Source organism: Lepisma saccharinum, chromosome 13 (assembly GCF_977018435.1).
Source record: "Lepisma saccharinum chromosome 13, izLepSacc3.1, whole genome shotgun sequence".
NCBI classification, from domain to species: Eukaryota; Metazoa; Arthropoda; class Insecta; order Zygentoma; family Lepismatidae; genus Lepisma; species Lepisma saccharinum.
Window position 1 is genome coordinate 75,175,224 of NC_139241.1, and position 288,358 is coordinate 75,463,581.

The following is a 288,358-nucleotide window of genomic DNA, read 5'->3' on the forward strand; positions in this document are numbered from 1 at the left end:
AAATTTTAAATTAAACAGTAGATTCAGTCGTGATTATCCTTACTGTGAATAAAGTGGGCTTAAACTCAAACTCTTAGTGGGTATTGTCGATGTTAGATACAAGCCTTTTGATCATATAAGCAAATATCAGGAAGTAGTTTGGCCCCAAGCAATATCATTAGCTCAGGAGCTTGACAGTCAACATGTTAAAGGATCCCACATTCAATTTGCAATGGAGATACATTACCCAGTGGTTCAGATCCAAAGAGGCCTGAAAACAAAAATTTGGAGACCTTGTATTATTCTGTAATACTGTTTACCATCAAATCGAACATGGCTTCATCACGAATATTTGTTTTAATTGTTTTTACTAATATGCATTTTAACTTAGTGGGTCCATACACATGGTTTAAATTCATGTAGCAATAAAACTAATATATTGTGCGAGAGATTTGCATCCTTCAAGACTCTTATTCGTTTCTCAGACAGTGTATCCACATAAAGTTATTGTGTTCAAATGTAAACATAGGTTCCCTTGAGTTTGTTCTGAAGAATAATCCACATTTTTGAGAGATCTTAGGGAGAATTCACACCATTTCGTCATTTCGAAGTGACACCAAACTGACAAGTGATGGGAGACACTTGTAACTTGATGATTTCACCAATCAAATGTGGCCTGCAATGAAATCTCCCTCAGTCTCATCTTAATGGACTTAATCACAGTACACCCAATCTGATTAATTTATCCTTGAACAACAACTATTCCCCAAAGTACCAGCCAGTGTTTGCTTCATCTCTACTTGTGGATATTTGCCTTCTGTTATTGAAGGCTTTGTAATTTTTCAAGTGTACGCGAATGTCTATAATCATATACAGGGGCATATCCAGAAATATAATCTTAGGGGTGCCCATTCCCAATGGCATGCCCCCCCCCCACATCAAGTATTTAATGACGACAGCGTATCTATTATTAATAATAATAAAATTTACTACATACGAAGTGAATCATGTTTTGCTTAAAATCATGTTTCACACACTAACAAATAGTGTTTAATAGAACGAAGAAGAAAAAACAGTTTTGCGGATAAAGTGAGTATTAGTTTCTCTGTATTTAAATAGTGTTTCTTACTGCCTGGTAGTAATGCAATATATTGTTTTTAGGAATTCACCACTGCATGTATTATTCTGACGGAAAAAAAACAACATTACTTACTGTACCAAAACAGTTTCTCACGGTGGAGTTCGACATGGCTGAAGATAGGGCTACATTTACAGTATGACTGGCACAGTGTGCACACATGCCTTTTGGGTATTGTTGATTTATTCACGATTGAACACGTCTGCCACTCACATCATAACCTTGACCTGTGATTTTTTTCATGTCAAGACCAAGTTTGTGACATTGTTAAAAAAGAACTGATGTCAGATTTTCAGCTGACATATCACCACCCAGTGTGAAACTTGTAAACTTTTAGTGGATATTATTCTCAGAATCCACAAACCATGCACACAGAAAGAATTCTTCTATACCTGCTACATCGTGTCTCATCGGGAAGTATTATGAATCAACCATAGTATTTTCCAACTTTGGGGGGGATGGAGTTCCAGACCCCCTGGATACGCCCCTGATCACATACACACATGTATGCATGAAACAATATTAACTAATAATAAGCATGGTCATTTGAAATGTTGTGTGTTCATTTATAAGAAAGTGATTAGAGTGGAGGCACCGGGGCATGAGTTTACAATACCGGACCACTCTCCAATTTCTATAAAATTTCGCCTACTTACTAATTTCGGTGTCCTGATTTGGCAGTCACTTGTTAATATTGTACATTTACGTCTAGAAATTGTAAAATAACCTTGCGATTTACCACGGTGATTGTCCCTACACAGCAATTCGGAACTATCTTTCTTTCGCATTTCATTAATGGTGTTCCTTTATGCACAACAATCTTGCTGACGTAAGACGAGGAATACCTAAGAGGTTAGGTTAGGCCTGTTGAGTTAGGTTCCATTAGCATAAATACAAAGAAAAATTATTTTAACTACGAGAACTATACCTTGTCTTGCCTGTTGATTTCTTCATGTTGGGAAAATGGCATCTTCCGTGGAGCTATTGTTCTTATGGTAGGGTTACGTTACGTTAGGAAAACATAGTTTATTTAGTTTTTCCCTCGATTTCCATATTTGACCGCCAATTATTACATGCAGATTCGTGTTTAGGAGTTCACAATTAGTGAGTAGGCGACATTTCATAGAAATTGGAGAGTGGTCCAGTATTGTAAACTCGTTGCGGCAACGGTTATGGTCACCTTAAGACATTTTTGTACTGTAGATGTAATTTTGTATCATAAAAAAATTGATATTGATTTTGGAAGATTTGAAATGTATAGTTTGAAGTTTTGTGAATCTTGTTATATGGTCAAATTTATTCCATACATAATTCCCAAAAGATGAAAACATTTTAAATTTTTGATGACATGTTTTCCCACTTTTGGCCACTCTGTATCTAGTTATGGGCATCACTTTCTCCATCTCTAGATTCTCTAGATTTTAGAAATTTCTTTCATAGGGGAGCTACTTTATCTGTGCCTTCACTGACCCTGTTGCAGCCTCCCGTTTAGACAGAAATCTGTGAATTTGACCTTGATGTCATAATCCACATTCCTTCCACATCTGCATCAAAGGTCTACAGCTCACAGGTTTTGGGAAGGAAGGGCCGGAATACATGGTAGGCACTATGATTGAATATTGTGCATTCATTTTGTATGATGTATATATCTGTATCATCAAAATTATTTTAGTAGTCAAGTGTGTAGTAGAGGATGATGTCAGTAGCAGTCAATTAACACCTCAAGAAATGTTTTAGAAGATACATAGAAAAACTAGTTTTACAACACACACATTTAATACTGTTAAATTTTGTTAATTTTAAATACATTTAAATTTTGACTGATTTTCATCTTTTTTATATATTTTTTCCTTGCTGTAGAGGATATTGCAACGATGAGATGAAATAGAACTGTCTCGCTGCAGTACATGGGCTGCTTTTTTCCTCTAAATAGACCAACAAAATTTATATCCCCTGAAAGTACGTACCTTCTACATCCATTTTCCGGTGGTACTTTTCCGATTACTATTATATTATTGCGCATAAAAAAAGTTTTTCCTGCTACTAAAAGCAATGCATTTCTCCATTTGTTCGCGTCCATATTGTTTACACATAGTTACTGTCATTTGTTTCGGGGTCTTCCTCTCCGCACAAGAGTTTTGCTACCTTGTGTTCCAACGTCAGACGAGGAATGCCTGCAAGGTTAGGTTAGGTTCCATTAGCATAAATACAATGAAAAATTATTCTTTGGGCTAAGAGAACTAACCCTAACTACCTAACAACGTAGGCACTTTTTGCTTTCACTAGATTTGTGCAGAAATGTGTGCCACTTTTTCCTTCCAAGAGCGCCCAACCTGGATACGAATTTCTAGTTTCTTTCAAAGAAAATTTTTAGTCCGCACCTTCAAACTTACTTTTCCCGATTACTAACTACAAAACATTACCAAAAAATTATGAACTACGTTCCTCCTAAGCAGCCCATATTCTGCAGTCTTACCGATCTTCCACTCGTTTATCATATCCTGTGATATTTTCAGTTTTGGAACGGTCTCACTGCAGAACATGGGCTGCTTTTTTCATCTAAATAGACGAACAAAATTTATATCCCCTGAAACATCCATTTCCCGGTGGTACTTTTCTGATTACTATTATATTATTGCGCATAAAAAAAGTTTTTCCTGCTACTAAAAGCAATGCATTTCTCCATTTGTTCGCGTCCATATTGTTTACACACAGTTGCTGTCATTTGTTTCGGGGTCTTCCTCTCCGCACAAGAGTTTTGCTACCTTGTGTTCCAACGTCAGACAAGGAATGCCTGCAAGGTTAGGTTAGGTTCCATTAGCATAAATACAATGAAAAATTATTCTTTGGGCTAAGAGAACTAATCCTAACTACCTAACAACGTAGGCACTTTTTGCTTTCACTAGATTTGTGCAGAAATGTGTGCCACCATGTCACTTTTTCCTTCCAAGAACACCCAACGTGGATACGAATTTCTCATTTCTTTCATAGAAAATTTGGTAAATGTCTGTTATATCGGAGACACATTTCTTCATTTTTACAGAAGAAACTACTTACGGAAATGAGTTTCTGTACCATTTGGAAAGTTCGTGGAGGTATTTTCTCACCGTAGAATGCTGCACAACAAGAAACAAGCACTTTTGATATAATAAACTTATGTGCAAAGCGACAACATTATGCTGTTGTTTCCATTATGTGTACCTGCAATGGCGCGAGCGTCGAAAGTCACGCAGTCTCGCCAGTTTTTCCAAAGGTGCCTTTTTTTATGAGAATTTTTTTTAACTATGCTTACCTAACCTTGCCGGAAATGGTCTGTGGGGCTATCGTGAATGGTTTTTGGGGCTATCCGTCAATGGTTTGGATGACATAATGAACACGAAAGTAGGCATTTTTCGGTTAAGAAGGTTGAAACACTGCATACCCACTCCAAATCGACAAAACACAAGCACGACGCGCGATGATCCACAGCTGTGCGTGGCATATTGTATGTTCCGCAACGGAAGAAAGGAACCAAAAGATTTACTCGTAATCTGAAAAATCGATGTTATTTTTGTGTAAAAAGCATAATGGCACCTTCAACTATGTTCCGCAATACATAATTGATACGTATGAACCATCCGAAACACAAAATATCCGATTTTAATGTGTGTCCGATATAACAGACATTTACCGAAAATTCTTATTCCGCACCTTCAAACTTACTTTACCCGATTACTAACTACAAAACATTACCAAAAAATTATGAACCGCGTTCCTCCTAAGCAGCCCATATTCTGCAGTCTTACCCTAACAACACACACATTTAATACTGTTAAATTTTGGAAAAAATGAACTTTGAGATCAATTCTAGCTACGGGCTTGGTATAGACTTTGAGATTTTGGTACTATTATAGTATAATGGAAACACCTAGAAATCATATATTTTGCACTTTTTTACATTGCTAAAGTACTATTCTGGGGGTATAATTTAACAATACAGGGAATTTCTCCAATTTGTTTGAATTTTCGGTTACTTACTAATTTGGGTCTCCTAATCACGAATCTGCACTTAAAATTTGGCGCTCACGTAAAAATTTGGCGCTTATTTGGGGCAGGTGAATCCGGCCACTTTCTAACATGCCCTTAACAGGGAGTCTATAGATATAGGCGGGAAGCCGGAGCGGAGCGGAGCGGAGCGGAGGCGGGGCCGCGATAGCGGTTGGGGGCGGTAGGTCGATTACCCCAGGGGCGGAGCCCGGAACCGGCGGGAAATTCGGAAATCGAGGGTGTGGAAATAAGAACTTAATTTCGATTATTTTGCTATTTCCACGTGTGAGCGCCAAATTTTGACTGCAGATTCGTGATTAGGGGGCCAAAATTAGTGAGTATGCCGAATTTCAAACAAAATGGAGAAATTCCCTGTATTGTAAAATCGCTCCCATAAATGTACAACAAATTAAGGTAATATTACATGTCAGTGGATTGCTGCAGCTTGAAATGACACCAGTATAAAGTGCTTGGAAATTTGGAGGAAGTTATTCACGTAAGAAAGATTTGGTGAATTCGATTCTTTGGAAGGGAAGTTATTTCATGAAACTCACGATCTTGTTGCCGAAAGTCTGGGCTTCGAACCCTAGCCAAGGCAAGGGCAGTTTACCGTTCTATGCTTAGAGAAACTCATTTCCGTAAGTAGTTTCTTCTGTAAAAAGGAAGAAATGTGTCTCTAATGTATGAAACTGTTACCGGCCTAACCTAGTGGGCATACCTCGTCCCCGTGATGATTCGTGAGGCTATCGTGAATTTTTGGGCTAACATCAATGGTTTTGGGGCCTACCCGTGGATGGTTTGTGGGAAATAAGGAACAACAGTAAGTACTCGTTAATGTAAGAAATAGACATTATTTTCGTTAGAAATTCATTATTTCACCTTAGGAAATGTTCCGCAATGTTACTATACCTGAGACACCTGGGAATCATTTCTTTCACACTTTTTTACATTGCTAACGTACTATTCTGCATTCCGGAACACTTATTTAGGTGAAATAATTGAATTTGTTAGGAAAGTAATGTATATTTCTTACATTTACGAGTACTTACTGTTCTTGTTTATTTCCACACACAACATGGCGATAGCTTACTGTTGATCGTTCCTTGAGCCAGAAAAACCATTGACATTAGCCCAAAAATTCACGATAGCCCCACAAACCATCACGGGGACGAGGTATGCCTACTAGGTTAGGTTAGTTTCCATTAGCACTCCTTTCGTTCAATTTAGCATATACGGACAATACGAGAGCGTATTGTGCTCTCATGCAGGAAGCAAATGGCGGCAGCAGCAATAGCGCGTCGGAAATAGATTTTCGTACAAAACCACATGCATTCGCATTAAAATGAATCAAAATTACATTCCCGAACATCAACAACGCTACAGAAAATGATTTGCGTAAGTACTTTATCCTGTAAATTTGAAGAAATCTGTCTCAGGTATAGTAAAGTGTTACCCATTTATGAGCTCATTTGGCATGTGCATTCAATGGCCCTTTATATTTATTTGTAGGTTTTTGCACAAATGTCGCAGAGAAAAATTTCCAGAAGCAAATGCGACATCTTTGCCATGAAGTTTGTATTTGCGCTTGCTTGTGTCCCTAATCCGCCCTAATTTGTGCTGGTGCCTTTCAGCCGCAATGTTGCTAACTAACAACTCTCATTTTTGTTTAAAGAAGACGGCATATTCGCATACGTTCGTAGCTTCTTTCTAAAGCTATTTATTTTTCTGGGTTGGCTACTCTGATTTTGTGAGGTCCCGGAATGCGAAATTTCTTTTTCCACATAGGACAGGACTAGCACCGGAAGTGATGATGAAATCCTAATTAAGGGGCCTCGCGCAATCGTCATGTAAACAAATGAAGATCAGATACCGAAGCGTGTTATTTGTTGTTGTCTTATTCTGTATATCAATTGAATATATGTTAATTATAAAGAAGTGTGTGAATAATTTGTCGGATTGATATCATTTTCAGGTGAAATCCTTTTACAAACTCCCGAAAGTTAGTAGACAGTTGAATCAATAATGATAATAATGCAATAACTGGAGTATAAAATTATATTGAAAACTGCAGTAGACAAGACAGTTGAATCAATAATGCAATAACTAGAGTATAAAATTATGATACTGAAAAATGGAAGAGGAGCTGTGACGAAAGAAATGTCTGTAAGAGAAACCTTAGCATTGGCGTAATGATCGTTTAGTGCAAGATTCCAGCAATATGCAACATGTTAATATGGGTATGTACTGCGAGGCAGTGATTTATCAGCACAAACCCCACATTTTTTCACAAATGCCCAATTTACAGTTACTTTGGCTGTAAATTTACCCCTACACCACTCTAAATGCAATGTTAGACCTAGCCAGATTAATATTTCTCAATAAACCTCTTCTGTGAGGGGTTGTAATTAATGCAGTTTTTTTTTACATTAAATAGTTAATGATATTTTAGTGCAAGCTTCTTGAAACATGTTGATATGAGTGTGTTATGTGAGGCAGTGATATATCCGTATAACCCCCACATTTTTTCATAAATACCCAATTTATAGTGATTTTGGGGCCCAAGTTCCTTTTGTTTTATTGCGATTTCATCATGCTACGTACGTAATTTTTACATGGTTCGATTTCGATTTACGTCTGTTAACACATACTGTGGAGTTTGGCACCCTTGACCCTGTGTACACCCTCTATAGAATGTGAAAGGTTTTGCATGGTATATGAATATTTTGTTGTTTGTGAACGTTTTCAGTTGATTTTAGCTCGCGAAAATGTGCCACTGTGAAATAAAGTGTTTCTTTACCAATAAGAGCCTGAAAGTTTTGCGCAATTGAATCTAGCACCCAAAACGACATTCTACAACAGCAAGTATAATTTTACATGGTTAGGTTTGGTACCAATAGTTATTATCGACTTGTTCTTTTGCTATTTGAGTGTGCATACAAAGGGTTTTAATAATAACAAGCGGCGGAAGCACTCCAAAATGGCAGGTTTTTGCTTTTGCTGGTCATACTTTATGATCGAATATCTCAGTTATTTGTGTTTTCCGCACGCTGCAACTAATTTTATAATATGCAAAACATCAAAATCTGTCGATTAATATAAATGTCAATGTAATTCAGGAGGGGTATGGTGGGTAAACGGCCCCATGTGCTTGACACCAGTCATTCGTGTATCAAAATGTTTGAAGATTTTGTTCAGTAAGCTTCTACAGGTGCCATGATTGCCAAAATACTGCAATTTAAAGGTGTTGAAAAAATTGCACATTTTGCACTCATACTTTCGTAGTTAGGTGGGTCAGGTTTAGTTCTTTAAGCATTTTCACATGGAATGACCCTGTTTAGAATTTGATGATAAATTACAGAACACAAAGTTAAAATGCCATTACGTCCATGATGAAAAGCACCAAAATATATACTTTAGGAAATGAGTTCATGTTAATACTAGTATAAATTCTGCTTTTGGTAACAGTTAGATATAGTGAAAACAGAATTCTTCAAATTTACAGGAGAAATGATGGGAAAGTACTTACGGAATTGAGTTCCTGTGGACTTTTGGAAGCTGGGAATAGTGTTCTTTCAATTCGTGCAACTTATTCGGCCGGTAAATAATGTCATTTTCGACATTAATGTATCTCCGTTGCACGATAGCTCGTGCCACCATTACCGTCGACTACGTGAATCAAATGTTCCGTGCATTCGAATATGTAATCCCCTGTCAGTGTAGCAACCACGCAGTCGTTTTACAAGATGACGTATGAGCGAGTTTTTTTTTTTCCAATTTAATTTTCTATTTTTGCCTAACCGATCTGAACCTAACCTAACCTTCTGTGAATGGTTTGTGGATCAGTGTTAGCCTAAAAACTATCTTTTTTCGGTTAATAAGTGTTAGTGTAGCAACCACACTGTAGTTTTACAAGATGACGTGTGAGCGGTTTTTTCCCCCAATTTAATTTTCTATTTTTGCCTAACCTAACTGAACCTAACTTAACCTTCCATGAATGGTTTGTGGATCAATTTTCGCTTAAAAACCTTTTGTGAATAGTTTGTGCGGCATTTTTCGGTTCATAAGTTTGGAAACACTGCATATCAGCTGACGATAGACAACGTGAGTCAAGATTTGCCCGCCATATTGTGTGTAACGAAAGCGAATTAGCAACGACCAATAAATACTTGTAATCTGAAAAATTACACTTTTTTCAGTGAAAAAAAACATAATCCCAAGTTGAAAAATGTTCTGCTATGCATATAAGGTAAGTACAAATGTAAATTATTCGGAGTTAAATGTGTTTTCACTATATCTAACTGGTACCCTGCTTTTTATACAGTAACGCACAGGTTTCCGAAAATTTGATCTAGTGTACCAGATATAGGCCTATGTAATAGATGTAATATATGTAATAGAAGAAAAACACTAATGAAGGCATGCAAGTAAATAAAAGAAAATGGAAATCCAACAACTTCAAATTTTCTGCTTTTTTAAAATTTTTCATAAAATTCAATCTTTACCTACAATTGGACATAGGTTTCCCTGTAGCAAGATAAATTTCCCTTCACATAACAACATTGTCTCTGCCAAGCACCCTGAAGCATCATGTTTTTAAATAACCACTCTCCTACTTTCTTTTCGTCTCCCTTACCTACAATCTGGGAGGAAACCTGGTCATCAGAAGGGTGTGATGGAGACCAGTTTTTAAGTTTTTGTAAATAATTTACTTAAATTCTGGTTTAGAAGCTTGTTTTCGTAGCTTGCAGAATATATAATGAGCAATAAACCATACTTTAAATGAAATACAATATGAAAAAAGTTGGTTTACTAGCTGTAATCGTGGTAATTGGAGAATGTGCCACTGTAATTTACATACACAGATATGGACATCCGAAAGGAGCCAAGGAAAATGACTGTCCACTTAAAAACTACATATTTCACACATAATTTCATTTCAGTCACGGTAATTCATGTTATTTATTATAAATTCATTGAAGAAACATGATAATTTCAGACTGAAATAGTGTTTTTTGAGGGGTAAAAATATTCCTGCCCACCCCCCTCGAAAAGATCCTGGAGATGTCCATGTACACAGAAGTAAGACAACTTATAGTAAACTTTATTTATATAAAAAGGCTAGGCAATACCAAATTCAAAAAGTTACATATATTTTCAACCAGATATGATGCATCATATACATAGCTTAAACAGTTTTTAAATATCAGTAAAATGCTCCCCTGTGTTATGCACCATGCCATGATGGCGTATAGGGGGTGTGAGGTTAGGTCCCCACAATTTCTTGATCACAGCCGAAGGTGGAGGTGATGTGATCAGCACCATGCCCCTGGCTGCCTTTACCCCCCCCCCCCCTGAGTTTTCTCTAGGTACCAACTTTATACGATGCTGGGTGGGTACCGTAGCTGCTTGAACAGGTGGAAAAATTCCTGGTTCTCCCCCGCCGGTGATCGAACCCCGATCTCTCACATGGTAGTCAGACGCCTTAATGACTGAGCTACCGCAACTACATTTAAATATCAGTAAAGAAATTATATGGGTCATTCCTTGTCAGACCAATTTCAGAAAGTCTTGGATATTAGGTTTCTCTGAGAAATAGTTCTAAAGCTATAGCCTGTGGAAGAAGGTGGTGCACAACAAAAATTGTGACCCATATTTGATCAATAAGTATTGTAGCTAACTGCAAGGTTCAATAACTTTGGAACTATTGATCAATCACAGCTTGTTTAGCAAATACAAAGTCAAAATATGTGTTAAAAGGTCTTGCATGCCATAACAGGCATATTTTGTGTGCATAAAGTTACAACTGTGATCCACCCAGGAACATGGTATTAATAGTAACACTGATGTCGGCTGAATAGACACACATTAGATTATTTCAATATCTATCACATGTGGCTGAATGTACTAGAAATGGAAGAATCACTGGAAACTGTCGTATTTTCAAAGTTGATGCTCCGATCCCATCAATTTTTCTCGCAGATATCATCCTATTTTTTCAACTTTAAACATTAATTAATATGTACCCTTGAAATTTAACATTAATACATGAATTATGGAATATTCAAAGAGAGTATCAGGCCGTGTCCAAAAGATGCAAGACCATACTTGAAGCGAGTATACTTCGAGAATAATCTTGCAGTGTGGTCTTGAAGGTGTTGACTGGAAGTGTAAATCTTTCAAACTGCACTTCGACTGCAGTGCCAAATACGATCAGTAGATATAACCGAGAACACGTTGCTTTTCCACATTTTAAACACTTGTGTTTCACCACAGAAATCACATAGCAAATGTTCTTATACATACATTTCCACACATTTGAAGAACTGCAACAAACAACTTGCTGGCTTTCTACCTCTGCAATTTCTAACAAATGAACAACAACTCCACTTGTCATGTGACCAAGCCTGTAACTTGGTGTGCTCTTTAAAATCTCTGTGTACGCCACTTGCGGCTCCACCTTGAATAACACACAATAGGTTATAAATGATGGTATTTTCCCTCAGGTTTTTTATCACCCTGTCTCTGAACCGCCCATTCCAATTCTTCCATCAGGCATTAGCACACACTCCGAGCTACCCACATATAAAATTGGTGGGAAATTGAAGGGGGGGGGGGTATTGCACGAAATTCGCTATTGAAGTAAGTAATTTAGTCTTCTAAAAATTACATGGAACTATACATAAAAATACATGGTTATTAATACATTCATCTGAAACCTTATTTGAATGAAAGCTTACACCATTTTTAACAAAAGAAAAGAAACTTGAAGTTTCTACGACAAACCTGAGGGAAGATACCATCATTTATAACCTAATGCGTGTCATTCAAAGTGGATCTGCAAGTGGCGTACACGGAGATTTTAGAAAGTGCATTAACTTCTGAACCCCTAGACCAATCTAAAAAATATTGTTTTTGTAATCAGCATTAAAAATTGTATAAGTATACTGAATTTAGTCAAAATCGGGGATGGTGGGTGACATGACCTGGATGAATTGACATCCAATGACCCCGAAGCAAGTGTCACTTGTTACTTGGCCTGTACTATTTTCTCAGGGAACTTTCAGACCGAAGCAACAAGTGAAATGTGTCAGTCACTTGGAAGCAGACTCTCAGTAAACCATTCAACCTTTTAAAACAAAGTGTGACAACGACCTAAACATGTCACTTGCATGTTGCTCGGACTACACTGTTTTCTCAATGGTATGCACGGTGAATGTTTTGCTTTATACTGAATGAGACTGTGTCGCTCGTCATCTGTGACTTCAGTCTGAAATCTCCTTCAATGGCGCACATCATTTCACCTCGGTCTTGCTTGTGCATGCATGGTGGATGTTTGCTTACAGACTGAAGGGGCCCATATCAGTTGTCATGGCCCCCCACTGTCATGTGTTGCTTTGGTCTGAATATTCTCTAAACTTAACAAGATTGTTAGCTACATCATCAGACATTAAGATTTAATTTAGCCTGTAAATCACAGAGAACAAATTGCTAGTACTATTGTTGTAAAAAGGCCGGCTTTTTGATAGAAGTTTCCTTTTATAATCACGAATGGGCCTCTGGAGTGGAATAAATTATTAATGTTGCCTTGTAACAAGAAGATCGAACCTCAGTGGTCAGAGTGCCTCGGATCTCATTTCAATCTGTAGGTCCAGTCCAGAGTTGTAAAATAGGATTTTTTTGCTTGACATTTGCGACCAGTCTTATTTGCTTCTGCTTCAGTTTTAGTGCCAGTGTTTTTCAACTGCTGGGCCGCAAAAATCCATTGCACCCAGGGATTGACAACAAATTTAAATCTAATTTTATATTTTACAGCAAGTCTATACATAATTGAACCATGATTATGCCAGAGTTGATATATAAATATTAATTAAGGGTGCATATTAATTTCCATATAAACTTTAAAGATCAGAAATGTATTTATCAGTGAAATTGTTGGGATCAGGGCATCGACTTGTAAGAAATAAATTTACTGGGCTGAGGTCTCACAAATATTGAGAATTTTGCAACAAGCAGCGAAAATACACCACTAGTTGCTCTGTGACCAGGTTTAGCAGCCATTTATCCAAATTATGCATGATGTACTGGAAAGCCAGAATACAAATATACATATTTTACTGAACACAAAATTTAATGTAAAGAGATTTGATACTAGACTTTCTAAAGGTAGAGCAGTATTTTCTTTTTTGCTTCATGTACGTGTTCGTATAAGAAATTCAAACATTGTAAATAGTATCTTACTGATCATACTATTAGGTTATATTAAAAAAAAAAACATACAAAACTACTCTAATTACATGAATATGTTTATACTACATAGATTTATTTAATAAGCCAACCAAAATATGAAGATAACACTCGGTAGGAACTGTTTCAACAATGTTTATGTCTATCTACGAATTTCATTTTGTAAATTGTATTTTATATTATGAAATGAGTGTCCACTTTACAGTAGGGAGCTAAACGAAAACAATGAAACAGGAAAAATACTGCCAACTCCTGTATTTTCATTGATTTGACACACTTTTGTGAAAAAAGCTGCAGAAAGCCATTTTTTCCCCGACCATTTCCAATTCTAATTCTGCATGGATTTTTCTCTGTGCACGTGAAAATAGCAACTTTTGTGAATCAAAATTCCATTGAATTTATACATGTCTATAAATTCACTGAGGCACGTTTTTCACAGTTCAGCTTTATTTTTATCAAAGAAGGAAAAGAAAGCTGCGTGGAAAATAGAACAGAATTCTCTCAATCTGTTTACTTTGTTAGTATCCTTTGCAGAACAATCTATCTGACAGATGGAAGATTATTGCAAGATAAAATATCTCGAAGTTGATGTTAAATTGAGTTTGAAATTTTTATACAATTAGCAATCTTTCGTAGATTAGTATATGCCGTAACATTTGCGATTTATGTTTGTAGATGCATTTCGAGTCTTAGTATGTTAAATGGCAAACGTAAACTCTGCACCATAAATTAAATATTTTTTTAAGTATGTACACCATTTAATTGAATTAGAATTTTTGGATCCATTGGAATGACTCAGACCCTTTATATTGTTACTATATCTGTGTGTGGGTGGAGAGAGACGGTACTAATATCTAGGATTGAAAGAGAGAGAACATCTATCTGCATGTACCCTTGAATTTTTGGAAAATTCGCCTTTGAAACTGGGAATTATACTTGAATATTACCATGGTCCTAAAGTTGCCATCCTGCAAGATCACTTAAACAAAAAAACAAATGTATTTTTGTTTAGTATCACTTTTCTGTCACTTTTGTCTATTCATGATGAAGAGAATGAGTGATGATATGGTGAAGAGACAGTCATAAAGAACACTCATATCCAGACTGGGATTCGAAACCTGGGACACCCGCCATCTTAGCACACTGTGGTCACCCGCTGTCACAGAGGTCAACTAAACAAATAATGAATACTATTTAGGAACAACACAGGAATAGAATTATCCAAAGGCACCCAGAAAATTCAATAGTGGTTCTTTGCAAACATTTTTTGTCAGACAACAAAGAACAAGGAAAAGCATGTTATGGTGAATGATGCAATGGCTAAATGTAATGAAGACAACAGTATTGAGCCATGAGAGATAACACAGGTCAATATAAAAGAAGTAAAATAGAGGTTTGTGATAAGGGATGGAGTTCAATCCAAACTTAACAATTGTAATGTGGTACAAAGGTGTCCGCAGGATTTTTTCTCAGGGAGACTCAAAGTAAGATTTCATATCTTGACCTCAGTTACAGAAGTTGTTACCTTTTCTTGTTATTATTATTTTACAAATTATAAAATTGAAATTGAGTGAAAATACCTTGGTGCTGTTGACAAATTCCAACTTGAGTCCACTATTTAAATAGAATTTGGATTCGCCTTGTTTCCTTTCCATAAATATCTATCACTTTGATGATGAACAATTCTTTATCATTTTGAAATTTTTCATGATGCATTGATATCAAGCAGAGAGCACTTAATCTGCTCTCCATCGTGGCACCAATGATCAATGTTTTTGTGCATCAAAGGTTACTGTATAAAAGAAAAGTAATTCAAAGTGACAGCATGTGAATTGCCAACTTGGGGAAATGATTTTCGACTTTTCGAGATCCCGACAAATCAAGAAATTCCAAAGGATTGTGTTGGGAAATGGTTATTTCTTGGTATTTTTTCTGCTAAAAGTGTCTAAATTTTTTGAAATTAATGTTTTTTTATTCCAGAAATGCAAAAACAATCACTTAAGAGGGAGGGGGATAGTGTGTAGAATTCAAGATTTTCACCGTGAGATCTCTTCGTCAAGATGGGGGAGGATTTTCTCTTTATCGTTAATCAAATAGACATGTGTGCCAATTGTAGCGAAAATAGTCGCATACTCACAGCCAATGACTCCAGCTCCTACAGTTCACAAATTTTGTAAGTTTCCCAAAACATGATTGGGGAGGGAAATCCTATCATACGGAACTGATAAAATTTGCCATTTCTGGACCAGTTTCGGGATGGGGAACTTGCAAAATTTGTGAACATGGTGAAAATCTTGAATTTTACACATGTTCTCATCACAAATTTTTATCCTTGGACACCCCTAGTTATGGCAGTCAAATGTTCTTTCCTTACTTTGTTCGACATGGCAGTAATTGCTATAACTTACAGTTTGCAAGTCACAAAAAAATATTACTCCCTCTGTCCCATAATTATTGTCCGGTACAACTTGATTCTTGATTGAGTTGGTGTTTTAAGTCCACTTTATGCATATTAAGGCTAATTGGGACTGGACCTGCAGTTTAAAGTGGGATCCGAACCACTATGTGCCTCCACCGGGTATCGAACCTGGGACCTCTTGATTACAAGGTGACAATGCCATCGGGGAGGCCAGAAATCTGAACAAGAATTCATAAAAACAGTAGGACGGAGCCATGTTGGTATCGATAAGTATCTTTTGAATTTTCTCCACTGTTGTCAATGATCTTGAGTGACTAGACGAGCAGCCATTTTCAAAGGTTCATTCACCTTTGTGACTTGGGGGTCCAACACAAGAAGTTCCACATAGATTTTCGAGAAATGCTGTACCCTTTTGGAAAGCAGATGACAAGAACCAAGGCAGAACTGATGTGCTGCACCCAAATGTGACATCGAAGGCATGTAACTGCCTAGTGGTCAATGCTATGTGGAAAAATGAAACAAATCATCCATTGCCAATTCTTGCTTGCAAACTCTTGGGTAAGAACGTGGACATTTTCAAAACCACCATTATCATCATGCTGGGCCGATTCCAGAGTTCTTAGGAAAGGAATGAATGTCACTGTGTGGAGGGAGGGTTGTGGATTCCTACCCTTCTGTGTAAGTCTTTTGTGGGACTGCTGACTGACTGCAGCGACTTGTTTTTGTTGCATATGACAGAAAAGAATGGGCAGCAGGGGCACAAACAGAGCTGGTCAAATTAGCATTATTATTTTTCCATATTTGTATATATTTCTATGCCATTTTCCTCCCTCTCCAGGTTAACCCAAACAACAAGAATCTTGATTACATCAAATTGAAGTAGGGACGCTCATAATAATCCACTGCAACACTTTAAAAAGGCTTGCAAACTTTCAAAAACTTCTTCTTTTTGCATCCTGTGTGTCTAGAAAGAAGTTCACATAAAATGTCACAAGACATTTTAAAGTGCTATAATGCTACATGAGAACAATTTACGAGTTATTTAATGTGATGTGATGAGTTGTCATAACTCAGTAACTAGACTTTCTTATTTTAAACTGCTGCAATTATATAATCACACAGCCCTCCATTTTGGGGGAAAAATTTGGATGGTTTCAAATCAGTAGGCGATTCTGAAAGTATAATAGTATTTTGAGTGCAGATCACAGAAATGGCATCCATTTTTTTCCCCATCATGTCAGGATTTTTCAAAATTTCACAATTAAAATTCTCACATTCACCATTCCATTACACTTATTACAGACTGCAATAAACTAAATTTAAACATGGGAAATTTCGGTTGTTTACAAACCAATAGGCTATTCTGGAAGTATTTTGAATGCTGATGGAGGATATGACAAATTTCTTCCCATCATGTCAGATTTTTCTCCATGTCATTAGGTTCAATTAAGCGCCACCGTATTATAACATTCTGTTTTCAACACCTTCCCAAACACTCAATGTGTAATGAGAAGAAAGTAACACATGCCAATAATATTTTCTCTTTCGAACAGTTCTTCATGTTATGAATTGGGTATAATATCACATCTTTTTTATTTGGAGTTCTTCATCTTGTTTCATTTATACATACGTGTATACATCTCTCTCTCTCTCTCTGTGTGTGTGTGTGTGGTGAGAGAGAGAGAGAGAGATGAAGGAATTGGGAGCATAAAAATTGAAATCTCCATTTGTTAAAGCATAGCTCTGAAACTCATTGGTTGAAAGCTCATTCACCCCAATTTCTACCGGATGCAGAGTCTAGTAATAAGAAATTTCCACTCGGCTCTGCACAGTCAGCAAGGCAATGGCCCTTACCAGCAGTGATTGCACCTCCACTATAACTTTCCACCAGCATCAAGGGATAACCCTGGTGAATATCTTCAGGTGCAAAGTCCACCACATCTCAAACGAATTCTGAAGTATAAAAATAAACCTGGAGATGGTAAATAGACACCATCGACGCTGATTGACAAGATCACATCATCACGAGGTCGCAACAAGCATGCGGTACGATTGCAGCAGTCTGGACTACAGAGAGCCAGAAGCCAAGAAGCCAGCCCAAGTCCGGAGAAGTAGCGGTCCAGCGATAAGCCACCAAAACTCCTGCCGCCTCCTATCGCTGTCAACATCTAAGCCAGCAGTCTCCAGCATCTCCCGCCATCTCCAGTGCACCCATCTCTGCCCAACTGTCGCCGACGCCAATAGCCGAGGGCCAAATCATCACGCAAGTGGTGAGTATCATTCAACCGACTAAGGCTCCCAACATCTTTAGTCCACACCATTCAGGGTAGAGGTGGTCAAGGGTGACCCAAACTGAAATCTTATGTTTATTTAATTGAGCTACGTCCCGGCATGACTCGATCCCATAATTAACCAGATGCCACACACATGTGTGTGTGTGACACACACACACACTCACACTCTTCAGATTGACCCTGCAAAGAAATAGTCGAATCTCATTAAAGAACGTTACAGGAGGCAAAATATTTTTTGCTATTTTAATGTTTCAAAGGTATTATACTAAAATTCTGTGCAAAGAAGCTGTTTAACAACACCTGGTACGAGTATTTTTTTGGTATACTCAATCTAAAATTTTGTGTCAAGACATTCTTCTGAGGACGACAACTACCATCTTTCTTTAGATGACTCATGCACTGTAAGTAGACTTCTGTCACAATATCTTCTCAACTTTCTAAACCCAATCCTTAGACTTATTTATGCACAACCATAATTCCTATTTTCCATATAAGGAAGGGGGAACACTAAAATTTTGTTGAAATTCTGTTGAAATAGCCATGCTTACGAAGGGTTTGTGGTTCTTTGCATGAACAACATGAGTATGATGATAAAATACAGTTATGTGCCAAGTTTCTTCATTTACTGTGGCTTCAATTCTTGCTGGACAGTTTACACGTTTGATTGCTAGTTGACGAACATACCACTGTTTTATGCATCCATCCTGAAATGTTTTTTGTCCTGATCTGTTGAAATACTTGGTTCTATTCAGTTCCTGTTTCCACTTCAAAAATTCTACAAGAATTGTACATGCTTGCAGTTGTAAGAAATGTAATCAGTGCATTAAAATCTCATGGTAATAGAAGAACCATCACATCAGATAATAAATACTTGCAGTAGTGGAGTGTCAATAGAGATGGGAGACAGTGTCTATCTCAAAATTTTCATTAGTAAATGCAAATAAAATATATATTGATTTCTTTAAATGCTGTATCTGGCAAAAGGATGAGTGTAGCGAGTTCATAATCTGACAGTAAAAACAGAACACTAATCCAAAACAAACCGAACCATACCTCGTCGGAGGCTGCAGCAGGAATGGGATGAGTACTGATGGGTGATGTCTGGTTTCTATTTAGACAGGTTTCTATTTGCTATGCAGAAGTAAACTAGCTGATTGGAAGAATTTATTTAATTACAAGTATCGACACCATCATTCTTGACCGATGCTCTATTGCTTGACCAGAAGTTTTGTGGAATGAACAAATGATGTGATTTATTATTCAGTTTGTGTCCTTGATGTCTTTGTTTTGAGCTTCCTCCATTGTTTGTGAATCCACTAGGTTTGGAAAACAATGTGTATCTTTTCTTGTTAGGCACAGTGCCAATCATTATTGACTTCAGTAGTAAACATGGTATCCCCCAGCTAGCAAAATTTTCCCAAAGCATCCTTCAACAGTCCCATTGTCACCATGTCAAACCATAAGAGCATCTCCCACAGGGTGTTTACCACAATAACATCCAAAATTCTTGACTTTTCCATGACTTTACATTTTCTTGCCCCTCATTTTTTTCTGAACATTTATTTAATTGTCCTCTAATTAGGTGTAGTAAAGAAAATATATATTTTTATTCAATGAAAAACCCCTACCGCAAGGCCAGTTAAGATGAAAATTGAAGCTCTACTTTAAAAAGAGATTTAGACTTGCTTTAATTATTAATACATGTAAAACTTAATGCTTCAGACTTCATCCTGGATGGGGAATGGCCAAATTACTTTAATAGTTTTACAAAACTTCACACATAGAAGAATGTAATTCTTGAGAAACAGAGTGAACAAATCTTTACCACAACTCAATACAATTTATCAAATCCCAGTACAATGTACATTCACTATACTGTAAAAAAAAATTAGCAACAATTCTTGACCACAAGCATAATTTTGTGACTTTTTCTTGACTTTCTTGGCCTACTTGCTTGACTTCCTTCACATTCCTAACTGATAGACACCCTGCCCCAGATACAATTTTCAACTTCAGGTGCTAGTTTAATGCAAATATTACATCAAACTGCAAGTTACACCTGCAGGCTTCATTGCCAACAATTTTTTCTGGCCTTCACTACATGCATATTTATCATATTGGCAGGGCCTCCCTGATGGTGTAGTGGTAACCATCTTGTAATCAAGGTGTCCCAGGTTTGATACCCAGTGGAGGTACATACTGGTTCAAATTTCACATTAAACAGTAGATTCAGTCGCGATTAGCCTTACTGTGAATAAAGTGGGCTTAAACTCAAACTCTTAGTGGGTATTGTCGATGTTAGATACAAGCCTTTTGATCATATAAGCAAATATCAGGAAGTAGTTTGGCCCCAAGCAATATCATTAGCTCAGGAGCTTGACAGTCAACATGTTAAAGGATCCCACATTCAATTTGCAATGGAGATACATTACTCAGTGGTTCAGATCCAAAGAGGCCTGAAAACAAAAATTTGGAGACCTTGTATTATTCTGTAATACTGTTTACCATCAAATCGAACATGGCCTCATCACGAATATTTGTTTTAATTGTTTTTACTAATATGCATTTTAACTTAGTGGGTCCATACACATGGTTTAAATTCATGTAGCAATAAAACTAATACATTGTGCGAGAGATTTGCATCCTTCAAGACTCTTATTCGTTTCTCAGACAGTGTATCCACATAAAGTTATTGTGTTAAAATGATAACATAGGTTCCCTTGAGTTTGTTCTGAATAATAATCCACATTTTTGAGAGATCTTAGGGAGAATTCACATCATTTCGAAGTGACACCAAACTGACAAGTGATGGGAGACACTTGTAACTTGATGATTTCACCAATGAAATGTAGCCTGCAATGGTGCTATGGCTTGGAAATCTCCCTCAGTCTCATCTTAATGGACTTAATCACAGTACACCCAATCTGATTAATTTATCATTGCACAACAACTATTCCCCACAGTACCAGACAGTGTTTGCTTCATCTCTACTTGTGGATATTTACCTTCTGTTATTGAAGGCTTTGTAATTTTTCAAGTGTACGCAAATGTCTATAATCATATACAGGGGCATATCCAGAAATAGAATCTTAGGGGGGATCCAGCCAGGGGTGCCCATTCCCAATGGCATGCCCCCCCACCCTACACCAAGTATTTAATGATGACAGCGTATCTATTATTATTATTAATAATAAAATTTACTACATACAAAGTGAATCATGTTTTGCTTAAAATCATGTTTCACACACTAACAAATAGTGTTTAATAGAACGAAGAAGAAAAAACAGTTTTGCGGATAAAGTGAGTATTAGTTTCTCTGTATTTAAATAGTGTTTCTTACTGCCTGGTAGTAATGCAATATATTGTTTTTAGGAATTCACCACTGCATGTATTATTCTGGCGGAAAAAAAACAACTTTACTTACTGTACCAGAACAGTTACTCACGGTGGAGTTCGACATGGCTGAAGATAGGGATACATTTACAGTATGACTGGCACAGTGGGCACACATGCCTTTTGGGTATTGTTGATTTATTCACGATCGAACACACCTGCCACTCACATCATAACCTTGACCTGTGATTTTTTTCCATGTCAAGACCAAGTTTGTGACATTGTTAAAAAAGAACTGATGTCAGATTTTCAGCTGACATATCACCACCCAGTGTGAAACTTGTAAACTTTTAGTGGATATTATTCTCAGAATCCACAAACCATGCACACAGAAAGAATTCTTCTATACCTGCTACATCGTGTCTCATCGGGAAGTATTATGAATCAACCACAGTATTTTCCAAATTTGGGGGGGTATGGAGTTCCAGACCCCCTGATCACATACACACATGTATGCATGAAACAATATTAACTAATAATAAGCATGGTCATTTGAAATGTTGTGTGTTCATTTAAAAGAAATTTGGCAGTCACTTGTTAATATTGTACATTTATGTCTAGAAATTGTAAAATAACATTGCGATTTACCACGGTGATTGTCCCTACACAGCAATTCGGAACTATCTTTCTTTCGCATTTCATTCATGGTGTTCCTTTATGCACAACAATCTTGCTGACGTAACGAGGAATGCCTATGAGGTTAGGTTAGGTTCCATTAGCATAAATACAAAGAAAAATTAATATTTTAACTACGAGAACTATACCTTGTCTTGCCTGTTCATTTCTTCATGTTGGGAAAATGGCATCTTCCGTGGAGCTATTGTTCTTATGGTAGGGTTACGTTACGTTAAGAAAACATAGTTTATTTAGTTTTTTTCCTCGATTTCCATACTTGACCGCCAATTATTACATGCAGATTCGTGTTTAGGAGTTCACAATTAGTGAGTAGGCAACATTTCATAGAAATTGGAGAGTGGTCCGGTATTGTAAACTCTTTCCGGCAACGGTTATGGTCACCTTAAGACATTTTTGTACTGTAGATGTAATTTTGTATCATGAAAAAATTGATATTGATTTTGGAAGATTTGAAATGTATAGTTTGAAGTTTTGTGAATCTTGTCATATGGTCAAATTTATTCTATACATAATTCCCAAAAGATGAAAACATTTTAAATTTTTGATGACGTTTTCCCACTTTTGGCCACTCTGTATCTAGTTATGGGCATCACTTTCTCCATCTCTAGATTTTAGAAATTTCTTTCATAGGGGAGCTACTTTATCTGTGCCTTCACTGCCCCTGTTGCAGCCTCCCGTTTAGACAGAAATCTGTGAATTTGACCTTGATGTCATAATCCACATTCCTTCCACATCTGCGTCAAAGGTCAACAGCTCACAGGTTTTGGGAAGGAAGGGCTGGAATACATGGTAGGCACTATGATTGAATATTGTGCATTCATTTTGTATGATGTATATATCTGTATCATCAAACTTATTTTAGTAGTCAAGTGTGTAGTAGAGGATGATGTCAGTAGCAGTCAATTAACACCTCAAGAAATGTTTTAGAAGATACATAGAAAAACTAGTTTTACAACACACACATTTAATATTGTTAAATTTTGTTAATTTTAAATACATTTAAATTTTGAATGATTTTCATCTTTTTTATATTTTTTTCCTTGCTGTAGAGGATATTGAAACGATGAGATGAAATAGAACGGTCTCACTGCAGTACATGGGCTGCTTTTTTCCTCTAAATAGACGAACAAAATTTATATCCCCTGAAAGTACGTACCTTCTACATCCATTTTCCGGTGGTACTTTTCCGATTACTATTATATTACTATGCATAAAAAAAGTTTTTCCTACTTCTAAAAGCAATGCATTTCTCCATTTGTTCACGTCCATATTGTTTACACACAGTTGCTGTCATTTGTTTTGGGGTCTTCCTCTCCGCACAAGAGTTTTGCTACCTTGTCTTCCAATGTCAGACGAGGAATGCTTGCAAGGTTAGGTTCCATTAGCATAAATACAATGAAAAATTATTCTTTGGGCTAAGAGAACTAACCCTAACTACCTATCAACGTAGGCACTTTTTGCTTTAACTAGATTTGTGCAGAAATGTGTGCCACCATGTCACTTTTTCCCCCAACCTGGATACGAATTTCTCGTTTCTTTCAAAGAAAATTTGGTAAATGTCTGTTATATCGGAGACACATTTCTTCATTTTTACAGAAGAAACTACTTACGGAAATGAGTTTCTGTACCATTTGGAAAGTTCATGGAGGTATTTTCTCACCATAGAATACTGCACAACAAGAAACAAGCACTTTTGATATAATAAACTTGCATTTTGTGCAAAGCGACAACATTATGCTGTTGTTTCCATTATGTACCTGCAGATGGCGCAAGCGTCGAAAGTCACGCGGTCTCGCCAGTGTTTCCAAAGGTGCCTTTTTTTATGAGAATTTTTTTTAACTATGCTTACCTAACCTAACCTTGCCGGAAATGGTCTGTGGGGCTATCGTGAATGGTTTTTGGGGCTATCCGTCAATGGTTCGTGGGGCTATCATGAACGATTTTTGGGGCTATCCGTCAATGGTTTGGATGACATAATGAACACGAAAGTAGGCATTTTTCGGTTAAGAAGGTTGAAACACTGCATACCCACTCCAAATTGACAAAACACAAGCACGATGCGCAATGATCCACAGCTGTGCGTGGCACATTGTATGTTCCGCAACGGAAGAAAGGAACCAAAAGAATTACTCGTAATGTGAAAAATCTATGTTATTTTTGTGTAAAAAGCATAATGGCACCTTTAACTATGTTCCCCAATACATAATTGGTGAAAAATCTATGTTATTTTTGTGTAAAAATCATAATGGCACCTTTAACTATGTTCCCCAATACATAATTGGTAAGTACGAACCATCCGAAACACAAAATATCCGATTTTAATGTGTCTCCGATATAACATTTACCGAAACACAGTTTCATACATCGGAGACACATTTCTTCATTTTTACAGAAGAAACTACTTACGGAAATGAGTTTCTCTAAGAATAGAACGGTAAAATTGCCCTTGCCTTGGCTAGGGTTCGAAGCCCAGACTTTCGGCAACAAGATCGTGAGTTTCATGAAACAATTTCCCTTCCAAAGAATCGAATTCACCAAATCTTTCTTACGTGAATAACTTCCTCCAAATTTCCAAGCACTTTATACTGGTGTCATTTCAAGCTGCAGCAATCCACTGACATGTAATATTACCTTAATTTGTTGTACATTTATGAGCTCATTTGGCATGTGCATTCAATGACTCTTTATATTTATTTGTAGGGTTTTTGCACAAATGTTGCAGAGAAAAATTTCCAGAAGCAAATGCGACATCTTTTGCCACGAAGTTTGTATTTGTGTTTGCTTGTGCCTTTCAGTCGCAATGTTGCTAACTAACAACTCTCATTTTTGTTTAAAGAAAACGGCATATTCGCATATGTCCGTAGCTTCTTTCTAAAGCTATTTCTTTTTCTGGGTTGGCATCTCTGATTTTGTGAGGCCCCGGAATCTGGATTTCATTATCACTTCCGGTGCGGGTCCTGGGATATGTGGAAAAAGAAATTTCGCTCCCGGAATCTGGATTTCATTATCACTTCCGGTGCGGGTCCTGGGATATGTGGAAAGAGAAATTTCGCGCTCGGAGCGCAAGTTTCGTGATGGTAGAACTTTGTTTGTGATTCGTGTCTTGTGCAGCGATCAGATTTATGCAAGAAGTGCCGGACTGAAATGCAAGAACAATCGAGTTCTTAATTGAGTGAAGATGTAATCATCGGTAAGGTAGGACCCACTTTTGGTCTTTCATGTTTCCTTCTTATAATAATCATTTCTAAAATGTTTTCAACTATATTTTCCTTTGCAAGTAGCAGTGGCAAGTGACAGCAAAATATTAGAAAAAATCAAAGTTGTTGAAACGTTATTTAATGCGTTAACACTGTCGTTGAATAAATATTACAAGCAGACATTTTTTTTATGCAGCCGACACAAGCAAAGAGGTAGGCAGTTTCGTTTACCCTGAAGGGATAACAAGAGAAGAGGGCGTTCAATGAGAGTACAATGCAAGGGAAGACTTTTTTTGGGTTTAGGACAAAGGGTGTTGTGTTATGCAGGCACGTATCCAGAGGGGGGCTTAGGGGGCTCGAGCCCCCCCGAAAGTTTTAGGTTTACACTGGATAAAATGAGGTTTTTGGTTTCTTGTGGTGTGAAATAAAATAATGTGACAATAATTTAAGGAGAGAAATAATTATCGAGGCAAGACGGAGAATGTTCCGTAACCCTGTTATTGATAATAGCACGTATCCAAGGTGGGGCAACGGGGGTTCGACCCTCTCCCCAGGAAATTTTTCAGTTTACGTTAGATAAAATTAGGTTTTTGGCTTCTTGAATAATGTGAATAATGTAAGAAGAGAAATAATTATCGAGGCAAGATGAAGCATGTTTTATACCCCTGTTATTGTTAATAGCACGTATCCAAGGTGGGGATGAGGTGGCTCGAGCCCCCCCCCCCAGGAAATTTTTCAATTTACACTAGGTAAAATTAGATTTTTGGCGTCTGGAATAATGTGAAGATAATAAATTTATAAATCTGAGAGAAATAATTATCGAAACAAAACGGAGAGTGTTCTATAACCTTATTATTGTCAATAGCACGTATCCAAGGTCGGAATCAGGAGGCTCGAGCCCCCCTTCAGGAATTTTTTCTGTTTACACTAGATAAAATTAGGTTTTTGGCTTTTTTAATAATGTGACGTGATTTAAGGAGATAGACAATTATCGAGGCAAGACGGAGAATGTTCTATAACCCTGTTGTTGATAATATTGCACGTAAACTTTTCTTACTTTTTCGGTGTTGTCGCAGCGCACTTGAGCACTATGTAGAGACTTGTCAGCATTTGGAAGCTGCACAACAAAGGTAGCGCCACACGTAGGGCGATTCGTTGTAATTTCTAATCTCTGGAAGGCGGGAGAGGGTACGTTCTTGAATGAGAGAAGGAGTCGATTACTGGCGATATAAACGAATCGTTTTATCTGCGGAACGTTCTACAATATAATGAGGATATAAATACGCCGATTCAATTTTTCGATTGATCTGTACAAAGAATCGGTTAATGAGATTTCAGAGGTAAGTGTGACAATTCATACAGTCGATTGGTGATCAGATCAGTTAACGTCCTCTGGTTGCTTTATAAGATATAGTGATTCGAAAATGAAGACATTGACGACAGCAGAACTTCCGGGGCCTCAGCGCAGTGCTAGTTCGGTTCGAGGGCCGAGGAGATCAAGGCCTCTCTCTCTCTCCCTCTCTCTTTCTTTCTTTCTTTCTCTCTCTCTCTCTCTCTCTCTCTCTCTCTCTCTCTCTCTCTCTCTCGTGTGAATATTTCAGCAGTAGCGGATATTGGAGTGGTTTATTAAAACAGAAATAAGCTGCATAGATCAACTGAAAATCAAAGTTTTGAGTGTTGATTTAGTTTTGCCAGAAATAAATTTCGTATATGCAGTCCGAGAATTTCATGGTATAAAAAAATACTTTTGTTTAAGCCTACTGGGTTCGAAACACATTCAAACACTTAACTACCGTAAAGAGATAGGCGAAAATTTTATGAATGTCGAGAAGAGAAAGTAAGATGTTCCATATGTAGACATTTTAGGTGGAAATTGCAGGCTCTACCAGGACCCAAATCAGGGCTCTACCAACTGAGCCACCTAGCCATCCTTGACTTCAATCGATTATTCGTTAAAATGTCTACATAGTACATGTCCTGTGTATATCAAATCGTAAGGTGTTGCCTGTATAGTGAACAAGCACAGAAAATATAGGAGAGAGAAGAAAACTGAGGAGCATTCCCACCGGTTGAGAAGAATTTTTTTTCTGTGGTCAACAAGAGCTACTACTTCGAGGTGACAATGACAGTGGCCTAATAAGGGAGATTTCACACCATGTCGCCTGAAGATTAAGTTTGTGTCGTTTGTGCGGCCTTTTGTGTCGCTACGGTGTGAAACGTTGCTGTTGATTGGCCCATTCCAATCGACATGTATCGCGTGTCCCTTCGGTCTGAAACCTTCCTAAGTCTTGAAAATCCAAGTCACAAGGATGGAAAATTAGGGCCTTGTTAAGGTTAGGTGTGAAGGCAGGCAGACGACAGCACCCTAAAGGATCATATCCAAACCTGCAGGAAGAACGCATCTTACTTCAATCTCCAATGCGGAATGATAAGAACTTCTGGTGAGTTGATTTTAAAAAATGTGTCCGAGATAGAGAGAAGCGTGCCCAGGATTTTCGGAAGGGAGAGGGGTTACGCATACTACTTTTGGTGGTCAGTTCTGATTTTGCCATTTTTTTCCTGTCTTTGACGTTCCTCTTTTTTTTTTTTAAAAAAAAAAAGAAAGGAATATTGGGTCAAATGGGGTTATGACCTCACCAACCCTCCCTTGGGCACATCACTGGAGGTAAATGAGTAAGCATTTGATCATACTGGGAGACGAAACATTAGATGTGTTGGGAACGGAAGGGTTTTCACTGTGCATTAATTGTTTCGTGATCCACCTGTATTCGAGAAGACTTCTTTTATTTCGTGCTTGTGAGTGCTAAGGCCTGAATCTGAACAATTTGGTGGGTTTCGGCTTTTATAAGAGCTGCAAACATGGGAGGACAAGACACGTTAGTCGTGTTCAGGCTGCGTCCAGTTCGCAGCCCGCAATTTGAATCTCGCGTTGTCGAGTGGATTGTCCATCCCGTGCATGTGTAACAGCTTCGTAAAAACACTCAAAGACACCATAGATGTTTTTATGCCTGATGAGAAGAAATGGACAAACACACATACTGAGATGGTTCCGGCACACAATGATAATGCATGGAAACAGAGAAGTGGAGTGGTAAAAATGTTCCGATTTCACGTTCTGATTAAAATGACAGCCTTACAGTGGCGACGATTTAAGGGATAGTTGCTCCACATTTTTTATTTTCTTGCCTCAACATAATGGCCTCTTAATGTTAAGCCTTGGCTACCAAGAGAAAGTAAACTTTCCTTGCAACGCCCTCCGCCCCCCTCCCCCCCATTTTGGAACCCAATTGCCACCACTGGTCTTGAACATTTGTGAGGTTCTTACTATACCCCTTTAAAAAAATTGTGTTGAGCCCCCCCCCCGAAAGGAATTCCTGGATACGTTCCTGGTGTTATGGGATTATTGCACGGGCCATGTCTGTTTCAGGTCTGGCGGAACAGGCCAGTGTTGTCACATTGGATTGGCAGAAAAGAGCTGAATTGCGCCTAAAAATTGTGATTCTATTATCTCAAGCAACTACATTTATTATAACCTGTTTATATGTTACATCGTAACCTGTCATGTTGCCGGGTCCCAAACAAGGATCCTGTGTTCTATTATCACGTAAAGGTGTCTACTAACACAAGGGGTAGAACAAATTAGGATGCGAAGTATACACACTGAATGAGAGAGGTCACCTTTACTTATGTGTTTTCCTTGAAAGCCCCGTGGTGGTCTTCCTAACACGTTACGAAGCCAGGTGACCTAATTGTGGTCATGCCAATGTTTCCTGATCATCTTTAATTCATTCTCCATATATTCTCGTCGTCACGATTAACATAGAGCAGAACAAATGAGACGAAAGTAGTAGAGGTCTGCGCCAGTGGATGTTTTCTTCGTGGGTGGTCCTTTATTTGCACATACTTATAACTAATTTGCACGGGTTTTAATTAATTTGCATGTACTTAGAATTCATTTGCAAGTATTTAGAGTACTTTACATTTATGTATTTGCATGTTTATAACTTTTTATGAATATATAATTATTTATTTTATGAAAAATATGTATATAGAAGGTAATTAGAGGTACTAAGCGCTATGCATATGGTTTTATATTCATTACTACAAAGTATGTAATGTATCAATCGATAATAATTAATGTTTATAGTATTGAAAATAAGTTTTCTATGGTTTATGAACCGCTATGAACTGAGGTAATGGATGTAGGTACAGGTCCAATTACGATTGGGGACGGTCCCGGTACTCGAACCCGCGATATGTAATATTATTAATTAGTACTATGTAATAATGTATGTTATTATGGTATGAAAGACGATGATCTCAGACGCCAGACAGGAGACTGTGAACTCCGCAGGTAGAGGAGAAAGGAATTTGGGGGAAGAGCGGTCAAGGTCAAATGACGTCAGAACGTCAGAACAAAGGAAGAAGCTGATTCACCAATCAGAGAACGCGTCGGTAGATTTTCAGAACCGGTTTTTTCAAGGTTAACCAGTACGCAAGAACAGGGGAAAGCTATGCAATACTGTAGGGCAGGGGAGGTATTCAACCAGACAACAAAGGATGTCTGAGAATGCGCAGCAAGGGTCAAATCTCTGAAGCTATGCGGTTTCCGCCGCCAATTAATATTCCGCTCAGGTTTGCCTCCAAGGCACAGGACGCTTTAGCGCAGGTTTTTTTTATCTGTACTATGAAGAAGGGAGAGCTATTAGGGACGGGGCCTACAGTTTTCACAATTTTCTTTTATCACAGGGTAACGAACCTAGGACCCTTTGATTATTGATTTAGGTAGTAAATGTATGTTACTGTGTGCTATTTAACTTAATTTTGAGTTTATTTTTTACCAAACTTCGACTTTATGTCAAACATTTTCACAGCTTATCCTTATTTTTACAAAAATAACACTATTTGTACTATTCAGGCAACATTTTTTATTAAATTTTGGACTCGCAAAGATATTTTTACAACTTTTTAACTTATTATTTTACAATTTTATGTTAATTTTTTACCAAAATAACACTATTTGTACTATTCAGGCAACACTTTTATTAAATTTTGGACTCAAAGACATTTTTTCAACTTTTATTTGTTTATTTCACAAATTTATACCTATTTTTACCAAAATAACACTATTTGTACTAATCAGGCAACATTTTTTATTAAATTTTGGACTCACAAAGACATTTTTTCTACGTTTAACTTATTATTTTACAACTTTATGTTAATTTTTTACCAAAATAACACTATTTGTACTATTCAGGCAACATTTTTTATTAAATTTTGTATTTACAAAGATTTTTTTACAACTTTTTAACTTATTATTTACAAGTTTATACCTATTTTTAACCTAAATAACACTATTTATACTATTAAGGAAAGACTTTTAGTTATATTTTCGACACACAAAGTGTGTGTTCTCAACTTCTATCTGTTTATTTCACAAGTTTAGGCTTATTATTACCAAAATAATACAATTCAATCTGTTCAGGAAAGACTTTTAGTCGCATTTTCGACACACAAAGTGTGTGTTCTCAACTTTTATCTGTTTATTAGGCTTATTATTACTCAAATAACATTATTTATACTATTCAGGCAACATTTTTTTATTAAATTTTGGACTCAGAAAGATATTTTTACAACTTTTTAACTTATTATTTTACAAGTTTATACCTATTTTTAACCTAAATAACACTATTTACACTATTCAGGAAAGACTTTTAGTTACATTTTCAGCACACAAAGTGTGTGTTCTCAACTTTTATTTGTTTATTTCTCAAGTTTAGCCTAATATTTACTCAAATAGCACGATTTGATCGTGTCTTTTATTACATTTTGGACACACACACAGAGAGAGAGAGAGAGAGAGAGAGAGAGAGAGAGATTTCCAACTTTACAGGATTATTCTCCAAGTTTACTCAAATAACACAATTTAAATGTGTTGTGAATTAGATTTTGTACACACGACGTGTGTTTTGTCAACTTTAACCCTTTCATTTTTAAGTTTATTTTACCAAAGTAAGACGGCTTAGTCTATTCAAGAAAGTTTTCAATTATATTTTGGATGCAAAAGTATATTTTGTCAACTTCTACCCTTTTATTTTACAAGTTTAGGCTTATTTTTACTCAAATAACACAATTTAATCTATTTAGGCAACATTTTGTTTCTTATATTTTACTCACAAAGACATTTTTTTCAATTTTTAATGTATTATTTCACAAGTTTATGTAATTTTTTATTCTAATAACACAATTTTAACTATTCAGGCAACATTTTTTATTGCGATTTGGATTTACAAAGAGATTTTTTTTAAATTTTTGTATTAAATTTTCTATTTATTGTATTTCACATTCACTAATTTTTAAAGTTTTACTTTTTATTTTTATCTAAAAACTAAAGAAAAAAGTATTTTTAACTAAAAGTTATTTTATAGTTTTCGGTTTTCAGATTTCCACAATGCTATTTTTGGTTCTGTATTTCTATATTAGGATATTACAGTTCTAAGGTGTGTATAATATTTGAAAGTATTTTCAGGGTGTATTTGTTAATGCATTTGGATGATAACTATTAGGTTTTTGGACGAACTAATGTTAAGAATATTTCAACCAATCAGAAAACGCGTCGGTTTTATTTCAACCAATCAGAGAAGGCGTCAGTTTGCTTATGAGGTATAAAAACTGCGTAAAAGCAAGCAGAAGCTATTTTGAGAAGTATTTCTGAAGCATTGCGTCAGAGAAGACATCAAGTTGTGATTATTGTCTGAGATTTGAAGACAAAGAACTCAAAAGAAGCTATAATTAAGGTAAGTGAATTGTTACATATATGTATGGTGCTTTTAAATAATGCGTAAATGCAAATATTGAAACGAAGAAAACGTCAATGCACATGAACGTCCGTAGGATTTTTTCCAGGGAGGGGCAAGGAAGGTATTTTTTTCCAGGGGGGGGGCAAACGAAGGCAAAATTTCCCTCAGAATAGTGTTGTTCCCTAAAAAACATTGCTCAAATTTGAATTTATGGTGTTCATGCAATAATTAACACATATTATTGTGGATAAAATGAAATTATATGTGTGAAATACATATTTTTTGGTTGACTTTCATTTTCCAGGGGGGACCACGACCCCCCCTTGCCCCCCTTCCGGACGCCCATGTCAATGCAAACCAAAAAGAATATGCGTAATGTGAACAAGTACTACAACTATTTTTCTATTTTTCAGGTGCTTCTAATTTTGTATGTGTGACTGAAAGGGACCATTAGTAAAAGATGGCGTCTTCAACCTCCACAAACAAGGCTAACCACACTGCGGTGAGTACCTCGCAAGAGATTTTACCACTGGAATGTATATTTCTCCACTAGTTTTTGAAATAATATATAAATCCAGAAAACAAAGAAACGAAAAAAGTAAATACAGAAATGAATATGCGTAATATAAACAAGTACTACAACTATGTTTCTATTTTTCAGGTGTTCTTATTTGTGTACCTGTGAGTGGAAGGATCTATTACTGGAAATAACGCCAACAAAGTAACCAACAAGGACATGAGTCAAATAATTGCATCATGTCCATGTTTTTCCAATTATATCTATAAGGACTGTGTGTTGGAGACTTTGAAGAGGTATACACCTGGCAAGTATATTATATGCTGGGGATGTTATTCTAATCAAGGCAACCAATTAGCCCACGATTGTGTAGTTAACCATTTCTACGAGTGTGAGTGTGTATGCTGTAAAGATGAAGATTTACTCTCTGAACGTTATTTTATTTGCCAAGGAGAACGCTGTTTGAATAAATGCCAACGATGTTTTAAGTGGATGTGCGAGAGAATCCAGTATTATTTACAGGACTTGGATAACACAAAACATATTTTTGATTTTTATATTACTAACCATGAGGATGTTGCGGATGCTTTGACGGCACACGAGGTACAGACAGAATACAAAGCTTTTTATAGTGTATTATGTGAAATTTCAAACAATATCGAACTAGTGAAAACTCTTATAGATCCTATACGCTCAGCAGAGCTTACTTATGGTAGCACAGGATTTTTGTGAGAGTTGAATAGAGACTGACTAATAACACCGAAAATGGTGCAATACATTATTGATGTACAAGGATTTATTTATAACAGAAAATTTATATTGCGTGAGATTTGTGTGAGTTCTACAAATTTGGACACTGTGTATTATGCGCTTGTGAGTGTTCCCGATTATTTCAAAGAGAACAAAGAATCGCGCTGGGTTAAAGACAATCTCCATGCATTAATGTATGATATTCCTTGTGGATGTGAAATATACTATGTCCGGAGGGCAGTTAGGAACTTGAACTGTCAAGGTGGTACATTTTTCTGCAAAGGAAAATCCCAAATTATCAAAGATTTGTTTAATATTGATAACATTGTTGATTTACAAACTGTAAACTGTCCATCCCTTAAGAATTTGTATATGTTTCAAGGAGGATTGTGCAAGTATCATTCTGATACTTCTCCCCCAGCTGAACAAGGTTGCGCATTCAGAAATGTTCAAAGACTTGTATGTTGGTACAATAATAAAAATATTAATGTGTAATGTATTTAGTGCAAATAATAAAGATTTGTGAAAAAGAAATGTTTTCTATGTTGTTATTTAGTTTTAAAGCCTTTATTCAAGGTATTTTCAAGTATTACTGGTTTTTTGGCTGCATCAACACATGGGTTATTTCTATTTGGTTTATTATACGAGGCTACAATCACTATATGTCTATGAGGACTAAAATCCACTGATTGAACCTTAAAGCTTAGGTTTACTATGTATATTGATTAAACACAGGACAACACGAATCTTACAGAGGATTGTAGGAGGCATAGGCCCACACACCAGCGCCTTATTAGCCTGCAAGAACAACTTGTATGTTGAATTGTGACTGTTTAGCAATAATATTTATAAAGTTTAAATCATTTTCATTAGATTATATATATATTTTGGATTCAAATAAAACACTCAAGTTAAGTTTTTTAAGTTTATTTTTATTTAATATACAAATATAGAATATATCAAATTTACATATATGAAAAGTACTCTACCAAAGAGCAAAAGTCACATAGGGATTACGATTTAGCCGATGCTGAAATTCTTCCATGAGGGATTTGTAGTAAGAGAGAAATTTTTGCCACTGTTTAAAGTTGAGGGTGACTCCACCAGAGATGCTGGTGATTTCCACTTTTATATTTTCTCCACTGCCCTCGAAGGTGAAGTAAGGTTCTCCTATAATGTCTATAGATCTGAATCTGTTTTTTTGTGTGGGGAATCTGTTTTTGTAAGTGTCGAAGATCACATCTGATTTGTAGACGCATGATGGGTACTCTTCTTTATTTAGGACAATGTATTTTTTTCATGTTTCAAAATCAATTCAGTGTCTGCGAAAGTACCTCGAATAATGATATCCATGTTGGCATCGATGATGAATCTGGTTTCTGGTTTTATGTTGTTCATTTGGTGTGTGCCTCTGATAGACCGCATTTTGGTTTGGTATCAATAAAAAGTTTTAAAAATATGCAACTAGTGCTACAAAAGGAACGGAAATTATCGACAATTTCTGGATTATAACTCAAATTCAGTTTGCCTTTTACATATCCAATATTTACATACCAACACTAACTAGACTTCGATTTATATAAATGTAGCAGGAACTATATTTCTGAGAATCAAACTATATTAGGATTATATGTTAAACTTATACAAAACCAGATTATTCTATGTAAGTATATTTATATTGACTGGATTATTTAACAGATCAAACAGAAAGAAGGCAAATTCCACTAAACGTAGGTGATTGCATGAAAATAACTAGGTCAAGGAGTGACCAACAGTGAGCTGAGGTTATATATAGAGGGTCGCTCTTCATAATTCTTACCTTCGCTGAATCGGCGAAGGAACGCACTTGTGGGCGGTAGAACCTGAATGGGCTCCACCAAGACATCGGAGACTCGAAGCAGATGTCTTGGTGGATGAACCCAAGTAGGGTCATAGGCGCTAGGGTCAATTTGGTTATTTCTTCTTGTATGAGGAACCAATTTGGCCAACTCCCCACATTAACTTACATTGCTTATAACTAATTAAATTTGAAGAAAAATTATAATCTCTTAGACTGTAAACATATTTTATATTTAGGCTGCACAAGATCCAATGATAAAATTTAAAAAATGGTAATCACCCAGACAGGGACTCAAACCCTGGACAGATAGGTTAAAACCCATCTGAGCACAAGGTATTCTTTTTTTTGAAAAGTTAGTTATGTTAAGAAATATCGTTTGAGAACTCTTTTGGTCTGGGTCGACAGAGAAGGAGACAGCATTTCCAAAATTTTACAGACTGGATGTATTTTACCATCACTATAGAGGTTTTTACTATATGTAATTCGAAACGCTAGAGTTCAGTTAGCTTTCAAAATTGAAGTTACATAGTACAATATGTTGAAGTTTTTGTGTTTGGCACCCATAACAAGTTACACTATATCTAATTACGGACATATAATACTAAAACTTTGCTAGTAGTTGATGAGATGACAGTAAATTTGAGAGTTTTAGCATTATTTGTCCTGAAATGGATATAAGTGTAACTTGTTAAGTGTGCCAAACACAAAAACTTCAACATATTGTACTATGTAACTTCAATTTTGAAAGCTAACTGAACTCTAGCGTTTCGAATTACATATAGTAAAAACCTCTATAGTGATGGTAAAATACATCCAGTCTGTAAAATTTTGGAAATGCTGTCTCCTTCTCTGTCGACCCAGACCAAAAGAGTTCTCAAACGATATTTCTTAACATAACTAACTTTTCAAAAAAAAGAATACCTTGTGCTCAGATGGGTTTTAACCTATCTGTCCAGGGTTTGAGTCCCTGTCTGGGTGATTACCATTTTTTAAATTTTATCATTGGATCTTGTGCAGCCTAAATATAAAATATGTTTACAGTCTAAGAGATTATAATTTTTCTTCAAATGTAATTAGTTATAAGCAATGTAAGTTAATGTGGGGAGTTGGCCAAATTGGTTCCTCATACAAGAAGAAATAACCAAATTGACCCTAGCGCCTATGACCCTACTTGGGTTCATCCACCAAGACATCTGCTTCGAGTCTCCGATGTCTTGGTGGAGCCCATTCAGGTTCTACCGCCCACAAGTGCGTTCCTTCGCCGATTCAGCGAAGGTAAGAATTATGAAGAGCGACCCTCTATATATAACCTCAGCTCACTGTTGGTCACTCCTTGACCTAGTTATTTTCATGCAATCACCTACGTTTAGTGGAATTTGCCTTCTTTCTGTTTGATCTGTTAAATAATCCAGTCAATATAAATATACTTACATAGAATAATCTGGTTTTGTATAAGTTTAACATATAATCCTAATATAGTTTGATTCTCAGAAATATAGTTCCTGCTACATTTATATAAATCGAAGTCTAGTTAGTGTTGGTATGTAAATATTGGATATGTAAAAGGCAAACTGAATTTGAGTTATAATCCAGAAATTGTCGATAATTTCCGTTCCTTTTGTAGCACTAGTTGCATATTTTTAAAACTTTTTATTGATACCAAACCAAAATGCGGTCTATCAGAGGCACACACCAAATGAACAACATAAAACCAGAAACCAGATTCATCATCGATGCCAACATGGATATCATTATTCGAGGTACTTTCGCAGACACTGAATTGATTTTGAAACATGAAAAAAATACATTGTCCTAAATAAAGAAGAGTACCCATCATGCGTCTACAAATCAGATGTGATCTTCGACACTTACAAAAACAGATTCCCCACACAAAAAAACAGATTCAGATCTATAGACATTATAGGAGAACCTTACTTCACCTTCGAGGGCAGTGGAGAAAATATAAAAGTGGAAATCACCAGCATCTCTGGTGGAGTCACCCTCAACTTTAAACAGTGGCAAAAATTTCTCTCTTACTACAAATCCCTCATGGAAGAATTTCAGCATCGGCTAAATCGTAATCCCTATGTGACTTTTGCTCTTTGGTAGAGTACTTTTCATATATGTAAATTTGATATATTCTATATTTGTATATTAAATAAAAATAAACTTAAAAAACTTAACTTGAGTGTTTTATTTGAATCCAAAATATATATATAATCTAATGAAAATGATTTAAACTTTATAAATATTATTGCTAAACAGTCACAATTCAACATACAAGTTGTTCTTGCAGGCTAATAAGGCGCTGGTGTGTGGGCCTATGCCTCCTACAATCCTCTGTAAGATTCGTGTTGTCCTGTGTTTAATCAATATACATAGTAAACCTAAGCTTTAAGGTTCAATCAGTGGATTTTAGTCCTCATAGACATATAGTGATTGTAGCCTCGTATAATAAACCAAATAGAAATAACCCATGTGTTGATGCAGCCAAAAAACCAGTAATACTTGAAAATACCTTGAATAAAGGCTTTAAAACTAAATAACAACATAGAAAACATTTCTTTTTCACAAATCTTTATTATTTGCACTAAATACATTACACATTAATATTTTTATTATTGTACCAACATACAAGTCTTTGAACATTTCTGAATGCGCAACCTTGTTCAGCTGGGGGAGAAGTATCAGAATGATACTTGCACAATCCTCCTTGAAACATATACAAATTCTTAAGGGATGGACAGTTTACAGTTTGTAAATCAACAATGTTATCAATATTAAACAAATCTTTGATAATTTGGGATTTTCCTTTGCAGAAAAATGTACCACCTTGACAGTTCAAGTTCCTAACTGCCCTCCGGACATAGTATATTTCACATCCACAAGGAATATCATACATTAATGCATGGAGATTGTCTTTAACCCAGCGCGATTCTTTGTTCTCTTTGAAATAATCGGGAACACTCACAAGCGCATAATACACAGTGTCCAAATTTGTAGAACTCACACAAATCTCACGCAATATAAATTTTCTGTTATAAATAAATCCTTGTACATCAATAATGTATTGCACCATTTTCGGTGTTATTAGTCAGTCTCTATTCAACTCTCACAAAAATCCTGTGCTACCATAAGTAAGCTCTGCTGAGCGTATAGGATCTATAAGAGTTTTCACTAGTTCGATATTGTTTGAAATTTCACATAATACACTATAAAAAGCTTTGTATTCTGTCTGTACCTCGTGTGCCGTCAAAGCATCCGCAACATCCTCATGGTTAGTAATATAAAAATCAAAAATATGTTTTGTGTTATCCAAGTCCTGTAAATAATACTGGATTCTCTCGCACATCCACTTAAAACATCGTTGGCATTTATTCAAACAGCGTTCTCCTTGGCAAATAAAATAACGTTCAGAGAGTAAATCTTCATCTTTACAGCATACACACTCACACTCGTAGAAATGGTTAACTACACAATCGTGGGCTAATTGGTTGCCTTGATTAGAATAACATCCCCAGCATATAATATACTTGCCAGGTGTATACCTCTTCAAAGTCTCCAACACACAGTCCTTATAGATATAATTGGAAAAACATGGACATGATGCAATTATTTGACTCATGTCCTTGTTGGTTACTTTGTTGGCGTTATTTCCAGTAATAGATCCTTCCACTCACAGGTACACAAATAAGAACACCTGAAAAATAGAAACATAGTTGTAGTACTTGTTTATATTACGCATATTCATTTCTGTATTTACTTTTTTCGTTTCTTTGTTTTCTGGATTTATATATTATTTCAAAAACTAGTGGAGAAATATACATTCCAGTGGTAAAATCTCTTGCGAGGTACTCACCGCAGTGTGGTTAGCCTTGTTTGTGGAGGTTGAAGACGCCATCTTTTACTAATGGTCCCTTTCAGTCACACATACAAAATTAGAAGCACCTGAAAAATAGAAAAATAGTTGTAGTACTTGTTCACATTACGCATATTCTTTTTGGTTTGCATTGACGTTTTCTTCGTTTCAATATTTGCATTTACGCATTATTTAAAAGCACCATACATATATGTAACAATTCACTTACCTTAATTATAGCTTCTTTTGAGTTCTTTGTCTTCAAATCTCAGACAATAATCACAACTTGATGTCTTCTCTGACGCAATGCTTCAGAAATACTTCTCAAAATAGCTTCTGCTTGCTTTTACGCAGTTTTTATACCTCATAAGCAAACTGACGCCTTCTCTGATTGGTTGAAATAAAACCGACGCGTTTTCTGATTGGTTGAAATATTCTTAACATTAGTTCGTCCAAAAACCTAATAGTTATCATCCAAATGCATTAACAAATACACCCTGAAAATACTTTGAAATATTATACACACCTTAGAACTGTAATATCCTAATATAGAAATACAGAACCAAAAATAGCATTGTGGAAATCTGAAAACCGAAAACTATAAAATAACTTTTAGTTAAAAATACTTTTTTCTTTAGTTTTTAGATAAAAATAAAAAGTAAAACTTTAAAAATTAGTGAATGTGAAATACAATAAATAGAAAATTTAATACAAAAATTTAAAAAAAATCTCTTTGTAAATCCAAATCGCAATAAAAAATGCTGCCTGAATAGTTAAAATTGTGTTATTAGAATAAAAAATTACATAAACTTGTGAAATAATACATTAAAAATTGAAAAAAATGTCTTTGTGAGTAAAATATAAGAAACAAAATGTTGCCTAAATAGATGAAATTGTGTTATTTGAGTAAAAATAAGCCTAAACTTGTAAAATAAAAGGGTAGAAGTTGACAAAATATACTTTTGCATCCAAAATATAATTGAAAACTTTCTTGAATAGACTAAGCCGTCTTACTTTGGTAAAATAAACTTAAAAATGAAAGGGTTAAAGTTGACAAAACACACGTCGTGTGTACAAAATCTAATTCACAACACATTTAAATTGTGTTATTTGAGTAAACTTGGAGAATAATCCTGTAAAGTTGGAAATCTCTCTCTCTCTCTCTCTCTCTCTCTCTCTCTCTGTGTGTGTGTGTGTGTCCAAAATGTAATAAAAGACACGATCAAATCGTGCTATTTGAGTAAATATTAGGCTAAACTTGAGAAATAAACAAATAAAAGTTGAGAACACACACTTTGTGTGCTGAAAATGTAACTAAAAGTCTTTCCTGAATAGTGTAAATAGTGTTATTTAGGTTAAAAATAGGTATAAACTTGTAAAATAATAAGTTAAAAAGTTGTAAAAATATCTTTCTGAGTCCAAAATTTAATAAAAAAATGTTGCCTGAATAGTATAAATAATGTTATTTGAGTAATAATAAGCCTAATAAACAGATAAAAGTTGAGAACACACACTTTGTGTGTCGAAAATGCGACTAAAAGTCTTTCCTGAACAGATTGAATTGTATTATTTTGGTAATAATAAGCCTAAACTTGTGAAATAAACAGATAGAAGTTGAGAACACACACTTTGTGTGTCGAAAATATAACTAAAAGTCTTTCCTTAATAGTATAAATAGTGTTATTTAGGTTAAAAATAGGTATAAACTTGTAAATAATAAGTTAAAAAGTTGTAAAAAAATCTCTTTGTAAATACAAAATTTAATAAAAAATGTTGCCTGAATAGTACAAATAGTGTTATTTTGGTAAAAAATTAACATAAAGTTGTAAAATAATAAGTTAAACGTAGAAAAAATGTCTTTGTGAGTCCAAAATTTAATAAAAAATGTTGCCTGATTAGTACAAATAGTGTTATTTTGGTAAAAATAGGTATAAATTTGTGAAATAAACAAATAAAAGTTGAAAAAATGTCTTTGAGTCCAAAATTTAATAAAAGTGTTGCCTGAATAGTACAAATAGTGTTATTTTGGTAAAAAATTAACATAAAGTTGTAAAATAATAAGTTAAAAGTTGAAAAATGTCTTTGTGAGTGCAAAATTTAATAAAAAATGTTGCCAGAATAGTACAAATAGTGTTATTTTGTTAAAAAATTAACATAAAATTGTGAAATAAACAGATAAAAGTTGAGAACACACACTTTGTGTGTCGAAAATGTAACTAAAAGTCTTTCCTGAACAGATAGAATTGTGTTATTTGAGTAAAAAATAGGCATAAACTTGTAAATAATAAATTAAAAGTTGAAAAAATCTCTTTGTAAATACAAAATTTAATAAAAAATGTTGCCTGAATAGTACAAATAGTGTTATTTTGGTAAAAATTAACATAAAGTTGTAAAATAATAAGTTAAAAGTTGAAAAAATGTCTTTGTGAGTCCGAAATTTAATAAAAAATGTTGCTTGAATAGTACAAATAGTGTTATTTTGGTAAAAATAGGTATAAATTTGTGAAATAAACAAATAAAAGTTGAAAAAATGTCTTTGAGTCCAAAATTTAATAAAAGTGTTGCCTGAATAGTACAAATAGTGTTATTTTGGTAAAAAATTAACATAAAATTGTAAAATAATAAGTTAAAAAGTTGTAAAAATATCTTTGAGAGTCCAAAATTTAATAAAAAATGTTGCCTGAATAGTACAAATAGTGTTATTTTTGTAAAAATAAGGATAAGCTGTGAAAATGTTTGACATAAAGTCAAAGTTTGGTAAAAAATAAACTCAAAATTAAGTTAAATAGCACACAGTAACATACATTTACTACCTAAATCAATAATCAAAGGGTCCTAGGTTCGTTACCCCGTGATAAAAGAAAATGGTGAAAACTGTAGGCCCCGTCCCTAATAGCTCTCCCTTCTTCATAGTACAGATAAAAAAAACCTGCGCTAAAGCGTCCTGTGCCTTGGAGGCAAACCTGAGCGGAATATTAATTGGCGGCGGAAACCGCATAGCTTCAGAGATTTGACCCTTGCTGCGCATTCTCAGACATCCTTTGTTGTCTGGTTGAATACCTCCCCTGCCCTACAGTATTGCATAGCTTTCCCCTGTTCTTGCGTACTGGTTAACCTTGAAAAAACCGGTTCTGAAAATCTACCGACGCGTTCTCTGATTGGTGAATCAGCTTCTTCCTTTGTTCTGACGTTCTGACGTCATTTGACCTTGACCGCTCTTCCCCCAAATTCCTTTCTCCTCTACCTGCGGAGTTCACAGTCTCCTGTCTGGCGTCTGAGATCATCGTCTTTCATACCATAATAACATACATTATTACATAGTACTAATTAATAATATTACATATCGCGGGTTCGAGTACCGGGACCGTCCCCAATCGTAATTGGACCTGTACCTACACCCATTACCTCCGTTCATAGCGGTTCATAAACCATAGAAAACTTATTTTCAATACTATAAACATTAATTATTATCGATTGATACATTACATACTTTGTAGTAATGAATATAAAACCATATGCATAGCGCTTAGTACCTCTAATTACCTTCTATATACATATTTTTCATAAAATAAATAATTATATATTCATAAAAAGTTATAAACATGCAAATACATAAATGTAAAGTACTCTAAATACTTGCAAATGAATTCTAAGTACATGCAAATTAATTAAAACCCGTGCAAATTAGTTATAAGTATGTGCAAATAAAGGACCACCCACGAAGAAAACATCCACTGGCGCAGACCTCTACTACTACTGACGAAAATATTCAAAACTTAAATTATGTTTACTTGCACATACAGGTGTCAGAAATTCATTTATCTAGAAAGCCAAGACCGGAATTAACTACAACCATTCCATTAGTTAGACAACAGATAACAATAGTGTTTTCCTCGGTGCGAGGAAGTCTTGCTAAAAAAAACTAAGTTGGCAGCAGTAGAACGTACCAAACTGACAGTCGCTGAAAGTGCGGAATTCTGTCGTCTGCTCACGGCACAAACGTCAGACTGACCCGAAAATTATGGGGGCGGGGTTTCTACCCCTTTTCACCTCAATTGCAAAATAAATTTAGAAAAAAGTGATGAAGAATTGACAACAGGGCTCGAGCACTATTCGTTGGATTTTCGCGATGTCCCATGATTGGTAGTTCTTTCTGGAGATGTGTGCATAAATCAGGGGTTGAAAAAATACAAACAAATAAAAAAAAACGAAATTAACAAAATCTATCGATGGCATCTGGTGGGCGGGAGGAGAACGTCTAAGACATAATTATCGTATTGATGGCCGGTAACAACACTTTTGAAAACGTGACGCCACTGGCAAGTAAAGAAGCGGCCTGGAGAGACATTGAACCACTCTCCATGACATAGCCCCCTCCCTTTCTTTTTACATATTTAAGCAACTAATGGAAATTATCATACTTTTGTGCCTACCCTGCTAGGAAATCTACGCTTCGCCACTGGTTAAATTACAACAAAGTCTACGTCACAGACTAGACTACGTTATGTGAAGACTTGACGTGCGAATAAATTTCGGAAGTTTTTGTTGGCGAACATTTAGGACAATAAATGATTGTGTTTATAAAAAAAAAAAAAAAAAAAAAAAAAGGCCGCCGGTCATAGTAGTGCGTGTAGAAGAGCTCCTGAAAAAATCGTTAACTAAAAGTTAAAAGGCTGTAAAGAAGCTGTTCGTAAGTGCACAGACATTGCGAAAGCTACAAGACAACTGTATTTGCTTGGAAAATAGGTAAAGTAAGTGAAAAGTCACAAAATGCCGGTTTGTTGTGAGTGCGACAGAACTAAACAAGAGATAGAAAGACTGTATCTTGAGCTCTCATCCAAGAATGAAATCATTAAGGTTCTTGAAGCAGACAAACTAGAACTATTGAACAAGAAAAGAGGACTAAATGATGTGAAAAACTCAAACATGTGGTCGGAGGTTGTAAATCGCAACGTAAATAAGAAATCTGTGATAAATTCGAGTTCCAACACAAACAGAAAAAATCAAAATGCACGATACAAATTTATACACCATAATCGATTCGAGGTGCTAAACAGTGAAGAAGTTAGCCCCATGGCAACAAGGCTTGACTGCTCGACTGGGAGAAATGCGGGAAATTGTGCGAATAGTGACAGCAAAAAGAGGGTTATTAATAAGACAAAAAATCGCCCATACATGAAGAACCAAGGCGATAACGCTGTACAAAACAAAGGGCGCAAAGGGAAGATTTTGATCTTGGGGGATAGCCATAGTCGTGGCTTTGCGACGAGAGTAACAGAGAGACATGCGGATTATGAAGTAACTGGATTTACCAAACCTGGGGCACCATTAAGTGAGGTAGTTAATTCAGTGGCTTTCAAGTGCAAGGACTATGGAAGCGACGACTTCGTCATCATAATGGGTGGATCTAATGACGTAGCAAGGAACGATACAAAATCAGCAATTATAGCCCTCAAAACTTGCCTTGAAACAGTAAAAAACACAAACGTTATTTTTAGTACCATCCCACTACGATACGACCTAATACAATCATCATGTGTAAATGTGGAAGTAAACAAGGCAAACTCCAAATTCTCCAAAGTTTGCAAAGTTTTCCCAAAAGTGCAAATGTTAAGTGCAAATGAAATCGGAAGAGATTGTCATACCACCCACGGCCAACACTTAAATAGAAGAGGGAAAGATTTGCTGTGTGACGAACTCTCCCTATTGGTAAACAGTACACTTCCCCCCCAAAACGGGAAAAATGCCATAGTTCTTCCGGCTCCAAATCCTACTGAGAAGACTAAGAATTTACCCTTGGCACAATCCTTACTTCAAGATATCACAGAAGTAAATCAGGAAGTAGTAAATAGTGGTAACCAAATCAAGCAAAATGCTAAAAACAGTCAAGATGATAGTGAATCAAAGGAAAGTTTGACTAGTGAAATTGCAAATAGAAGTATTGAAGATACCCGTCGGAAATATACAAGGGAAAGGAAAGTCCCGTCAGTGCATGACAGTAATTTTTTATGGGGAATGTAATTGGATCAGTGGGCTGTATGGATAATATGGTAAGTTATAGGAAGTCAGAAACCTTAAATAATTCTCACCAAAACCTTCAAGTTGTAAATTCAAATGTAGATAAGAAAATTATGTGTAAGAGGAATGTTAAGAGAAACTGTAATTCGGTAAGAAATGGTAGAGGATCAATATCCAGGGCCTCCCCCATGGTGCAGTGGTAGCGTCAATACCTTGTAATCGAGCGGTCCCGGGTTCGATACCCGGTGGAGGCACAAGTGGTTCGGATCCCACTTTAAACTGTAGGTCCAGTCCCGATTAGCCTTACTGTGCATAAAGTGGACTTAAAACACCAACTCAAACCAACTCAAACCAAGGATCAATATCCCTGAATATATTCCATCAAAACATCCAAGGACTAAACACTGAAAAAAAACTAATGGTAGAAACACTCCTAGCTGATAAGTTAGCAGATAAAAACATCATCTGTTTCACTGAGCATTGGCTAAAACATGATGAAATATGTTGTGTAAATTTTCCAAACTTCATTTTAACTTCAAATTTTTCAAGAAGTAAATTCAGGAGAGGTGGTGCATGCATATATAGTAAAATTGATATCGCAGTAGAGGAATGCAAAAAGTTTGCTCACCTCAATATTGAAAAACACTTTGAATCATGCATTATCGAATTGCCAGAACTAAAATATATAGTCATATGTGTATACAGAACGCCAGATAGTGATTTGAATATATTTGTCAGTAACATGGAAGTTATTCTAAATCACTTTCAGCAGTCCAACAAAAAGGTAGCAGTGATAGGTGATCTAAATGTTGATTTTCTAAAAAAGTATGTAAATCATGAATTAAACATGCTTCTTAACATGTTCAACCTAGAAGCAATGGTTAAAGTACCTACCAGAGTAACAAAAAATACAAAAAGTGCTCTGGAGCAAATTCTATTGAACACACTAGTCGACCAATGCACAGTAGAGGTTTTTGACACTGGATTTTCAGATCACTTTGCACAGTCTTTCTCACTTTCAACACCATTTTCACAAAGCAATAGCAATGTTAAACAAATAAATGATTATACTACCAAAAGAGTTTTTAATGATGAAAATACAACTTACTTCAATCACTTACTCAGCAATGAAGATTGGAAACATATATATGAGTGTAGCACAGTAAATGATGCTTTCGACAAATTTCATTGCATATTTTCTTACTATTTTGATGTAGCCTTCCCGAAGAAGGAAGTTAAAGGAGCAACACAGAAAGAGAAACCTTGGATCACTAAAGGAATAAAGATAGCTAGTGATAGAATGAGATTCCTAAACAGGGCTAGGAAAAGCACAGCTGTAACAATTGATTTTGAAGAATACTTCAAGAAATACAAGTCAACATATAAACGCGTGTTACAAGCTGCAAAAAAAGGGCATAATGGGAAACTAATTTCAGACTCTTCAAATAAATCCAGAGCAATGTGGGGCATAATAAAAAAAGAACTGCAGGGAAATTGCAAAAAACTAGAGAACATCACACTTAATCAAAATGACACAAACGTAAGCGATCCTTTGGTAGTGGCAAACTTTTTTAATAAATACCTAATCAATGTAAATAAGGATAAAGTCAAAACCAATCAAAACTCTGGTAAGGTTAAAATGAATACACATAGTGCATCAATGTTTCTACGCCCAGTTTCTGTGGAGGAACTGACAGACATCGTCTTAAAAATGAAGAACAAATGGTCAACTGGCTTGGATGAAATTCCATCCTCAATTATAAAGAAATGTCACACGCATATCCTACACCCATTATGTTATCTAGTGAACTTATCCTTTGTTACTGGTGTGTTCCCAGATAAACTAAAACAAGCAAAAATCAAACCTGTGTATAAAAAAGGGGATAAGCGTAGTGTAGATAATTACAGGCCCATAGCTCTGCTTTCACCCTTCTCAAAAATCATGGAAATTGCAATGAACAAACAAATTACAACCTTCTTAAATAAAAACAACATAATATCTAAATCACAACATGGTTTCCGTAAAGGCAAATCAACAACTACAGCAATATTTGAATACATCGAACATGTCAGACAACTCCTGGACAATAGGGAACAGTGTGTAGGTCTCTTTCTTGATTTATCAAAAGCTTTTGACACAGTATCGCATGACCAACTTCTGAAAAAATTAAATCACTATGGAATAAGGGGTATAGTAAACACCTGGTTTAGATCTTACCTGCAAAATCGCAGTCAAGCTGTAGAGATCTTACATGTAGAAGGGACAAATACCAATGCATCTTCCCATATCTCTAGGTTAGAAGAAGTGACATGCGGTGTTCCTCAAGGCTCTATTCTAGGGCCAGTACTATTTACCATATACATAAATGACCTGCCTTCAAACTTACCCTCAGTTAAAACTACCTTATATGCAGATGACACGAGCATTGTGATAACTGGCAAAAATGAACAAATTCTAAATTCAAATATAAAAAACACCTCAAACGAACTCTGCAAATGGTTCCCCACAAATAAGTTGAGGATAAATAAAAACAAAACTTTAGCAATAAAATTCCATCATTCAAGAAATAAGAACAATGAAGAACCAGTAATAAAAATAGAAAATGAACACGTCAAATATACAAATTCCATAAAATTCCTGGGTATTTGGATACAGGAAAATCTGAACTGGGACATACATATAGAGCACCTAGCAGGGAAATTAAGCAAAACCATATATGGTATACGAACCTTAAGAAACATAATAAACAGGGAGACAATAAGAATAACATATTTCAGTCTTTTCCAGTCACAACTAACATACGGAATTGTATTTTGGGGGAATGCTAGAAACAGTGCAAAAAATTTTATTTTGCAGAAGAGAGTAGTACGAATTATGGCAGGAAAGAAAATAAATGAACCATGTAGGAAAATTTTCAGGGATCTTGGCATTCTACCATTACCTTGCCTATATATATTACATTTACTGTGCTATGTAAAACAAGATATGTCTAGTTTCTCCAAACGTATCAAGGAAGCACATCAATACAACACAAGAAAAAATCACAATCTGGTTATACAAACTCATAATACCACTCTCCTTGAAAAAGGTCCTAAATTCGTAGGTATCCACCTGTATAATAAATTACCTGATCACATGAAAACAATGGAATCAACTACCCAATTTAAGAGGGAATTAACAAAATTCTTATTACGACATTGTTTTTATTCAATAAATGAATTTCTAAATTTGTAAATATTAAATTACATAAATTGTCAACAAAGAGGGTTCGGTTGTACAGAAAATGGAATTATACTATTTATATTATCACGTATGAAGTATTCACTATATGCTATTATTGTGCCAAAATCATTAATCGGTTCTGTATAGATATTGCATTCTTCCATGTTGTATAAGTTACATAGTTACTTTTACATCTTATTTTTACACTACAAAAAAAAAAATTCTTTGCTTATTATTGTGCTCGCCTTAAATATTGTATGTAATTTTACTCCAATAGTGTATTCTTCCTCTATTTAGATTTCCTTATGCAGAAGTTCTTCAAATCATTGCTGTAATTCTTGTCTATAATTGTATTAATATTTTTATTAGTGTATTTGGATTTCCTTCATGTAGTAGTTCTTAAAATCATTACTGTAATCCTTGTCTAAAATTGTATTAATATTTTATTACTGTATGTATTGTTATGTGACTATTTCCATACCTATGGACATAGGTCAACGGAAATAAAGAATATGAATATGAATATGAGTATGAAGAGTAAAGAAACATCTTTGAGTCAGAGGCGGATTCAATTAACAATAAAATTCCTCCTTAAATCATGGGAAAATCATCCTCATCCATTTAATAAATTTTTTGGGCTGAAGCCGATGTAATAAATCCTCATACCACCTCATATTTCTTTGTGTACTGTCATTACTTATTTCCAGAACTTGGATCCAACACGTTCACTCTCTTACATCCTTTGATTTATCAACTGGATATTCCATTATATACTCAATGTTCAATTCACTTCAGAGATCTAGGTTTACATGCATTGTACAGAGAAAAATGGCCAATGCATGTAATGATTTACACCGATGGTTCAAAGAATAACAAAGGGGTAGGATGTGCCTAATACATCCCAGAGAAAAACATTTATCAACAATTTAGATTACCTTTAGATTCATCTATTTTCACAGTGGAAAGTTACGCTCTGTACAAAGCCTTACAATGTGGAATAGCCAAAGATTTTTTAAAAATCTTCTCCTTACAGATTCTCTGAGTGTACTTCAAGCATTATCTACATATCCCAAATTATATCATTCATGAATCATATCTTAATATTTTAATTATTCAACAAGTTCAATTTGCTTGCAAAAGGAATGTATACGAATTTATTACCACGAGTGAAAATCAAAATTATGGAACAAATGGTGCAAGGATCAATTTAAGTTTGTGGGCAATACATATACAGTCATGGACATACGTATTCATACAAAGGCATTGTCTGAATGAAACATTTTATTATACAAAGAAGACCGTAAAGGCAAGTCAAGTCTGAAGCACAAATGCTCCATTGGAATGGCAAAAATAGAAACGCAAAGTAATTGTGTGCATACAATTGAAATTGCCAAGAGAAACGTGGGTAATCCTTAGATAAACTGCTTTCTGGATGGTCATAAGTATTCATACACCAGGTTATAAACCCCCCCAAAAAGTTTGTGAAACAACCGTTTCCATCATTCAGTGCCAGATATTTGTTTACTGCACTTGCACCTGTGTAGTGTGGAAGTGGTTGGTTTGGTGTTGGCGTGCTGCAGGAAGTCAAATGGGCCTCAAAGGGAAGGAAACTACGATCGAAGAGAGGAGAATTATGATATCATTATACCACAATAAGAGATCTTATTCTGAAATCGCAGACATACTTGGGAGAAGTCATGCGACTGTGCAAAGTGTCATCAAACGATATAAAGACACAAAAGTGCTGATAAATAGGGAAAGGGTTGGGCATCCTCAGAAACTTACTCTGAGAGAGAAACAAGAACTGTTGAGAATGATCAAGAAAAACCCCAAATTAACATCGTCAGCAGTGTCGGCACATGTTCACGAACACCTGGGAAAACAAGTGTCTTCAAAAAGTATTAGAAGGCTTTTCAACCGAACAGGGTACAGAGCTAGGGCACCTAGAAGGAAGCAATACATCAGTAACAAGAACAAGAAGGCCAGATTAACATTTGCAAAGGAGCATGTGAGTAAAAGTTTGGACTTTTGGGATAAGTGTTGTTTACGGACGAGAGTAAATTTAATATTATCCATAGTGACTGTAGAATTTTGGTGTGCAGAAATCCCAATACTGAGCTTGAGCCTCGAAATCTCTTGGCTACAGTTAAACATGGAGGTGGTGGCGTTATGGTCTGGGGCTGTATGTCAGCCTCAGGTGTTGGAGAACTCATCTTTATTGAGGGAACTATGGATAGATTTGTCTATTTTGCAGCAGAGTATCAATCATTTGGGTTTTGGGAATGATTTTTACTTCCAGCAGAAAATGACCCTAAACATACAGCTGAGATTTTCCGCCTTTGGTTGTTATATAATACTCCCCACACACTCAAAACTCCACCTCAGTCCCCCGACCTTAACCCCATTGAACATCTTTGGAGCCATTTGGAAACCAGACTCCGAAAACATGACATAACAAGCAAGAATAGACTGAAAGAGGTCATTTTGCATGAGTGGCACAATATTACATCTGAAATAACCATACCTCTTGTTCATTCTATGCAAAAGAGACTGACGGCTGTTCTCCATAACAGAGGAATGCATACTAAATTGTGACGACATGGTATTTGTTTCTTTCTTTTCTTCAAAGTGAACTTCTATGTTGGTGTATGAATACTTTTGTCCAGCCAAAGAAGCGGGTATCGAGAATGTATTGTATTTTATTTTTCTACAAGCAGCATCTGATATTTTTTTTTTGTTGTCAATATATCGTTTGGTGCATACATGGTAAAGCATTAACAGTTTTGGCTTCCGTATTGTTTTCCTAGCTGCTGCAATTCGTCCTTTCTTCCTTTCGGTTCCACTGTATGATTACTTTTGTCCATCACTGTAGATGGATTGCAGAATTTAAATCAAAGGACCCTTGGTTCAATTCATACACTCTCCCACGGCAAGTCATAGTTTTTATTAATAGATTAAGAACAGCACATGTGCGTACACCAGCACATTTAGCACATTGTAAATGTGACAATAGTAATCCTGATGCTCAACATTTATTTCTAGAATGTCCAATTCTTTTCAGATCAACAAATCACACTCTACAAAGGTGATATCCAATATCACTATCATCCATTCTAACAGATTTATCCCCTTCATTAATATGGATGCTGTATGCATATGCTCGGAACTGTAGACTCGAAATATAAAGTGATTTTTTAACTAACTAACTCCCTAGCCTTCTTAAACCCGAAGGTTCATGGCTGCAGCAACACAGGCCTTCCATCTTTCCCTATCTTGAGCTAGTTCTATATACTCTTTTCCATCCCTACCGATTTCCCTTAGGTCCATCTCAACGTTGTCCCTCCATCTTCGTCTTAACCTTCCTACAGGTCTCTTACCATCAGGTTTCCCAACAAGACTCCTGTAAACTCCTCTTTCCTCTCCCATTCGTGCCACATGGCCTGCCCACCTAAGTCTTCTTGATTTAATTATTCTAATAATATCTGGACATGAATACAAATTATGTAGTTCTAAATTATGTAACCTTCTCCACTCACCTGTCTCCTCATCCTTTTTAGGTCCAAAGATTTTCCTAAGGATCTTATTTTCAAATACTCTCAATTTATGTTCCTCTTTCAATGTAAGGGACCAAGTTTCACATCCATATAATACTACAGGCAAAATTACTGTTTTGTATATTTTAACTTTTAGTTTCTTAGATATTAAACGAGAAGACAAAAGTTTATGAAGAGAGAAGTAACATGCATTTCCTGAATTAAGCCTACTTTTTATTTCCTCTTTAATATAATTTTCATTTGTTAATATTACTCCTAAGTATTTGAATTTGGAAACTGGTTCAAACGAGTTGTTATCAATAATTAGATTTTGATTATTACCTAACACTTGGTTTCGGCCTGTAAGCATATATTTAGTTTTCTCTTTGTTAACTTCCAAACCTATTTCTTTAGCAGTTTTTGAAAAATATTTTAGCATTATTCTTAATTGTATTCACATCATCCCCCAGTAAGTCTACATCATCTGCATATGCTAACAACTGAGTCACACCATTTAATTTTAGTCCTTCTTTAGTTTCTTTTACCTTCCTAACAGCATATTCTAAGGCAAAATTAAAGAGCAATGGAGATAATGCATCTCCTTGTTTTAACCCATCATGAATTGTAAATTTGTCAGACATATTAATACCCACACGAATTTTACTTTCTGTTTCACTGGTGCATATTTTTATCATACTAACAAGCTTCTTAGGTATTCCAAACTCGACTAATATATTATATGATTTATCTCTTTTGACCGAATCATATGCTTTTTTGAAATCAATGAATAGCTGATGGACATTTTGATTATATTCCCACTTTTTTTCAAGTGTCTGTCTGATGTGAAAAATTTGATCTGTAGTTGATCTGTTACGTTTAAATCCACATTGATAATCACCTATAATTTCATTAGCATATGGGGTTAGTCTTGTTAAAAGAATGTTAGACAAAATTTTATATGTTGTTGAGAGTAGAGAAATTCCACTGTAATTATTGCAGTTCATTTTATCACCTTTTTTAAACACAGGAACAATTATGGATTCTTTCCACTGTTGAGGGATTTCTTCTTTATTCCATATTAAACAAATTAATTTATGAATTTGACATATTAATGAATTTCCACCATATTTAATTAACTCAGCTGGTATTAAATCAATGCCAGGTGCTTTGTTATTCTTTAGCCTTTTAATAGCATCTTTAACTTCAGTCAAATTAGGTTCTGGAACTAAAGGTTCTGCTGTTTGTAGTTCATTTGCTTCTGATTTATCTCCTACATGGACATTTAAAAGGTCATTAAAGTAGTTCTTCCATCTATTTAGAATATCACTTGGGTCAGCTAGAAAATCACCGTCTTTATCTTTTATCAAGTTTACTTTAGGTTGCCACCCCTTTCTAAACTCATTTACACCTTTACATAAATTTCTGATATTTTTATTTTTGCTGTTTGTTTCAATTTCGTTAATTTTGCTTTTCAAGTAATCTCTTTTTTTACTTCTAAACGTGCGGTTAACTTCTCGCTTTATTCTATTATAATTTTTTAGATTTGTATCATCAGAGTTATTTAACCACCTAAGTCTAGCCTGATTTCTTATTTCTATTAGATTATGACATTCATTATTAAACCATGGCTTACTTTCTCTCGGTTTATGGTATCCTATACTTTCTTTAGCTGCTGATTCTATTGCATTACGTATGTGCTCCCAATTCTTATTTACGTCTGTTTCATTTATATTTTCATCATCATTTAAATCCTGCAAAACATCAAATCTATTTGACAGTTTGATTTGGTAATCTTTCTTAATTCTTTCATCATTAAACTTTCCTGTATCAAATTTTAGAACTTTTAGATTTTGTTGCTTATGATTTATCACTGAGAGTCTTTCTCTTAATTTAGCAATTACTAAATAATGGTCACTGGCACAGTCAGCACCTCTATGTGTACGAACGTCAATTATAATAGTATGCCTTCTCTTATCAATGAGAATATGATCTATCTGATTATGAGTTTTACCATCTGGAGAAGACCAGGTATATTTATGGATATCTTTATGTTTAAAAGTGGTACTTTTCACAATTAAATTCTTTGAGGTTGCAAAAGTAATCAATCTTATACCATTATCATTACTTAATTCATGAAGACTTTCTTTACCAATCGTGGGTTTAAATGTCTCTTCTTTGCCAATCTGTGCATTACAGTCACCTAACAGAATTTTCATATCATACTGAGAAAATTTATCAAAGACCTGTTCTAACTCTGTATAAAAATCATCTTTAGTATTATCATCTTTATCTTCCGTTGGTGCATGTATGTTTATTAAAATAATTTTACACCACCTACCCTGTAAAACTGCATATGAAATCCTATCATTAATAAATTCTACTGTTTTAAGAGCCAAGATGATTCTATTATTTATGAAAAAGCCTGTTCCAAAATTATGATTTTCAGTACCACCATAGAAAAAAGTATAATTTTTAGTTTTACAATTCCCTTCTTCTGGCCACCTAACTTCCTGGACAGCTACTACATCTAATTTATACTTAACTATCTCATTAACTGTACACTGAAATGCCCCAGGCTGGTAAAGGCTCAGAACATTGCAGGTGCCTAATTTAATATCCTTATTCCTAACGTAGATCTTATCCTTAGTCCAGGGACCTCCCAAAGTAGTCCCCACCCGGAGATCCGAACGGGGGACTATTTTACCTCCGGAATATTTTACCTTGGGAACATCCATGGCCTTATATTGCTGTTTCTTGACATTTTTTTTTTACAGTGCAGAGTTGTCAGATCTACGCCTAACCCCCAATATGAATGGAGGAACTACTACACAAGACAAACACAAACACATTAGACAGCACAATTACTACACAAGACGAACACAAACACATTAGACAGCACAACTACTACACAAGATGCACACAAACACATGACAACTATAACACAATATAAACACAAACACACCACGTACGTAAGTACTGCAGAAAATTTTCTCTTGCGTTCTTTAGAGGATTTACAAAGAATCAAGGGAAACCAACCCCCTATCTGTCCTTTAGGAGATAGACTGGGGGACCTGAAACCACTGGCTTTCAACCATTGCAGCGGGGGCGAGAGGACAATGGAGGAAGAGGCAGAAATCTTCCCTTTTCCTTCGGGCGACCGTTTCTACCTGGAACTGGTAGGTATAAAGTGACGTTTATATATAAATATATTTTTTAAAAATACGAAACAGCAAAAGGATAAAAAAAGTGAATTATTCATAATAATCATTTTGTTTGTGATTCTGATTAATTTGAGAGACTATCAATCAATCTTGGAAGAAAACATTAAAACAAATACAAAACAATAATGTTGTCCAAAGTCTACGATATAATGCTGACAGGGACAGTTAAAAAGAAAAAGAATTGTTGATGTATGTATAGTCATGGCGGCACCACCTCTGGGATATAACGACACCGTTTGCGTTCAATGGTATAGAACAGGCATGTCCAACGTGTCGATCGCAGTTATCTATTGTAATTATATGAATATAGCTATGTTATTTGAATTCAACTTCTATAATGTATAATGGCTGAGTAGGTACAATTTTTTGCAAAGATTAATGATAGCTCACTGCCACTAACTAACTAACTTCCTAGCCTTCTTAAACCCGAAGGTTCATGGCTGCAGCAACACAGGCCTTCCATCTGTCCCTATCTTGAGCAAGATCTATATCCTCTTTTCCATCCCAACCGATTTCCCTTAGGTCCATCTCAACGTTGTCCCTCCATCTTCGTCTTGGCCTTCCTACAGGTCTCTTACCATCAGGTTTCCCAACAAGAATCCTGTAGCTCACTGCCTGTTGTGACAATAAAAAGTAGATCACTACTTAATTGAAGTTGGACATGCCTGGTATAGAACTACACGTATAAGAAAATAGAAAAAAAGTGTCCGTGACTGTACATCTTATATACGCTCTCTGCAGCCATCGACGGTCAACGCACGTTGAAACTGCAACGTAATTTTTTTACAGCTCTCTTTACTTACTCTACCTCCTCGAGAATAATGTCCATTTTTTTTAAAATCTATAAATTTAGATGTTTTATATAACGTAAAATTTGTTTCATGGCGTATACCTCGAGGTATTTGATCCTAAAGTATAGTTAGTGTGCATAAGTAAAATATTGGCCTCTTCTAGTTCACTGCACTCTTTGACACTAGGTGCGTGGGTGTATCCCAGTGCCACCAAGTAAAGGCTGTATGCAACAAAACTGGCACTAAAGTTCAGAAGTTACAACAAATGCCTGTCTGCTGCTTTATATGTTCATTTAATGGACCATATTAGCATGAAATCACGGAAGAGCGAGTCCGAACAATTTTCTCACGTGGTTTTGCCACATGCGATAACATTGGGTTTTCCATTGCAAGGGGTAACTTTCAAAACTGTGACGGCAGTCATGAAACCAAATCATGATGTGTATTGTACATCAATGTAAAGATGAGATTTTGGAGAATAAGTGTGTATAAATTAAACACTTCTAACAAACTTCGTAAAGATAAATAAATTTTTATTAGCATCACACCCAACATTGTTAACTTAACATCATATAATTATTAACACCAATAAATCTAACATTCCTAACCAATTAAAACCAATTTAGTCAAGGCATATAATACACACCTTACTTCCTGCTTCATGGTCAGAACATGATCTCTTCCACTGAGAATGTAAATGTTCTATGTCCAGTTTCTCATTTTTTCGGGGGAAATCTTTATAGTTTGACATGATATATTTATTGGACCTTTGTCACCATTGTGCTGAAAGTTTGTATCATTGCAAAGGCTGATATATTGAAGCCTCCAAAAAGTAGTAGTTGTTTGGTTAGGTATTTATGCTGTAATAACTGAAACTTGAGATAGAACAATTGTATCAAACATTAACTTTCAATTGAGAGTGCCAGTGCTCTACCAGATAGAACAATAATACATTTTACAAAATTAGATCTATCAGTTGTTTATTTGTAATGGAGATAAAACTATTTCATTAGAAATTTGTCATTTGGTAGGAAAGAGAAATAAATTAAATCGATCAACTACTTTGATTTCACTGTTATTCATTTTTTTTTTGTGTTAACAACAAAAGTAAGAACTGGAGTCCACTACTACTTCTAAGCAACTCCCACAAGTGACGGAGGTTAGAATGCAAGTGGTTTATCTCATACTCAGATGGCGGGTTGCTTTCTTTCTTCTCTCTTTTTTAGAGAGAGAAAACAGGAAGACAGCTAGAGATAAGGAAAAAGAAAAGAGCTCTAAATAGACCACAACCAAAATATCTCAATTTGCTTACAAATTGAAGATAGAATATTTACATTGTCAATGGACGATGTATCACAGCCACAGTCGATGTATCACAGCCACAGTCTTATCCCAGAATATTTTGCTTTTTTTTAAAAAAAAAAATATCGTGCACATACACACAAAGCCAGAAAAGAAATGTCGAAATTCTAACAGCATTAAACCTAGCATACCTAACCCTAAAAAAAACTTAGTATCAAAAAAGCAATCATGCTTGTATTCAAAATTCACTTGCACCACCTACCAGAGTGGATAAAAGTCATGATATGTCATGTCTCAGTACATATAGAATTTATAGATATATGTTTTTTTATGGGAAAGGTGTTTTGTTTTCAACTTTCCTTTTCTGTAGTCTACAGCTAAACTGCAATGCTGTGGCATAGCAAAAGAACTGCTTATGGCAAAATCCCACCTGCATAGTTTCATAAAAGTTCTGGGTTTTCTTGATCGAAAGCCGTCAAAATCTTGTTCCAGCCTTCGATTTAGGGCATGCATTGTTTATTCCATATATTAAGGAATTTTCTAATTTCGCATGTGCTCATCTTTCTGCCTGTCTGTCAAATGGTAACAGAAGAGGCTCAAAATTCTATTTGTGATTGGAAATGTCAAAATATCCATTTTATTAGACATAAGTTGAAGTCTCTCCACGAGGAATATATGGGATCCTGTAAATACTTATCATATTTTTCACACATCATATCTGGCCTAATAATCAACTTGGAAAACCTCTTCCACTGCCAACATGGGGAGAAATCCATGCTCTCTTTTGCCTGTCATTTTTTTAAGTAGCAGCTCACATTTTGGCGTTATAGAAATAAATGTGCACCTGGTGCAAAACTGTCCCTCGCAGCCTTAACCTATGTTGCCACTAGTGATGGGTCGTTCGTGAACGAAACGTTCCTTTTGAACTACTCCCTCTTGGGAACTGTGAAGTGCTCGCTCCTCCAGAGTGAACAAGCAGTTCCTCTGTGGTAGTTCCTCGTTCCAGGAGTCATGAGCTTTGCGTGTATTCTTACTGCTGTGCATGTTCTCTGGTTTTCTTGTGGAAAGTTGAGTAGTACGAGGCACAGTTCCCTCTCCGCTAATCTTTTTCACTGAAGCTAACTCCAGCAAGTCCTCCCCCACCCCCTTCACTTCAGCTGCACGAAACCAACATCGGGAGGAGTTGGTCGTTCGTTCCTTTGAATGGCTGCTTGAGTGAGCGAGCTCCGGTGAGGTGCTTCCCAAAAAGGAACTGCCATGGCCCGTGGTAGTTCCTCAGAAGTCGTGAGCTTTGCTTGTATGTTGCCAACCCTCCCAGTCGATGACTCACTCCTACGAACCATCGAGAGAGAGAGAGCACGCGAGGTCCCGTCTTTTGTTGTTGATTGTTGATGGTGGTGGTTTTCTGCGTAGCTATGCATGCAACTCTGTTTACAGTAATGCTGCAGAAGCTCAACAATGAGGGCGGGATGGGCAAGTAATTCACCTTTAATCCTTTTTGTGCCATGTTTTCGCAACTCGCATTGCAAGGAACTGTAGAAGGAACTTGATAGATATAAGATGATCATATCAAACTTACGACAACGTTCCGTTTCCATGCTCTTCCATTATTTCAAAGTAAAAGTGGGGCCACGAGGCAGAGAGAGCTTGAAAAATATGTATGCTATTCTTCGTAGTCAAAGGTTTAGCGTCCTCTCTTCCATTCTCTTACGGGTGTTTGTTTGATCGTGTATCCATTTAATTGCATGAACGTCTGAAAAAGTGGGGAGGGGCGACAGCCACCCTAGAAAATAAATTTCAACCTAAAATTTGTATATTTTACACATACGTATAATTTCATTTCAATTTGTTAATTATTAGAAGGGCGTTACAGTGCATGCCAACTTGAAACTGAAGTTTTTTTCTTAGGAGATTATACTATTTTGGAAGAAAATATGCCTAAGTTTGACACATTGGAAAAATAGCTTGTTTGCCCTTCCCTGGAAAATATACAGCGGACGTCCATGTTTAAAATATTTACAATTATTTTTCCTCTTGTATCACCAGGCGCTGTAATGCACTGCGACAACAATGGGTAGGAATTCATTTTTGGAAAGGAAGAGGGGTGAATATAACTTGTCCAACTTTTCCATTCCGATGAGGACTTTTTGACCACTAAAGTTCAATTATCCATTAAAATGTATTTTCATTCACCCCCACCCTGAAAGCAGCTCCCGAACCTCGGTCGGTCAGTCGATACATTGTTTCCTATAGCTGTTTAATATGTGCGCGAAGGCAGATTCTTCCCCTCTAATTCTTTTCACCCACTGCAGAAGCAGTCTCTCACATCCCCTCCTCTGCCCAACGAAACCATTATCGAGCTGTGTTGGCATGGTAGCTCCTCCTGTGAACGATTCCTTCAACGAGCAAGTTCCAGTGAACTGCCTTCCTACAAGGAACTGCCTCGTCCGAGAGCATGCTCGGTGAACTGCTTCCCGAAAAGGAACTGCCATGACCCATCACTAGTTGCCACTAGATGGGTTCTAACCCACAGTGGCATTGTCTCTACTCGTCTTTCTACCCACTAAAATAGCTTTATTGGGATTTAAGGTAGAGCTTATATATATAAGAGAATCTCTCTCTCTCTCTCTCTCACACATATACACAGTAGAATATACAGGGTGGCGCACAAAATGTCTTACCATTTGTTTTGTTTATTACACATTTATTTATTATCGAAACATGACAAAATTAATGCATAGTGAATTATCAGAGTATGGAAAGTTTGTTTAGTGCAGAATGTGTCCACCATTATGGTTCACCTCCTCTTGCAAGCGAACCTTTACATTTGTCACAACTCTCCGGCACAAGTCCTCCGAAATTTCACGGCACAACTGCACAATAAAGGCCTTGAGTTGCACAACATCTGCAGGCTTCCTTGCGAAAACTTTATCTTTCAAGAAACCCCACAAAAAAAAGTCACAAGGATTAATATCCGGGCTATGCGGGGGCCACAATCTCCCACCTTCGTGACGTTCAGGAAACCGATTAGACATTACACGCACATTAAACATCTCATACAGGAAATCAAGAACAATGTTTGCAGTATGTGGGCGGGCTCCATCTTGCATGAACCACTGAGTGTGTAAATGGAGACCTGTTGCCAAGAGCTGCGGAATAAATGAGTTCTCCAACATTTCCTTGTATCGTTCTTTGTTTACTGTGTCATCAAAGAAAAACGGTCCAATGATTCCATGAGTTGAAATTGCTGCCCACACACTCACTTTTTCTCCATAATTCTCACGTTCATGCAGTTTGTGAGGCTGTTCACTTGCCCAGAATCGAACATTTTGCTTATTTACCACACCATTTAAATGAAAGTACGCCTCATCTGTAAACCAAGTGTTGTGTAGAACATGATCTTCTTCCACTAACCACGAAGCAAACTGATGCCTTCGTTCCTTGTCCACTGCCGTTAGTTTCTGGACTACTGTCATTTTGTAAGGGAACAAGTGAAGATCAGAGTGGAGAATCCTTTGGATTGACCTACGAGATATTTGTAACTCATTGGATTGACCTACGAGATATTTGTAACTCAGCAGCCGCCCTTCTTGTTGATTTGCTTGGACTTCGTGCCAAAGCCACGCGAACTGCTTCAATGTTCTCAGGTGTTCGGACACTTGACGGGCACCATCGATTATTCTCCAACACAGAGCCAGTGGTTTCTAATTGTTGGCACAATCTGCGAATGGTCTGTTTACAGGGAGCCCATCTTGTACCAAAGTGTGCACGAAAATGCCTTTGTGTTGCTACCAAACTCTTTGTTTCTGCAAAAAACATTACAACTTTCACCTTCTGTTCCGACACTCAACCGGCCATTATCCGCCATCTTGCAAACTGCTGTTTCGCAACAAAATAGAGCCCGATACTGACTTCTCCTGACATCTACCTGATTTTCCATGAACCAACTCACCCGCATACGTGTTTTGAACATTCAATATATGATATGAAAAATTTTATGAGGTGATTGAATGGTATGACATTTCGTGCGCCACCCTGTAGGATACAGAGCGAATGAGAGATGGAAATAAACAGAAACAGATATTAGGAGATAGATAAGCAAAGGAAAAAGAAAGCCCAAGAAGCAAAGGAAGAAGGAGAATGATAAGGGTTGAAAAAGAAAAGGCAGAGAGAGATCAAAAAAAGGCAGACTATTAGTATCCATAACTATAGAAGCACAACTTCTGCTATACATAACTTACAGCAGTGCAAAGAACAAAGGAAATGCAGGGAGGATTCAGAAAACAAAACACAATCATATTGATAGGATTTAATGCTTTCTTTAAATACATCTGTAGCATTGGTACATTCACGATACACAGCCGAGTCCAAATGACATGAAATTTAACATCCTGATAAATGGTTTCTTTACTATGGCTTTCTTCTTCCCTTTTTCCTTGGTCTGAAACCTTTGCTGCAGAGCTTGTCTGATAGCTGTTAAGGAAAACCTAGCTTATGGGTAAAAAAAACACTTACAATAGAACCTCGATTTTATGTTTTTCAGGGGACCGAGATAAAGAAAACAACTTAAAATTGAGGAAAATTTTGTAAGATTATTATATTGGGTCCATCAAGCTTGAACGTGTAATGCAGGAAAAACTGATATCCGGGAATCTAAAATTGGGGTTCCACTGTAAATATTTCGGACTTCTAAAAATACCACATTCCTAGTAAACAAAGCACGTCCTTGAACTTTACACACACACACACATGCATACTTAAATACATACAAAGTAAAAACAAAAAATATTTTTGAATAATTTTTTGTGACAGAATTGTATGCCTCCTCATGGTAGAGATCTGGTACTGAGGAAATTCATACTACTTCAAACATGGAATAAATGAAGGATCCCCCATTTCCAAAACAAAACATCCATGTTGGGATTCCAATCCAGGAACTTCGGTGGCGAGATCAAAAGTCAGCCACATAACCAAAGCAGCATGCAGTGGCATTCTCTCTGGGTGTGTAGGTCATGTGTGAACACCCAAAATAAATTGAAATAAAGAAGATATCTTTCTTTTTATCAACAGACTGTGACATTAGTCTCAATGTTTTGAGCACTCCGAATTATATGAACGCAGGGCAGCTGTCAGGCAAGCAGGACTTGATGTGGGATTCCAATGTCTTTATGGTTTCATCAGACAATGACTGAACATGCTCCCCATGTCTCCAACCAATGTGCTAAGTGAGCCAAGGTGTATTCATTTTCAACAGCTTGGTCTTGATTTTTTTAACCCCAAGTTCCGCATTGTGTCCCACACCAAGGTCATGGCATCAGGCTTTGGTCACGGGCTAAGAAAGGCACACTGGTTTTAGTCTCCTGGGGGAAGTGGAATAATTTTTATCTTCAGATCTTGTCCAGCGCATGTGAGAGTGACACCAGTAGTCTGTAGGTGGGCCTTAGCCTGCAAGGGCTGTTGCACCACAGGTTACAAATGTTCTGCATTGTTCCATTTATGATTGTTAGCAAACTTATATTATGATTATTTTAAGATGTCTAGTGAAAGTGTACTGCAAACATATAGGGAGTTGCTTTTCCTAACTTTCATACATGCTTGAGAAGAAGTGATTGACAATGTTCTGTCATGTCCTCTCTCAATGTTGATATGTGTTAAAGGATAAAGTGGTGACAAAAATGTTTTGAGCCATTTACAAGACATCTACAAGAACGCAATGATTTTCCAGACTGGCAGATGTGATGTGAGGAATAAATTTTTCTCAACAAAAAATAAATGTTTGGAATCATCAAGGGTGTGCGGAGTGAAAAAACAGTGAGTTTATCGCTAGGAGAAAATTTGAAATATTTGTTCACAGAAATAAGTGGGTGGCAATGACACTGGTAACATCTTGGAATTAGTACAGAATTATTTGTACAAATACATTGCAAAGCTTTCCAAATAAAGGATACTCATGTCAACTGCTGGAGGTTCTTGCAGGCCAAATGACCTGGCCACCTTGGCCAAATCCAGTTTTTCAACATCGAATATGCGCTTCTGATAAAAAGCATACGAACGGATATATGACTTGAATGCATCCTGTGCTAACAAGCGGAGCACATACTCCTTTGCTAAGAGTTGCTCAAACTGAAACAAAGAGGACAGAAAATTAATATACCCTCAGAACAATATAATATTAATAACATTTATGGAAATATTGTACAATGAATTAACACTAAAGAAAAAGTCTATTGCAGTTGAGAATTTTTTTTTTTTTGCATGGAATCTATTGATAGTTCCACCTTGTTTGCCTCCACTGCCTTTCTCATAAGCCTCTACATTAAAAATTTATTTATTAAAATTGTCATAACTTTCATTGCATTACACACACATGCATACATATATAGGGTGGCACATATTGTATCTACCAATAACATTTGGCAACACTGTCTGAATGCTGATACGCATGTGCAGAAGTTTCGCATTCTTAGGCAGCTGCATGTCTCGCAATCAGTCTGCCATGGAACGTTGGCTGTTTCAGTCACAAACTGGTGGCACTGGAGGCGTTCATCGTAACGGGTTGCATTCAGTAGAAGCAGCAGACACTGCGACGATGGGCCAATGAGGGTCACAGTCAACCCTTGCCAGAGGGTCACATCATGATACGATGGGCCAGGCAATAGGAAGTCAATGGCAGAGTGCAGAAACAGAAGTCTCCAGGTCGAAGGAGCTGTATTCTCTGGTGTCCTGATGCTTTTCAGTGCAGTCTCTCCTGAATGGAACCCCTTCAGATGAACGAATCCACTGCCACGATTCGTGTCTGAACCGGTCAGCATTCCAGACTAATTGCCAGACTTGCAGCTGCCTAAAAATGGAAAAATTTCTGCGCATGCGCACCTGCATTCCAACAAGGTTGACAAACGATATTGGTAGATACTATATGTGCCACCCTGTATAACACATTGCTCCAATCATTATGACATCTCCAAAATTTTCTATGCTCTTCACACCCCCTATATGCTTTCATGGCATGGTGCAAAGCACAGGGGAGCACTTTACTTTTCTTTTTTCTTTTACTTTGGTTTGTTCAGTAACAATATATGTATTTTTCAATGCCAGAATGCTCCAATTTAAGCCATTTCCAGCAATGTGTCTGGGAATTTTGTAAGGAAGTTATGGTCCAGATTTCAGGGGGCTTAGAGGCTACATAAGAGAAATATCTGAAACAGTTAAAATATTGAAACTAAGTAACGATCTGAGGTAATTTGGACCAACAATTATAAGTAAAATAATATATCCATATATTACATGTAATTGCCTGGTGGGGACTCACTATGTTAGCCCCAAACATCCACGTGTATAAAAACTGGCCTGTTGGTGGACATCTTTTTATGTGGGCCAAAAATTGGACTAATCAACCACCAGCAATTTCCCAAGCACACTCCTAGTCTTATTTGGATGCATCAAATTTGCATGGTATTTAAACACAGACACATAAAATACAGTCAAACCTCGTTAATCCAGACTAATGGGGATAAGTTGACCGGCTTAACGAAAGTCCGGAATAACTGAAATAACCTAAAAGAACAGTAGAAAGTGCATTACAGCAACAAAACATGTTTATTATGGTGTATTTAAAGGGCATAGGCCTAAATACACTATACAGTACAGTATAAAGTCTGCGGGGAAACAGAATTTCATCAGTGGTTGACTGCCTTTTCTTTGGGAAGTTCTCTTGTTGACTTCTAGCCACATTTGAAACCTTGCATTCTGCTTTTTTTTTTTTTTCCTGTCCGGCTTATCGGAGTCCGGATTAACAAGGTTTTACTGTAAATGTTTCCTGACCTTCTACGGTACGCTTTACCTTTTTGTGTGTGTAGGCATGTATGGGTTTGAATGATGATCTTGTAATATTCAAATGAATTGTCTATTGGCTACTTAAAAAAGAACAACTTAAACTTTGGTACAATATTGTTACATTTCACTGCATGACTGACTCTTGAAGAAGAAGGATGTACAGTGTGTCAAAACGTCATGCTCTAAAGAAAAATGTTCATATTTATTAATTATTGGAATATCATAGCATTTGTTTCAAAATGAAAGAGATTTTCAAAAGTGAATTTGCTGCTGCAAGCTAAATGTCCAGCTCAGAGTTAATTTTTTTTGTATATTAAAGAAATCTCCTGAAAAATGTATCATTCCCCCACCTCCTGTGAGATGAAAAAAGCAGTTATCGCTTACCATCACCTGAACATCGAAGATCTTCTTCAATGAGATTTCATACTCATTGAGGGATACCTTGTATTGCTTTAGATGCTCAAGAAATCCGAGTTCCTCAGGTGTAAGAATTAGCAGAGCATGACCCCTTCCACCCTCTCCTCGGGCCGTCCTACCTACTCTATGGATGTATTCCTGCAACAGTATACAAATCACATTTGAGCAAACTAAATTAAAAAGTTCAACGGAGAATTACCATCTACACTTTATTAGCGGAAATTAGTTGATTAAATAGAATTATTGGGTGATCTTATTGAGGGACATGCAGAAAGTAAGTTCCAGTACGCTGTTAAGAATAAACAACAATATATTTATGAACTACTTATATTGTCATTTCATGCACATGCTGTAAAACACTTTTCGACTTAGTTACCACCATTGTTGTGCTTTCCCGATGGCACAGTGGTAGCGTCGTCACTTTGTAATCAATGGGTCCCAGGTTCCATACCCAATGGAGGCATATAGTGGTTTGGATTCCACTTTAAACTGTAGGTCCAGTCCCGATTAGCCTTACTGTGCATAAAGTGGACTTAAAACACCAAATCAATTAATCAACCACCATTGTTGAAGCACTTATTGTAGTAAGGTACTAGTTTTTTGTATCCCTTCATCCTAGAATGATGCAGCCAGTAACAATGCTTTTTGGAACTCATTGTTGTCGTTGAATTACCAGCTAGCAAGGTTGGATTTCAGATGCAGAAACACATGATAATCACTTGTTGCCAAATCTGGACTGTATGAGAGATGTTTGAATTATTCTCTGCCTGTCGTTGTCATGAATCATCACAATGTCCTCAGCCAAACTTACCACCTTGATTATTCTTCATTGCATGATGCAGTTATTTAAGCATGTTGTAACACATTGGAGCCTTGAGGCTCTCAGCCAGTTTTAAGTTCCTCACATTCAAGAAATGGATAGATCAATTTTATGCATAAACATTGTTCTAATGTCTGTGTCTTGACGAAGAATAAAAAAAAACTTGGCACCCATGGTCACATAGCATTGAAGAACAATATTTGCCAATGAAATTTACTTTCTTGATAACCCCAGTACATATATTACTTCAGATGTACTCAAAATACCCACCCATACTGATTACAATGCTTGAATATTGTGGTGGCGAAAGAAATTCAATTTATTTTTCCCATTTTCCCCAGATTTTAGTTGGGTACATAGAAAAAAAAAATAGGTTGAGCTCATATGACTGAATCAATACTAATAATAATGCTTGAAAATTGTAACAATTAAAAATTCTTCAAAATGTTTACTAATATTAGTGGGTGAGTATTCCACTCGAATTATAAGCTTCAATTACATTGGAATATTAAAATACCTGTCATCTACTCAGAAAAATTGTTTTCTTCACATGCTGGTAAAAAAACAAAAAAACAACAGGAAACTTGGAATTTTGCATAACTTTCAGGATAATAAGACTCCGTGAAAGTGTGCGACATTTTTATGGACTCTGGGAACAATCAAAATGCCAAGCAATCAGGAAGGTCCTCTAAGAGGAATGTGGTTGTATAGCTGAAACCTGAGAGTACATTTAGAATAGTCATACCTTAGGATTACCTGGAGGGTCATATTGCACTATCCAGTCCACAGCAGGAATGTCCCAACCTCTAGCAGCCACATCTGTGCATAGTAAAATTCCAGACTCTGCATTGCAAAACTTGAAAAATGCAGATGTCCGCTTGGCCTGCCTTTGTTGACCCTGCAAGAAATAAACAAGTATTGCTTTATGACTTTCAACATTTACTCTTTTTGACTGTTATACAGTGATTCAAAGAAGAATTGTCAGAAAGGCGCATACAAAAAAAGGGGGGAGGGAAGAAATAAAACACACACAAGAGACCGGAGAACTTCAAAATTTTTGTCTGAACAGGTAGCATTTTTAGCCATGGAAACAAAGACAGTATGAACAAAGTAAGTCCACTTTATACTCAGAGGGGCTGCTCTGGACAGATTAACCCTTTCCAATCCAATTTTTCTGCCACCAGCATACTACCCAGCTCTTATTTATTTTGTGGGGGGAAAGAGGTTGGTGGATTACTTGTAATTAACCTACACCTGCTGATTTTATTATCTATTTTCAGTTACATCAAATAATTAAAGTGTTTTATAATTGGGAAAAGAGACACGCGGTAGTATATAAATACGGAGAAACTAGTACTCACTTTATCCATGAAACTGTTTTTTTCTTCTTCGTTCTATTAATTTCAGTGGCTGCTGCCACCATCCTCGTTGGAACTTGCTGTACAGTTGCTTGGTGTGCATCTTTTTTTTTGTAGTTCTCCGGCAGCCGCTAGGTGCGCTGTTGTTAACTGTGTGTCTGGGTCCTTGTCGTGAGTACTAGTTTCTCCGTATTTAAAGTGTTTTTGTTTATAATTTAATTCAATGCCTTCTCTGTGCCATTTTCCTACTAGCTCTACTGCACGAATATCTGTATATCTTTTCATATCAAAACACATGGCCTGCGGAGAAACAGAAAGAGTACAATGTGCACTATCTGTTGGCTAATATCTTTACTGCGTCGGACAGGCTCCTCCGACAGTGGAGCAGATGAAGAAAGAAAGAAGAAGAAGAAAAAGATGTCTTCCAACATAGGATCAGGAAGGGTTAAAGTACAATCTTAATCACAGAAGTGTCTCCACTGGGTATTGAATCCAGAACCCCTTGATTACTATGCAATCAGGGAACATAAGTCCTCCTGCCACCCCCACCAAAATGATGAAAGGAAAATGACGTGTTTAAATTAGGGATGAGCTGATACCGCTTTGAAGAAATATCCAATCAATGTCTATATTCTTACAGATTTCTGCCAGCAGTACTGATACCTATGGTTCAAAAATGTTCAAAATATTTACTAACATAAGCAAGTATTACACTCAAATTATGTGCAACAATTTACCCAGGTTGCTTAAAAACATTCAAGAATTACATCAGAATATTAAAATACATGTTTTGTAATAACAAAATCCAGTTTTTTACATAAAGTGATGCAAAACAGAAAGTATATGACTAATTTTATTTAAAGTTTTCACTAATCAGAGGAATACTTTGGCATTTTTTGTTCGTGAACCTTTCTTCTTCCTGTCCACGTGATTTGTGCAGTTATATTAAGTATCCTGTACCTAGTGTACTTAAAAAATGTTTACTTCCACAAGTTCCTATGTAAAATCCTAGCATCTCTCTGGCACCAAGCCATCCTCTTCTTCAGGTCTTTGTGCTTTGTTAAGAAAACAGCAGCTTTATTTATTATTTATTTACAGTTTATTGCTTTTTATTACAATGCTACATATTAGGAGGAGCCCAACCTAAAAAACAAACAACAAAAAAAGCTTTGCTACACCTCTAGCTATAGCCAGTACTTACACGTATACTCGCAACAGGCACTTCCATGTGATTCAGCAATTCATCGTGATATTTCACCGAGAGGCCAGAACTGAAGAACACCATCACTTTTTTATGCAAGTTCTTCTTCAGGAATGTAAACAAGAAAAGGTATCGCTTCTCAGTGGGACACACAACGTAACCTACAATTAATAAAACAATGCCGTAAATACAACAAAAACTTACATTATATTTCTAGGTGTAAAGTACTTGTGGTGGAGTCATGAAAGTACCATATTTCACCACGTAATCATCGCCACTGCGTAATTGCCACATTCTGTTTTTTCAGTCCAAAAATTGGTTTATATCCTTTCATTGCATAATTGTCACATTGGCGTGTAAGATTATAAAACTGATGACAGCGGCACACAATCTTCAGACACACATGAATAAATTTTGCAAGTCTGAGCTTTGCAACACTGCATTAAATTTTCCCAAGAGTAATATTTCCGACTAAAATGCTCAAATCAATAAAAACTAATGTGTTAACTTTTTTCACATTGGAAAAATTATGTGTTAAATTGTCATGAAGAAGTGTGTTGATGGACTTTTCAATTTTAATGAAGAATATATTTACGAGTATTCTGTACATCCTAATCTTGCACCAAATACATTTTAGTAGAGGCGCATATTTTTAGTAAATTAAAAAGCAAAATTTCGGTGCAAAAACAGAGTCGATTTCGGGTTCAAAAGCGGTAAATAAAATCAAATTTCGGTGTTATAGCGGTGAATAATCACACCAAAAGTGCTACATAAAATGACATTTTGGTTTTAAAATTGTGAATATAATCCTAAATTTGATTTAAAAACTGCACTTATTACACAAAATAAACTTATCCCTTCTAATAGCACATTTATGTAGTTACCAGAGTATTAAATTTATTCCTGTGTAAAGGGGTCCATTTTTGCTTCTCAAATATTTACAGCAGAATTAATCAATTTTCCGTGAATTGCATAACTGACAGGATACTTCAGACTTCAGAAAGTGTCGCGTCGGTATATAAACGGTAAATTTCGTGTTTAAGAGTCAATTTCGCATTTTGCAGTTCATTTCGCATTATTTCGTGACAAAACAGGGTAGAAAAATGCACCTCACACCTTACAGAAACATGAAAAATGAACATTACAGCATGTTATTTCATATTTCGTGTTTTCGTCAAAAACGAAATTTGCATGCCTCTACATTTTAGTAATAAATAATCTTTAAGTACCGGTAATACCAGAACAATTGAATATAAACAAGCTTCACATAATGGTCACACCCATTTTTTTTTTTACATCTGCGACCTTTATCATAGGGTTGAGTTGATACCACTTTGAACCAATGCCCTTGGATGTCAATACAGAAACTTGAAAATTAACAATTCAAAGTAGTTCATAATAGTTATAAATTTTAATGTAGAATTTTTCCACTATCCCAGCCATCCTCGATGGAGTTTCAGGTGATGGAATAATAGCAGTTGTCCCAACAGACCTCTAGAGGTTACATTAGTTTAAAATATTCATCACTCTACTAGAGTTTTGCTTCAAAATATTATTACTTAATCATAAAACTCATTTCTCATCACAATGCTATTACCAAAATATTGAAAATGTTGCATTTTGCATAGCTTCCAGGATAATTAAAGTTTGCCAAAAGTGTCGGGAGTGATTTTTGTGGACCCAGCATGATTACCAGACTCTTGAATATTGGTGATTAAACTGGAACCAATACTTTATGATACTCATAGCACAGCATGCTACGTCAGGGGTCCCAGGTTCGAATCCTGGCCTGGGCATAGGTCTTATTTGTGAGTCCCTTCTTCACTTTCATACCATCACTCATCCCCATCTTCACAATTAGAAAAAGGTGGCAGAAATGTGAAGTAAAATAAACCAAATCATTGATACATCGACCCCTGTATTTTTTCTAATTTAATTAATTAATTAATTTTAATTGAAACCTCACATGACATAATTATAAAATCAATACTGTTGCAAAGTGAATGACAATTAAGCATTTTGCAAAATGGTATTTTCTGGACCCTGTCACATATCCAACACACTGAAAAGTCTCAACCATTCCAACTATTACTCCCAATATCGATACATCAACTCAGCTCTAATAATGAGAAAATCCACATGCACAAGGAATTCAAATGTACTTTGGTCTAGGCCGGAAACCGTTGCTGCGCTATCCTGGTCATGGACACCTACGTACAAAGAATCTTTCTTCAAGGCCAACGTAGTCAGGGCTTGTGTTTTGGCTGTCTGGGTTGCACTGAAGAGCATTGTTTGACGTTGCTCTGCAAAAAGAACACAGAAATTAAAACAAATGGTATTTAATATGCACAAGGTATTTCTATCAATGTAGTCTTTGTAGTTTTTGGTGTATAATACTTTAACTTAATAGGTACATCAAAACAAAGACAATTTTGCCCATCAAGCAATACGGGGATAAACTCGTTAACTAAAACAAAATTGAGGACAGACAATAAAATAACTCTTAAAAACTTCTTTGCACAATTTTTAAAAATGATTCAATCATTCATTGCTTAACAAGAACTTAAATATACTACGTCTGAGGACTAAAATCTCAAGTATCTTTCTCTTTAAAAAGATTATGAAATTCTTACTGAATGCTGAATATGAAGCTTCAATGAAATGAAGAAACGAGTTGTAGCTTGTGTATTCAATAGATATTCAATCTTAAATACATGTTTCTCCACGGGAAATGTGCATCAGTCTTAGGGAGTTCCCACACCAAAGTGATAAGCAAGACACAACAGGCGACAAGTGGCAAATTTCACTGGAAACCAACATTAAGAAATAATTCCGTACTGAAGTGACATGACAAACTGCACATGTCACCTCAATCTGCTGGCCTTGTATGTGCAGTGAATGTTTTTCTATAGACCGGATGAAACCTGTGTCACTTGTCACTTCAGTGTGAAACCCTAAAGCCAAATGTCACTCGTTTTGGTTTCAAAGCTCCCTTGAATACTGACAATTTAAACAGTAGAAATAAATAAAACAAATTTAATGCCTAACCATATATCTGGCATTGTATAATATTTTTTTTGTACACATGTCAAATGTTTAATCTTTCTATAGCAAATTCAAAGCACATTTTGTTCTAATAAAGGATGAAAAATTATTGGTTGACAACTATTACAAGCAACAGTTGTTAACATTAAACACAAGAAGATTAATTATATTTCATAGAAATTTAAGTGGCTCGATAAGGACTTGTACCTGGGTCTTTGGTCTACAAACAGAGCTACTAAGCCAACCCTACATTTGCCATATTTCTCGCATTAACTGTTTTTCTCTCTTAGTGCTACCACAATGGAATCTGCTGTTTGAAACACTGACGACGTTGATGGTGCAAAGGTTGTCCCACATTCGAGCTGCATATTACCTTATGGTTTGGCAGGAAGCAAAATCAAGTGAAATCAGGACTGCTTCGGTATCTCAGCTGGTAGAGCAACAGCACAGTATGACACAGACCTGGGTTCAAGTCCTGGTTAAATCAGCATTATTATTATTATTATTTTTACTTCAATCTCCATGTAGTCCCTCAGAGGACTATTGCGCCAATAGAATTTCAGTAAGAGAAACTTACTAGGAAGCAATTTAATTATCTGATTCATGTCCTCTTCAAATCCTATGTCCAATATTCGATCAGCTTCATCAATCACCAAGCATTGCAAATTCTTGAAAAAGAATTCTGGTGTGTGTTGAATATGATCTAGCAATCGTCCCGGAGTAGCCACAAGGATGTTTATACCTGAAAGTACAATATATAAGTTAATAACATATTGATATTAGGGATGGGCTGATGATGAAATTTTGGTTGATACCAATAAAGTACCGATATAACATTACAAATGGTCCTTAAAGAATCTGAATAGTTCATTGACCTCCTTAATAAATTCATGATGAAAGTTGTGCGAATTACTCACAAATTTAATATATATATATTAATAACTTTGGAGTATTGCAGCACACGCGGACCGTGGCTATTCACAGTTTTAAAGTTTTAACATTCCAAGGAGCAGTTTCTAATCGGGGAAACAGCATGGTAGTCTGACGTGCACCTGTAATGGGTTTTAGATCTTTATGGTTTTTTAACCACACACCTTTTACCAATCCTATATCCTGTACCTATGGAGAGTTCGGCGTGGTTATGATTTATACATAACCTAAAAGTGAGCAGCCTGAAGAAGGGAGCAGTTGTGTCCCGAAACGTCACAGGAGTTACCTAGATACTCGCAAAACGTAAGTGATTAATATATATATATATATATATATATATATCCTTAATAAATGTCTGTTTCTAGGTGACGGCAGTACAAAAGAAGTTGCACATTATATTTAGACTCTTACTTTTTTCAAAAGCAGGGTATGGAAATTATCCATAAATATACAACAAAATGGCAGATTTCTGCACTAAATTATAAGATAATTATTAGGGTTGAGCCGTTACCGATACCTTAACCAATACCGACACTTGTATAATTCCAGCTTAAAATAACAAAGGCTAGTTACTGTCACAAAACTCATCACATCACATTCTATTAATGATATTAAATACTCCAAAATTATTCTCATATACCATTATATCACTTAAAATGTCCTGTGACATTTTATATGACCTTATTTCTACCCCCAGAGGATGGAAAAGAAGTTTTTGAAATGTTGCAAGTATTGTTAGTGTTGCAGATACACAGAAAAAATCGATTGATTATTATAAGTGTCCCTGCTTCATTTCATGATCCCCAATTTTGTTATAAATGTCTTTAAGGGGGGGAGAAAGTTATAGTGTTATAGTGTGTAAAATAAATTTTATGTAGTGCGTACAGCGTACAGATATACATATGCAGATGATGTAGACTTATTAGGGGATGATATAAATGCAATTAAGAATAATGCTAAAATATTTTTCAAAACTGCTAAAGAGATAGGTTTGGAAGTTAACAAAGAGAAAACTAAATATATGCTTACAGGCCGAAACCAAGTGTTAGGTAATAATCAAAATCTAATTATTGATAATAACTCGTTTGAACCAGTTTCCAAATTCAAATACTTAGGAGTAATATTAACAAATGAAAATGATATAAAAGAGGAAATAAAAAGTAGGCTTAATTCAGGAAATGCATGTTACTTCTCTCTTCATAAACTTTTGTCTTCTCGTTTAATATCTAAGACACTAAAAGTTAAAATATACAAAACAGTAATTTTGCCTGTAGTATTATATGGGTGTGAAACTTGGTCCCTTACATTGAAAGAGGAACATAAATTGAGAATATTTGAAAATAAGATCCTTAGGAAAATATTTGGACCTAAAAGGGATGAGGAGACAGGTGAGTGGAGAAGATTACATAATTTAGAACTACATAATTTGTATTCATGTCCAGATATTATTAGAATAATTAAATCAAGAAGACTTAGGTGGGCAGGCCATGTGGCATGAATGGGTGAGGAAAGATGAATTTACAGGATTCTTGTTGGGAAACCTGATGGCAAGAGACCTGTAGGATGGCCTAGACGAAGATTGAGGGACAACGTTGAGATGGACCTAAAGGAAATCTGTAGGGGTGGAAAAGAGTATATAGATCTTGCTCAAGATAGGGACAGATGGAAGGCCTATGTTGCTGCAGCCATGAACCTTCGGGTTTAAGAAGGCTAGAGAGTTAGTTAGTACAGCGTACAGCTTGCACAAGGAATGCAAAATTAATATAAATGTAAACAACATTCTTATCGTTTGGATTAATCTGAAGAGGGAGGAAAACGACGGAAACATATACACAAATACAGATATATATTTAATGCTCATTTGGCAGCTCTGCATATGCCCTGCTGTCCATTATTCTCTGTCATTTGCAATAAGAACAAGTCACTGCAGTGTCGGTATTGGCCAGCAAACACACAGAAGGGTAGATCACAAGAAGAAAATCCACAATCCTCCCTCCCACAGCGACATTCATCCCTTTCCCAGGAACTCCGGAATGAGCCTAGCATTATTATAATGCTGGTTTTGAAAACGTCACGATCTTAAACCACGAGTTTGCGAGCAACAATTGGCAAGGAATGGTTTCTTTCATTTCCACATGGCGTTGACCACCAGGCAGTTACATGCCTTGAATGTCACTTTTGGGCTTTCACTTTAGCCCTGCCTTTGATCTTGTCATCTGCTATCCAGGAAGGTGCATCATTTTCGTAAACATACATCGAATTTTTGTGCGCAACCCCAACCTGTCACAAGGAAGGGTGAGTGAACCTTTGAAAAGGACAAATCTTGACAAATGAGTTGTTTCTCTTGACCGCTCTGGCCACTCAAAATCTTTGGTATCGGCGAAAAAATTCCAACCGAACAAAGACTAACTCAACAATGATCTTTCATTCTCTAACTCAACAATGATCTTTCATTCTCTTAAACTTCTGAACACACAGGGTTGTGCTCCGACGTGGCAACAGCGCAAACTTCTGCCACGTGCCTAATATTATGGCCATGTGTTTAGTCGCTACAAATACAGTTTCTATTAGTCACACTATGTGCATGTACACATGCAACATATTGGTACAACACTTATGAATGCAAGAGCTAAAAATCCTAACACAACACACCATTTTTATTGTTGAATGCAAGAATGTTATAATGTCACACTCCAATGCAATTTATTGAATCATCATGCTGGAATTCCTACAACTTAGACCAAGAACATGAAGAAGTACCTTCTGACAATTTCTTAACCTCTGTTCTTCTGTTTGCTCCTCCTATTACGAGTCCATATGTTTGACTATGACTTGACATAAGCTCCTTCAAAATTCCCACCGTTTGCATCGACAATTCTCTTGTTGGTGATATTATAATACAGCCAGTACCTGTCAGTAAATTAAAAAAAAATAACAATAATGTGTAAAAATTTAGTTTATAAATATTACTAGGGAAGAGATTTACAGGCACTAAAACTTCCTCTCAATATACTTTGGCCACTACAAAATAACAAATAGAGCAATGCATGACTATAAAGAAAATTATTGACAGGAGCATGGGCGTCCGGAAGGGGGGGGGGCAAGGGGGGCCATGGCCCCTCTGGAAAATGAAAGTCAACCAAAAATTATGTATTTCACACACATAATTTCATTTTAGCCACAATAATATGTGTTAATTATTGCATTAACACCATAAATTCAAATTTAAGCAATGTTTTTTTTATGGAACTACACTCTTTTGGGGGAAAATGTGACATCTTTCCCCCCCCCTGGAAAAATCCTCCGGACATCCATGGAAAGGAGTATTATTTCAACTACAGTTCAATCTGTAATAATTTATAATTTTTTGCATGAGAAAGAATGAATAATGACTCCATTCATTTTTATTCTATTAAATGTGGAGATATTCGATCACAACTAGGTTGGCAATTCTCTCCATTCTGATAAACTGGTTGCACTTGCCTCTAATTCAATTATGTGCAAAAAAAAAACAAGAAAAGTCAATAGTGTTGCGGTAGCTCAGTCGTTAGGGCATCTGACTACCATGCGAGACACCGGGTTTTTTTTCCACCTGTTCAAGCAACTCCGGTGCCCACCCAGCATCGTACAAAGTGTGTACATGGAGGAAACTCTGGGGGGTAAAGGCAGCCAGGGGCATGGTGCTGATCACATCACCCCCACCTTCGACTGTAATCAAGAAAGTGTGGGGTCTAAACTCCACACTTGCTATATGCCTTCATGGCGTGGTGCAGAGCACACGGGAGCACCTTACTTTTTTACACAAGAAAAGTCAATTAATACCAGTGGTCAGAAGTAGCGAGCTACTTGTAGCGTCGCTACTGTAGCTAGCTACAAAATTTGTAGCTGTAGCGACGCTACATTTTGAAAATTGTAGTTGTAGCGGTAGCGAAGCTACAAAATTCCTGTAGTTGTAGCGAAAATTTCGCTTTTCGCTACAGCTACATTTTTTCTCAGCATTTTGAAGTGAATTTTGAATGTGGCAACAGCGTCAGAAAAAATCGACAATAACCCTTAATTTTGCAGGAGGTTCATAAAGACAGTCTATTACATGGAGGTACAGATTATCTAGATTGTAGATTAGAGATATCTGCGTAATTTATTTAATTAGTAGCTGAATAATTCAGATATCCAGATAACTAACTGACATATATGAATATATTCCTGCTAACAGCTACGTCCTTTTAGCTGCATCGCTATTTTGGGGAGAAACATGCCTCGTTTGCTGCACCACTGGAAAAAAGTGCCTCGTTTGTGTCACCCCCGGAACAAATCCTGTGTATATTCATGGTGTAAGAGACACCAAAATGTCATTAATTGCTGTGTAAGACACAACTTGTAGTGCAAAAACGAGTGATGGATTTTCCACTGCACTGACAAGGGAATAGTGCCAGCAATAAATGACTCAGTACGGTAAGAGCATTGATCATCGTCAGTATATAGGATCTCACCATCAGGAAATTATTGTTACAAGAATAATAGAGTTTCTGGAATTACAATTATTTTCGTGATAGTATTTGTTCACAAATTTTAAAATTACAATACGTTTAGAACAGTCAGGTTTACACGACAGTTTCCTCAAAAATTTTATCATATTGCAAAAGGTACGAGTTATTGACTTTCCTACAAAAACGACAATTTTCTTTAGTTAATACATATACATAGTTTTCAAATTTATGTATTTCTCCTACTTTTGCGTCACTATTCTGTAACTTTTGCTAATCATGACATCATCAACATCATCCTTCGCTGTTTCCTGCCTCTGGCTGGGTCAACATACAAGTCTAGCCTCTCCATTTTTTCCTGGTCTTCCACCACTCCTCTCTTTCCACGGTGTTCCAATCTTGTCCTCTTCTCTTAACACTCCATTATCTGCTCTTTCCACCGACATCTTTGTCTCCCCCTTGATCTTATTCCCACTCTTTGTGCATTCTAAGCTCTTAATGGTAGTATTTCTGCATCCATCCTCTTCATGTGTCCGAACCATCTCACCTGTGCCACATCTATTCTGTCCTGAAGCTTCACTACACCCACTGTCTGTCGGATCTCCTCATTCCTTATTCTATCCCTTCTAGTCTTCCCCAATAAACTCCTTAAAAATTTTATCTCCACTGCCTGCATCTTTCTTTTGTCTCTCTCTGTCATTCTCAAAGTCTCTGCTCCTTGCGTAATTATTGGCACATAGTATGTGCTATACATTACCTTCTTGCATTTCATAGGTACATCCCTGTTCCATATTAATCTTCGAACGCTTTGATATAGTCCACCACCCATTTGTCCTCTTCTGTTTACTTCCTCATCTATTCTTCCACTTCTCTCAATCATGACAATAAGGATGAATGGTTTATTTAAATATTCTCTTATCTATAGTCGCTTTCTGCCACTTTCGGCTAATTGTGAGAATGAGGAAGAATAATGAATGATGGATGAGCAGTGCGGGGAATGGAGGAGCAGGAGGATCCCATCCTCCCAACTTGGCATCGTTCCTACTTTTTGTTTTGAGTCCATTTTATGCATAGATAAGATGATCGAGACTGGATCCGAACCACTATGTGCCTCTGCTGGGAATTGAACCTGGGCCCGGTTTGTAGTCACAGGCTTCAGGTACTTTTCATTCAAAATGCTGTCTTCATATCAGTCTATAAAAAATTAAATATTTATTCTCAAGAAAAATATGTTGATGTGAACATAAATACGTAATCCTACCAAATTTGATTTGTGTATAGTTGTAATCATTAATTTGGGTAACACCCTAATTGCAATATTCATATATCAAATTTGAATTGATATGCTACTTGCATAGGTATGGTATTCTCAAAAACTTTAGTAAAAATAAGTAACTGAAGTAACACTGCTATCAAAATTATTGAATGACTGGAATCATGATAATAAATAACAGAATCTATTTACCAGTAGTAAGAGATTTTTTAATACCCATATGGTTGTTTTTATTTTTTTATGCAGAAGTAGCGCAAAAAGTAGCGAAGTAGCGAGTAGCGAACAGGAGTAGCGTAGCGAGCTACTTTTTGGTAAATGTAGCTGTAGCTGTAGCAAAGCTACATTTTGGAAGAGTAGCTGTAGCTGTAGCGAAGCTACTTTTAAAATGTAGCGTTCTGATCACTGATTAATACACATGGAATTTAAGGATCATTCTATGTTTTTCAAGTGAACAAGATGTAAAAACTTAAAATGTGTGAAAATGTAAAATCCCAGAATGTATAATGGAGGTTCCTCGGTATTCTGAAATAATTGATAAAATTAAAATTAGTAGCATCGCCAAGATATTGGCAGTGGTATCCACTAGATGCTATTTAAGATGGTTCTCACTTAATCAGAAAAATCAATTTGTTTACACGTTACTGGTGCAAAATAAATGAATGTTTTGAATTTTGCATAATTTTCAGGATAAAGAGGCTCCACAAAAGTGTTGCATGTCACATCTGCAGATACTGCAACTATGAAAAAGTATCAGCAGAGGCACATAATTATGGAAAATAACAAAGCAAAATTTCGGTACAAAAACAGAGTCAATTTTGGTTTCAAAAGCGGTAAATACAATAAAAATTTTGTTATCTTTGGGATGAAGTGGAGCGTCGGTTGCGTGCGAGACTCATTCGACTGGAAACCAAACATGAACTATTCACGAGGCTACAGGACGAATGGGAAAACAATCCACCAGCAATATACCAGAACTTAATGGAAAGCCTGCCCTGAAGAGTAAATGTTGTAATAATAGCAAAGGGAGATCCCCATATTATTAGTTACTTTTAGTTACCTGGCTGGTGTATTTGGAATAAACAGACTAGGTGTCCGGTAACTTTTGGCTATACAGTGCATCATTTCGTGAGAAAATAGGGTAGGAAAATGCACCTCACACCTTTCAGAAACATGAAAAATGAACATTACAACATGGTATTTCACATATCGCGTTTTCATCAAAAATGAAATATTCATGTCTCAAAGTATCAGCAAATTAGATTTGAACTCTCACTTTCTGATATTGATACCAAAAGACTGCCATCGGTATCGAGTCAGCCCTTGTTAATATAGACAACACACAAAAACACCAATACCTTACCATGTCGAGGCTTGAACTCAAGTCTGGAAAGGAGTTCAATGGCTGGAATGAGGAAAGCCAAGGTTTTCCCAGAACCAGTCTTTGCTGCTCCTACGAGGTCCTGTCCCTCGAGAAGGTGTGGAATGGCCTGGGCTTGGATTTGCGTGAGTTTCTCAAATCCCATTTTAGCCACGGCTTTCAACGTGTTCTCGCATATCTTTCCTTTCAGCAAGGAAAATTTAACGTCTGTCAGAATCTTAGGACTGGCACTAGAGCCGTTCACTGAAATAAAAATGAGAAACCAACTTAGTAACATCAAGCTCTTCATATATACAGCATGTTCAAAAATGATTATCGGGATTTCAAAGTCATTTAATTTCCCTTATATGTAAAGACAAAGGCAAAGCTTATATGGGAGCAAACAACAACTCAACAAGTTTACGTAGTGTACCTTATGCATGTTCAATGTGAGCACTTTTTGTCACACAGCACACATTCATTCCCTCGACACACTTGGACGTCCAGAACTCTTCCCTTTGCAGACACATCCAGTTGTTTCAAACTTATTAAAGTATCGACGAATGTTGCTATTGGATGGAGGATCACTTCCAAATCGGTGAACTGAAACAGCAGAACCACACCTTGCATATTGAATGACACAAAACGACTTCCACGTGGGAGTCGCTACTTTGTAATACACCTACGCCACTGTGACTGATGGGAAACAAATGATACACACTCAGGGTAGCAAACTTACACAACCGTTCTTATCATACATGTACAATATAGACATTCACCTTTGTCTGTTGCAATATATACCAACTACTTGAAAGCCCGCGATAATCATTTTGGGACATGGTGTATACATAGAACTTTTTAAAACGACAGACAGAATAACAGAACCATGTGTATTTCTATTTTGTTATGTTTCATTGCTTGTCTGAGACAAGTGGTGAGATCAATAGTTCATCACTTAATGTGCTCAACCAACCAATACAATCAACTGATGAAACAGAAGAACATCAAGTAGAAAAACATATTTTTAAAAGTGCATAAGGAAGTATACAACTTAAAATAAAAGAAATATTGCTATTTTATTTTTTGTTATCAACAATATATAAGCTAGATCAACAGGCAGGAACCATTGCATCCAGGTTGGTGAACTTTCCGACCTTCAAATAAATATTTTCTTCTGAAATGGCATTTAGAAAGACTTTCTCAATGTCTTCTACAGGCAGGTGTAACCCTTTTGGGAAACTAAAATCATGCACAGATAATCATCTGCGTATGTGGAAAAGAAAACGTAACAATTCCCTAGGGGTGTACAGAACGGAAACCCTTTGGTCAGGATGGGAAAATTACATGTTTGATTTGATTTGGTGTTTTAAGTCCACTTTATGCACAGTAAGGCTAATCGGGACTGGACCTACAGTTCAAAGTGGTGTAAAATTGCATGTACTATTCTACTAAGTAATAACTACTAAAAGTTAGTAATTTGCATCTGTTTTTTTTTTTCCTTTATCATACCACCCTGTGCTTCATTCTCCAAAACATGAATATAATGGTCAACTTGAGTATTACACAAATAAGCTTACAATTTGCACCCTGTTCTTTGGATTCTTTCTTTTCATCCAATTCTTCTCTGACTTCATCGTCGTCTTCAGACTCTTCTTTGACTTCTTCATCTCGGGACTCTCTGACTTCTTCTTCATTTGAATCTCCTGTTTGTTGTTCATCAACCTCTTCAATTGTTACATCAACCTTTTCTTGTTCATCTTTTTTATGTTTTTTCTTCTTCTTTCCTATAAATATTGCACAAAATTGTATAAATGTATAAATTAAAAACTAGTATATGTAGCAGTTGCATATATTATAATGGATAATTAATCATGAAAACAAAACCCATTCAGAATTCAAAGTTACAGCAATTTTTTTTTTCAAATTTCAAGTCTGAATATTTATGATGCATCAACATTTTCCCCAATCTATCAAGGTCTCTGGTCTCTAAAAAGTTTGGTTGATTTTTTTTTTTAAAAAATAGTATTTTCTATTCTTGTTACTTTATGTCAAACTTCTGCCACTTAAGCTACTTGCAACAATGACGATGAATAGATGAAACTGATGAAGAGGTCCTAGGTTCGATATCCGGTGAGGGAACATAGTGATTTGGATCCCACTTTAAACTGTAGGTCCAGTTCTGATTAGCCCATCTGTGCATAAAGTGAACTTAAAACAGAAACTCAAAGAAGAAGAAGAAGAAATACACTCATGAAGGGACACTCACAAAGAACATATGCACCCAGGATGGGAACGTTTGGGAAAAATTTAAACAGGTGCATCTTCAGTCGAAGTGAAAAGAGAGATTACAGAAACGAAAGTGAAAGTTCGGCCTCCAAAGTTGCCAGGCCTAGAAAGAAGATATAGTTGGTATAACTTTTGTAAATGATGACAGTGTGTGACCAAAATGAACACACACATATCACTTGCATTTATAAAACCACAATTTTCAATGTATACCTACTTTTTATACGACTACTGTCATCTGGATATGGGCGTTTCCCTTGCAACCTAACAAAGGCACCACCAGTACAGTTGGTACTAGGAGAATCTGTTTCAGATTCTCCATCTTCTCTGTTCAATAAAGTTGCATTATTGTGTGTTTCTGCAAGTAAAAAAAAATCCATGATGATATTGAAAGTCAACCAATTAACATGCTTGGCTACCAATCTGGCATTTTGTTTTAATACTAATTAATAAGTAATAGTATCCTTATGTTGTTTTAGATAAAGCATATGTTATCCTGAAAAATCAATTACTTTAAGACACTTGAGTATTTTGTTCCACAGAAAAAAAGGCACATTTTCACTTCTTACATCAAAATTAGGGATGGACATAAATAAAAAATCGAACAGTATCAACTGATACTTCGCCGCCCACCCAGCATCGTACCAAGTGGGTACTTGGAGGAAACTGAGGGGTAAAGGCAGCCAGGGGCATGGTGCTGATCACATCACCCCCTCCTTTGGTTGTGATCAAGAAAGTTTGGGGCCCTAACTCCACACCCTCTATATGCCTTCATGGCATGGTGAAAAGCACAGGGGAGCACTTTACTTCTTTTTTATTTTTTTTTTACTTTATCAACTGATATAGGCATATCTCTGTATCAGTAAAATTACCAACAATTTTACAGAGATTGGATAAAGCTTCTTTAAATGTTAAATGCTTTCATTAGTTTTACAGGAGCATTTGAAAGTCTTGTAGGAAATTATTTTGAAAGTAAATTTGAAACCTGAAGAAATTAATTTATGCAGTTTAGAGTTTCACAAATTACTATTTATGGGAGAAAATATCACATAAAAAGTAGCTTAAGCACACTTCCCAGAGAACAGCTGTCTATTGGCTTATTCAAAGGAGACTCAAAGAAGTGTCACAATGTGATCAGTTTCTAAAAGCATTTAGGGATGTTATTTTAATCCTAAAATCCCCAAACCTGACCTACCTAATGTAACAATAAAATAATTTAAAGATGTTATCTTGGTGTTAAGAGCAAGAAACTCCCCTTTGCACTGCACGCATGTGAAGTACATAGCAACAGCAGTCCGTATTCAAGATGACAGTATACAAATGGCTGTTCACGAACAGATATGCACATTGGTGTATACAGAAAACAAAAACCACCTCTAGAAAACATGCAGTATGCAAACACTAAGCTCATGAAGTGTGCGTTGACAGGCCTAAACGGAACTCTAAACATGTCGAACTCAGTTCAGCTCCACACAAACCTGCTGCTTTTAACAGATATGTACACAATACCTTTGCCATCTGGTCGCATGGTGAAGCAACGCTGCAGATGTTCCTGGATCATCTCAACAACCAGCACCCGAACATCAAATTCCCCATGGAGACAGAGACCAACAGCAGCCATCCGTTCCTGGACATCCTCGTCACACGCAAACCAGACGGAACCTTAGGACACAGCATATACAGGAAACCTACTCACACACACCTATACCTTAATGCCAAGAAGTTTCAGGATCCAGTGCAGCGATCAACCATACTCTCGACATTGTTTCACCTGGCCATCTTCATCAGCGACATAGAGGACCTTCAAGATGAAATAAGACACCTGTGCATAGCTTTCAGACAGAATGGATACAGTGGAAGCATCATCAACAAGACACTAGAGTGAGTAATGCACAGCAAGAACAACCAACAAACAAACCTGGACCCCCCTGATAACCAAGACAAGAAGATAGCCATCATCCCATACATTGGAAACCTCTCCGCAGTCGTCAGCTGCATTCTTTCAAAGCACAACATTAAGACAATTCACAAACTGCCACCAAGAGTCAGAAGCCAACTTCGAAATCCTAGACTACCTAGAACAGAAGACACCCGGGGTTTACTGTATCATCTGTTCCTGTGGTAAAGCCTACGTTGGACATATGGGGAGGACAATTGAAAAACATTGCAAAGAACATGCAAGCTACATCAAGAATTTTCATCCAGAAAAATTCGGGTTAACAGAACATTCCATCCAGGAGAGCCATAGAGCTGACTTCACAACCACCAAGATCATCAACAAGTCATCCAATTACTGGGACCGAATTATCAAAGAAGTGATAGCCATACACCGTGTTGTATCCTCGGAGAGAAGGGGTGGAGAATACAATCTTTCAAAGTACGTGTTCGTTGGTCCGGTGAAAACTTAGTAGTTAACTTCAAGTAAATAAAGTTCGTACTTGAGGTTTTAAATATATATTTATTGAACGAAATCACTGGAGACACTACAATTACACTTACAGTCAGTCACATGTAGATTTGGGGACATCCCAAATTACACTTACACTCAGTCTCATGTAGATTTTTACAAGTCTTTACCGACACCAAGTTCTACAATTAGTCTTTCAGACTAAACACAAGGAATATTATCCATAGGTATTTAAGACAATAATTACCATGTACCCGGTAGTTTGCCAGGTATAGTTAGGTACCCGGCAGCTCCACAGTAGGCCCGATTGGAGAATAGAAGAACGACTGTGCCCTGGTACTAAAATTTGGTCTTTTTATACCAAAGGTGAGGCTGTATTTGTGGTTTCTTAATTACTTTCTATTTTCCATTTCCTTGGGTCTACGTGAGGAGAGCCTGGTCAATCAACAATATATGAAAAACAACATTTTCCCGACACCTGATGGTTACAGGTCAAGGTGACAAAAACATGTTTTGAAATTAACAGTTCCGTATGGCAAGAGGCCACTGAACCACCATAACAGAGAAACACTTAAATACCTTTTGCCTTAAGTCTAATATATACATTTGACAATCGTTTCTCTATTCCCAAGAAATCGTTTGACTAACAGTTATGAAAGTGATTCACACATTACAGGCAAAAATAGACAAAAAGTAGGTAAAGATGAATCAAGTATAAATATTACTTCAAGAGGAAAGAATGATTCTCACTGCAAGCAACAGAAAACTGCAAAAAGTATATTTGGGAATGAATTGATAAATGACGAGAGCGACGATGTTATTCCCAAAAGAATAACCCAAACGTTGTCACCTACAACAACGGGGAAAATAAAAACCTCAACAGGGTCACAGGACTACAACTGGACCCAGACTGGTTACCGATAGTCGACTGGGAGCGAGGATGTCATAGACACAACTGGATTGGCCCACCACCTACACCGGATCCCTCCCACACCAAATACATATAACCTTACCCTGACATCTCTATACTTCAATCCCTGAAGATGACAGTGATGTTAGCTCTCGGAAACCTATCCAGAAATCACCTGGTTGATATCCCGAGAAAACTTCTTCAAAAACGTATGTGTAGTATGATTACTTGAAAATTAAGTGAGCAGAACTTGGGCCAACATCTGTAATGAAAAAAATTAGGCATGGGCCGATACCAATAAAGTTCTGATATAAAATGTACCAATACTGATAATCGATATTCTACTGATCCAATATAAAATTCCAAATGGTCCTTGAGGGACCTGAATAAATCATTGACCTCCTTAATGAATGCATGTTCTGAGGTGATTGCAGTGATAAAGAAGTGGGATATTTAGGCATTTACTTTTTTTAAAGAAAGTAGGGCATAGAGATTATCCATAAAAATTATAACAAAATGGTAGAATTTTGCACTAAATTCTAAGATATTTAAAGATATATCGGACTGGTAAAATAATTGGTAATTTTACTGATAAACCAATATGCCTATATCGGCTGAAACTGATCAAGCTGTCCCATCCCTAAGTTCTATAGAGTAAATATCAAATAAATGGTTCTTTCTTCACATGCAAAACACATTGGTACATCCATTAAGGAGCTTAATTGGCCATTCATATTCTTCATGGAAAATTTGAAATTTTATATCTGATTGGTAGAATGTATGTGCAAATAAATATAATTGTACAATACTATGTAATATTTTTACTCACTGTTTGTCAAGCGCAAAACAAACAACATTTCATGAATGATGGCAATGGGTGGCCAAAATCAATAGGCAAATAATCTTTAAGCACATGTTTAATCTATTGAACAGATAACCACATTTTTACAGAACCATTACCTTCTGGACATGGGCGTTTCCCCGGCAGCCTAACAAAGGTGCCACCAATGAAGTTTGTACTAGGAGCATCCGCTTCAGATTCGCCATCTTCTGTGTTCAATGAATTTGCATTATCTTGCGTTCCTGTATGTAAAAATATTATACAATTAAATTACAGAGAAAGTATGTGGCACCTCACAATACAGGTCATTATTATTACCTAAGCAAAGTAAAGTGCTCCCCTGTGCTTTGCAGCATGCCATGCAGACGTATAGAGGGTGTGGAGTTAGGGTCCCACATTTTACTGATAACAGCCGAAGGTAGGGGTGATGTGATCAGCACCATGCCCCTGGCTGCCTTTACCCTGCAGAGTTTCCTCCAGGTACCAACTTTATACGGCGTTGGATGGGCATCAGAGCTGCTTGAACAGGTGGAAAAAATTCCAGCTCTCACCCGCCAGGGATCTAACTGGGTCTCTTGCATGGTAGTCAGGCACCCTAATGACTGAGCTACCGAGGCTCATCATCTTTATCTACGAGTGTCACTAATCTACAAGACTCGGACATACACAGAACTATATGCATCCAACTTCCATAAGGTGCCAAACAATATATTAATGTAGTGTTACTCTACACATACAAGATCTCCAAACAAAAAAATCAGTCACCCCTTATAGAAATTAATTAATAGCAGGTGGCACTGAATCTGGCCTGGATAACCATATTAATCTTCCTTGGCAGGGCTCTACGAGGTTGTGGAAGTATGCAACAGGAAGCCCTGAAGTTCCAACACAGAATGTGGATGACTATACATGAGTTTGACATGCTGTTCCAAACAGCCCTATAAATTCTCTAAAGGATACAAATCTCTGGAATTAATGAGCAATTGAAGATGACATAGTCATGGATGTCTGGAAGTGGGGGCCACACCCCCTGGAAAATGAATATCCACCTGAAAATTATAATTTCATTTCAGTCTCTATAAATACATTGAAGGAACATGATAATTTCACTGAAACGGTGTTTTTTAGGGGGAGGTATCACGATTATGGTGGAAAATTAGCTTCCTTTGCCCCTCCTGGAAAAAATTACCTTGCTTGCCCCTCCCTGGAAAAAATCCTGCGGATGTCCATGGACATAGGATTGCGGTATGTTCATCATGCCACACAGTCACAGAGCAAGCCTTGTCACTCTGGAAGAGAGAAGCACCCTGTTGGAGATAATGGCTTAAGAACGATTCTTGGCCATTCTGAACGCCACGGAAACCATGCTGGTTCAAGAACTCAGGTTCTTGTACAAGGGGGACCAGCAGTAGCGTAGCATCCTGGTACGCCCATACGCCCGGCGTTCCCTGATTTAAAATTTTAAAAATGCGTAAATGCTGTAAATATGAAGTAAAACGTGACTAATTATATACATGTTTGAACATTGTGGCATTATAAAAGATAATTTTTCGATCCGTCTCAACGCTCCACTAACAGCTCTCGTTGTAGGATTTCTTTAATGTGTCTGCTTGCCGGACGCCGGCTAGGTTTGGCATACAGGACCATGCCTGCCTGGAGGCAGAGAGAAGGAGGGAAAGCTTGTGGCTTGGATCTCTACAGCAAGGGTGAAATGCTCTCTCCATACGCTGGCGTACGGGGCACCTGATTGGTTCTAGGGGCCATGTGACCTTTCCTGCCTTCCGATGCAGACGACAGAAGTAGAATTCCTACCCGGTTTTTCGCGCTTGTGCCCATAGACAAATCTCGTGCCTCTGCTCGTGATGTGATGCTACAATACGCAATATTGACTAACGTATCTTTAATGAGCATTGTATTGTGTAATTTATCGCAAGAACAGTGAAGTGCATTAAAAACTAAAAGAGCAAAACAGTTTTTGTCAAACAAGTTGATAAAGTCCTCGAAGTAGAAGTTCAGCCTGTGGCTGCTCTACCACCTAACCTGCAAAACTATTTATTTAAAAAATATATTTTTTCGTTAGTATCTTACTGCCTAATATTGTACCAGTGGAAATGTTTAGCATTCGTTTCAAAACTCTTAACATCGTATGATCTCTTGACAAAATTATTTTAAAATGTTTATCAGCATTCTCAAGATGCAATAAACAGTGGTCTGAAACTCTGAATTGCTAATCGGCATTGTTACATCAGTAGAGTGTACAATTGTTGGATCATCCACCCACCTTCGTGTCAGAGTGTTTTGCACAGCACGCTAAGATGCCAGAGGTTTACGGTTTGAATCGTGGCCTATGCATGTTTGTTCTTTGTGAGTGTCTCTTCATCAAAATCATCACTCATATTCATATTTGCGATTAGCCAAAAGTGGTGGAAAGCGAAGTAAAATAAACCAAATCAATCAATAGTTGTATCATCCACAACAATGAAGTCTACTGTTGTTCTAGAGGCGCTTGTGATTACTTGCGTCATGCCGAAAGGTTTCCTTGATTATAAAATACTGTTTTGCTACACATGTGTTACGTGTGGAGCAAAATACTCCGAATGGTGTACGGTGTTTCTGACTTGAGCAATCTAATTAAAAATGGTATAAAACACCAGTGCTCCAAGCATTTGTTGCACACTGAGGCATCTTATTTTCTACATAAAACAAGCATGGATCATGTTTTATCGAAACCCGGCTGACTTCATGTAATAAACACAATGAGATTGTGATTTTAAATAGACAATACATATGTCGGCTAATTCCATAAGTAAACTCTTAAGCAAAAAAAAAGGCCTACCCTTCCTTCAGACTTGGCGTTTCCATCTGAAATGTTCATGCTATGCCACTGGGGACCGGTACAAAAAACACCACCAGAGCATCACAAAATCTTCTGCAACTTAAGAACACTGGCAACTCAGACTGAATGAAAAGCTTCATTGGGTCTACTGTGCACTTGCCGACTCGCACATTTGGAATATAAAGAAAAAACCAAGATTCATTGAATCATATTACATATATCCAGTCTTTCAGAGGGAAGTTGAGGTTCCACCTGGCCCATATAAAGCATCCTGTATTATGAACTCCTATTAGCTGGGGCCTCTTCAGTGGTACTCTACTTCAGATGTCCTTCACATACAGAAAAAATAGATTATCATGCGACAGACCCGGGTTCAATCCCCAATGGGGGAGAACCAGGATCTTTTCCACCTGTTCAAGCGACTCTGGTGCCCACCCAGCATCATATAAAGTGGGTACCTGGAGGAAACTATGGGGGGGTAAAGGTGGCCAGGGGGTGGTGCTGATCACATCACCCCCACCTTCGGCCATGATCAAGAAAGTGCGGGACCCTAAACTCTACACCCCCTATATGCCTTCATGGCGTGGTGCGAAGCACAGGGGAGCAATTTTTTTTTTTATATATATATATTCTCAAGGTTTGTATCTATATTTCTTGACTACGGTTTTCTTTTGTATAACCAGTATAATTTGGTTAGAAGTATTAGTGTCAATGGCGTAAGGAGTGTTTGGTTTGATGCTGAAAGTAAATTTACATTTTTGTCTGGCTAGGTGTGTTAGGTTTGGTGACATTTACTCTTGCATTTTTTTCTTTTACCATTTTGAGTGTGCATACAATCAGTTTTCACAAATAAAAAACTGAGAAATAGTCTGGTATAGGTGGTTTCTTACTTATGCAGACCATAATTTAGGATCAAGTATTTATTACATGTGATTCCCACACCACGAAACAAATTTTAGTGTATAGAACATTTTAAAAAAATTATGCAATTCTCAAAGGGGTACAGTCGGTCAAGGACCCTCTGAAAATAAAATTTGGCAACCACATCCACTAAATATATGCTTACAGGCCAAAACCAAGTGTTAGGTAATAATCAAAATCCAATTATTGATAACAACTCGTTTGAACCAGTCTCCAAATTCAAGTACTTCAACTGAGTTTCTGTAGACTTTTGAAAGGTCGTGGAAGTGTTTTCTATCCTCATTCAATTTATTAGGCCGGTAAAACATGTATTTTTTTACATTAATGTTTCTGCAATGCACAAAAGCTCTTGCCTCCATTACCTTCGATTTGATTGATTGATTGATTTAGTTTATTTTACTTCGCGTTTTGTGCCTCTTGGCTAATTTGCGAAGATGGGGATGAGTGATAAAATGATGAAATTAATGAATGGACATTCACAAACAACCAAGCCCGACCAGGATTCGAACCCGGGACCCTTGGCGTCGCAGCGCGATGTGCTAACCACTCGGCCACAGGGTCGGGCACCATTACCTTCGACTACGTGAAACAAATGTTCCATGCGTTCAATGACGTAAACCCCGGTCAGTGTTTCCAACGATGCTATTGTTTTCCCAGAACATGAAAATTTTAACTATGTTTGCCTAACGTAACAGAACCTTGCCGTGAATGGTTTGTGGGGCTATTTATGAATGGTTTGTGGGGCTATAAGTAACGCAAGTTCGAAAGTCGAAAAGTATATGCATAATTGAACTTAAAACTGCATTTATCCGAAAAAATAATTAATAAATCCTAGCACAATTTACTCGTAGAAGCATTTGGCATAATTTCAGAGCTTAAGCAGCATTTTTTATTATCCTCTATCCACACGACAGGGAGAGGGGACAAAATCGAAATTCCTGCAAAATCAATAGTCAATGCTATTTTCGTAGAGGGACTGCACCTACAAAATGCAATGGATAGTACAAGCAATATGTGTGACTGTAATTGAATGCATTTTTCAAACCTTCCTCGGTTTACCATAATTTCTTCCTACACTCCAAAAATGCCATCTCGAGGAAATGTGTTATTATGAAGTAAAGTAAGCTTGTTACCTTACCGTTAAGTAGAACAGCCTGAAGGCTTCGTACAAGTGAATATAACACCCAACACAACATTCCACAATAGCAGTTATAATTTTAGGCTGCAACTATTTTTACCAGGGGGTGAGAATAGCATGCAGGGCTATTTTCACCAGGTGCTGAGAATAGGACATGTGGCTAGTTTCACCAGCAAAATAATTACTTGAATCTCACCATAACATTCTCATTTATCTTATTTTATTATATTGATTGACAGTGTTGCTGAACTTACTGCTAGCAAGTTATTTTAAACTAAAAATGGGTTCAACTACTATTGTCACCACGTAGTGAGAATAGCAGAAAGTGCTGAAAATCAAGTGTTGGGAAGTGTCTACAGAAATAATTTTGGTAACATTATTGTAGAGGGAAACAGATTCCTTCAAATTTCCAGTAGAAAGTACTTACAGAAATCATTTTCTTTAGCGTTGTGGAAGTTCCTGAATGTAGATTTGATCCATTTTAATGTCAATGCGTGTTGTTTTCTGCAAAAATCGCTGTCCGACATGCTGTTTCTGCTCCCGCCAATTGCTTTCTGCACGAGAGTGCAATGTTCCGTGTGTTAAGATGATGCAACCCCGTAGCCAGTGTTTCAGCCTCGCCGTGTTTTCACTAGAACATGACGTGTCGAGTATTTTTTTTTTTTTTTAACTATGCTTGCCTAACCTAACTTAACCTAACCTTACCTTACGGAAAATGGTTTTAGGGCTAACGTCAATGATTTTTGGGCTAACATCAATGGTTTGTGAGGCTAACGTCAATGGTTTGTGACGTATTAGCATAATTTCAAATCCGGGCACGAAAGTAGATATTTTCCGGTGAACGAGGTTGCAACACTGCATAAATCGACAAAACACACTCAGAATGTCCCCTAAACGAGTATGCTATCACGGCCATAATGTGTTACAGATTCGAAACAACAAGTAACAGTAAGTACTCGTAAATGTAAGAAATAGACATTGATATGCATTATTTCACTTTAGGAAATGTTCCACATTCGAAAATAACACGTTAGCAATGTAAACAAGTCCGAAATATATGATTCGTAGGTGTTTACCTCATACGATAATAGTACCATAATTTTAATGTTATAGCCCTAAACCTGATCTGCGTAACATTTAGGAACGTAATACCGCTTCATATGTGACGTGACATATTAGCAACACCAGTCCATATTGGAATACATTGCGTTATTTTTCAAACTCCATGGCATGTAGAAAAAAAGTACTAGTCTCCTGCACGAAAAGAAATGCACACCGATGTAAGTTTCATGCACATGAAAAACTAAATCCACACATCTGTGTAGCAGGCCAGGCTGTAGATCATGTGTGGTTTAAAATCTGGTGAAAATAGCTCACCACCTGGTGTGAATAGTCACTTCGATAATATTATGTTGTTAGGTTAGGGACTGATAGTTATTTTCGACGTGTTCTTTTGCTATTTGAATGTGTATACAAACAGTGGTAACAGTTCCGTGTATCGGAAACACATGGAAATCGGATATTTTGTGTTTCGCATGGTTCGTACTTACCAATTGTGTATTGTGGAACATAGTACAAGGTGCCATTATGCTTTTTACACGAAAACAAAAACAATTTATTCTCTTTCTGAGTGCTTTTTTTTATTCCTTTCTTCGCTTCCGGAACACACAATATGGCTGGCACATTTTGACTCACGTTGTGGGTATGCAGTGTTTCAACCTTCTTCACCTAAAAATTTCTACCATCGTGTTCGTCACCGGTGGAAATTATACATTATGCACGGGTAGCTGATGGATAGCCCCACGAACCATTTACAGATAGCCCCACAAACCATTCACAGATAGCTCCACGAACCATTTCCATGGCATGAGTTTACAATACCGGACCACTCTATTACTATAAAATTTCGCCTACTTACTAGTTTCGGTAAATGTCCGTTATATCGGAGACACTTTTCTTTAAATTTACAGGAGAAACTACTTACGGAAATGAGTTTCTGTTGCATTTATCAAACTTCGTGGAGGTATTTTGTCACTATTGAATGCTGCACAACATAAAATAAGCACTTTTGATGTAATAAAGTAGCCTTTTGTGCGAAGCGACAACATTATGCCGTTGTTTCCATTATGAACCTGCAGATGGCGCAAGTGTCGAAAGTCACGCGGTCTCGCAAGAGGAAGACGTATTTCCAAAAGTGCCTTTTTTACCAGAATTTTTTTATTTTTATTTTTTTAACCATGCTTACCTAACCTAACCCAACCTAACCTTGCCGGAAATGGTTCGTGGGGCTAACGTGAATGGGTTTTGGGGCTATCGTGAATTGCAACACTGCTTGCCCACTCCAAATCGACAAAACACAAGCATGATGTGTGATGATCCACAGCTGTGCGCGAAATATTTCCGCCACGGAAGAAAGGTCCCAAAGAATTACTTGTAATGTGAAAAATCGAAGTTATTTTCGTGTGAAAGGCATAATGGCACCTTGAAATAGGTTCCGCAACACACAATTGGTAAGTACGAACCATTTGAAACTGAAAATATGCGTTAGAAATGTGTCTCCGATATAACAGACATTTACCCTAATTTCGGTGTCCTGATGACGTATCTGTAGTTCTCATTTGGCGGTCACTTGTTAAAATTGTACATTTACGTGTAGAACTTGTAAAATAACCTTGCGATTTACCACGGTGATTGTCCATACACAGCAATTCGGAACCATATTTCTTTTGCAATTCGTTAATGGTCTTCCTTTATGCACAACAATCTTGGCGACATCAGACGAGGAATGCCTACGAGGTTAGGTTCCATTAGCATAAATACAAGGAAAAATTAAACCAAAAATTCAATCTGCTTTTTTTCAAATTTCCAGACGTGACCCCCGGTTTTTTACAACAGATTCGTCATTTGGAGGCCAAAATTAGTTAGTATACCAAAAATTAACAAAATTGGTGACTTTCTCTATATTGTAAATTCGCTCCTTATCGTACATATTACCTTTTAACTTGTTTCCGGATTCCTTTGCCCGAAGGTATTTACGTTGCTTCTTTGCTCGATTTTTCAACTTTTTTAACAGGCGTTGATCGTCAATGGCCATGGTCAATACAGAAATCATCCACACACAGAGCCGCAGAAAATACTATGAATCGTAGTAAAATCTGTAATAAAAACACATGTCATCGACACACGTGAGAGTTTGGTTTGGTCGGTCAGTTGTCAACAAAAGACTGTCGACTTTGGTCAGCGTTCCTGTTTCTAGTATCACTTCCGGTTCCGGTAGATTATTGTTCAATTACCATTAGTAATCTAAATAAAGCACTGTTTTTTGCCCTCTTACATTGTGTATCCTTTTTATATTTCGAACTGACATTTTCGTGTGTATCCATATTGGAGCCAAGTGACTGGAGGACATAATTCTCAGAAAAAGGAAAGGAATAATGTAGGAAATGGAATTGGTAACAGTATGGTGGAAGCGGCCCCGGCGCCCACCCAGCGTCGAATAACATGGGTACCTGGGGGAAACCCTGGGGGGTAAAGGCGGTCAGGGGCGTGATGCTGATCACATCACCCCCACTCACGACCGGATGAAGAAAGTGTGGGGCGTTACCCCCACACCCCGTATACGCCTTCATGGCGTGGTGCTATGCACAGGGGAACACTTTACCTTTACCTTTTTATGGTATAGTGAAAACAATTTCACTCGTTTATTTCCTAATTATTTACATTTGTATTTACCTGTTATGCATAGCGGAACATTTTTGAACGTGGGATTTTGCTTTTTTCACTGTAAAAATCGTAATTATTTACATTGCAAGTATTCATTGTTCGTTGCTAATTCGCTTTCGTTACACATAATATGGCGGGCAAATCTTGACTCACGTTGTCTATCGTCAGCTGATATGCAGTGTTTCCAAACTTATTAACCGAAAAATGCCGCACGAACTATTCACAGAAGGTTTTTAAGCGATAATTGATCCACAAACCATTCACGGAAGGTTAGGTTAGGCAAACAGAAAATTAAATTGAGAAAAAAAAACTGCTTACACGTCATCTTGTAAAACTACCGCGTGATTGCTACACTAACACTTATTAACTGAAAAATTCCACACAAACTATTCACAGAGGGTTTTTAAGCGAAAATTATTCCACAAACCATTCACGGAAGGTTAGGTCAGGCAAACAGAAAATTAAATTGAAAAAAAAAACAAAAGAACGCTCACACGTCATCTTGTAAAACTACCGCGTGGTTGGGCTAGAGTCTAGTTTACGTCCTTGTTGTCCACTCCTTCTTACCTGTTTACGTCTTTCTTGCGCACTCCTTCTTGCCCGTTTAGAAAACCGTGTTAGCAGACAGCCGGCGTTCCGGCATCCGTAGAGTAAGTAAGTTTTTCTTTTTACACTTTCTGTCACTAACCATTCACGGGAGCGAGGTATGCCTACGAGGTTAGGTTAGGTTCCATTAGCACTCATTTCACCCCTAAATATGTGCTTCATCATCGAAAAATGTCCTCAGTACGTTCAATCACGCATATCCGGACAAATCGGTTTTTCTCGATTTTCTCCTCCAGGAAATTCTTCCTCGCCTTGGGATTTACTTTGTTGAATTCCTTATAAAATAACCTTTCCAACGATATATGACACGTATTCCTTAGGAAAAGGACGTAAACTAGACTCTTACCCGTGGTTGCTACACTAACACTTATTAACCGAAAAATGCCACACGAACTATTCACAGAGGGTTTTTATGCGAAAATTGATCCACAAACCATTCACGGAAGGTTAGGTTAGGCAAACAGAAAATTAAATTTAAAAAAAAAATAGGCTCACACGTCATCTTGTAAAACTGCCGCATGGTTGCTACACTAACAGGGGGTTACATAATCAAACGCACGGAACATTTGATTCCCGTAGTCGATGGTAATGGTGGCAAGAGCTATCGTGCATCGGAGATACATTAATGTCAAAAAATACATGATTTACCGACCAAATAAGTTGAACGAAGGGAGAAAACACTTCCACGAGCTTCCAAAATCTACAGAAACTCAGTTCCGTAAGTAGTTTCTCCTGTAAATTTGAAGAAATGTGTTTTCACTATACCATACTGTTACCATGGAATTTTCAAGCAAAGTTATCTTTGTGTTTCGTTGCGAGAGCTACAAGCATCCAACAATAAATGTTGGACATTGGGGTATTGACGCATTTATGATTTTGGTGTCTTGTAATATGTACTTTTGCTAAGTGTGCTGGCGAGCGTACGTGTCTAGTTCTTAATCTATTAGTAAAAATTATGACCACTCCACTAACTATCCATATGAATGAACGGTACTAATTTACTATCCTTCGGACACATTTATTTATTTTTACAGAAGAAACTACTTACCGTAATAAGTTCCTGTAGCATTGGCATACTTGTCTATCAGTGCATTACCTTATTAATGTGATGTGCCTTGACATATGCAAAATGCATGCGCGTGCACTCCGGTACAGCAAGGTCAGCAGTGGTTGCACACATCATAACTGTTACAAATTAATTCTTTAACTTTTCGTTTCTCATCATTTCTTCCGGGTTGCCTCAACAGAATATCAAGCTGCAAGGGTAAAACTTCGATAGCGTCCCAACACCTCTCACTCATTTATTTCGTCATTTTTAACATTCGTACTTATCTATTCTGCATTGCAAAAGATTCTTCATGGTGCTATTTGCTTTTTTCACGAAAAAAGTTCATTTTTTGACAAAGAGTAATTATTAAACCATTGACGTTAGCCCCAAAAACCATCCACGGGTAGCCCCCCCCCCCAAACCATCCACGGGTAGCCCCCTAAACCATTGACTTTAGCCCCAAAATCCATTATTGACGATAGTCCCACGAACCATCACGTGGACGAGGTATGTCTACGAGGTTAGGTTCCATTAGCACTCATTTCGTTCAATTTACCATATACGGACAACATCGTTTTTTCTCGATGAAAGAAAATACCAACAAGAACTTCTAAATGCTACAGAAACTCATTTCAGAAACTAGTTTCTTGTGTAGGACACTATCGAAGTTTTAGCCCTGCAAGCCTCCAAGGTCCGTTCTTTTCCCTCGTGTGGCATGTTGACAAAACATCTCCATAGTATCACCCTGGAATTTTAAAGAAGTCATAAAACAATCAGAACAGTTTCTCTTTTTGGAACCATCCGTATAATGAGTCTATCACAATGTCTTCATACTGTGCATGATTGCCCTGATCTAAAAGGTGTAGGCTAGAGTGGCCATAGAGGGAGATGTAGGTTGTACAGGGTGCTTCACAATTTTTTCTGGGATTTCGGAAGTCTGCCTCACACACGTGGATGAAAGCATGTCAGTGGAGAGTAAATTTCAAAGTTTTTAACCCACCTTACAAATGTTCGATATGTCCTACCTTGGTCACTCGACGGACATAAAACAAACAGGTAGGTCAGGGCCATCGCCCAGACTGTGGACCTATGAGCAAGATTACAGAATTGATGTCTGTAGAATTACCAAGGGAAGACATATCGAACATTTGTAATGTGGATTAAAACTTGGAAAAAGCTCCCAGTAGGTGAGTTGGCCTCTGAGCAAACGACTTCCGATATCCTGGAGGGAATTATGAAACACCCTCCATATTGGGGGTGAGTAAAAGGTGAAGGTCTGTTTGCAGGCGTAGTGGGTCTATAACATTTTCAAGCACCTGCTGTCTTAGTTTAAAAGAGTGGAGATGATTCTCCCTAGTTTGAAATATTGTTTTCACCTCTATATTTTCCATGTAAACAGTGCTTGGTGTTAAAATATAGCTAGGTACATATCCCATCCCAGGTAATATTTTCCACTTCAGACGCTGATGTAAACACTTCAGTTTGGGCTGGAGTGCATTAATCCTGGTCAGACTGTTAATGCTTTGCGTTGGAGGATATCAAATTTTTTGTAGCCATTTTGGGGATACGGTACTCCGCCATAACTGAATGATGAATAGTCAATCAAGACATAAAAGCAGTTTCTATAAAAGAGTACCGTATTTCACCGGATAATCATCACAGATTTTATGCTAATTTGTTTTTGCAAAAGAGTGGGGTGGACCATTATGTGAAACTTTCATTCTTTTAAAAAAATATGTATATAGCTATATGATAACATTTTAATATAGTTCAAATCTGTGCACATAATTTCTTCGTGACAGTTTAGTGAACATTTTTTCGTCTGAAAAAAGTTAACACATTAGTTTCTATATTATTGATTTGTACATTACAGTCAAAATATTACAGAAGAAACTTTACCAGCGTTGTCAAGTACAGAATTACAAAATTTAATCTTCTGTAACTGAAGATTCTGCTCCACTATCATTGCTCTTATGTCACAACGATTACATGATAGATCGTTATAAACCAATTTTTTGACTGAAAATACAGTGCAACGATTATGTGGTGAAATACGGTAACGTAGGTTGTAGGTGGGCTACCCCATCTTGTGGTTACCAATCTACGAAGGATGTTTAAAATAGATTTTCCTTTATTTATTCAATTCATTGGAGGATCCAATTATTTTTACAATCAAAATGTATGCCTAGATAAGTGGGAGTTTTGAAAAGTTTTGCCTCCTATGCAATAACTCTGGCAACAGTGCTCAGACACATGCAAAATTGGTGTGGGAATAATTGCTGAATCACTGACTGTTGCAACATCTAGCAGTGTTCGCCTGCAACATCATACATGTGTACAATAGTGAGTAAAATAGCAATGTACACGGATGTGTGGTTGAAACAATATGCTGTTATTGAATTCCTCGCAGCAGAGAGTGCGCCCGTTGACATTCATCGACGAATGAGTGCATCTATGGTCATGCCTGTGTGGATGTGAGTACTGTCAGGAGATGGACACGGAATATAAAAGGCGACAATGCAGCCACAATGAGCCTGCATTATCAGGTCCCCAGTGGACAACTCATAACAGCATGCATGGATGAACTGATTCGTGCCAATCAGTGTCAAAATGAAAGACATTGTCGCAATGGTTGGGATTTTGCTTAAGTGAGTGCATCACATTATTCATGATCTGCTTGGCTATAGGAAACTGTGTACACGATTACTGCTTAAGCGTGGCAAGGATACAGTTCTTCAATATGACCATGCTCAACGACACACGAGTTGCCAAACACAGGATGCATTGCAGTGTCTCAAATTTCACGAGATTTTACCCCACCCACCTACAGCCCAGATCTTGCACCATGTGACTTTTTCAGAGGCTGAAAGAGCACCTGAAGGACACTGCGAAGGTGCAAGCAGATGTGCGTTGCTGGTACTGGGAGATGATGCCTGATTTCTTTGCCGACGGGATGTAACAACTTGTATGACATTGGCATTAGTATCTGGACAATGATGGTGACGTGGAAAAGTAGTGACACCCTGGTAGAGGACATTACAAGCTTTAAGAAGACATATAGTTCATGGAAGTATCTTACATATTACTGACGTTATTGCGTAGGAGGCAAAACTTTTCAAAATGCCTTCGTATTTTCATGTATTTACTACCTAGATGTGAAAAATGTGTACAGTATCGTTGGGAAACATATTTTGACTGCTAGTGTTAAAATCATGGTGTGGGATTTGATGGGGTTGAAGTTTAATCCTACTTGATAGAATCGGTCATTTCTAGTAGGGCTTGTTTTGCTTCCAAGTTTGTTCTACAAAAACGGAAACAGTCTTCCAAGTTGTTCATGGGTGTATTGACTGTGTGTATATATTAAATAGTACAAAACATGGCTGCATATAGGGTGAAACTAAATAGGTTTGCAATTATACATTTTGTAAGAGACAAAGCCTGGTCTGTCGTGTATGTATGAGAAATAGACTGAATAGAATATTATAATTATGTTGTGTTAAAATAACTAGTTACTGTGTATACACAGACAATGATGTGTGAAAACACATTCATTTTGCTTCTAGTTCATGTTGGATACGTACTGTGATGCACTGATATAACATGTTGAACCAATAGAAAATTTTATTGGTAATTCAATGAGCAAATACAGTTCAAATATATTTTCTACCCCATTGTCCTGTTCCTTCAAATGGACAAAATATTATTTCACTTTTACCTTCTAGGTGCTACCATCTTTTATCTCCCATTGTCTGGGTTCCAAAAAAATATCGATAAAGAGACACCAGATCAGGCCTTTTACAACACCGCCACACCCACACCATCTCCTCCACATCCAACAGAAACCAGCACAGAACCTAGACAATGGACAGGCACATCAAACTTTGCACCAAGTTCTTCAAAAAAATATACCACAAAAAGAAAAAATGCACTCGACGTCCCTTCAACTCAAAGAATGGGAACCACACCACATCCGAACAACACAAAGCAGAAAACACACACCAGCATCACCCGATGAGAGAAAAGTGCAACTACCACCGCTTGGGAACAAAGAAGTGATGCACTACCATCCCCATTCTAGACACCATGCCCTTAGTGAATGAAGCCAGTGAGCCTTCGAAATTAATGGGAAAAACTATCCAATTCTGCAACGTGAAACTTCACATACCAAACACACTTAGTATTCACAACTATAAGAGGCAAAGTCTACCCATTTGACGACACCACTGCTGCTGAATGTATCTTACGCAGGATGGCCACTCTAGAACCATGATAACATCAAGTATAATTCCCACTTTTCAAGGCGATCTTTCCAAAAATTGAAGGGTACCAGCATTTGTTTTCTCTATTTCAACCTTACATATTATCGGCTCTCACCACCCACACACACAGATATCTTAATAATATAAAGGGTTTGTATGTTTCCAAAGTATCCAAAAATTCCAATTCAATTAAACGGCATATATATTTAATATAATTAATTGAAGGTGCAGAGTTTTCACTTGCAATTTCGCATACTGACTTGAAATACATCTGTAAAAACAAGTCTCAAACGTTTTGGGACCTACCAATCTACGAAAAATTGTTAAGTGTGTGTTTCAAACTCAAATTTCCCAATTCAACTTAAAGTTACCTTATCTTGCAATAATCTTAAGTCTGTCAGTTAGTGTTTGGCAAAGCACACTAACTTAAACTGTGAAAACGTTCCTCAGGGCATTTCTAAATATGTATAAATTCAATGGGATTTGTATTAATAAAAGTTATTTGGTCTAGGAATTAATTCGTGCGGTTGTTACGCACACATTGAAGCTGTAGTTCAAACACAAAATACATAAATACCTTAAGAAAAATATTGTCCATCGCGAGCCACCACTTTCGCCCATCTGTCAGCCAAGTTACGGATTCCATGGCGAAAGAAACCCTCATCCTTTGAAGCTATCCAGTCAGAGACCCATTTTTCGATATCTTCTGAAGAAGTGAACCGCTGTCCAAGCAAATCGTTATTCATGCAATCGAACAAGTAGTAGTCCGAAGGAACAATGTCTGGTGAATACGGCGGGTGGGGTAAAACTTCCCATCCGACATTTTCTAATAGGTTTTTACCGGTTTTGCGACATGTGGGCGAGCGTTATCATGTTGAAAAATAAGTTTATCATGTCTGTTCTCCCAGTCTGGTCGTTTCCTGGCCAGAGCTTGCTTCAAACACATTAATTGTCGTCGATAACGTTCTCCATTAATAGTTTCACCCGGTTGCAGCAGCTCATAGTACACCACACCTTTTATATCCCACCATATGCACAGCATAACCTTTGCACAGTGAATATCTCGTTTCGGTTGTGATGGACCTGGTTCACCTGGCTTCACCCAGGCCTTTTTTCGTTTCGGGTTCTCGTAATGGATCCACTTCTCATTGCCAGTAGCAATGCGATGCAAAAACCCCTTTCTTTTCTGTCTTTGAAGCAGCAATTCGCAAATGGTTTTTCGTCTTTCAACGTCTCTGTCTTTCAATTCATGTGGAACCCAATGTGACATCTTTTGAATCATTCCCATGGCTTTGAGGTGTTTGGAAACTGTTGTTTGATCAACGCCTAATGCTTCTGCAAGTTCTTCCTGCGTTTGACACGAATCCTGATCGAGCAATGCTCTCAATTCTTGGTCTTCAAATTTTTTTTGGCTGTCCAGGTCGCTCTTGGTCTTCGAGGCAGAAATCACCACTTCTAAACCGTGCAAACCACTTCTGACACGTTCGCTCAGCTAGCGCATGGTCACCATACACTTCCACCAAAATACGATGACTTTCGGTAGCACTTTTCTGCATGTTAACCTTTTGCTGCCCAAGCGTCTCGATCGAGATACCCAAAAGTAACTCTCACGGGACCAAGCGTCTCGATCGAGACGCTGTGTCAAGGTCCTAGTTTTTACGTTATAACTTTTCTATTTTTGGCTAGAATTTCGATTTTATTTTTTTATATTGTTCCTAACACATGTATTTAACAGAAATGGTTTTTTTCATTCTTTTTTGTCTTCATGAAAATGGAGGGGGAAAGGCGGGAAAAGGGACTTCTCTTTTTAAGGTGCGAGGACATTTTTTGGGTGAAGTGACAATTTTTTAAAATAATTTTTGGGGGTTTTCTCCCTTCGCCCTCCATATATACACCAAATTTGCATAAATTTTGCATGTTGTGCATTTTGACATTTTTTCGGGGCGGGGGAGGGCAGGGGGAAACACATTTTTTTAAAGAAAAGTATTTGAGGGGATTTCCCCCCTTTCCCCCTCCATATGTACGCCGAATGTGCATGAATTATATATCGTCTGAATCTGTGATTCATTCTGCGTATAACGGTATATCTTTCATATCTCTAGGGCATTTAGTTTCTGAGCTATAGTCATTTCAAGGTACCGCTGCATTTTGAAGCTTGAATCAGTGGCGTCCCGACCATTCCTTTTGGGGGTACAACTCAAGTGACATTGGTCATACGACAATGATGCAAATATTTTTCTGTTTCTTACATGCCAGCGATAATTTCTATGTGCATTTTGAACTTTTCATATCCTTTTTTTGGGGGGCTGGGGGCGAAACCCCATTTTTTTAAAAAAAAAGTATTTTCAGGGGATTTCCCCCCTTTCCCCCTCCATATATACGCCGAATGTCCATAAATTATATATCCTTTAAATCTGTGATTCATTCTGCGTACAACGGTATATCTTTCATATCTCTAGGGCATTTAGTTTCTGAGCTATAGTTATTTCAAGGTACCGCTGCATTTTGTAGCTTGAATCAGTGGTGTCCTGACCATTCCTTTTGGGGATACAACTCAAGTTACATTGGTCATACGACAATGATGCAAATATTTTTCTGTTTCTTACATGCCAGCGATAATTTCTATGTGCATTTTGAACTTTTCATATCCTTTTTTCGGGGGTCGAACCCCCATTTTTTTAAAAAAAAGTATTTTCAGGGGATTTCCCCCTTTCCCCCCTCCATATATACGCCAAATGTGCATCAATTATATATCACCTAAATCTGTGATTCATTCTGCGTACAACGGTATATCTTTCATATCTCTAGAGCATTTAGTTTCTGAGCTATAGTCATTTCAAGGTACCGCTGCATTTTGAAGCTTGAATCAGTGGCGTGCCGACCATTCCTTTTGGGGGTACAACTCAAGTTACATTGGTCATATGATGATAATGCAAATATTTTTGTGTTCCTTACATGTCAGCGATCATTTCCATGTGCATGTCGACACTGTCATGTACTTTTTTCTTGAGGGGACGGTGGGGGAACCAATTTTTTTTCTTTCTGAAATTTTGGAATTTTGAGAGTTAGCCCCCTCCCCCCACCCCATATATGCCGAATATTCAAAAATTTCATATAGTCTGAATCTCTGGTTCATTCCGCGTACAACGGTATATCACTCATCTCTCTAGGGCAATTAGCTTCCGATCTACACTCATTTAATTGAAACTGCATTTTGCTCAAAATCGGCTTGGGCAACCGAGGCTTACTTCTGAAAAAGGGCTTGGGCAGCAAAAGGTTAAAGTAATGAAGCAGAACACCCCACAAAAACAGTTTATCTGGCACGAACTGCGCCATGTTCAGTTGACTACAAAATGTTGTTGTTGACGTGTCAATCAACTGCCCTATACTACGAACGATGCATGCTGACAGGAGTTTTCAACGCATGTGTGGATACACGGAACTGTGGGACGATACGCTTGTTTCGCCATCTCTTGTCCAGGCGCACAAATTAATTCCTAGACCAAATACAATTTTTCACATCTAATGAGAAAAATTCACGCATAATTCTAAGAGCCAATAATTCACGCATAATTCCTGGAATTCTTGGTGAGTAGCCACCTTGTTACAGTAATGCAAAGAACAAGTGTGGGAAGGGTTCACAAAACAAAACACAATCATAATGTTTCAACTTAATGCTTTCATTTGATGCATCCGTTCCATTGGTACTTCACTACACAATTACACAATTTTGTATAATGGACAGTGGAGTCCAATTGACATGAAAGATAACAAACAACATTCAAATTTGATTTCAACATCTCTGTGCCTTCAATCTCTTCTTCAATGGTTCTCTATTCTGCATCTTCTTAAATTGCTGGTATAGTGAGTGCTCCTTCTGCGATGTCTTGTCATTGCACCCTCTGCTTTGGCAAGGTCTGGAACCTTTGCTGCTGTGCACATCTGATCCATGTTAAGGAAAACCTAGTTTACAGGCAAAGATGTCCACGTAAAATATTTACAACTTTAATAATGCCACCACATGTTAAGTAAACATGTCAAAAATTCTAACAAACGTGTACCAAGGGGTTGAATTAAAGATCTTCCTTCTTATGCTCTTGAACCATTCTGATTTCTTTACGAACAAGGGCATTGTCAGAACTTTTTGTAGGGTGGGGCAATTGATGAATCTTAATTAGTAGAACTAATAAATAATCATTTTGATTTCTCTTGTATGTATGCATTGCTTTCATTGTAGAATTATTTCTCTTGTAGTCACAACGAAACTGTTTTTATGCTTGTAACAACCATAGACTACAGGAGAAATTATTGTAACAACCGTAGACTACAGGAGAAATTATTGTAACAACCGTAGACTACAGGAGAAATTATTGTAACAACCGTAGACTACAGGAGAAATTATTGTAACAACCGTAGACTACAGGAGAAATTATAATATTTTTGGTTATTATGATTATTATGCAATATAAACTAACAAAACCAATTTCAGATTTATTATTATTACTTAGGGATGGGACCGATTAATCGGTACTCTATTGGTATCGGCCGATATAGGCATATCGGTGTATAATTACCGATTATTTTACTGATCCGATATATCAATAAATATCTGATAATTTAGTGCAAAATTCTGCCATTTTGTTGTAATTTTTATAGATAATCTCCATGCCCTAATTTCTAAAAAGTAAATGTCTAAATATGCAATTTCTTTTTCACCGCAGACACCTTGAAACACACATTTATTAAGGAGGTTAATGAACCTTTCATGTACTTCAAGGACCATTTCTAATTTTATATCGGATCGATAGAATATCGGTTATCGGTATCGGTAAATTTTATATCATTACTTTATCGGTATCAGCCAAAATTTCATATCGGCCCATCCTACTACAATACCTTTTCTATTCTTGAGGAGAGGCTTCTTCTAGACTCACCAGTTGGGTGAGTATCTGCACAACTGTTATATATTATTTACTCATGTATAATGTGCATTTTTTTTTCAAAATTTTTGCTCCTAAAAACAGTGATGCGTATTATACACAGAATAATTCAGGCAGCCAACATGAAACAGTACTGGGTCATTCCATGATTTTTTGACACTAGCATTGATTTTTCATGTTAGAGTATATATCGTTGTAAAGCTTAAATTATGCAGTTTCTGAATATGAAAACACTATTTCATTCAAAATGGCTACAGTAATGTGCAATGAGATTGAAATAAGCTCATCACAAAGTGAAGGAACGTTCTGATTTTCATTGTACTTTGGATGAAAGAAAAAATAAGGAAAAAGAAAATAATAATTAAAATGTATTACTGGCCAAGTAATATGACATACGTGGAGTGTGTAAATGCCTTAATGGAAAAAATCTTGTGCTGCTAACTGCTAGTTTGAGGGCCCTGAATGTGCCTCATAAATGTTACGTTAGCCATGAAAAATATGTACATTTTGAAGTTTTTTTTAGAAAAGGTGGAGGAAATTAGCAAAAGCATGTATAAAAAATTTAAAGGCTGTGTCGCAATTTTTTTTTTTTACTTTCACAATTACTTTGTAATGTAATGTTCTGGGACACCAAGAAAAGCAGTGCTGTTTTGGCAAAAATTCGAGCATGCACCTCCTGTCACATGGGGATACATATAAGCCGTATTTGTTCGGCGAGAAATAATAGAAAATAATTGTTCAGTATTGCAAATCAATAAGGTAATTTTGATCTTGCTTTCTACTATTACAGAATAAATAAGGTGGTGAAAGAGTGAAATCTTTGGGTTGCTAAACACAGTGGAGCTGGCATGGGTTGGTGGCTTATTGTTCACACAAGAGGATATTCTCCTCTTGGTCCACATAGCAACAGGTGACTCATTGAATAGGTATGATGTCATTCACTCTTGACTGGCATAGCAACAGCTTTACAACCTACAACTAAGAAAGTCATTTGTTGAACCTGGATTGTACTGTGCCTTATATACGAGATATAATTGTTTGTCACTTTTCCCCATCAAAAACCAGGGTGCGCATTATACACGTATACATACGGTATTTCTTTTATTCTGTTACTGTACTGAAATGCATAGTTATTACAGTGGAACCCCAGTTTTATATTTTCCCGCATTATACATTCAATTTTCATGGTCCCAATGAACAAAATGCTATAAAATTTTCATGGATTTTACATTTTCCCACATTTGAAGTTCTTTCAACATGGTCCCCTAAAAATGTAAAATTGAAGTTCTACAGTATATTTTGTGATCTTTTACAAGCCTTGTTAAAGAAAATGGTTTACAAGTTAGGGGGAATTTTACTCATGAAGTTGATGTTGTGCGACTTCTCAAATTTATGGAATTTTGAAATTTGTGAAACAATTTATTCTTTGGTTTAAATGGTAGAATATGACAAATTTACCTGGATCCTGAATGTTACACTCAACGTTTTTCGATCGAACACAGTGTTTACTTTGTTCTAATGTTGGCTAATTGGATTTTATTTCTGTTACCTTTTTTTTACAACTAGAAATGAACAATTTCAATTTCCAGGGGGAGAGGACGGGGTCGACAGAAAGCATGATGAAGACAAAACGTATGAAATTGTTAACATGTTCTCTGCCGCGTCAGTCATAATGACCTAAACATGTGGCTTGCACTTTGTTTTCCTAGTGTGCCGTCGGTCACGAGTAACATAACAATGCTGCATATAAGGCATGCCCGACAAGGCATGGGTAGTCAAGTGCACATAAAAGTATTTTGGCTGCCCTATTTTTTACAGTGAAAAAAGCAAAATTTGAGAAATAAAGTCCAATAACCACTTTGGCACAGGAGGAAGGAATTTGTGAAATCACCCTGGCAGGGAACGTATTAAAAACAAGGGGTTGGGGAGTAGGGATGAACCAGTATGAAACTTTTGGCCGGTACTCACATAAAATTCCATATGGTTCATTGTCCTCCTTAATAAGTGAACCAACTAAGGAAAAAAGATATAGAATTATCAACGGTATGCATATTTCAATTATATTAACAATGCTGAGAATTCATTGCTACGAGAAGATTTGAAATACTTATTCATCGAAAAGAGTGAGGTGGAGTTAACATTCTTCGTCTTTGCCAATGCCTTTAGTTGATGGTCAGAAAATGACCCGGTAACGTGTTGGGATTAGTACAGAAGTACTCTCAGAAAAGTATAAATATATTGCAACATTTTCCAAATAAAGGATACTTATTTCAACTAATGGAGGCACTTCCAGTCCAAATGTCCTTGCCACTTTTGCCAAATCCAGTTTTTCAACATTGAATACATCCTTCCAGGGATGAGAAGCATATGCAAGGATATATGACCTGTATGCATCCCTAGCAGACATGTGAATGGAATAGTTCTTTCTTACGACTTTTTCCACCTGAAATGAAGAGATCAGAAAATTAATATACCCTCAGAACAATATATTAAGAACATGTATGAAAGATATTGTATAATGAATTAACATCTAAACAAAAAGGCTATTCCACTTGAGTATTTTTTTGCAAGGAATTGGAGTGTACACTGACAGTTCTACCCAGATTTGACTGTACTATTTTTCTCATGATCCTCTACACTAGCAATTTATTTACTAAAATTCCCATCACTTTCACTGCATTACACACACACACACACTGCTTAAATCTTTTGTTAATTATGTCCAGGCCCAGATTTGGAATGGATTTAAGAGCAGTGACGTTCCTCACTGAGATTTCAATCTACGAAAGTGTATAGATGATTTTAGGTGCTGCGGAGGCAAATTTAGCTTCAAATTAGGCATTTGTGAACACTTTTTGGGTGCATGTCACAAAAGCTTTAATGTTTATTTGCGGTGCATAAATCTTGTACTATGTATTTAATTTATTTCCTTTTTATTAGGCATTAAATTTACAAAATTTGCTTTACCTTGAGTCTTCACCGTTAACTGAAAGTATAACTTGCAAATGTGGGTCAGCAAAAACAATTGTATAGTGCATTAATGTTATGACATCAAATTTCCCTGTTTCTTGCGCATTTTTGGATTTTTCTCCATTTTCCATTTCCTAGTGCTATTTAAACTCTACTTGCAGGGTGATTGAAAATTCTCTTGACATCTTCCTTATATCACTAATGAGTCGTTTTCAGGATGGGATAAAAATACACTGTTGTTTTCCAGCAAGATGCTGCACCACCTCATTTCGCCAGAATTGTTCAGGACTACCTCGCTGACATCTTCCCCGATAGGTGGATCGGCCGTGGCTCACCAAGTCTTTGGGCAGCTCAGTCTCCAGACCTGATTCCCCTAGACTTTTTTGTCTGCAATTTCATTAAGTCTAGTGTGCACCAAGTAAAGATAAACACCATAGAGAAACTGACACAGCGAATATCTGCAGCAACAGAGGAGATTACACCAGCTATGTTGGTGCATGTGTTCCGGTCTACGCAAGAGAGGTGGGTGCTATACCTAGACCTACAGGGCCACAACATTAAAATGTACGAGTTTGTCTTCTGTTCCAGAGTGCTTTTCATCTGTACTGTCAATTTTGTCAATAAGATGCTTTTTCATTAGAATGTCAAGAGACTTTTGAATCATCCTGTATTCTAACATTAAGTTTTGAGGGAGCACCTCTTCTCCAGTCTTCGGCGAACACATTTCTGGTGGGGTTTGAACCTGTGATGCTTCTGTGATTTTACTACCAATCTTGTGCTCTAACCAATAACTCAATGGTGCCAGTCCACTCCATCTACTCCCCCGTGTTGAAAAAAACATTTGTCGCTTACCTGCATTTGAATATCCAACAGCTTGTTCCATGAGCATTTATACTCACTGAAGCATAACTTATTTTCTTCTAGGTACTGTAGAAGTTCCAGCTCCTCGGGAGTCACAATTAGCAGACCAACACCCTTCCTACTCTCTCCTTGGGGTAACCTCCCTAATCTATGGATGTATTCCTGCAACAATATAACAATCACGTAACAAAACATAAATTAACGTTTAGTGGACATCATAGCATCAATTAATGCACTATTTCATTAAAACTGCACACATATTTCAAATGGGTACCTGGGGGCGTAAAGGCAGTCAAGAATGGTGCTGATCTCCACCTCCAAAATGGCTGAGATTGAAGAATGAGGCCCTACCCCCACGTCCCCCTATATATAGTGGAACTCTGATTTTACATTTTCCCACGGTATACATTCAATCTTGATTGTCCCAACATAGCAAAATGCTATAAAATTTCACCAGATTTTATGTTTTCCCGCATTTTGTTTTTCCAGCTTGATCCCCTGAAAAACGTAAAATCAAGGTTTCATGGTATGCCTCACAGCCTGGTGCACAGGGAACTTTAGCTTTACCTTTTTTACACATCATATTTCAATTTGGTCTTTTTTATTAATTTATAATAGGGATGGGACCGATTAATTGGTACTCTATCGGCAGTGCTCGAAAAATTTTCTTCAAAGCTAGGTGCCAGCTCTGAAAATCAGGTGCCAGGAAACCACCTACTACCAACTGTGCATACTACAGTATGTTTCAAAAGTCACGCAATCCAAACTTTGAAAATGTATATCATGAAAATTGTAAGATATATTTACACTGGGTTTTATGCACTAAACTAATCCTGTAGGCTATCACTGGGTTCATAAATTTATGTTAGCATCTATCTAAATAAGAGCAATTACATTATTTTCAAATACATTGTTAATTTGCTGAAAACATCTGAGAACTGATTTTCAACAATAAATACCAAGTCTTAAACAATTTGTGGGATAATTTGTTTGTGTTTGACTGGTTGTAAAACCGTTGCTTTGTGAGGTACAGCAGAAGCAGGGCATTTTTATTGGAAAAACTCTTGCACATGAGTGTAAGAATGAGTAGTATAATACTCTTCAGCAATGCACACGCATTGCTCCAATGAATACGCCATGCTGAATGAATTTAAAAAAACAGACACAGTAGTGGTAAAATTGAGGAAAGAGAACAATGTAACCAGGGGCAACCTAGGATTCTCTCAAGAGTCCAATTTCTGCACAAAATCTTGATTTTTCACGTAAATGTATAGCCAATACTTAGACACATGTTGCATGCGACTGTTGGCAATATTTCGATCTGCTAGTGTTGCCTCATATGGAAATATGTCCCAAAAATGGCACTTTTCACTCAACCCATAAAATCGCCAGTCAAAAATTCATCAAATGTTGCACATGACCAATATTGGTCGCAAATGGCAGACTGACATGGCATCAGTCATCAAATGTCTAACTATGACCCTTCGATAATCTCTTACATATTTTCCTCACTTAGAAGTTCATTTCTGGAAAAAATTGAATGCTGCTTTCCGTCAGTTATTAATTTATATAATTTTCTGTACGGAGTGAACTGATAATTTTAAGCATTGAAAAATATCTCAATGGATGAGGCTTTATAATGCAGAAAACCCGGTGTAAATATCTCTTACAGTTTTCATGATATACATTTCCAAAGTTTGTGTTGTGCGACTTTTGTAACACTCTGTATAAGATGTTGAGCATCACGGTATTCAAAACATCGCTAAATTATTTGAGAAAGCATGAAATGGGGTGTTGGGGGACAAAGGGTAAGAAATTGTTACTAACTCTATGGAATGTTCACAACGTTGATAAAAAAAAATTGCTAACTTACGCTGTACTGCAATTTGAACTTAGAATCATCAAAATTTCGTACATATTACAGCATAAGTAGAGGCACATATTTTTGGCAAATAAAAAAGCAAAATTTCGGTACAAAAACTCAGTCAATTTCGGGTTCAAAAGCGGTAAATAAAATGAAATATCGGTGTTATAGCGGTGAAAAATTGGATGAAAAGTGGTATATAAAAAGACATTTTGGTTTTAAAATTGTGAATATAATCCTAAATTTGATTTAAAAACTACACTTATTCCACAGAATTAACATTTCACTTCCAATAGCACATTTATGTAGTTATAAGAGTATTAAGTTTATTTCTGTGTAAAGGAGTCCATTTTTGCTTCTCCAATATTAACAGCAGAATTAATCAATTTTCCGGGAATTGCATAACTCACAGGATACTTCAGACTTCAGAAAGTGTCGCGTCGGTATATAAATGGTAAATTTCGTGTTTAAGAGTTAATTTCGCTTTTTGAAGTTCATTTCGCACTATTTCGTGACAAAACATGGTCACAAAATGCATCTCACACCTTTCAAAAACATGAAAAATTAACACTACAATGTGTTTTTTCAAATTTCGTTTTTTCGTCAAAAACGAAATATGCATGCCCCTAAGCATAAGATCACTGTCGCCAGGCTGAAATTTTTAGTCGCCATGGCGACCAGGATTTTTCGAGCCCTGTCTATCGGTATCGGCCGATATAGGCATATTGGTTTATCGGTAAAATTACCAATTATTTTACCGATCTGATATATCAATATATATCTGATAATTTTGTGCAAAATTCTGCCATTGTGTTGTATTTTTTTTGGATAATCTCCATACCCTACTCTCTAAAAAAGTAAATGTCTAAATATTCAACTTCTTTTGCACTGCAGTCACCTCGAAACACATTTATTAAAGAGGTCAATGAACCTTTCAGGTTCTTCAAGGACAATTTCTAATTTGATATCGGATCAGTAGAATATCGGTTATCAGTATCTGTAAATTTTATATCGGTACTTTATCGGTATCGGCCAAAATTTCATATCGGCACATCTCTAATTTATAAACATATGAAGGTATGACATACTGGAATAACAAAGGCATACATTTATTGCTACTATTAATAACAAACACAATTTTTAACTACCAATATTATTGGATAGAACTTATAAAATGGAGTATTACTCTTCAACCACTGCTTTTTGCTCATATTTTTTTTACTTTTACAGTGGAACCTCGATTTTACGTTTTCAGGGGACCAAGATGTAAGGAGTTTAAATGCAGGAAAATGTAAAATCTGGGAAAATTTTATAGCATTTTACTCTTTTGGGATTATGAACATTGCATGTATAATGCAGGAAAATACAAAACCGGGATATACAACCAGGGATCCACTGTATATGTAATAATATAAACAAACTAACATGTTCACAAAGTTTGACATTTCTTTATATTTCTCTTTCTTTATTTTTTCTATCTTCTCTTCTTTTCTCTCTCTCTCTATCTCTCTCTCTCTCTCTCTCTCTCTCTTCTATCACTGCTTTTCTTATACATATAATAATTTTTTCCCCAGGAAATACCACTGCTATATATTACCACTTTCATCTATTGTGGTTGGCACACGGGCATGACAAATATGACCTTTTGTGTAAAATGTGAATTTGTCATCTTCCTTTAATTGTTATTATTGAGAGGTAAAATGTAGTAATTTCACCTCCGGTAATAGTCATGTTCTTTTGTGGAGAAAAAAAAAGAAGTCATACCTCTACAATTATGTAGTTCTCTTGCTACAATTTCATATGTACATCATGGCAGCAGTTTGAAAAGCACACAAGTGAAAAATTCCCATCTGCAAAAAGTTAAAGTGGGATCAGAATCATTATGCAATGCACTAGAACCGAGACTCATTGAATGCACATGCCAGGAAGGCTCTTTAAGAGGAAAGTGTACGTGTAGTTGAAACTTAAGGGCAACAATGCATACCTTAGGATCATCTGGAGGGTCATATTGCACCATCCAGTCCACAGCAGGAATGTCCCAACGTCTACTGGTCACTTCTGTGCACAGTAAAATTCCAGACACTGCATTGCAAAACTGGGAAAATGCAGTCGTTTGCTCATTCTGCTTCTGTTGAGCCTGCAAGAAATTAACAAGCACTGTTAATTTGCTGATTACTCTTATTGTCTATTACATGACACAGTGAATAAAAGAAAGAATTGTATTTAGAACATGAGAAGGTAACGGAATAAACTAAGTCAATTTTAAAGAAAGTCTTCAAGCTTTCCTGGCAATGAACGATGAAAAGATTCTCTCCGGCTATTGACCAGGTGAGTTGTGGAAAGATTCCAAGCTTTCGACCACACCAATATTGATCAATTCTTTAACACAAATTTTAATTATTGCAATTTTCAGGTATCAGTAGAGGCATGCAAATTTCATTTTTGACGAAAACATGAAATGAGAAACAACACATTGTAATGTTAATTTTTCATGTTTCTGAAAGGTGTGAGGTGCATTTTCCTACCCTGTTGTGTCACGAAATAATGAGAAATAGACTCAAAAACAAAATTTAGAGTTTATTTAGAGAAGCGACACTTTCTGAAGTCACAATTATCCTGCAAGTTATGCAATTCACGGAAAAATGATTAATTCTGCTGTAAATATTTGAGAAGTAAAAATGGACCCCTTTATACAGGAATAAACTTAATATTCTGGTAACGACATAAATGTGCTATTAAAAGGGATATGTTTATCTTGTGTAGTAAGTGCAGTTTTTAAATCAAATTTGGGATTATATTCACATTTTTTAAAACCAAAATGTCATTTTATATACCGGTTTTTCACCGCTAAAACAGCGATATCTTTACTTACTGCTTTTGTACTCGAAATTGACTGTTTTTGCACTGAATTTTGATTTTTTATTTACCAAAAATATGTGCCTCTAGGTATCAGTATCGGTGGGAATCAGTAAAAGTATTGTTATCGGCTCAGCTCGTTATCATTATGTGTGAATGCCCTCCCTTTTTTTCTATCAGCTCCCATAAATTGAAACTTTTGAGAAAATCTATTACCCACATGGAAGACATGCAAAAAATTGAAATTTACACCATGGTAAAGTGTCAAGAGTTAGTTGAAGTGGTACAGAATGACCCTACTACCATTAATAAATGGGTTTTGTCTCCCATATATTTCATATAGAGAACGAGGAAACATACAGAGCAGTGGTTCAGCACTTTTCGTAAACCTCCAGTTATTGAACATTTCTTCACTTTGTTCAGTTACATTAACCCTAGATTACCCAAGGGGGGATGAGGGACTGTCAGGCCCCAAATCTCTAGTTTTTCCATTTCTCTACTGTTAATTTTTTTCATAAAAAAATGGAAGTGAATTATATTCTACCCTACGTTGTTCCCAATATTTCTATATTACTTTTGATCATAAAAACATACATGCAGTGCACATAGGAGGTAAAATTCTTCGTGCTTCGTAAAGGAAACTGCACCTCTCATTCTTAAAGAAAATGTTTGCAGCATGAAATAATTTTGCTTTTAGTTACAATGTTAAAATATTAATTATAACACCATTAAGCCTTGTTTCCATGATATGAAAAACTCAATATGCTGACCAAGGCAGAAATTTATTTTATTATAAAACAAACTAAACGTAACGTTTCAACCTTTTCTTCTTCATACTCTGCACCAAGTACAAATGTAACAAGGTACAAAACAGGATAAATTTCTGCCTTGGTCAGCATATTGAGTTGTTCATAAAATATTAAGTGGAGACCAATCTCGCACCAAAACGGAAGTATTTTGGGGAGATTTCACACCCAAGCGACATACGTTGCTTGGAAGTGAACCCTTAGTAATCAATACAAGCTTTCAAACTGAAGAGGCATGGCAAGCTGCACTTGTCGCTTGCATGTTGCTTGAGTTGAACAGTTTTCTCACTACCGTGTATCGTGTCACCTCGTGCTGTTGTTAGACTGAATGGGCTCTTGTTGCTTCGGTGTGAAATCTCCCTAACACCTCCTGCCATAGCCAGTACTTACATGTACACACATAACAGGCAGGCCAATGTAATTCAGCAATTCATCGTGGAACTTCACCGAGAGGGTGGAACTGAAGAACACCATCACTTTTTTATCCCTGTTCTTCTTCAAGAATGTGTACAGAAACAGGAATCGCTTCTCTGTGCGACACATGATGCAACCTACAACTATAAATCAAACCAATACAAAAAAAATGTATTTCAAGTTGTACAGAACTGATGATGCAGCCATGAAAGTCATTACCTACTTCTGTCACCTTTACGATAAGCCTGAGTCGATAACCACTTTGAACTGAAACCAATAATTGCAAATTTTAACAATTCAAAGTAATTCACAATATTTATAAATTCAAATATATAATTTATTACTGCAGTTATACTGTGTGAATGTACCATACATGTAAAATATCCATATGCTGTATGACATACAGTTTCCTCTAAAAAAGGGGGGGGAGGGACAACATGCTGTACACATGTAGCATAAAATATTTTGGTAGCAGAATATACGGTCAAGTCATATTATGGATAATAAAAAACAATTCAAGCTAACATTATTATTTCAGAAAAACTTCAGACATTAAAAAGGCAGTTCTGGAATGTCAATGGTTTTGCTGTTTGGAAACTGCGAACGTTTTCTTAATGAATTTGACATGGGAAATCCAAAAATGAAATTCTGCCACAAGGATTGTTGTATACAGATCCTCCACTTAGTAGCAGGCAAAGCAATAACATGGAATGACGAATAGAAGAGGGAACTGAACCCATGATCCATTTCCTGCATTCATATTTAGAGTTTTCCTGCTAACGTGGGTGAACTAAGTGACGAAAACGATACAAAGTTTCGTGTGGATATCAGTGACACGGAACGCCGGTTTCAGGGACGTTGGATACAACAGTAATAACCTGCAGCGCAACAGCCCGTGAGGGCCTTGGCTTACCTACCGACTGCTGGTCTCCCTCCCACATTGTTCCTCCGTCACCTGTTGTAGCGTGGAGATCTTAGAACAGTATTGGGGTGACGGGTGGTCAGCCCGACGAACCCCCAGCCGTTGTAGGTCTTCTCGACCGGATTACCGCTCACTCACTCGGAGCTCCCCAATTTCCTCACGATGGTGGGTTGCCACCGGCCCTATACGTAGGCCGAATAAATTCCGACCAGAGCCGGATTCGAACCTACGCCGTCCTGCAGCGAACGATCTCAAGACGAGTGAACGCCTTAACCCGCTCGGCTACGGAGGAGGACTGGATACAACAGTAATGGCGGGTTACTGTTGGACATTGGTAAGTGAGAACTCACGAGGTGCAGAGAAGAGGGAATCTGTTTTTTGGAGCTTCCAGGAGAAAAGGTAGAAACAGACATGACTTAAGCACGTTTCACCAAAGACATTTTGAATTTATTATGAAAATTCACGTTACTTTGGAAGATAAATCTAGCTGCTAGCATACGCAAAAAGCATATTTAAATATCAATATTTGGAATATATTTTTACAATCTGTGAAAAAATCTGAGATGATGGGAAAAAATGGATTGCATATTCATCCTTGAATTATGTTAAATCATCTCTCATTTGCAAAAGAGCTCTCAACAAGTTTCATTTTTGTAGAGCAGTGTAATTATAGTAAAATTGAGCAATATATGTATTACTTCTAGTATCTACCAAACACAACCCAAAAATTGCAACAAGAAAGTTGTAAATTTCAAAAAATCACTGCCTGTAATATTTAAATAGTACAAAACATGACCCCTTTTCCTACAGTATTGAAGATACAATTTTCAATGTTAACTGCTTGTAATACTCGATATATGAAACTGCAGTATTGAAGATACAATTTTCAATGTTAACTGCTTGTAATACTCGATATATGAAACTGAAGTATAGTTTGAACACAACAAATTTAAAACGTCTTACTTGACCTTTTCCTCTTTGTTCAAAAACCTACTTTTAGTTTGCATTAGTATGAAAATGTTCATTTTTCCAGAAACAGTAAATTTCCCTGAAATTTCCAGAAAAAGTAAAGTCCTTGACTGTTTCATGATTTCCAGGTTTTCCAAACTGGTAGACACCCTGTAGTACTGGTGGGAATCAGTCGGGCCCATAGGCAGGATGTATTTAAACTCATACAATAGTGATTCTGAATACTTATGTCTCATAAAACCAGTTGAAATATGTACAACACACATCACATACAGCCATCGATTATTAAAACAAAATAACATACAGTAAACCCTGATACATGAGGTATTTTCATACCTGGACTCCTGAAAAGTTATCAGCTGGTTTCATTCAATGTGTACTATGTGGAAGGAAGGTTGATATTTGGGTGTATTTCTTACACGTCAATTCTACATATACAGGGTGTCTCAAAAGTAATAGCGCAAACTGACACAGGTGAAAGTGCACGATAATAGAAGCAAAAAAATCTCAGTAAAAATGGGTCTGCAAACGAGCCGTTTTCGAGATAATCGCGAATGTGTGATTACAAGCCGCCACTGACTTCAGTGTTTGTAAATGTTGTCCTAGTTGGTAAAATACCAATAATTAGAGGCACATATTTTTGGTAAATAAAAAAGCAAAATTTCAGTACAAAAACTGAGTCAATTTCGGGTTCAAAAGCGGTAAATAAAATTAAATATCGGTGTTACAGCGGTGAAAAATTGGATGAAACGTGGTATATAAAAAGACATTTTGGTTTTAAAATTATGAATATAATCCTAAATTTGATTTAAAAACTGCACTTATTCCACAGAATTAACATTTCACTTCTAATAGCACATTTATGTAGTTATAAGAGTATTAAGTTTATTTCTGTGTAAAGGAGTCCATTTTTGCTTCTCCAATATTAACAGCAGAATTAATCAATTTTCCGGGAATTGCATAACTCACAGGATACTTCAAACTTCAGAAAGTGTCGCGTCGGTATATAAATGGTAAATTTCGTGTTTAAGAGTTAATTTCGCTTTTTGCAGTTCATTTCGCATTATTTCGTGACAAAACATGGTCACAAAATGAATCTCACACCTTTCAAAAATATGAAAAATTAACACTACAATGTGTTTTTTCAAATTTAGTTTTTTCGTCAAAAACAAAATATGCATGCCCCTACCAATAATACGGAAATGTTCTGTTTTGTAAACAAAGAGCAAACCTCAAACCGCGCAAGGCGTAAAGCACTCTGTGTTTACAAAATGAAATCAATGACAGCTTGTAACCACACATTCCCACACATTATTAGCATTTTACCAACTAGGATGATGTTTACAAAATGAAGTCAGTGGTGGCTTGTAACCACACATTCGCGATTATCTCGTAAACGGCTCCTTTGCAGACCCATATTTACTGAGACTTTTTTGCTTCTATTATCATGTACTTTCACCTGTGTCAATTTGCAAAATTATTTATGAGACACCCTGTAGTCTACCAGTTTAGTTTTATTTTTTTATAATTTCACATGAGATAATTAGAAAATGAAAGTGGATGTCAATCACAAAATCCACTTTTCAACACATTACAGTTCCATAATTAAAAAAAATATATGAAATATGTTGAGATTCTAAAAAATCATAATGCGGTATTTTTGCAACAAAATACTGTTGCAAAATCAATGACAATAATGCATATTGCTTTGACATTAAAGTTACTATTCTGCTAACAGTTTAGCAACATTTTTCTTACAGTTTCTGTGCAGTGAATTACGAAACTAAACACTGGTGATTAACCATAACTTCCCTTAGGATACTTTCCCAGATTCATGGCTATTGGTTAACACTTTTTCTTTTGTCATGGGTGGGACAGGTAAAATACTTCCTCTTTACATAATAAGAACTTTACCTTAATTTCTGTGAATTTTCAAATCATGAAAAATCAGTTATTTAAGACAAAGAGACGAAATAATTGACCTTTGAATATTCTAGTGAGGTTGAAGGGGAAATGTAAGTTAAAGGAGAAATTAATTGTTTCTTGTTGTCACGAGTGGGACACAATACATAAGTAAATCCAATTGATTGAATTCAAAGTTTTGGGTGTGTTGGCACTTAAGGTCATTTTGCACCCTTCTATGTATCTGGGTAAAATATTCCCTTATCTAAAATTCTGACTGTAAATGTTAAAATAGAGGGTTTAAAAAGTCCCTTGGGAAAAATTGAAAGTGCAAGGTTGTAAAAAGACCTGCACAAAACAAGCACAACACATTAAAAAGTCAGAATGTATAAAAGTTTCCTCACAGATGGTGGAAGAGAACAGCTGTTTGCAAAAGTCTAAAAACATTTGAAGGGCTCGGTTGTAAAACATGGTAAGTGACATTTTTGTTATTATTGAGTTACAAAGTAAAATGTGCCATCCTTCAATTTTCCTTGTTCCCCGTTTCCGCATCCCACTTATCCAGCCAAGGGTCAAGAAGGCAACAACAAAACACATTCTGCAGGTTGCTAAATCCAAAAGTTAAAGTAAATAATATATAAAATAAAACACCTTATGCATTTTGGGAAATGACAGATGCAGTAGTAAATAATTAGAGAAACTTAGAAAGCTGTCTTTAGTTTGCAATAAGTTAAAATGGCAGTGGCCACCAAAATTAATAGAGCAAATTAAAAACAGCTTGCAGAAAACGAGAGTTCTAAGTTTCTCTGTAATTAAAATACCTTGTACGGTTATGGACACTTCTGGGTTGTAACGATTCTATTTAAAGTGAATGGAATTGTTAAAACCCAGAAGTGTCCGTGACTGTACAACTAACTAAATTATATATAATGCTTGAATTCAATTGACTCAAAAGATTTGCATTGCATTTAATTTTAAAAATAGAGAATCACAGGCACATTGTCATGGAATGCCCCTCAGATTCCACAAAATCGTCATGTGTGATCCCTGACAGATACCCAGAGTATTGAAAAGTATCCCCTAGTATTTGTGATTAAATTCCAACCAATACTCCCAATACCGATCCATCATATCAACTCTAACAAGGATCTAATCCATGCACAAAGACTTCAAATGTACCTGCTGCGCTATTTAGGCTGGAAAGTGCTGATGTGCTACGATGGTCATGGACACCTACATGAAGTGCATCTCTCTTCAAGGCCAACTTAGTTAGAGCTTGTGTTTTGTCTGTCTGGGTTGCACTGAAGAGCACTGTTTGACGTTGCTCTGCAAAAAGAACAAAGAAATTTAAACCTAAACACTAGACTTTGAAGAGTTGCTTGACAAAGTTGGAGAGAAGAAGAAGAAAACTGTGGGAAGATGTGGCTGGAGTTGACAAGAAAGGAGGAAGAAAACTTAAGGAAATGAAAGAAGAATACCCTCATGTAGGAAAACATTTTACAGAAAAATGGTTGCAAAAAAATAGTTCAAGCTTTCACCACCAGGTGGAAATATGGAGCTGAAATCTAGGAAACTATTCATGTGACCATTAATCATGCTGTCTTAAGCTTCCAAGTCATTCACACTAATAGTGTGCATGTTGAACACTGCTGTACTGACATAAATTAAAAATAAAGTTTTACATGTCCAACTTCTGGTTGTTGTTATTTCAGAACCATATTCCACCTGGCAGTGAAAATTTCAGGGTGTTTTTTCTTCTTCTTCTCTCCATAATATGCCAGAGGCCTAGCTTTGGTTCCTGGCCCTGTCAACATTTTTTTGCTGCAATTTCCATGTAGTACATCACGTGTGTGCTCATTCAAAAAGATGAAATACACTGCATTGAACTTGGTTGACAGGCTTTGGACCTGAAAGAACTATTACACCAATAGAATTCAGTAACAGAAACTTACTAGGAAGTAAGTGGATGATCCGATTCAACTCCTCCTCAAATCCTATATCCAGTATTCGATCAGCTCCGTCAATCACCAAGTACTTCAGATTTTCGAACAAGAAATCCCGTGTGTGCTGAAGATGATCCAACAATTGTCCTGGAGTGGCAACAAGGATGTTGATACCTGAAAGTACAATATATGAGATAATAAGATATAGAGGGTGGATTGAAAAGTTCGTGGCCTGACCTAGAAAATGAGAAGATATTTGGATAAGTTATGTTTTATTTTTCCACGTAATCCCCCTCGAGGGAGATACATTTACACCACCTCTCCGGTAACGCTGCTATACCACTTTTAAAAAATGATTCCTCAAGGTCTGCAAAATACCCCAGTACAGCACTTTTCACCTCTTCATCCGAAGAAAATCGCTGACCACCCAAAAACTTTTTCAGGTTTCCAAACAGGTGAAAGTCCAAGGGGGCCAGATCAGGTGAATAGGATGGCTGCGGCAATAGCTCGAACCCACACGAATGAATTTCTGCCATGGATGCAAGGGACGTGTGAACGCGCGCATTATCCTGGTGAAACAACACCTTTCTTCGCACCATTCCTGGCCTCTTAATTTTAATTTCCTCGCGTAAACGTCGCAGCAGGGTGCAGTAGTATTCAGAATTGATAGTCTTTCCTTTTTCCAAGAAATCGATTAAGATAACGCCCCTAGCATCCCAGAATATTGATCCCATAACCTTGTTTGCCGACAAAACCTGTTTGGCTTTCTTTGGGGTAGGAGATCCTTGTCGTTTCCGTTGCTTTGATTGTTGTTTTGATTCCGGTGTATGATGGTGCACCCATGTCTCGTCCATAGTCACAAATATGCCAATAAACTCCTCCGGATCACTTTCAAACAGTTCCAAACAATCACGGGAAAGGGTGAGTCGAGTGCGTTTGTGTTCAACTGAAAGCAACTTGGGTACCCATCTCGCAGACACCTTAGAAAACCCTAAATCGTTCACGATAATGTTTTGTGCTCGCTCATAGGAAATACCCACAGTCTCAGCTATCTCACGGATTTTGATTCTGCGGTCACTCAAAATCAGGTCACAAATTTTATTGACATTTTCTGTTGTCGACGTTGCAGGCCTGCCACTGCGGGGGTCATCTTCAATGCTGTTTCTTCCACGCTTAAATTCAGCCACCCACTTTTTGACCATGGAATACGAGGGCGCGGATTCTCCAAGCGTCTCTACCATGTCCGTATGAATTTGCTGTGGTGTTAAGCCTTTTTTATGCAGGTACTTAATGCCAGCGCGATGCTCTATTTTCTCCATGTCACAAATTTCCGTCACTTCTGCCCACTAAAAGTCCTCACCTGAAACAATAGAGCAATGAAATGAAATGAAATTTTACACAGCGACTACCAAAGGATATAGCTATGCAACTAATGTATGAAACTTAAAATTAAAAGCTTCCTTCCTACTCAGGCCACGAACTTTTCAATCTGCCCTCGTATTACAATAATATAGAAATGCTCACTCTGCATTTTGTAGCAATGAGGCTGGAGTTAAAAAAATTTACAAATTTTTGGCCTTTCTTTCCATTTGTGATAAACCTTTATTGAGTTGCTGCCACAGTTTTGAGGCAGTTCCCAATACCATATTTTGCTAGTCAAATAATCTATTTTTTGTGTGTGTGATGGGGGAGGTGGATGTTTACAGGATGCTCCATAGCATGTAAACATGAATCAAACATTCTTATGCGAAATATAGAAAAAGTATTTTAAGTTAGTGCCGTGGCCGTATTGTTTAAGGGACAGGCTCTGGGCTCCTGGTACAGGATGTGCACAGGTTCAAGTCTCCTGCGGGAAACCTAACAACTTTTCTTTTCTCTTGAGATTTTGGCCTGCATATGGAGCCGGTGGCCACGCACCACTGTAAGGATTGATTGATTGATTTGCTTTATTTTACCTCGCTTTTTGTGCTGCTTTTGGCTAATTTGGGAAGATGGGGATGAAATTGATGAATGGACACTCACAAATATCCATGACCAGACCAGGATTCAAACCCAGGACCGTAGCACGATGTGCTAGCCACTCCGCCACAGGGGCCAGCCACCATTGTAAGGAAATTGGGGGAGCTACGAATGAGTGTTGTAACCAGATCATAGAAAACACGGGGGTTGTCACCCCCGTAACTGGATGATCTCCAAACTCTGGTGGTAGAAAGGTCAGCAGTCGGTATGTAGGCAATTACTCTCACAGGCTGTATTGCCACGGGTTGTCGTTATTATTTGAAATAAGTTTTAAAGCTTTTGTGCTGATGAATGATGAACACATTTTCACTCGAGATAAGGAGCATTGGAAAGGACTCCGAGCTTTGGAGCTAATGTCACACCCATCTCTCTAATGGCCACGGTGGCTCAGTCAGTAACGTGTCTGACTACCATGCTAAAGGTCCCGGGTTCGATCCCCGGCCGGTTCAAATCCGGGAACTTTTCTAACGTTGGAAGCGGCCCCGGTGCCCACCCAGTGTCGAATAACATGAGTACCTGGGGGAAACCCTTGGGGGGGGGGGTAAAGGCAGTCAGGGGCGTGATGCTGATCACATCATCCCCACTCACGACCGGATCAAGAAAGTGTGGGGCGTTAGCCCCACACCCCCTATATGCCTTCATAGCATGGTGCTAAGCACAGTGGAACACTTGACTTTTTTTTTTACTTTTACATCTCTCTAATGTCACACCCATCTTCAGGGTAGAAGACGAGACTAAGATAGGGCATGTTACCAACATGACAACCATCCTGGAGTAAGTTGCAGCTGAAAGGACTTATTGAATAACACACTAAAATTCCTACAACTTAGACCATGCTCTGGTAAAAAAAAACTTCTATTTTCTTCATTTTTACCATTCTTTGGATTCTTTGGAAAAAGAAGTATACATATTACAAGAATTTTCATGTGTGTTTTAATGACAGCAGCAGGCAATTTTCTAAAAATGATATGCAAATTGACTGAAAACAAGTACCTTTTGACAATCTCTTAAGCTCTGTTTTTCTGTTCGCTCCTTCCAATATGAGTCCACGTGAGAAACGATGATGTGCCATAACTTCATTCAGAACTCCGAAGGTCTGCATCGACATTTCTCTAGTTGGGGATATTATAATACAGCCAGTACCTGTCAGTAAATAAGAATAAAAAAGTATGTGTAAAAATGTCATTTATGATTATTGCTAGGCAGTAGATTTACAGGCACAAAAACTTGTACCAAAATGATTTTAAAAAGGCATTATGTAAGTTTTACAAATATGACAAAAATAGGCAGTGAATATGAACTTATTATTATTTTTTGTCATCAGTTGCACAGTCCCTCCTCTGTTATTGTTGACTAACTGTGACAATGATGATGAATGATGGTTAGGAGTGTTCACAAAATAAGACATTACCGTCTACAGTACAGCAGTAGGAGCCAAAGTAACAAAGGAAAGCTGGAATAGACAAGAAACATCCAAAAAGTTGTTCTTAGGCAATATTGTGTAAAGTAGAAATTTTTACATGCCTCATCAGTAGGGGCACATATTTTTGGTAAATAAAAAAATCAAAATTTCGGTACAAAAACAGTCGATTTCTGGTTCAAAAGCGGTAAATAAAATAAAATTTCGGTGTTATAGCGGTGACTAATCAACTCAAAAGTGCTATATAAAATGACATTTTGGTTTTAAAATTGGTGAATATAATCCTAAATTTGATTTAAAAACTGCACTTATTACACAAAATAAACTTACCCCTTCTAATAGCACATTTATGTCGTTACCAGAATATTAAGTTTATTCCTGTATAAAGGGGTCCATTTTTGCTTCTCAAATATTTACAGCAGAATTAATCAATTTTTCGTGAATTGCATAACTCAGAGGATACTTCAGAAGGTGTTGCGTCGGTATATAAACGGTAAATTTCGTGTTTAAGAGTATATTTTGAGTTTTGCAGTTCATTTATCATTATTTCGTGAGAAAACTGGGTAGAAAAATGCACCTCACACCTTTCAGAAACATGAAAAATGAACATTACAGCATGTTATTTCATATTTCGTGTTTTCGTCAAAATCGAAATTTGCATGCCTCTACTCATCAGTAGAGGTATACATATTACGTTTTTGAAGAAAATGCAAAATGTGAAATAACACACAGACTGCAATGTTCATTTTTCATGTTTTGAAAGATTTGAGATGCATTCTTCTAACATGTTTTGTCATGAAATAATGAGAAATGAACTGCAAACTGCTAAATAAACTCTTAAACATGAAATTTAGACTTTAGTTACAAATGCGACACTTTCTGAAGTAGAATTATCCTGTGTGTAATGCAATTCACAGAAAACTGATCAATTCTGCTGTAAATATTGGAGAAGAAAAATAGACTTCTTCACACAGATCAAAGTTTTTAATCTCTTAAGTACATACATGTGCTGTTAGAAGGGAAATAATTACTTTATGTAATAAGTGCAGATTTTAAATCAAATTTATTGTTTCATTCATAATTTTAAAACCGGCATGCCATTTTATATACCACATTTGATCCCAAAGTGCACCTACTTCTTGTACCAAATTCTTGAACTTTTATTCATCAAAAATATATGTTCATAATTGGGAGAAGAGACATGCGGTAGTAGATAAATACGTAGAAACTAGTACTCACTTTATCCACAAAACTGTCTTTTTCCTTAACAAAGAAGAAAAAAAACAGTTTCGTGGATAAAGGGAGTACTAGTTTCTCCGAATTTATAAATATGTTGTCGATATGAACACATTGACACTGAAACCAGCTTGGCCCTAGTTAATATTCTGTGATTTGATTGTTATGGTGAGTTCCGCTGTATTCTGGAATACTATGACTACCAAAATGTCCCAATACAGTGGAACCTCTATTTTACGTTTTTCAGGGGACCAAGCTGAAAAAAACTTGCAGGGAAAACGTAAAATCGAGAAAATTGTTTACAACATTGTGGTATGTTAGGACCATCAAGATTGCATGTATAATGCGGGAAAACGTAAACTCAGGGTTCCACTGTATCATCATCAAGAATATTGGCAGTGGCATCGACTAAGCCAAACTTAAAAAATGATTCTCATTTTATCAGAAAATATATTTCATACATTCTGGTTCAGATTAAATGAATATTTTGAATTTTGCCTAATTTCCAGGATAATTAGACTCCATGAAATTGTTGCATGTCATTTTTGCAGTCTCCTAAGAGATACTGCAACTCTGCAAAAGTATCGGTGATTACATTTGAACTGCTGATATTAGTACCAATAGACTGATATTGGTACCAATAGTTAAGATGGAAAACATGCACACACATAAACATTATCACGGCACCAATGCCTTACCGTATCGAGGCTTGAACTCGAGTTTGTAAAGGAGTTCAATGATTGGAATAAGGAAGGCCACTGTTTTCCCAGAACCAATCCTTGCTGTTCCTACAAGGTCCCGCCCCTCGAGAAGCAGTGGAATGGCCTGCGCTTGGATTTGCGTGAGTTTCTCAAACCCCATTTCAGCCACAGCTTTCAGCGTGTTCTCGCACACCTCTCCTTTCAGCGACGAAAATTTCATGTCAGTGAGAAACTTATTACTGACACTGGAGCTAGGCACTGAAATAAAATAAGAGACAAACTTAGCAACACTTATTTTTTAAAAGGCGAGATAGAAAAACAGAATCATCTGCATATCTATTTTGTTACTTGCACTGCTTGTCTGACACTTTTGGCAATTGTTTCTTTGTAAACATGCGACTAGACTTCAAAATATAGTAATAACTTATTTGTGGTAAGTGTTTACTGTCTCCTAGAGTGGCTGAAAGTAATCCCAGTCTGGGAACAAGTCATTAAAAAGTTATAAACCAAAACTTGTTTGGGGTTTATATTTCTTATTGAAAACGATTTGTGTTCTCCAAAGCCTATAAGGCAAAATGTCAAATAAACCTCATATTAAAATAGCCCTTCTGTATATTTTGTAAAATCTACAATTAGTTGTAATCCATTAAGAAAATGCTTCTATAATTAAATAACCATAAACATCTTACAATAAGATGGTCATAACACCTACCCTTAAAACCCCTCCTCTGTCTCAGTTTCATCGATGACACTTTCATGCACCGGACACATGGAGCACCATTCCTATCCATGTTCTTAGACCAACTCAACCACTTCAGTTCCATTAAGTTCACTTGGACCCATTCCACCAAGAAAATAACCTTCTATGATGTGGATGTGCACACTGAGTACACATTTCAATACATCCATCCATTTCGAACTCGCCAATCACATGCAGTAATTACGTTTCTCCAGTTCTCATTGGAGAGTAATCAAGCAGTGAAACAACAAGTTCCCATATGGATGGTGGTAAGGACCACGAAAATTAATAGAAACATTATAAGTAAGTTATGTGGAGAAATGTTAACTTGCTCCTGTGTATTTACTACAGTGTCCCCAAAACATTATTATAATGGTCAAGTTTTAACTAAAAGCAAAACTTACAGTTTGCGGTCTGATCCTTTGAGTCTTCGTCTTCTGACTCTTCTTTGACTTCTTCGTCTTCTAACTCTTCTTTGACTTCTTCATCTTCTGACTCTTCCTTGGCTTCTTCATCTTCTGACTCATCCTTGACTTCTTCATCTTCTGACTCTTCCTTTACTTCATCTTCTGACTCTTCTTTTATTTCTTCAAAATTTGAAAGTCCTATTTGTTGTTCATCAGCCTCTTCATTTGTCACATCGACCTGCTCTTGTTTATCGTCTTTTTTATGTTTCTTCTTTTCTATAAATAATGCACATACATTATAAATCAATAACTAAGCACCTACAGCACTACCAACAAAAAGTATACATTATGATGAACAATTAGTAATGAAAACAAAATCCATTAATAATTCTAAATTCCAGTTTTTTTTCCCCAAATTCCAAGCATAACATTTCATGATGCATCAACATTTTTCTCCAAGATATCAAGGCTACTTGGTCTGTGACAGGTCTCACTATTTATTAATTTTCTTAAAAGTAGTAACAATGAGCCAATTTCTTGCTTACTCTTGCCCTAAACACGAACTACTTCCATATTTCAATGAGATGCTCAAAGGGGTGGTGTGTGGCCAGAAATGTTTTACCGCAACAGATGAATTCAGATATGTACAATATAGAATATTCTCATTGAAAGAACAAAATGGTTTGTAAGGGGGAAAAAAATTCATGTAGCAGCAATACATTATTTCTTAACCCGAGAATTCCCATTTCTTTATGAACCATAATTTTTTTCGACTTTAGTTTTTTAATCTATATAATAATGATAATATTTGATGGACATGGATTTTTTTGTAATTGATACAATAGTTCCGATAAAATTTACGTGTCACATACAAGTGACACTGGGCATTATTGCTAAAATTTTTCAAACTTCTCAGTACTTTATTGATATTGTGGCACCAATATAAAAAGTTCCTCGTGCACACAGCACCATGCCATGAAGGCACATTTATGGGATGTGATGGGTAGGGCTACACACGTTCTCGATCTTGGCTATGTTGAAAGTGATGTGATCAACACCACTCTCCGGCTGCAATTCTCCCCAGGGTTGCTCCCAGATACACATGGATAATGGTCAGTATGGTTGCCTTACAATATAAAATATTTATTGTCAATTACATACCTCTTTTTATATAGACGACAATAAATAAATTATAGCTTCATATCTTTGTTTTCATGATAATAAATAAACTAAGTAATTATATGCCAACACGAAATCAAATCTTCCATGTTATATTGTTCAGGTGTGTAACTTGTACCAACTTGTTATAGTTATAACTTGTATTTTTAATGATATTTTGAAATTAATGCACCTTTTGGTGACAGTGGGAAATGACAGGTTAAAATAATTAAAAAGTGCTTCAACTTCAGTGCATATCAATGTGATGCACAGTGAACCACTAAATGCAGTTTGAGATATTTTTTATTTTCGGAGAAATCAAAGGTTGGTAGTCCCACAAATATAGCTTCTTACTCAATGAAAGACTAGAAATATGGCCTAAATACCACATTTTATGTAAAAATATGTAATAAACCTCAAAATATGTAACATAAAATTCACACATGTGGTTCGTAAAATTGTAATTCAAAGAAATTTGTAATTCTTGCTTGACTACACACAAAGGAAAAGAATAAGTAATTACATAAAATTCTGGGTCCTATGTATCACTCACATTTATAACACCATGATTTTCAATGTATACCCACTTTTTACAGAATCCCCGACATCTGCACATGGGCGCTTGCCTTGTAACCTAACAAAGGCACCACCAGTGGAGTTGGAACTAGGAGAATCTGTTTCAGATTCCCCACTTTCTTCTATATTGAATGTAGTTGCATTATCCTGAGTTTCTGCAAGTAAAAATATTAAAAATATAAATTAAGGGCAGAGGTACAATGAGATGCAGTGGGATGTACAAGTAGTGCTCAGAAAATTGTCCACAACTAATTTAATTAATTTTACTCTTTAACACGTTGACTGCCAAGGCCAGATTGTCTGAATGACACTGTGGGGCCAAGTAAAAGCAATTTGTGAAAATGGATCAAGTTGGTGTCATTAGATATGTGAAACTCAAGAAATTTCAAAACAATCCAAAAACCGTTGAAAATTCAATATAAATTTCAGACTCAGTTTTGGGTATCGTGGCCTGGAGAAGAGAATTTTGATCAGAGGGCCACTTTTTCTTTGTAAATGACTTTGTTTGTTCAAATAACGAACTTCACTCACTTGAACTATCAAGCACTTCCAGTATTGGATGAATATTTTCTGTTTCTTGTTCATACATCGTCAACAGAACATAACACAACAGAAGTGCTTCTTCCATAAAATATTGCATGAAATGCAATCTACACGTTCAATCACACTGAATATAGTCTTAATTTCTTCTTCTCCTTCTTTGTTTAATTCTTGCCTGAAATACACCAAATGTCAAACAAGGATGCATTAAAAAATGCATCGATTGTTGTATTGAAAACCAACAAAATAAAGTCATCATAAATAATCACAGAACACTAGGTTTATTACTACAATGTTACGGACATTTGTACACCATTGTTGTAATCGCCGATTGCTTTATACACGAGTATAGTGTAACATTCTGGAGCCAAAACAATATCTTTGATAATGTAAGCAAATGACACGTGAAACCCATATAGGGGTATCGCGGCCTGAAACAATTGCTGAGGTGAGACACAAGTGGGTATCACAGCTTCATGAATGACGATACTTGAGACCCACTTCTGGGTCTCATGGCAGTCAATGTGCTAATCCTAAGTGTTGACTAGGATGGAAGATATCGGAAATTTGATATCACAATATATCGTCACACAATACGATATGATATTCTTTTCGTATCACGATATTGGCAATATATCGTCTCCACGATTGTATCACCAAATATCATGACGATAGATCACCGACACGATATATATCACCAAAATATTGTGATGATATATTGTCTAGTTGATATTGGCCGGACGATATTTTTTTTTAAAATATCACGATATACTTATCATCTGGACGACATATTGCCCAACACTAGTGTCGAAAAGGAATAGATTTTAAGTATGGTGTAGAGGCTGTACCTCATACTGTAGGTCATGGGATCCCGAACTTTTTCCTTTCACGGCACCAGTACCGGTTCTACAAACTGCAAAACCCCGCAGTGGGAGGGGGAGGGGGGGGGTAGAGACAAGTAAGCTTTTAGGTGGGCCTCAGTCATCAACATAGTAGAGGGTTTGCTTCTCATGATGAATGATTTAACATTTTGAGTCACTGCTCACACAATACTGTATGCAGATGATACTACCTTCTTTAATGCCAGCTCTGACTTTAACACTCTTAAAGCCATTACTGATAATACCCTGTAACAATCTTCTTCATGTTTTTTTGATGAATGAAAGTAAAACCCATCATATGTTTTTCAGTCTTAGAGACATCCCGATCGATAATAGCTCAGACAAAGTGAACTTTCTAGGTATTGTCATTGATAATAAATTATCATGGGAGCCACATACTAAATACACAACTGCCAAGCTCTCCAGGGTTATATATTTGTTAAGGAATCTAAACAGTCATGTACCTGAAGATTACGTAAGATCAGCTTACTTTGCTTTCTTTCAAAGCATTATTTCATATGGAATTTTACTTCGGGAGAACTGCAGTTATGTACAAGAAATTTTAATACTGCAGAAAAAGCTGTGAGAATAATTACAAACTCACACAAATTAGTTCATTGTAAGCCACTGTTCATTAAGTTAAAATTTTTGACTGTGACAAATCTATATATTTACACTGTGCTTTTGTATCTAAAGAAAAATTTGCCACAACTACAAAGTAGACCAGATGTACATTCCTATACTACAAGAAACAGCAGGCGTATAAATATACCCTATCATAAACTCTCAAAATCCCAGAATAGTTATGAAGCTCTAGGATTAAGACTATTTAATAAGCTACCTCTTGATGTGACAAATATGCCTATGAATGTATTTAAACATAAACTGTATGCCTGGTTAGTTGCTACACCATTGTACTCAACTCAAGAATTTCTTGAAATTAAAAGTATTGTATTTTAGTGCAACTTAAACATAAAAGGGGTTATAAATTTATATTATTTTATAATATATTTCACATGGATTTTGTTCTTGACATTGTCTACTGCTGTACAAGCTTAATGACAATAAAATATTATTATTATTATTTCACCCTGTAACTACAAAGCAGAAAATGCATATTTTTCAAAGGGTTGGAAGTTAACATTCGAATGTGTTCCTTGTTAGCTTCTGGGGTGTACAAACGAACTTCTTAATTTCTTTTTTACTAAACTGTGAAAGAGTTTGGGATATGAGACTCTTTACTTACGCGGGCCATACTTTGGAATCTCATATCTTGGTTATTTGTGGTTTTTGCACTCTCAAATTTTGTTATATAAAATAGCGAAGCGAATGAAGAATATAGAGAATGTTTCCAATTTTGAAAATTGTAGGTATACTAACTAAATTTGGCCTTCTAATCATGAATCTGTTGTTAAAATGCAGGAGTCACGTGTGGAAATAGGGAAGAAAGCCGATATAAGTGGATTTCTTTTTTACAGCTGTATCACATTGTTTTAGGGACAAAATTTTAACTAAGCTTGCCTAACCTAACCTAACCGTAAATGGTTCGTGGGGCTATCCATGAATGGCTTGTGGAGCACTAGCTTCTCACTGCGCAAGATGCCATTTTTGTAGAAGAATGCTCAAACACCGTTGACAAACTTACCTCTAATCGAAGTCCGCATTCCACATGCTCTTCTACCTCATTCAAGTAACGAAGCAACAATTAATGATCTGCAAGTAACGAAGGAACAGTGTAGCAACACTGTACACAGCGCAACGAATGCCCAACGTCACTTGTTCATATCATCAAACATGGTTCCTATGTTTCTGTATGGAGAATGATCGCGGTAATGAAGAATGTCATTTTCAACATATATAGACGTAAGTGTACAATTTTTTCACATGCCCCCCAAATCTCAACTCCAGATACGTTACCAGGACTGTATGCATATTTAGTGAGTATAAGAAGTAGGAAAGAAATTGGAGACATTCTCTGTATTCTTCATTCTTACCAAAATATCTAAGTACACAGATTAAATATAGACATAATTCTCAAGAGAGTACAGTGGGATACACAAGTATTGCTCGGTACATTGTCCATGACTATTTTCATTAAATTTTCGGTAAAAGTTGTCAATCGGAATAAAGGATTTCTTCATTTTTACACAAGAACGTACTTACTGAAATGAGTTTTTCTAGCATTTGGATACTTCGTTGAGATATTTTCTGTCATTGTAGAACCTGCTGGAGCGGTAAATCATGTGTTTTTCACGAAAAATATCTCTCCGGCGGACAATTGCCGTTGCTGTTCCTTCTTGGTGTACGTGAACCGGATGATGATGACATAATCTCCTGTCAGTGTTTCCAACAACGTGGTTGTTTTGCAAGAAGATGAAAAAACGAAAAATACATTCTCGATATTACTATGACCCAAAATTTTAACTATGTTTGCCTAACCTAACCGAACTTTATCATGAATGGTTTGTGGGGCTATCCGGGAATGTTTTTTGGGGCTATGCGTGAATGGTCCATGGGGCATTTTTCGGTTAAGAAAGTTGGAAACACTGTATACCCACTGATACTACTGAAGCTATACCCGCCATATTGTGTCTTAAGGAAGCGAGAAAAGGACGAACAATAATTACTGTTATTGACATTATTTTGCTCAGAAAAAAATCAGAAAAGCAAAATGTTACCTTAAAGTATGTTTCGCAATGCACAATAGGTAAGTATGAATATAAAAAGTGACGAAATAAACGAGTGAGAGGTGCTCAGCCGATCGACAACATTTAATAAATTTTTTTACATCTAATGTGTCTTTAAGGTCTGGTGCTTTTAACATTCGCTGGTGCAGAGGTTGTCAGTACCTTGTTGGGCCTTTTTGTTTCAATTCTTAAAGCTCTCATAGCATAAAAGAACAGTATGGTATATGGAAAACACATTTCTTCAAATTTACAGGAGAAACTACTTACGGAACTGAGTTTCTGTAGACTTTTGAGAGCTCGTGGAAGTGTTTTCTCCCTTCGTTCAACTTATTCGGCTGGTAAATCATGTATTTTTCGACATTAATGTCTCTCCGATGCACAAACGCTCTTGCCTCCATTACATTCGACTACGTGAACCAAATGTTCCGTTAGTTCTATGACGTAAACGCGTGTCAGTGTTTCCAAACTCGCCATTGTTTTGCCAGAATATGACAATTTTAACTGTGTTTGCCTAATCTAACCTTGCGTGCATGGTTTGTGGGGCTATTAGAATGGTTTGTGGGGCTATCTGTGAATGGCTTGTGGGGATATCCGTGAATGGTGTGTGGGTCTATTTATGAATTGTTTGTGTATTTATGATTGGTTTGTGGGGCTACATGTGCATGCTTCGTGGGGTTTTCGAACCCAGAAAAAATACAAAATTAGTAACATGAAAGTAGGTATTTTTCGGTGAAGAAGGTTGCAACACTGCAAACCCACTGATGATCAACAACGCTAATCAAGATTTCTCCGCCATATTGTGTGAGAGAGGAACGAACAATAATTACTCGATATGTGGAAAACTGAAGCTATTTTCGTGAAAGAAGCGAAATCCTACCTTAAACAATGTTTCGCAATGCATAATAGGCAAGTACGAATGTAAAAAATGACGAAATGAACGGTAACAGTTTCATAGATCGGAGACACATTAAAATCTGATATTTTGTGTTTCACATGGTTTGTACTCACCAATTGTGTATTGCGTAACATAGTTCAAGGTGCCATTATGCTTTTTACACGAAAACAAACGCAATTTTTCACATTCCGAGTGCTTTTTTCTTATTCCTTTCTTCACTTCCGGAACACACAATATGGAGGGCACATCTTGACTCACGTTGTGGGTATGCAGGGTTTCAACCTTCTGCACTGAAAAATACCTACTATCGTGTTTGTCACCAATGGAAATTACACATTATGCACAGGTAGCTGACGTATAGCCCGGGTAGCTGATGGATAGCCCCACGAACCATTATGCATGGTAGCTGACCGATAGCCCCACGAACCATTTCCGATAAGGTTAGGTTATGTTAGGCAAGCATAGTAAAAAAAAGGGGGGTTGAAACACTGACAGGGGCTTATGTCATCAAACGTACGCAGCATCCGGTTGTCGTAGGGCAAGCAAATGAAAGCAATGGCAATTGCGAGTCGGTGAGATATTTCTCTTGAAAAATACATGATTTCCCGGTCAAATATATTCCACGATGAAAGAAAATACCTCGACGGACGTTGTAAACCTTGAAGAAACTCATTTCCGTAAGTAGTTTCTTGTGTAAAATTGAAGAAATGGGTCTCCGATGTATGAGACTGTTACCAAATGAACTAGTGAAATGTGTTTTCCTTATACCATACTGTTATACTTATACCAAACATGGTGATGGGACAATTTCCTTGGCAATATCTGTGCACCCCACTGTACAGTGTCCCAATGTTGCTCATGTACAGAGCGTAGTGGACGTTCTTACCTTTCAACTTATCTTCGGTTTCTTTCGTTCGAAGTAATTTACGTTGCTGCTTTGGCCGATGTTTCAGTTTTTTTAACACGCGTTGATCGTCAATGACCATGGTTAATACAACACTGATATGTACATATGTAAGAAAAACTTCCAAAATTTATTCACAGGGCAAGACTTCACATAACGTAGATTCTGTTGCAATTACACCAATATGATACCGAAAAAAAAAAACACAAACACGTGTACACACTAAACTACAGAGTACAATTACAGTACAGTCCAGTACAGCGCCGTGCTAAAGTTACAAAAACCTCGTGGAAAAACAGAAGACGACCCACAGATTAGAGACGATCAGTGTGCAAAACAAAAAACAAATCACTAGCGAGATGCGTTACGAAGTATACCATGGTATAACCATAGACATACTACCATGGTATAACCATAGAATCGTTCGCTCTCCGCCACTTCTAACATTCTCCATGTATATGAATATAGGCAAACGAAAATACTACTCTCTTGTTATTAGAATATTATCAAATGAATAATTGATATCTTTAGACGTAGAGAAGAATTGGGCAAAAAGGGGAAATTTTGCACATGCTACAGGGAAATTATATCCCAGATTGTGGCAATACTGCTCAGAATGAACAACAAAACACTAACAACACGTGTACTTGTACAGCATAGTCTGTTTCTGTGACTTGTGTGACTAATAAGTGTGTTTTGTGTATATGTATTTTCGTTTAATATTTGTGAAATTACAACAAGATATACGTTATGTAAAGACTTGACTCAGAACAAGTTTGGGAAGTTTTTATGCACGTATTTACGGGACTGTCAAGACAGTGCTGTTTTAACCATGGCCATTGACGATCAACGCCTGTTAAAAAAGTTGAAAAATCGAGCAAAGCATCAACGTAAATTCCTTAGGGCGAAGGAAGCCAAAAATAAGTTAAAAGGTAAAGACGTCCAATGTACCATGTATGCAAGGGAGCGAATTTACAATACCGGGTAACATTATCGTATGAGGGAAACGGATTCCTTCAAATTTACAGGAGAAAGTACTTACGGAAATCATTTTCATTTTCTTTAGCGTAGTGGAAGTTCCGGTACTACTTTACTATACCGGAGACACCTATCAATGATTTATTTCGCAATTTTTTACATTGCTAACGTACTATTCTGCATTGCGGAACATTTCTTTAGGTGAAATAGTGAATTTCTAACGAAACTAATGTATATTTCTTACATTAACGGGTACTACTTTACTATACCTGAGACACCTGGGAATAATTTCTTTCGCACTTTTTTACATTGCTAATGTACTATTCTGCATTCCGGAACACTTATTTAGGTGAAATAATTGAATTTGTTAGGAAAGTAATGTATATTTCTTACATTTACGAGTACTTACTGTTCTTGTTTATTTCCACACACAACATGGCGATAGCTTACTGTTGATCGATCGTTCCTTGAGCCAGAAAAACCATTGACGTCAACCATCACAGGGACGAGGTATGCCTACTAGGTTAGGTTAGGCCTGTTAGGTTTTGTTCCATTAGCACTCCTTTCGTTCAATTTAGCATATACGGACAATACGAGAGCGTATTGTGCTCTCATGCAGGAAGCAAATGGCGGCAGCTGTAATAGCGCGTCGGAAATAGATTTTCGTACAAAACCACATGCATTCGCATTAAAATGAATCAAAATTACATTCCCGAACATCAACAACGCTACAGAAAATGATTTGAGTAAGTACTTTCTCCTGTAAATTTGAAGAAATCTGTCTCAGGTATAGTAAAGTGTTACCCATTAACGAGTACTTACTGTTGTTCCTTATTTCCCACAAACCATCCACGGGTAGCCCCGAAAACCATTGACGTTAGCCCAAAAATTCACGATAGCCTCACGAACCATCACGGGGACGAGGTATGCCTACTAGGTTAGGTTCGGTTCCATTAGCACTCCTTTCGTTAGCATATACGGACAACATCGGCTTGTAGCAGCTGCAATAGCGCTTATTGTGCTCTCGTGCAGAAAGCAAATGGCGGCAGCAGCAATAGCGCATCGGAAATAGATTTTCGTAGAAAACCACATGCATTCGCATTAAAATGGATGAAAACTACATTCCCGAACATCAACAACGCTACAGAAAATGATTTGGCATGAGTTTACAATACCGGACCACTCTCCAATTTCTATAAACTTTCGCCTACTTACTAATTTCGGTATCCCGATAATGTATCTGTAGTTCATATTTGGCGGTCACATGTTAAAATTGTACATTTACGTGTAGAACTTGTAAAATAACCTTGTGATTTACCACATTGATTGTCCAAACACAGCAATTCTGAACCATCTTTCTTTCGAAATTCGTTAATGCTCTTCCTTTATGCACAACAATCTTGCAACCTTGAATATTGACGTCAGACGAGGAATGCCTACGAGGTTAGGTTAGGCCTGTTAGGTTAGGTTCCATTAGCATAAATACAAAGAAAAATTAATATTTTCGCTAAGAGACGCGTTACCTTGTCTTGCCTAACATGAAAAAGCTCTCTCCCATGACGTCAGAACACAATGTTGCTACAATGTAGTGCGATAAGTGACACCCATTCGGGAAAAATGGCGTGTTCCATGGAGCTGCTGTTCTTATGGTAGGGTTACGTTAAGAAAACATAGTTTATTTCGTTTTTTTCTCTATTTCCATACTTGACCGCCAATTATTACATGCAGATTCGTGATTAGGAGGTCTCAATTAGTGAGTGGGCGAAATTTCATAGGAATTGGAGAGTGGTCCGGTAATGTAAACTCGTTCCAATGATTTGCATAAGTACTTTCTCCTGTAAATTTGATCCATTTTAATGTGAATACGTGTTGTTTTCTGCGAAAATCTCTGTCCGACACGCTGTTTCTGCTCCCGCCATTTGCTTTCATTTGCTTTCTGCACGAGAGTGCAATGTTCAGTGTGTTAAGATGATGCAACCCCGTAGCCAGTGTTTCAGCCTCGCCGTGTTTTCACTAGAACATGACGTGTCGAGTATTTTTAATTTTTTTTTAACTATGCTTGCCTTGCCTAACCTTACGGAAAATGGTTTTTGGAGCTAACGTCAATGGTTTGTGGGGCTAACGTCGATGGTTTGTGAGGCTAACGTCAATGGTTTGCAACGTATTAGCATAATTTCAAATCCGGGCACGAAAGTAGATATTTTCCGGTGAACGAGGTTACAACACTGCATAAACGACAAAACACTCTCAGAAGGCCCCCTAAACCAGTACGCTATCACAGCCATAATGTGTTACAGATACGAAACAACAAGTAACAGTAAGTACTCGTAAATAGAAGAAATAGACATTGATATGCATTATTTCACTTTAGGAAATGTTCCACATTCGAAAATAACACGTTAGCAATGTAAAGAAGTCCGAAATATATGATTCGTAGGTGTTTCCCTCATACGATAATAGTACCCAATACCGGGCCCCTCCCCGATGTGTGTAATATTTCGCATACTCGCTAATTGAGGCCTCCTAATCACGAATTTGGAGGTCACGTGTAGAAATTGCAAATAAGGGGGTCCGTGAACGCAACCAACAATGCATGATTGCTCATTATTTACCGTAAGATTTTGCGTTTCGAATAGTTAAGGAACGAAATATATATTCCTGACATTACTAAATCCCAAAATTTTAACTATGCTTGCCTAACCTTACCGTGAATGGTTCGTGGGGCATCCGTCAATGGTTTGTGGGGCTACCCATGCATGGTTTTACGAACCCAAATTTTAACTATGTTTGCCTAACCTAACCTGACCAAGATTGGTCTGTGGGGCTATCCGTGAATGGTTTTGAGCTAATTGTGATAACAAACCGATAAAAAATCTTATTTTCGTAGCACTTTAACGGCAAACGTTCTTCATCGAAGACGCCATTTTCGTAACCTGCAATTCTACGATAGACGTACTGTTGCCAAACTTATCTGTAATGATCAGTCCACATTCCACATGCTCTTCTACATCGTGATTTTCACTGTCACTGTCATCTTTTGGTCAAAATACCGAAATACATAAGTTTGTTTATTAGCCCACGGCCATCCTCCTGCACACTCCACCTAACAATCTGTACAACATTAACAACTTTTTTATTGTTCTCTTCCGCCAATCTTACACGATCCATGCTCTCCAGGTATGAAATCAACAGTTTGGCAATGCTGTAGACAGCGTAACTAATTGCTATTTTCAATTGTTCATATCAACAAATATGGTTCCCATACTTGTATACGGAGTATCATTGCGAGAATAGAAAAGCTTAGTTTACAACTTCTACACGTTAAGAGCATGCGGGACAGTCTCCGCCCGGCTGTTCCCTCAGTCAGTGTTGCCAACTTAGCTCTCTTGGAACCAGATCTGACTCTTTCGTGTACTTGTTTGCCTGTGAACTGGGGCGCCTGCCCCCGTGCCACACTATGATACCATCACGGCCCACATTGACCAACTATTGCCATGATTATACATTTTGCACATGACGTGATATTGTTATATTGGCTGCGTCGCCCCATCCCCTCTTATATCCCCAGCTACTTTTTTTTTTATAGCGCCGTGTTAACTTTTTTATGCGCACCAGGTTTGGCAACTGCCATGAGGCGAGGAGAAATGCATTGGCCATATGGGAGTATTTTTGATTTGTTATCTTGGGAATATCAAACTTCCGATGGAATAGAAAATGATATCAACGGGAAGAGGGCAGTTTGAAGAAGTGATTGCCCAGCAGAAAAGTCGAAATTCCCATTTGATTAGCCGTAACTTGATGTTCAAGTTGATTCCCCATAAGGAATACATGGGATACCGAAAATTCTTATTCGTCATATTCTTTACAGGTCGAATCTAGCTTAATAATCAACTTTGAAAAACGCTTCGACCTGCCACATGTGGAGAAATTCATACTCTCCTGTACCCCCACGTTTTTCTTCAGTAGCATTGCCCATTCTGATGATATTCAAATAAAAGAACACATGGTGCGTAACTGTATCTCCTCACCTTAATGAACAATTTCTACACCTCACCCGAACATGTTAACCTCAGATAAATCATCACGACTAATTATTTCGTGAGTATAAGCAGTAGCATAGAAATTACAGAACGGTCTGGTATTGTAAATTCTTGCCTATGCAAGTAGCCTATAATATGGTTGTTGAAGACAAAAAGAGACTGTTGCTCCATTGTACCCCCCCTCGAGAATTTTTCTTTAATCGGCAGATTTCGATGTATTACGTAATATAAAATTGGTTCCATCGCATGGAAAACACATATAACAGAGATATTTGATCCTAAAGTATAACCCGCTTAAGTAAAAACCTGCCATCTCTTGAGTATCTTCGCCGCTTTTTTAAAAAAAGCGGTTGTAAGAGCCGTGATTCCGGCAAATGTTTCGCAGCACAGATGGAGTGTGTTGAAAACACGTTTGATAAGCATTGCGCTCACAGCTTTTGTGGCAGTGATTCAAGGTACAAATGTAACGATTATAAACCAAATGCAGACTTTCACATTAGATTATATACCAAACGTAGACGTCAACAATGACCAGAGTATCTAAAAAGCTGCTATTTTCCACAAAACAACCTTGTATAAAGCTATGTAACATACAAATAAAATACGGGACTATGGAGCCTGTTTCTATCAGACCTATCCGATAGTGTAGTGGCTAATGCTTGTAATCGAACGATCCGAAATTCCATTCCCGCTGGAGGGAATTTTAAAGAAATTTAAAATATATTTTTTTAAAAAATGAATCAAAAAACTTTGTCCGTGAAAATGGTAATTTATAGAAATGTTCCGAAGGACAAAATTGTGTACTATATTTTTTTAAGACCGTAACGTATCACTCACTTTTCGTATGAGTATTGAGACAGGCATAGAAGATATGCTTAAAAGTATATTCAAATATACACATAGAAATTTTACAATATACGCATACTTCGAATGCACCCGCTGATTAATAAGCAGAATTTCAAATTTTCTGTGAACATTATTAGAGATCGTACAACAACCACACGCATTGCAAAGCATGTGGATGTAAAGAGTAACACAAAAGTCATGTAACACTAGCCATAAACACAGTATTTGCCTTTAAAATAAGATTCATATTTCACCCTGGATTGGAAAAATCACGCTATCTTAACCACCGACGAAACTGTATAAAGGTTTGATGTTCTCTCACAATTAATACATAAACAATGGCACACACACACATACACAACACATTAATTCACCAAAAGGAAACTTCATTTGAAAATATACAATAATAGTAATACAATTAAAAATGTTAAACATTGGGTCATTTTCATGCATGCAGCATTTGCTTCGCTTCACGCTTGCTATGGCTTGCTGGAGCACGTGCGGTTTGGCCAGATTTTCCATCATGCAAATGATCACTCCATGAAACTTGGCATTCCTAACTTAACAAAAACGTCAAAATTGCTATCGGCACCGTATATAACGCTTCTACCGATAATGTCACTTCTATTTTGATTTCATAAGTTTTCAGTACTAGTACTTGCCAGGATCCTTGATTTTTAAAGTAAATAGTTCTGTACTCCCTCCAAAATTACATCGAATCTGATTTTAATATACAGGTTTCGATGTTTTAGCATGCGGAAACCACAAATAATAAAAATGAAATAATTCTTGAATCTTTAAAGGTTTTCTCGGGATATTAACCAGGTGATCCAATATCTGGAGAAAACCTCAATGAAACTGTCAACTACGTAAGTGAAGAATCTCCTATTCCTGACTAGTTTCACTTTTTTTGGTCAAAATTTTGTTTGTTAGACACCCATGAAGCGAGAGAAGATAGTAACTTGCCATTAGCATCAAAACAAACTCATAAGAAAAGTGCCACTAGTAATGTAAACGTCAAATTACTAACACTCCTAACCTGACAAAAATTTCAAATGACACCAAAAATATGCAAATTAGGAAACTACATTCCTTTAAAATATGCATGTTTTGCTACAAAATGTGTTCCATGGCAAACAAATCACATGCTACTAACACTAAACTATGTACCATGCACCAAAGCATTGTCTGCAGTAGTTTTCTCACCCACTGACATCACACCGGGAATTCCAACTTTCAATACCCGATATTTCCGATACAGCTGTAGCATATAAAATACAAACATAATATATAATGTCATCATTTCAAGTCTAAGGAAGACCCTGATAGGGGGTTGAAACATAATGTTATTAAGTGGGTTTTTTTTTTTTTTTTTGCTATGAACTATTCAATGATTACCAACACAATATCATATGATTGTAGGACCAAAACCTTACTGCAGTGCAGAAGTTTTGTATTCACTTTGATTTATTGCAAGGAAATAGTTTTTCTAAGAAAGCATTTCCATGTAGAGTGGAACCTTGATAACTCGAACTTGAGGGGAAAAATAAAAAATCGAGGTATCATGAATTTTGACTTACCAAGGTTCGAGTTATTGAGGGCCAAAATCGCCGACTTCGAGTTAATAGAGGTCTAAAGTTTACTACACTTTGACTTATTGAGGTCCGTGCGAGTAAAACTTTGAGTTATAGAGGTGATTAGAATTTAACTTCGACTCATAGAGGTTTTCCATAGTCTACCTTCGAGTTATTGAGTTCGAACGGCATCCCATAAACAGTACAAAAATTCATCTTAACAAGGTTTTATTCGAGTTGTTGAGGAAAAATTAGTATTGAGTGTTATGGACAATTCAATTAATTTTAAAAAAATAATGTTTTCAAATTACAATTTCTGTTGAGGGACAAGAAGGGAAATATTCAAATAAATCATTTAGAATATACTATTTTCAAATGGTAGATATTTAAGACTCAATCTTGGGAACAGCCTCATGACCCCAACTAACACTAAATTTGTTTGGACAGGGCCCTCGTCTTATAAGAAGTTTATTTACCTGGCAGCGGTCTCGCAAAGGTTGAGAACCACTGCCATAGATAATGTGTGCTGCTGTGAGTTTCATGTACAGTCATCCACGTTCTCTGATGGAAATTCATGGCCTCCTTGTGTGCAAGTGGTTGTTGCATAATCCCACAAACTGGTGGAGCCCTGCCAGTGAAAATGCATGTGGTTATCCAGGCCAGAGGCAGTGTTATTAAATTCTGTTAGGGATGACTATTTTTTTTTTTTTTTTTGTCCAGAGATCTTCAATATGTTGAGCAAAACTATATCTTAGGTGAAAATCTAATACATACCATATTTACGCATGTATGTTGTGCATCCTGATTTTTGATGTGGAAAAGAACAATTATATTACAAGAGTCAAATGGAATCCTTTAAAGTCCAATAAAAGTTGTAGGGCAGACTGTATACAGAATACGGCTGAAATTTACATGAGGTATCAATATACAAAATGACCTCAAGGCTGCAACACTAATCAAGTGAGCTTCAAAATGCCATTTTTGTTTTTTTAAAAATGAGGCCTCCTATACACACTTGCACCAGTGAAGAGGAAGGGTTTTTTGCCCTCTGTCAGCTTAAAACTTACAGAAATTTCTCGGCAAATGAAAATTCAATATCTCTGTGGATGCTTACCATAGCAGCAACTTTACTAATGTAGGAGAAAGTTCGACAATGGCCTTAGTTCACAGGCAGATGGGTAGAAAGGCCTTTGCAGTGTCTCAAAAGTGACTGCATGTGGACCCAAAATACTTATTCTTCTTAAGGTATACAGGCACCAACTCAAAGTTGAAAATATATGTAGATCACCGATACTTGACTTAATTCCTTTTGTTCCATCAGGAGCATAGGGCTTCAGTGAAATGCCTCCATTTGGCTCTGTGACGTGCCAACTCCTTGACCTCTCTCCGTATTTTTCCTTTCTCGGCTGCTTCTTCTTCTATTGTGCTCTTCCAAGTTTTCTTTAGACGTCCTATTTTCCGGGTTCCTTGGGGGTTCCAGTCTAAGACTCTATTGCTCCAGTTGGTTTTCGTAAGGTGTGTCCTAACCAACTCCATTTTATTATTTTTATTTGGGTTGCAATTGACTGTTGTTTAGTTTCTCTCCATAGTTTTTCATTTGAAATTATTTCTGGCCATTTTATATTGACACGCATGAGACAGCGATTAATAAAGGTTTGTATCATTTTTGTGTTAGCTTGTGAGGTTTTCCATGTTTCGCAAGCATACAGTAAAACTGATTTCACATTTGTATTGAAAATCCTTATTTTTGTCTTTCTAGAAACATTGCAGGTTTTCCAAATGGGATACAGTTGTATAAATGCCACATTGGCTTTCTTGATTCTATTTTGTATGTCTTCATCTGAACCTCCTTCTTTTGTTATGACATTTCCTAAGTATGTAAATGACTCTACTTGTTCAACCAGCTCATGACAAACATTCAATTTTTCTTTTCCTCTTGCATTGACTCTCATTTCTTTAGTCTTGTTCACATTAATAGTGAGTACTTCTATCTTCGCTTCCTCCTGTAGTCTTTTTAGTTTCTCCTTCATGTCGCTACGTCTGTGAGCTAATAAGCAGATGTCATCCGCAAAATCTAAATCTTCTAGTCCATCTTTGAGTCCTCATTGTATTCCTCTTTTCCTGCAACCCATCGTTTTCTTCATAACTGCATCTAGTACTAGCAGAAATATTGTCGGAGATAGAATGCATCCCTGTCTCACTCCATTTGTAACATCTATGTATTCTGTAAGCTGTCCTTCATGTAGGATTTTGCATCTGAAACCTTCGTACATATGTATCTTTCATTAGGTTTAATATCTTCATTGGAATACCATATTCTGCTAGTGTCTACCACATGACTCTTTTATTTAGTGAGTCAAAAGCCTTTTCAAAATCGATGAATGTAAGATATAAAGTGGTTTGCCATTCACTGTTTTGTTCCAGAATTATTCTTAGAGTATTTATTAAATTGACACAACTATGTTGTCTGCGGAAACCAGCTTGTTCAAAGTAATTCCCCTCCAGTTTTTACAGTTAGTTGTATCTCCCTTTTTTGGCAGTTTTACTATTAAACCTTCTCTCCATTGTAATGGAACTTTTTCTTCATTCCATATTTTCTCTAACATCAGATGTAATAGGTCAATGGAAGTTTCCACATTAGCTTTAATTAGTTCAGGATTGATGTTATCCATTCCAGGAGCCTTGCCATTCTTAATTTTCTTTATTGCTAGTCTAACTTCTGCCCTAGTTGGGGGCCCTAATTTAATTTTGGGATCTTTTCTATTTCCTTCTGTTCTTGTTCGGTTACAAGTTTCTTCTTCTCTCTTCCCATCTCTATTCAATATGTCGGAAAAATATCCTCTCCATCTTTCCATTTGTTGTTCTTGGGTTAGCAATAGATTACCATTTCTATCTCTCACTGGTTCACTCTTCCTGAATGTTTTTCTGGATAATTTCTTAGTTATGTCATATAACTGTTTTAAGTCACCTCTCTTTTCTGCCTCTTCTGCATTTTGTGCTCTACCCATTTCCTCTTATCTCTCCTCACACATCTCTTCCTCTTTTTATATATTTCCCCGAGTACTCTGTTTGGGCTGCTGCTTTCTGTAATCTTCTTCTGCTTTGGTTTATTTTTTGTTTTGCTTGTTTCCTATTTCTTATTACTTCCCAAGTGTCTTCCAGTCTTTTTGTAGTTGATTTCTAATTCCAAGTACTTTGTCTCCAGTTTCTAAGTAGATTCTCTTCACATTTTCCCAATTTGTTTCAATATCTGGTTCATGCTGTGTACTTTCCGAGAGAGCTTGGAATGTATTATTTATTTGTAATTTAAATTCCTGTTGTTTTTCTTTCTCTCTCAATCTTTGAACATTAATTTTCTTTTTTCTTCCTTCAAACTTGGATGTTGACATTATTTTTAGCTTAAATTTGGCTACCACGATGATGGTCACTGGCTACATCTGCTCCTCTTTTATTCTTTACATCCATTAGTGATCTCCTAAACTTCCTGCTTATTGTTATATGATCTATTTGGTTTTCTGTAATGCTATCTGGGTGAAACCCAAGTTATTTTGTGACAGTTTTTATGAGGGAAGATTGTTCCTCCAATGACCAATTCGTGATATGCACATAGGTTTACCAATCTTTGTCCATTATTGTTTGTCTCGCAAACCATGTTTCCCCAGTATATGCTCCAATCCTTCATTTTGCGAGCCTACCTTGGCATTCATGTCACTCATGAGGATCGACATATCTCTCTTCTTCACATTTTTTATTGTGTCATTTAGTTGTTGGTAAAATTTATCTTTCCTCTCAATTTCTGTCGTCTCTGTGGGAGCATAACATTGTATTATAGTTATATTTCTAAAGCGGGTTCTAAACCTAGCTGTAATAATTCTGTCGGAAATAGGTTTCCATTCTATTAGGCTCTTCTTTGTCAGTCTGTTTAGGAGTATCCCTACGCCATTCCTGTGTTCTGTATTATCTCCTATTCCTCCTGAATACAAAATTGTATTTCCTTCTTGTGTTGTTATTTCACCAAAGTCTATCCATCTCACGTCACTCAACCCAAGAATTTCTTATTTTTTCATTTCTCTTTCCACTTGTTTTAGTTTTGAATTTTCTTTCAGAGTTTTGATATTCCAACATCCTATATTCTTTTTTCTTTTAACATCAAAGGTTGTCATCAAAGCATCTGTTCGGTTTCGTTTCACTTTAGTTTCGTTAATAAAGCAATTTAAGATGTGCAGGTTATTGGCCTACAGCACCCGAGCTTGGTGGTGGGGCTGCCACCTGAAGCATCCAAGCATGCTGTTTTCTGTCAGGGTTGTCTCCCTTAGCCTTCGAAGATCCCTCTTCACCACAAGGCAGTGGTTCCCTTTTTATTGAACCCCAGAATGGAGGGTTGCTCCTTTCGCCTTCTGCGCCGTACCAAAGGACTCCTTCTTCGCCGCATCAGCCGTTGAGGTCTTCGCCGTAACCTTGCAAGGTGCTACCATCCAGAGCCAGATGGACCAAGGTTTTTTAAAGAGGTATCACTCCTCTTGGTTTTCCGCCTATGAGATGGTCATTCATCTTCTTCCGCCTTTGGAGCCGTTAGGTTGCTTCTTAGTCTGGCTCTTCCTTGCCAGCCTTCTCGGCATGGGTGACCCTACCAGTAGCAATGCTACCGCTGGTTTAGCCTGACAAATCATTAGAGCATGCAAGCCCCACCACCAAGTACAAGGTCATGCAACCACTAGTTGGGGAGATCAGCGATAGGTAGAGGCATGCATATTTCATTTTTGACGAAAACACGAAATGTGAAATAACACATTCTAATGTTAATTTTCCATGTTTCTGAAAGATTTGAGATGCATTTTCCTACCGTGTTTTGTCACGAAATGATGCGAAATAGACTCTTAAACACGAAATTTACCGTTTATGTACCGACGCGACACTTTCTGAAGTCTGAAGTATCCTGTGAGTTATGCAATTCACGGAAAATTGATTAATTCTGCTGTAAATATTTGAGAAGCAAAAATGGACACCTTTATACAGGATAAATTTAATATTCTGGTAATGATTTAATGTGCTATTAGAAGGGATATGTTTATTTTGTGTAATAGTGCAGTTTTTAAATCAAATTTGGGATTATATTCAAATTTTTTAAAACCAAAATGTCATTTTATATGGCGCTTTTTCACTGCTATAACAGCGAAATTTCATTTTATTTACCACTTTTGAACCTGAAATTGACTATGTTTTTGTACCAATTTTTTTGTATTTATTTACCAAAAATATGTGCCTCTAGCGATAGGTCTATGCTAAAATGCATCAAACTTGTTCAACCCTACACACAGAAATAGACTGCATAAGAAACAAAAACAAATGAAGGTTTTCAATTGACTCTCCCTTGTATCTGGTATATAATGTGCAATACAATTCAAGTTCAAGAAATGGATTTATTAGTTGCAGGTCATAAAGCTGTTGCTATGTGGACCAATGCATACCAATGCCACCTTTCCCTTTCCCTCCATTGTGTTTAGCACCCTAAAGCTTTCACTTCTGTAACCACCTCGTTTATTCTGCGAGATCAAAAGTATGTTGTGGATTTCCAGCACTCAGGAAGTTATTTAGTTTTATTTCTCACCCAACAAATACCACTAATACACATCCTTTGTGTTGGGAGGTGCATGCTCGAATTCTAACAGAACCGCACAGCCCGCTTTTCTTGGTATCGTAGAACATTCCGTTAGAAAGTGAAAGTTCATGGGAAATGACCATTTCACTGTTGTAGTGATTTTTTAAAAAAATATTATTGTGAAAGATATCCAACCTGGTAATTTGTATTTGTGCCTGTTGATATATACGTGTTATTTGCAGTGACAGTGTGACACATGCATGGTTTCACGTTGGCTGTCCAAATTATTCCATGCATAATAAGCACCACAGTTTTTGGGAGCAATAATATTGGAATACAGTCAGTATTGAGTAAATACAGAAGTTCGGCAGCTTACGGAAGTCGGATTCATCTAGTTCTATGTTCAATGAGTCTTATAAAGAGGTGCCATGTGACACTTCTATGTGCAACATCTTTTCTCTCTAAACTGACATGTATAATATTTACTCTTTCAGAAACTCAGGATAATGCAACTTCCTTGAACGCAGAAGAAAGTGGGGAATCTGAAACAGATTCTCCTAGTACCAGCTCCACCTGTGGCACCTTTGTAAGGTTGCAAGGGAAACGCCCATTTCCAGATGACAGTGGCCCTGCAAGAAGTAGGTATACATTGATAATCGCGGTTTTATAAATGTGAGTGATGTATGCTATTCATTTTGGTCATCCATTGATAATAATTCACGAATGATTCATATATCACAGTTTGTTGACTGACAATCAGTAGGTGAATAAATTACACAATATTGTACATTCATATTTCTTTGAATTTATATTCTACTAGGGCTTATTTTATATTATAGTTCAACCCCGTAAGTGTGGATGGCGTTTGTGCAAATGCCAAATGCTGTGTGTTATTGTATTTTTGGATTGTATTATTGTATTATTTATGTTTGTCGTGGAATATGAAAGCAATTCTATAAAGAAAACAGAAGGCAGGCAAATTCTGTTCTTTTTATTTCAGTTAATTTTGTTCAACGGAATTCTGCTTAAACATCCTACAGTTTCCAGTAGCAACTTGAGGGGTCAAGGAATGCCTTATCTAAATCAAGATAAGGATGAGAATATTTATTATTTTTAAAACAAAATGCTAGATTGGCAGCCAAACGCGTTAAGTAGTCGATTTTCAATCTCACTTTGAAAGTTTTTTTTGTTTGCAGAAACTGAGGATAATGCAACTTCATTGAACACGGAAGAAAGTGAGGAATCCGAAACAGATTCTCCTAGTACCAGCTCCACTGGTGGTACCTTCGTTAGGTTCCGAGGCAAACGCCCATATCCAGATGACAGTGATCATGTAAAAAGTAGGTATACATTGAAAATCATGGTTTTATAAATATGAATGAAATATGTCTAAGGTGGGTAAACTCATGATTTTTGTTTTAAGAAATACTTTTTGATGATTTTTTAAACTTATATCAGACTTTTATTTACATCACAGTTTTCAAAAACACTCATAAAATTTCTTGTATGTTTTTCAGTTCATTACATATTTCAGTATCTTTTCTTCCAGTAAAAATAAACCATTTTTAATGTACTACTATAATTGTAACTTAAAATATATTTTACAGTCTTTGTGACAGAATTTTGGTTATTTTTTAAAATGATTATTTGCAAAGATTATCATTCTCCATGTTTATTTAGAGCTTAATCGTAATGGCATTATTTACAGTTTAACATGATTCTTATATATAAGACGTAAGCGAGTTACTAAAGATATGTCCGTGAAACTTACTTGTAAACTGGAACCGGAAGTCCACCCAGCAGTAAAGCATCGAGTTCCTAAGTGGATGGTGACAAGGGGCCACTGAAATTAATAGAACATTTACAAGTAAGTTTCACGGATATATCTTTAGTAACTCGCGTATGTCTTATATTATCAACCACGTTGTTTATTCCCCTTAACATGAATGATTGGTATTGTATATACAGTCAACTCTCGATTCAACGACCTTTCACAGTTCCCGGGAAAAGGGTCGTTATTTCGAAGGGGTCGTTATTGGAATTTGCACCAATTTTCAGGTTAAAGGGAGCTCAAACGGACACAAAGATGCCTTGGAGATGGTAACACCATTTATCCTGGTAGTTATACAACCTGTTATGCACAGGTGAGATGTTGTGAGATGAAAATAGAACATGAAAAAGTTTTCACAAAAGAGAATTTAAAATAATGTTACTGTGTTTCAATTGTGCACAGTCGTTGCTTTTCCAGGAAATTCTTACAATTCTAGTTCATGAGAAACCCGTTTGAACTGAGACCTATGGAAAGGAAAACAATCTCTCGCTTATTGCAAGCGAAACTCGATTCTTGGCTAATTTGCAAAGATGGGGATGAGTGATGAAATTGATGAATGGACATTCACAAACAACCAAACCCGAGCGGGATTCGAACCTGGGACCCTTGGCATCGCAGATGTGCTAACCACTCGGCCACAGGGTCCGTAATAAGCACATTGAATGATTATAAGATTAGTGTACTTTCACCAAATATGATTCTGATATTTACAAATTACTTACGTACATTATTCTATAAATTACTTTCATTTTTAAAGTAATTTGAAACTCTGATTTGCGATGGCGGGGTCCCAGGTTCGAATCCCAGCCTGGGCATTGATGTTTGAGAGTGTCTATTCATCAATTTCATCATGTCATCACTCATCCCCATCTTCGCAAATTAGCGAAAAGTGGCAGAAAAGGCAAAATAAAATATAGCAAATCAAGCAAATGAATCAAAACACTGATTAAAAAAAAAATCACAGTTTAAATCGACCTGATTTAAATGAAACAACCTTGTGTTTGCCTATTTGTTTTGGTCACCCACCATCATCATTCATGAAAGATTGTTTGGTTTTTGACATTTTTCTGGATGAAATATATCTTTGATCTGTACCTGGCAACTTTGCAGGCTGAGCTTGCATTTATGTATCTGCCATCTCTCTTTCCTCTGTGAAGATGCAGCCTGCAGATATAAAAATTAAAAATTTTCCCACATGCACCTACTCTGAGTGCATGTGTTCATTGTGAGTGTCCCTTCATCAGTTGCTTTTAAGTTAAGTCCACTTTATGTACAGATATGCTGATCAGGACTACACCTACAGTTGAATGTGGGATTCAAACCACTATGTTCTTCCTCGGGCATCAATTTGAGATGAAATAGCAAATTATTATGTCTACTACAAAAATAACAAGTATGTTCTGTATCTCATAAACAGTTATAATTTGAATACCGTGAGATAGATAGTGTTGTTAAAACAATTTTCAACTTCATATATAAGGATAATTATTTAAGAACTCTTTTATAGTTCTATAGTTGAAATGTAACAATTGTATATTTTTAATGCATTTTTAAAATTCTTGTAGTTTTAGGTTATGTTTGCTAAATATTTTGGAATGTTCTCTTGTCCAATACTGTAGTTTAGGATACCTTGTAACATGTAAAATGTAATACTGGTGTATTAAGGCTGAAAAGCTGTTCTCGGCAGTTTAAAAACACTTTTAAATAATAAATAAATAATAATAAAACCTGAGGACCTTTGATCTATTTCATCTAATCGTCAGAAATGCAACACAAAGTAACAAGAATATAAAATACTAATTTTCAAAAATTATTTGTTAGTCAAACAACCTTTTAGAGACCAAGTAATCTTGATTTATGGGGGGAAATGTTGCTTCATCATAAAATTTTAGACTTTTTAAAAAAAATTAAGTATCCTTTATCTTAGAATTGTGAGTGGATTTTTTCATGACTGTTTGTTCAGCCTAATACATACTTTTTTATGGTATGATTTATTAATTTATAAATTATGTGCATTGTTTATAGAAAAGAAGAAGAAACATAAAAGAGGTGATGAACAAGAGCAGGTTGATGTAACAAATGAAGATCCTGATGAACATGAAACACAAGATTCAAGTGGTGATGAAGTCAAACAAGAGTCAGAAGATGAAGATGAGTCAGAAGACAATGAAGAAGTCAAAGAAGAGTCAGAAAATGTTGAAGAAGTCAGAGAAGACTCAGAAGATGATGGTGAAGTCAGAGAAAAGTCAGAAGAGCAGACTGCGAGCTGTAAGTTTATTTACGAATTCGTTAACTTCATTGTTATATTCATTGGTAACACTATTAAGCCTTGTTTCCATGTTTAATAAAACACTAAAGTGCTGACAAAGGCAAAATTTATTGTAAAATAACACACTGTAAACATAACGTTTCCACCATGTAACAGATTTTAGTGTGAATCTTTGCCTGAAGTCCATGGTAGAGGGTGGAAACATTGCGTTTATAGTGTGTTATTAGACAGTAAATTTTTCCTTGGTCAGCATTTTAGTGTTTTATTATATTCATTTCACAATAAATTTTGCCTTTGTCAGCATTTTAGTGTTTTATAACATTCATGTTTTGGGGTATGATATATGTGGCAGTATAATAAATGGACAGAAGCAAATTATTAAACTTTTTCCATGCATTAGTAATTAATATGTGAAGATGATGATATTGCTAAATTGCTTTCTTATTTTTATTACAGTGCCTGGCTCCAGTGTTGGTCTTGAGATTCTGACTGACATGAAATTTTCTTCGCTGAAAGGAAAGGTATGCGAGAAAACCCTGAAAGCAGTGGATGATATGGGATTCAAAACACTCACACAAATCCAAGCGAAAGCCATTCCACATCTTCTCGAAGGACGTGACCTCGTAGGAGCTGCAAAAACTGGTTCCGGAAAAACTTTGGCTTTCCTCATTCCAGTCATTGAGCTCATAAACAAACTTCAGTTCAAGCCTCGAAATGGTAAGGCATGGTTGTCATAATGTTTATATGTGTGTGTTTTCTATCTTAACTAGGGCTGAATCGATATATATATCAGTCTTTTGGTATCAGTTCAAATGTAATCGCTGATACTTTTGCACAATTGCTGTACCTCTCATGGGTCTGCACAAATGACATACCGTGCTCTCATAGTGTCTAATTATTCTGAAAATTATGCTACAGACCCTGGCACTCTCACATTGTGTCATGAGTCCATTTGTCCCTACAATGTTGTTGCAAAGTGAATGGAAATTATGTATTTTGTATCACATGACATTTTTTTCTGGACTCCGGACAAGTATCTGTTAGTTTCGGTGATTAAACCCCAACAGTACTTACCAACACTGTGCAACCAGTGATGAAAATTAATAAGAAGTTTATATTTCCTGTCTATTTCTCCTTTTTTTAAATTTATTTTATTTTATTTTATTTTATTTTTTTTTATTAAAAAAGAGAAGCATGCATATGTAGTTTTTGGCGGAAGTGTGAAATAACACACTGTTATATTCATTTTTCGTGTGTTTGAAAGGTGTGGGTTACATTTTTCTACCATATTTTGTGACTAAATGAACTGCAAAATTGAACATAAGCTCTTAAATACGAAATGTAGATTTTATTGATGTAACACTGTTTGAAGTCGGGATTATCCTGTGAATTGTGCATTTCACGGATATATGGATAGAGCCTTTTCAAATCATTTTTGGTGCCTATTTGTCTGCCTAGTTTACAAGTTTTTGGGCCTCTAAATCTGCTCTGTAGCAATAATTATAAATGAAATTTTTCCTCATAATTGTTTATTATTCTTATTTACTTACAGGTACTGGCTGTATTATAATATCACCAACAAGGGAATTGTCGATGCAGACGTTTGGAGTTCTGAAGGAGCTTATGGCACATCATAATCACACGTATGGGCTCATAATGGGTGGAGCAAACAGACAAACCGAGGTTCAGAAATTGGCAAAAGGTACTTCTTTATGTTTAACTTGCAAAGCATTTGTAGAAAATTGCTGTTGTTCAGGAATCATGAAAACTCACACCAAAATTATTATAATATATTAGGGATGGGACCGATTAATCGGTACTCTATCGGTATCGGCCGATATAGGCATATCAGTTTATCGGTAAAATTACCGATTATTTTACCGATCTGATATATCGATTATTATCTGATAATTTAGTGCAAAATTCTGCCATTTTGTTGTAATTTTTATGGATAATATCCATGCCCTACTTTCTAAAAAAGTAAATGCCTAAATATGCAATTTATCTTGCACTGCAGTCACCTTGAAACACACATTTATTAAAGAGGTCAGTGAACCTTTCAGGTTCTTCAAGGACCTTTTCTAATTTTATATCGGATCGGTAGAATATCAGTTATCTTCTTCTTCTTTTCTGGCACTACAGCCCATCACAGGCCTTGGCCTCCTTCAGAATCTTCCGCCATCCATCTCTATCCAGCGCCTTCCTTCTCCAACTCCTAACTCCCAGCATACTTAGGTCCTCTTCTACCGAATCAACCCACCTTAAAGGTGGTCTTCCTACTTTTCTCCTGCCCTCCATATGCATAAACGTTATCTTTTTGCACATCGAGTTATCTGGCATTCGGTATATATGTCCTAGCCACCTTAACCGTATTAGTTTAATTTCCTTCACAATATCTATATCTTGGTAGAGTTGATATAGTTCATTATTGTATCTTCTTCTCCAAAATCCGTTTTCACATATAGGACCATAGATCCTGCGCAGGATCTTCCTTTCAAAACTTCCGATCATTGTCTCAGCATTCTTAGTTATAATCCATGATTCACATCCATACATTAAAATAGGTCTTATTAACGTTTTGTATAGCTTAACTTTTGTTTTCCTTCTGATATACCGGGACTTCATATGTTTTCCAAGTCCAAAGTAACTTCTATTTGCCATACTTATTCTGTGTTGAATCTCTGTCAGAGAATCTCCTTTTTCTGTTATATACACACCAAGATATTTAAATTCCTGTACTCTCTCGAAGGAGAGCCCGTTAACTTCAAGATGTGTAGTACTAGTATGCACCTTGGTTATTTCCATATATTTTGTTTTAGCAGCATTTACTGCAAGCCCCATTTTTTGTGCTGCTGTAAGGAGATTAGCTACAGCTTCACGCAATGCTCTTGTTGTTCTAGCTATTATAACCACATCATCTGCATATGCCATCATTTGCACTGACTTGTTTATTATAGTTCCTCTAGTGTCTATGCCTGATTCTCTGACAGCCTTTTCTAGTGCAATATTGAATAGCATACATGACAGGGCATCTCCTTGACACAATCCTTGTTTTGTTTCGAATTCTTGAGATAGCTGATTTCTTATTTGTACTCTACATCGCACTTTTTTTAGAGTCTCTTCTACTAGATTTGCTAATTTCTGTGGGATGTTAAATTCCCTCATGGCTTCAATCAGCTCGTTCCTTCGTATGGTATCATACGCAGATTTAAAATCTATATAGAGGTGATATGTATTTATTCCAAATTCTTTTGTCTTTGCGCATATCTGTCTAATTGTATGTATGTGGTCTGAGGTCGATTTTCCCTCTCTAAAGCCACATTGGTAGTCACCTATTATTTTGTTTACATACGGGGAGAGCCTTCGGAAAAGTATATTAGAGAGAATTTTGTATCCGGTGTTAAGTTTGCTGATGCCTCTATAGTTTTCTGTTTGTAGGCGATCCCCCTTCTTATATATGGGGTATATTATACCTTCTTCCCATTGTGATGGGATTTCTTCATCCTTCCATATTTTATCTAGTAGATTTTGAATGCTTCTCAAGAAATCCCTTCCGTGAAGTTTCATCATCTCTGCTGTTATTTTGTCAGATCCTGGCGCTCTATTGTTTTTCAGCTTCTCAATGGCACTCTTAACTTCTTCAAGGCTAGGTCCCTGCTTTTCCTGTTCATTAAGCTGGGGATTTGTTACATTCTGATCTTCTTCCGTATGCTGATTCTGTTCTTGCTCCATTCCACTTCCATTCTGGTTTTGTTCATTCAAAAGTTCATTAAAATGTTCCTGCCATCTAATTAAAATATCCTGGTCATTACTTAACAGTCGTCCGTCTTTATCCTTACATATATATGCTCCAGTTTGGAATCCTCGCATTTCATTGACAGTTCTATAGAATCTTCTACTCTCTCGTTTTCCATTAAATGATTCCACTTGTCTCATTTTACTTTCCACACTCTCTTTTTTCTTTCTCTTATGTATTTTCTTTTCCTTCCTTCTCAGTTCTCTATATACTTCTAGCTTTGCTCTTGTAAAATAACTTTGTATCATATTTCTGTGTGCTTCATTTTTCTGCTTGGTTATCTCCTTACACTCCTCGTCAAACCATTCATTACGGTTTTGTTTCTTCATTTCCCCTATTTCCTCATCTGCTACTTTTATTATTACATCTCGTATTTTGCACCACTCTTCATTGGGATTGGTGTTGTTCACGCCATCTTCCAGGTTTTTCAGTCTGTCAGTAATCTTTTGCTGATATGTTTTCTTTCTGTCTCTTTCCTTCAATTTATATATATCATATTTTGTGATTTTACTTTCTTGCCTTTTGTGTATACATGATATTCTGTTCTTGATCTTAGCAATCACCAGGTAGTGATCTGTGTCCACATTTGCTCCCCTAAAACTACGTATATCTAAAATGCTTGATTTGTGTTTACTATCTAAAATTACATGGTCTATCTGGTTACTTGATCTCCCATCTGGAGTTCTCCATGTTGCTTTATGTATATCTTTGTGAGGATAAAAGGTGCCTGCTATGATCATTTGATGCCTATTTGCAAAATCAATCAGTTTTATTCCATTATTGTTACTCTCATGGTGCAGGCTATGAGATCCTATCACAGGTTTAGCCCAGATTTCCCTGCCTACCTTTGCATTAAAATCTCCAAGCATTATTTTGATATCATATTGGGGGCATGAATCGTAAACCCTCTCCAATTTATCATAGAAAGCATCCTTTTCTTCCTCAGATTTATCCTCTGTTGGTGCGTGGGTTGTTATCAAGCTGTAGTTATGGAACTTTCCCCTAACTCTTAAAATGCAGGTTCTATCATCTATTGCCTTAAAATCCATTACAAGATTTTTCATCTTTTTCTTTATTAAAAAACCTGTTCCAAACTCATGTTTTTCTCCACAGCTATAATATATTACTGTGTCTTTCTGCTCCAACACATCCTTCCCAGTCCACCTAATTTCCTGTAATGCAAGAATATCAAGCTTGTATTTATTAAACTCTTCGGTAAGGTTTCTTAGGGCTCCAGTTCTGTATAGAGATAATACGTTCCATGTTCCTACTCTCATATCCTTATTCTTGCCAGTTCGTCTTACATATTCCAGTCCGGCTCTCTGATTTGAAGGCTTCTCAACAATAGGTGCTTTTACTGGGTAGAATGGTCAGTCCCACGCCAAACCCCCAAGCTTGGGGGACCAGGATTTTTTTGGGGTTTACTCCCCTAGGGAGGCTGGCTTCACCATGCCTGAAGAGTCCTCCCTACCCTTGGTTTTCTGTTAGGGTTTCCTTCCCTTAGCCTTTGGGGATCCCTCCCCTCCCTGCAAGGCAGCAGGGGCAGTGCTTATTTAATGGCGGCACTTTCTCGCCATGACACAGTGCTATCAAAAGGGCTTTTCTGGGTTTTTATTGAGGATGGTCCTGCCAAAAACCAACCTCTCCCAGACCCTGATAGCACTGCCACCTCGGTCCGGGACTGCTTATTCGGCACTGCCTTATTCGCAGCTAACCATCATATCTGATGGCCGTTCGCTATCCGCCACCTGCGACCCGCCCAGTTGCTGAGGCTCGCCTCGGAAAAAAACTCATCTGAGCTCCTACCGCTGGGAGAATATCGGTTATCGGTATCGGTAAATTTTATATCGGTACTTTATCGGTATCAGCCAAAATTTCATATCGACCCACCCCTATAATATATAATTCTTATTTGCAGAGAATCCAAAGTGTGGCCGCGGTGGCTCAGTCGGTAACGCGTCTCACTACCATGCTAAAGGTCCCGGGTTCGATCCCCGGCCGGCTTAAATCCGGGAACTTTTCTAACGTTGGAAGTGGCCCCGGCACCCACCCAGCATCGAATAACATGGGTACCTGGGGGAAACCCTGGGGGGTAAAGGCAGTCAGGGGTGTGGTGCTGATCACATCACCCCCACTTACGACCAGATCAAGAAAGTGTGGGGTATTACCCCCGCACCCCCTATACGCCTTCATGGCATGGTGCTAAACACAGGGGAACACTTTACCTTTTTTAGAGAATCCAAAATATGGTGTAAGTTGTAGCACTTTGTGCATGTTTTTCACTAAGCTCCTTACAACACAAATTTAATTCTGTTGAACTGTGTACTGTGCATTAAAGTTTTCTGAAATGTATATTCCTTGATCTCTGTAAGTGTTAAGCCAGCTCCCTTGGCAGAGTGGTTAGCACATGGTGCTACGACGTCAGGGGTCCCAGGTTCGAATCCCGACCTGTGTGTGGATGTTTGTGAGTGTCCATTCATCAATTTCATCATCTCGTCACTCATCCCCATTTTCGCAATTAGGCAAAAGTGGCACAAAAAGTGAAATAAAATAAACCAAACCCATCAATCTGAAAGTGTTAATTGAACTAGTGCATTGTAGGAATGGATCGATATAAAATTTTGCCCGATACTGGTAAAGTATCAATATAAAATTTACCGATACTAATAACTGATATTCTACCTATCTGATGTAAAATTACAAATGGTGCTTGAAGAATGTGAATGGTTCATTGACCTACTTGATAAATGCGTGTTTCAAGGTGATTGCGGTGCAAGAGAAGCTGCACATTCAGACATTTGCTTTTGAGAAGAAGTGAATGGAGAGTATGTGTTTGTAATATCCATAGGAATTATAACAAGAAGGTAGAATATTGCACTAAATATAAGATATTTATAGATATATCGGATTGGTAAAATTGATCAATACCGATAAGAGTACCGATTAATCTGTCCCATCCCTAATACATTGCATTCTTCTACAGAACTGAGAATCATGCATTAGCTCATTTATGCTACAGGGTGTCTACCGCTCTGAGAAACTTCAAATCCTGGAGAAGTCAGGGAAATTACTTTTCTGAAAATGTCAGGGAAATCTACTGTGTTCCTAGAAAAATCAACATTTTTTGTGTAGTGGTTTTTGAACTAAGAAAGAAAGGCCAGGCAGGGAGATTTAAATTTATTGTGAACAAACTATAATTCCATTTGATGTACTGATTATTTCGAGTGTTTACAGTAGAAAGTGTGTATTTAATACTCTAGGAACAGGCTACGTTTGGAACTATTTTCATCTAGAAATCTAGTACGTGAAGTGGCTGTTGGAATTTTGCACTAACAAGAATTACGACAGATTTTATTATTGATTTTACTGTAGTTATGTATTATTTATACTGTAATTGTTGTGATTTTTCAATAAAGAAGAATCCTTTGTTAACTATAAGACAATCCTGTCATTATCGCTTTTACATTTGATGTGAATATTCTAAAAACGTGGGATTGTGGTGTCAGCTCACATATAGTGACCTTCTTAAACATATTTTTAAATATATGAATTGCCCTAATGGCTTTGGTGTGGAAAACCTGGAAAAGTCATGGAATTTGTTTTTACAAAATTGTAAAGTGACAGTACTAGATTTCTTTGTTTTAGTACAGTGCCTCCTCGATGACGCAGTGGTAGCATCGTCACCTTGTAATCAAGGTATCCTGGCTTTGATACCCGGTGGAGGCACATAGTAGTTTGGATCCCACTTTAAACTGTAGGTGCAGTCCCGATTAGCCTTATTGTGCATAAAGTGGACTTAAAACAACAAATCAATCAATCATTTGCTTTAGTACAATGTAGGGATGGGCCGATATGAAATTTTGGCCGATACCGATAAAGTACTGATATAAAATTTACCGATACCGATAACCGATATTCTACCGATCCGATATAAAATTAAAAATGGTCCTTCAAGAACCTGAAAGGTTCATTGACGTCCTTAATAAATGTGTGTTTCAAGGTGAATGCGGTGCGAAAGAAATTGCACATTTAAACATTTACTTTTTTAGAAAGTAGGGCATGTAGATTTTCTATTAAAATTACAACAAAATGGCAGAATTTTGCACTAAATTATCAGATATTTATTGATATATTGGATCGGTAAAATAATCGGTAATTTTACCGATACACCGATATGCCTATATCGGCTGATACCGATAGAGTACCGATTAATCGGTCCCATCCCTAGTACAATGTAAACGTTTGTGCAAGTTTTCATACTGTGGGTTCAAGCAAAATAAGGGTAAAGCCACTTCATAAAGATAGATACCAATGTGTTTGTTGTGAGATTCTAGCCCATTCTAACATGTCACATGACTACCTTTTCTGTTTTAAGAAATGAAGACTCCCGTCATGTTGTTAACATGCACTAACATCACTCTCGTCTTCTCGTTGCCCCCTCGAAAGCTCAGAAACCTTTCCGGAACTAATCTGTCGATGTCCTGAGACAGTCTGTGCATCATACGTCTCCAGGAAAGCTTATAGACTTACTTCAAATACCCTTCCTATATTATGTACAGGAATGTTTGATTCATGTTTCCATTTTATGGAACACCCTGTACACAAACACACAAGGCAAAACAAATTGATTATTGGATTATATTTAACAAGTTACAAAATATGGTATTAGAAATCGGCTCAAAACTGTGGCTGCAACTGAAAAGGGTTTCCCACAAATGTAGAGGGGAAAGATCCAAAATTTCTTAACTTTTTTCAAACTTCTGTCTCATCCGTACAAAGTACAGAGTGAGCAAATTTCTTGCCAGTTGTATATTATTGTAATGTATGTTATATTAAATCATATATTGTACTTTCAGGTATAAACATCCTTGTGGCCACTCCGGGACGATTGCTAGATCATATTCAACACACTTCGGATTTCTTGTTCAAGAATATGCAGTGCTTGGTGATTGATGAAGCTGATCGAATATTAGATATAGGATTTGCGGAGGAGATGAAGCAGATCATCAACTTACTTCCCAGTAAGTTTCTGTTACTGAAATTAAATTTGTGTAATAGGTCTTTGAGGGCCAAAGTCTACCAAGCAAGTTCAGTGCAGTGTATTTCATTTTCATGGGTTGGAGCACGCAATGTACTGCATGGAAATTTAAGCAAAGGAATGCTGACTTGACCAGGACTCGAAACTAGGTCTTTGGCATACTGTGCCATTGCCGTAACATCTAAGCTACGTGGTTGCTTTCTGCCAAATCATAAGGTAACATTTGATTCCACGCTGGTAGAACCTATGCATCATTGACCTCGTCAGTGTTTCAAATACAGCAGATTCCATTGTGGTAGCACTGACCGAGAATTCCACGTGGGTAAACAGCTAAAGTAAAAAATGAGGTGAGAATAGACTCGGTAGCTCAGTTTGTAGACCAAAGACCCGGGTTGAAGTCCTGCTGAAGCTTGCATGTCTCCACTTAAATTTGTATGAAATGTAATTAATCTTTTTGTATTTTGTGAAGTTTTATTAATCTAACAGAGACTCTTCCTTGTAATGCAAAGGCTGTCGCAGAGAAGGTGAGACAGATTTTTTCCTGGCTTGGCAACACTGCCTATGGTTTCGGCACTAGTCGCGTTGTGTAGGATGACTCATTCTGTTTCCGTAGCAAGTTGTCACATGTTGCGAAACCACGTTAGTGAGCAGCTGTGTTGATTTACGTGGAACGTGTTTCGTTTACCCCTCCAAGTTTTTGTGTATAACATTGCTTTTCGCGATGAGTATTCAAGATGAACAGCGACATGCCATAAAATTTTGTTGGTGTTTATGGAAAAGTGCTGCGGAAACATATGCAGTGTTCCAACAGGCATATGCCGATCAAGACAGACTGAGTAGAGCCACGGTATTACCAAGAAGACATTGAGACTCTGTGCCAGCACGTAAGAGGCCGCATTTGAAGAACTCCTTCATATTGCACCACGATAACGCACGCCCGCATATCGCGCGGGCTTTTCAGGTTTACGCGACGAAGAGAAAAATATAAATATTCCAGCATACAGCCCGGACCTTGCACCCTGCAACTTTTGGCTATTTCCACCTTTAAAGGCCGCTTTACGTAGTTGTCATTTCATGACAAACAAAGAAGTGATCACCGCAGTGCAAGTTTTCTTCAGTTCGCTACCTGACGACGAATTTTCAACAGGAGCGTATGGACGCTTGCTTAGCTGTCAATGGTGCCTATTTTGATTCTGATTCTGAATAAAAATTTTGTGGTTTGTAATTTTTTTTGTTTCATTTTAATGATTCTTGGATGGGTCCATGTACATGCTTGTCTTTTAACTGCTATGCAATCACGACCTTTTGACCTATTGCGCTCATTTTGGTCTCAATCGGCAGCTAATGAACCAAATTTTCACCCTAGTACATTTGCTAGCCAATGGAGGTCGTTGTTTTCCTATGCAGGAATTACTCTCACCTTCTCTGCGACAGCCTTTGTATTTTTTAAACAGTAATTTTTCATCCTTTATTAGAAGTAAACTTGCTTCGAATTTGCATTATAGGGTTTAAAAATTCAACCACATGGGCTGCAAGGATTGACCCTTTCTCAAGACACCCACATGTCAACCACCCTGCCACTAGTACAGCCTGGAAAGCATTTTATGCATTAACGAGAATCTGGCATGTGGACCCATGACCAGTATAATTGCCTTCTGGATTTGTTTTGTTGCTGCCCATGTGTGTTCGTGATTGTACCTTCATCTATATCATCTTCTCGCCATTCATCCTCATCTTTGCAACTAGCCAAAAGTAGCAGAAACACGAAGTAAAATAAACTAAATCAATCAGTCCAGCCACAACTCTTTTCGTCTCATCTTCAACTACGTCTAACCACTCTTCGAACCTTGTGCAGCCTCGTATGATCTCACATTTATTTTAAAAGTATTATACACAAAAAATTACGAAGAGACTATTAAAGGAAATCTTTTGTGCATATTGCGTGTCAATTTAAATATTAAATTTTGTTTGTTGTTATTTTTGTGTTCTTTTTGCAGAGCAGCGTCAAACAATGCTCTTCAGTGCAACCCAGACACCCAAAACAGAAGCCCTGACCAAGTTAGCCCTGAAGAAAGATCCTCTGTATGTAGGCGTGGATGACCGTGACAGCGTAGCAACAGTTTCAGGCCTAGAGCAAGGTACATTTTCAGTTCTTTGTAAATGGATTAGATCCTTGTTAGAGCTTAAGTGATGTCTCGGTAGAGCCACAAATTTATGATGAATAAGAGATCAAGATTTTAGTGCATAAACTGGTCACATTTCAGGATCAAAGGCAGCATTTTGGTGTTAAAATGGTTAATAAATACCTAAATTTGCTTTAAAAGTTATACTTATTACTAGAGTTGTAAAAAACGCTGGCTTTTTTGAAGGGAGGTTTTTTTCTGATAAAAAGCTAGCTTTTTGGCAGAGAAAATCCTGAAATTTTGGCTTTTTACCAATTACAGTAAACTATTTCACTCGGAAGTTACTGTTATGAGTTTACAGGTTTGTAGTGACATATTTTACAACTAGCTAAAATAAATTTACATGATGTAGCAGTAAAGAGGCAGATATTGGTCAATCCCAGTGGACACATATTACATAGTGGTTCAGATACAATTTTAACCCTAGCTTACCGGGGAGGGCCTTGCAGGCACAAAACCTCTATTATTTATGTTTTACAACTGTTTGAAAATAAATTACATTCGCTTCCTAGGATGTTCAGAAATTTTTTCTTTATTACTTTTGTTTAAAAAAACATAAATGTACTTAATGTAATTAAGAGGCAAAATGCACTTGGTGGGTATAGCAGGCCCCATCTTTGAATGTGTGTCATTCGAGACACTAATACCAGTGACAGTGTACAATTGGTTGGTTATGATGGTAATTATCATGTTTAATAAACAACTGCACTTCTGCAAACTAAAAGACATTAATATAAATTATTATGGATAGTCTTGAGTTTTAGTGAATGATAAAATATATGTGAGAGACTCATGAAATAATTGGTTATTATTTTTTATTAATGATAGTAATTTTAGTAATTATTATAATTAATAAATAACTGCACATATATAATCAGGAAAGGAAACAGCGATTCAATTATAAAATGGTTTCTTGAAATTTAGTAATAATGCTAAAATACTTTTCAAAGCAGCTAAAGAGATAGGTTTGGAAGTTAGCAAAGAGAAAACTAAATATATGCTTACAGGCTGAAACCAAGTGTTAGGTAATAATCAAAATATAATTATTGATAACAACTCATTTGAACCAGTTTCCAAACTCAAGTACTTAGGACTAAAACTAACAAATGAAAATGATATTAAAGAGTCAATAAAAAGCAGGCTTAATTCAGGAAATGCATGTTACTTTTCTCTTCATAAACTTTTGTCTTCTCGTTTAATATCTAAGAAACTAAAAGTTAAAATATACAAAACAGTGATTTTGCCTGTATTATTATATGGATGTGAAACTTGGTCCCTTACATTGAAAGAGTAACATAAATTGAGAGTATTTGAAAATAAGATCCTTAGGAAAATATTTGGACCTAAAAGGGATGAGAAGACAGGTGAGTGGAGAAGGTTACATAATTTAGAAGTACATAATTTGTATTCATGTCCAGATATTATTAGAATGAATAAATGAAGAAGACTTAGGTGGGCACGTCATGTGGCACGAATGGGTGAGGAAAGAAGAGTTTACAGGATTCTTGTTGGGAAACCTGATGGTAAGAGACCTGTAGGAAGGCCAAGACAAAGATGGAGGGATAATGTTGAGATGGACCTAAAGGAAATTGGTAGGGATGGAAAAGAGTATGTAGATCTTGCTCAGGATAGGGACAGATGGAAGGCCTTTGTTGCTGTAGTCATGAACCTTCGGGTTTGAGAAGGCGAGAGAGTTAGTTAGTTTTTCTTGAAATTTAGTGATAAAATAAAGTGTGGTCTGTGAGGCACCCCCCTGGTATGTAAGTTTCTCCTACAGCACGGGTAAGCTAATAGGGATAAAATTAAATGTCAAGTCCTAATGAGCAAATCGTCCTCCTCTCTTGCCATGCAGTCTAAGGCACTTTGCTTTGGACGGTGGCTGCGGGATGGCATGGGTTCGATCCCAGGTTCAGTCTCCGGGAATTTTCGGCCTGTGTATAGGGCCGGTGGCAACCCACCATCGTGAGGAAATTGGGGAGCTTCGAATGAGTAAGCTTAATCCGGTCGCGTAGACCTACTGCAACGGCTGGGAATACGTTGGGTTGACCCCCCGACTATTCCAATCCTGGTTGAAGATCTCCACGCTTAGAGGTGACGAAGGAAAGCGTGGAAGGGACACTGGCAGCCGCTAGGTAAGCCAAGACCCTTCATGGGCTGTTACACACAGGGTTTTTTAAACCCTGACCATGAAATTGACTTAAAACAGGCTTTTACATGTTTGTGTCTCAATTTAATTGTTGATATCATAAAATATGAAACAACAAAATATTTGATGTTTCGGGACAATTAGAAACCTTTACTGTTCACAACATATATGAAGAAGTATACGTATTACGTGAATGTGTGTATATATCCTGTTTAACGGAGCTTTGAGATGGAAGCAACAAGTTGCTCTTGCAAACCAACCCGTAGGAGTAAATGCAACCTTTCGAACCGATGGAACATAAGCTGCAAATGTCGCTTGTCACTTGGTCTGTACTGTTTTCTCAGGGAACTTTCAGACCGAAATTACAATTGACATGTGTCACTTTGAAGCAGTAATCCATTGAATTGAAATGCAACAGTGAGCTAATCATGTCACTTGCATGCTGCTCGGACTATACTGTTTTCTCAATGGCATGCATCATGCACGGTGAATGTTTTGCTTTATACCGAACAGTCTGCGTCGCTTGTCATCTGTGACTTCAGTCTGAAAGCTCCTTCAATGGCACGCATCATGTTGCCTTGGTCTTGTTTGTGCATGCATGGTGGATGCTTGCTTACAGACTGAAGGTGCCCATGTCACTTGTCACTTCAATGTGACCCCTTCACTGTCATGTGTTGCTTCCATCTGAATATTCTCTATACTTAACAAAATTGTTAGCTACTTCATCAGAGATTAAGATTTCATTTAGCCTGTAGATCACAGGGAACAATTGCAAGTACTATTGATGGAAAAGGCCTGCTTTTTGATAGAATGTTCCTTTTATAATCATGAATGGGCATCTGGTGGAATAAAGTAATGCTGTTGCATTGTAATAAGAAGGGGTCTGAGGTTCAATCCTCAGTGGAGGCAAGAGTGCTCCGGATCTCATTTCAAACTATAGGCCCACTCCAAATTTATTTTATAGATTTTTTCCCCCCATTTGCAGCCAGTCTTATTTGCTTCTACTTCAGTTTTAGTGCCAGTGTTTTTCAACCGGCGGGCTGCAAAAGTTCCGTTGCACCCACGGGTTGACGACACATTTAAAACTAATTTTATATTTAACAGCAAGTCTACATATTTGAACTCTGATTATGCCATATTTTATATATATTAATATTAATTAAGGTTGCATATTAATTTCCATATAAACTTTAAAGTTCAGAAATGTATTTGAGTGAAATTGTTGGGATCAGGGCATCAACTTCTTAGAAATAAATTTACTCAGCTGTGGTCTCACAAAGGTCAAGAACCACTGCAACAAACAGCCAAAATACATCACTAGTTGCTCCGTGACCAGGTTTAGCGGCCATTTAACCAAATTATACATGATGTACTGGAAAGCCTAGTTCGTCTATTTTATGCATTTACACAAAGAATTTGGAAACTTTATTTTGTCTGGAGTGTCTAATACAACTTGTATATGTACATTTCCTGTTCTCTCCGTACAAACATGTGTTTTATGTGCTGAAGGTCAAATAATGCATTTTTATGTGAAATGAGACTTCCCAGTTTACATTGCAGCTAATTGTCGACACTCCTTCCAAGTATGGATGTCTTCTGAATCAAGGTAAAACATATGTTTTTACCTAAAAATCTGCTCGTTATTCATGATTGCACTGCCAGTACTGTACACCTTGAAATATTATTGAAGTTTTTATTGTATTAATGGCATTGTTTCATTAATTGTAGGTTACGTCGTGTGTCCCACCGAGAAGAGATTCCTTGTTTTGTTTACATTCCTGAAGAAGAACAGGAATAAAAAGGTGATGGTGTTCTTCAGTTCTGGCCTCTCGGTAAAGTTCCACCATGAATTGCTGAATTACATTGACCTACCTGTTAGCAGTATACATGTAAGTATATATCTGGAGGTGTAAGATACTTTATTTTTGTATCAAATTACAAACTTTTTTTTGTTTGTTTGTTTAGATTGGTTTCCACCTGATATTTTAAAATTGTAATAAAAATCATTGACTGCATTGGCCCATAAATAAGGTGCACTTTTTATCCTTGTTCGGGAATGAAAGCATTCTGCATGCGCGCGCAGCGAATAGACTGACCGACTTGCTTATGTGAGCTCAGCCGTGCAACATACTACGCGCGTGTCTCCTACTATCTACGATGTATTATACAGTTGTAATTACAGTTCTACATACCATTATGTATTATTTAGTATTATAAATATTCTAAAATCTAAATCGATGTACCGTGTTATTCTTCTGGTAGAACTGCGCCTAAGGTAAAACAGTTCTCTTGAATTACCAGAGTCTCAACGCATCATAAGTCGGTCATTACAGCAACATTTTTTTAAATATTTTTTTAGAATATTTATAATACTAAATAATACATAATGGTATGTAGAACATTAATTACAACTGTCTAATACATTGTAGATAGTAGGAGACACGCGTTGTCTATGTTGCACGGCCGAGCTCACATGAACAAGTCAGTCAGTCGATTCGCTGCACGCGCATGCGCTGCAGGCGGGCCGCAGCAGAATGCTTTCATTCCCAGACAATCCCAATTTCAACAGTGGAAAGTTAGGATGTAGCTTATATTTGCAACCTTGGTTTTTATGACATTTCGTCATGTCATATGCTGTTTACAAATGGTGCTTATTTCCATTTTTTAAATAATGCAAGTGTATTAGATACCAAACAACACTGTGCTGGTATACTCTATGTTAAGAAAAATGTTTACGTGTTTCTACTGAAGTTAATAATGATTGATACTGTGCCTAACAAGAAAAGAAAATGTGCTGAAAGGAAATTATATTGTTTTCCAAATAATAAATACATAGAATAAAATTGCGACTGATAATTTTTTTTCCCTCAATCTCTCTGATCAAAGTGGATAGATTTAAATCAGGTTGACTTAAATTGCAATTTAAATAAATAATTTTAGGCTCGAAGAGAGGAAAAAAACAAAATATATGTACTGGTGTGGTGAATATTATAGGAAAGGAAATATAATATGTAAACACACTTAAATCCTCTTGAATTAAAATTCAATAATTTTTATAGGCAAAAATAGCAAATATGTATTTTGTGTAGAAAAATATACAAAATACTATTCTTCTTAAACCGTAAATAGTGTCATTATCATTAAACTGTAAATAAAATGGCACCTAATATTTTGCATACTATCATTTAAAAAATTGCCAAAATTCAGCTTCAAAGACTTTAAAAATATATTTTAAGTTACAATTATAGAGTATATCCAGAATGTTTTATTTTCACTGGAAGAAAAGTTAACTGAAATTACATATTATAGTTTCATTAACACATTCAACAAGCATTTCAATTGTAGGTTCATATATACAGTATCAGAAACAGAAAAATGTATATTTACATACAATTTTTTATTTGCTTTAATCAAACTGTTCAAATATTTTACAGAGCCGTTTAATAGAAAAAGCGTTTCTCTATTTAAAAAAATGAATATGTAAGGTGCCAAAGACCACACCAGCAATTTTAAGCGTGTTTTTAAAATAATTGATTTAAGTAAAAAAAAATTATATTTAAATTAAAGGATCATTCATCAAAAATGATTTTTTAAATAAAAGATCATGATTTTTATCCACCCGGGCTCTTATTATTATCTTTTTTTTTTTTCTTATCTCCCTCAAACTTTAAGGGTGCAGCTTATTTTCGGGCCAATTCAGTAAGTGCTCTAGGAACAAGAAATTTAATATAACTGCACAAAGCACATGGAAAGGGAGAAGAAAAGTTCAAGAACTTGCTGTTACGAAAATGCCAAACCATTGCTCTGAGTAGTGAATACTTTGAAGTTGAAGAACAAGCTTCCTTATTCTCTATAAGAAATGCATGAGTGTTGAAACATGCATTGCATCCGTAGTTCTTTCCTCTGCAAATAATGAAGAGATTGACACGCAATCTAACAATATTGTGTCTGTTGCTTTGTAATTATGTAGTCCTGGCTTCAATACCCAGTGGTGTCACTTCTTAAGTAGTTAAGATTGTACAGAGTGGCCACAAAGTGAGCGTACCCTCTTTTATTTTTGACACTACAGAGGCTAGGGTTCAGTGCTTGATATGGACACACATCTGATAGTTTAAGAATCCAGAACATCAGTATGGAGACCGTTATTTTTGTAGCATCCGAATTCTGCTCCATGTTCTGGCACACGTCTCGTTGAAAGTGTGTCATTACCTGAATAAGACCTTTCCCGGGCAGTGGATTGGAGGAGGTTCTGAAGATTACTCAGCTCTCTTAGCCTGAAGTCCAATAAGTCTAGACCTTACCTCTGGAGGTTCATCAATGACAGTCAGAAATAATCAGTATCGCACAACGCCAGAGTTAGGAGCAAACATACGTGACCCTGTGTCTGCCAGAACATAGTGCAGAATTCAGGCATGTGTCGATATCAAGCGTTCAACCATAACCATCATAGTGTCGAAAAAAAGGGGGAGTGCATCCACTTTGTGACACCTCTGTCCTTTAAACTGTCCATAGTAGTGTGTCTGAGTATAAAGGCAACTTAGTTTGTACATACTATATTTTTTTATAACTATGTCTTGAGTATGCAGCCTGCCCAGACAACGATTTTGAAGTTCTCCAGTGTCTTTTGGGTTTAATTTTTCTTCTCATTTTTATGCAAGCTCTTCCGGCATTTCCTCTTTTTATTTACTCCCATCAGTATAACAGAGCTGTCGCGGTAGCTCAGCTGTTAGGGCATCTCATTACCATGCGAGAGACCCAGGTTTGATCCCTGCAGGGGAGGACTGGGATTTTTTCCACATTTACAAGTGGCTCCGGCACCAACCCAGCATTGTATAAAGTGGATACCTAGAGGAAAAATGGCAGCAGGGGAGGGGGGTAAAGATGGCCAGGAGCATGGTGCTGATCACATTACCCCCACCTTCGGCCGTGATGAAGAAAGTGTGGGGCCCTAACTCCACACCCCCTATATGCCTTCATGGCATGGTGCAAAGCACAGGGGTGCTCTTCTTTTCTTTTATTAGCATAACAGACAATAACGATAATTGACAAATGTCATAATACAATGCTTGTTTATTTCTTGTAGGGTAAACAAAAGCAAGCCAAACGAACAGCTGCATTTTTCCAGTTTTGCAATGCAGAGTCTGGAATTTTACTGTGCACAGATGTGGCTGCTAGAGGTTGGGACATTCCTGCTGTGGACTGGATAGTGCAATACGACCCTCCAGATGATCCCAAGGTAAGCATTGTTGCTCTCAGGTTTCAACTCTACACATGTTTCCCTCTTAACGGCCCTTCCTGATTGCAACACCTTGTAATCAGAGGGTCGTGGGTTTAGCGCATTGCATAATGGTTCTGATCCAACTTTAAAATGTAGGTCTAGTCCCGATTACTCTCTATGTGATCATAAATTGGACTTAACTTTGACCTTTCGTGTAACCCATGTAACTTAGGGATGAACCAATCAAAGCACTGTTTCTGACTGTGGTTGCATTACAGGCCATGCAAGACTGAATTTGATTAGTGAAATCCTCAAATGCTGTTTTCCGAAAGCTGCCCACTGGCATGCTTTGACACAAGTACACATTATGAACGAGAGGCATACAAAAACTTGGTTAGTTTTTGAATAGATTGGCATGGCAATTTTATTTTTTGAATATTATAGTATGATAGGTCTCGCGTCACAACTTGAGCTCTGGGGAGAAAGTATTCGAGTTGACCGCGGAGGCAGTGACTAACCTCATAGTGAGTTCTCTGCCCTTCAAAAACAGTGTTTGCAACTGCACTAATTTATTGCTATTCTCAGTATATGTTACCAGAATGCCTGTGATAACCAAGAGTGTTTCTTAGCAAAACTGTATACACACTACGTTCCTTTAATTGGGAAAAAAAAATACATTCCTTTAATTGAAAAAAAAAAAAAAGGTATATCGACCTTCTAACCTATTATGGCCATATTTGCTTTGTACGCAATGCCGCGAGCTCCCCTTCCCCCCCATTTCCTTCTCCTTTTCGTAATGAAAGTTATTGGGTTAAAACGTCTGTCCAACCCTCTGACATCATCAATGTGTATATATGTCTCTTCTCGATATATATATATATTCACTGAGGGCCCCAAATATTTTACTTGCAAACTGTGCTGTGTCGATGGTTGCCATTAGAAGCCTCTCCTTCCTTTTCCACTTGGTGGTAGAGGCCTTACAACGTCTTTGTCACACTGCCACATTTTGGCACCGTATGATGTTTGTTTATGTACGTTTCGTCTAAAAAGTACACGGCAGTGTTTAGGCAGTCATGAATATCTCTAAAGAAATCAGCGAACACAACAATAATATCTGGTTTCTCCATCAAAACCTCCTATTGGATTCAGTTCTTTAATAAGGAAAACAAAGATCAAGTAAAAATTTCCTTAATGTGACCCCAAATCGCAAATTGATTTTTTCTCGCAACTTCTTTGATAGGTGTAGGTACAGTATTGCCACAACAAAAGAATCTCTTACAAGCCTTGTAATAACCCCTTTTTACGGTTTTTGGCAGAGTGGTTAGCACAGTGTGCTTCGACGCCATAGGTCCTCGGTTCGAATCCCGGCGTGGGCATGGGTGTTCTTTGTGATTGTTCCTTCATCAGTTTCGTCTTATCATCAGTCATTCTGATCTTTGCGATTAGCCAGAAGTGGCAGAAAAGCGAAGTAAAATAAATAAAATCAATCAATGAATTAATAACCCTTTATCCAAATTGTATTCATTGATCTGGTTTATTTTATTTTGCTTTTCTGCCACTTCTGGCTATTCGCAAAGATGACGATGAGTGATGATACTGATGAAGGGACAGGCACAAAAACAGTACCATCTACAAGCCTTAATTCAAATCCTGGGCTCCTCGTGTCGTAGCATGCTGTGCTAACCACTTCACCATGGATATCGGTGAGTATCTTGGGAAACGAGGCTTCTCCCACATTTCTTACCTGGCTTCGTAATGCAGAACCCTTTTTATTTCCGATTTATGCAAATCTACATCTAAACTGAGTGACCAGTTAATTGTTTACATCTGTAGATGACAACATTGGAATTTTGCTCCACCAGCCTGCCTTTTTCTTGACAAAACCCAAATTCCTCCCTCGGATTTCCACTTTCCCCAGAGCTCAAGTTGTCATGCGAGACCTATAGTAATAACTTCATGAAACCGTGACAATCATTTTGGAAATCCCTGTACTGTGTTTATTCCCATACTGTTTCTCTTCTTTTTCCACACCATTACTGCTACATCTTATTATTTGTGTGACTTTTTCATGTAACTATTTTTAATGTATAACACTTTTAAAAAAATCACTTCCTATTATGGCATATCTACACAGTGGTAAAATTAAGCCTAACACACCTTAAAGATCACGAATCAATACAAACATGAATGTCTAGAAAATGAATTGAGCCATGGAATTGTCCCAAAATTATATGTATATGATAATTGTATTGGCTGTCACAATCTGTCCTTGGCCGAAATAAAGATTGTCCTGATAAACCAGTTTAGAGTAAAAAATGCCTGGGAAATGTGAAAAGTCATTGAAATTGTTTTGTCAAATTGAGAAAGAACTCCAGAATGTTGAAGCATTGTAATTGGTATTGGTAGCTATTTTGAATTACTTCTGAAATAATATGTCCAATGTAAGTAATCCAATCAAGAAACCACATTCTGTTTGCATATGGTCAAGTTGGTGACCATGTGTGCCTAATTGGTTGATTCTTCGGCAAGACACGGACACCATTTGCAGACACTCGAACAGCGTTTATGCACAAATGAAGTCTGTAATCAATTCCTTGAATGTGAGGAATTTGAAACTGGCTGAAGTTCTCAAGGCTCCAACGCAGGTGTCTGTTGCAACATGCTCAAGGTGAGGTGTGACAATTTCGCATCAGGCATGCATTTATTTAAATATCGTCTGAATTGGCACTGCTACTAAAGAAAATCCACCCATAATTTGAGAGTATGAATTTCTCCAAGTGATTCAATATGATTTACTTTAATAATAAATTGCTTCAAGTGATTCAATATGATTTACTTTAATAATAAATTGCTTATTTAGAAATTTACTTCAGAAAACCATGACATACAAATTGTATTTTTGTATTCATAAAACTGATAAAAAATGAGTAAAATTATCAGTTGATATGACTGATATGAGGGTCACTATTTATATTTTGAGCCTTGGCAACACTGATTGAAGTTAGGTGCGATTTGACGTTTGCACGGAATCGTCTGGCATTATCGACCATAACGTACTTCAAAATGTTTTGTCAATAGCTTGATTTGTGTTGTTTATGTTGCCTTGGAGATTGCACGACAATAATAAAATGGAATTAACTCGTGAACATTTTCGTGCGATGATTTTTTACGATTTTCGACGTGGATTATCAAGACAAGAGTGCATCGATCAACTTACTTCCACATTTGGCGATGAAGCCCCATCCTTTGCCACTGCGAAACGCTGGTATAACGAACTTAATCGTGGCTGCCATTCGCTCACCGACGAGATTCGCGAAGGTTGTCCAAAATCAGTTGTTGTTCAAGAAAACATTGATGCTGTGCAAAACCTAATACTGCAAGATTGTCATGTGACATAACAGTTGGGCTGAAAAGTTCGTAGGCTGACTCATAGATGGCGTTACTAGAATCAAATCCATGTGATTTTTACTTAGTACTAACCTTCAAAAGATACGTGTATAAATTTCACAGCTGCCGGATAATTAGTTCGTGAGATATAGCATTGTGAGTGAAGCAGCTTTTGTTATTGTGAAAAAATGGATAAAAAAGAATTTCGTGTGTTAATAAAGCATTGCTTTTTGGCGAAAAAAAATACTGTTGAAGCCAAGGCTTGGCTTGATAAACATTATTCGGACTCTGCACCAGGAAAATCAACCGTTGAGAAGTGGTTTGCTAAATTTAAACGAGGCGAAATGAGCATCGAAGACGATGCACGCAGTGGATGCCCCAAAGAGGCTGTTACCGACGAAAACATCAAAAAAGTCCACAAAATAATTTTAAATGATCGTAAAGTGAAGTTGATCGAGATAGCTGAGACTTTAAAATATCAAAGGAACGTGTTGGACATATTGTGCATGAATATTTGAACATGCGAAAGCTGTGTGCAAAATGGGTGCCGCTCGTGCTCACAATCGATCAAAAGTGCTGTTTCATCAAGACACTGCACCGTGTCACAAATCAATGAAAACGATGGCAAAATTATATGAATTAGACTACGAATTGCTTCCCCATCCACCATATTCTCCAGATCTGGCCCCCAGTGTCTTTTTCCTGTTTGCAGACCTTAAAAGAATGCTCGCTGGAAAGAAATTTAGCACTGATGAAGAGGTAATCGCCGAAACTGAAGGCTATTTTGAGGCTAAAGAGAAATCGTACTATAAAAATGGCATCGAAAAATTGTATGACCGCTATAATCGTTGTATCGCCCTCGAAGGCAACTATATTGAATAATAAAATCGAATTTTGTCAAAAAAATATTTTTTACTATGTTAGCCTACGAACTTTTCAGCCCAACTGTTACTGTGAGATTGAGGCAACCATAGGCATCAGTTCCACCAGCATATATAAAATATTACATGATCATTTAGCTGTGAGAAAGGTATGTTCTCGTTGGATCCCACACAATTTGAGAAAAACTCAAAAAGATGCTCGCGTCAATTGGTGCAAACAAATGCTCAATAAATACAATCGTGGTGCTTCAAAAGACGTATATAACATTGTAACAAGTGACGAATCATGGATATATGCATATGAGCTGAAATGTAAACAGCAGTCGACTGTATGGGTGTTTCAACATGAACCCAATCCAACAAAAGTTGTTCGCGCTCGAAGCACATCGAAACAAATGGTCGCCTGTTTTTTTGTGAAAACTGGTCATGTGGCAACTGTGCCTTTAGAGGAATGTAGAATGGTCAACTCTGAATGGTACACAACAATTTGTTTGCCAGAGGTGTTCGGTCAAATACGGAAAACAAACAAACGCCGTCGGATCATTCTTCATCAAGACAATGCCAGCTGTCACACATCTCGTCTATCAATCTACTTTATGAACAGTCAAAAAATCGAATTGATGGGTCATCTGCTGTACAGTCCTGATTTGGCACCCAATGACTTCTTCTTGTTCCCGAATGTCAAGAATAAATTACGTGGACAACGATTTTCGTCGGCGGAAGACGCCGTTAATGCGTTCAAAAACTATATTATGGAGGTGTCTCAAGAAGATTGGAAAAACTGTTTTGACAAATGGTTCGAACGAATGCAAAAGTGTATTGACCATAAAGGAGAATACTTCGAAAAACAATAAAGCAGTTTTCAATGCCAAATTCCTGTTTTTTCATTGTTAGGCTCAAAATATAAATAGTGACCCTCGTACACAGATATGCCCATACCGATAGAGTAACAATTAGTTTGCTTCTGCTGGGTCCTCAGTCAAGTAGGCATCAAGGAAAATGAAGCTGATGCTCCCGCCATGTCTGCTGATGCAGATGGCGACCTTCTCGTCCACCTTGTTCTCGTTCTCTCTCTCGCAGAGAATAAGCATATCTTAACTCTGCTTTGAATCTAACACAGCCGTCTCACACATTGCCATTTGCTGCAAGGGCTGGAACCTCCGCTGTGCCGTACGTGTATCATTGCATTAAGTGTTCGGCACATTCTTCTCGCATGTTCTGATTTTAATTTCCTCAGAGTTTTAACCTTCCCAACGATTTATCATCCATCCATGTTGGGAGATGATGACAATGTTTTACCAAATGTTTTTATCGTTTTTTGAGAGAAGCGGTCCTTTTACACTGTTTCTGAGGAAGTTTTGAGACTATCCTCGCCTTTTTTAAATTGTGTGTTAGAGAGAGAGATAGAGAGAGTGAGAGAAAGAGATAGAGAGAGTGAGAGATAGAGATGTCCTGTGGAAGTCCCTTTACAAGTTGCATTATTAACCTTTCTCGAAGGTCTCCTTACCCCTTTTTTAATTTTAAAATAATGTACAGGGTGGTGCATATTGTATCTACCAATAGAAGTTGTCAACCCTGTCGGAACGCAGGTGTGCATGCGCAGAAGTTTCCCATGCTTAGGCAGCTGCAAGTATCGCAATTAGTCTGCCATGGAACGTTGGCCGGTTCAGACATGAATCGTGGCAGTAGAGCCGTTCATCCGAATGGATCCCATTCAGGAGAGACAGTAGGTACTGCACTGGGAAGCATCAGGGTGCCAGAGAATCCGCCTCCTTCGACCTGAAGACTTCTGTTTCTGCATGCTGGCACTGGTTGATGGCGACCCCCATTGGGTCTTCATCGCAGTGTCTCCTGCATCTCCTGAATGGGACAAGTTCGGATGAATGCCTCTACTGCCACGATTTGTGTCTGAACCGGCCAACGTTCCATGGCAGACTAATTGCGAGACTTGCAGCTGCCTAAGTATGGGAAACTTCTGTGCATGCACACCTGTGTTCCGACAGGGTTGCCAACTTCTATTGGTAGATACAATATGCGTCACCCTATATTTTAGATAAGGGGATTTTCCCCATATACATAGAAGGGAGAAAAATGGCCACAAAGGCTGAAGCACCCAAAGAAATTTAATCAATCAATCAGCTAGTCCATGTCATCTGGTGATTTTATGCCTATGAGGGGAAATGGAGGCTACTGTAAAAAACATAAACAATACTGCACTGTGTATTGACTACTCTGGAAAAGAATTGAAGATTCTGGAAAACTCGGGGAAATCTCAGGGAAAATACATTTCAAGTTCACATGGGAACCCTGCGAAAGAGCCAGATCTGGCCCCAAAAGAGCTAAGTTGGCAACAGTGCTCCCAGCTGTCTGAGAGAGAAGGAACTCGGGGAAATTGTCACTCTTCCCCTTAAATAATTGCATCATGCAATCCAGAGTAAGCAAGTAGCACGTTGGACCGAGGCAATGTGATGACTGATTACATTTGGCTGGGAACAATTTATTCATCTCTCATTCAGTACAGACTTAGCACCAAGTGACTGAAATCCTTCCTTGCTGACTGATGATTCCAGAACAACGATGTCATGAAAAAACATCGCAGGTGGCATCATTCTAGATAAAGGCATACAATGAATAAAATGAGTGGCACCCTGCTGTGACAAGTGTCTCTTCTACATGAGTCTCCCGATGGCACAGTGGTAACGTCATCACCTTATAATGAAGGGATCCTGAGTTCGATTCATGGTGGTTCAGATCCCACTTTAAACTGTAGCTCCAGTCTTGATTAGCTTTTCTGTGCATAAAGAGGACTTAAAGTAAAAACTCAAACATAATGTTTGGACCTTGTATCAAAACTAAATAAAGACTGCCTTTGTCAACCTCTTCAGTGTTTTTCTAGTATACAGGGTGGGCCAGACCCAATTAAGCAGTTTTCCAACATTAGTAACCAATCAATCCAACAGCACATGGAAAAATGGGAAAGTACATTTTGTTGTTGATAGATGGCAGCATCATACGGTATGCTGTGAACGAGGTCAATACTCTGCCTACTTCGTGCGCAGTGAGGAAACATCATGGCCGGAAGATGGTTGTCTATCTAGCAGCCTGTAAAATGTGTGTGCCTGTTCTCAGTTACTAACAATGTATCAGTAGTCCAGCACAGGATGTTGGAAGAGTTTGGACCACCAGCAGTCCACAGGGACACAATTGCCCGAATAAACAAGCAGTTTGATGAAACTGCCAGTACTTTGAATCCCAAGCACCCTGGTCAGCCGAGAACTGTCCGAACTGCTGACACACAAGCACGTGTTGGTGCAGAACTGGCATCGTCTCCTCAGAAATCGAAGTCTACCCGCCTGTGTTGACTTAGATGGTGCCAAGGTCGACCACTATCTTGAAAATCAATGACTTATGTGTGTGTGATTCCATTTTTGTAACCATTTTGTAACATTTGTCACAAAAAATAAAAATAACATCTAATCAAAAACTGCCTAATTGACTCTGGCCCACCCAGTATTGTTGTTTCTTCTTAATTGCCCATGGAAACTTACTTTCTGGATAACCCTTGTAGATAGTAATTCTCCATTGAACTCTTAATTTACTTTGCTCACATGTGATGTTTTTACGGTTGCAGGAGTACATCCATAGGGTAGGTAGGACGGCCCGAGGAGAGGGTGGAAGGGGTCATGCTCTGCTGATTCTGGCTCCTGAGGAACTGGGATTTCTTCAGTTCTTAAAGAAATCCAAGGTACCCCTCAACGAGTATGAATTCTCATGGAACAAGATCTCTGATATTCAGGTGCAGGTGAGTGAGAAATGCTTTTTTCTTATTATTTATCACAATTTACCTGGAGATAGAAAAGATCCTTAAAATAAGAAAAATTTAACTACATAATCTGCAATAACATTAGTGTAAAATCTCTTCGACAAGGTATAAGTTTTCTGTCACGAAGCAGTCTCATGAGACGTCACAACAAAAAACTGTCTTTTTGTGCATGTAATAACGATAGACTACAAGAGAAATAATTCTACAATGCAAGCAATGTGTACATACAAGAAGAGTTGGTATGCTAAGTACATATAGAAACTTTAATATTCATATTTTTTTTTTCAGTATGACGAGAGTTCGTCATAATGTCTTTCTGAAATCATAAAACGATGTTCACGTAAATTGTACTCCCTCTGTCCCATAATTATAGTCCGGTATGCCAAAATGGTAGTACAGGAATGACAGACGAAGAGGCAGATGGAAAGCACAATTTGTACTGATCCTTGGGTAATAAAGTTGTATGACTCATACCCGTGTTTCATGTTCTTCTTCTGTATACACCACTGTCACAGTTTGAATATCGGACAATTATTATGACACAAGAAACAAAAATGTACCGGACAATAATTATGGGACAGATGGAGTATGTGTTATATGTATCTCATTGTACGGACTTTTGACGAGCTTTCATGTCCAAGCAGTTTGCGTGACAGCCGGTAGATGTCTTTAGCATATAGACTGCGACCTGTAAAGACTGAAAGTTTCGTGTAAACAGATGGCAGACGAGAGTGGCAGCTGGGTAGGGGGAAGAATGGAACGGGAGCGGTTGTAAGTAGGTCAGTGGAGGCCTGACGCGAGTGAAATGTGCAGATGCAAGTTTTTTGCACAATTAAAGGAACTTTGCTTCGTCCGATGAACTACAAATTTGAGCCTGACGGATACTTCCAGTGAGAAGTATCGGTTGCCGAGAATCAAGGAAACAGGACTTCATCGCCGAGTACTGGTATGAAAGGTGAACCTGGGTTTCTGACAGTCATGTTTGGTGTCCTACCTTTGAGGTAAGCATTTTCTGTGTGGGAGAAGGTTGCCGCAAAGCCCCTTGGAATATTGCGGAGAGTTGCAAGTTCAGTACCGCCACTCGTTACTGATCTTTCGAGTGATTTTGAGCAAGTTTCGTAGTGGCCAGCAGAAGTAAAGCTGTAGAAAAGGCTCGTGAAAATACAAAATGGGTGACACCGCCATATTGGTAATAAAGTGAATTTCTGGTGTTCTGATAGAAATAACGATACTTCCCGAGTGTCACAAATGTGCTTATTGTGATAAGCGAGTTTTAAAATATGTATGGATTGTTTTAAAGTACCAATAATTAATACAAGAAACAAAAGGGTTGCTTCTGTACGATCATATGTTCACGTAACACAGATTTGAAGGTACTTGATTTCTGGGTTTGGATTGGGGTTTCTTGTAACTTCTGGGGGTCTTGGGCCTTATCTTGCCTCCTGGGTGTCGTATCACCAGAGTACTGTTTGTCCAGCGATTCGAGAGCTCCAGTTGGCAAAGTACCAAGAAAAAGGGGAAGTTGGCGATAGGAAGGCAGGCGGGAGAACGCCACTCGCGGTTGCACGTTGAACAGTGTTACCAATCTGCGAGGATGCTTATCCACCAGAACATAAGTAACGAAAACCAAGGGACATGCACAACCATGCCGTTTGTCCTTCTTACAATTTAAATAGAAGGATAGTAGGGTCAAGAATTGCAGTTTCACTTATAGGGGCATCGTTAGAATGGTGATTGGGGGAGGCGCCCTCTCCAAGATTTTGGCAAAAAGTAAAACAAAAAGAAAATTTCATTTCAACAAAATAAACACATGACGCAAGTGAAATGTTCGTAAAGATGATGTGCAACACATAAGCATACAGAAAAACAGAAACATTTGAATAACGTTGTGCAGAAAATTATGTGAAAAAATGTGAAATAGCATACCTTTTGTGAAAGTTGTTCAATCGTCCAAGTCATCCAAATCAGAAGCTGACTCATCACTGTCATTTAAATTGACCACCAGAGGCTCGCAGACTTCTTCGATTATTCCGTCTCTGTCCCAATAGATATTTTCCAATGAAGACACATGAGAGCAGTGTTTCTTCCACTTTTTGACTGTGACACTGTTAATCGCCTGTTCAGAGTATATCAACATATATATATTGACATATTTGTGTCACCAGTTACGTTGCGATCGCGAATAAATCTTTTCACATCTGCCCACACATATTCAATTGCATTAATATCGCAATGATAAGGAGGTAACCTTAAAGCAACGTAACCATGTTCTTGGAGTATCGTGTCGAATTTGAATATTTTCCTTGCAGGCGCGTTTCTTCTCACCAGATCTAATAGCTCAACTTTGCGCATTTGGGGACAATGCACGATCTTATTTGCAACGAGCCAATCTAAAATTGCTTGCTTAGTATTGGAAGCTGTTGGAACCTTGTTCACTACGATAGAGTGGTAAGGGGCATTGTCTATAACAACAACAACATTAGGGGGAAGGTTTGGAATTAGTTTTTCCTTTGCCCACTTTTCGAAGATCGTCGAGTTCATCTGACCATGATAATCCCCACTTGTTGTATTGGCTTTGTACAATAAATTTGAATTTGGTATGAAACCCATTTCTCCCCCCGCACACAAAACAATTATGCGCCGTGAGGCATTACCGGTTTGAACCACTCCACATTCATCTTTACTTTGCCAGCATTTTCCAAATGTAAGGTTGCTGTCTATCCACGTTTCGTCCACAAACACAAGAGGCCTATTTTCTTCCCTGTAACGTCGTACTGTTCTCAAATACAGGGTTCTAGCTAAAACTATATTGTTTCGTTCCATGATGAACTTTCTTTTGTTCTGTGACCTTTTGAAACAAAAACCGATCTCGTGGAGAATTTTCCTTAAGGTTTCACGTTTCCTACAAAACCCAATGCATTCGTTCAACACAGGAAGCAATTTACGAATGGTTGGCACAGTTTTCTCGACCACGTAAAATTCATGTATAGCTCTTCTTATTACAGCAGTATCAAAATCGTCTAAAGCGACATTCTCAATAATGCTTTTTCTCTGGCGTTTTCGGGGTGATCGAAATTGCGGGTTATCTTCACCCTTTGCTTCACTGCGAATTCTCTTCACAGTCGCCTCTGATACGCCCGCGATTGCACTCGCACGTTTTGTAGCCTGAGAAATTGGAATGAGAGGGTGGCATTCTAATGCTTCTTTGTCGCAGAATGCAAGCACATTGTGCACCATCTGTTTGCACGCGCTGCGTAGAGGTTTAACACCAGAACGTTGTGACGGTCCTGCCTCCATCATTACAAAAGCAGATACAGAACTTCGCACGAACACACTTCAAACACACACACGAACAAACTTCATCTTTCCGCGTTTTGTTTATACTCCTCGTCCGGATTCCAACCTCACTTTACACCAAAGAAAGTTCCGAAAGATCAGTTTTCCCCCTAACAACCAAAGACTACTAGAAGGAAATGCTGGGGCCAGACACGCCTCTTTTCGCGACTGCCGCGGGTGTGACTTCATCAGCGGACAAAACCCAGCTGAGACTTTACCCCATACGGAAAGAAACGTGGAAAGTCTGATCTGTTTGTTCTCTTCGCTCCTTTTTTTCTTGTATTTCTGGATTGTTGGGTTCAGGGTGCGAAATCTTGGGGAGTGGGGACGAAGGGGATTTCCCCCCACCAACAATCTTGGCCTCAAAAATCCTCTCACCAAAAAATTTTCCGGGGGGCTAGAGTTTTTGTTATAACAAAGAAAAGATAAGCAATTACTTTCAATTTCAAATATACTTTACTAAGAATAATATCGAAAACACACACAAATTAGTGTGGTTGTGAGTGTTGAATGCTTTCTCTCTCAAGAGATCATTAACACATCTACATCAATATGCACAATAAAAGAAAAACAAGAATGCAAAACAATAGTAACTATGAAATCTAATTGATTTATATTAACATAGTGCATAAACTAAACAAAAACTTACACATAATAAAACCACTTCAAATATGTTATAATTTATTAGTGTCTTTAACCGGTTAGTAAAGGAATTAGTTAGCTGCTTTACACTATCTGATATGTACGAAAGTAACAAATTAATTTCTAATTAATAATCATCATAATTATTTTAATTTAGTAATTTATTTTTACGTTTAATAACATTAGAAATATGTACATCGCATAATTCACATATGTTTGTGGAGAGGGGGGTTTTAGGTTAAGAACTTTCTCCCCCTAACCAGTTTTCAATGATTTCGCACCCTGGTGGGTTGTGAGGTGTTGCAGTTTACAATGCCTTCAGTGAGGTGTTGCGACGTGTCGTGATCTCCGATGAAAAAATAAAAGCAGCGGGTGACAATATATACCTGAACACATCGCATCTAATGAGACTTGTTAGTGGCTTGTGATACCAGTAGTCTAATTACACATTAGTCTACCATACACTTCAATTGGGTTACAATTATTAGAATAAAAAAATAATAATATTTTAATTTATAATAAAGGCTCTCACGAGTATAGTAAGATAAAAACTGCAAGCATACCCCCCAATTTAATATCCAGTCCCCCCACTAAAATTCCTATGTCAATTTTAGGTTCACTGTTGGTATTGAAGAGTTGAATTTCGATTAGTGTTATTGTGCTGTGCTATTTTTTTTATATTTAATATAAAGACCATGGGAGTAAAACGTCGTAGTGAATGAATGGATGTCTAAACACTGCAGGCAAAAGTGACAACAGCGCTTTACGGAAAAACAGGTGGTGGCCATGGACGTCTGCAGGATTATTTCCAGGGAGGGGCAAGGAAGGTATTTTTTTCAGGGGGGGCAAACAAGGCACATTTTCTCCAAAAATAGTGCTGTTCCCTAAAAACACATTGCTTAAATTTGAATTTATGGTGATCATGCAATAATTAACACATATTATTGTGGCTAAAATGAAACTATATGTGTGAAATACATAATTTTTGGTTTACTTTCATTTTTCAGGGGGGCGTCCCCCCCTTGCCCCCCCCCCCTTCCTGACGCCCATAGGGGTGGCTCGAAACCCGATACGGGTCCAGTCGGCTTCCTCTGGGGTTGGGTCAAAGATGCCGAACTGGCGTTACGTTCAAGATTTCAGCTTTTGCAAAGACGCCTCTCCACGGCCAGAGCATTTCCAATATCTTGTGTCAATATTCTCCGGTTGGCAACATTGCTCTCTTTCCCCACGTGACACTCGCGCTGCTCGCGTTTCAGAGAAGCGGTTCCGCAAACTCCCCCAATTTATGACTGAACTCTTCTACTTCGGGCATGCGCAGAAAACTCGAGAGCTCTCGGATCGCTGGTCAAACAGTAATTGAAATAAAAGTAAAGAACCAAAATAAGTTTGTAAACAAACTGTCGAGCATAATTTTGGAGTTTTTATTGTAAATCCCTCTTGAGTTTCTAGTGAGAAGGATGTGTCTGCATATCCTGACACAGTTTCGTGATGTCTGGTTGTGCACTTGAAACTTACAAGCAGAGATTCGGCTACAAATTTAGTCTATTTCGGTACTTGTTTTTTAGGTACACCATAGATGAAAAACCACTCTCACAAGTAAGTAGTAGAGAAAAGGGTCAAAAACTTTATTGCACCGTGAGCGATATGAGGAAAATCATTCACTCTCTGCAACCAAAAGTCTGTCAAAGATGTTCTCTTCAAACTGAATTTTAGTTTCATCACAGGACAGTTCAATAACTTCTTCCTTCTCCTTCATTGAAAAGAAGCCTGGTAGACTTCTCCACTGCAAAAAAAGAGTCTCATATCCAGAAATCACTGTCTAAAATACAAGAAAAATATTCACCAAAGTTTTTAATCAAGCGTTGGCAATGCTTCTTTATATCTCTTGACTACAGACTCATGAAGTTGAAGTTCATTTTCATGTACGAAACTTTCCAATAGTGGAAAGAATGGCAGTTGTCCATTCACAATTACTTTCATTGCAAATTGAAGTTTCTTCTTTAAAGCTTTTATTTTGTCATGAACCATGAAGGGTGTTGTGTTTTTACCCTGCAGACCTTTATTCAGCTGAAAGATATCAGCCAAGAAAGCAAGCCTGCACAGCCACTGTTCATCTGAAAATCTATCTCTAAACTCACACTTGTTGTCTCCATTCGTGCAAACAAACAAGACAATTTCCTTCGCTAAGCCACCTTACCTCAGTGTGGAAGAGAATATGTTTATGCTCGCTATCCATTTCTTCACATCAGATTGGAAATAGCAAATAATTTGGAATTTCCTGTTTTGGGTTTTATGAAATGAACTGCCTTCACTGCTTCCGTTAATACAGTTTTCACATCATTTGGACATTTTCTGGCAACTGGAGCCTTCCTATGAAGACTACAGTAGACAAATTGTGCCTGTAGAGCAACCTTCTTGATGTGGGAGAAAACACCAGTATTCTTTCTTGTCATAGATCTTGCACCGTCAGAGCAAAATCCAATGCACTTATTTCAGTCTACACCAAGGATGTTTTTAGGGGGTGGGGTCCAGACTGCCTTGTTTAAGGGTTAAATTTCACGACAATTCCTGTTCTTTATTTTCTACTGCAAACATTGAACTTACTTGTTAACAATGGCGAAGGAGACAGGTAAGTGGAGAAGGTTATATAATTTAGAAGTACATAATTTGTATTCATGTCCAGATATTATTAGAATGATTAAATCAAGAAGACTTAGGTGGGCAGGCCATGTGGCACGAATGGGAGAAGAAAGAAGAGTTTACAGGATTCTTGTTGGGAAACCTGATGGTAAGAGACATGTAGGAAGGCCAAGATGAAGATGGAAGGATAATGTTGAGATGGACCTAAAGGAAATCGGTAGGGATGGAAAGGAGTATATGGATCTTGCTCAGGATAGGGACAGATGGAACGCCTGTGTTGCTGCAGCCATGAACCTTCGGGTTTAAGAAGGCTAGAGTTGGTTAGTTCGTTGGTAACAATGGGGATGTAGTGGCAACAGACCAACTAATAAAAACTTTGAGGATACTATTGGAAGGGTGTTTAAAGGTGCTCGAGAAGCAATTACCTTATTTCAAGAAACACATGTTCATTAATAGAAAACAGAGTGAAACATATGCTAATTGTAATAAAGAAACAGCCGTAATAGGTGGACTTTGCTGAAAACTTCACAATTATCAACCAGGACTAAATTCAGTCCATGCATTGGAACCAACAACAATTTGCCCTATTTACAGCATGTTTTTGGGCCATAGATTATTTTGTAATAGTTTCAGACGAACTGATTCATGACAAATTTGCTGTGAATGAATTTTGGAAATTGCTATTTCAGGATGTATTTCCTGCAATCAATAGTGTTAAATTCTTCTCATGTTTGGCAACATTATTTGGCTTGACTTACATAGAGTGGAATTGGCCAAGAAGTAAAAAAGGCAGGGACGTCTTGCAGTTTTGTCTGGTACAGTGAAAACAGGTTCTTCTCAGTCACTGAGTATTTTAATGGCAAAAATCATAGGATTAATGTAAGATACCTGGCAAGTAAAGATATTTGTGCAACAGAAAAGAAAATGAAGTTAGATGAGACTACCTTTCTGCCAGCATTTCAGGCACTAGAGAAACGCGAAACTTCATTGTTCTTCAGATGAATATTATCGTGATGAAACCATACGGCCTGTGCACTGTGTCATGTTGTTGTTGTTTTTTTAACACAGGATATCTACCAGTCTGTAAAACCTGGAAATATTGGAAAAGTTAGGAAATTGACCTTTTCTGGAAAAGTCATGGAAATGACAGAGAAATTTATTGTGTTTCTGGAAAAATCAACCTTTTTGTAATAGTGCATAGAAAGTAGGTTCTTGAACAAAGGGGGGGAAAAGCACAAGCGAGAAATTTTAAATTTGTTGTGAAAAAATTATATTTCAGTTTCATTTATACCTTTAGTTACAGTATAAATTGCATATTAAATACTCCAGGAAAAGGTCATGTTTTGAACTACGATGTTTCATTAAAGAGAATTCTTTGTTAACCATACGTTAATCTTGCTGTTATCACTTTTACATGTGATGTGAATATTCTAAAAACTTTGATAACCTGGAAAGCTAGAAAAGTCGTAGAATTTTGTTTTGTGTGTTAACTGTGTTTTGCCTCGCATGTAATAGTAATTTTCTGCATGTTGTAAACTTAAAGCAATCATGCTGTATACATTTGAAAAATCTGCTAGTAATATATGTGAATAGTGCAAGAATGTGATGCAAAAAGTGATTTTCCCTAATTTGTAATCTTAAAGCAAACAAATTGTATAAATTTGGAAAGAAAATGTTTTCTTCGTAGAAGCGAGTAGGGTTATGGAAGAATGGGTAGTTAGAAGATAATTTTCTGAAGTTTGTTCAGTTGGAACAGCGATGTGGTGTTATCTCTGTACCCTCCTTTGTGGAATGGTGCAGTGCACTGGAGAAAGCTTTGCCTTTAAGATCTTTTGTTTGAGGTTAGTCGACCTAAGTGGCAGATTGGTTAGCACTTTGTGTTTTCATGCCAGGGATTCCAGGTTTGAATCCCAGCCTGGGGTAAGGGTGTTCTTTGTGAGTATCCCTTCACAAATTTCATCATATCATCACTCATATTCATCTTTGCTGTTAGCCAAAAGTGATGAAAATATGAAATGAACCAAATCAATCATCTGCTATTGCTGAGTCTATTTTGATATGTACAAGGTAACCAAAAAAGTTCTTGCCGTTCTAGAGCAGTGATAAACAAAGAGCAATACAGTGGACGGTATGTACCTTTAGGTTTCCAAGTAATCTCCATCAGCATCCAACAACTTTTGCTAACGTTCCTGCAGCTGCACAATACCCTGGTGATAAAACTCGGCGGGCTTTGATGCAAAGAAGTCCGTGAGTGCGTTCCGCAGGTCTCCCTCATTTGCGAAGAATCTACCACGGAGGTGGTTGTCGAGGTAATGAAACAGGTGGTAATCTGTTGGTGCAAGGTCTGGTGAATATGGTGGATGGCACAATGTCCCAGCCAAGTTGCTGAAGGGTCTCCCAGGTCCTCTTTGCCACATGTGGCTTGGCATTGCCATTCAGGAACAGCACACCCTTGCAATTCACCAATGCCAGCTACTTGTGCCGCAATGCACGATGCACCCTTTGCAACTGCTGAGAGGAGAGGTCAGCAGCGATGGTCTGACCAGGTGGAAGGAGCTCGTAATGCACCACTTGCCGACAATTCCACCATACAGAGAGCATAACCTTTCGTGGGTGCAGAAGTGGTCTTGAGGTGTGAGGAACAGGGTCACGTGGCGACAACCAATGTCTGGTATGCTTATAACGTGCTGATGAGGCCGGCCTCGCGGTGTTACCCACTAGGACGAACAAAATACCAGCAACACTGCATTTCCGCCAGGGTTGGAAATTTGTGGTGTACCAGCATTTTATATAAACATTAGCCTGTGTTCCTGCAGATATATTTCTATTTCATTGTACATTCTCCATATTTTGTATGAAACTTAGGTTTTCCTTCCTTTCATCGACAAGTGTAAGTGAGATTGAATATTACAAATTACTGAGTACTGTTGTTCTGACTTCGTTTTCTGGTCAGAGTGGTGATGTTCTTGTCGGTTCACCCAACACCATAGCGTAAACAGAAAGTCTAAAGAACTTATATTTGTAAAGTAAGTCTTCATACCAAATTATGTAAATTAAAATGCTAGTTACGCCCTATATTTAGAAAGTAGTTTTACTTTCACTGGAAATAGAATTATTTATTTTTATCGTGAACAGGGATTCCCTCGCTTATTCCCTGTCTGTGAAAACTTGCCTCCTGCTCAGGATGCTACAAGGGAGCGTGGCTCGGAGCGCGAGGTTCGTGGTAGTAGAGCTTTGTTGGTGATTCGTGTCATGTGCAGCGATCAGATTTATGCAAGAAAGTGCTGGACAGCTGGACTGAAATGAAATGCAAGAACAATTGGGTTCTTAATTGAGTGAAGATGTAATCATCGGTAAGGCCCACTTTTGGCCTTTCATGTTTCCTTCTTGTAACAATCATTTCTAAAATGTTTTCAACTCTATTTTCCTTTGCAAGTAGCAGTGGCAAGTGACAGCAAAATTTTTAAAAAAAATTAAAAGTTGTTGAAACGTTGTTTAATGCGTTAACACTGTCTTCGAATAGATATTACAAGCAGACATTTTTTTATGTAGCCGACACAAGGGAAGAGGTAGGCAGTTTCGTTTACCCTGAAGGAATAACAACAGAAGAGGGTGGGCAATGAGAATACGATACAAGGGAAGACTTTTTTGGGTTTAGGACAAAGTGTGTTATGGGGTTATTGCGCGGGCATGTCTGTTTCAGGTCTGGTGGAACAGGCCAGTGTTGTCACATTGGATTGGCAGAAAAGAGCTAAATTGTGTCTAAAAATTGGGATTCTATTCTCTCAAGCAACTACATTTATTATAACCTGTTTACATGTTACATAGTAACTTGTCGTGTTGCCAGGTTCCAAACAAGGATCCTATGTTCTATTATCACGTAAAGGTGTCTACTCACACGAGTATGAATTATGTTTACTTGCACATACAGGTGTCGTAAATTCATTTATGTAGATAGCCAAGACTGGAATTAACTACAACCATTCCTTTAGTTAGACAACAGATAACAATGGTGTTTTCCTCGGTGTGATGAAGTCTTGCTAAGGAAAACTAAGTTGGCAGCAATAGAACGTACCAAACTGACGGTCGCTGAAAGTGCAGAATTCTGTTGTCTGCTCACGGCACAAACGTCATGCTGACCCGAAAATTATGGGGTTCTTCTAGCCCTTTTCACCTCAATTGCAAAATAAATAAATAAATTTAGAAGGAAAGTGATGAAGAATTGACAACAGGGCTCGAGCACTATTCGTTGGATTTTCGCGATGTGTCATGACTGGTAGTTCATTCTGGAGGTGCGTACATAAATGAGGGGTTGAAAAAAAGCAACCCGAAATGTACAAAAATCTAGATCGATGACATCTGTTGGGCAGGATAAGGACATCTAAGACATAATTATTGTACTGATGGCTGGTAACAACACTTTTGAAAACGTCACTCCACTGGCAAGTAAAGAAGCGACCTGGAGAGACATTGAACCACCACTTTTGTTCCTACCCTGCTAGCCACTCTATGCTTCGCCACTGAAAACACCAACAGTGAAACATTAGGCAAAACCAGGTCAGGCTCAGTAGGTCAGCTGGTAGAGCAATTGCACGGTGTGCCAGACATTCGTTGGAGTCCTGGTTCAGCCTGCATTTTTTTGCTGAATTTCTACATGTACTAATTAGTCTGAAGACTGGTGTACGTAAGTTTGTTAAAGCTTTGTTTCAGAAGTTGGGATCTGAGAAGAAACAGACTTTACAAATACTAGCTAACTAACTCTCTAGCCTTCTTAAACTCGAAGGTTTATGGCTGCAGCAACACAAGCCTTCCATCTGTCCATATCCTTGGTAAGATCAATCCAATCTTTTCCATCCTTACTGATTTTCTTTAGGTCCATCGCAACGTTATCCTTTCATATTTGTCTTGGCTTTCTTACAGGTCTCTTACCATCAGGTTTCCCAACAAGATTACTGTAAACTCGTTCTTTCGTCTCCCATTTGTTCCACATGACCTGCCCACCTAAGTCCTCTTGCTTAAATCATTCTAATAATATCTGGACATGAATACAAATTATGCAGTTCTAAATTATGTAACCTTCTCTACTCACCTGTCTCCTCATCCTTTTTAGGTCCAAATATTTTTCAAAGGATTTAATTTCAAATACTCTTAATTTATGTGCCTCTTTTAAATCAAATGGACCAAATTTCACATACATATACAAGGTGCATTCAATAAATAACCTAAAAAGTAGTATAAAAAGTCTAAAATACGATCGTGATTGTTATACGTTCGTTATATTGTGAAGGCATCTTGCCTCGTGCACGGGACTCTGGGAAACATTTACACAAGATGGCGGCACCCTTACAGGAGTGCTCCAAGCTGCAGCAGTGAAGTGTCTTGAGATTTTTGTTGAGTGAAGGTGTGAAACCGACAGAAATTCATCGCTGCATGACAGTTCAGTACGGTGACAACTGTATGAGTCGATCACAAGTGTACAAGTGCGCTGAAAAGACAACAATGGAATGGCAACATCCTTCGTCTCCCAGACCGAAGAAGGTGCATGCTCGACGGAGTTCCGGAAAGGTCATGTTAACTTTGTTTTGGGACCACAAGGGGCCAATTATTGAACATTACATGCCCAGAGGTCATAATTGATTGAGTTGGTGTTTTAAGTCCACTTTGTGTACATTAAGGCTAATCGGGACTGAACCTACAGTTTAAAATGGGATACAAACCACTATGTGCCTCCACCGGGAATCAAACCCAGGATCCCTTGATTGCAAGGCGAGGACGCTACCACTGCGCCATCGGGGAGGCCCAGCAGAGGTCATATGTAAACTGTACCACCTACTCTAACCTTTCGCGTGAAAAACTGAAACCAGCCATTGTGCAGAGACGACGTGGTCTGGTTTCCACTGGTGTGCTTTTGCTCCATGACAATGCACTGCCAATGTCACATTGTTTACCATCGAGGACCTAAAGTTTTAGTACTTAGCCCCCCTCCATATTTGCCCGATCTCACACCTTTGGCCCACTGAAAGATGCACTAAGTGGATCAAGGTTCCAGAATGACTTCGAAGTCCAGTCATCGGTGCATGAGTGGTTAACGTATGTGCTCTTTCTGGTTATATATTGAATGAGCCTTGTAATACTACAGGCAAAATTATTGTTTTGTATATATTAACTTTTACTTTCTTAGATATGGGAGAACATAAAAGTTTATCAAGAGAAAAGTAACTTGCATTTCCTGAATTACGTCTCCTTTTTATTTCCTCTTTAATGTCAGTTTCATTTAGAAATCTTTGTCCTTGGAAATGTGGAATGACCACCGTAAGAAAGCTTGGATCCATATTAAGCGTAACTGTGTCAGATTAAGAAAATCGCTCATTAAAAAGTTGGAAGCATTTCTGCTGTGATTTCTCGTGCCAAGAAACTAATGAAGTTGTGCTCCGTACTTGATGAGTTCCTTAATGATCGATCCACAAGTTTATTAACCTGCCGTGTATTTTGGATTTGCAACAGACACACAGTAATGTGGATGTTCTCCCAGCAAAGATGTGTTTTCAAGACAATAACTTTCAGAGTTCATTTTAAGAAGGTACCCTCTCTCACTCTCTGACTTGGGGTAAACCCTGGATCCCACATTCTTGGAAAAAATTAGGCTCTGTCGCCTAGATCCACATCGAGTATACTCCTCTATGGGGTTATGTGTTGTCCCTCTGTGTACTGGGTACCCCTATGCAGGCTACACTTCCCTCAAGGGTATAATAATTTTAATTTGTATTGTAATGTATTTTACACTATTCTTTACAAGTTCGTCTCCATAATATTGCTTATGGGGAAGACATTTATTTTAATTTCCAGTAATTCAAATTAACAGCTCTCTCAGTGGCCAATCACATTTAATGGTCGATTCTCATTCTCGTTCATAAATATTCTGGCTTTTTTGATGGATTGATTGATTTTGATATGGCTTATTTTACTTCTGCCACTTTTGGCTAATTGTGAAGATGATTGATGAAATGATGAAACTGACGAAGGGACACACAAAGAACATCCATCATGCCCAGGCCAAGATTCGAACTCGGGACCTCTGGTGTCGTAGCATGCTGTGCTAACCACTCTGCCATGGAGCGGCTTTTTTGAGACCCGTTCTGGGCAAGGGTGTTCATTTCATCTTCATCATCCCAATTAGCTAAAGGTGTTCCACTGTAAAGTTCCTCCTTTCCAAAGATGAAATGTAGGAGGTCACCCATTCATCATGTAAGGTAAGTGGTGAAAGGGTCAGTTACCATGTAGAATGTTGTTGTGTACTCAAGAGAAGGTGGTACTTCTTGTTTTTCTGCTGTGCTCTTGAGGTTGATGCAACTGAATCCAATACTGAAGACAACCAGTTTGTAAAGTCTAAGACGACAATGGAGCAACACAGCTTCAGTCCATATAATTCCTCCATCTCCTAGTCAAAAGTTATGGGGTGCACATGCTTCCCAAATTGTTATGTGCCCCTCCCCATCAAATCATGTCATAATCCACATAAAGTATTTAATTACGACAGCTGTCTACTGAAAGTAACTTTTTTAGCTTTACTTAACACTATACTAGATCTGCACTGCCCCCTAACACGGATGTCCATCACACCCAAGACCATGGATTCATTACCCCCCCAAAATCATTTATCATAATCCCTCTCCACTAAATAGTTTGAATGAATACATAATAATTAATTTTTATTTTAATACAATAGCCTGTTATAGGCTAAGGCCGGGGCTAGAATATAATAAGGTGCCTCTTTCAAAGAACTTGACCCCCTCTGCTTGGGGGAAATATAATTATTTTAAGTAATCGTTAGCAATAATAAGTGCAATTTTCCCTTGCTAAAGTAAAATTGTCCTGCAACAATAAGTTAGAATTACGAATTTGACATTATTTATTTTTCTGTTTTATCGACTAATGTGCAAAGTGTTACTGTAAAGTACACTTAGTACACCTATTACAGCATACAGAGAATCAATAATACTGCTAATAAAACTACATCATCAAAATGATGCACCTGCTTTAAATTAAGTGGTTTACCAACACTAAGCATTATATTTTAGGAAGTGTATTATTAATCAATAATAATTCAGAAATTTAAAGTATTGCGAATAAATAAGTCCAAAGGGGGGATTTTGGTTTCAAGATGTCTAGAATGCCCAGATAACTTTGTAGGACACTGGCAGTGGCGTGGCGTGACTTTTTCAAAAGTGTTAACGGTTGCGGTCGTCTGACGTTATCATCTCCACCCTACCTCCCCCCCCCCCCCCAACGCCTTTGATCTAGATTTTTGTTCATTTCATTCTTTTTTTTGCAATCCACTCAGTGATTTATTTAGCGAAAATCCAGTGAATAGTAGTTGAGCCTTGTCAACCATCTCTGTTTCTTTGCAAAGAGGTGGAAAGGGGAAGAAGAACCACACATTCGGGTCAGTTTGACATTTCTGCGGTGAGCAGATGACAGAATTCCCCTCCTCCAGAGGTGGAAGGGAAGTCCAGATGTACGTTCTACTGTTGCCAACTTAGTTTTTTGGAGCAAGGTTTGTCCAAACTTAGTTTTTTGGAGCAAGGTTTGTCCAAATCACGGATCGCATCAAGTATTTATCTTTTTGTCTATTACGTAAACGGTTTCAGTTGTAGTGAAATCCAGCTTTGGCTTTGCAGTCTAGCTCTTGTTGCTTCAGAGAAATAGTATCCCCTTTTTAGGTGGGATTTAGCTCTTTTCTGGAAATCCAATGTGACAACACTTGCTGATCCGGTAGGCTGCAGCAGCAACGGGGCCCCTAAACAGGCATGTGAATAACCCCATAGCACACTTGCCTCCTCAAGTCTTTCCTCGCTATTCCCTTGCATTGGCGCCCTTTCCTCCTGTTGCCTCTTGAGGGTAGTGGAACGGCCCGTCTCTTCGCTTTTGTCGGCTGCAGAAAAAATGTCCTCTGCAATATACACTCAACTCGGTTAACTTATTTAACAATGTTGTTATTTTCTTAAGAAAAAACTTTTTAATTTCTTTACATTTTTCTGTTACCTGCGGTAACACCGGTTACATGCCTCTGGGCACTGGTGAGACACATAGAAGTGAAGAATGCAAATGGGCTCGGTTTTGTTGTACCCCATTTTAATTTCTAATAACTGGTCAATCATACATGTAAATGCCTTTAATCTATGCATGGATATTTATTTAGCATCTCACCTTCTGGTTAAATTTTGTGAGAGCACTGATCTATGGTACGGTTCAGAAACACAAGAAAGTTATTTCGCGACTGTTCGATGCAAGGTATACAGTTTTGGCGATACCTACCTTAGTTCAACTCATGGTTTTGCCTTTCTCAGGATAGTAGCTATTTTTTCCTGGCCATGCACACATCTTGGGTTTCTGACCTACACTCAAGCTTGATACTAGTGATTTATCCACACACCCAGGGGCACCATCGTGGGGCATTTCCTTTGATCAGTTCCAAAACCTTATTTCTGATTATGTAAGCGTGGCAGGCGCGGCTCGTGCATTATTTACCTGGGGTTTCACTGAAGTGATGTGACATATATTCACTTTCCGCAAAATATACTTCCTTCGCCCAACAAAAGGATGGGGGAGGGTTTAAAAGCTTTGTCAAGAATTCTTTTTATCTGGGAGTATAAGGTTTTGTTGTAGGGGTGTGCGAATAAATTTAGGGCTGAAACTACAATAAATTGTGCCTTTATGAAAAAAGTTGAGTTTTGTTGGAATATCATGGACGTCCTCAAGTAGGGGCAAGTAATATATTTTTTCCCCACGAGGAGCAAAAAACACTCCTTCAGTCTGAAGTTACTGCAACGCTTTTATAATAATTACCAAAAATTACTGTGACTGAAATTAAATTATATGCGTGTAATATATAATTTTTGGTTTACATTCAATTTCCATGGGGGGCGGCCCCCTTTTCCCCTTCCGGACGTCCATGCTGACTAATCAGAACTGGTCCTACATTTGTTAAAGGGAAATGGCAACTAATGGCATGCGCATACTAGAAATCGAACCTGAGACCCTTTCATTTATACGCGACAGCTTTGTTCAAATTTGGGGCTGGTCGACCAGCACACGCTTTTTTTCAGTGGACAAGGAGGTTTGTTTACGTTAATTATGTGCATTTCTATCGGTCATTTCTTACCTGCGCGGACAGCAACGCCTACATTGCATCAAATGACATAACCTAGGTAAAGTCCATCCCTCGTTTCACTCGCAGCATCACTTAATACTTTCCAACAAGTATCCAAGCACTTCAAAAACTAAAAAACTTGAGACTTTGACACCGAGCGACAGCGAGTCACGTCTTCGCGCCATTCTTTCTCTTTCGCGAACCCGAAGTGTTTCCACCTTTAAGGAAAAACCTCTGAATGCATGCACAAGGTATTTTGGTAATGTATCTCCTTTATTTTAATTCATCGCATCTAATTCCAGCTTCTATTTGTTTCCACTCATCCATCTCTGACACAATCTTGCATTTATTCCAAGAAGTTCGGTGCAAAAATGATACAAGAGAAGATTGAATATGTAATGTGTGCGCTTGAAACTTGAACTGCACACAGCAACACTGGAAGGGAGGAAGCAGCGAGAAAGGAGCCTTGTCCCGCGCCTTCTGCGAGAGAACGAACTGCGCATGACCGTTGGGTAGAGACATAGGTTCTGGAATCTCATCTCCCATGTATTTTGTCCTATACCCTCCTCGCGCTTCTGCTCCCGCACGAAGCTTTCACAATGGCACGAGCTGTCCTGTGTATGCGAATTTTGTTTTTTATATTGCACGGGCATCGGGGTCGTAGTGAGGCGCGCATGTTGTTTTCTTATTTTGCGAATTTTGTTTTTTATATTGCACGGGCATCGAGGTCGTAGTGGGGCGAGCATGTTGTTTTCTTATTTTGCGAATTTTGTTTTTTATATTGCACGGGCATCGGGGTCGTAGTGAGGCGCGCATCAGGGGGTCTGTATCAGGGCGGCCGATTAGCGGTTTCTTCTTCTCAGCAAGAGAGTTCGCCGTGTTACGGGCACAAATACATGACTTATTGTGTAGAATTTTTAGCGAAATAACGTGAAAATTTAAAGACATTGTTCATTCTCGAGGTGATTATCGTATATTACTGGGTGTTCACTGATCCTGTGCGCTATAGGGCCAACCGCGCCTGAAGCGTGGCTAGTTGTTTGGTCGTTAAGTCCTTTTATGCACAGAAAGGTTAATCGGGACTGAACCTACACTTTAAAGTAGGATCCGAACCACTATGTGTGGCTACATTGGATATACTGTTGACAAGAATTTATTGAAGTTACTGCTGCATATCATAATAAGTATATTGCAAGATTATGTAGCAATTTAAGCTGAGAGATTACTGTTTACTTTGATACCATTATGTAGGTATTAAATAAACACATACCTACAATAAACGTGTTCTTGACCAGTAACACTTGAAATATTTTTTAAAAAAGACTATTATTTCTCATCATGAAACTTTTAAATATATAATATGGCCAGGTTTTATTTTATTGGAAGATGGAGGGAAAACTGGGGGGACACGCCCTGGTGAAAATTTTGTCTTCATTGTCCCTGTCGACACCCCCCCTCACCCCATTCCAAAGTTGCTCAATGTGATTTTTTTATTTTTGGCCAAAAAATTACCCTTATCATCTCCCTTACATACGCCATCGTTCAATACTGTGATATAACATTTTTTTTTACCAAAAATAAGTTATATTTTTCACCCCTTCCGGGGGAAATGTTTATGTGGAGTTGAAAACTTGACGTATGTGTAAAAGGAGAGGAGGAGGTGTTTTATGAAGAAATAAAACAGTTACGAACCCATTTTCTTTTAGACGAAAGGCTGTATTAATAGCTGCTTGCAATTCGCTCGATATTTTCACAGCAGACCCTCCGTTTTAGTGGAATACCCCAAGAAGGGCGTGAAATTGCACTGTCATGGTTTCTGACGCGTGCTGCCTCTGGTGGCAGTGAGCGGAAGCCTGGTTATCTAATTCCGTCGACAGTTGCAACATGTAGGGGTGAGCTGGGCCTATATATAGTTAGTGGTAAGACATTTACGTAAAGACATTAAAAATCCCTTTTAAAAAATGGAGAGACGTTGGTACTTAATTTCCCGCGAACAATCCATCCGTTCCTGCATACTGTTAATTGCCATTACTTGCTCGGACTCCAAATATAATTCCCGAGGTTACAAATCATGCTATTTTCGTCGATTTATTTTAGTAGGTAAAGGGAAGAAGTAAGGTCCACTGTGCTTAAAGCAGTTGTGTATATTTATTACACGCCATCTACATTATTTAGATGTATTAGAAATAAAACACCAATGCACGCATGCAAGTAAAACAAAAATAGAAGTCCGACAACTTCAAATTTTCAGGTAATTTCTATATTTTTCATGAAATCTCCCTTTATATAAAATTGGACCTAGATTTTCCTTTCATGTAGCAACACTATATTTGCCAAGCGCGGCACAGAAAGCAGGAAGGAAGAAGCCGTTTTCTCCTGCCAACGCTGCTTTGGCACCCTTGCCTTCCCCGCGTACAGTGGGATGCATAAGTCAGGCACGTATCCAAGGGTGGCTTAGGGGCTCGAGCCACCCCGAAAGTTTTCAGTTTACACTAGATAAAATTAGGATTTTGGCTTCTTGAATGATGTGACAATTATTTAAGGAGAGAAATAATTATCGAGGCAAGACGGGGAATGTTCTATAACCCTGTTATTGTTAATAGCACGTATCCAAGGTGGGGATCAAGGCTCGAGCCCCCCCCCCCTCCCCAGGAAATTTTTCAGTTTACACGAGATAAAATTAGGCTATTGGCTTCTTGAATAATGTGACGATAATTTAAGGAGATAAATAATTATAGAGGCAAGACGGAGAATGTTCTATAACCTTGTTATTGTTAATAGCACGTATCCGAGATGGGGATCAGGGGGCTCGAGCCCCCTTCAGGAATTTTTTCAGATTACGTTAGATAAAATTAGGTTATTGGTGCTTGAATAATATGATGATAATTTGAGAGTAATAATTATAGAGGCAAGACGGAGAATGTTCTATAACCTTATTATTGTTAATAGTATGTATCCAAGGTGGCGATCGGGGCTCGAACCGCCCCTTCAGGCAATTTTTCAGTTTACACTGCATAAAATTATGTTTTTGTCTTCTTGAATACTGTGACGATAATTTAAGGAAATTCGTAATTATAAAGACGGAGAATGTTCTATATAACCCTGTTGTTGATAATATTGCACCTAAACTTTTATTGCACTTTCGGTGTTGTCGCAGCGAACTTTTTGGAAGCTGCACAACAAAGATAGCGCCACAAGTAGGACGATTCGTTGTAATTTTTAATCTCTGGAAAGCGTGAGAGGGAACGTTCTTGAATAAGAGAAGGAGTCGAACTACTGGCAATATTAAGGAATCGTTTTATCTGCGGAACGTTCTAGAATATAACGAGGATATAAATATACGGCTTCAATTTACTGGTTGATCTGTACAACAGAATCGGTTAATGAGACTTCAGAATTTTCAGAGTATGGCAATTCATACAGTCGATTAGTGATCTGTGTGTCCATTGCTTGCTTTGTAAGATCTAGTGATTCGAAAATAAAAAGGACTGAATATCGTAAAGTAACGAAGTCTACTCTTTCGGGTCCAAAGCTAAAGACTTTGACGACAGCGGAACTTCCAGAGCCTCAGTGTAGTGCAGCTATTATAGTTCAGATCGAGGGCGGAAGAGATCGAAGGTGTGTGTGTGTGTGTGTGTGTGTCTCTCTCTCTCTCTCTCTCTCTCTCTCTCTCTCTCTCTCTCTCTCTCTCTCTCTCTCTCTCTCTCTCTCTCTCTCTCTCTCTCTCTCTCTCTCTCTCTCTCTCTCTCTCTCTGTGTGTCAAGTGAATATTTCAGCGGTTTATTAAAACAGAAATAAGCTTCACAGATTAACTGTAAACCAAAGTTTTCAGTGATGATTTACTTGTATTTCATGTATGCGGTTCGAGAATTTCATGGCATAAAAGAAATAATTTTCTTTAAGCCTACTGGGTTCGCACACACACAAATACTTAACTACCATGAAGGGACACCCGAAAATTTTATGAATGTCGAGAAGAGAAAGGAAGAAGATGTTGCATATGTAGTTATTTTAACGGAAATTACAGTCTCTACGAGGACCCGTATCAGCTCTGACGTACCATGCCATTGCTCTAACAAGCTGAGCCACCGAGCCACCCTTGACTTCGACTGAGTTTGCGCTAAAATGTATAGGCTACATAGTACATGTTCTGTGTATGTACCTGTTTTATTAACAAGCACAGAAAGTAAAAGAGAAAGAAGAAAACTGACGGACATTCCCACCAGTTGAGGAGACATGTTTCTTCGGTGGTCAACACGAGGTGACGATGACAGTGGCCTACTAACGGAGATTTCACACTGTGTTGCCTGAGGATTTCACAAGTCGAACGTTGGTTTGTGAGGCCTTTTGTGTCGCTACGGTGTGAAACGTTTTTGTTGATTGGCTCATTCCATACGTCATGTATCGCGTATCCCTTCGGTCTGAAATTTGCTGAAGTCTTGAAGATCCAAGTCACGAGGATGGAAAATTAGGACTTTGTTAAGGTTAGGTGCGAAGACAGCCGAAAGCACCCTAAAGCAGTGGTGTGCAACCTTTTTTCTCCGCGTACCCCTAAATAAACTTTTCCACTCAAGTGTGTACCCCCCCCTTCCCCGAGTTATCCTTAATTCAGATTATACATAACTACATCTATAATAAATTATGCATATCATTACCTATTAAATAATACAGTTTTACTATAAAAAGGAGAATTATAAAATAAATAAAGGAAAATTACGGGTATAGCAAAAATATATTATAAACTTTAATATTTCTTACCTGTTAATGAGATGGCTGAGCTTGTTTTCTGCACACCAGCTCCTCGATTCGTGGCTGAATCTTCGTTAGTGCAAGTATCAGTGGTGATTCTGGATTCAGGCGATTTCTGTGTTTCGTTTTGATGGCTGTCAATGCAGAAAAACCGTGCTCACACAAGTAAGTGGAGGGGAAGGGAAGAAGGCGTGTAATGGCAGTGTCACTAAATTCAATATACTCTTTGCGTGCGTAACACAAGAACTTGCAAAGAGACACGTTTTCGAATTTTATTTCAAATGATCTATCAGTGGACATTTCCAGCAGACTTTCTTTTAATTTTACAGGAAAACGGATTTGTAATCCAATCTTGTGTGTTCTCGTCTTTCTCAATTTCTGGGAAGTATTTCAAAAACTGTAACCTGAGATTTTCTAGGTGGAATTTGATTATTTCCAGAAGTTCACCAGCAATACTAACATCATTTTGTCCACAATATTCCAACCAGTTGGAAAAACTGCAGTATTTCCTTCATTAACGCAATCAATCCAAAGTAATACTTTCTTATAAAATCCCTTCACTTCCTCACGGGCTTTAAAAATATTTTTGTCGAAGCCTTGGAGTTGAAGATCGAGATCGTTAAATTTGTTGAATATATCCGTCAAGTAAGCTAGTTGGCAAAGCCACTGTTCATTCTCAAAATACGTCACCAGATCGGATTTTAATTTTGAAAGGAAACATCTTACCTCATTTTTCAGTTCAAAAAGTCGAGTCAATACGCGTCCTCGCGATAACCACCGCACCTCGGTGTGCATAAACTGTTGAGTGTGTGCGGATCCCATCTCCCCGCACATTTTTTTTAAAAATACGGGAGTTCAGTGCACGCGACTTGATTAAGTTGACTACTTTTACAGCAATGTTCAGCGTTTCATGTAAATCAGGAGTTTTTATTTTTTAGCGAACAAATTTTCTCTGTGTGTAATGCAATGTTCCCAAATTATTTGAGAGTTCATTTGGCGAATACGAGCAACAAGACCGGTTTTCTGACCTGTCAGTGAAGCAGCACCATCTGTTAACAAACTTACACACCAGTCCCACGACAAATTTAATTCTAATGTTATGAAATTATTAAGAATTTAAAAAATATTCTCTCCCTTTGTACGTTCTGGTAATTGTTTACATCCCAGAATTTCATCACTAATAGCACATTTCTTAACGAAAAGCGATTCTTGGAAATAGAGGATAATACAAGTTCTGAGCATAATAATAACTCAGAGTTAGAATCTTTTAGTCTGGTGGTCGGTGACGGGAGTAACATGAAATCCTCAATCGATCCCTTTTATATTTACCTTGAGGAAAATGTTGACAAAGAAATGTCTATTTTCTTTGCTTCCCTTTATTACATTTTCAAGTTATCTCTGTCAGAAACAGTTTTCATTATTTATAATTATTTTAAATTGTGCGTACCCCCTAAAAAGTCTTCGCGTACCCCCAGGGGTACGAATACCCCAGGTTGAATACCACTGCCCTAAAGGATAATATCCAAACCTGCAGGAAGAACGCATTTTTACCTAAGTCTCGAATACGAAATGATAAAAACTTGTGGTGAGTTGTGTCCGAGATAAAGAATGGCGTGCCCAGGATTATCTGTAGGGAGACGGGTTACGAATACTATTTTTGGTAGTCAGTCCTCATTTTGCCATCTTTTCCTGTCTTTGACGTTCCTTTTTTTAAGGAATACTGGATCAAATGGGGTTATGACCCCACCAATCCTCCCTTGGGCACGTCACTAGAAATAAATAAGTAAGCATTTGATCATATTGGAAGACGAAACATTAGATGTGTTGGGAACGGAAGGGATTTCAGAGGACTGAATATGAACAATTTAGTGGGTTTCCGCATTTATAAGAGCTGCAAACATGGGAGGACAAGACACAGTAGTGGTGTTCAGGATCAAACCAGAGAAATATTCGAGAACTTTCTGCGTCCACCTCGCAGCCCACAGTTTGAATCTCGCGTTGTCGAGTGGATTTTCCATCCCGTGCATGTGTAACGTCTTCGTAAAAATACTCAGACACCGCAGAAGTGTTGATGCCTGATGAGAAGAAATGGACAAATACACACACTCAGATGGTTCTGGCACACAATGTTAATGCATGAAAACAGGGGAGTCTAGTGGTAAAAAAGTTCCGATTTCACGTTCTGATTAAAATGGCAGCCTTAAACATTGGCAACGATTTAGGGGATAGTTGCTCCCCATTTTTTTGCCTTTTAATCGTAGGCCATGTCTACCAAGAGAAAGTAAACTTTCCTTGCACCCCCATTCCCCTTTTGGAACCCAATCGCCACCACACGCCTTAAACATACAATTGTGAGGTTCTATCTATACCCCTTAAAAAAGATTATGTTCACCCCCCCCCCCCGAAAGGAATTCCTGGATACGTGCCTGTCATAAGTATTGCCAATCAAATTGTCCACCACTAGACTTATTCGCCTTGATGTGTACAGTCACGGACACTGCCGGGTTGTAACGATTCCATTGAAAGTCAGTGTATTCATTACAACCCAGCAGTGTCCGTGACTGTACAATGAGAGCTTCATGGTTGCTGACGACCGCTGCATCTGTATACGTAAAAATCCAGTCCTTAGAAACACGTATGATGGATGCAAGAGAAATATTATAGTCGTGGGCAATTTGACGAGCAATATTTGTGCATCCCACTGTACGATCGGCGAGGGAAGCTTGTTCTAATGATTTGCATAATATATAATGAGCAATTAATTACCCATATATTAAAGCTATGTATAAAAATATATGAAAAATTTGGTTTCCCAGCTGTACGGAAAATACGCCATGTTGTGTGTTTTGTAGCATGTGCAAAAATCTTAGGTTTTTAGTTTGTTTTCGGCTTTCGGGTGTGTTTATTACATCACCATGTCGTAGTTTCGAGATTTTCCTTCGAGAACGAGACGGGACTTGACCAAATCTCGTCTCATGTCGCTCCGACAACATCCCTAATTGATAGATTTTTTGCTGTTGGAAGTTCAGTACTCTGACAATTAAGTTGTCGTTTGGCGCGGAGCATATGTTGGCCCTTGCAATTCTTATTGTGCCTTGTACTGATTCTTGGCCTTTCGTACAGAATGAAAGGAAAGGAAACTAGGAAGGAATCTCGAACATTCAGGCTGTGCGCCAAGTGTTCTTATGCTCGTTCCTCGCGTTCTTATCGGACATTGAATCTTGGTTGTAGTCAATGAGGTAGGTGATCGTAGAGTGGCTGAAGTGGTGTCTTGGGTGAAGCAAATTGAATGCGATGTCTTGCCTAACTATTTCATGGTGGCACTTTTGTAACTGACATTTCATCTCAACTGTACAGTGGGTTGGCGCATAAATATTACTCGACAAATTGACCATGATTATTTTAATTAATTTTTCCTTTGCAATCCAGAACGACTTGATTTTTACGTATGTTGGTGATGAAGTTGTCGGTAGCTTGTTTGGCGTTTTGTTTCAATTCTTGAAGCTCTCATTGCGACTGCGTAAAGAAAAGAGAATCTACTTGGTGATAGACAATTCGCTTGGTAATACTTATGCATCCCATTGTATTATTGGCTCTTGAAAAAAATATATATGTACAGTGGGATCCATAAGTATTGCTCAGCAAATTGTCCATGACTATTTTCGTTGGTTTTTAAGGACTGTATTTTTACGTATACTGGTTCAGAGCTTGTAAGTGGATTGGTGTTTTGTGTCAGTTCTTGAATCTCTCATTGCACAAAACAAAGGGAGTAAACTTGGTAATGGACAATTTGTTGGTAATACTTATGGATCCACTGTACAGTACGTCGAAATATTGAGTATATGTAAAGATTTTCAGCCATTGAGGAAAGAAAGGTTATTATTAAAATTGATCAAATATCAATCTGGCTACATTGATCATTTGCAGAGATTTAAACGCAGTATTCTGCTTGAAGCAATTTGAATTCAAAGCCCTAAGTGTTTTATGGCGGCAAGAGGGGGTCCAACGAGATAGAAGACTATATAGGAGGGCTGAGCCGATACAGTATCGGCCTATACTTTTCCGGCGTTTTGATAGATCGCGGGGTTCGCAAAAATTCTGTGCGCCATTTTCGCGGAGTCGAATTATCCTGAGATTATGCAAATGTCAAAGTTTCCATTGATTTGGTATGTACCAATGTTATGTGAAGAAAACTGTATTTTGTGATTACATAGCAGGTATTTTTACATTGTGATGTATTTTTTTTAAGCAAACCGTTGGTAAATTGATGCTTATAATTGGACTACAATACTCACAGAGGCGCCGATTAAAGCGGTCTTACAAGTGAAGCAAATTGAATGTGGAGTATTGCCTGTTTCATGGCGGCATACACAAAATGAACGAGTTTTACCCCCTCCCCCCCCCCCTTGGTTTCTTCCAGATGTATGTAAGGTTGCACTGGTTACTTCGCTTCCAGTTTTCTACCCGCTGCCATGTTTTATGAAGACGAGTCTTGACATTCAATTTGCCTCAACAAAAGACGATCGATTGCACGCTCTTCGCCGCTCTACTCTTCTACCTCGTTGGCATCAGTACTTGATTAATGTTGGACTGAGGCCCAACTTGTCGTCACCGTTTGCGGTTCTTCTCTCTTGGCTATGTCATACTTTCACTTCACATGAACGCGCAGGAGCAATGAAAGTGGAGACGGGGGGGGGGGGGGGGCGTAGAGGCTATCACCCACATGAAACTTGTGAATTTGAAATAAATCGTCAGCATCAGAATAGCGGTTACCGTCTGTCATATTTTATAAAAATATTACATTTTGAAAAATCAACAGCCATCGAATTTCACTGCCTTGTCCGAAGATATCAGACTGGGCTTGTATGTGTTTCTTCATGAGTTCTCCTTTGCCAATTCCATCCACCTATCATTAATTCTCATCGTTGCGATTAGCCAAGAGTGGCAGAAAACTCTAAATAAGAGAAGTGTAATTAAAAATAAAGAGGAGCATTCAAAATATTAAGAATTTCTTAATAATAACCCCATACTCTACCATCAGTTCCACAGAAGTCGGATGTGTTAACGATTTCACCGATCACGTTTTGAACGCTGTAGCCGTTTGCACGCCATAACAGATACAAAATGAAATCACTTGTTTCCAGGATAAATGAGAGAGGGCGTCCTGGTAGTGTACGATAGGAGTGATGTCACAGAACTTGCAGTATGAGAGGTATCTAGCTGTTCCTGGCACCTCTCATTTGTCTTATTTTTGTCGAATTTCTTCCCCTTTATGCCAATCGCGACGGAAACATTTGTTTTCTAAGCGATGCTATCATATATTTTTTATAGGGTTAAAATATCGCGGATACTGACGAAAATTTATTTCTGTTGCCCTACACCACATGTTGTTACATTGCAACGAACATGCGAATGTTGATGAAAGCAATGAGAAGAAATGCAAAGGAGAAAGGGAAAATCCTGCGCCAATTTATAACGACGGATGAAATAGTAGTAGCTGCTCGCGGGCTGGCTTGGAGGGGCGCAAGGGGGAGGGGGTGCTTGAATGGGTCCAAAAATAGCCTTGCTGCGAGTATCGCTTACAGGATGGAAATAACTTCCCCCAGATCCAAAATTCCCGTGTCAACACTTCCTCTTATTGTGATGTTTCTGAAGCCGTAATCCAGGTTTTCAGAACGAAAATTGGTCTGTACTCTCTCGTTGCGTTTGTCTTCTTGTTTCATTTGCCAGGATGTCATTCTTATGCCTTAGTGATTTCGTAGATCAGTGTGAATGGTAAACTCCCTATCTATTATCCTGTTATTTTAGCTCATGATGTTTGTACATTAATGATGGAAGAAAGCAGAAGAAAAGAATCTGATGTAAAGTTTTTTATTCTTTCTCCAGTATTTTCTTTCAATATTTTGACGCTGTCGCTTTCGCTGTTCTACCGTATATCGCAGGATGCATCTCAGTTTCTATTATAAAATTCCCTATATCCAATTTCTATATGTACTCAATTCTTTTTTTAAATAAGAAAACAAAAAAACACCTATCTTCACACGAGATCATCCAGAAACTCCACCTGTGACCTTTCCGCTGTGCAGTTCCAAGATTTTCCATAGACTAGTGGCGCCATTCGCCCTAGGTGGAAGGAGTGAACCCATTTGATGTGTACTGTGAATCGACCGTGGGGCTTATCCTTCTATAGAATCTAGTTTCGGGTTTTAAATGTACAACAGTATTTGTAAGGTTACTTTATTCTAGACATCAAGGGGTCCCGGGTTCGATACCCGGTGGAGGCACATAGTGGTTCGGTTCCCACTTTAAACTGCAGGTCCAGACCCTATTAGCCTGTCTGTGCATAAAGTTAATTAAAAAAACAACTTTATTGTAGATAAAAAAAATAACTTATGATGTTTCGTGCATGAATTGTAAATGAGCTATCTTTTTCATTGGTAACGTCAACATTTTTTCATGATTTTTTATTTCTTAGAATTAATCCAGGGTTATCATACGTGCCATGCACTCGTTTTAGATAATAAATATAAGGTCCTGGTGGATTTTATTTTGAGAGTAAAAATGTCGGGGATTTCTTTTCTGTAAATCCTTAACAAAAATGTAAAACGTTAAAAATAAGCATGGCAAGCCAGGAAATGCTCGTTAGGTGTCATTTTGAATGTGAATACGATTTTCACTAAAGTCGATACTGAAACACCGTTGTTAGCGATCGATAGGTCGATATCAGAAATCTACACAAACAAAATCGTATCGAATCGCATAATCTCGTACGATTGTAACTAGCTTAGATAAGGAAATGTAACGGAATATCCCGACTGTTAACTGTTTTCAGAAGTGGCACCACGTGGCATAAGTTAAGCATCAGTTGAGAGATATTTCGGGATGCGTCCTGTACGAACCAATGTTTTTTCCCCTCGCCAGTCAGGGCGACGATGTTTCTCCCGGAAGATGGCGCTCTTCACTCTGCGGCACGTGTCAGTGATAATTCTGACGTGTTTACCCCGTGACGTCGCCCGCGTCTCAAGTTAATATTCCGCCGCTGTCGTGGTAATTAGAATTCGGAAGGGGCATAATTTATGGTTGACTTTATGACAGCTTCCGCTTCGTTGAGTTGGCGCTAGTGTTCCTACCTCTTTTTGCCTAGTGTATCGGACTCCCCTCGAACAAGTGAGATGTAAACGTTGCTTGGAGTTTGTATATATAGACCACTGTTGTTAATAGAGACAGTGGCGGCTCGTGGTCTGGCTCTATGGGTGTGCACTCGCGTCCAGAAGTGTTATACCACCCCTGTGAAATACTTGCACCCGTTTTTGCGTACATAATGATGCTTAATATATTGGCAACCCAAGTTTTGATCACCTTTCCCTGAAAATGAGGCTATGACAGAGTTATATTTCATAATTTTTTTTTAACACGGATTTTTTTTTACAAATTTAAAAAATTTCGGAAATTATCCAGCCAATCACGAGAAGAGCGATGTTATTGTGCAATATGTAATTCAGCATTCGATAACCTGATAAAATCACTCAAAACATAGAAATACCGATCTACAATATCAATAATATTGTCGATTTGCAAAATATTTCGTAAAAACTTCCTCCCCTGCTCCGCTGATATTATGAACAAGGAGAATTAGCGTACACCAAAGAAGCCAATCCAACTACCACATGGAGGAAATCAGTTGTGATCTATCTAGCCGTTGTTTATTTCTAATGACAGACTGATCGAACCAAGCAAATCAAGAGAATAATAAATCTTAAAAGAAAATTACAGTACTCACTCAGCCCACACTGCTCTGCTTCGTACTTCAGAATTTTTCCTTCCCTTCCGCCGTATCCATATACGGTATTACTTCAGTTGCTACAGGTTTTGAAGCTAACGCCCCTCCAAAAATTGGACAACGTTAAATATCAAGTCTGCTTTCGCTATGTACAGTTTCCCTATTCATCATGAAATCAAGCAGTTTGCACTGAAACAGGTACGACCTTTTGATAGCGCTAAACAATTTTGCAACGCAGTAACAAACGACATACAATGCAAACCAGCTGACTGATGCACGCTCCCTCCGCGCCATTTTGGCCAAGATGCACTAAGCAAAGGCAATATCAGGCATGTTTAAAACACCCGTCTCGCTTTCAATTGCCCTCCTCCACTTCCCTCTTTTCTTCCCCTGTCATGCTCGGGACAGAATCGGAGGGACAATATACCATCGAAATTTCCCTTTTCTATATTAAAAAAAAAAAAAAAAAAACTCAATTTGCAATGATGTATGGGTTGCCTCGACTCCGTCACACGATATCCAATGGAATTGGTTTGCAACACTACATTTGCTATTGGTTGTCCAGCGAAAAGAATAGACTGTTGGGTATATGAGAACAGCGTTGCCGCTTGCCGCAGGGGCGAGTAACGGACCTGCTGGCAGTGAAAGTACAAGACCAAACAAACGTGCGTGGCGCTTGAATCGCGGGTACGTACAAATTGAAGAAATAAGTTCACGGTGAGCTATTATTAAAAACAAGAAACAAATTCACAAAATTACATAAACTGAAAGAATAATTCTTAATGAACTTACTTTTCTCTCACATGTCACTCCAGGGGGTTAATTCCTTCCATTGCAGAATCATCACCAGAATCATTTTCTTCTGTCAGATCATCACTCTCGCTGGAATCTTCACCCAAGTGGATTATTATCTGATCAACGTCATCCTGCAATTCATCTGCATTCCACATTTCCTTCTCTATGTCCATGACATGTTATACGAAATTTTGCCAGTTTTCAACTGTTACTGTCTTAAATTATTCAGTGATTAAATTTTCAATGTATTTAGTTTTGAATGTAGTGTTGTTACACCGCACATAATGCTTAACCTGTGACCACACAAGTTCAATCGGGTTCAGTTCGCAATGATATGGGGGCAAACGAAGCACCGTATGCCCCATCTGTTTTGCCATCTCATCGATCTTATACTTATCGTACTTAATTTTATGAATATTTGTAAGTTCCAGAAGATCTCTCCGTAACATGTCGTCATCATAACGTATGCCATGAGATTTCAACCATTCTCTTAAATCATTCTTCTTCCACGAGGTTGTCTGCATTGGCTCTTGCTTGCGGCTATGATAAGAGGCATTGTCAACAACAATAACAGATCCCGGAGGGAGATTGACGAGCAACTGTTTCCGAAAATACATCTCATACGTTTCTCCATCCATTTCATCATGGACATCTGCTGTATTATTTTTGCACTGAAACACAAGTCGGGCGTTTTGCAGAAAACCGCGTTCGTTACCCGCATGCACTAAAGCGTATCGCGCTCCGCGAGATGTTGGATTTTTTAAACCTGTGGAAAGACCTGCCAGAAACGCTTGTTTTGCAGTTGTAATTGTCTTGTCTTTCCATTCATAATTGACTGAGGTTCCGGTGTTCACCCAGGATTCATCAGTGTAAACAATATTTCTATTTTCACGCCTATAATTCCTAATCTCTCTTAAATATTTATGGCGAAGAGAAATTAAATCTTCTCTTTCCATTAACATGGATTTGTTGCCCCTTTTCTCATACGAAAAGCCAAGTTCTTTGAGAAAGACATGAAACGTTGATCTTTTAAAATTCGGTAATGTGGAGTCAGAATTAACAGCAACAAGAACAGAATTAAGTGTTGGGGGTTTGTTTTTAAAAAAGAATTCGTAAACTTTACGTCGCACAGCACTTCTGACAAAATCATTATATTTTACATTTCTACTTGTAATTGGCGATCTTTTCCTGGGTCGTTTCTTACCTGGTGTGTCAAAAGGACCTTGAGAAACCTCGCCCCGAATTTTATACACAGTAGCCCGAGAAACTCCAGTTGCTTTCGCCATCTCGCTGGCTAACCAACTTACACTGCGATCCGGATTTTTCTGTTTTAAATAAACAAAAATATTCATTACTATTTGCCTTTCTTTACTTTTGAGAACCTCACCACGCCTTCTCTTCTTTACACTACTTCCGCTCATATTTCAGTATTAAAACCAACGGTTTTTTACAGCACAACACAACACAACCCAAAGCACAGATCCGCCACAGTCATTCCTCGTCGAAACAAACGGTCAGTCACCCTCTCCTTCCGTGAAATTTTGTCTACCGCGGTACTGGCTGAGGGGGTGGGGTGGAAAGCAGTCGACAACGCTGGGCTCGCCGTTCCCCTCCGTTCACGTGCCCCTGCACAAACAAAATTTAAAACACGCGCTGCTGGAAGGAACTTTTGCTGGTCTGAAAGCTTAACCAGTTCCAGAATAGCGTTTTGCATTCGAAAGAAAAGCAAGTGTGTTCACCTTTGCGCTTAGTAGTGAAAACAATATTTAAAAAGAGGGAGGATGTAGGGAAAGTTAAAAGCCCATTTGAAGCAACAGTCTATTCTTTTCGCTGGACAATCTATAGCACACCGATCGCTACGTTTTCACGGCTTTCCTAAATGATGCAACCTCCCCTCACACGGCGCTCAAGCCAAAATACCCAACCAGCGTCCTCTACGTGACTGCTTCAACAGCGTCATAGGGAGCGAAACTAATTTTGTGTTCAAAGCCCAAGTGCAGCTCGGTCTACGCGGGTTGATATCAGTGATCACAGGCTTCTCCACCATCTCTCTTGGTGGAGCGGCGTGGGAACACTTGATGTTTCGAAGGAGATAAGTTCAATAAATAAGTATAATAATAATTATTTACATTACAGATTTATTTGCGTGTGCATGAGCAGGACATAATTTATGCATGTAGAGATTTGGGGTTACGTAGTGAGCGCCCCCTCCCGGTATATGTAATTATGAGATCAACTTGTCAGATTTGATTATTTTTACCATGTTTCAGATATTCCTGTTTTTCATTTTGTGATACTTTTCAAAGCATCTTTCTTCCAACATTTTTCATTTCTGTATTGAAAATTATATCGTTTCTGAACAAACGAAAGAGCATGTACAATTTTGAAGACTTCAAAATGATTGAAGCAATGTGTTATACATGTTTGTGTAATGCAGTGAAGGCGATGATAATTTTAAAGAATAAATAGTCCATGAGCTAGGGCTCAAAATTTCACGTATTGGTACCACCTGAGGTGGCAAGTTCTAGTAATGATTTTTGTAATTCTCCATGTGTGAGGGAAATTTTGTGATGTCATAACCTGAGCAGAGTGGTAGCCTATGGGTAATTTTAACCACTTTTGTCTATATCCGTAAAAGCCTTTTCAGAATGATAAAAATTACAATTTTCAGAAAGAACTTAATTCTATGCAATATAAGCTACAAAATTATTTACATTAAGTACTTTCTTTTAGCAAAAGTTGATTACACATGATAATATGGAATGCAATAATAGCAATTAAACTCTTGTAGTTATTAGTTTTAGGCCTAGTAGACTGCTTTAAACAGGTCGGGGTTCGGTAAGTGTAATGACTAACAGAAATGTATAAATTATTTTATTGTTAATGGTTAACCTCAACAGTATTGGTACTTATTATTACAAATTAAATTAGGATCCGCACCACCTTAAAACTTTACAACAATCAATCATCATACTGCTCACATATATCATCGTCTGAGTCCTCAAGTTGAAAATCAGATTTTTCATTTTTTTGCTGTTTCTGGTTGTTACAGGTTTGTAACTTGCACATGTATGTGCATGTGTAAGCATCAGAGGCGAAGATATAGTACAAGCAATGCAAGCACTGCTTGCATTATTCGAATATCATTTAATGTACTTAATGTTTTAGCCTTATTTCGTTTCCATCGCACTCGATTTCGCGAAAAATTACGGCCGCAAACTCCCTCAGCAGCTCTGTAGCAAGCACCAGCCTCAATGCTTGCGGCTGCTCTGCGGGAAAATAACGCACCCGAAGGAGTCACATGGCGAAGCGTGAAATTCGAGTGGAACCCGTCCACAACGCTTATACAAAAAGCTCTGCTTGCTGAGCTTGCGTGATTCCCGAAAATAGCCGAGCTCAACCGAAAGCAGAAGAATATATTACCACCAAAAACTACGAGTAAAGAATTTGTGTCTTCATGAACACGTAAACAAGATCGCGAATATAAAAATAATTCTTAGTCATAAAATAACTAAAATAAGTTATTATCATTGTTCTAAATTCCATATACAGGGTGTTGCAAAATACCTGTTACAACGCTTGGGAGGTGATTCGACAAGTAAAAACAAGGAAAAAATGCCATGTGAAAAAATGTCGAAATCGGCACCGTTTTCGAGTGACAGGCGTGCGAAAATCGCCTCACTCCATGTTTATGGCACAATAACTCAAGAAGGAAGAAAGATATCAATGTCGGAATAAAATAATACAAACAAAATCGTACCTGGCGAATACAATGGTGCATCAATTGAGGCCCAGTGTAAATTGCGCAAGGGTACTCTCAAAGAAAGTGGAGAATCCCCTGATGGAAAATACAAGAAATTTACTACTATCTTCAACATAATGTTGAGATCGGAATGTAGCCAGTAAAAAATGGCGACGTATGTCCACATTGCGGTACGAAGGAGAAAAGAAACCAATTTGTCGCATGTCTCACTACTGCTGGGACACCATCCCAAATGGAAAAAAATACGGGAAAATCATAAAAAAACGTTTTCAATCCCTTAATGTTGACACACTACTTTGCAGTACGAAAAACAAAAGCAGGCTGTACATACGTATACTACAAGAGAGCTCCCCAAAGAAAGTGGGTAATCCTCGAAGGAATGAAGACGGAGAATGGCGAGAAAACGCACACAATGGCATGTAACATTTCCAGGCACAGCATCTGGAAGGGATTACATTGAGAAGCGCACAACCTCCGCACATGCAGATCAAGGGTATGACGTACAGCGATATCCAGCATCTTCACTCGCACGTTTCACTAAAGGACACTATGCGGTGCTAATAGGGGCTCACAAACACCGGTATACTCAGAGACTTTGTTGAAAATGTCCGCCATTGACTTCAAGACAAAGATGACATCGGCGAAGCACTGATTGTCTGGTACGCGCAAATTCCTCTTTCATGTCAACAATTGTCCCAGCAGCGGCACTAACACGAGCGACGAGATCCTCAGCACTTTCCAAGGGGGTTTCATACACGAGCCTTTTCATTTCTCCCCACACTAAGAAATCCAGTGGTGTGGGGTCGGGGGAACGAGGTGGCCACTGTAAAGGTCCACCCCTGCCAGTCCAACGATCGCCGAAAATATCGTTGAGTAAGGCCCTGGCTCCCCGGTCGAAATGTGCGGGGGCGCCGTCGTGTTGAAACCAGTTATGTTGTCTACCTGCCAGTGGCACGTTTTCCAAAAGTTCAGGCAATACGTCATGTAGAAACACCCGATAATTCCCACCACACAAAGTAAAGGGCAAAATGTACGGGCCTATCAAGTGGTCACCTACTATGCCACACCACACATTCACTGCGAACCTATGTTGATGATGGCGCACAATGATTGCATGCGGATTGTCCATATCCCAGACGTGGCTGTTGTGGCTATTGAACATGCCGTCCCTGGTGAATATTGCCTCAACGGTCCACAAAACTCTTGTTGGGAAATCTGGAATGGCAAGAGTTTGTTGCACGTACCATTGGCAGAAATCCAAGCGTAGGGGAAAGTCCGTGGGCAGTATGTGGTGCACCTTATGCAATTTGTATGGGTGCAATCCCTCCGCCTGAAGAACGCGGAACACGTTGCTATGGTGGGTTTGTTGAGTACGAGCAATGACACGTGTGCTGGTGTCAGGACGGTCTCGTATCGCGTCCAACACGTCCTCTTCAAATTGCACAGTGCGGGGTCTTCCACAATCCCACCTATGGGGTACAGTTTCACGCAGTCGAGCATCAAGTCTTTGAAAGAGTGCATGTGCTGGTAACCGCCTATTGGAAAAACGTTCGTGATACGAACGCCGTGCTTCACGGCTGTTTCGGTTTGCCTCTCCATAAACGAGATGCATATCAGCAAGCTCGTGGGTAGAGTACTCCACCATTGTCCTGTTCGAGAATTGCCCAGCAACAGGGTCACTTTCCCCCCGAGTGACGGATCACAACTACCGTGATTAGCACCCACGTAATGTCACACAGGTATCCACGCAGTTGTTGCAAACAGACAAAGAACACGGGAATACGTACTCTACGTACAATATTCCTTGGCGCAATTCAACCATACACACACGCCAGACTAAACTCCACGCTGCGAGACGCAGAACAAGACAGGAAAAACAACGGTCGACTACACTCTCTACGTAGTATCCACCAACACTAATACATAACAGGTGACCTACACTCACAGCGCCTCTAGTGGGGCTTTCTGTATCAATTAGCTGAAATCAATCTGAGCGAAATTTGATGGCATAGCGTCATTTTCGAGTAAATTTCCTATTTCCCGAGTGTGGGACGGTGTCCCAGCAGTAGTGGGACATGTGGACATACGTCGGCATTTTTTACTGTCTACATTTCGATCTCAACATTATGTAGAAAATAGTAGTAAATTTCTTGTATTTCCATCAGGGGATTCCCCACTTTCTTTGAGAGTCCCCTTGCGCAATTTACACTGGGCCTCAATTGATGCACCATTGTATTCGTCAGGCACGACTTTCTTTGTATTCTTTTAATCCGACATTGATATATTTCTTCCTTCTTGAGTTATTGTACTTTACACATGGTGTGAGGCGATTTTCGCACGCCTGTCACTCGCAAACGGTGCCGATTTCGACATTTTTTCACATGGCATTTTTTCCTTGTTTTTACTTGTCGAATCACCTCCCAAGCGTTGTAACAGGTATTTTGCAACACCCTGTATATATCATTTTATATTACAATTTATTTTAGATTTCGCGAATTGTAAAACGCGTAAAAAAAATGGATATTGGGAGTTCGGGCGAGATGGTAAAGGGCGGGGGGTTTGTGTTTCAGGAAGTAAAATGTCTGCACCCCCATGAAGAGTTTCCCCAGGGAGGGAGGGAAGATTCGACGGACCTTGGTCTGCACCCTGTGTCCATCTCGGTCCAGCTCAAATTACGTCAAAAGTGTTGACCGCACCAGTGTTTGCAACTGCCAAATTATTTACACCTAATTCAAGTGAGCTGTTTCACAAATTTTACAACCACATTCAATAAATTGACTGCTTTTGAATAAAACTTGGGGTGAAAATAAAGCTATCTAAAAAGAACTCTCTACTGATATTTACACAGCACAATTAAATCGTATACATTGTACACATTATGAACACAGGAACATGTTTTAAGTTTTATTATTATGACACAATTGGTGCTCCCGGGATTTTTTGTAGTAGTCTCCTCATTTTGTCATCTTTTCCTGCCTTTGACTTTCCTTTTTTTGGAATACTGGGCCAAAGGGGGGGCTAACCCTCCCCCGGCCCTGGCCCCGGCCCCGCCTCTGTATGACACTTTATAACTTAAATATTAATATTATGTATATACTCTTTCTGCTGTAATGATTCTGATTCCACCGCTTAATTTCTATCTCCATACTGATATATCTTTCCTTCCCATGAGGGATAAAATTAAGGAAATAGGTTGGTATCACTTTCGGTCCTTTCAGAGATTTCCAAAGTGATCTTGCGTGGATGCTTTCCAGTTGTGGAAAGAGCATGGGAGTGTCTTCACGTTTTGAGAACCTTGAGGCCCTAAGATTTGTTGAATTGCGAACTGCGAATTGTCTGCGAACCCCCCCCCCCCCAAATTCACTGAACTAGCATGGTTCCTAAGTATGGAATTGCCGATAGCAAATTAGTAATTACTGTAGCTCCTCAGAATGACATTTGACCTCATGGTAATACATATCCAACAAATGCTGTTGCTATTGTTGTTAATATAATTATAATTCCAATAGATCATGTGTGAATATATAAGTAGGATCCATAATATATTCCTCGTCCAACATGTATATATATATACAAATATAGCGGGAAATTTCCTATATATGCAAAGGAGTTTGGAATTTATTGTGGTGAGTACATCGTCTATGCATGTGTTTCTTTGGTTTGAAATGAAATTTTTAAAGTTTGTGTTTAACTTTTTATTTTAATGTTTGACTCCGAATGCGATTTTTAGGGTGTCCACAAATCCTAAATTACAATCACGCAGTGTAAATTAAATAAATGAGTTATTTTACCTAAATCCGTTTGGTCACCGTTTGCCCACATTAAAAAATTATGAACAAATAAAGGTACTAATAAATAAATACGAAATTACGTACCCCTTTAGTCGTATGCGGAAAGTTCGCATATGTAAGACGTTTACTACCATACGAATAACGTTATCTGGAATTTCGAAAGTAAATGTGACGTTTGAGGATCATATGGTTTATTTTTAGAACTGTCACTTTATTATGATATTTTGACAAATCCAGCGACCGGGCCAATGAGGCTATAAACCTTTAATCCCCCTCTTGGCGTGCCATTGTACTACATGTTTTGTTGTACTGAAACATTGCTTGCCTCCTTCGTAAGACTACGCTGCGCTACTGGTAAGCATGTATGTGCACTTGAGTCAATTGGACAGACAAGTGCAGTTTGGCAGTTTGCAGGAATGCACACAATTACATGCTAACAGTTCCAAAACCACATAAGGTGCAGATGGAGAACGCAACCACTGAATGACAAGGTTGCCAACTTCACCATTGGTCAATCCGTATTCAGTAGGGTTTGCCTGCAAGCAACACTTCCATATTGCTGCCTGGTAGTTGGCTCGTAGAACGTGCATGAAGAGAAAGTGTTTGCATGGTGGTAGGTGACTGATTCAACCTCTCCCCCCCCTCTCTTGGTACAGAATAGTTGATAGCGAAGTTCATTTACCTTGTCCGCCTTGGTAGTGGCAACATACATGCAGCACATAAACTTCTCGATTTTATGGAAGTCTTCATCACTGACGTTCCATGACTGACCAAGCTAAATAAAGATTTCTTGGTAAGAACGGTCTTTTTCTAACCAGCTTCAGAGCTATGAGCTTCCCACGACCCGCAAAGGCACTGACAGTGTCACAATCTGTGAAGGCATGTAAGACCAATCACACTGTCTCATATGGTTTGTCCGATTGAACTTGCTAGCTTTCTGATGTCCTATTCTGAGTCCCATGCTTCTCGTAAATGAGACAGATAATCTTATTTTGTAACCCGAGACAAAGAACCATGACATCGGTATCTTCAGCTGTAATCACGATTGCCTTTGATCCAGCATTTGCAGCATGCAAGGCTGTAGGAACAGACGAGTGTCAGCTTCCTCTTGTGTGGACTGCAACTCTTACACATCTTCCCACTTACTCTCCATTATATTGTAGCAGGTTTCCTCGCAGGTCACGTACAGGACTTTGGCATTCAACATTTTTCTACGTCACTGGGATTTTCACTCTTCTACTAGGAACTTAATAAGGCTGGTCTTATTGAGAGAACTACACAAGAATTTTCTCCACTGCTGGTTGTGATGTCCTCCTGCAATGCTACTATATGGAAGAGTTGTGGATGGACCCCTGTTCAACCTTTCAGCACCTTTGATTGAACCCTGGTTGTAGATATCAAAAGACAACATCTCTTGTAATCAAGAGGTCCCGGGTTCGATACCCGGTGGAGGCACATAGTGGTTTGGATCCCACTTTAAACTGTAGGTCCAGTCTCGATTAGCCTTACTGTGCATAAAGTGGACTTAAAACACCAACTCAAACCAAAGCCAACACTGCCAGCTGTGCGAAGGTTTTGTTGTTCATCCCATCAATAATGGTGCTTGATGCTCCTGGAATATCTTCAGCAAAGGCACTGATCAACAATTATCGAGTCCCGTGTCCTAAAGCTCACCTTCTGTTCTTTCTCAGAAAATTCGAGGGTAAGTGTGAGTTCATGTTAAACAACCGAAAACTACACAGCATCATCGTAAACAAAGTTGAAATATCCCACCCGCCCGCTTGAATTCCGTATGTTTACAAGAACCGGCCTCAATCATGGCTGCTTGATCCCACAATGCAACAGTTGTGACGTAGGTGAAACACAGCTATATGTAGATTACTATTCCTTGAAAAAAGTGGAATAGATTTATTCTTTACAAAAATATTTTTATAGAATGTTTTCATGTATGTTATTGATGTTATATTCTGAAGGTATATTAATTTCTGTCCTCTTCATTTCAGTTGGAGAAACTCATAGGAAAGAACTATTTTCTCAACTTGTCCGCTCGGAATGCATACAAGTCATATATCCGTGCATACGCATCTCATCACTTAAAGAGCATATTTAATGTTGAAAAACTGGATTTGACCAAAGTGGCCAAGTCATTTGGCCTGCAAGTGCCTCCAACAGTTGATATGAGTATCCTTTATTTGGTAAAATTGAAATATATTTGTGCAAATGTATCATTGTACATTTGTCAGAATAATTCTACACTAATTCCAACATGTTACCAGTGTTTCATGATCATGAACGTCCAGTTGCTATCAATCATGAAAATTGTTTACTAAGAGCTCTAAACCTGGCCCTCCTAACCTAACCATACATGCATTATTAGTGTGCAGCATCCTCCAGTTTGACCAGTCATCACAAAGTTAGTCTGCTACTCCTTGTGTCAGGAACATGAGACTCTATTTAATTCTGTAAGGCTTGCTCTGTTTAAAGTTCTCAAAGTTAGACAAGGTTTTATATTCACACATGCATATCAATTTATATATATGTAAGTTTACTAACCACACACAGATAGATAATCTGTTAGCTCAGACTAGCCTCTTGAAGCCCGGAAAGATGAAAATATCACTCACAAGTAAAGCGCAAGAACATTCAAAATTAACGTTGTGCAATTTGCTCCATGTCATGAAAGTTTAATGATATAATTAGTCTTTCATGCATCGGAAAGAAGGAAAGTGCAAAAACAAAAAAAAAGAAGCTATTCTTACATTATCTTCAGCATTACCATGTTCTTGTTGATTCTCCACCTTCTCTTGTTTTCTGACTCAGTCTGCCATTAGGTAGCAATATCCAGGCAGATCCATTCACTTTCTCTGGCGAGTTGGAAATGTGATGTCAACAATGGCAGATTATGATGCATTTCAGAATGTTTCAGGGTCAATTAATGGCTTTACAGTCTAATCATATTTGTCTGTGATATAATTAATATTATTTGAAATAGCAAACATTTTAAAAAAAATCTTAACATCTCAACAAATATCAAACCTTAAACATTACAAGTGTATTTTACGTCTACTTTATGTACCGATAGGCTAATCGGGAATGGGCCTGCAGTTTAAAGTGGGATCCGAACCACTATGTTCACCCACTGGGTATCAAACCTGGGGCAGGGCACCTTTTACACAAGGCAACAATGTTATCATTACACCACTGGGGAGGCTAGGCAGGATTGTAATTGTAATAAATGCACATGTGGTTAAGTTAGGAGCACCAAGTTTAGAGTTCTTAGCAATTTTTCCCATGAACTTAGATGTTGGCAAAGAAGGAAAGTGTTAACTTGCACTCATGGATGTTCCTTTGAGAGGTGTCACTTCATCAATTTCATGTAATCATCACTTATCCTCATCATTGTAACCCAAAAATAGCAGAAGAGAAATGTCATACACAATAATAGCTGGGGATGGGCCCATATGAAATTTTGGCCAATATCGATATAATATTTACCATTACCGGTCAGATATAAAAATCCAAATGGTCGAATGACGTCCTTAATAACTGTACATTACCAGATGAAGCAAATTTTTGCAATGGAAAAAAGCTGCATATTTAGACATTTACTTTGGAAAAGTATGGAATGGAGATTATCTGTTTATGTCCATAAAAATTATAACAAAATGGCAGTGAAGTTGTTAAAAATAGTAACTAATATTTGTATGCAAGTATACCACTCTAATTATAATGTGCATTAGTTTAATTGTCAGAATGTGAAATTACATGTTATCACAAAATTTTGTTCACACAAAACTGGTGTAAAATAAAAAGAAACTTCAATTTTTCCAGGATAAGTAGGATCGGCGAAAATGTAATGTGGAATTTTTGCAGAACCCATGAAAGACAAAATAAATGCCGGAAAATTATTGGCCGGTATTGATAAATAAATTTCAACCAATACTTTCTGATACCGATGCATTGGTATCGGCTTAGCCCTTATTTATTATTATTATTATTGCTACTATTTGAGTTTTATCGATAGCTTGACCACTCTTCAAATATTCAGCCCCATGTCTGGAAAGCATTAGAAGGAAGATCTTTAATTCAACCCCTTGGTGTACATTTTTCAGGTTTATGTTCTTGTTTTGCTTACTTGGAATGTATTGATATTATTGAAGTCTTGAATATTTTAAGTAAACATTTTTGCCCATAAACTACGTTTTCCTTAACACGTGTCAGAGGTGTACAGCAAAAAAGGTTCCGGACGAAGGAAACTTGGAAGGTACGGCTACGACAAGAAAGAGCCACCACAGAAGAGAGACTCAATATACAAACAATTCAAGAAGATGCGGACACTAAGAAGATAGAAATTTCGATGATGAAATTTCATTGTTGTTATCTTTCATGTAATTTGGATTCTACTGTGTATTATGCAAATGGTGTAATTGTGTGTCAGTTACCGAATGTGCCAATGGTATGGATGCATTTAAGGAAGCATTAAATCGAAACAATATGATTGTGTTTTGTTTTCTGAATCCTTCCCACACTTCCTTTGTTCTTTGCCCTGGTGTAAGATACACATAGCAGCAATGGTGTCGTCTATAGTAGTTGTGGATACTAAGAGTCTATCTGTTTGTTATCTCTCCTATTCTTTCTTTCTCCCCCTCTATACATTCTTCAGTTCCTTTCTTTATATTTCATAATTTAATGTGGCGTTCATTACAAGTTAATAAGAATTTATGAAAGTTTAGTGTCATCAGCAAAATAAAGGCCAGTTCACATGCTCTTCATACTTGCAATATAATATTATGGCTTATCTATCATAAAAATAACCCATGGTGCAACTGACTACAAGTGCCAAAGCCTACCTACCGACTGCTGGCCTCATTCCTGTGCCTCAGCAGAGGTGGCCAATCATCCAACCAGTTACAGGGTGACGTGTGGTCAACATGACAAACCCTCAAGTTTGCCGAGACCGGGCTATGCTACTCATTCGTAGCTCCCCAATTTACTCATGATGGTGGGTGGCCACTGGTCTCATACACAGGCCGAGATCTCAGGAGAAAAGTTGTTATGCTTCTCCCAGGAGAGCACGCAGCCATTGTGCGAGACTATCTATAACATACACACTTTAAACGTTACAACTAAATGAGATAATATGTAAAACAAGTATGAAACTTCAGTTTGGGAAATGAAAGCTAACGGCTAAGTCTTTTACAAACTCTGTATTGGTGCATACAAAACAGGGTGGGTACAAACTCCCCGAAAGTCATTTTCTGTCTACATGTATAGATAGTAATTTTAGGTAAAATATCATGCCATAACTCTGATACGAAAATGGAACTCATGTTTACTCCCAAGCAAAGGCAAGCGGAATCTGAATAAAATTCATGGCTCCTCTTTAACCAAAACTAACCATATACACTTGCAAAACGAATGCACATGTATGTTTACAAATAGTGTATAGCATATGATACACTCTTAGTCCAACATTAGAGTGAACTTCTGCAGTCTTGTGAAAATATTATATTCCACAATGTTATTCCACATGCTTATGAGCTGCAACTGTAACTTGAAGTAAATTTAAAAGTAGTGAGGAGATCATATACAATAACTGCTTTTGATCAATAAATGTAACCTTGATGTGATGTGTACAGAAACTGTTGCATTGCAAACAAGTTCGCAAGAAATTTCTTCAATCTACGTCTTTGCAAACTGATGATAACTCAAAAGGATTCTTTCGTGTGGCTCCTAGACTCTATAATATTTACTATTTTCCAACTTTTTTTCTCTTAATGCTTGTTGGATGTCATTTTACCTTGGTGATGATAAATATTCGACAAATGAAACGTAATTCTGCTAATAATATTCTGTAATTTATCTTAACACTAGAATGGCGAAGGATCTGATACCCCCTACAACAGCAGAAACTGGTCATTTTGACCCCTTATAAGAAATGAATTTAAAATTCTAATTATTTTAGAATAGGATCATATTTTTATCTGGGGTTTATGTATTGTAAATTGTTTAGGTGGTATGCGATACATTTTTATTACAAATACAAATTAAAATAATAAACAACTGAACACTCCAGAATACGCAACATTTCCTCACAAGACGAGAAACTTCTACTTGTTTGGAGACGTCCTTCCCGGTACAAGAACACTACCTACATGAGGACATGTAATCTATGCCAAGTGTGAACATGCTAAAGGCAGGATGACACAGGAACCGCAACCTAACCCTGATATTGCAGCATGCATAAATGGAACCCCGCTGTTCTAGGGGTATAACATGAAATTTCACAGAAAGAAGTTATATTTTGTAGTTTTCAATATACCATCTTAAATAGGACAAATAATTATGAAAAGTCACAAAATTTCGAGTCAAAAATAAGAAAAACTGGAATGTTACGAAAGAAACAGTGAAGGTAGGGGTCACCATTAATTTCCTATGGTGATTGCTTTGTTAACTGATTGTGGTGCAATGTCTCCCCTGTAAAGAAGTATCAGTGATGTCAATCAAATAGACAAGAAAGTCTTCTGAGAATGTGAAAGAAAAATTGAATCTTCGAATTAATGGAAATTTAATCACCACCAGCAGCACTGAGGTCCACACCACAGGATATGTAATACCAGAACTCAAGCTATTAGGAACAATTAGGAATATTGTTTCTGTTGTATATTACAAATAGTGATATGGTAGAAGGCATTGCAAGCACAACAGTGAACATATAACAAATTCAGAACTGTTACGATTTTATCTAAAAAGCCTGAAGGATTATTGGTTAATGAACTCATCTAAATTCCGCTCCTTACTTTATGATGGGCATGGACACTTTGCTTGTAGTAGCTTTTCAATTCCTGCATCAAGTCTAGTAGCCAATGCATTCCACTTCGTAAAAATTTAAGCAGAAAATGTTTTGGCCAGGACTCGAACCTAGGTCTCTGAAATGCTATGCCATGCCATTGCTATACAAACTGAGCTGCCAAGCCAGCCCTGGCTTCACCTATTTTTTTTTCTTGCAGGAGCTACTGGAAACTCCTAATTGGATCAAGTCCTTGTCGCGCTTGCATTATTTGCTTAAATTTCTACGAAGTACATCTCCAGTGTGTGCCAATTTCAGTTTGTCTTGAAAAACGAATTTGCAGGAACATTTTCTATTTTTTGCACAAAATATTTCATTTCCAAAGATGTGATTTTTTGTTTGTTTATTCAGTTATAGAGAAATTAAACGATTGGCAACACTGGTAACAAGTAATGTGTGTCTATCCATGAAATAACTTGTTTTTCAGTCTTCATTATTAATATAAATCTAGTGTTCCTACAAGATGAACTGAACTTTACATGAGCACAACAAATAGCTACAAAAGTCGTCCTGAAGTGTTATAATAAGTTTGTTATCATTGAATGTGTGTTAACATTCCTAAGAGCGCCTGTGATGTTCCTTCCAAGCAACCAAATTATACACAAATTTGGTGTATGAAGGTCGGTGAAAGTCCCAAGGTAAGTTTAAAGTAATTGTGTGCAATGTGTTCAATGATACCAATAGTGTTATGAACTTATGAATGACATGACAGTATATAGGTGACCTCATATTGCTTCAGTTGTATAACGTCATCATATTACCTAGTCTTACCATAAATACTGTCCCAAAGTTGTAAGTAAATAGACACAAAATGGTGAGAGATATTGTAATATCAGAATAACATGAGGTGCATGGATGCATTATGAACCAAAATCACAAATAATTATTCGAAATGGCCACCTTTAGCACTGACACACTTCTGAAGTCTTCGTGGCCACGCATCAATTGAATTACGCAACACATCGACTGGAAAATGAGCAACTGCCTTCAGAAGAGATCGACCACTTTAAACTTTCAATATTGGGATGTCTCTTCTTCCAAGCCATCTCCTGAAGCTTGGACCACAATTTGTAGTCCAAAGGGTATAGCTCCGGACTTGTAGAAGGCCAATCTGAAGTGGAAATGAAGTCTGGAAGATTTGCTATGAGGGCACGCTCCATTTCTGTGAAAAAGGGATCATCAGCCAAAGTGTACCAGCAGGCAGACACCATCTTCCATGGAGAGAACTGGAGCTTCCAGCAGGACTCAGCCCCAGCACACAAAGCACGCACCACCCAGCAGTGGTTGGAGGCAAATGTTCCTGACTTCATATCCACGTCAGATTGGCCCTCTACCAGTCCAGACTTAAACCCTTTGGACTACAAATCGTGGTCCAAGCTTCAGGAGATGGCTTGCAAGAAGAGACATCCCAATATTGACAGTTTAAAGCGGTCTCTTCAGAAGGCAGCTGCGGAGTTTCCACTTGATGTGTTGCGTAATTCCATTGATGCGTGGCCAGGAAGACTTCAGAAGTTTGTCAGTGCTAAAGGTGGCCATTTCGAATAATTATTTGTGATTTTGGTTCATAATGCATCCATGCAGCTCATGTAATTCTGATATTACAATATCTCTCACCATTTTGTGTCTATTTACTTACAACTTTGGGACAGTATTTATGGTAAGACTAGGTATATCGACTTGTAAGTACCGAAAACGATACAATTTCATGAAATTTCTGTTCGAGGTAATCTATGCAAACATGAATGAACGTAAACCTGCTGTTGCTCCATCATTGAATACAAATACAACTTTGCAACCATTAAAAATTGATTCGGATTAAAGTTGTTGATGTACGAGTATAATGCAAATCTTCGTCAGGATCACGTCTTAAGATTTGTGTCTAGAGAAAAAAGTTAAATTCGAATTTGCATTCAGCGATAGGGGGACACTTTAGGCACAAACATATGAAATGTATGAGTCATATACTTACCCAATATCTTTTCTTTTAGCCCGAAATGAAAGTTTTGGAACGTGATTCTGTTATCCACAGTGCACGCAAATAGACAAGCATTTCGCGAGTTTCTTCGATGTTATAGGATATTGTATGTGCTGAACTTAAGTGTTTAAATTAGATTATTAAATGTAATTCTTTTTAGTATTTTAAGATTGAAAGATCAAGATTCAATATCGATAACAATCGTAATTGTGAAGTTAAATACTGTCGTGCAAAGTGCATGCTATTTATTTACATTTGCACAAATGTGTTCGTGTACATTATGTTCGCTTCGATGAATATGTTCCGTGTGAATTTTGCCATTTGCACATTCGACGAGATTCCACAACAATGAGCAGTACTATGATTTTCTCAGTGGGTTACAAACTTTCTCGGCTTGTGGTGTTCTGATCATATGAGAATATATTCCGCGGCACCCAGAATCATAATTTGCACATATATTTTGGAGAAATATATAATGTTGAATTTTATAGTATTTAAAAGGGAAAAATCCCCCCTTCCAAATCTCGATGTCGCAACCTGCGCCATAATCCCCACTGTGGGCACCTCTGATACCATGGATTAATTTGGCTGTGGTGTGGAAATAAGGCACACTTATTCAAACTTGTGAGCATCTACGAGGAGGATCTGGAATCCTCGCTAGAGAATGAGCTGATACAGTTTGCACACCTAGTAAGCAGTAGCAATGTCAAACATCAGGAAGACATCCCAATGGAACGGTCTATGTATAATATTGTACGTAAGGACCCGTTCCGCAGTACATTTCCCAATGTCGAAATTCTCTTTAGAATGTATTTGGTCAGTTCTCTGTTTCCGTCTGAACCCCCTTAGTATTTACTATATATTGTAGTTACGGTGTTCACTCTTCATAATATTCTGTAGACATTTAGACGCAGAATTTTACTGCTGCTATAGCGCTACAATTTTCGTCCTATAATATTATTTTACTGCGCTATTCTCCCAGCAAACCTATCTGCGATATGTTCGATTGTGAATGACTACTGATTCTAAAATCAGGTCTACCATTTCAACTGCTGAAAATTGGTGGTTAACATATTGAGCTAATAAAGCTCCTAGTAAAAAAAAAAAAAAAAAAAAAATGGGGGGGAGGCCACCAAACATTTTGCCCAGGGGCCTCCACAAACCTTGATACGGCCCTGGGAACAATGAGTACAATTAAATACGTTGTGCCGTTTGGAAGTAGCGCTACTACCGTACGTTCATTTCGATCTTCGGCCGAGAGATCGGGAGAAGCGTGGCGGGCGGCGCTGACGGAGATGCCGACATTTGCGGCCTGTAATACCCGCTTAACGTGAACCTTGCGGCTGGCATTCCAATCGTCTCACTGACACAACACACATACACACTGCAATAACACAAACAAGCAACGGCAAGTAACCAAGAATAACACTCTTGCGCACAGTACGGAATTAACACGCTCTTTGTTTACATCTGCTCGCCACTATATTCACAGCTCTGTCTTCATCTAGTCGCGAAGTTCACGAAAATCATTGACTTTTAACGGTTTCGTCTGCAGCGTAATCTTGATACAGTGTTGCGCATTCGAAACCTCCAAACGATCCCCATCGACACAAAACTCTTTCAAGGATATAAACTTAAGCAGGACGTTACTGGTCAAAACTATGATTAAAGTGTTTCATTATCTGTGGCACTTAACATCGTTTCTAAAGCGTATTTATTTGTGTATATAAGGGCAGAACTTGGATGAATTACAGATGATGAATTATAACACAGGTTAGTGCTCGTTTTGCAATATTTATATAAATGTCTGCATATGTCCGTAAAAATAAGTGGGCATTACAGACCGTAAATGTCGGCATCTCCGTCAGCGCCGCCCGCCACGCTTCTCCCGATCTCTCGGCTGAAGATCGAAATGAACGCACGGTACTTCTTCATATGTACACTCACCGGCAATAAAAAGGGAAAACGTAGATCCTGAAATGCTCGCTTCCCTGCAAGGTATTTATTATGTGTGGTGCCTAACTCAACAGCCACAAGGGGGCTTTTAATAGCAAATTTGCAATGGCAACTTCTACCACCGCCGTGGAGGTAGGCAACACACACAGCGCCTTGCAGGGAAGCGAACATTTCATGATTTACGTGTCCTATTTTTATTGTGCACAGTAGTTTGGGTTCCACACTGAAGGTCCACTCCCGATTAGTTTTCCTGACCACAAATTGGACCTAAAACGAATTCTTGTAGTTGTCTTGTTAATACATAGTGTGTGTCTGTTTTTTATATCTAGAAAAATCTGCACGTTATATTTCAAACGTTATATGCTTACTGTACATTCTGCAACCCTTCTAGGAAAAAAATCTATATCCGCCTATGAGTCGGACTGTTAAGTTTTAACGGCTGAATATTGTACATTTGATGATAGCATCTAACTGTGACAGTGTTTTAACAAATGGTTTTAAATTTTTGAGAAGACCGGGTTTCTTATACCGTTTCTGAGGAAGTTTTTAGTGTCTCCTTTCATGGGCGGAGTTTGAGCTTTTGCTTTGGGGGGGGGGGCAGACTCTGTGAGAAGCATATGAAGTACCTGGAGGTTATTGAATATTCCCTAGTTTGTAAGGGGTCCGGAGGCTTTCCTCCGGATTTTTTTTTTTAAAAAATGAAAATGTTAAATTTCCTCGCTTAAGTAAACAAATATTAATTAGTATATTGGTTGTCAGTTTTAAAAGAAGCAAAACAGTACGATTATTGCATTTTGCATTTCATTAATTTTTTATTGATACAATACTCGCATTACTTTTAAAAAGTTACGGTACAATAGTAAGCTTCAGAAATTAAATTGAAAAGTTATTTTGATGCCCAAGCAATAACTGTTGACTCAACACAAAGTCATTTTACGTTTTTCTTTCTGCAAACTGTACACATCAATCAAATCGTCTAAGACCCGCTATTGCGGCGCAATTACCGCACATGACATCATGCCAAACGTCTAGATTTGCGGTATGGCTTCATAACAAAAATGTAGTAACTGAAGTTAATCATGTGTTCTTTTTTAAGTTGGGGGCAGGGCCCCCTGGCCCCTCCAGAACTCCGCCTATGCTCCTTATCTCTTTAATGTTTTGTATTTGTCTGTGCAGGTATCTTTACAACCTTGCCTGTTAACTTTTCTCGAGTAAAATTAGAGTATTTTTCCTCGTATACTTTGAAGGTTGGAAAATGGACGTGCCGACACCGCAAATTTTTGTTTCGTTCATTCTACACCTCGAGATTGGTGTAAAGACGTGACCCGAGATTCTAGCACAACGGCGTGCGCAAACCCTCTGATTAGGGGGTGCAAAAGCATTAATGAAACTTGAATCGGCGAAAGAAGAAACTTCATTCCGTCTCACTGTTTTATTGTATTTATCGGTGTAGTGTGTTCGGATTCATCGAAAATAACTCTATTAGAAGAATTCCAACTTTTTAGTACCAATGTTCTCTGTTCTCTCTTTATTTTCCCTGTCTGTGGTTCTGAGAGTAATGTACAAATAAACATGGTTTCATAGTGCAGATTCAAATCAACTACACATTTATTTATTTCCAATGTTCAGCAGATAGCATAGATATAATAAAACTAACGAATAAAGTACGAGGCGTATTCGTAAAGTAAGTACCGTTTGCAAATATTGCCACTGTAGCGCTGCAGTCGCGACCGTGTGAGTTCTCGCTGACGTCCTTCATCCGTTAGTAAGCCAGAAACAGTCGTGGGAGCAGGTCATGCTTTTTCTTCGTAATTTTCTGAAGGTTTGAAATGTTCAAGAAAATCAATCGGCCCGCCGACTGTGAAGTCCGGTCTGTGATTTGTTTTCTCAATGCAAGAATGGTTGAATTCTTGCCTAGAGGACAGACTCTCAACAAAGATGCCTGTTGTGACACATTAATCCGGCTGCGTCGTGCAATTCAAAACAAAAGACGCGGAATGCTTAGCGATGGCATTTTGTTGCTTCACGACAATGCTCGTCCGCATACGGCCCAACAAACTCAAAATGTCATCACGTCATTCGGCTGGGAACAATTTGTTCATCCGCCAACAGCCCTGACTTGGCACCAAGTGACTACCGTCTCTTTCTTCATCTGAAGAAGAAGTATCTTGCTGGTCAGCGTTTCGACGAGGATGACGACGTCGAAGCAGCAGTGCATGGATGGCTTTTGTCACAGGCGGGAACATTCTACAGATGGGATACAAAAACTAGTGCCACGCTACGACAAATGCTTGAACAATGGTGGGAACTACGTAGAAAAGTAGTTTAAGGTCTGTAGAATGCAATGCAAATAAAAAAAGGTACGAAATTATTTTACTTTATTTTTTACACCCTTTCGGTACTTACTTTCCGAATACGCCTCGCATGTGGGAGTGTTAATAACAAGACATTTACTAGAGAATGAAGTGTGATACTTCAATTATGTAGGAAATAACGCACTCCTCCCCCTCCGTACTTGCTTGGAACTTTCGTCGACTTGAAAATATTTAATTTTTCTTTAATAGCATAATATTGTTTAATATCTGTGATAAGATTCCTCTACTCTAATTTCAAAGTGAGAGTATTAGAGGGGGAGCAACTGCCCCTCTTGATCCTCCGTGCGCACGCCTATGTTCCAGCACACAGTGAACAGTGGAATCCATGAGTATTACCGTGCAAATTGTCCATGACTATTTTCATTAAAATTTCTCTTACATCCTATATGTTTTTAAGCGATGGATTTTTATGTATGCTGGTGCAGAAGTTGCCAACAGCTTGTTTTGAGTTTCCTTTTAATTCTTGAAGCTCTTATTAGGTCAAATAAAGTGCGTGAACATGGTGATGGACAATTTGGAGGGTAATACTCATGGATCCCACTGTACAACATGAAATAAATAGACAAGAGATTATAGTAAATATTTGTACCTGCAGCGCAAGTGCAAAGTAATTGATAACGACACTACACTTTTATTTATATAAGGCACGTGTTCGAGTGTTCACCTGTCAGCAAGCGGGCTATGGGGATCCAACCCTTCCCTTGTCAGGCGAAGGTAAAAAATAACCCGTTATTAAATCTACACAAAGGATTTTTGACTTGTCACGTTGATGGTGTGACATAGCGTGGCAGCTGGCTGACAAAAGCTTTTGGCAAGTCGAAGAAGGGAAAGAGGTGGGATTCAGCCGAAATCTAAAATTACCGCATTCTATTCAGAGCTAATTCGAGTATTATAATAAGTCAAGGCGAGATATTAAATGTCAGGTTACAAAGTCCTTGGAGTCCTGTTTAGTATTTTATGCGCTTAACGTCTATTTACGAGGACCGGTAGAATGAAACTGTGACGAGGAAAGTATAAGCGTTTTCACAGGCTAATATGTCTTTACCTTTAAGCTCACAGCAATGCTAATGTTGAGCCAGAGGGGCCCAAGCTACCCAACAATGTGACTGCCCTCCAAGGTCGCACGCAGGGGGAGTCCATGGGGCACTTGCCCCTTATGGGATATCTGAAGAGAAAAATGTAATTCGAATGTTGAACTTGCATTGATATTTTATTACAAATCATATTGTTTTCAGTGATTTACAGGTTGTATGTTACAGCAAATCACTCAGTGGCGACTCGTGACTTTTTCGGAGTGTAGGAAGAAGAAATGATGGTAAACCGAGGAAGGTTTGAAAAATGCGTTCAATTACATTCACACTATCCCTTACATTTAGAATGTTAGCTGCAGACCTATGCACAAGGTATGGCAAGGTGCCCTTGCTCCTCACTTTGAACTATGAGATATTTAAATGTGAACCTATAAAAACCGACGAAAATAATGTTAACGATATTTCAGATTTTTCAAGAATTTCGATTTTCTTCTCCCTCCCTGTCGTCGAGTGGATTCACGATAACAGAAAGTGCTGCTAGAACTTCGAAATTATGCTAAATGTTTCTAAATTGTGCTAGGATTTATTATTAATTACTATTTTTTTGGATAATTGTAATTCTGCATCTACTTTTCTAGAGTTTTGAACTTGCGTTACTTATTCTTAACAGTTATGTAATAGTATAAATTTCCCCCCAAAATTATTTAAAATTGTGCAACAAAAAATTTCCACCGATTTCCTACCACAAAATCTCCTGACGAACTAAATCGGGCAGGATGAAGAAAATATAGAAGATGGATATTGGCATGGTTGTAAAATAGCTTGCCGCTGGATGGGCATACTCCCTTTCGTTTGAAACATGTCCGCTGGTGAAGTAGAAATAAGATTTTGACATAATATTATTTCTATTTCCTGAAAACATATTCCATTGAATTCGATTTTTCCTCTCCCAGGGACTGGCGTTTGGACTGTGCTTGGTTTAGTACCATTTTGCTGGGATTGGCAACGCTGATTGAGGAACAACTTGCTGGTTCCTCAGTCCTCGCCGATCTTCGCAACCTCGCCGCCCCTCCCTTCACTGCCCCTTCCACCCCTCACCCATCTGTCTGTAGGATGACCGCCGCGGTTCTTCAGTGAGCGGCAGAAAGCCTGTGGCCATCGTATTTCGGTTACTGCTGGTGCTTGCGAAAGCAGTCAACTCTTGACATTAGCTAATCTAGTCAATTGTAGGAGGGGTGACTGAAAAGTTCTCGGCCTACCCATGATGCATTTATCGTAGCTGAATGTTACTTTAGCTAATCATAATATATGCCTTTGCAAAGCCCCATGCCAAACTTCATAGTACTATCTTTTTTATTGTTTTTCAGATTTTGATGTTTGAAGTGAAGACGGTGAGCATTTTCTGAAAAATGGATAAAGTGAGCATTCGTGCGGTTATCCAATACCTCCTGAAAAAAGGCATGAGTGGACAGGACATCCGCAAGGACATGATGAAAACATTGGGGGAGGATGCCCCATCGTATTCTGCTGTGAAAAAGTGGGTGGCGGAATTCAAGAGGGGGAGCACCTCTGTCCAAGATGCACCTCGCAGTGGAAGGCCGGCAACGGCCTGTACTGAAGAAAACATCACAGCAATACAGGATCTTGTTATGGCAGACCGGCGAGTGACAGAACGTTACATCGCAGAGAAAGTGGGGATGTCCCAGGAACTCGTTGGACACATACTAACAGTTGTGCTGGACATGCACAAGGTGTCATGTTGGTGGGTCCCGAAAATGTTGAGTGCTGAGAACAAACGTCAGAGACACCTCTTGTCTGCAGCAAACTTGACCCTCCTTCAGGCTGATCCTGAGACATTTCTCCAACGTTTTGTAACCATTGACGAAGCATGGGTCCACCACTTTCAGCCAGAGTCCAAGGTGCAATCAAACCAGTGGAAACACCCCTCCTCCCCCACCCCCAAAAAGTTCAAGTCAATGAAATCAGCTGGCAAGGTGATGGTCTCTGTTCTTTTGGGATGCGAGGGGTGTCATCCTGGCTGAGTATCTAAAAGAAGGTGAAACGGTGAACGGTGCGTATTATGCTGCTCAACTGAATCGTTTGAGGGAGGCCATCAAGGTGAAACGTCGTGGAATGTTGAAGAAGCGCGTCCTTTTCCACCAAGACAATGAACCCGCACACACGTCCACCATTGCAATGTCCGCCATCGAGTCCTGCGGCTTCGAACTGCTTCGACACCCTCCCTATTCGCCAGACTTGGCTCCCTCAGACTTTCATCTGTTCCCTAAACTCAAGCAACACCTTGGTGGAATCCATTTTCCATAAGATGATGACGTCATGGCTGCGGTGGAGGACTTTTTTGCAGTGCAGGATGAAACGTTCTACAAGGAAGGTATCATGGGCCTGCAGCACCGGTGGCAAAAGTGTGTGGCGCTGAAAGGGGACTATGTTGTAAAATAGCCATGAACGATTGAGCTCCTGGCAACCCTTCATGGGTAGGCCGAGAACTTTTCAGTCACCCCTCGTACGTACCTTGCGCTCACAATGTTATAACACGCATTAAACTCCTAAAAAGTAGAGAACTCGAAATAAGTACAAATGAACTGTAGGAAGTTCCTCACTTCCTACATGGAGGAATCGCCCCTTTAATCACTATTATGTCCAACTAAACAAGGAGAGATCGTTTTCATCAGAGACATTAGAATCGTCTTAAATCCAATAAATAGCCGTGTGCGGGAAGGAAAGGTTTTATCACGATGTTCCGGATAGAAAAAAAATTGTGATTCCGGAAGACGTCGGGAAATTTCGAAAATTCGCGGTAAAAAAATCGAATTCTACACGCTATTATCTCCTGAGGTGACTGTTCTGAAATAAAAACTGCCAATTTCAAAAAATTTCGAACACTTATGGAGTAGAAAATACCAAGAATAAGCCAATTAAAGGTGGGAAATCATTTTCAGAAGTCGGGATCCGACCTTGACAATTCACGCGCCGTCCTTTTGAATAAATTACTTTTCAGTGTCCTTCGGCGCGTAAAAACATGGATCTGTAAACGCCCTCCCTTGGCCGGGAAAACAAAAACTACCACTACTTAGATAGAGGCGGCTAAATCTCCCTCGGGCAAGTGAAAGTGCTTAACGGTCCAGGTTGAGTTCGTGTATAGGGACGGTGACCAACAGTGCATAGCGATTAGCCATATCAAAAAAACACATATACTTTCAATTACCACACTTTTACCTGTAGCCAGGAAGCGGATAGCTGCATACCTGAAAATCACGGGTAGCGACATACGTATGAAATGATATTGCCCAAATTAACATAAAAATAAAAAGTATATTCTATTCATAACAAAAAATCAATTCAATACAGCTCCCCCTCTTGCATTCTCTCATTCACTCACACATCTAGACTCACGGGGAACATCAACAAAAATAATACATAAAATGCACAGGTTTTTTACATTGACTTTTGTTTAATCAGGTCATTTATGAATTGCTCCAGTGCTACTTCAAATCACTAGCCAGCCCTTACTTAAGTTTACCTTTAAAAATAGGTCGGTGCGGTGACAATACATTATTTGTCCAGAGTAAACGAACCGTCTCAACAGCAATTACGCTCACGTGGGCGGACGTTTTTTACTCGACCTGACGTGGTCCTAAACATAACAATAACCTCCGTTGAGTGACGCAAACCTATACTCTCAAGCGGGCCGGACTTCAACACTTCGCCGCGACGAGCAATTAATATTACCAGGCAAATACTTTAACAATAAACACATACGCGACCTGACGTAGCTAGCTGCGACACAGCGCTGACACATACTAAAATGAACAAACCTCAATATGATTAAACAATTAAGCGGGCGGCGCTTTTATTCTAGTAGTACGCACTTCAATCAATACAAAAGGAGCACAAACAACAGTGAACTTAAGAACATCAATAATCACAAGAAATTAGTAAAATTGACCTGAGACAATTAAATACAAATATTAAGCGCAACGGGAGTCTGATACGAAGTTTCGAGTTGTGTGGGCGTTTTCAAAACATCGACGAATTTCTAGGGCATTCTCTAAATATCGATCGAGCCGGTACGTGTTGACATTCATACAGATGAATAAGTTACCATCTCTCTGGTTCAACGGCGCATCCTGGCGTCTTCGCGGGCGTTTGAAATCACTTAGTATGCACACGACAGGTTTTCCTATTCTCCCACGATCGCAACGACGAGAAGATGAAGAGCATTCATGCATCTGGTTCCTCGGCGGATCAGTGACGGTGGGTCGTCGGCGTCGCTCGGGAAATGTCAGGGGCCTCGGTATCTCTTCCTCTCGGGGTCGGTGAGCATCTCTGTGGTCGGGCATTCGTCGGGCGTCTCGTCTGGCATCGGGGCGGACCGAAGGTGGCCCTCCTCCTCTCTTCTAGTACGATCAGCCGGCCATCCTTATGCGCGTTTCACTTCACAAAAAAACACAAAATCTCGCTTACAGCCACTTCACACAAACTCGCTCTGAAGACTACAGTAGGCTGGCGCACTTCCGCTCGTCCTCACTCCAAAAAGTAACAACACACGACGAGTCGGCACAATGGCAGTCTCAACGTTCGGAGCGCGTGGATGTGTTCTCCTTTGAGCTCGCGGTAAAACTGTGTGTCGAAATGGCAGGTCCCTTCGTTTTATGCGGATTTCGAAAAAGAACGCTCGACAGTCGTTGAGGGTACGCTTCCCACGAGGTCATTCCTCTTCGCTCCATTCCCTCCCAGCCTGGACAGAGCGTTCTTCTGCTAGGGTAGTACGTTAGGATTAGGTGGGAGTCAGCCTGGCGCCGACGGCTCAACTGCAATCTGTGTCCATAATCTGATCGATTATATCCAATTCGATCTGGCATCCGTAATTCTTGCTTGATTACGACGAATCTCCACACATCCGTCCTTGCATACATGTTGCTGTGCTGGTAAAAATTTCATTTTAGTCCGGCTGCTGGAACCCGAGATATTTGAATGGCTGTCGTTAAGGTCGAATTTCCAAAGTTTCAGATGCAAAACGTGACCTTTCTGGTGCTCGCCCGTCAGACTCGCGACTTCCTCCCTTACTCCCGTTGGCTTGGCTGATCAAATATATATACAAATAAAAACACTCAACACCTTGATAAAACACATTTTGCACGGCTAAGGATTAGAATAATAATAACGAGGCAGGTCGACGATAAATCTGACTGTGACAGATCGAAGGCAGACCCGTACCCAGGGTGGCCATGAAATATTTTAATGCAAACCTACAAAATTAACATGGATAATTTTTAAGATTTTGCAAGAATTTTGATTTTCTTGTATAAATGAATGGGTTGTCTTTGGAGAGAGGCAGACTCCAGAAGTCTGCAGTTTTTAGTTTTTAACGATTTATGGGAAGCTACTAAATGTTCCAATTTGGTCGGGACAGTTCATCATATAACTCCCTGATTTGACTTTTTTCGAAGTGCAGCCTTGATGAGGAAATTATCCTCTTTTTGTGGTTAATTTACATCCAGGCATGTTCTTCATTATAAGGATAATTCCATAGCGTTGGTGGTCACATTCAGGGTACGAATTTCCATGGCGGAAGGGGGATCTCCCACCTTCCCACCAATGGTCTTGTTCTATTAAAATGTTTCCCCCATTAAAATTTTCCGATGGTAAGAGTTTGTGTTATAACAACAAAGATAAGCAATTAGTTTGGACCTCGAACATACTTTACTAAGAATAACATCATAAACACATACAAAGAAGGAATAACAAAGAATGATGTCTTCCTGTGTGTGAATGCTGCATAGGCTACATCTTTTGTTTCTCTCTCTCTCTCTCTCTCTCTCTCTCTCTTTAGGGCTGGTAACAGCATCGGGTAAAAACGTACTTCTACAGTCATAGATAAGATTTTTAAATTATATCAACTAGTAAGAAATGGCGCCGTAGCTGCGAAGGTGGTTGTCATTGCCACCCTAGGTCCCCGAAACATAGAAATTAGAACGACCTGTTATTTCTCCTCCATTTCTCACTTCCTTTCGTCGGGAATAAAACATAGCACTTACATGTTAATAGATAACTAATGTCTTCTTAAAGTTTCTCATTTTTGTCCCTCCGCCTAGTTATCTTTAATTTGCAATCGATTTTGCAGATGTGAACAATAACACACGTTGCTTCAATGAAGGTGGTGTAGGATGCACAACCGACTGTCCTTTTATTAGCCTCATATCTTGAATGCTGAGTTTTCTTTTCATCGGATTCAACGGAAAAGAGTATGTACATAAAATTTCTACAATGTCTAAGTATGTCAGCTACATCTAGGTGTGGGGTGCAAATTCGGTGCAGGGGGTACGGAAATCATTCTCATCCTCGGCGCTGAAATCTCTAGCTACAACTCTGATAAGGAAATATTTTCTTTCGAGAGACCATTAGTAGATTTACACCATTATAGAAACATAACACAATAAAAGTATGAACATTTAATTATCATGTTTAATAAAAAAAACAATAATTAAATAATATCTAACACTTGTTAAAAACATTTCACCTATCTTCTAATTTCTTGACATTTTGAACCAGTCGTTAAAGGAATTAATTTGCTAGTTTATATTGTAGCAAATTATTTTGTTTATATATGTTTATAAATATATATAAATCAATTAATTAATTAATTTAATTAATAATTGACATATATTTCTTGACAATTATATATATAACAAGGGATTCGGGCTTGAACCCCCTCAAAAAAATCCTGGGTACGGGCCTGATCCAAGGTGCCATAAAGGAGAGCAGATTAAGTGGTCTCTGCTTTAAAAAAAGTACAGAAAGACATAGAACTGTTCATCAATAAACTAGATGTTTATGGAATGGAAGCAAGGCGAATCTATACTACGTCCCAGCTAACTGTAGAGCAGGCAAACGAAAAGAAGTCTCTGCGCAAGTAGTGACGCGAGACGGCTCCACCAATGAAGACGTGAGAGAAACGGAATTGCGTGGAGTGGTGGAAAGCGACTGCCTTTCCAACGGCGTGTACTAAATGTACTACCCACTCGATTTCCCTCGCTTCTCTGAATCTATGTGCGGCCATGCTCCACAGTTAGCTGGGAGAGGGTATAGTTTCTATTTAAGTATTGGACTCAGGGCAAGGTATGCTCGGAAGAAATCCTGCGAGCAGCGTTGTGTATGAAACTTAACGTTTAACTCTAAAACAAAAACGTTCCCTACGGCACTGCTACGTATACGTAGTGTCACTGCAGTAACAACCTAGGAACGCGCGCTTCAAAGGCACGGTGCCAAGTTTCCACTTGTCCCAGACGAGAGAGCCTTCCAGGTAGGCATGAGTCATTCCCATCTGTCCATCACTAAGTTACGTCACGTGATACGTCTCTGGGGGAACATCGTCTGAGGCAGTAGCAACGCCAGGATATTCTTTTCGCTCCATGCACTTCGGTTGTTTTACGTTGCTTTTCATAGGAGGGGGTGGAAAGGGAACTAAGGTCTAAATCACCAACCCTGAGACCATCTGTAAACAAACGGTCTCACCGATTCGATGTATCACTCCGCGTCAGCTGATACATGACCGCAATCATCTGCTGTTACACTCATAGTTCGCCGCACCTATTCATTTTATATAAGAGCCTCTGAATGTGAGAAACCCGTTCTCAAAACATCAGACGAATATGCAGCCGCATACATTGTTACTCTCCCGGTCATTCTCTCTTTCATAACCCTTAAAACTTCAGACACTGACACACCACTGCACTGGGATACCAACTTAACCACTTCATTTACTGGTTTCTCAGGATACTACTGACAGAACGTTACATAAATATTGAGTAGAATCTGTTTCTCACCCCTTTTCAAAGGCTGTCCTTGCTGGTGTTTTGAAAACAAGCTCGGAGTAAACGGAGACTTTCCCTCACGCATAGAACTCGGCATGTTATTTTTCTAAGGCTAAGTCAGGCAATATTACTAAGTTGCACTACTTCCTTGCTGTTCACATGATTATTTTTAGAAAATAACCAATGTTATAAAATATCATTATGTACACAAATCTCTAAGCTCATTGAAAGTTACAATGCATATTACTACAAAATGTTCACACTTATCTTGCCTTGCCATGTCACCAAGTTATTTTACGAAGTGCACTATATTTGGCGGAACAAAAATCGATATTAGGATGCTTGTCAAAGTTTCCAACCGCAATAAGTTTACGAACTATCTTTATCTTGTTTTGATCATCATCATCAATATATTTATTGGACTTACAGCAATGCATATGGCTGTTTATGCCCATTATATATTTTATTTACATAAGATACAATTTACATAAAATCTACAAACAAATTTCAAATACACTCCTATCTATATCATCCTTAGAAATATACATTACCATGTTATATCATTTTGTCTAAAGAAATGCAAGTAAAATATATTCAATTCGCATGCAAAGAAAGAAGCCAAATTTATGGGAACTGATTACTGGTGCAAAGAGTTAATCATAAAGGTGAAGCAATAAGTACAAAAGAAAGAGCATTGGGTTTAAAGTGAGATGTCATTTGCGGCAGCGTATCCCATACTACAAATTTGCCATTGTTTTACCTTACGTAATGAATCCTGTAATAACGCTGGATTTTCGTGTGGATTATTTTACTTCTATGAGTTTGCAATGCTTTCTGCATGCAGGTGGTTTTGTTTACAGAAGGTGTCAGGGTTTGTGATTTGATATATACATAAAAAGAATCTATGGTTAGGAATTATTCAAGATCATTTATTGAGTTTTACATATTAATATATAATATATATATATATATGTGTGTGTGTGTGTGTGTGTGTGTGTGTGCTCGCGGGGAGGGGGTAAGAAGCACTATGCCTTTTTTGTTGTTTTTGGTTACTTCCTTATTTTATCTGCACTTTACGTTTTTTTTTCGGAACAATGACCCAAAAAAGGGTTCTGATCCTACCAACCTCTCTTGGACACGCCACTGTATACAGGGTGTCGTCGTACAGCGGGATGCACAAGTATTTGTCGGCAATTTGTCTACGACTATTTGCGTTAATTTTCCTCTTGCATCCTGTGTGTTTTAACACGTTTTCTGGGGGTGTAAGGGGTGCTCCTTCCACGTAGTGCACCCAATAGTCAACCTCATTTCCACGTAGTACACCCTGGACTTCACACTAACGAGGCTCTGGCGACTGGCTCCATGGCCAGTATAATTTTGTTTGTGTTGTCCTGTGTTTTGTCCTTATTTGTGCTGATTGCTCCTTTACAGCCTCAGCTTTTAACGAAAGTCAGAATATTTTATGATTTTAGTTATGCAACGTTAGAGTTGTTATGTGTAACGATAAGGGGCTGGACCCCGTATAATGTGACGTGTGCAAAATAGCTTTAGTGCTGACGCACCCAAAATATTAAATTCAAATTCAAATTGAATACGTTTTCTGCCATGTTGGTCATTATGGCCGAAACATGTGGCTTGCACTTTGTTTTCCTAGAGCGCCGTCTGTCACGAGTATAACAATGATGCGCATAAGGCATGACCCACAAGCCGTGGGGAGTCGAGTGCACGTAAAAGTGTTTTGGCTGTTCGGGGGGAAAAAAAGCGAAATTTGCGAATTTTCTAACTAAAGCCCAATAACCACTTTGGCGCGGGAGGAAAGAATTGGTTAGTCCATCCTGGCGCAACGGACTCTTTACGTCCTCTGGTGTAGAAGTTGTCAGTTGATTGGCGTTTTTTCCCAATAGCAATTCTTGAAGCTCTCATTGGCTAGAATGAAGAGAAAAAATCTGGTGATGGACAATTTGCATGCTAATTCTTATGCATCATACTGCACAATAGCTATCAACGAACTTCCACAGCGTGTAGAGGACCTCGTTTCGACGTCAGGGATCTCCCAAAAAACTACATTTCTGTCCTGTATTTATGCAGCCACGCAGCACATATTCACTGTTGCCACATACGGTCAAATATTCTGCCGGGAACCTGTTTTTTTTTCTTGTACCCTACATACAGCCCATGTAGCCAATGAGCCTTTCAGAAGGTCACGACTGCTTACAACCCGCCAGAAATTGTTGTAGGGGCTATTAATATATAATAGAGTAATAGAAATAATCAATTGACAATTATATTTGTTATTGTAAACTAATAATAATATACTGGTATTTATTGACATTTTTTGCTCTTGGCATATTCTTCTCCACTAGATCCAGCAAAACCGTTTTTAACCCTTTTTTTTCAAATTTTATATCGCCGAGTGGTTAGCACATCGCGCTGCAACGCCAAGGGTCCCGGGTTCGAATCCCGGTCGGGCTTGGTTGTTTGTGAATGTCCATTCATCAATTTCATCATTTCATCACTCATCCCCATCTTCGCAAATTAGCCAAGAGGCACAAAACGCGAAGTAAAATAAACTAAATCAATCAATCAATCAAATTTTATATCGTTGACATACGAGTATGAACAGGAACAAATAGTTTTTCTGTTTTGTTATTAAGTTTTACTCATCTTATTTGAAAGTTAGAGAGAAGTTTGTATTCATTACGTGTACAGTCATGGAAAAAAGTTCTTCCCCATAAGGCTTTAATAGGAGCAAGTAATGCAGCAGGGTAGGCAACACATATTGCACCCTTCGATGATCGGGTGATTTTGCCTGTCTTAACACCGACAAATGTGTTCCACGCGAAGGTCAACATGACAGGAAAGCAAAGAGGGTCACGTGACTATTGGTTATGTGGAGTGTTGTGCTTCTCCACGTCCCCAGTTCTTGATCCACATTGCAGAAAAAGTAGAACTGCATGCAATATATGAAAATAGGTTGTTTTCAACTACACGCTTAATTATGATTTTCCCAATTGTAAATCTATCAGACGTGTCTCCCGATTTAGTCGGGACAGTCTTTTACTTTGAATTCCTGTTTGTCATAGGCGTAACTTGACGGGAGCAGAAAGGGCATTTGTAACCCCCCCCCCAAAAATCAGGTTTCTTAAAGCTGCTAAAACAGGAATTAAATACTATGATTTGACGCGTCCAAAAAAAGTATTATATTGAAAGATTTTTCCCAAATACGTAGATAGAAATTTAATACTTTGAAAGTGTCTCAGATTTGTTTATTGTCACAACTTAGTGTGGCACAGGTCTACTACAAAAGTGGAATTTCGTAACAGAAATATGAACCCACTCCTTTTATTTCGTAGCCGATTTCATCTTGAAACTGAAATTAAGAATGTTAGTTAATAATGTCATTGGTAAACAATAAAAAAAAGTGTTAGACCCAATTCTTTAATACCTTATCATAATCTTTATCGCAAGTTGAAATTTTGTTGTAAGTCCACTGTATGCAAAAAAAAAAAAAGGTAAAGTTCTCACCTGTGCTTGGCGCTACGCCATGAAGGCGTATAGGGGGTGTGGGGGTAACGCCCCACACTTTCTTGATTCGTTCGTGAGTGGGGGTGATGTGATCAGCATCACGCCGCCCCACACTTTCTTGATTCGTTCGTGAGTGGGGGTGATGTGATCAGCATCACGCCCCTGACCGCCTTTACCACCAGGGTTTCCCCCAGGTACCCATGTCATTCGACGCTGGGTGGGCGCTGGGGCCGCTTCCAACGTTAGAAAAGTTCCCGGGCTTGAACCGGCCGGGAATCGAACCCGGGACCTATAGCATGGTAGTGAGACGCGTTACCGACTGAGTCACCGGCAGAGATAGACTAATCTGAAGTGCATACAGTTTAAAGTGGGATCCGAACCACTATGTGCGATCACCTGGTATCGTACACCAGACCCCTTGATTACAAGGCCTTACCACTACGCCATCAGTGAGGCGCACACAATCTTTGTATTTTGACCTTTTTAAACCTATATGTATCATATAAGAGGTTGTTTAACGTTGCTATGCCTCTATGGATTATATTTAGCCAGTATTCGAGCACATAGCGTCAGGTTTCATTGAATATAAGCTTCTCTTCCATGTTTGTGGTTTCCTGTCTGCAGTAGAAAAACTGGCAGGTTCCCATAGCTTTTCTTTCAATAGTTTTCCAATGGTTGCATATCATATCACTCAAATTTGATTCATTCGTTTCGAACACAATCCCCGATGGCGCAGTGGGATCGTTGGCGCCTTGTAATTAAGGGATCCCGGGTTCGATACTCGGTGGAGGAACATAGTGGTTCGGATCCCCCTTTAAATTATAGGTCCATTCACGATTAGCCTAACAGGACATAAAGTGGACTTAAGACACCAAATCAAGCAACTAACACAATCCCGTTATTGTCCAGATTATTGAATCCAGAACCTTCGTCGCGAATAACATAAGCAGGAAGACAACGTGAAATAACCGAACAGAAACAGAACCTAAAACCTACATCGGATAGATTGGATTAAGTCGACGATACAGCACGGGTTCTGAAATGAAAAAGAATACGAAAGTTGAAGGACCTCTATACGCACCCACTTTTCCTCCACTCAATGGGGAAGATATCCTTCTAGCTGAGAAGCCTTTACGTAGGAGTGCCCTGAGGGAACTTCAAGGCCACGATGATAAAGTGTTCTACGTGCAATGACGGGACCAAAACATACGTCAGATAGCTGTGTTCCTCCTTATTTCGTACGCCATTGATAACTGGAACACGTGACCTCGTCTTTGGTAGAGCAGAAGCCTGCTTGCCTTTAGTTCAGTGACCTTCGCCCGTAGTCAGCAAGAGTGAATGACTCACCATATACTTGTCTGTGAGCCTACACAAGAATAGATATTTCGTTAGTGGCTGTAAGTATTGTTTCATCTGCAGTTATATCAGTTACCATTTCAATAGTTTCCTTCCTAATGGTTACTTTAGTGATAAACATGTAAATTAGTTCTCGAGAGTGAACGTTTTATCTATTTGAACGGGGGATTTTTATACAGCCTGCATGTATTATTTTTTCCTGAAACAAGAAGAAATTCGAAGACGCAAAAAGAGTTGTATAAGAGTAGTTAACAAAAGGAAAAAATAAGAAGAAATCGAAAATGTAAATGCTGAAATAAATTATGGTAGAGATCGAGTGAATAACATTTTGTCATGGGGCCTCCTCGATGGCGTAGTGATAACGTCGTCGCCTTGTAATCAGTGGATCCCGGGTTTGATACACGGTGGATGCACGTAGTGGTTAGTATCCCACTTTAAACTGAAGGTCGAGTCCAGATTAGCATATCTGTGCACCAAACCAAAACTAAGAAAGAAATTGTCACAGTGTAAGAAAATTTCATGTTCAACCACATACGAAACACAAGGGAATAATATATTGCAGTTTGGAGTTCACATCTGTAGCATCTAACCAGCACAATTATGAATCGCAACATATCGTATCAGATCCATTTTTATTATACATGTATGATAATATAAGAGAAGTAGAGGAAAGAGAAAACCAAGCGAAACACGGACGCCTTCTCCAGAATTTCAAATCTCGTTACATAAGGTTCTGGGTTGGAGTCCCGAACAGGCATGACTTTCTTGTTCTTGCCCTTTTATCTGCTTCATTTCATCATAATTCATCGTTATGGTTTACCTGCAGGGGAAGAATACTGGCAATAATTGCCAATACAAAGCCAATGACAAACAGAACAACTCGATTACGGAGGTGCCAAGAAGAAACGAGACTTGACAGTTTCTCCGTCTCTCGGTTTGTCGAATTGAAAATTGCTCTCCCGTTCTCGGTCTCGATTAGTTAAATATAGAAATCGAAAATGTATGTGAATGAATATACATGTATTTTATATATTCCGGTTTTGTAGGAGATTTCGTGAGAGATGAAATAAGTACTCTTCCATCGTATTTATTTTTATAATTTTTATTCCCTGTTCGATGATCGCGACGATAAGGACGAGTGACCATTACATGAAATTGATGACGAAATAGTCAAACACCCGCGACAAGGACGGTACTCAAACCCGGGAACTTTGGCGACGATATCGAATGTCAATCACTTAATGAGCTTGACCACCGAGCCTGCTTAATGTTGTTTCTGTCAGGTAATTCGTAATAATATCCCACATTCACTATCATTTGCTTCATAATTTATCTTATTGTTGTGATTAACCTGAATTCAAAGAATTAGTTGAAAGGCAAAAATGCAAGATTGAATGTCTCTGATGTTACTTCGTGCCGAATAATATGACGTGGTATTATGATATGAATTTATTAATCATATAATATGCCTATTCATTCCATTGATTGATCCCAATTGCGCACACAAAATATGCTATAATGTCCACTCCATGGAGGAGTGGTTAGCACAGCGCGCTACGATGCCATGGGTCCCTGGTTAGAATCTCGACTTGGGCGTGGGTGTCCTTGGTAAGTGTCCCTTCATCAATTTCATCATAGCATCACTCATCTTCATCGTCGCTATTTGCCAAAAGTGAAAGAATAGCAAATCTAAATAACAAACATCCAATCAAATCGAACATCTCTACCGATTTAATTCTATACGGTACCGAATTCCCACTTTATTACTGCATCTTATGTCATTTTACAGCATCTCAATTGTTTTCCGATTCGAAAACATTTGGAATGTTGTTTTGTGCAGTTGATTGTGCATTGTTTCGTTGTTTGGATTGTTTAATTAACGTCGCATTAATTAGTTTTAGACCAATCGTGACGGGGGAAGCAAGAGCATAAAGAAGATAGCATCCCGTGAATACAACTCAAGTGACTGCAGAATATTATGAATAAAATTTATTTCGCTTTTTCCTTTTATTTTTGTTTCAGTTATTTTACTTCGTTTTTCTTCTACCACTCGCGTTACTCGTGTCGGTGAGGAAGAATTATAAACTCGTGAAATGGACGATGGTACAAAAAATTATATGCCTCTCCCACGGTTCGAAACTGTCAGTACAAAATATTGTCTTATTTTTAAAATTTACGGGCAAATATGGTTTGTCACGTAGCAATTTTCGCTTATCTCTTTCTCAAGGGGTTCCATTGCCTCTCTGATGTCGTAGTGGTAACGTCTTCGCCATGTAATGAAAGGCTTCCGAATTCAATACCAAATAGAGAGGCATTTGGTTCGGATCCCATTTTAATCTGTAGGTCCAGTGCATGAACTGGACTTAAACAATTAACGTGTGGCATGTGGTCTGTGATGGGAACCATCATTTCAGCGAACCTCTTGACAATGACTCTAATATCACTTGAAAGAATAGTATTTCTTTACGAGTAGGTCTTGTCAAGAAACCAGTTCCTGAAATTTTCGTAGCACCCAGCTGTTTGTTGTGGCTGGGGCACGAGTCATGTGACTCATGCTATCAAAGCTCAATCCTTCCCGAGAACTCAGAATCACCAGGCAAACTTAAGCGAATATTTTGTTATTTGGGTTGCATAAACAACAGGCTTTAAGACGTTACGAAATTCTACGTCCCGTGGCCCAGGTATTTTTTTCTAAGACTGTACGTTATGCAACATTTCACACAAAAATATCATTTTTTGGAATTTTGACAAAATCACAGAACATTTTTTTTCAATTTTCTTTCTCGAGTCGATTTATACCCCCCCCCCCTTTCTAATTAATCTGCTGGGAAAATCTCATCAACTGAAATTCATTTGCTTTCGACTGTCAAAATAAGTTTTTGAATTTTCTCATTTGACATAAACGATGTCAGTTTCCGGTTTAGCGACGCATCCGTAAATCAGTTGCTGTTAATAATAAACTTTAAAAAAAGTTTAGTAATCAATAAGTGCTCACTTTTACTCATACGAACCATTGCCATTTTATGTAAATTCCGACCGGCTGACTCGGAAATCCATGACGTTCCTCGCATGAATGGTTGAACGCTTCCAATGATCGATTGATTTAGTCTATGGTAGTTGGCTGTTCAGTTTAATGTTTGTGTGTTCAGGCTTTATGGCCCACTGGGTTTGACGGCCTCGTTGGCTGATTTGTTCGTTCATTTGTTCCTTCCTTGATTCTTACGTTCGCCAAGTTCGTAAAAGTCAAGTTATAGGGAACACATGATATACGTTCATGGAAAGAGGAAGTTGATGGGGACAAAAAATAATACAACACAGAAATAGCTCGGTGCTTCGATTTTTTCTTTTCGGAGGGAGGGCGCGATTCTTTTTCAACAGCTGCGGGGTGAAGTGGAGTGACATTCCTTAGCGATTGTGGCGACATGCAGCGGAAAGTGTGAAATTAGATCCCTTTGGTCGAAACGAAGGGATTTTTCAGTTTCGATTTGACTGTATTGGTGGAAGGCTAAATTTGGTGCAGAGTTGTCCGGTTGTAATTCAATATGTCATCGGTAGACGGGTCTGGTGTTCAAGTTATGTATGGTTAGTATTGCTGCTACAACAATGTTCGTCTTCTTCTAAGGAAACCAAACCCTAACCCAACCACCACAGATTATTTACTACCCCAAAAAAGCTACCAGCGAATGGGAATGCTTGAAAGGGTTGTAGCAGCAATCACAACCGTTATGTATTTCCCAGTCGGTTAGGTTGGAAGGATCACACTGGCAGAGATTTTAGCATAGCAACTATAGTTTCAAATTTAAAATTATTGTCTTCTCTGTGCTTGAGATACTGGAAAAAGTAGTTTGCTACAGATTAACACGCACAAACAGAGATATGTAATGTGTGTCTCTGTGTGTGTCCATCATGCCCGTAGCCAGAATTGATCTCCAGGGGGTGGCTCACCTCACGGGTTATCAAGGGAGGTGGGGGGGATGGGCTTTGTAAATCAAGTCCATTTTTCAAAAATTTAACAGTGTTAAATGAAGGTAAATAATGTGTGGGGGGAAGGGGGGTCATTAAGTTACATAAAGTTTAGAAATATTTATATTACACAATTTTTTTTTATATCTTTTAAAATATCGCTTGAAGTGTTAATTGGCTGCTACTGAAATCATCCCTTACTACACACTCCATACTACGTTTGATGATACAGATATTTATATCACCCAAGAAAAGATGGATAATGTTAAATCACAGTGCCTAGCGTACATTGTTCCACTTCCCGGCCGAAACAATAATACTCCCCTTCGTTCCCAAAACTTGGGAGCTGTTAACCTTTGACGCAGATGCGAAGGAAATTTGCATAATGACATCAAAGTCACAGATTTCTGTATAAATGGGAGGTTGCAACAGGGGCAACGAAGGTACAAATAAAGAAGCTCCCCTGTGAAGAAACTTTCTAAAGTCTAGAGAGAAGAAATCTCCTAAATACTTGCCGCTACTTAAGAATTCTTCTTATAAATAAGATGAGCAAATGTAATAGCTGCTGTTCATGCTCCCTGAATTTAACCTTCACCAAAGTTGTGAGCAAAATAATTTCTGCTGTCTACATTTTCACTCTTAACTGCAAACAAATTACACGAAATAGTTTTACCTAATATCAAGGGCGCTGACGGTAGTTCCAGGTGAGGCTCAGCTCCCCTGGCCCCTGCCTGGCTACGGGCCTGGTGTCCAGGGCCAGCAAAGAGAAAGAGAGAGAGAGAGGCATCGCCAGAGAATTTTGTTTGAGTAGGCTCCAGGCTGCATGAAATATTTTAAGAATTTCTCTATTTCTCTCTCTCTCTCTCTCTCTCTCTCTCTCTCTCTCTCTAAAGCTTTCTCTTTTTTTCCTATTTCTCCTTTCTTTTTAACTTTCTTCCTGTTTCTTTTTTCTAAAACTCTAAATCTTTATTTTGTTTTTACATATATTTTCATTTTTCATTTTAACTCTCTTTCTAAACATATTTTTTTTCTTTTTCCTATTTCTCTCCTCCTTTTAACTTTCTTCCTCTTTCTCTATTTCTTTGTTTGTTTCTTTTTTTCTTCATCTACCTGTTTCTATCAATTTCTCATCTCCCTCAATCTCACTATCATTTTTTTGTCTTTCTTCCCTGAGTATGTGTGTGTGTGGGGAGGGGGGTGACTGTCGCATGAACGATCCTGAAATTTCTTATGTAGGCTGTTTTCGTATGCAGAAGAGCGTGGGGGTAATATATTTCACGGTGGGCTAGAGCCCCTCTCACACTTTCTCTCCTCTCCAATCCATCCTTGCAACAAGAAAGAAACCGACTTCCGTTGAGAACCGATCAGCGTCAGAGCAGAGGTCCCAGATTCGAATCCTGCTCAAGGCATGGGCTTGTTTGTCTCGTTGTCAATTCCATCCTCGTCGTTGCGATTAAACCAAAGATAGTTAAGCGACGGAAAATAGCTAAAATACAAGTCGAACAAAGCGGGAGAAATTCTTGGTAACTGGCCATTCTATGAAAAGTGAAGCTGTGCATATTGTCTGCTGTTGCATTGTTTCGAAATTCAAGAAATTACGTTGGCCTCAGGCTCTCACGTTTTATGGCATGCAATATAAAAGAATCTTATTGGGATGTGGTAAAATTTTCGCCATTTTCTTTGTAGCCGTCGTTTCTTTTTACATGTTGTTGCAACACTGTTCACACAGGGTTGTCACACTTATCTCTTCACCATTTCATTAGTTCATCATTCATCCTTATCGCCACGATTAACCCAGAGATAGCAGGTAGAAATAAGTGTATAGTAAAGGTGTGTGGAATCACGGAAAGTCTGAACTGGAAATCGCGATTTCGAAAAATAACTTCCCGACTTTTCGGGATTGCGAGTAGTCTGGAAATTCCGAACGATCGCTTTTAAGGGTGGTTAATTCTAGATGTTTTCTGCACAAAGAGTGTCTAAAACTTATTGAAAGTAGCAGTTTTTATTCCAGAAATGCAGAAACAATCACTTGAGACGGGAAATAGTTTTGGGAAATCGAGAATTTCAGTGTCGCGAAATTTCGAGCCGAAAATTTCCCGACTTAGTCTTGAAATGGCAACTTTTTTCCCGTCTCGAACAGGGGTGTCCATTTCCCCGAGGCCAATGATGCACCCCTCCCCCAGATTACGTCATAATCCCCATAGATTATTTAATTACGATTAATTGTCTACTAAAATCCTATATTGTTTGCCCCTCCCCTTCCTCCTCCACATCGCACGTGTTGCAGAATGCTGCCAAGATGTAAAGATTTCTTACACACATTTTAGAAAAATTAAAATATATGCATGTTGAAGTTTATATTATTTTTTAAAAAAAGTCTCCTGTCCCCCAAAATTTTGATGGCACGGTCTGCGCTTGTGGCCACCCCCTGGTCCCCAATGTATGAATAATAATAATAAAAAATCCGCCACCTACCAAAAAAAATCGATCCCGCACTCCCTTAGTAAATAGCTCACTCGATTTTCATTTGTTATTAACGTCAAAGGTTGAACTTCTATTTTCAAAACTTATCTCCATCCACGATCAGTTATTCTGCGCATAAAATGAGCAAACTAACTTTTGAGTCGTCCTGCTTCAAATGGCCATCGAGGAGTCTACTTTTCGCTATCATGAATAACAATCACGATGTCCTAAGAATAGCAATCGGTGCTGTAAAAAAAAAGAAAACGAGACCTCTCCTTTTGGTATCACATAGGATTGGCCATCACGTTTCCTCCATTAACACCACACGATGCCCTGCAATAATTCAGATTATCTGACCTGTGCTGCCACCTACCACCCGGGTTTTACTGTGCGTAAATGACGTCATTTGCTCAATAGCCTGTTATAAAGCGCAGGAGTTGCGAGGTCGACCAATACTTCTGTTATGGATCGACAGAGATTAAATATGTGTTTTTTTTTCTTTAAATCCACTTTTTATGTTTGTAAGAGTGTTAAACCAGAGTGAAGCTACACCAGGATCTATTGAATATGAGTTGAATGCTAACTACAGGTTTGCCGGGGGTGCTTTGCATCCTCCAAAAATAAAAAAATATATGTAGAATCTACAATGCCGACCACCGTGACGAAGTGGTTAGCACAGCGCGCTACTACGCCAGAGGTCCCTGGTTCGAATCCCGCCTTGGGCAGGGGTGTTCTTTGTGAGTGTCTCTTCATCATATCGTCACTCATATCGCGATTAGCCAAGAGTGGCAGTTTTTTTTATTATTTCTTGATAAAATATATTTGAAGTGAAAACTAATCGTTTATGTTCGTTCTTATAAAAAAGACTCTCCCCACCGGAAATTTTTCAAGGGGGGATTTTTAGGACTAGACTGTTGGTGTGGTGAATTCCCCCCCCCCCCTTGTCCAGGCAGGATTTCGCACCCTACCTGCATGGAATAGATGAAGGAACAAACGCAAGGGCCGTGATTCGAACGAACGCTGGCAATGACAGAGAGTGTCTATATTGTACGTAGAAACAAACACTAATTCCGGACAGGCATGTATCTATAACCCGCGACAGGTTAAGTTCGCAGCAGGTTTTATGTATTAATCCGCGCGAGAACGGCGCTCAGCATCTCCCGTGCGAGTCTTGCCTCAACCGCCGAGCTGTTCATATCACAGGCATTGAGAAAATCGGCAGTATTGCAGCGGGACTATATTCTGCGCGCACGTTTGGGTCTACATGGGCGAAAAGTTGCTACAAACTTAACTTGTCGCGGGGCTTAGAAATATGTTTTGGGGGGGGGGTCCGAACCAAGTGTCTCAATAATAATAATAATAATGTTTATATTAAAGTAATTATAAACCAAACTAATACTAATTACAATACATAAATTAATATTATATTATTATTACACGATTAGGAAATAAGACTGTATAAGAATAGAGATATAACAGGGCATATTCATTACGTAGCTTACCTGTAGTTAAGATCGGAATAATTTACTTAAAAACAAGTGCCCTGGCAAGTGAAATTAATGTCAAATAGATGAATAATCGAATATTTATCGAATAATAAAAATGATGCTACAAGAAGTTTCTGATTAAAATTTTATGCATATTATTTTGAGTTGCAGTGTACATATATCTTCTTTGTAATACCATTCAAAGCCATATGATCTCAATATAATGCTTGCCTTCTAAAAGTTCAGAGGGAATAAATAACCATCGATTATGCAAGAAATACTACTATTTTCATTACTTAAGTTTAGTGCTTGGTGAGTCTTTCGGGGGGGGTCCGAATCCCTGGAACCCCCCTTCCTGTCCTTCAAAGCTGTATAAATCCCAATATAATCCTTGTCTTCCAATAAGTTCAGAGGAAATTATACAACAAATGCTAAACGAGTATATTTTCATTACTTAATTTTCGTACTTAATAAGTCTTTCGGGTAGGGTGGGGGGAGGGGGTCCAGACGCCCTAAATACGTCCTTCGTGTCCTTCAAAACCCTACGATTCTAATATAATCCTTGTGTTCCAATAAGTTCAGAGGAAATTATACAACAACGGCTAAACGATTATATTTTTCATTATTTAGTTTTTGTACTTGACAAAACTTTCGGGGGGGGGGGGGGTTCGGACCTTGATTCCGGAGCCTTCTCGTTCTAAGGACATGGAAACACTGCACGCACAATACACTAACCATCTTCCCATTCCCACACACACCTTTGCACGAAGTGCATGACATAACCGCCGGAGGAGTGGCCAACAGAAGCTGGCGCCGCCCGGCGGTAATCAAGCGAACTATCGATAAGGAAGGACTGCTGAAATATCGTGATTCCGTCAAGTTTTAACGCGTCAAGTGGGGCAACTGACTCCATTCTCACACTCTTTGCGATAATGCGAAGCTAACAATAATAAGTAACTTGATTGTCTTGTAGCTTTGAATCCGTGCTTTTACAGGTGCAACGCTGCTCGGAGAAAGGCTGGAAGATATTTATCGAGGAGTGCTCACGTAAATTGCTTACACGCCCTGTAATAAACTTCAGTTTTATGGTTGCAGTGTGCACTCCTCATATTTTTTCCCGTAAATTACATGATTCCAGGGCCCCTAGCCGATGAAATCGCTATGAAATTTTCCTCCTGTGGAGTCTGTGAAAAATGTGAATGAAATGCTTTTATTTGGGTCCTGTTTCGGAAGTTGTGACTGTTGTTCTCCTCTTCTTTACTTCTATCTCTGTTTCGCTCACTCTCCCGCTGCCTCTCCACTTTTCTATCTCTCTTGTTCGCTAACCCCCTTTTTCTTTCTCTCCATGTCCCTCTTACTTCTCTCTCTCTCTCTCTCTGGTTCTGGTTCTGGTTTCCGGAATTAACACTAATATGCTTCGGTTTTCCAGCCGTCGCAGATACAAACTGAACAAATGACAAACGACGTTACTAACGTTGTTTTCGACCCCAGAATAGCGAGATCAACCACAATTAATTATGTAAAAGGACTAACAATGTTTGTATTATTCTTTATATAACTTTTACTATGTATTGTATTATATTATACCGGGTGTCCCAGAAGTCTTTCCCTGATTATAAACTTTAATCATATCCGCTACATGCAATGTAGAGATGTGATGTGGTGCCAAAATGTCGGAAAACTAACCAAGTTTATTTGGTGCAGGTTTCAGTAATGTGGCTGCAGTGTAGCAGTGTCAGTGCCAAGGAATCCGGAATTAATGCTCTTGACATCGTGTGGCATCTTTCCATACAATGTTTCTTGGACTTGACAGGATTTGGGAATGAAGATAAATTCCATTTTTTAAATACCAACTTATTGATGGCAGATATTCTAGACGAAAGAATTCTGTACATTTGAAAGTTCCGAGTCTCGTGATACCAGAGGACATGCTGAGCTTTCTCCTGATTTGCGAACATTTCCGGTTTTCTGGGCACTGACACTGCTACACTACAGCCACGTTACTCAAACCTGCAACAAAAATACTTGGTTAGTTTTCCAACATTTTGGCACCACTTTCACATCTCTACCTTGCATATAGCGGATATGAATAAAGTTTGTAATCAGGGAAAGACTTCTGGGGCACCCGGTATAATATAATACAATACATACGCATATAATTACTCGTATATATTGTAAAATTGAACCAATATATAAGAAATGTAAAGGCGAACCGTAAAAAATTCACGCAACTGACGTCCTGGTACATTTTAAGGAACCAGGACATACTTCGGGAGTTCCCCCTTTTCTCTCTCTTACTCTCTGTCTCTCTCTCTCTCTCTCTCCCTCTCTCTCTCTCTCTCTCTCTTCCTAACTATTCTCTCTTTTTCGCTAACGTTTCGATTGATTTTCGCTCATTCTTTCGCTTACACTTTTCCTGTTTCTCTCTCTCGCTCGCTCACCCATTTTCTCTACCCTTTGCTTTCTTTGCACTCTCTCATTCACTCGTTCTCGCCTGTTTCTATTTGTGCCTCCCACAAACATTTTTCTTCTCTTTCTTTCTTTCTTTTTATCTCCCTTCTCTTTCTTCATCTCTCTGTTTCCACCCCCTTTCCGTTTCTCTCTCTGTCGTTTCGTCTTTCTCTCTCTCCTTCTCTGTCCTTTAAGTCGTACACGTGCATAGGGGTCGATACATTACAAGGGCCTCCTGTCTGACCTGCCGGGCAACTGTTCGGAATATTCATGCAGTGAGATCTCCCAAATATCGTGACCACTTGCCCCGTCGTGACATCTTAAGCGCATGTGAGTGACGTCATGCAATTGGAGAGTGACAACGTGACACCTCTTCGAAAGCGCAGGGCGAGGAAGGGGCTGATCTTGTCGATCTTGTAGCGAACGGTTCTGCTGAGACCATAAGCCAGTCCGAGTTATAAAACATGACGTACTGGTCATGCCTTCATCTTCTAGTGTAATATGGCCCACGATGTTGTTATTGACGTCTTAGTATGTTGGTTCAGCTGTTGTTGACACGTATTTGATTCAGTGGCGCCTTACTGGTTTCCGGCAAAGCCAACTTGATGGTCAAGCGTACATGGCTTATCACCCAGAACTAGAAATGCATAGCATCAGGGTTGATGAACATTTGGCGCAACAATGGACGCAGTTAAACGAGTAATGTTGGTTTATCGTGTCTCGTCTTCTCAAATGATGAATTTTAGTGCATCCATGGACGTCGGGAGGTAGTCGAACCGGCCTGTCGACCCCCCCCCCCACCACCACCACCACCACCACTACCCATTTCAGGGTGCGAAATCATTAAAGACTGGTGGGAGAATATCTTAATTTGCACACACAGACAGATATGCAGCATATGATATACATATTTATCATCTAATTACATGTACAGCCCACCACTCACGAGAAGATCCCTGACGGAAGTGAAGTGACGTAGCGGCAGGCGACTCCACTATTAGGGTCGGGGGTGTGCACCCTGAGTGAAAAGCACTTGTGGGCTCGCTGTAACCGGTGCAGCGACGCAAGTAGTTTAGGGTTATCTGTTTTTCGGGTACTAAAAATGCTCCGGCGGGTTTTTAGGAAAATTTGGAAATATCCGATTTTTTGGGGTGTAGACAAATGCTTAACTTCAAGATTAGTAACAAAATGTTATTTGTAAAGAATTGTTAATATTGTTTCCGTTTTGAATTTCAAAGTAAAGAAATATTTGTTGTTTGACACGGATTTTCATGCAACAGGTGGTTCAATCGCTCTTCATCGAACTCAACTGGATGGCCAGAACGAGATGCGTCTTTGAGGTCAAAATTTCCTTTTTTGAACTTCGCATACCAATCACGGGCGGTTCTTTCAGCTATAGCACCCACTCCATACACAGCACAAATGTTGCGAGCAGCTTCTGCGGCCTTAGAACCTTGATTAAAGGCAAAAAGGAGGAGGTGTCGAAAATGCTCATTCTTCTCAACTTGACATTCCATTTTAATGATCTGTAACTAACAAGAAAATGTGTCTTAGTAACAAAGAAACATAAATTTAGGTAGAACAATATATTCTCTTTCGCATGATGTACACCTTCGTGCCAAACGTATTTAATGTCATAGAGATTTTTCCAATTAAAAAAAACGGCGGGAACTTAGTTGCCAACCCAATACAACACTCTCAGTTGCAAGCGCAAAGAAAATGAACTTTTCTTGCAACAAAGAAAAGTTGTTGGACCTTTGCGTCTCTTCTGTTGGCACCGCCGCGCCGAGTGAGGTTTTCATTTGAAAGCATTTGTGAAATCTACCACGGCTCTTGGTGAGCAGAAAGTTTTGACAATAGCTACGTAAGAATATGCAATTAGCCGCGGCTTACTTTGATTTGAGTTTCATGAGAGAATTCAGAAATGAACAGTATTTTTTAACTGCCGTACTCTTAGTTGTTACATGGCAGTGGAGAAGTGAAGTTCTGTCGATCAGCGATCTGAACCATGCCAAAATGCAAATGTGTTTTTAGTGACAACTTACAAAAACTGTTTCCTAACTTTAGGTCTGGAAGAAAAAAACTCCGAGGCAGAATGTCAGTTTATGTTATTCTTTTAACCCTCTCGCACACAGTGACCTCATATTAGGCACCAATCACTTCTTTTTCTGGAGCGTGTAACTACTAAATGTATTGTTCAATCGAGTTGGTTTGACTTCCATATTGTAGAGGAGACTCAAATGAGTCTTGTAGTTCATTCAAAAAAAATCCCGGCAGATGTCGTTGGTGTATACGACGGTTGGTGGTGAATTGGAAGCAGTATTTGGAGGGAAAGTGGCCATTCCTGCTAGTATGGAAAGATATATATATTTTTGTGAAGGAGAAATTTAAAAATTTAGGTAAGTTTTATGATATTTATATTTCTTATACTCTAAACTTATAGCACATGAATTTATTTCACCAAATGTCTCAAAATAATTGTAAAATATCAGTTTCAATGGCAGTTCTCATGTGAGGCTTATCTGCATTAGGGGAAACAAACGCAAAAGTGAAGCAATGTTTCAAAGACCCCAGATGAGGTCTATTCTATTCAATAGAGTAAAACATCTCTTCAAACTAGTGTACCATTGATATGTTGTAGTGAATCACTTGTATTTAATCTCTCATCAATACATTCAAATTATGTTTCAAATGGTATTTCAGTTGGATATTCATTCTCTAATTATTTTAGATGTTTACGTATTCCTTTTATATTCTAGATCATTACCACGTTGAAAAGTCCATGGATAACTCAGCTCCTAGCACAAGCAGTGCACCTGCATCAGGCAAACCATGTAGACCAGAGAGAGATGGAAAAGACTCAATTGGAAAAGTGAGTGAAATAATTTCATAAACTTTTAAATAACAAGACTCATTATTTCCGTAGTATCACAAGTATTTTTTATAAATTCTGTACTTCTCAGTAGGTCATTACACTGAACTTTTATATATTTCCTCACTGGCAGAATATAGATAATGCTTATCTCAGAACTGAATGGATTTTCACGAAAATCAATTCCATTTCCAATCAGCTGTAGGCAGTCTAATAACAGAATGCATATTTATGATCACATTTCCTTCCATATTTTTCCATACAATGAAGAAACTATTATCGGGAATTTCTGATTAAGTTATGTCATATATGTATATTTTTTCTTACTTCAATGTAATGAGCCTATATATATTGTTTTATATACTTGCAGGTAATTCAAAGTTCGATACTTTCTGCTTATGAAGTGGAAGATTACCTCCTAACTCTACCTTCCGATTCTGAATGTGACTTGTCAGGGTCAGAAGATGAATTGTGGGTTCCAGATGCTGAGCACAAAGAAAATATGGATCCAGTTCAAGATATATCTTCAGATACGGATGAGGTTCAGTCCACCTCTACTACAGGTGATCATCCTTCATCAGAACTTCCTTCAAAAAAGACAGGTAAGAAGAGAAGTGTAATTTGGTTTCAAGGAAAGGATAACACCCATGCAGTGAACCCTCCTCACTTTTCTGGGAATCATCAATCTACCCTCTCTGGGAATATGCCTGTTGATTTCTTTACTCACCTTTTCCCAGATGACTTGATGTCAGACATTGTGTTTCAATCCAATTTGTATGCAATACAATGTGGTAAAGAAAATTTTGGACTAACCGTACCGGAGCTAAAAGTGTTTCTAGGCATAAATTTTGCTACAACATACTTGCATTATAGTAGACTTAATCAGTACTGGAGCACTGAATATGGTATGAGACTTCCACTAATTGCTGACCACATGACTTTGAACAGGTTTCGTGAAATTCGCAGATATCTTCACTTCGTTGACAATCCAACGACGTGTCCATCAGATAAATTGTATAAAATTAGGCCAATACTGAAACATTTCGCCAGTGTATTTAAATCATCCTGTCTAGCAGAAGAACACTTAACCATTGATGAAATGATGGTGCCGTTCAAAGGGCGCTCCTCACTGAAACAATACATAAGAGGAAAACCTCATCCTTGGGGCTTCAAAATTTGGGTACTAGCAGGTGTAAGTGGCTATGTGTACGATTTTGAGGTTTATGAAGGAGCAAAAGGTAATCGCTCTGAAGTTTCAAAAGAATTTGGAGCTGTTGGTGATGTAGTCCTCAGACTTTCTAAAACATACAGGGAAAAATCACAAGTTGTTTATGGACAATTTATTTACGTCAATTCCTTTATTCATAAAACTTTTGGACATGAATATTTATAGCATTGGCACAATACGTACAAATAGGCTTCTTGGGGCACAGTCCAAATCGAAACAAATTTCTGATTTACAAAAATCTGGACGGGGTTCCTATTCAGTTTGTACATCTCAAGAAGAAATTACAGTAATTAGATGGTATGACAACTCAGCTGTTCATGTTGCCTCTTCATATGCAGGTATTGAACCTATTGGTGAAGCTAAAAGATGGAGTAAGAAAGAGAATCAAAAGGTATCCATTCCACGTCCACATGCAATCCAACTGTACAATATGTATATGGGAGGTGTGGACAAAATGGATTCTCTTGTGGGACTTTATCCACACACTCTCAGGCATAAGATATGGTACCTACATCTATTCCACCACCTACTAAATTTTCCATAGAATCCATGAATTCACAATTGCAACATTTAGTAAAGGTAAAGGTAAAGTGCTCCCCCATGGTGGAATGACAAACAGGTGGATGCACGCGCATGGCTCTCAGCCATACGTCACAGCTCTGACGTCAACATAGTGGCCACAGCCAGGAGAGGGGGTGCTTTTCAGAGGGTAACAAGTGGAGTTTCCGGGTTTCTTCTTTTCTGTAGACCATTGACCTGAGTGTTTCTTTTTTTGTTGTCTTCGTTTCACTTCTAGTGAGAAGAATCTAAGTGCATTGCGAAAGAAAATATGCCTAACTGTGCTATTTACGGCTGTAGCAATCATTACAAAAAGACGAAAGGAACGAATATCAAGTATTTTGGGTTTCCTGTTAAAGAAGAAGAATTTTGTTACGAATGGGTATTGGCTTGCAGGCGAAAGGACAAAATAAACAATTTTATACAGGGTGTTTCTAAAGGTCGTTTACAACGCTTGGGAGGTGATTCCTCACACGAAAACAAGCAAAAATTCTAAGTTCCATTTTTACGACTGAGGCTTCGTTTCCGAGATAGGAGCCTCGCAAAAGGTGACAAAGTGAACGTCACACCTGACTGGGACGAATACTATAACAGATAGAGAGGCGGTTCCAAGGGAATCATAAAGGAATCGTATGTACTCAGTCCGGAAGTCACTATGAAAAGTTCACTGCACGCATGCGCAATGGAGTCCTCAAAGGAATTGGGGATTTCCAGCAAGAACAATACATGGAAAGGGTATGTAACGCAGCAAGAAAGACCGTGACAATGAGAAATGCGTTAAAGACAACACATCCCGACCTCAAACATCAAAACATGAGCACGGAACACAAAATCCGAAAAGTTGAGCACGGTTGCATACCCCAGTTACACGCGAGGAATGAACGAATCATGTCATGTGACATACGAGAGACACACTACTCCACCAGGAGGAGGGAAAGAAAAACACAATATCAGATGATTGCGACAACGTGTTTTTTTACACGCGACAACTACGTAATATCCCCCCCCACACACACACACACAACAAACAACAAATGCTCGAAGGGTTGGTTCTCTCCGGCAGTCGTTCCAGTCGTGTTGCAGGTGCTGGGATATGATCAGCAGTTGTGTTCGTACGGTGATACGGCCAATTTGTGCAGTGGGCCAGTGTTAAACAAAAACAATACTTTGCAGTTCCAGCTCCCTATTACACAGATGGCTGCGTATACGACCCAGCAGCTAGCAGCCATGCATCTCATGCATGGGGAGGCACGTGGTAATAGCCGTGAGGCAAGGCGTCTTATGGAGAACGCTTTCCACATAGACGTTTACCGTCTCACACCTTCTTTCAGGTAGTGGACAGTCGACTGCGTGAAACAGGGTCAGTGTTACCACCGCGGCAAGAAGTTGGAAGACCCCGAAGTGTACGCACACATCAGTTTGCAGAAGATGTGTTAACAGCGGTCGCAGAACATCCTGGCACCAGTACGCGAGTGCTCGCTCGGGCACGAAACACGTCTCATGTGAATTTGTGGCGAGTGTTGTCAGAGGAAGGAATGCACCCTTTTAAACTGCAGAAAGTACAAGAACGGTTACCTCGTGACTTTCGCCCTCGTATGGAGTTTTGCCAATGGATGTTGCATCAGCTGGACACAAACCCTCACTTCGGGGCAAACGTATTGTGGACAGATGAAGCCATTTTCACCAGGATGGATGTCTTCAATAGTAGAAACAGTCATGTATGGGACTTTGACAACCCACATGCACTTTTTGTGGCCCATCACCAGCACAGGTTTTCAGTGAATGTGTGGTGCGGGATAGTACATGATCATTTAATTGGACCATACATTCTCCCTGTTCGCCTGAATGGTCGCACGTATCATGCATTTCTTAGTGAGGTTCTGCCTGAACTGTTGGAGACCGTACCTTTGGCAAGAAATGTGGTACCAACACGATGGTGCACCAGCTCATTTCGATTGTAATGTACGACATTTCCTGCATGACGTGTTTCGCAATACGTTCATTGGTAGGGATGAGCCTGTGCCTTGGCCACCGAGGTCGCCAGATCTCAACCCTCTCGATTTTTTCTTCTGGGGAGAAATGAAAACCCTCGTATACGACACACCTGTCACATCAGCTGAGGACCTCGTTGCTCGCATCAACGTCGCCGCCGCGACGGTAGCAGATACACCTGGCTTGTTTGCTCGTACTCGACAATCCTTGATTCGTCGCTGTCATCTCTGCGTAGAAGTAAACGGCAGACATTTTGAAAACCGTCTGTGATTATTATCCTCGGCAATCTCAGTGAGAACACTCTTGGTATTGCTCCCCACCCCCTTTGTGTGGTGAAAGTGACATCTTCAGTTGGTGTACAGTGACAGGACTGTCTGTGCGTAAGATATTGTAGCATTTGTTGTTTGTTGTGTGTGGGGGGATATTACGTAGTTGTCGCGTGTAAAAAAACACGTTGTCGCAATCATCTGATATTGTGTTTTTCTTTCCCTCCTCCTGGTGGAGTAGTGTGTCTCTCGTATGTCACATGACATGATTCGTTCATTCCTCGCGTGTAACTGGGGTATGCAACCGTGCTCAACTTTTCGGATTTTGTGTTCCGTGCTCATGTTTTGATGTTTGAGGTCGGGATGTGTTGTCTTTAACGCATTTCTCATTGTCACGGTCTTTCTTGCTGCGTTACATACCCTTTCCATGTATTGTTCTTGCTGGAAATCCCCAATTCCTTTGAGGACTCCATTGCGCATGCGTGCAGTGAACTTTTCATAGTGACTTCCGGACTGAGTACATACGATTCCTTTATGATTCCCTTGGAACCGCCTCTCTATCTGTTATAGTATTCGTCCCAGTCAGGTGTGACGTTCACTTTGTCACCTTTTGCGAGGCTCCTATCTCGGAAACGAAGCCTCAGTCGTAAAAATGGAACTTAGAATTTTTGCTTGTTTTCGTGTGAGGAATCACCTCCCAAGCGTTGTAAACGACCTTTAGAAACACCCTGTATATCTCTCTCTTTATATATATATATATATATATATATATATATATATATATATACACACACATACATATAATATATATGTGCATGTATTGTGTGCTTTCACGTATCACATTTTACATTGCTTTTCTGCCTACTTGGGCTGATTTCCCAACACAAATACTCTTACCCAGTTCAGGATTCGAACCCGGTAACTTCCGTGGCAATATCGCGAGTCAAGAACCCGGCTCCCTCTATCACCGAAGCGACTCACGTATATGTATATATGCAGTTTTAGTTGTGTGTATATTTACGTATATGTATGTATACGTACTATATATATGTGTGTATATATAGGGTTATTAATGCAGTCTGTGTTATATGCTCTTTTGTGCCTCAAATTTATTTCTAAGTTCCCCGTGCATATAGTACCGTACCATGAAGGCACATTTTAGAGGTTTTAGGTGTAGGGACCCACATATTCTAGATCTAGGCCATTTAGGAGGTGATGTAATCCGTACCACGCTCCGGCCGCCTCCCCCCCCCCCCCCCGTGGAAGGAAGTCTTCTATAGAATACAGCTGGATCGCGAAACAATTATTGCACAGTGAAAACCTTTCCGTTCCCAACACATCTAATGTTTCTTCTCCCAATATGATCAAATGCTTGCTAATTTAGGTATCTCCAGTGACGTGACCAAGGGAGGGTTGGTGGGGTCATTACCCCATTTGACACAGTCCTTAAAAAAAAAGAACGTCAAAAACAGAAAAATATGGCCAAATGAGGACTGACCACCAAAAATAGTATGCGTAACCCCTCTCCCTGCCGAAAATCGTTGGCACGCCACTCTTTGTCTCCGACACATTTTTAAAAACAACTCACCAGAAATTTTTATAATTTCGTATTACAGACTGAAGTAAAGCACCTTTAACACGATCAAATGAATCATGAACAAGTCCTTGAATTGAACGCTTAGAAGGAAATTATATCAGAGACAACGCCATTTTTCTCTTGGATCCAAGGTTCGGTCAAAGAATTTCTATTTAGGAATGGTTCTAATTAACGCGCATTTATATCCTCAGTATATTCTAGAACGTTGCGCAGATAAATGATTTATAAATATTGCCAGTAGTTCGACTCCACTTATTCAAGAACATTCCCTCTCGCGCCTTCCAGAGATTAAAAATTACAACGAATCGCTCTAAGTGTGGCGATACCTTTGCTGTGCAGCTTCCAAATGCTGACAAGTCTCTACATAGTGCTCAAGTTTGCTGCAACAATACTGAAAGCTCAAGAAAAGTTTACGTGCAATATCATCAACAACAGGGTTATAGAACATTCTCCGTCTTGCCTTGATAAGTATTTCTCCCCTTAAATTATCGTCACATTATTCAAAAACCAAATATTCTAGTTTTATCTAATGTAAACAGAAATATTTCCTGAAGGTGTGTGTGGGGGGGGGGGCTCGAGCCCCCTGATTCCCATCTTGGATAGGCGCTATTAACAATAACAGGTTATAGAACATTCTTCGTCTTGCCTCGATAATTGTATCTCTTTAAATTATCATCACATTATTCAAGAAGACAAGAACCTAATTTTATCTAGTGTAAACTGAAAAATTTCCTTTCCTGGGGAGGGGGGCTCGAGCCACCTGATTCCCACCTTGGAGACGTGCTAGTAACAATAACAGGGTTATAGAACATTCTCCGTCTTTTCTTGATAATTATTTCTCTCAAATTATCATCACAAAATCCTAATTTTATTTAATGTAAACAGAAAAAAATCCTGAAGGTGGGGGGGGGCCTCGAGCCCTCTGATTCCCACCTTGGATACGCGCTATTAATAATAACAGGGTTATAGAACATTCCTCGTCTTGCCTCGACAATAATTTCTCCTTAAATTATCATCATATTATTCAAGAAGACAAATACCTAATTTTATCTAGTGTAAACTGAAACATTTCCTGGGGGGGGGGGGTCGAACAACCTGATCCCAACCTTGGATACGCGCTAGTAACAATAACAGGGTTATAGAACATTCTCAGTCTTTTCTCGATAATTATTTCTTTCAAATTATCATCACATTATTCAAGAAGCCTAAATCCTATTTTTATGTAGTATAAACAGAAAAAAATCCTAAAGGGGGGGCTTGAGCCCCTTGATTTCCACCTTGGATACGCACTATTAACAATAACAAGGATACACAACATTCTCCGTATTGCCTCTATAATTATTTCTCTCCTTAAATTATCGTCACATTATCTTATTTCACACCACAAGAAACCAAAAACCTCATTTTATCTAGTGTAAACCGAAAACTTTCGGGGGGGCTCGAGCCCACTAAGCCCCTCCTTGGATACGTGCCTGGCTCAGTACACCATGGTTATGGTTATTCCGCGTGTTTTGAAGTTATATTGAGTCTGTAGTTGAAATTTGTTTCACGAAGAACGCTTCACTGTAAAGCGAACGGACTCCCTGTAGTACTCTTCTGCAACGATGATGACGTCATGCGCCGGAAGGGAGAGTTTTCAGGATCGGCTTGCATCCACCTCTTTAGTCTTTACACCATGGTGCTCCCCTATACGCCTTCATGGCGTAGTGCTATGCACAGGGGAGCACTTTACCTTTACCTTTACTAAATGTTGCAATTGTGAATTCATGGATTCTATGGAAAATGGATCCTGAGAACAAGAAGATAGACTTGCTCGAATTCAAGAGTTCGGTTGCTTGTTCTTTGATATTCAGTGGAGTTGGGAAACAAAAAAGAGGCCGCCCTTCAGGAGAAATACAGCCTGCAGTTAAGAGAAGGGTGAAAGTTAAGGCACCAAATGAACTGCGGAAAGATGAAGGGCCACATTTTCCATGTAAAACTAATGGAAAATATGCTGCAAAATGCCACCTACATGGTTGTAAAAGAAAAACAAAGTATTTGTGTATGCGATGTAAGGAAGCACTTTGTCCTGGATGTTTTAATGCTTTCCACACAAGATAAAATGTAATTTGTGATTTCAACTCCAAGTGGAAATTAAGCTATCATAAGTAGGCACTGACATTTCTTACATTCCCGACATGCAAATTTAATTACGATGTAGTAACATTATTGAGAATCCTTTAAATTTTAATTAATATTATAATAAATGTTGCATAAAAACTTTAAAGAGTGGTTGTGAAGATAGAAATATTTCTTACATTTTCTTGTACCAAAACATACAAATATATTATTTGTGTAAACTGTAACAATTGTGTAATGTGTGCTAAAAACAAGGAAAACAAGGAAAATGTCCAGAGTTATTGCAAAAATTATGTGAGAAACAAAACGAAATAAAACTAATTTAAACCCACATTTTGATTTACTTATTTCATGTAAGCCTCATATGAGACCTTTTCATTTTTCACACATGGATACTGAAATGGAATGAAATTTTAAAATATTTCTTCTATTTGTACCTATATAGAACAGACAAAGAAAGGAAAAAAAAATTAAACAATTTTTCATTATTCGTGTTTAAAAGGGTTAAAGTAAGAGACCAAGCTTCACAACCGTATAATATTAGGAGCATAGTGAATAAATATTAGAATATTCAGACATTTGTCTATAATGAGGCCTACAATGTTATAAAGAAACGGTGTAAAATTATTCCACAGGGGTGTGTGATCTATATGCCCACCAAAACACCAGTAAGCACAAAACGTGTGTCTTAACAACATTTTGCAATCTAAAAATGCCTTCTTTTTTAAAGTTTGTCATCTGGTAACCTAAAGTCGTTGCCGTATATTCTTTTCAAAATTCTTTGAAATACAGTCTAAATAATGCACAGGATAAGCAATAAAAAAGTATTCTGGCCCCTGAAAGAAAAGCAGCAAACTGTTGCGGCGGATACACGCTCTGCGTGATTGACGCAAATCAACTCCCACGCACTTCGAAAAGCCGCAGCGGAAGGCTTTCTGCTACCCCTAAAATCTGCAAATGGACCGGTCCTTCCCTTCACACCCGCTCCCCGTCACCCCTCGTTTGGGGATCTTCTCGTGAGCGGTGAGCTGTACATCTTTAGTAAAGTGTATTTCAAGTCAAAACTAATTGCTTATTTTTGTTGTTATGTTTTTGGTGGGATGGATTTTTAGGTCAAGGTTGTTAGTCCCCCAGAATTTCACATCCTACCCCTCTTTTGGAAATTGTCACCGACCATTTCAAGTTACAAAAAGCAGAAAACTTGTTATTTTGTTAGTAACAAAAATGAAGTTCAGTTAGTATTTGAACAGAATATCCCAAGTAAAAACTATGTCAAATCGAAAACAATGAGTGTAAATTACAGAAAAGATTTTTTTTTTCATATTCTACCATTTAATTCCAAAAGAATAAATGGTTACACAATTTTCAAAATTCCAAATATTGGAGTTTTATGTGAGAGGTCAAACTTTATGAATAACATTTCCTCCTAATTATTAAACCATTTTCTTGAACGAGTTATTGAAGGGTTAATAGCAAAATAGAATAACTATGCAGTAAAGTTCATCTGAAATTTTTCGTCCAACCTTGAACCCACGCAAATTGCCTTTCGCCTGAACTGTCCTAAAAAATAATAATAATAACAATGAAAGCTAAATACTCAAAAATATAACCAAAACAACAATCCCTGACACCAGTGTCCAAACCCAATGAGCTCATTAGATATACCAATGCATTGAAACGAAAAGAATATAGTTTATTAATGCTTCTGCCAACAGATGGCAGAGGTTGTAGTGATCGGAACGTATTTGCTCTCGTGTTTCGGATTTCTACGCACCTCACGTCTTTACCATGCACCAGCGTTGCGAACCCTACAAATATAATCATCACTGCACATTTGTCGAGATTACAGCATCGCATAGACAAAACTGTTGCTTTTCCTGAAGCGATGGGTCATTGTATGTATTTTACAGCATCGCATAGAGATAGACATTAACCGTGGCTTTTTTTCTCAAGCGATAAAGTCATTATATTTGTAAGCATGGGCGTCCGGAAGGGGGGGCAAGGGGGGGCCGTGCCCCCCCCCCTGGAAAATGAAAGTCAACTAAAAAATATGTATTTCACACATATAATTTCATTTTAGCCACAATAATATGTGTTAATTATTCCATGAACACCATAAATTCAAATTAAAGCAATGTTTTTTATGGAACAACACTATTTTTGGTGAAAATTTGCCTTCGTTTGCCCCCCTGGAAAAATACCTTCCTTGCCCCTCCCTGGAAAAAATCCTGCGGACGTCCATGTTTGTAAGGTATAGCACCACATTAATAGCTTCATTGGCAGAGATTCTCGTATTTCTACGGCAGGTTTGCCAGAAATTGAAAGCAATGGGGCTGCTCAGGTAAAGCCAATTGTAGATGGCAGCACGATAGTTTTGTCCTTGCGCTTTAGACATGTAACTGCTCATCCATTTCAATACATTATATTAAATTGCACATTTGATTTGATTTTCTAATCTGAGAAATTATGTCAGAATCAGTGCTTTAAAACTAGGATTAAAATAAAAATATCATCAACAACAGATAAGATATCGAAACTAAGAAAAAACGTTAAAATTTGTGTTTACGTCACTTTCAATTTTCACAGTTTTCTTGCTTTATTGTTATAAGTTGTTGCTATAAAGAATAATACATAATAATTCCGTGCGGCTGTACCTTTTCATAGTTGTTTTGTTTTGTTCCATTTTGTTGCGTTCTGACTGAAAAAATAAATGTTAGTGGCAACCATGAATCTTTCGCCGCTTAACTGCCTACATACAGGGTAGAAATGTCTTACATCGAGGTACTGTAGCATTGCGATTGTGTTTTCATAATTTTTATGTAATCATCATTCATCTTCAGTTTATAGAGTAAGAAAAAGCGACGTAATGCAAGAAATTTGCAAATATAGATTTCAAATGCATTATAGTACGAGGCGATTTATTTTTTAAACCAGAAATGGGAAAGAAACCATGCCGGAGGTTGGCAACACTGTGTAACAGACTTGTCCAGACACTCCCCTCCCCTCACCTCTGTCACCTTCCCCCTCCTTAAAGCTATCAACACCGAGAGAAGCATCCAATAATGAGGAGATCGTATCTTATCCTGCCGCCGCTTTGCTTTGGTCCCAATAAAGTATCCCCTCCCCCCACACACACACTTTCGTCTGCTACGTAAAGCTGTTATCCGGACCTGTGGCTAGTGCAGTGACAGTGTCCGTGTGGCGTAAATATAATGTGATATATTTCATTTTATGTTACCCTCACGGGCTCCCACAGGGAAAATATTCCGCTACAAATTGTGCCATATGTCATGTTTACGTACCATCAGAAGGAAGAAACGTTTACAGGGTGAGAGAGAATAGGAATAACGAAAGAAGGAGTGGAGAATAAGGGAAGAGATTGAGATTGAAGGGAAACAAAAGAATCGAGAAATAGGGGAAAGATAAGATAGAAGATAGACAGGGGAGAGAGATAAATTAGGAAGACACGAAAAGAGAGACGACAAGAAAGTGTGTAGGTGAGAGACAGAAAAAAATGGAAGAGTTACATAGAAGCAAGACAGATGAAAGAGCAACAGAAACAGAAAATGAAAAAGTGATAGAAAGAGAGACAGACAGTGGCGCAGCAAAATATTCCCGAGGCCCTCATCCGTTTTTAAATTTGAAATCTCAATGTAAATCTATAGAAAATCTTCAGAGATACGTCAGCAAATTATCATATTTAAATAAAAATAAATTAATGAAGACAATGATGTTTAATAATTTCACTCACCCTAAAAATGTCTTTCTTTGTTTACTGGGAGCTGAAATATGAAGCTGTAGGAAAGAAGTAAGAATAAGGACTACTTATATTATCCATTGCCTTCTTGAGTTGCAAACAGCATTTAAATGCCTTGCACTTGCTTCGTGGCAGTTGGAGGACAGTGCAAGGTCGAGAGAAAGAAGAAAATACAAGACAAATTGCTTTTTATTCGAGAGATGAATAAATGGGTAAAAATGTCCACGCAAGTTATCGTGAATTTTTGCGAAAATGTTTCACATGAGAAGTATGACAATCATTTTTACTTTTTCCGGGCCCCCTTAGGCTTAGAGTCCGCCCGCCTGTATGTTACGCCCCTGATTTGACGTATTATAACGTTTAACTAAAATTTAAAGCCAGATAAAAACAGAATGTTTTGATTTTATGCCTACAAAAATTAGCCTTTTCCATCTTTTTCCCCTAACTTCTATTTAATACATTTTTGTACCAACCCCATGAGATGCGAGGCCCCGGGCGCACGTTCACTTCTCCCACCCCTTTCTACGCCAATGAAGAGAGGAATATGGAAGTGAGACAGACAGAGAGAAACAAACAATCGGGAAAGAAATAAAATGCATATTTTACATTTAATGAACACTTAAGTGAATATTTCCATGAACATTTTGTCATTTTCTAATTCGCGTGAATCCAGTGATCACACGATTTCCAAACAACAATGCACCGTACTCTGTTCCAGGAGTCTGTGCAGCAAGCGAACGAAAGCGAATCCTCTGCGCAAGTAGTGACTCGAGTGGGTTCGACCAATGAACGCACGAGAGGAAGAGGGATTGAATGGAGGGGAAACGCAGGTGCAGCTACCAGCTCCCCATCTCTGCCGTTATGCGCAGCAGTGCTCGACAGGCTCCAGGCTTGTTTTTTTGTTTTGTTTTTATTCGACTGAATCTACAAACTCGACAAAGAGAAATTTCACAAATATCCCTCCATTATTGATAACGACTCGTTTGAATGTTTCCACATTCAAGTACTTAAGAGTAATACTAACAAATGAAAATATTAAAAAGGAAATAAAAAACAGATTTAATTGAGGAAATTCGTGTTACTTTTCTTTTCATAATCTTTTATCTTCTCGTATAATATCTAACAAACTAAAAGTTAAAATATACAAAACAGTAATTTTGCCTGTATTAGTATTGTATGGAAGCGAAACTTGGTCCCTTTCCCTTACATTGAAAGAGGAACATGAATTAAGAGTATTTGAAAATGAAATCCTTAGAAATATATTTAGAGCTAAAAGGGATGAGGCAGGTGAGTGGAGAAGGTTACACAATTTAGAACTACACAATTTGTATTCGTGTCCAGATATTATTAGAATAATTAAATTAAGAAGACTTAGGTGGACAGGCCATATAGCACGAATGGGAGAGGAAAGAAGAGTTTACAGGATTCTTGTTGGGAAACCTGATGGCAAGAGACCTGTAGACGAAGATGGAGGGATAACGTTGAAATGGACCTAAAGGAAATCGGTAAGGATTCAAAGGATTGGATTGCCCAGGATAGGGACAGATGGTAGGCTTGTGTTGCTGCAGTCATAAACCTTCGGGTTTAAGAAGACTAGAGAATTATTCTTTTGTCTTCTTAAACGCAACAAACCATTGTTACATGGCGAAGGAATTCAACTGGAACTTGAACAATTCAGCCAAAAATCTTTCCTTTAATTCTCCGTCCCCTAGGTCCATCCATCTTGGAAGAAGTCCTTGGGAGATTTCCAAGTTTCATCAAATGCCAATCGATTACGTCATAATGACGCGTACGCTTCATCCGGTAAAAAAATGTGCGCTACACCCGTGGAAGAATAAAGCTGTGTGGTGTGTGGTTAGGATACCTGTCTGTAATGCGGACGGTTCTTGGTTCGAATTCTTTAATCAAGATGATTCAAGAGAAGACCAACGGGGGAGGGGTAAGGAATAAATTTAGTTTAATTTACAATGGAAGAGTTGAGGTAAAAGCCCGTAAAGGAAAGGTAAAGTTATCCCCTGTATCGTCACCGGCAATAAAGAGGGTATACCTATATCCTGAAATACTAGCTTTCATGTAAGGCGTTATGTGTGTTGCATAACCCTACGGCGGTGGTAGAAGTTGCCATTGAAAACTTGCTATTAAAAATCCTATTATCGCCGTCGAGTTAGGCAACCAACACACACAACATCTTGCAGGGAAGCTAGTAAGGTATACCATTTTTATTGTCGGTGAGTGTACATTGCAACATGCCATGGAGGAATATGAATGATGTGATCACCACCAGGCTCAGTCCATCTTTACCCATTTATTAGAGACTGGGTAAATCTTAAACCGCTCCATTGGGGGAAGTGTCTCGATGATATTACTACTACTTCTACTACTTCTACTTGTGAGACACGTGATTCGAACCCCTCCATAAATATAGTTCTACATACGTACCGGTTCGGATATCTCTTTAAACTGTAGGTCCAGTCCCAATTAGCCTAAAGTGGGCTTGACAGAAAATTGATTAACTTTGATTTTTGCTTGAGTTTGCGTTCTTGTTGGAAGTCCACCTTATGCACAGATAGGCTAATCGGGACTGGACCTACAGTTTAAAGTGGGATTCGAACCACCACGAGCCTCCAGCGGGTATCGAACCCGGGACCCTTTGATTTCAAGGCGACGATGTTACCACAACTCCATCGGAGAGTTGATTTGATCTTTGTTATTTAGCAGCGTCGCTTTTCTTCCGATTTTGGCTAATCGCGACGGGACGTTGAGGATGATATAAAATGTGATGAAATTGACGAAAGGACACTCACATAGAACACCCATGCATAGACCGGGATTCGAACTCGGTACCCCTGGCGTCGTAGCTAGGGATGGCCAGCTCGGGATCTTCAAATACCCGAGTCCCGGGTAATAATGCATCCGAGTACTCGAAATCTCCCGATCCGGGTACCCCGCTGCGCTGCGCTAACCACTCTGCCACGGAGGTCGGCAACTTGGAAGTAAAATTCAAAGTTATCCATAATATATTTGACGTCACACGTGATTTCAGACCCACAGCGTCTGGCTTCGCGCATAAATTGCCCCTCGCCCCCTTCCCCCACGTGGGGATCCGGATTGCGCCGGGTGGGGCGATGCCTCAAGTGGAGACCCGAAAGGGTGCGGCCTTCTGTCCGTGTGTGGTAAGGCTGTAACTTCACTTGTCTTCCTCAGATGCAGTGACGATACCCTTGCTCCCTTCAGGGCATCTCTGGGAGCTTCGCTGCACTTGCGCCATCTGACGCTGTCCCACCCAGTTCTTAGCTGTACTATTCTACGTCCACTGCTAAAACGAAGTCAACATAAACAAAACCACGTGACTTCTAGCATGTAGCTTCTTTCGTGTGTTGGTTCTGTTGGTTGGTTTTAATTAAGGATGACCAAATCTGGATAAAATTTTATGGGATTGCGTATTTACATGTAATACATGCAATATCTCTATCTTTCTCTCTCTCTCTCTCTCTCTTTCTCTCTCCCACTCTCCCTCCCTCCCTCTCTCTCTCCCTCCCTCTATCTCCCTCTCTCTCTCTCCATCTCCCTCTCTCCCCCTCTCTCTCTTTCCCTCTCTCTCTCTTTCCCTCTCCCTCTCTCTCTTTCTCTCTCTCCCTCCCTCCCTCTCTCTCTCCCTCTGTGTGTGTGTGTGAGTTGGCATGGACATCCGCAGGATTTTTTCCAGGGAGGGGCAAGGAAATTATTTTCTTCCAGGGGGGGCAAACAAGGTACATTTTCCCCCAAAATAGAGTCGTTCCCTAAGAAAAACATTGCTTAAATTTTAATTTATCGTGTTCATGCAATAACTAACACATATTATTGTGGCTAAAATGAAATTATATGTGTGAAATACATAATTTTTGGTTGACTTTCATTTTCCAGGGGGGGCCACGGCCCCCCTTTCACCCCCTTCCGAACGCCCATGTGTGTTGGGGGTGGTATTTGAATTTTTTACTTCTAAATCAAAAACGTTTCTGCACCATTCTGTTGTCAGAATACTATAACCAACATTCGTACTATTATTAATTTAAAATAGTAAACTATTATTATTATGTCTTTTAAGAGAAATTTCAAATAAGTAAATATCTGGCGCAACTATTTTTTTTTTAAAGCAATTAATACGCTTTAAATTCTTCTTCGAGTTCCGTTTTTTGAGAATTTGAAATCAAGGGAGGGCCATTTCCCCTGTTTTCCCCTTTCCTGGACACGCAGTTGCATTCATAGTGGCAGTGCCTTCAAGAGATAAGAGTTTCCTCAACGTGAAGTCTTGAAATGTACAAACAATGGCGTTCGAAAAGAAAAAATGCAAAGAACTAGCTAAGTCACTTTCGTTTCTTATCACAGCTACACAAACAAACGACTGGGCGTGTCGCATATAATTAGTTGTTTGTGCTGGAGGAACGTGTGTCTAGTCTCTCGCTGACACGTGACCTTGGGAGGTGATGAATATAAGAAATCATTGCTCGAAATACGAAGAGTTGAAACAAGCCTGTCTCTTCCGAGAGACCATCACTTTGGAGTTGGTTTGTTAGTTTAAGATTTAGTTCCAGATAAGCCCTGCAGATGGGAGCAGTTGCAAGGTTTTTCAGACTGTCATGTTTAAAAACAAAACCTGACGTTATGTTAAAATATCACGTTGTTTACTCCTGAGTGGGTTCGAACTCAACACGTAGACTTTTTCTTGATTATATACCCTATCGTAAATTAGCTGGTAACCAGAACGAACGTGACGTCACGGATTCTCATGTTGCCAGTTTTATTGTACGTTTCTTCTGTAGCCCTTCCTCAACTATTTCTTCTGCCTTCTGCAGTTTCTTTCTTAGAGTATTTACCTATTCCTTGGTATGTCTTTACCATTGCTACCTTTCTGTTCTCCTCAACATTAACGGACTTTCTCGTACTTCTCTGTCATTCCTTCAACTGATCCACTCTTGGACTTTTCTGCTTCTGCCAGGCCTTACTTCAATCCACTCTTTTCTTTCATTCTTCACATCTTTTTTCACCAATTTCCACTTGGTCTTTCTCTTATCTTCCTACCTTCTTGTCTTCCCCTTCAACCAATAATTTCTTCATTTTCTCTCCCTCTGACCTTTCTTTAACAAATTATCTATTGGTCTTTCTGTTATCTTTATTCTTCCTGGTCTTCCTTCAGCCAATTACCTCTTGGTCTTTATCTTATCTTCCTACCTTCTTGTCTTCCCCTTCAACCAATAATTTCTTCATTTTCTCTCATCTTTGTTCCCTCTGACCTTTCTTTAACAAATTATCTATTGATGTTTCTGTTATCTTTATTCTTCCTGGTCTTCCTTCAGCCAATTACCTCTTGGTCTTTATCTTATCTTCCTACCTTCTTGTCTTCCCCTTCAACCAATAATTTCTACATTTTCTCTCCCTCTGACCTTTCTTTAACAAATTATCTATTGGTCTTTCTGTTATCTTTATTCTTCCTGGTCTTCCTTCAGCCAATTACCTCTTGGTCTTTATCTTATCTTTATACCTTCTTGTCTTCCCCTTCAACCAATAATTTCTTCATTTTCTCTCATCTTTGTTCCCTCTGACCTTTCTTTAACAAATTATCTATTGATGTTTCTGTTATCTTTATTCTTCCTGGTCTTCCTTCAGCCAATTACCTCTTGGTCTTTATCTTATCTTCCTACCTTCTTGTCTTCCCCTTCAACCAATAATTTCTACATTTTCTCTCCCTCTGACCTTTCCTTAACAACTTATCTATTGGTCTTTCTGTTATCTTTGTTCTTCCTGGTCTTCCTTCAGCCAATTACCTCTTGGTCTTTATCTTATCTTTATACCTTCTTGTCTTCCCCTTCAACCAATAATTTCTTCATTTTCTCTCATCTTTGTTCCCTCTGACCTTTCTTTAACAAATTATCTATTGGTCTTTCTGTTATCTTTATTCTTTCTGGTCTTCCTTCAGCCAATTACCTCTTGGTCTTTCTCTTATCTTTCTTCCCTCTCACCCTTCTTTAACCAATTATCTCTTGGTGTTTCTCTTATCTTTCTTCCCCCTGGCCTTCCTTCAATCAATTATCTCTTTGTCTTTCTCCAATCTTTCTTCCCTCTGGCCTGCCCTCAGCCAATTATCTCTTGGTTCTTTTCTTATCTTTCTTTCCTTTTGCCTTCCTCCAACCAATTACATAATATCCCTGTCTTTTGATCAATGCATTCATAGAATCACATTTTCGAGTATCACTTGCAGAACTATCCAACCCGTAGCTTTAAATTTTGTACTGAGTTAAATACGTGAGCGGGCGAGGTAGAAGTGAGGCCCTAGACAAGTCATAAAATCTAGTTTTCAGGCACCCCTTTCTTAACTATCCAATCCAAGGCATTAGAGTAGGTTTCAAGAAATATAAACCTGTGAGTAGGTTAGGCAACACCGAGGACCCGGAGTAGGCATAAAATCAAGTTTTCAGACATAGCTTGCAGATCTGTACAGAATCGACCCCATGCATGGTGTAACTAATTATGCTTCATTTTCAACAAATATTGGACGTGGGGTAAGGATTACAACGCATTTTGGCGGAAGGATATTAGAGGCATCTTTGACGGGTGTTTGACCACAGTAGCAATTACTGATTGACCTCTCTACCTGAGTATACCAAAGCGTTTACACTACTGTTACGTGAATTATAGAGGTGGAAAAGAAGCGGTTTCGTCATTTGCGCGCGTAATAGCAGCTTTGATTCGCGGACAGGAATTAATGATTCGGTAGAAAACGCGGAAGGTCGGCCACCAGAGGGCTCTGAGGCTATTCTTCATGCGACAAACGAGACCAACCTTGCGGCAAATTATAGGTAATGTACCCTGCATTTTTCCATCTTGGGATAAAGCGAAGGATGCGAGATCGTGAAAAAGAGATTGAAGGTTATTACATGGGGGGAATGGCCGTGTTTTCTCCTGGAGTTTGCTCCGGTCGGAACCTTTCCAGTAGAGTAGATATCTACGTTGGATAACGCCATTGCAATTTCTGGTTTTTGGACCTGGTACGGTTTGTCAACAATGTTAATTTTTGATCATTGGATCTTCCATTGTAGAGACGTACTAGGACTTGATACCTGATACTTTGTACTGAGACTTGATACTTGGTACTGAGACTTGATACTTGGTACTGAGACTTGATACTTTGTACTGAGGCTTGATAGTTGGTACTGAGATCTGGTACTTGGTACTGAGACTTGGTGCTTTGTTCTGAGATTTAATACTTGATGCTGAGACTTTGTACTTGGTACTGAAACTTGATATTTGGTACTGACACTTGGTACTGAGACTTGGCGCATTGTTCTGAGATTTAATACTTAGTGCTGAGACTTTATACTTGGTACTGAGACTTGGTACCTTGTACTGAGACTTGATACTTGGTACTGAGTCTTATTGGTTTGTACTGATATTTGATACTTGGTACTGAGACTTGATATTTGGCACTGAGACTTGGCACTTAGTACTCAGATTTAGTACTTGATACTGAAACTTGATACTTGGAATTGAGACTACTGCCCTCATCCCCCCACGCCCTCATAATTGCCAGCACTGCACTTATCACGTGTAACTAGCAGAAGTCGCTCCAGCAACAAATAGGTTCACAGTGAAATGGGCCAACTTACGTGGCGGGGTGATTACTACAGGGGTCACGGATTCGAATCCCTTCCTCGGGATTCTTGCTCTTTGGGAGTGTTCATCATATCGTCACTCATCCTCATCGTAGCAAAAAGGTGCAATACATATTAGTTGTTACTAGTTTATTATTATTGTTCCTGTTGATAATAATACTACTACTTACTATTCCTATTTATATTAACGGCCTGGACTCCTCTACAAAAAATTCTGAATGTTGTTCGACTAAATGGAAAGATACGCATTGCTGCTGAGTTGCAGTTTTAAGTCCACTTTATGCACATTAAGGCTAATCGGCACTGGACCTACAGTTTAAAATAGATTTATTGATTGATTTGGTGTTTTAAGTCCACTTTATGCACAGTAAGGCTAATTGGGACTGGACCTACAGTTTAACATAGATTTATTGATTGATTTCTTGTTTTAAGTCCACTTTATGCACAGTAAGGCTAATTGGGACTGGACCTACAGTTTAAAATAGATTGATTGATTGATTGATTTGGTGTTTTAAGTCCACTTTATGGACAGTGAGGCTAATCGGGACTGGACATACAGCTTAAAATAGATTGATTGATTGATTTCTTGTTTTAAGTCCACTTTATGCACAGTAACGCTAATCGGGACTGGACCTACAATTTAAAATAGATTGATTGATTGATTTGTTGTTTTAAGTACACTTTATGCACAGTAAGACTAATCGGGACAGGACCTACAGTTTAAATTGGGATCCAAACCACTATGGGCCTCCATCGGGTATCAAACCAGAGACCCCTTGAGTTTAAAATAGAATCCGAACCACTGTGTGCCTCTGGGCACAAATAGGAAGATACGCATTGATTGATTTGGCTTATTTTACTTAGCTTTTCTGCCACTTTTGTCTAATCGCGAGGACGCGGATGAGTGATGCCATGATGAAATTGATGAAGGAACACTCAGAAAGGAAGCCCATGCCCAGGCCTGGATTCGAACCCAAGACCCCTGTCTTCGTAGCGCGCTGTGCTAACCACTCCGCCACCGAGGTAGGCTGTTAAGATAAGCAACCTGCATAAAAGCACGAAGATGAGTTTCGCATGGTACATTCAGAATACGGGCAACATCGTTTCGTTTCCTGATTGAATACAAGCTTAATACCGAGAAGTGCATAGCTCTTAAATTGAAGCGTGACTCCCGTTAAAGCTGAAAACAGGGGCAGCGTTTGCATGTAGGTGTCGTCCCTCGAAACACATATTCCAGGAAGCATGTAATGAATCGTGCACACAGAGTAGGAGACCAAGAAACCAATGGAAAGTGGAACGTGATTTTCCTGCAGGTTGAGAAAAGCTAGTCCCAAATCATAACCTCAAAGATTTCAGAAAAATCTCAATTATTATGCAAATTGACAATTTCCACATGAGTTATAATATTAAAGCGAATTGGGAGTAATTGCATATGCCAGGAGGGAAGAGAAATGCATTAATTAGTAAGAAAAAGAGTCTATATGTTTTGCAGTTTCGACACGACTTTGTAAAATGTGTTTGCGAATTTTGAAAAACATGATAACAAAAACTATAACTATACTGTCTGCGAGGACTAAAACCTCCTTACCTAGGTTAAAAGCTGAGGCTGTAAATTGGCACTTAGCACATCTATATATATAAAAATGGATGTAGTATGTGTGTGGGTGTGTATATTTGTTTGTTCCGGCATAACTCTCGAACGCCTGGAGCAATTTCAACAAAACTTGGTACACGTATCACTTGCAATCTGGAAATAAATACTGTGGGGACAAGACACCCCTGGCACCCCTATGGGTGGGTTGGGAAGGGGTGACATGTAACAATAATCGAGAACCACCGATATTAAATTCCGCACAAACAGACATCCGTGACTCTATGCAATCCGCACAACGATAGTGTTTCTCGGGTTGTCTAACATTCAGGCTGTGTTGCGAATGGAATCCATAGTTTTGGTGACACTCCCAATGCGGTTCAACTCCAAGTTCATCACTTATCGGCATCGGGGGGGGGGGAGAGGGGGTGAAGAATAAAATGCCACAAATGACCTAGATTAGTGTCGAACCCATAGTTTTCGGAGTCGCTAACCTAATTGGTGACATTCACGATCACATTTAAAATTACTTACATTTTACACTATAGTTAGAATTCATTATTTTCCTGTCTAATACAAGATTGGAATAAATAAATACCCGGGCAACGCCGAGGGATAAACACGACCCCACAAACGGACCGTGGGTCCAGGCACCAGGGCCTCGTTGGCCTGCAAGAAACAGTTTCCAGGATGTACCTGGTGGAAGTGAAGTTGAGCTTTGATGCCTTACCAGAAGGTTACCCTCCCTTCACAGTGTAAGTTGTGGCTTTTGTGGCACATATCTTGTATTTTCTCAATGTTTTCGCATCGCACCATGAGTATTTAAAAAGGCAAATGCACAATTTGGGAACATGTTGCTATAGAGCGACCAGAAGGAAAAGAACCTTCAACGAAAAGTATCCCGTGCAGCTTTCCCTTCTTCCGTTCAGCTCTGGCCATAAGGAAGCATGGTCCACTCTACCCCTCCCCTCCACGCGGGAGTACGGTGCACAGGAGTCGAGTGTCTGCGCAGGTCTTTTTAGTTGTGGTTCCGCTATACCTTTTAGTTTGAGGTAATGGGAGAGTGGAGGGGACATGATGCGTAATATTGTAAGGGCATATCTTACCTTACCTTTCAAACGCGCTCTGTAGCACATGGTATCGACGTATTGTTTTAAGTCCACTTTTTGCACAGATGCTAATCGGCTACTGGGACTACAGTTTAGTGTGCGTTCTAAACCAATGTGTACTTCCACCGGGTAAGGAACCCGGGACCCCTTGATTACAAAGCGATGGCGTTTCCACTAGTGGTGATGAACGTAAAGACCAACATATTCGGAACTCATGAACAGAAATTAAAATATGAAGTCTGTATACCAACCTCCGTGGAGGAGAGGTTAGCACAGCACGTTACGACGCCAGAAGTCCCGAGTTCGAATCCTAGCATGGGGCGTGGGTGTTCCTTGTGAGTGTCCCTTCCTCAATTTCATCATAATCATCCCTAATCCTCACCTTCGCGATTAGCCAAAAGTAGCAGAAAGCGATGTAAAATAAATCAAATCAATATACAGAAAGTGATCCATTTACAAAATGATACAATAAATACATAACCCAAGGACGTATTTAGTGGGGTCCGGATTCCCCCCCCCCCCCGAAAGATTGATCAAAGACTAAAATTAAATGAAAATATACTCGTTTAGCATTTGTTGTATAATTTCCTCTGAACCTATTGGATCATACGGCTTTGAAGGACAGGAAGGACGTATTTAGGTGATCCGGACCCCTCCCCCACACGAAAGATTCATCAAGTACGAAAATTAAATGAAAATATACTCCTTTAGCATTTGTTGTATAACTAATAACAAATGTGCGCAAATCAATATAAATGCATAAAATATTAATCAGGAACTTACTTTTCTCCAACTACATGTAATATCAATTTTGTTATTCGATAAATATTGAATTAGTATTCATCTACTTGACATTACTTTCATTGCCAGGGCACTTATTCTTATGTAAATTATTCCGATCTTAACTACAGGTAAGCTACGTAATGAATATGCGCTGTCATATCTCTTTTCTTATACAGTCTTTTTAACTATTCGTGTAATGATAATATGATATTAATTTATGTATTGCATTTAGTAGCCTATTAATTTTATATAATAAAATTGTTTTAATTTAAACATTATCATTATTATTATTATTATTATTATTCCTGAGACACTTGGATCGGAAACTCCCGAAACATATTTCAAGATATGTGCCCGACATAACCGTAATATATAATAGCCAATATCCTTTAAACTATAGGTTGAGTTCCGATTAGCCTTACTGTGCATAAAGTGGACTTAAAAAACAAACCCAATCAAACCTTACGCTAGGTTAGGTTTAGTCATATTTTAACCTTAGGCGTCGAACCACGAGACACATGTTGGGTCATTGGTTTCTAATAAAACAAAACGAATTACACTTAATTCTTAATGGAAGATTAAGACTCTATACACAAAACCTGCAGCTAGGGAACATAACAGCATTGCAAATTTTCCTCATTTTAAATATATCCTCAACTTGATTAGGTGAAAAGGAAATTCCTGTTCAGCCTAAAATGGCGGGCAGGTGCCAGATTAGCAATTGGTCTGATTTTGAATTTGAGCTAAATCTGTCCAACTTTTTTCAAGATGGTGGACTTAACTTTAGTCGCAACTGCAACAAGACTTTTGATTGTATCTACACTTGGTGCTCTTTCCGTTGTTCATGCATAGTTTCCAAAACAAAAGTACCGATTTCACGCTCTGAAAATATGGTAGCCTTAGTTCTTCCTCATGGCCATGCACCCACCCAGAGCCGGATCTGGCCATTATTTATATTACGCCCTATATAATCAATTAGAAACGTTAGGGGCTTTATTCAATCGACGATTACAAGGCCGTAAAATAAAAAAAGGATCTGACGTCCATTTATGGCTAGTCTGTACACTCATCATGTACTTTCACCAAGGACGTAACGTCTTCAGGACGCCCAGCAATTATTCGCCTCGCCTTGCATCGCATCGCATCGCGCCGCGCCGCGCTTCAACCAAAGTCCATCCTAACAAGGCGCCACAGTTTGGGACCTACCCGCGAAAGGGAAGATTTTTTTTTTTTTTAGGCTTTTTTTCTCGGAGCGTCTGGCAACACCGCCACCCTTAGTTGAAGAGGTAGTCGCCAGAGGGCAAGCCTGTGCTCCACTCCTACATTAGAACCAGTTGACTCGGGGTGGAACCGGGTTTCTAGGGGCCTCGCCCTTCAACCTGCTTGCCCACGCCCCCTAGCACGAGCGTTGGCAAAAAAAATTACAAGAATCTATCTTTTCTCTGGACGGATCACATGGCCACTCGTTTATCATGCGCAATGTTGCCAGTGGATGACATAAATACCTAAGCTGTAGGATTGTAAATTGTGCAAAATTATAATAATGATTTGTGAACAACTTGATACTTCATTCCTTTAGTTGAGATAGCTCCGAACAGTTGTATATCCAGAATTCTCTAACACACTTCCAACAACCCCAAATTTTCGTGATACTTTCACATTTTGTTTTCGCAAATGCTCCACTTATGGTTATTTTGACACTATTATCGTACAATCCCATTCCCATAAAATCGTCCTTACGGATTGCAAATTCTGCATGGATTTACGAATTTACGCCTTCAACTGAGGTGTAAATTAATTTTGGAGGCAGTGTTGCCATTTGAAGGGAAATTACCCTACGCAGAGGGAATATTAAATGAAGAGGGAAAAGAGAAATTCCATGAAAAATATCGAAATAGGAGCCATGTTTGAAGATACCTGGGACAAGTATTAAAGCTAAGCTGAATGAAGTGTGGAATAATTTACGGCTTGTGAAAATCTTTCGCAACGTATACAATTTTGCTGTAAATAATAATCATTATTCCCTGATTTTCATCCATTCAATAAATCCTAATATCTCTATGATTAAGTGAAAAGGGGATCCTATGCAAAGGGAAATTCAGGGAAATCCCTTCATGTGGAAACACTGTGATAGGAAATGTGTAACAAACTGGCGACTGAGACTAGTGTTTAGTTTGAGATGGTGCCAAAAGGCGCCGAACGTCAGAGACTAATGCCTACAATAAAAGGGTTGGCAAGCCAGGTTCGTCTCTTTGCATCTGGGTAATAAATCACTCAAACTGTCTGTCACTGGGCTTCGAAATAATGTCCGACCTTATGAGCTCTAGTAATAATGGTTTATTTTCCCTGCTTCCTATTTCACAATCATGTTTTATTTCCCAGAAAGCCTGGCTCGATAACATTGGACAATTAATTGTTATTTATCGGTCAGAAATGATCTCTGGTATGGTACCGAGAAGACTGCAATTTCGATGTCGTCTCTATACGAGCGGTGCCTCAGTCGAGTGATTTGTCGAAACGTGATCGAGAACGAGACAAACCTGTAAAATCGAGACGGCACCGAGACTTATAGGGTCCCACATTTTAATATGATCTCTGAAAATTTCACCTGACCCCAATTTAATATGAGACTTATTCAAACCTACGAAGCGAGTTATCCATACACACACACACAATAGCCAGATAATAAATAATCATTATATATCAGCTTGCAAGTTTAGTGAATTTATACTTAGAATTATATTTATGTGTGTGTATGCATGTGTGTGTGTATGTTATGTATAGAGCCCGGAAGTTCAGGCATTTATTTTCGTTAAAATAGGCAGGCAAAAAGGCATTTATAATGTGGAAAATAGGCACTAAAAATGAAAAAAAGGCAAAATAAACCGAAAAAGGCACATTTGGAAGTCGCTTACTTTTATCTATAATTTCTGGCAAATGTTAAGATCTACATTGGGAAGAGCATTTCAATTTTTCCGTCTTGATTGCACATAACTAACTACAAGGTGTCTTTTAAGTTCTAAACATTCATTGATAGTCGTCTGTCAGAGAGAATGTTTCTCATAATAGAAAATGATCTTTCTACTTCGACAGAAGTTATTGGAGCATACATAAAACAAGCTAATGTAGCTGGACTCATTTCGGTAACAGCATTTTCACCTTTTAGAATATCACAAATTGTTTTCAATTCTTTCAACTCCTCATTTGCACTCACTACCCGTTTGCACTTTTCCGCAACAGCTCACCCCTTTTCTCCTGGCACTTCCATCATCTGCTGCATAGATTCCTCGAAGATTTTCATGGATGCTATAATTGTAATTGTCTCTGGCAATGCACCATAATGTGCAAAAGTAAACTTGAATAGCACAGGAGTTTTTTCACTTCACGAATTGAAGCCGCTTCATTTTCTGGAAGAGCATCTATCACCTCACTAATTTTTTCAAGGTTGTTAGCATAATATATAGCTGCTGATATCCAGGTTCCCCATCTGATCAAGACTGGTTGCGGAGGTAAACTAAGCTCAGATGCAACTTTATTAAATTTTTGGGTTCGAGAGGGAGATTTCAGAAATATCTTCTTTGTGTTCGAATTCAACATGTCCACTTCAGCAGTCAATCATGCACAAGCAAATGTTAACCGAAAGGCAATATCCTAACTGAGCATGAAATACATTTTTCTCACACTTTTCTCCTTCAGCAATGTTGAAACATGCATGAGTTCAATATTACTTACATAAGGCGAAATTTATTCACATAATAAACGGAAGAAAAATAAATGCCAACAACGTCTTTTGGGAGAAAAATAATTTATATACACATTTTTTTTTAAAAAATGGTCAAATTTCATTGAAAAAGGCAAAAAAAGGCATTATAATTAAAAATAGGCAGTGGGGTCCCAAATAGGCAAAATAGGCAAAATGAAAAGGCTTCTAAAACATTCGAAACAACATAAGAAACGTATATCCGGAAAATTTTATCAATATATGCAGTAGATAAAAAGAGGCATTTTGCCAAACTTCCGGGCTCTAGTTATGTATATTATATAAAGTTAACCGACAAGGGTAATAGCTGTTGTGTATGTTACCAGCAATTTCCTTGTCAGGATGTATTCATGTAAAAAAAAATACAGTAAACCCTCGTTAACACAAACTCGCTTAAGACGAACACTCGGTTAACATGAACAAAATGTTGGTCCCGGCAGGGATGTATTATATCTTATAGAAAGTTTTATCGGTTTAGCGCGAATTTCGGTTACCAGGAATTGCTTTTTAGTCCGTTGCGTCATTAGATCTCATTTAACACGAACTTTCAAAAGTTTTTCATAACTTTTTTCTTCTGTTCTTCCTCTGCTAGGTATGTAAGAAATCGCTCAACAATCTCTATCGCCTTGTCAACAATCAACTTATACAGTATTGTAACCAACAGATTCAGATCAACAATGTGCTCAAATATGTTTTTCTATTCTTTAAAACATAGCCAGTACGAGTAACGTCAAAATTAAAACTTGGGTGCATTTACTCGACAACCGCGATCATCGCGTCAACAATGAGCTTATACGTATTTAACCAACAAATTCAGTTGTGTTTTCTATTCTTTAAGACGTAAGTACGAGTAACATCAAGTGCCTTTGGATCAAGGCATTATTGCTCTTATGAAGAGGTCTTATAGTATCTTGCGAATGCGCAATATAAAGTAATTTTTCACCAGAAAATGAACTGTGAGTACTTTTTTAAAAGTTAATTACTGTAGTACTGTACTAGTGTTTTCTATGACGACGTACATAATATGTATTGTAAATGGTTAATGTGTAGAAAGAACTGTATTGCAACAATAAAATTTGAGTCCCCGGTTAGCACGACTTTTTTTTTTTAACACGAACTCTTGAATTTTCGGTCCCCTGGAATTCGTGTTAACGAGGGTTTACTGTAAAACGAAAAGATCCATTAGGACAATAATAGACAAATTGAGGAATGACGGCCTGGCATATAGTTAAAAGAAGCCAGACGCGGCACCATTTTGTGCGGGTGGAAGGCGGGCATAAAACAAAATGTCGGCGATATATCTTGACGATACTTGGCGATATATATCGTGGAGACGATATATTGCCGATATCACGATACTTTTTTCTATCCCTTTTTTATTCTCATCCTCTCTTTTTCTTTCTTTCAGAAATAGAGAGAGAGAGAGAGAGAGAGAGAGAGAGATGAAGAAAAGGGGAAAAGAAAGTGAGAGAGGGAAGAAATAAAGAAATGTAGAACTTTCTTTCTTTTTCATTTTCTCTCTTTCACATTTTTTTTCATCTTCATGATATATTGTTTATAGACCGTCGTGTAGGAGGGTGCGGGGTTAGACGCGGCGACATATCGATATTGTGATTTCACACTCTAGCGGAAAGTTCCAAGCAACACGAGTCCCTTCCTCCTTACCGAGCTTTCAGACCGAATCAAAGGCGAGAAATAGAATTCACACCGAAGCGACAGGCAATGCGAATACAACCGACGCGTGCAGCTTGTCGCGTCGGTTCGGTATGAAAGCTTCTTCATAAGAAATATACATAACCACACGGGCTCTAGATTCAGTCAAATCCTGAACAGAAAGGACACCATGCTCTGGCAACACTGCAGAGGACCTGGTAGGTGACCAGTGGGTGGAGGGAAGCTCCTCGTTGTCTTTTCGGCTGAAGAAGGTGACCATATTCAGAGCGATACGAGTGGGACACGTCGCCTCTACACACCTTCTGGGTTCGTTTTTTTTCTCTCTCTCTTGTGGCGTACCCACGCGAGGGGCTACCTTCACGAAACGCTGGGTCAAGCACCTGACACTTAGCATGCGTTTATTTTTTATGCTCGTGGCGCCACTGATGTCGTCTTCCTTATTTTATTGCCGGTTCCCTCTCTATGCATGGAGTCTTCCTTTTTTTTTATCTGGATATGCAAATGTACCCAGACTGGGAATGTGGGTGTCGTTCCGAACAGTCCTGGACAGGCAGCAACGAATCTCCTTCCTTCATGGTGATATTCCACTGGTTCCTCTCGCGATTTGTATGAGCACGCTAGGGGCGTTGTCGCCTGAGAACGAAAGGGGTCAGCCCCCGCGAAGTAGTCTCAGCGAATTGAGAAAATTTCAGAATCGTTTATGCAGTGTGGTATTTGGAAATATTTCCAGTTGGGTGAAATCCAAGTATTACCTTCTCTTGAAGTACCTGGATAGATATGATATACGGGAAATTGCATATCTATAGTCCTCACCCCAAGAGGGAGATGCCCTCGGACTTTTAGATCCTAAAAATTGTGATTTTACGTTCCTAAAATAGGCTGTATATCCTAAAATAGGTTCTAAAATCTTAAATTAGGCTCGAAAAATCCTGAAGTAAGTTCCAAAAGACTTAAAGTGGTTCACAATTCATGAAAAATACTGATTAGATACAATCTTTAACAACATTTCAAAAGAACCGTAAGAAATCTTATAACAACCAACCAAATATTAATTATCTACCCAAATTTTCATTTGTATACATAATTTTCAAAATTATCCACAAATTATTGATTTGCTTTATTTTACTTCGCTTTTGTGCCACTTTTGGCTAATTTGCGAAGATGTGGATGAGTGATGATATGATGAAATTGACGAATGGACACTCAAAAACATCCATGCCTAGGCCGGGATTCGAACCCGGGACCCCTGGCGTTGTAGTGCGATGTGCCAACCACTCTTTTTTTTTTTTAAAAGGAAATACCCCCTACACGGAGGTATCCCCCACCATTCACTCTTTTTCTCACTTTTACACTTTTTCAATTCTTACATTTTTCTTTGTTTCTTATCAACTGGGCGAACACAAATACCCATGCCTTACCCGGGACTCGAACCCAGAACCCCTGGCGTTGTAGCGCGCTCTGCTAACCACTCTTTTTTTTTTTTTATTGTCTCATTCTGATATACAAGTTATGGAATTACATTGTTTTTGACATAAGTGTAGTACTGCTATTACAATTCGTATTTCTATCTGGTTAACCTTTACATTTTTGTTTGACCTAAATTAAGTATAAAGCACTAATAAGAAATTTGCATACCATTTCTTCCTTGCTTGGAGAGGAATTTTTTCATATTGTTCTTGCAAGAAGATACTGAATTGTTTCTTAAAACTGCTCTCGTCATTGTGAAATATATATAATAAGTATTCTGTTATCAACCATTGTACTGCTCGTTGTTTTGTTGGTGGATAAAAATTGAAAGCAGGAAAAACTATATCTGTATCCGTAAACTTTGTTAATGAGGTGCGGCATATACGACTGAGCATTGTTCGCAATTTGTTCCACGCCGTGGAGGAGTTGCGACACTTGGTTATCCTGTGGGCTAAAGAGTCAGGCACGTTGCATGATATACAGTTAGGAGAGTCACTGATTCCATATTGGTATGTCCTATCTCTTGTCACTATAACACGATGAACCACTTTGTACCATATTGATTGGGCAGCTTTTGAAAGGTGTTTGGCGGAGACATTTTCCCATATTTGTGGCCAATTATGTGTATTAAAATCCCTGACTATTCGTGGTACTGTGTGCTTCAAACTATTGATTTCACTATATAACTTTTTAACAGATGGTGTAATTGTCTCATGTCGTAATAACTGGTAGCATACCTGTAAAGCGATGTCCTTATAAAACGAAAATCTTTTGGGGATACTTTGGATATCGATGGGAGCTTCTAATGGAATGTCCTGTATTATCGTCTGTATACATGCTTGGGTCGTTGACTCGTGCAGTGAGAAAGCTGTTTTAAGGCCAGTCTGTACAAACAATGCTCTTGCCTGTGTGTTCACGTGTATTAGTGCCAAACCACCTGTCTTCTCTGATAACGTGACCTCATTTATTGCCACCCGGAAAATTGTATCGTGCCACAAAAAGCAGCCAACAGCTTTGTTGACCTTGGCTAAGTGCTGTGTTTTGAAGGGCAGGATTTTTGCTACATACCAAAGTTTAGAGAGAGCAAAAACGTTGATAAATCTTACTCGGGTTTTTAAACTCAGAGAGCGCATCTTGTTCACTCTGAGGACGTAGATTGCCCTCTCGCACGTGAGATTACTATTGGCTTCGATCGTTTCATCGATATTTGCATAGAAGTTTATACCTAAAACTTTTATTTTCTTGTCTACAGGGATCTCCGTATTGTTTGTGAAAGGATTCTCCTTGCCAAGGGGCATTAGGAATGACTTTCGATTGTTTAGTTTTGCTCCTGATGTGAGCTCAAAAGTATGTATTTGGCTTTTAACACTGTACAGATCTCTTTCATCCTTGAGAAAAATCGTGACGTCGTCCATGAAACTGCCAACTTGTATTGTGGTGGAAGCCATAGAAATGCCCTGTAAATGATGCTGGATACTAAACAAAAAGGGGGCTATTGTGAGGACGTACAATGTGCTACTCAAGGGACTACCTTGTAGTACACCTCGTCGCATTTTAAAACTTGTTGTCAAGAAACCATTTATTTTGAGTTTTAGCAGCATATGATTATATAATGTTTTTATCCAATTAAGAAAAGTGTCTCCGAAGCCATATGCTTCTAAGACTTTGTACAGATATTCGTGGCTCACTCTGTCATATGCTTGAGAAAAATCTAATGATAGAATTGCCTCTGATGCATTCTTATTTTGTTTGGTAATAATTACGTCTCTTATCGTTTGTAGCAAGTGATGTATACTTTGGGACGTATTACAAGCGAACTGTAAATTGCCAATAAGTTTAACCATATATTTTTTTAAACGCTGATTTATGCACTTACTTATAAGTTTGATGTCACTGCTCAATATGGAAATTGGCCTAAAATCTGTGACGAACTTT

At 38.1% G+C, this 288,358-nt stretch overlaps 5 protein-coding genes across 6 annotated transcripts; 2 read left to right on the top strand and 3 right to left on the bottom strand.

The window, feature by feature from the left end:
- Positions 1-59,948: 59,948 nt before the first annotated feature.
- LOC145996823 (uncharacterized) lies at positions 59,949-60,656 on the bottom strand. Its single transcript, XM_083133354.1, has one exon. It carries the CDS (start codon positions 60,654-60,656, stop codon positions 59,949-59,951), a length of 708 nt encoding a protein of 235 aa, XP_082989480.1.
- Positions 60,657-61,488: 832 nt separating this feature from the next.
- LOC145997050 (uncharacterized) lies at positions 61,489-94,467 on the bottom strand. 2 transcript variants are annotated; one of them, XM_083133672.1, is made up of 13 exons: positions 94,232-94,467; positions 86,462-86,584; positions 82,402-82,542; positions 81,476-81,682; positions 79,902-80,162; positions 75,545-75,694; positions 72,432-72,596; positions 70,972-71,112; positions 68,810-68,970; positions 66,996-67,148; positions 65,398-65,568; positions 63,129-63,303; positions 61,489-61,646 (listed from the first exon to the last, which is right to left on the bottom strand). In XM_083133672.1, exons 1-13 carry the CDS (start codon positions 94,347-94,349, stop codon positions 61,591-61,593), a joined length of 2,022 nt encoding a protein of 673 aa, XP_082989798.1. In that variant the 5' UTR covers positions 94,350-94,467; the 3' UTR covers positions 61,489-61,590. The 2 variants fall into 2 exon arrangements, with proteins under 2 accessions (XP_082989798.1, XP_082989799.1); XM_083133673.1 differs by lacking the exons at positions 61,489-61,646; positions 63,129-63,303 and having other exon boundaries at positions 65,415-65,568; positions 67,007-67,148.
- Positions 94,468-104,532: 10,065 nt separating this feature from the next.
- LOC145997429 (uncharacterized) lies at positions 104,533-135,779 on the bottom strand. Its single transcript, XM_083134457.1, has 12 exons — positions 135,466-135,779; positions 129,588-129,731; positions 127,840-128,118; positions 126,694-126,954; positions 124,333-124,482; positions 121,330-121,494; positions 120,557-120,703; positions 115,561-115,727; positions 113,493-113,645; positions 109,636-109,806; positions 108,079-108,256; positions 104,533-104,815 (listed from the first exon to the last, which is right to left on the bottom strand). Exons 1-12 carry the CDS (start codon positions 135,563-135,565, stop codon positions 104,667-104,669), a joined length of 2,064 nt encoding a protein of 687 aa, XP_082990583.1. The 5' UTR covers positions 135,566-135,779; the 3' UTR covers positions 104,533-104,666.
- Positions 135,780-136,111: 332 nt separating this feature from the next.
- On the top strand, positions 136,112-221,227 carry pit (probable ATP-dependent RNA helicase pitchoune). Its single transcript, XM_083134458.1, has 13 exons — positions 136,112-136,415; positions 149,015-149,158; positions 149,717-149,860; positions 152,377-152,619; positions 153,077-153,337; positions 154,173-154,322; positions 161,273-161,437; positions 163,452-163,592; positions 167,512-167,672; positions 170,867-171,019; positions 178,901-179,071; positions 218,742-218,919; positions 220,960-221,227. The coding sequence occupies exons 1-13, from the start codon at positions 136,316-136,318 to the stop codon at positions 221,085-221,087; spliced, it is 2,139 nt and encodes a 712-aa protein (XP_082990584.1). The 5' UTR covers positions 136,112-136,315; the 3' UTR covers positions 221,088-221,227.
- An 11,107-nt stretch (positions 221,228-232,334) lies between these two features.
- Positions 232,335-232,967, top strand: LOC145996824 (protein GVQW3-like). The gene has a single exon (XM_083133356.1). The coding sequence runs from the start codon at positions 232,335-232,337 to the stop codon at positions 232,965-232,967; it is 633 nt and encodes a 210-aa protein (XP_082989482.1).
- The last annotated feature ends 55,391 nt before the right edge of the window (positions 232,968-288,358 follow it).

Excerpts from the sequence above, each read along its gene's own strand:
- LOC145997050 (XM_083133672.1), bottom strand. The coding sequence starts at position 94,349 with ATGATTTCTGTATTGACCATGGCCATTGACGATCAACGCCTGTTAAAA. Across the intron at positions 71,113-72,431 it reads GATAATTAAATTGCTTCCTA|AGCAACGTCAAACAATGCTC; the intron begins GTAAGTTTCTCT and ends TTCTTTTTGCAG. Across the intron at positions 65,569-66,995 it reads ACCCTCCAGGTAATCCTAAG|GAATACATCCATAGAGTAGG; the intron begins GTATGACTATTC and ends ATACTGTTGCAG.
- pit (XM_083134458.1), top strand. The coding sequence starts at position 136,316 with ATGGCCATTGACGATCAACGCCTGTTAAAAAAGTTGAAAAATCGAGCA. Across the intron at positions 154,323-161,272 it reads GGTTCAGAAATTGGCAAAAG|GTATAAACATCCTTGTGGCC; the intron begins GTACTTCTTTAT and ends TTGTACTTTCAG. Across the intron at positions 167,673-170,866 it reads TACCTGTTAGCAGTATACAT|GGTAAACAAAAGCAAGCCAA; the intron begins GTAAGTATATAT and ends TATTTCTTGTAG.
- LOC145997429 (XM_083134457.1), bottom strand. The coding sequence starts at position 135,565 with ATGGTCATTGACGATCAACGCGTGTTAAAAAAACTGAAACATCGGCCA. Across the intron at positions 129,732-135,465 it reads AACCGAAGATAAGTTGAAAG|AAACTCAGGATAATGCAACT; the intron begins GTAAGAACGTCC and ends TTTTACTTGCAG. Across the intron at positions 113,646-115,560 it reads TGCCTGTTATGTGTGTACAT|GCTCAACAGAAGCAGAATGA; the intron begins GTAAGTACTGGC and ends AATTTCTTGCAG.
- LOC145996823 (XM_083133354.1), bottom strand. The coding sequence starts at position 60,656 with ATGACAGTAGTCCAGAAACTAACGGCAGTGGACAAGGAACGAAGGCAT.
- LOC145996824 (XM_083133356.1), top strand. The coding sequence starts at position 232,335 with ATGGATAAAGTGAGCATTCGTGCGGTTATCCAATACCTCCTGAAAAAA.